The following is a 247327-nucleotide window of genomic DNA, read 5'->3' as shown; positions in this document are numbered from 1 at the left end:
GATGGAGGTCCGACGTATTGAATTTGAATCATTTTATTTAAATTAACTGTGATATCAATTCTGGACTATTGTTCTAGTATAGGGAATCAGTACCAAGAAGGTACTGGCAAGAGAAAAATGATTGTAGAACATAAGCAGATACACTCCTAAGGCTAAACAGTTCTGCACTTAAACACGCTATAATGTTAAAGCCATGTGGTTTTTGAAATATTAGTTGTGCAGAATGCTATGCTCTCAGTGCTCTACTGCAGGCACATACGTCCAACATCAGACACACATCCACCCTGCAAGTTTTCTTTCCCATTTACTACGTTGACAGACTTTAATATGATAAAACTACTTCCTTATATAACAAAGAAAAACACAGATTATTTGTAATACATGCGCGATATAGCTTTCCAGAGTGTATAGCACTCGCCATTCACAACCGATTATAGTTAAGAAATTATGCTAAGCTCGCATGAGTCCTATAATATGATCGCCAGCAATGGAAAATGCAGCTTATGAAGAAATAGACAAATTCACAGCAATGGTATTTGACATGTGAAATTTTGCACCAAGATGCACTAGTTCTGTGAACAGGACAACTGTCATGCAAATGCACACACGGGATTAGCAGTATCTCACGAAGCTATGTCAGTGACTTATAATCAAAGTAGTTATGAAACTGATGACTCGATTCATGTCCAAAATGTGACTGGGAAATGATGTACTTCGTATGCATCTTCATTCATCTGAAGGAGGGGTCCAAAATAGGTTTTCCATCGGTTTGGTGGACATGCTGCACTAACTCCATGTACAGAACACACTCTCTTTTCCTGACAAAGATATATATACACACACACACACACAAACACACAACTGTCAAGCAAATGTATACACAGGGCCTGCAGTACCTAAAAAAGACCCTGTCAGTGACTTAGAATCAAAGTAACAATGAAACAGCGACTTGATTCATGTCCAAAATTTGACCAGGAAATGGCGAACTTCACGTGCATCTTCTTTCATCTAAAAGAGAGTGCTGATGTTGGTTTTCCATCTGTTTGGTGGACATGATTCGTCACTCATGTGTTGGAAGTTCTCTGTTGGCTGTGGTATGGAGAGGTTTGGTGTTAACGATTGCAGTAGCACTCTAACTCACACCCTGAGCATCTGTCTACAAAATCATCCATGATGGCAGTCAACTTGTAGGTAGTCCTACCACTTCAGTAGACATATTGCATAATGTTGTTAAAAAAAAACATGCAGCAACTCTTCTGTAAGGTAACTGAGCCGTGATAAAAATTGCTGTTTTGAAGAGCGCGCAGCAGCGCGTAGTGTGAAGCAGTCGCCCTCCGTTTCTGGCGGTGGCGCCGCTGTGGCAGTCGCAGCTTTGGTGCCTCCCTCTGGTGGGAAAGTTCACGTGCATTTAAGGGGAGTATTGAGCTCGTCAGTGAGTCAGTCTGGGTTAGTCTCTCGTCCCAGCTTGCTAGTCTGTCTCTCGTCCGCATTTGGTAGGCAGTTAGTATCGGTCTGTTGTTTGGAGTGCTGTTATGTCTGTCGTTCGGATCAACCTTTAAAGCTGGCAAAATGAGAGTCTTTCCACGCCACGAGCAGGAGAACTCAGCGAGTGGTCGCCCGGTGGGGGCTGAGTTCCTGCATCTGAGTCTGCGCGTTAGGCCGCCAGTCTGCTCGAGTTTGCTCAGGCAATGCTCATTGGCGGTTGGATCGATCGGTTGCTCGGTCGCGCACTGACACACAAGATGACTTGTCCGTCTTGAGCATCGGCGCATGTGAGGTCGCCATGTGAGTCCTGTATAGCGAGGGGTAGTGACTTGGCGGTCGACACAAGAGCAACAGGAGTCAACCACGACATCGGTCTGGCCGGCGAAAGCTGCGACGCCGTGAGACGGGAGATCGGCGCGCCTTCCTGCGTCCGCTGGAGCGGCTGGCAGCGGGCGGTTCGGGAGAGCGATTTGGGGTTGCTGCGCCAGGTCTTCTCGAAAAATCGCAGTTTATTATAAGTTAAGTGATTGGTGATATGTTGTTTGATTTACTATGGTTAGATTCTTCTTGTTTTCTTGGTGAGGTCACCAGCCGTTTTGCTTTGGGGTCGTCCGACCATTCTTCTCCGTTTGCCCACCCGCAGGAAGGTGGTTGTTTGTAAATTGGGTGGTCTGTTTATCCCTTGTGGAGTAGGGGCAGGTTAGAGCAACCTTCGGTTTGGGTTGTTCGGTAATCTCCCTATCAATCTACCGTACGTTAGTAGCTGCCTCTGTCATGTTTGTCGGATTTGGTGTGTTCACGAATTTATTGCTTGGAGTGTAACTGCCTAATACTGGAAATATGTTTTGATCTTTGGAAACTTTGATATTATTGCCTATGATCTTGATAGGCGGTATCTGCGTACTGCAGATCATCTTAACTATTGTTTGGCCAACCTTGTAGAATTTTATATTAGATTGCATTTCATGGGCTTTTATTTAAATCATCATTTAAGTATATAAAGTTGCCACCCTTTCGCCATAAGACTTTTCTTAGAAGTTAAAATCAAATTGCACCTTCGGTGGCAAAGTTAATATATTAATTTTAGTGTTTTGTACCATTTCCATCCCTCCTACGGGGTGCATAGTTTGTGTGCTTGTGTGTTAAAACTTTTGGTTTAAAGTAATCTGGTGTGTTGCAGATTTGCACCAGTGTAGTGTTCAGAGGTTGTTGTGAGCGGTCGTAACAACGGCTGTGTCAAATGGGGGTGGCAAAGTTCTCAGCCAGAAAGCTCATATAGTCAAAAATTTCTTTCTTTCTGCCTCTGAATAAATTGTAATTTGATATTTAGGAAGTGCTTTCTGATTATAATTTTAAATCTGTTTCTACTATAAAAAGCTTTTAAACACTATTAAAGTGAATAGAATTCCCATTTGTTAAAAGGAATTTAGTTATGATTTCATCAGTTACTCCCTGGCAATTTCTTACATGCTTACATAGTGTGATTAAATGTGTTAATGTTCTTGATGAATCGCTAGTAAATAAAATAAATTCTTATGAATATTCTTTGACAATAAATCACGTTTCAGTAACGCTAAATGTTACCAGGATCATATTGCTATGATTGGTAGAGAACACAGATAAGCACATTGTAAATACTGCTAGTTAGAGTTTAAAAAACTTAGGCAGTATTCCACAGGGTCAAGCATACAATCGATTCAGTAGTTGCATACTGCAGTCCCAAACCTGGTAGTACAATACTCATTACTGTGCCATTTCCCTGGCTCGTTGCGTATGCGGCACTATCGATAGCCACTTGTATTTCTGTTTCCGTCTGGTTCGGCCTGCACAGGCGCTGAGGTGGCTGCTGCCCTCTGGAGCGTTTCTCGCGGGGGGTCGCACGCGCTCGGCTCCGCAGTTGAATTCGCACCGAGCTCGTGGTATTTTCCTTCCACCCCGGCACGGAGGTGTGGTCTCGTTGTTGGCGGGCCTCGTTGATTTGGCTGTTGGGCGGTGTGGCGGGTTGATGTGCTGTAGTGGACGACTGATGGATCCCCGCACGCGATCGCTCGAGGTTCTCCGCCTCTGAAAAGGGTGCCACGACATCACTTGGGTTTCCGCACCCAGGAGTTGTAAGGACTGCAGGGCAGGCTTTCTGTGTGTTTGCTCTGTCTTGGCTTGCTTGATGAGGACTGCGCGCGCGCCTGTTCCATTTTGTGATGTGGCAGCAGTGTGATATTTTTATGTGTGCTTGTTAAGTTGCTAGCAATTGGTTTTATCCTTGTGCTTACTTATTTTTACTTAAATTGCTGGGAATTGTCATTTGCCTGTTCTTTTACCTTCATTTATTTGTAGTGTCAATTAAGCCTAAGACAATGTCCAAGGTGCTAGCAATTCATTTTAGCCTTGTGTGTACTTAATCCTATTTAAATTCTTGTGCAGTCCCACTTGCTTGTTCTTTGACTCTTATTTATTTGTTGTGCCAGTTAGCCCTAAGATGATGTCAGACCTTGGTATTTGTCAACCTTATTTTGGCTACTAGCGCTCAGGTGCAATATTGTCGGGCCTATCCCGGATTTTGTCATTAATTGAGATCCTTTTATACTTTATTTTTAGTAGTAGGTTTGGCAAGTGCACTGGCGTATGGTATTTATGGTATTTATTATGTCCCCCCCCCCTCACTCACCCCCTTCGTGTAAATCACTCATGACAGCAGTCTGAACTGAAAACACAGTACAAGAACATATGAGTATAATACCAAAGAAGGCCAAAATACTTATGATTAAAGCTACTTGCGTGCAAAAAACTCAGAGGAAGGATTGGTAAGATTGCTAGGTGGCCTGTGTTCTTTTATTACCTACGTAAGTTTGCCCGCTGCCACAGTCGTAACAGGTTTTGACCGGCAAGCGGCCCATGTTGGCTAGAGTTTGAATGTGGTCTGCGCTGTTGAAATCAGCAAACTTTCTGTAAGGAAGCAAATATTGGGCTTTGCCGTACATATATTTATTATTTGAGCTAGTCATGTATGTGTTGTTGTGTTAAGGGTTTTAGGGCATTTTTCAATGAGATACCTTTTGGAAATTTTATCACTCTTTTAAAGAAGGTATAGGAAGGAGTAACTTCGACTGAAAATTTAATTGTAAATTATACATTTGTGCTTCACATTATAAAATTTAACTGTATTAGGTGAAAGTATGTATTTTAATGCACAATGGTTATTTGGTAATATATTAAATTGTAAACAGTTTTGTTTGGCAGTGATTCAAGCGACACAAATAAGTTTCTCTGTTCACCTGTGGCATATAACATTTTTATTGCCTCATATTTTAAGCAGCTTGATTTGTTTGTGTCACTGTAATTTGTAAGCCACAGTCTAATTTATTACAATTAATTGTTTTGGGGAAATAAACCTTGAAGTGTATGGCCCCTTTTCATTAACCGAATCCCATCCAAATCGTCCGCTCAATGGTAGCAGAGCTACCATCCTTCCTCTGGGGTTTTTTGCACACAAGTAGCTTTAATCATAAGTATTTTGGTCTTGTTTGGTATGGTACTCATTTGTTCTTGTACTGTGTTTTCAGTTCAGACTGCTGTCAGGAGTGCCCGACCAGTTCCCGGTCTAGGATATCTGCGACGCAATCAGCTCCTTAGTGAGCTGCGCATTCACAGCCCAGCTTTAGATGGCACCGTTCCCGAGTTGGCGTCGCGGTTGCGCGTGGCGCTCGGATTACCAGTCAACATTGTCGCGGACAATTTTCCGGCATTGGGTGAGTCCTTGGCAAGCGTAGCACATAATTTTCAGCAATTAGAGCCGGTTCTTGATTTGTTTACTGGAGAGACAAACACTCAGAAACAGGTAGCTCGTATTCAGGCACACCTTTCGCATTATAGGCAGTTTCTTATAGGTCTTCTCTCGTTGGGTCAATCTGGTGAGGGTAAGAAGCAAATTGAAGACCTATTGACGTCGTTGCAGTCATTGCAGACGCGTTTGTTATCATTACCTTTGATCGAGAATCAATCTGGGGAAAGTAGTCAAGAAGCAGTGGATGTTTCGAGTTGTGCTTCCTTGGTGAGAGATCGGACAGCTTCCTTCGATAGTAGTTTTGCCCGTTTACCGCATCCGCTAGCCTTGTTAGTTCAGAGGATTCAATGTTTAGATGTTGATTCACTGCAGCAGCTTAAATATCTACTTTGGCTGCTGGTTGAATTGCAAGGTCATGCTCACGCTTTACAGATTTCACATTCCTTGATCCATTAACTAAGGGTCGTTTAACTTCCGTCTTGGCTGAGTATCTGCAAAATGGGGGATCATTGGTGGCATTGAGGAGACGTATTCGCACTGAGTTTCTCTCGGCACGCATGCGCAACCACTTATTGTCTCATTATTTCTGGAAGGTGCAGGGCGCGGAAGAAACCTGAGCTCAATATTTTTAAAGAGTTAACGTAGCTAGGCTAGCCTTCGACTTTGATATTCCGGAACAGGAGGGAGTTGCTATGTTACTTGAAGGTATGAGGCACAAGGATAGGGTATCCTTTGTGTGGGCTGAGCGTCCAACTTCATACGAACAGTTTAAAGCTCTGATTTCTACGGCACAAGAGTTAGCTTTTGCAGAATCACGACGGGATCAGAATAATCTTATCTCCCATATTACTCCCTTGAACACTACACAGAGCTCGTCTGAGCATCATGTTGAGAAGCCCAGGGAGCGGCGTTGTTATCGCTGTGCTTTCTCCGAACATTTGGTAGCTCAGTGCCCGATACAACGGAAGCGTCGTGTTTCTCAATGACGCCAGGTTATAGGTAGGAAAAGGAGGCGCGTTAGGAACTGGCCCATTAATTGTAGAGCCATTTCCTACCCGAAAAGGCGCTCAGTACCGTATTTATGCCTTGCTATTGGGCAAGAGCCTCTGTGTGCTCTCTTGGATTCCGGGTGCGCTCTGTCGGTCGTTGATAGACGTTGGTATCATGAATTTAGACGTTTGTGTGGTTTTACATTACCCAAACCTAATGAAGGTAGATGTCGGCTCGTGGATCAGCAATGGTTACCTATCTTTGGTTTGGTGAAGCAAAGGTCTCTATACAAGGTTTTTCATGGGCGACCCCTTTCTAGATTGCTGAAAAATTAAGCACCCCAGTTATTTTGGGTTGTGATTTTATTCAACTTACGGGTTTGGTCTTGGATTTCTCTGTGAACACCTTTTATTTTAAATTCAGTCCTAGCACTTCTATCGCCCTGTGTTCCTGTAATCGCGAGAACCCAACCAAAACCCTTTGTGTTATACAAGATGAGGCGGGTGTTGATCTGGATCATCTTGAGCAAGTGTCTGCTAGCCAACTTAAGCAATTAATTGAGAAGTTTCCTGAGGTAATTACTCAATGCTTGGGTATGACTGCCCTGATTCAGTATGAAACACAGTTAACTGATAACATCCCCGTCCGTCGGGCACCTTACCGCCTTTCTCCACCAAAAATGGACATTCTTCGGCAAAAGATTGAAAAGATGTTACAACAGGGAGTCATTCGCCTTTCTACTTCGCCTTATGCTGCCCTTATGTTTTTAGTACCGAAAGACGAGCAAAAGGACTTTAGGCCAGAGGTAGATTATCGCGAACTTAATAAAAAGGTAATTTTGGAGTCCGTTCCTTTACCCGATTTACATAACTGTTTTTGCTGGTTCAAGGGGGCTAATGTTTTCTCGGTACTGGACCTTAACCAAGCATATTACCAAATACCTCTCGATGAATCATCGAAGCGAGTAACAGCATTTTGTATGGACTGGAACCTATTCGAATTCGACCGGGTCCCTTTTGGTCTCGCGACCGGTGCAGCTGTGCTTTCACGCTTGCTCGATAATATACTACACGACTTGAAGTTTAAATGTGTGTACAATTATTTAGACGATGTTGTTGTTTTTAGTAAATCCTTTCCTCAACACCCTACCATCTTGAACAAGTCTTTCAAAGGCTTAAAGACGCCGGGTTAACGGTCTGCCCCACCAAGATGACCCTATGTAGAGATAGGATTTCGTTTTCAGGGCATATTGTTTCAGCCAAAGGTTGATCAGGAGCGAACCAGAGCCATTAGGGAATTTCCTCCACCCTGCGATCACGTGGAGTAGCTCGTTTTGTCAGCATGGTTAATTTTTTTCGTAAGCATGTCCCTAACTTTGCTCAGTTGGCTGCTGCTCTTAATTATTTAAGAAAAAAGAACGTGCCATTCGTTTGGGGGGAACAGCAGCAACAAGCCTTTTTGGCTCTTAAGACCGCTATTAGCAATCCCCCTGTGTTAGCAATCCCAGATTTCAATCTCCCCTTTGTGGTTCAGACTGATGCTTCTCAAGCAGGCATAGTGGCTGTCTTGTTGCAGGAGGAAAACGGTGAGAGGCGTCCTGTAGCCTACGCCTCTCGTCGTCTTACTGATACTGAAAGTAAATACTCTGTGTACGAATGTGAAGCTCTGGCTGTTCTGTTTGCCATTGAGAAATTTGCCTTTTTCCTCGAACATCGAGAATTCAGTTTGGAAACTGATAACCAGGCTTTGAGCCTGGTCCCCGTAAAACAGGTCGTATTGCTAGATGAACTATTAGGTTATCGGCATTTCATTTTAGGGTTCGTCACATCAGAGGTGTAGATAACGAGGTGGCCGACGCATTGAGTCGTATGTTTACTGAAGGGCCTGAGGTTGAAGTGCATGAGGTGGCCGTTAACACCATACTGAGCGAAGTACCAGACCTATTTTGTTATTTACCTCAAGAACAAACAGGATTCTAAGTGGAGTGACATTTATACTCGTCTCCAGAGTGGAGAGGGGGTGTCTGGCTTTTCCTTGCATCAGCGGGTCATCTGTAAACAATGTGCTCCTGGAGCGGATTTGAAAATTTGTCTTCCTAGTAGACTCTTTTTGAGTGTATTGCACTATTTTCATAACTCGGCCGTGGGTGGTCATTTTGGTTTTTTTAAAACCTTAGCGGAGGTCCGCAAGAAATTTTTCTGGGAGGGCATGTATCGCGATGTTCGTTCTTACGTCAGCAATTGTCATGATTGTAAAAAGGCTAAACCCGATTCCGGGGCTTGGGAAGGTCTGCTACAGTGTACTCACGAGTAGTATCCCTTGGATCGTATATACATTGATTATGTCGGACCTTTGCCGCGTGCTAAGAGAGAAAACAAGTTCATCTTTGTGGCCGTTGATGCCTTCCCTCGCTTTCTCTGGTTGAGGCCTACCACTGGAGTTACTACCTCTGTCACCGTTCAGCAGCTAACCCACATTTTCGCTTGGTTTGGACCCCTGAAGAGTTTGGTTTCCGATAACGCGCCGGCCTTTTTGTCTCGCCACTTTAGGGGATTTTGTTTTAATCAGGCATATTACCACCACCCCTTAGTATCCCCATCCTTCGTTTGCAGAAAGAGTTAACCGCAAATTGAAGGCGGCTCTTTGTATTTATCACGCTCGGGCCCCTTCTAAGTGGGATAGCACCTTAGGTTGGCTCAATCAGGCGTTCAGTTCCGCCAGGCACAAATCCACTGACTCTTGTCCCAACAATTTGATGTTTGCCTATCAGGTCAATTAGCCACTCTCTAATCTCTGGACCATCAATGATATTCTTCTGGAGCAATTTACTCCTGCGATTCTCTGGGAAAATTGGAAGAGAACGAGGAGAAACGTCTTCGCAGACCACCAGAAAGAGGCCAACAGGTATAATAACGGAAGACGGCCATTTAATGCTAAGATTGATGATTTAGTTTTTGTCCGTACGATTTCTGAGACTGGTGGACACTGTTTGGGAGGGAAATTTACACCGCGGTTTCGGGGGCCCTGTCGCATTGTTAAAATCTTGGGATCTGTTACATTTGAGGTAAGAGATCTCTCTTCTAGCCATACGAGGGCAGTTCAATAAGTAATGCAACACATTTTTTTCTCGGCCAATTTTGGTTGAAAAAACCGGAAATTTCTTGTGGAATATTTTCAAACATTCCCGCTTCGTCTCGTATAGTTTCATTGACTTCCGACAGGTGGCAGCGCTGTACGGAGCTGTTAAAATGGCGTCTGTAACGGATGTGCGTTGCAAACAACGGACAGTGATCGAGTTTCTTTTGGCGGAAAACCAGGGCATCTCAGATATTCATAGGCGCTTGCAGAATGTCTATGGTGATCTGGCAGTGGACAAAAGCACGGTGAGTCGTTGGGCAAAGCGTGTGTCATCATCGCCGCAAGGTCAAGCAAGACTGTCTGATCTCCCGCGTGCGGGCCGGCCGTGCACAGCTGTGACTCCTGCAATGGCAGAGCGTGCGAACACACTCGTTCGAGATGATCGACGGATCACCATCAAACAACTCAGTGCTCAACTTGACATCTCTGTTGGTAGTGCTGTCACAATTGTTCACCAGTTGGGATATTCAAAGGTTTGTTCCCGCTGGGTCCCTCATTGTCTAACCAAACACCATAAAGAGCAAAGGAGAACCATCTGTGCGGAATTGCTTGCTCGTCATGTGGCTGAGGGTGATAATTTCTTGTCAAAGATTGTTACAGGCGATGCAACATGGGTTCATCACTTCGAACCTGAAACAAAAAGGCAATCAATGGAGTGGCGCCACACCCACTCCCCTACCAAGAAAAAGTTTAAAGCCATACCCTCAGCCGGTAAAGTCATGGTTACAGTCTTCTGGGACGCTGAAGCGGTTATTCTGTTCGATGTCCTTCCCCATGGTCAAACGATCAACTCTGAAGTGTATTGTGCTACTCTTCAGAAATTGAAGAAACGACTTCAGCGTGTTCGTAGGCACAAAAATCAGAACGAACTTCTCCTTCTTCATGACAACGCAAGACCTCACACAAGTCTTCGCACCCGACAGGAGCTCACAAAACTTCAGTGGACTGTTCTTCCTCATGGACCCTACAGCCCCGATCTCGCACCGTCGGATTTCCATATGTTTGGCCCAATGAAGGACGCAATCCGTGGGACGCACTACGCGGATGATGAAGAAGTTATTGATGCAGTACGACGTTGGCTCCGACATCGACCAGTGGAATGGTACCGTGCAGGCATACAGGCCCTCATTTCAAGGTGGCGTAAGGCCGTAGCATTGAATGGAGATTACGTTGAAAAATAGTGTTGTGTAACTAAAAGATTGGGGAATAACCAGGTGTATTTCAATGCTGAATAAAACAACCCCTGATTCAGAAAAAAAATGTTGCATTACTTATTGAACTGCCTCGTATTTTCAGGGTGCACCTCAGCCACCTTAAATGCCTATCTTATACTGAGTAGCGCCCTCCCCCCTTCCCCAGTTTAGCCTTTGGGGGAGGGAGATTGCGCCATTTCTCTTCTCTGGCACGTTGCGTATGCGGCACTATCGATAGTGACTTGTATTTCTGTTTCCGTCTGGTTTGGCCTGCACAGGCGCTGAGGTGGCTGCTGCCCTCTGGAGCGTTTTTCGCGGGGGGCCGCGCGCGCTTGGCTTGGCAGTTGGATTCGCACAGAGGTGGTGGTATTTTCTCTTCCGCCCCGGCACGGAGGTGTGGTCTCGTTGTTGTCGGGCCTCGTTGATTTGGCTGTTGGGCGGTGTGGCGTGTTGGTGACGTGCTGTAATGGACAACTGATGGATCCCCGCACGCGATCGTTCGAGGTTCTCCCCCTCTGAAAAGGGTGCACGATATCACTTGGGTTTCCGCACCCAGGAATGACTGCAGGGCAGGCTTTCTGTGTGTTTGCTCTGTCTGGTCGGCGTGGCGGGGTTCGTTTCACCTTACTTAAGCTGTTGTTTGTATTGTCTGCGTGATTCCGTTTTGGCCGGAGTCTAGGTGTCGAGTTTTCTGCTGGTGTGTACCTGGTCGTCGACCCCGTTTTCCCTCCCGGGGGGCAGCCGTATCTGTTGGTGGGAATTATCTGGCAGTGTGTGTTTTGCGTCGACCCGGTGCGCTCACGTACCCTGATTCTGAGTTGAAAATACTGTGGTCAGGCTGGCTTGGTTGCTGGAGTGTGTGTTATTGGTTTCCCGGCTTGCTGGGGGCTGCACGCGCACCTGTTCCATTTTGTGATGTGGCAGCAGTGTGATATTTTTATGTGTGCTTGTTAAGTTGCTAGCAATTGCTTTTAGCCTTGTGCTTACTTATTTTTGTTTAAATTGCTGGGCATTGTCATTTGCTTGTTCTTTTACCTTTATTTATTTGTTGTGTCAATTAAGCCTAAGACGATGTCCAAGGTGCTAGCAATTCATTTTAGCCTTGTGTGTACTTAATCCTATTTAAATTCTTGTGCAGTCCCATTTGCTTGTTCTTTTACTCTTATTTATTTGTTGTGCCAGTTAGCCCTAAGGTGACGTCAGACCTTGGTATTTGTCAACCTTATTTTGGCTACTAGCGCTCAGGTGCAATATTGCTGGGCCTATCCCGGATTTTGTCATTAATTGAGATCCTTTTATACTGTATTTTGGCAAGTGCACTGGCGTATGGTATTTATGGTATTTATTATGTCCCCCCCCCTCACTCTTCCACCTTCGTGTAAACTGATTTTGGTAAGATTGCTAGGTGGCCTGTTTTCTTTTATTACCTATGTAAGTTTGCCCGCTGCCACAGTCGTAACAGGTTTTGACCGGCAAACGGCCCATGTTGGCTAGAGTTTGAATGTGGTCTGCGCTGTTGAAATCAAACTTTCTGTAAGGAAGCAAATATTGGGCTTTGTCGTACATATATTTATTATTCGAGCTAGCCATGTATGTGTTGTTGTGTTATGGGTTTTTGGGCATTTTTAGTTGAGATACCTTTTGGAAATTTTATCACTCTTTTAAAGTAGGTATAGGAAGGAGAAACTTCACATTATAAAATTTAACTGTATTAGGTGAAAGTATGTAGTTTAATGCACAATGATTATTTCGTAATATATCAAATTGTAAACAGTTTTGTTTGGCAGTGACTCAAAAGACACAAATAAGTTTCTCTGTTCACCTGTGGCATATAACATTTTTATTACCTCATCTTGTAAGCAGCTTGATTTGCTTGTGTCACTGTAATTTGTAAGCCACAGTGTAATTTATTACAATTAATTGTTTTTGGGAAATAAACCTTTAATTGTATGGCCCCTTTTCATTAACCGAATCCCATCCCAATCGTCCGCTCAATTACCTAAGGAGGATGTAAAAGATTTTCGTAGTCACATGTCCAGACATTTTATAAACATCTGTAAGATAGGTGGTTACAGATAACTTTGTGGTCAAACCAGGGCTTGTGATCTGACATATATAAAGTTGTTACTCTACATTTCTATGTCATCTATGTTAAACAGTGTATTAGAGCTGTCTTACTGTAGTCAATGATCACTGTTTCTCTGGGTCCCAGAGCTTCCATTCCGATTTTTTTCTCATATCACTTTTGCTGTCACACACTCGTTCCCCTGTACTAGAACTTGCCAGCAGTAAACAGATACGTAAGTTCTCTCCTTCTCCCAACTTTCGCGCATTTTGTCGTATCGCCCCTGAGTTTATACGTACTTTCCCTCAATTTTTGTAGTTTTTGCCGTTTCCAGGTCTTTTTCTCCACATTTCTTCTATTTTCATATGCTCATATTGCTAACCAGGTGTGGTTTGATTTTATACATGTAATGTACATCAACCTATTAAAAAAATTCTTACGAATTTCCCTCTTTCTGATCATCTACATGCATCCATTTCCTATGGCATGAGCATGAAAGTAATCGAAATACATAGATGAGTATAGTAATAGTGGTTTTGTAGCTATGTGAGACTCTACGAGTGCAGCATATGAAGGATATAGTGAAAACCTGAAGGTTGGAAACATTTCAGTGTCTGACACCGATACATCATATAACGTCTCATCAGACTCGTGTTATGCTGCAGTTGACAGGAACTCAAAAGTCTGAAAACAGTTATGCATGCTGACTTGATTCCCACTGCTACTTGCAGGGAGCTATAGCAACGAGATAAGTTGTGTACACAGGTCCATGGGAGCGACTTCGATCACTGGTCGCCTGCTCCAGTGGACCAATACATTTATTTTTAATGAGATCACCACATATGGTCGATGTAAATAATCAGAAGCTATTTGTTTCCGATATATCGGGAGGCAGAGATGCGGTAAAATTTTGTTGAGTTTTCTACCAAGCTATGTTCGTGTAGTTTTTATAGTTCGTAGTCTTACTCTGCTGGATATTACAAAAATAAAGACGAATGAGGGAGAGAGAGAGATAGAGAGAGAGGAGAGAGAGAGAGAAAGGTGGTGGGAGACACTGAGCTGTCAACATTACACTGTCGTATTTCTAGCGTGATAATCACTGTTTTTCCATACCTTCCAGGTACGACTTATTATCGTGTTATTGCTTTTATTATTCCATTTCTTGGTTCACTCTCCTGATGTTTCTCAATTGCAGACATTACTTATGTGTTTCGTACATGGAACAGAAAATACATATGATTACAAACAAGAAATTGTAACAATTATACACACAATATGGAAGACAATTTCAGGTTGTGAACTATTTTTATATTAAAATGAATAGGAATGGCGGCAACGTTAAAAGAAACTGGGGCCTCTTTCATTAAATGACTAACTTAATTCAGAACGTTTCTAAAGTTAATGCAATGCCTTCTGGAAGTAGCAACAGCCCACAGGTTTTGCTTGGAGAACAAATCTTTTGGTAAAATTTGTAACTGACTGTGAATTGAAATGTGTGTCGTTGTGGAAATTAGTATTAAGCTGATTATCGGACTTTTTAATATTTAAATGATTGCAGGTTCTATCAGATTTCACAACCAAAAGACTATGGCACATGAAACATAATAACAAAAAAGAATGCTTCCATATTTAAGAAAACACACAAAATAGTGACTTTATAACAGGACGACAGGATTATAAATGAAATATGATTAAACTTTAAATTTTAAGGAAATAAAAGTCAATCTACACTATTTCACACAGCATAGCATTGAAAACAAAAGATTCTATACATGAAATGAGAGATATTCAAACGCACGAACTTGGTATTCTAATTTCTAATAACAGTTGCAAATAATTAAGTACCAATCTAAGAAAGATCTCCTACAACCAATTTTTCGAATCCACAGAATTAACTGTGTAACGTGAATCAAGCTAACCAAGAAAGACAAACACAATGGCAAAAAGAAAAGAGCAAAAGAGCAGAGCAAAAAAGAAAAGAGAATGGCGCCCTTGTTTGATAACTGTTTATACTACTTACGCGTTATGATCTTTGTATGCTTATCGATGTATTATCTTGATCTGTCGGGCATAGTTACATTATTTTGGGTAAATTTCGTGTAAAAGTTGTGGACGTCATAATATGCCACATAAATTTTGAGATGATACTATTTTGACTGTTGGAGATCAACATTTCACTAAAGTCACTTAATTTGTTATTTTCGTAGTATAAAGGGGATATGTTCAGTTTTACATGTTACGTGGATACCATTTCTTTCATTTCAGAAAAAAGGCGATAATTTGAGTACATTTACACTTTACTGTTGCCCTTGTTATTTGACTGGAAGCCTGTGTTCTAACTTGTACCCAACTGTAATTACTAGTCCACCTACTCAGATGCAGTCCCAAGGAAAACATGGGAAAAAAACCAAAGGATGGATGTACAATCCTCAGTCTATTTTTGTAATTGAAAATCATTTGAAATCCTGATAGCAAAGTACAATAATATTTAACATGTTACAAGACAGAACAAGTATTATAGAAATTCATATTCACTTTGTCATGTCATTCTGAAAACACATCAGATTCTGAAGTTCATAAAACGTTCATGATATAACATGTCAAGCAGGATTATTACATAAAATGTTCAGTTTTTAAACAGCACTTTCGTGTAAGAGCCCATTATCATACAACTTTTTCATTTAAAGATCACATTTTGTGAGTTTGTCATAAACGTTCTTTCTCACAAATCAAAAATTCGGTACGATTAAAAATTATCACATTTTTACAACGTCAAATGCAATGGTTTGTAGTTGCGATGATAGATGTTCCAACAGATTGCCGGAATGAAGGTTCTTGCTGGTAGACGGTAGTTGATGCCATGACCCTCAGGTGCAGACAGGAACACTGGAAGACATGGCAGGATTTGCAGCTGGTTACTGGATACAAGTTGCTAGGTCTTGCTGTTTCACAGGACAGCATCTCGGGTATAGGATACATGGAATACAATAGATTAAGCATTAATATGCAAGCATATAGTTATGCGGTTTGACTAAAAGAGCATGTATTAATACATACATTGTCCTAGGGATGCACATAATGATTGTATATTCTGTTTGTAGCGATAGTTTACAGTTTGTTCTGTCAATTTATTTCTTTTGTTCGTTCTGTTTGCTGCAGTGAAGTTTTGCTACCTGTACTGTTGTCCACGTTGTCGTTTCTTTTCGATTGCATCATGATTGCTATTTGTTTCCAATGAGCAGTGCAGTTTATTTATTGACATATCATGCTCTCACTATTTGCACTAAATGAGCGTTCATAGCTTAGCGGTAACAAGTATCTGTTTTGAATTGCTGCGAGTACTGAGCGATCACATGGTTCATATTCCACCTAACAATCCAGAGATTCATGCGGAACATTGTTGAGGTGTGGTTTGGGTTGCGCTCTATGTACACTCAGCTCGTAGCAGTGAGAATTCCCTAGAATGGCTACTTGTGCTTTACCTATGAGTTTTTTTATTTTTATTTATTTACAAGGTCAAGTTCCATAGGACAAAATTGAGGAGCAAATCTCCAAGGCCATGGAACGTGTCAGTACATGAAATTACAAGACAAAAATAATAAAAGATAAAAATAAAATGTTTATGCACCCAAAAAAGTCATGCCATAAGTTTCAGTAAACGCAATCAACAATACCACAAGAATCAGCTTAGTTTTTCAACGAACTCCTCAACAGAATAGGAGTGACCCATGAGGAAACTCTTCAGTTTCGAGTTGAAAGCGCGTGGATTACTGCTAAGACTTGAATTCTTGTTGTAGCTTATTGAAAATGGACACAGCACTGTACAGGATGCTGCACCTGCACATGTGATTGAACACTTCACTGAAGTTAAGCGCCAATGTTATTACACACTTTGCAGCGCTAGTATTTTATTTTCACTTATCTTACGTATGAGTCCTGTTGCACAGTTTTGTTTATTTGCACATAAAGTCCACTTACTATGGCTTTCTCTGAAAAACGTAAGTTGCACAGACTTTGGCAATCGTTTTGTTACTCATTCACAGGTACATATAGTCTTTTTAGTCAATTACACTGGTACTGAAGCTATGCATTTCATCTAACGTCCTAATTAGCTTCTTTGTTTGCTGTGTGGAGAATCGTTGGATATGACATCACTTCACACTACTTGCTTAACATTTCTATTGGGACATTCCTGCACATGAACGTTAATCATATCAGTTTTTGCAGTATCTTTGAAAATTCACGATGCAAACTGTTTGGCCATTATTTTATGTGTTGTGCGGCCGTGCTTTACATGTATTTGTTTCGTTCATGTTTGGCAACCAGTTTATTTCTTTATTCCACGGAAATCCCAGTTCGAGGGCCATTTCCAGTCTTGTTTCATACTGATAAGAAAGCACACATAAAAACAGCTCTAAAACTCACAAGGACATCAGTAAGTGCCAAACTAAGCATATCGTTTAATTGCAAGATAGAGGACCTGAGCCCCTTGCCTGCTGGCTAAAGCATTGACATAGGACATCACCCTATAGAAAATGTCCTTTAGTATTTATGTACAAGGGTACATATACTATTATTCAAAACTTTTATCTTTAGCATGTGGGACATGTACTTCTGGTACGAATAGTGCACAGTTATATACAACTAATCACATATTTTGGACTCAAAGTATAAATTAATAATCTTAAAACTAACACACTATCTACAAATTCTGTTTAGAAAACTATACTACAATTTACAATTTATTACTCAAGGTATCTTTATAACACAGGTTTTGGCTCTACAAGTAAACCTGAGTTTTGATAGTCATTTTTTAGTGTTCTTTAAATGCATTTCACCTTCTCTATACAATATCCATATATCTGCTTTGTGACATCTGTTCTCACAACCAACTCTACTATTTGCAGAATATAGAAATGAAATGTTTACACAGATATATACAACACAAAAGTTACATTGATGAGATAAATTTCTTGAGATGTTTATATTGGTATTTTTATTTGGTATGAAGTTCCCTGGCAAATAGCTTCCTTCATGAGGAATGTCCCCAATTTTGTGTGGACCATTTTACTTCAGCTGTCACTTCTTATTCTTCTTTTTCAACAAGGAGGGTTTAAAAATTGTTTTTATTAACACTTTGTCCCCAATTCGGTACCTCTGTACCTTAAGCAAGCTTTTATCATATTTATGTTTTCTAAGCTCTGCTTCGTGAGCTAGCAAAGCTTTAGCACGTTTTAATTTTGCCTACCAGGCAATTTCTGTTCTAGGCATTTGTGGAAGGGATTTAATCCATTCATTATTTTCATATGTTTTTAGCATAAGTTCTGCAGGTGTAAAAGTGGTGGATGAGTGTGGAAAATTGTCAATAATTTCCTTGAGGATTCTATATATTCTGTCCACTTGGTCTATCTATGAGGTCTCTAGGTTCTGATAATCTATTGACTTCCCTGAATACTCTTTCAGTGGAATTCACTTCCAGGTGGTAGCGTGATACAAAAACTTGGTTAATGTTTTGTACTTTCAAAAAGGATTTCTTCTTACTGCTGGTGAAATTACTGGCATTGTCAGAAAGTATTGCTGAAGGCTTTTCTATCCTAGGGATGTAATAATTAGCAATGCTTTTGATTATAGGAGCAGAAGCAGTGGTTTTCGTAGCATACAATTTCACATTGTTTGTGACTACGCCTATAAATGCTACGACATACTTTTCGCACCCACATGACCTTGGCAGGGGTTCTGCGACGTCAATCGCCACGGTCTCGAGTGGTTTAGTTGGCAATATTGCATGTAATTGTATCCGAGAACATACGTTAATAGGTTTGGTTTTGTGACATGTTATACACTTTCTGATCATTTGGTGAATATACCGTTTCATATTGGGAAAATAACAATAACATTTCAGTTTCTGATTACATTTGTTTATGCCATAGTGGCTCCCCATCTTGTGCTACGACTACTTGATGATCAGCAAACAATAAATGATGTAGGTAAACTCCATCTCTTATTTCTAATCCCATACATTACATTTATGAGACCATATTCTAAGGCTAATATCTATGTTGTTGTTGTGGTCTTCAGTCCTGAGACTGGTTTGATGCAGCTCTCCATGCTACTCTATTCTGTGCAAGCTTCTTCATCTCCCAGTACCTACTGCAACCTACATCCTTCTGAATCTGTTTAGTGCATTCATCGCTTGGTCTCCCTTACGATTTTTACCCTCCACGCTGCCCTCCAATACTAAATTGGTGATCCCTTGATGCTTCAGAACATGTCCTACCAACTGATCCCTACTTCTAGTTAAGTTGTGCCACAAACTTCTCTTCTCCCCAATCCTATTCAATACCTCCTCATTAGTTATATGATCTACCCATCTAATCTTCAGCATTCTTCTGTAGCATCATATTTCGAAAGCTTCTATTCTCTTCTTGTCCAAACTAGTTATCGTCCATGTTTCACTTCCATACATGGCTACACTCCATACAAATACTTTCAGAAATGACTTCCTGACATTTAAATCTATACTCGATGTTAACAAATTTCTCTTCTTCAGAAACGCTTTCCTTGCCATTGCCAGTCTACATTTTATATCCTCTCTACTTCGACCATCATCAGTTACTATGCTCCCCAAATAGCAAAACTCCTTTACTACTTTAAGTGTCTCATTTCCTAATCTACTTCCCTCAGCATCACCCGACTTAATTCGACTACATTCCATTATCCTTGTTCTGATTTTGTTGATGTTCATCTTATACCCTCCGTTCACGACACTGTCCATTCCGTTCAAATGCTCTTCAAAGTCCTTTGCTGTCTCTGACAGAATTACAATGTCATCGGCGAACCTCAAATTTTTTATTTCTTCTCCATGGATTTTAATACCTACTCCGAATTTTTCTTTTGTTTCCTTCACTGCTTTCTCAATATACAGATTGAATAACATCGGGGATAGGCTACAACCCTGTCTCACTCCGTTCCCAACCACTGCTTCCCTTTCGTGTCCTTCGACTCTTATAACTGCCATCTGGTTTCTGTACAAATTGTAAATAGCCTTTCGCTGCTTGTATTTTATCCCTGCCACTTTCAGAATTTGAAAGAGAGTATTCCAGTCAACATTGTCAAAAGCTTTCTCTAAGTCTACAAATATTAGAAACGTAGGTTTGCCTTTCCTTAATCTAGCTTCTAAGATAGGTCGTAGGGTTAGTATTGCCTCACGTGTTCCAACATTTCTATGGAATCCAAACTGATCTTCCCCGTGGTCAGCTTCTACCAGTTTTTCTGTAGAGAATACGCGTTAGTATTTTGCATCCGTGACTTATTAAACTGATTGTTCGGTAATTTTCACATCTGTCAGTACCTGTTTTCTTTGGGATTGGAATTATTATATTCTTCTTGAAGTCTGAGGGTATTTCGCCTGTTTCATACATCTTGTTCACCAGATGTTGAGATTTGTCAGGACTGGCTCTCCCAAGGCTGTCAGTAGTTCTAATGGAATGTTGTCTACAACCGGGGCCTTGTTTCGACTCAGGTCTTTCAGTGGTCTGTCAAACACTTCACGCAGTATCGTATCTCCCATTTTATCTTCATCTACATCCTCTTCCATTTCGATAATATTGCCCTAAAGTACATTGTCCTTGTATAGGCCTTCTATATACTCCCTCCACCTTTCTGCTTTCCCTTCTTTGCTTAGAACTGGGTTTCCATCTGAGCTCTTGATATTCATACAAGTGGTTCTCGTTTCTCGAAAGGTCTCTTTAATTTTCCTGTAGGCAGTATCTATCTTACCCCTAGTGAGATAAGCCTCTACATCCTTACATTTGTCCTCTAGCCATCCCTGCTTAGCCATTTTGCACTTCCTGTCGATCTTGTTTTTGAGACGTTTGTATTCCTTTTTGCCTGCTTGATTTACTGCATTTTTATATTTTCTCCTTTCATCAATTAAATTCAGTATCTCTTCTGTTACCCAAGGATTTCTATTAGCCCTCGTCTTTTTACCTACTAGGTCCTCTGCTGCCTTCACTACTTCATCTCTCAAAGCTACCCATTCTTCTTCTACTGTATTTCTTTGCCCCATTCCCGTCAATTGTTCCCTTATGCTCTCCCTGAAACTCTGTACAACCTCTGGTTCTTTCAGTTTATCCAGGTCCCATCTCCTTAAATTCCCACCTTTTTGCAGTTTATTCAGTTTTAATCTAAAGTTCATAGATAAGATTAGATTAGAGATTAGATTAGATTAATACTAGTTCCATGGATCATGAATACGATATTTCGTAATGATGTGGAACGAGTCGAATTTTCCAATACATGACATAATTAGGTTAATTTAACAACATACTTAAGTTAATATAACAACTTTATTTTATTGTGTTTTTTTTGTTTTTCTTTATTTTTTATTATTTTTTTTATATTTTTTTGTTTTTTTTTCTAAATTTATATCTAAAAATTCCTCTGTGGAGTAGAAGGAGTTGTCATTCAGAAATTCTTTTAATTTCTTCTTAAATACTTGTTGGTTATCTGTCAGACTTTTGATACTATTTGGTAAATGACCAAAGACTTTAGTGCCAGTATAATTCACCCCTTTCTGTGCCAAAGTTAGATTTAATCTTGAATAGTGAAGATCATCCTTTCTCCTAGTATTGTAGTTATGCACACTGCTATTACTTTTGAATTGGGTTTGGTTGTTAATAACAAATTTCATAAGAGAGTATAGATTATGATCAGTCCACATCTGCCCCTGGAAATGTCTTACAATTTAAAACCTGGTTCCCAAATCTCTGTCTTACTATTATCTAATGTATCTGAAACCTATCAGTATCTCCAGGCTTCTTCCACGTATACAACCTTCTTTTATGATTCTTGAACCAAGTGTTAGCTATGATTAAGTTGTGCTCTGTGCAAAATTCTATCAGGCGGCTTCCTCTTTCATTTCTTAGCCCCAATCCATATTAACCTACTACGTTTCCTTCTCTTCCTTTTCCTACTACCGAATTCCAGTCACCCATGACTATTAAATTTTCGTCTCCCTTCACTATCTGACTAATTTCTTTTATTTCATCACACATTTCTTCAATTACTTCGTCATCTGCAGAGCTAGTTGGCATATAAACTTGTACTACTGTAGTAGGCGTGGGCTTCGTGTCTATCATGGCTACAATAATGCGTTCACTATGCTGTTTGTAGTAGCTTACCCACATTCCTATTCTTATTCATTATTAAACCGACTCCTGCATTACCCCTATTTGATTTTGTATTTATAAACCTGTATTCACCTGACCAGAAGTCTTCTTCCCGCTGCCACCGAACTTCACTAATTCTCACTATATCTAACTTTAACGTATCCATTTTCCTTTTTAAATTTTCTAACCTACCTGCCCGATTAAGGGATCTGACATTCCACGCTCTGATCTGTAGAACGCCAGTTTTCTTCCTCCTGATAACGGTGTCGTCTTGAGTAGTCCCTGCCCAGAGATCCGAATGGGGGACTATTTTACATCTGGAATATTTTACCCAAGAGGACGCCATCATCATTTAATCATACAGCAAAGCTGTATGCCCTCGGGAAAAATTACGGCCGTAATTTCCCTTCGCTTTCAGCCGTTCGCAGTACCATAATGTGAAAATATGGTCTACACATGATCTCCCAGCCATGAAGCCACATTGTCCTTCTTGGGTTCTAAAATTTTTTTCCAGTTTGTTTTTGATTACTTTCCCAAAAATTCTCGTTAATGTATTTGTAACACAAATTCCTCGATAATTTGAACAAATTTTGCGATCCCCTTTCGTAAATATGGTATTAATGTAACCTAGCTTCATCTCGTTGGGTATTGAATCTCCATGTATCATTTTTTTGAAGCGCTGTGTTATCAATTTCACAATTTTGTCACCAACATATTTTCAGACACTCCAGATTGATATTGCCTGGTCTAGGTGATTTAGCATTATTTCCTGTTCTCAACGCCTGAAGCACTTCACTATCTAAGATGTAGATCTCATCATCTACATGCCCATTTTCTTCCACTGTTCTTTCTTCTAGATATTCCTCTCTGTCCTCATTTAATAATTTTTGGAAATACTCTTCCCATTAATTTTGTGTTATCAGTTGGAGATTGGTTTTGCTTTTTGTATCCTGTCAAAGCCCTTTTAATACTGACCATGCTTCTTTTGCTCTCCCAAATCCTAATTTGCTATTAACCTTGGCACATGTTCTTATCACTACATTCTTCTTTTCCTTGTATAGTGATCTTGTTTCTTCTGATTTATGATTCAACCACTGAAGGAACACGTTCCGTTTTTCTCTAACTAGGACCTCTATTTCCTCTGACCACCACTTTGCTGCACCGTTGGGGTTTCTATCTTTTTTTACCCCACACCTCTGTTGCTTTGATTTTCACATCAATTTTTATATAGTCATATATTTCCTCTGTACTTCCTTCAAATGATTCAACCAGTTTCCTTTCTATCCTGACCACAAAAAGTGATCTGATACTTTCGTCTTGTAGGCTGTCAATATTAAAGGTGAAATATCATCTCTCTCAGTCTGGTTGGTTTTATTTATGTTACTTGTACCATTCCTTGCATTCTTCCATAGCCAAAAAGACTTAATTCTTACCAGATAGTGGTCTGATCCACACTGGGCTCCCCTGTAAGATCTGACATCTACTGCCCTGAAACTACTTGTCTGCCTAATGATAACATAATCTATTATAGAACGAAGTCCTTTAGTGTGCCGTTGCCAAGTATATTTATGAATGTCCTTGTGTTTGAAAAATGTGTTGGCAATTTTTAGATCAAATTGTTCACAAATTGCAACCAATCGTTTCCAATTGTCATTATATTCTTCCCTCTCCATGCTTTCCTACTATTCTAGAGGATTCTCTAATTCCTACTCTTCCATTCATGTTTCCCATGATAATCAATTCCTCTCTTCTTGAGATTTTTTTCAGTAGCCTCCCCAAGGGTGGCCCAGAATGTACCTTTCTCTGTGCCTTTTGCATCGATTGGGGGGTGCATATACGCCAATAATCACAACCTCCCCAGCAAATAATGTCATTTCAAAAGTTATAATACGATGATTGATGAATGTGCAATTTGTGTTTTTTTTCCATGATTTCTTTACCATAATGGAGACTCCTGTTTTGGCTCATACTGCTTTTGATACCCCACTCCAGATATGTACATAATTATCCAGTTGCTCTTCTCCTATGCCTTTCTTCTTTGTTTCAGAGAGTACGAACATCCATGTTGAACATGTCAAGTTATGCAGGTAGTAAATTTATTTTAGTGGAAATATCTTGCACATTCCAGCATCCAAACATCATTTTCCGTTTCTCATCGACAGTTCGTCGTCCAAAGTTGCAATTTTTCTGAGGCATATTATTAGGTTTTTTAGTATTTTTAGGTTTTTATGTGAGTGAGGAGCTGGCCCACAGCACAACCCCGAACCTGGAGGACCGGGTAATTTTTACTCAAGGTTTTCTTGCTTTAGCCTTTCATAAGCCAATATCATACTACAAGGCAGCAGTTGTTATTTTTGGTGCACCCCGGGTATTTTATTTCCCCAGTACTCACCATATTTTGTGAGCATTCCAGCATTCCCCTATCCCCCACCTGGACAGGCGCCCAGTAGGAGACCAGCAAACTGCACATGGGTGTGATATAAGAGCTTACATAGCTCATTTCTCTGCTGCTCACTTAAATAATCTGATTCTAAAATCTTGTATGGTAATATTGCCTCGAGATCTTTCTTGTTGACGTCAACATTTTCACACTTGGTTACATAAGCTAGAGTAGTTGAACTCCCACCTGTCAGTGAGGGTCCAATGCCTACAAACTTGATTTCATTCGCTGGAAGAATTTTCCACTGCAAGTTTTTGCTTGAGCAAATCCAGAATTGTATTTTTTCCATCAACGGTAATATAGCATTTGCCTGCTGAGTAGTCGATTTTTGCGTTCTTCTCTTGTAGAAGTCCTACAGTAATATTACAGTTGGCTGAGAAATTCTCAACCACCAGGAACGTGCAGTAAAAGCTCTATTTCCTGGAATGAAATTTTCTCTCTGCAGCGGAGTGTGCGCTGATTTTGAAACTTGCTGGCAGATTAAAACTGTGTGCCGGACCGAGACCTTTGCCTTTCGCGGGCAAGTGCTCTACCAACCGAGCTGCCCAAGCACGACTTACGACCTGTCCTCACATTTTACTTCCTGTCAATATTTCCAGCTGAGCCTGCCAACTAATATTCTTCGTCCTGACGCATATTGCAACAATAATTCTACAATTGTGGACTGGTAACGTGGGAGGTGTACTCTTCTCACATACTTGTTTAATATATTATAAAAAATACCATTCGGCAATGCAGCGGTGTCAGTTATCACTACTGCAGGTACTTTACCTACTTCAGCTTCAAATGCAGACTGTACCACTGTATTATTTTGATCTCTGCAGTAAGTTTACTCAGAGAACAAGTCATCATATATATCAATACCGCTGCTATAATGGATCAGGCTGATCTGTTTTTGCCCTTTGCCCCTACGCTATTCTCGACCTCTATCCAGGGGCTCTATTTCACCGAAATTAGTTTGTTGGCCGGCTGTTTAAAGGTTGATTACTTTCAATCAATTCCGTTAGCCTCACGGATTGGTTTTGTACCCGCCAGTTCACAATATTATTATTGTTATTCTGATTACTTTGGTCTGGGTAGTTATTCTGTATCTGATGCTGTTTCCCACTGTTTCATTGAGCAGTATTCGATGGACAGTTAGCTTGTCTGTTGTTTGCCCATGATGGTGGCGTTATGTTGTTATTCTGATTATTCCTGTGATTGCCATTCCGATAACCGGGATTACAACGATTATCAAACCTTGTTTTCTTTCCGTGGTGCTATTGGCTGTTACCTCCCTGTGCATGGTCACTTGTATAACCTTGCTGGGGTGTATTTCGGTTGTTTCCATTCCCATTACTGACACCATTACTGTTTTGGTTTTGGCTCTGGTTCCTGTTAGCACCATTATTAAGGTACACATTGTCCTTACTATTAGCCTGCCCATTGTCTGCTTTGTGTCCTCATGTAACAACTCTATTGAGCCAAAAACATACATAAACTACTCAATGTCATTTTCAGGAGCACACGATAGCTTTTCTCTTAAATTCAAAGGTAATTTCGCATTACAAATTCGAATAACATCTTTTAATGTTGTGGGGTCTTCCCATTATCTTCTCTCATTGATATCTTTCTCAAAGTACTTTCGTAGAGTACCCTGACTACTGTTGTAAAGCTCAGGTGAGTACACTTCTTTTCTAAATCTCTCCTAGTGGCCTGGAGGCCAGTACTTTGATAGAAACGCTCTCCCAAATTGCTCATATGTTTAACATATCTGTATAATTTCTGATACCCACAGCGCACTTACACCATGTACATGTTAGGCAAGGAATTGTATTCTTGGGGTGTCTGTCCCGTATCTGGGGAGTATCCCTCTGAAACTCTTTATGAATACAATAGGGTGTTGACCACCTTTCTTGTCCGGTATGTAGATCTGACATTGACGATGCTTGAACAAACTCTCTGGCAACAAGATGTTTGTAGAAGTATTTGCCGCCCCCATGTTACACGAATATACTCCATTCGTATAAATATTGTACGATGTTTCTCTGTACATCATATACGACTGTGGACGGTAAATGCATATGCGGATTGTTTGTTGCCGCTGCTGCTGGGTTTCTGGCTGCATTACTGGGCATGGCTAACAACTCACAGTGCTGTTTGCCTACGTGTTTTTCCACGTCATGCTTCCACTTAGGAAGATCACGTTTTAGCATAGCTTCAGTTTGTTCTAATTCTGTATTTACACCAATATTCCTCTTGTTGTGCTGAGATAACACTTCAGCACTAGAATTTTGAGTTATGGTGTGTAATTTGGTCCTAAGTGCTTTGTTAACATGTTAATCCTTCTGATGCAACCAGTTCACAAAGTCGCTATTATTTCTTTCACTTCATGCTGTTAAGCACTCGGTAACCTGATTGTCTTTGTCATGCAGCCAAGTAACAAGCTCTTCATTCCGCTGGTCATTTGGCAACACAGTCTGTTGTGCAGTACTTTGCAATTCAGACTGCATTTCTTTTAGTTCGCTAACTTCAGAGTTCATCTGCCTTACTAACTGGGATATGTCTTTACATGCAATTTGTAACTCAGCAAAGATTATCGGTAACAGTTTCTATCTTCGAATTTATTTTTCTTCTTTCAACAGACTGCTCTTCGCCTAGCCGCCGAAAATCTCCACTTAACGTTTTCTCTAAGCGTTCGAAATCAACACTAATCGGGTATTGAATTTGGCCACTTATTTGTTTCTTCTGTTGATTTCCGAATTGCTTAAAATCGTCGTTCAGTTTGTCCTGAATAAGCGTGCTAATTTTTACTCTCTGCTCTCGTGCAACATGTATGAAATTTTCATTCATTTGCACGGTTTGTTTTTTTGCAAGTTGTTAGAAACTTTGCTGTGTAAGATCTGTTAGTCACTTACACAATTCGGCAAAAGGACAAGATACAGGAGTTGGTAACTTAGTTTTGGCTTCCAAGTGTGCCGGCATATCAGTTTTGCTTGTGGCAGCTCTTGTAGCCTCTGGTTCAACTTCCGAAAGTAGCCGATGTTCGGTATTTAATTCCAGTCGTGTGCATTCACCTCTACCTCAACTGTCGGATCCTCTCCTACATTCCCCATATCCATGAGTTATACAGACCAAGATCGTAAACGCAAAAATACACTTTCCTACAAACACGTATTCTACATCGAAAAATCACTGTCAGATGTGATAATTACCAACAAAGCTAAACAATCTAACCACGCATAGCCATTACGCGAATCCACTAATAAATTCTACCATCTTGTGGCACGCAACTTTCATAGCTAAATATCTAAAAGTCACACGAAATAATTTTATAAATTCACACAGGAAAGCAGTTCAGGCCCATCTATTTTCTAACACGAAATGCAAGATTTAGCCTTGGACTGTTTTTTCATACCTTAAAGTCGCAACTTCCTATTGTGTTGTTGCTTTTATTATTCCTTTCCTTGGTTCACTCTCTTGATGTTTCTCAATTGCAGACATTAGTTATGTGTTGCATACATGGGACAGGATATAAATATAAAGATAAACGTGAAACTGTAACAATTATATACACAATAAAAATTCATTTATTATTTACTCCTTGGCATTCCTCGTCTGAGGTCGTCAATTCATCATCACTGTCTGTTAATTGGGATTTAATTATTTTACTTGCAAATAAAATGACGGACAATTTCGGGTTGTGAACTATTTTTATAATAAAATGAAAAGCAATGGGGGCAACGTTAAAAGAAACTGGAGCCTCTTTGATTAAACGACTAACTTAATTCAGAACTTTTACAAAAGTAAATGCAATGTCTTCTGAAAGTAGCAATGGCACACAGATTTGGCTTGGAGAGCAAATCTTTTGGTAAACTTTGTTACTGACCGTGAATTGAAATATGTTTCCTTGCGTAAATTAGTATTAAACTGATTATCGGACTTCTTAACATTAAAATGATTGCAGATCTATCGTATTTCACAAACAAAAGACTATGACGTATGAAGTGTCGCACGCAAACTATAATAAGAAAAATAAATGCTTCTGTATTTCTTAAAAAGCACCAAATTGTGAGTGTGTAAACGAAGGACAGGTTTATAAATGAAACATGGTTAAACTTTAACAGTATATTTTAAGAAAATAGAAATCAACTTACACTACTCGACTCAGCCTAATATTTAGAAGAGAAAATCCTCTACATGAAACGTGCGATATTTAAACTAACGCACTTGGTATTCCGATTTCTAATAGTTTCAATTGCAAATAATTGCGTAACAGTCTAAGAAAGATCTGCTACGACGAATTCATCGAATCCGCAGAATTATTTCTCAGCGCGAAACAAGCTAATCGAGAGAGATAAACACAACTGCAAAAAGAAAAGAACAAAAGAGCAGAGCAAAAAAGAAAAGAGAGTGGTGCCCTTGTCTGACAACTATTTATACTGATTATGCGTTATCCAGAGGCCTCAGGCGTGTTTGCATTACTTCGGTAAACTTCGTGTAAAAGTTGGGGACGTTACGAATCCATGCATACTCTACATGGTTGTTAATTTCTTCCTGTACGTTAGTGTGCTATTTTTCTCATTGTGATAGCTCTCTACCTAGTCAGCGACAGTTGGAGGACTAGACAGACTTCTAACTAATAGAACAGTGCTGTTGGAATTTGTTGATTTTTCGGGGTAATTATTAGGGGTCTGTAACTTGGCTGGGGAAATCTCTCACTCTCGAAATCAGGTGGATTCAGACGCTATATATCGCAGATTGGAGGATTCCTGAGAATATGGCAGGGTAAGCGATATTGTGATGGAAGGAGAGTCGAAAGGTGAGCTCTACAGCTTTCTTCTAAGTATTGTGGCCACACATATTATAATCTCTCACATACATCTCGTGAAGTGATTTCAGTGCGAAAATGAGGGGCTAATGTAAAGGTTTCTACAGAGAGACAATAAGCAGCGTAAGTTTCATCTTTTGTTTTCCCTCTAAGTAAGAGACAAGATCCTTCCTTGAGTTCTGTGTGCCTATAAATGCAAGTACTGACACCTGAATAGGTAGACTAAATTTACATCTGTATCTCTACGCATACCCTACAAGCCATTGCACGGTGAATGGCTAAGGGTATCCTCTGCCGCTACTAGTCATTTCCTTTCCTATTCCACTCGCAAACAGAACGAGGCAGACAAAGACTATCTATATGCCTCTGTATGAGCGCTTATTTCTTGTACTTTCTCTTTGTAGTCCGTTCACAAAATGTATGTTGGCGGCAGTAGAATCCTTCTGCAAGCAGCTTCAAATGTTGGTTCTCAATAGTTTCCTTGAGAAGAACATCATATTCCATCGAAGGATTCCCATTTGAGTTCTTGAAGCATCTGCCCACTAAGTTGGCAGGGAACAATACAAACACTTCTATGGGTCTGTATTCTGATGGAAACCTAAATCTGCAGACTCTTACACATTTGAGATGTTGCGGTAAGTAGACAGGTATTTTACTACCGTGCGTCATTCTTTCCCGGATATTCCGAAAACACGTCTTAGAACGTTTAGATTTGCAGAAGGGATGAAGGGGAGAATATTGTTCAGCATCCTGGTATTCACCCCAGTGACATCCAAGCGACCACTCCTTCTGAGTATGATAGGACAGCTTTTGAGAGGTGGATTAATTGACAGCTGCCTGGCATGGCGAATTGTTGTTGTTGGATAGGAGGGGTAGAGCCCTGACACGAGGAGGGCAGAGGTTCGCGACCTGTTTATAGCATTGGCAGCTGTTCACATGTGACCCAGTGGCAGGGGGGGGGGGGGGGGAGGGGGTGCTAGGGCGACACAGAGGTGGAGTGGAGAGTGAAACATCCTACTCTTCCCAGGTCTTAGCAGGATTAGTTCGGAATCAGTATACCAGAATTCTAAGTGACTTACTTCCATAAGCGTGACGAGGCAATTGAGAGTCAGAAAGCGTTAGCGTTCGATGTCTTCAGCTATTTTACGGCAGTTAGCACGCATTTTGGTTTCAGTGGAAATGACTACCTAGGATGTGGAGAGCCTCCAAGAAGTCACAGAAGCTTCTGTAACTGTTCCCCGACTGCAAGAAAAAGAAATTACTCACCATGCAAAGCCACTCTCATCACCACTTTAATTAATTAGTCCATCAATTTGATATTAATGACTGCCGCCCGGATGGTGAATGCGAGAGGAGAGTACTACAGATCCCATTCGAGAGTTGAGGTTGTAATGAGGGGTTTTTTGTGTCGCAGCGAGACCTTTTAATGGAATTTCAAATTCCAGCTACAAAGGGAGAGATGGTCATTATAATAAAATTAGCTATATTACCGAATTTGTGAAGTGATAGTAGTATAAATCTGATATTTACAACTCCTTTGTGCTGCTGTCTTGAACCACGTCATAGGTAACACAGTCATTTGGTTACTTTAAGATAGTTCGAAAGTGGGAAGGCTTGCTCTGACAGAGGTAGGCCGTGCTCTTATCACTCTGTCATGAACCAACAGTGAACTTAATGTTCTAGTCCTCTGGTGGTGGACAGGGCAAATATTAAGCCGATAATAACATATTTTTCTACCTGATTGGAAAATGCTTAGAGGAAACGTAACCTATGCCATAATGTTGTACAGGATTTTCGCAACAAATAAGCGATGTGAAAACACGTGTATGGTCCAGTTTCTATCTACAATTCACATGAGAAATTCAAGGTGTATTGACACAACAATATCCCCATTTGAGACTGGGTAAAGTGGATTTTTTTTAAACTAAGGAGTCTATGTCGGTTTGTCCATGTCACACATGCTTGTCTAGCATTGTGTCACAGCAGTGGTAGGAATGGTCACCAGGTGTCAGAGATAGGAAGACGTGGCTTAAGGCCCAAGTGGCCAACTATTCAGTTACACAATATGCACGGTAGATAGCGCTGAATTGCACTGGAGGTGACTTGTCAGTTTTCTTTTTCGTCTTGAGGTGCTTTATTCAAGTAAGTTTGTAAGGTGGCAGAATAAATGGTCAGATTCGCACCTTACATGAGACCTTTACAAATCGCGATGAGAATGTGAAGATGACACCTAACGTAAATCGACGGTTATGAGAACATTTGCTTATCAATATATAATGCAAAAGGGATGACAGTCAATCGACGGTAATTAACACATAATTCCTATACAATGCATGTCATTGAGAGGCACGTAGAAGAGGGAACGGGAGTCGGGTCGCTTTTAGTTTTGAAAAGCTAGCTCCACAAGGGCGTAGCGAAGCCGCACTGCGGGAGTTACGCCGGCAACCACTTTAAAGGGGTGGCGGGAAGGAGGACAGCGACCCCGAGCCAGGTGATTCAAGCTGGAGGGCCGCCTGTAGCGAGGGCATCGGTACAAGAGCAGAGAAGAAGCTTCAGAAAACTGCGTTTCGAAATTCCAACGGGATACGAACAAAAGCAAGCGACGTATTTTCGTCCAGCGAGTGCGACACGTGGAAAGGTCAATGTACCTTAGGCGTCTGGAACGGGCACAAAACGTCCGATTCGCGGAAACTCACGAGGGAGGAGAAAACTACTGAAGTTTCTTCGCAGTTTGATAGAAGGGACGTTGCGATTGGTAGAGGGTGTTTCTACAAAATGAGAGGAACGCTCCTACTGGTCGAAAAAAAACCGTGACGTGAAAAAGGAACTCAAGTGGAGGGAGGCAGTTCTGCCACGAGTAACACAACAGAGAAATTTTGTAGTAGGGCTCTTCTCTGAACTGGTGTCAAGTGCATAACGGAGCACTTAACACTCCGTACGATGCAGAGAAGAAACTGGGGTGGACACTGCTTTCACAGCGGCTGCACTCCAGCTAAAATTTGCTGCAGCAACGTTAAGCTCCAACTGTGGAGAAACGAACCAGCCAAATTAGTTAAGTGTTCTTGCGTTCACTGTAAACTTGAGCGGCCTTGGGTAATCTTGCGCACAAATTTGTCACTTGACGAACCATCCACCGTAGACTTGTTAGTTCCGAACTTTGCACCGGAATCGGAGGATTTTCGTAGTGCTGACCAACATCATGAAGTATGTGTAGGAGCAATTTTGTAAAGAAACGTCCAATGAAACTTTCATATTATTGTGCTTAGGATTAATGTAAAGAAACTTCCAAGTAAACCTTCATAATATTGAACTTAAAATTAATGTTCTTCCAGAGAGTTAATATTTAACATTGTTGTGTATAAACATATTTCACTTTTTGATGTTGGCAATATGTGTTATCCATTGCGCTGTTTTTATGTTGGCGAGCTGAAAACTGTGTGAAAAGCCTTAATGTGGTGAGAAATATTGCGACATTAAACTTGTCGTAACACCTCAAACAGTGTTCTCAATTCTAGAATAAGCAAGCAAGAACAACAAAACCCCCGAACCTTACAAGGTAATGAGCATTAGTCATAAAAATTTTGTACAATATATTTCCCATGTTTCTGTTGGCTAAGATAAGACTTGCGACTCGTAAATAGGTTAAATGATGTCGCCACGCGTCCTTTATATACGCACATTGATTTATAGGCTCATGTACAAAACCTTATAACATCAAAGAAACGCCGAGACTGGCGCCAGACCTGTACGCGATTCAATGCCAGCCTCCCTATCAACTCCTCCAAGTACTGGTCCACCTTCCATCACCTTACTGTTTCCCATTCTGCACCCCATTACCCCCTTCTCCATAACGAACGCCCCCTTCCCGACAACCTCAGTAAGGCAACCACTTCACTTTCCACCTCTCCGAGGTCTCGCCATCCCTGATGATCCCCACTTGCCACTAGTCTCTGGTACTTGGGGCAGTTGCCCCCCTCTGACATCAACACTCCAGTCACAGCACAAGACATTAAACATATTATCTGGTCCAAACGCAACATGGCCCCGGGTCACGACTATGTCACCTACCGTCACCTTAGAGAAATCCCCTTTTCGTTCCTGACTGTCCTTGCCCATCTGTATAATGTCATCCTCCAACAAACCACCTTTTGTCCCCTCTTCCTATCATCCCATCTGCCTCAACTCTGTCTTCAGTAAGGTCTTTGAATCCATCCTCTCGTGTCGTATTCATCAGCACCTTAATCAACACCACTTCTTCCCCCTTACCAGTGTGACCTCCGACCCTCCTTCTCTGCCAAAGACCAACTCCTTAACCTCGTTCACCTTCTCTCCCTTCACTTGAACTCCCGCCGCGCCGCCATTTTTGTTCCCCTCGACCTCCACAATGCCTATGACCATGTATGCCATCACGGTCTCCTCTTTAAAGTCCAAAACTACGCCCTGCCTATCAGTTTTGTCCGTCTGGTCGCTTCCTTCCTCTCACGACGTCCTTCCTATGTCACCCTCCACAACACCAACTCCTGTCTCTTTTACCCACTGCAGGCGTCCCCCAGGGCTCTGTCCTCTCCCCTCTGCTCTATCTCTTGTACATGACTGATATGCCCAAGCCACCCCCTGTCCACCTTCTCCAATATGCTGATGACATCACCTTCCTGGCTCTGCATCCTACCCTTCAACGGTCCCAATGCACCCTCCAAACCCATCTTGACCAGTTCACCACTTGCTGTAACCAGAGGATCCTTCGTCTGTCCCTCCAAAACCCAGGCAATCATCATTGGCTGCACCAAACACTCCTTCTGTCTCCATGATTTCTATCTCACCCTTTGTTGTCATCCCATCCAGCTCACCCCCACCCTGAGATGTCCTCATTCTCGACCATCCCTTCACCTTGACCCCTCACCTCCTGACCATCCAGCAGAAAGCCCATTTCCACCTCCACCTCCTGAAACTCCTATCTGGCCGGACATGGGGATTGCATCCTTCCACCATCCTCCACACCTACAAATCCCTCATCTGTCCTATCATCTGTTATGCCAGCATTGTCTGGATCTCGGTACCCACCCACTTTTACAAAGTCCTCCAAATCCTCGAACGCCTTGCACTCCGTCTTGCCTTCTGTATCTGCCTTCCTTCACCCACACGCTTCCTGTACGACCTAACCCCTTCCCCTCCCTCCTCCTTTCCCTCTAACATCTCTGCACCCTTTACACAGTCTGCAGGCTTGATCTCCCCACAATCTGCTTTCTTCCTACCTCTCCACCACCCACCCATTGACAGGTCTATATCAATGTATCCCTCCCTCTCTCCACCTCCATACCCTACATCCCTTCATGAGGGAAATTTCCAGCACCTCCCCCTCCCAGATGTTGAACTTCGCTGTGACATATACCCTTCTTTCCAACTGTAACGTGGCTTTCTTCCCCCCTCCCCAGTGCCCCCTTTTCCTCTCCCCTCCTTCTCCCAGAGCGAATTTTCCTCCTCCCCCACCGGAGTCCCTACACCCCATCCTCAACTCTTACCTCCCACATCCCTCCCTTCCTGGCCCTCTTTGGCAAGCTCCCCGCCCATCTCCCCCTTTTTCCCTCCCTCCCTGCTTTCGTTCTACCTCACCTCCGTGTTCCTGGCAGATCCTCCATTTTTCTCATCGTCATCAGAGTGCTACATCAGTGTTGTGTTTGGTGCTGTTCTCCTGTGCTTCAAGAGCTGTGATTTTAATTGTGTGTTGGATTTGTACATAGTGTTACTGTCATTGATTGTTATGTGCTACGCCATCTGTTGATACCTTTATGCTCCAGTCATACTTCGCCTTGTGCTCGTTTAATTGTCCTAGTGTGTGGTTTTGTGTGCATTACTTTTTTAAGGTTTTTATCTCCATTTTAGTCACCCTCTTTTTGCTATTGTGTTCCATAATGTTTCTCCCTTTTTTATACCTATGCATGCCATATTTTCTCCTTTATGTTACATTCAAATGTCTTCTAATGTATGTTCTATGTCTTTTGGCTGAAGAGCAGTGCATAAGCTGCTGCCAGCCCACCCTGATGGGGAACTGAAACACAATATATATATATACATAGGCTCACTGGGACACTGGGTCGCTGTTCTAATGTTATTACCCATCCTTACGTTTCTCCCAGCATGTATTCGCTTGTAGATTGGCAGGAGGCTACTGTGATAGGTTGCTATCCTATCATTGTTACCCACCCTTCCCATGTAGGGCTATTGGCTAGAATGGCTGGAGCAACTCTCTGGTGCTGGGTTAACAGTGAAAATATCTTCCGACGTCCTGCAGTTATTCACGAAACTGGATAGAGCTATTGTCTAGAGCTAGATCAGTGGCAACTACCCCTCCCCAACTCACGTGCTTCATAGCCAGAAGAAAAAATTCGGATTTGCTTGCCAACGTTTGAATTTCCAACCAATAGGAATAGGGACATTAGACTGCACCAGTGATCTAGGTCAGCCATCTTGCATTGTGAAATCTTAATTAGACTGTGTTAGTATTCCAAATTGATATGCAAATTCAGTTTATATAAAGAATATGTTATTACTAATTATTATTATGTCCTCTGTAATACATTGTCATTAGCATTTTAATTTACTGTCAGAATTGTAATTTACGTCGAAATTTTAAATTTACCATCAAAATTTGAATTTTCACCGGTTTTTCTAGGTGAAGGGAGGGGAGGGGCAGGGATTTCCCAGAAGGTTGTTGGGGGAAGGGGACACACACTATCTATGGAAAACCCATGATGCCATCAGGGAATGGAGGTAATTAGTTGATCAATTTAATTAATTTGAATAGTTAATTTGATATCAATTGGCATCAAAAGTGTCCTCATACTACCACTTGTAACACTTTTGACTACAAGAAGCGATGTGAAGTCGGATTGAATTCAATATTCACACCGTGTTCACATCAATTGACTTACAAAGCCTATCTTCTTCTCTAGATAGCCGGCTACATCGATCTCTGAAAGCTTCTTCTTCCTTGAAGAATAATGCCGGTTATAGGAATTTATCAGACTCACTCTCTACTCTTGAAATAATTAGGTACTCGCAGAATACGATTCAGTCATAGTATATTTCACTTTCCACAATGAACAAATTCACTATTTTTCGACATCAATATTTAAACTCGTGCAGGTCAACTGACTTGCATAGCGTCAGATCTGATTAGAACACATTTACAATATACTTGGCTTAATAAACACCAGCATTTATGAACACGTCTTGTTTCTCTCAAGTCCAATACATATAGTTATTTGAAAGTCTACATTCAGTTGTTCATTTTTCTTTTACAATAATCATAGTCACTAAAACAGCACAAAGTAATACATAATTTCTCCTTGTTCCTTCATCACAGCTGCCAATTTTTGAGTTTCCCGTTCGACTGCCCCGTCCACAGTCTTCTTACGATGAACTTCATACCTGCACACACAGGTGGTGAGCAGTAAATAGGGTTCCTTTCTCTCACATCTAAAATATCGGGTGTACGAGACTGTGAAAGGCTGAGTGTTTCTACAGTTTACACCGAAATTCTCGAAGCACTACATATCCCTCCCCTCAGCTCGAACACGCGATATTTTATACTTAATCACTATTCTAGTTCACATTTTAACCAGTAGACATTATATTTCTTTTAATAATTGTGGACAGCCTTTTACTTAATACTTAGCTCTTCTTTTTTTCTCATTCTACTTTGATAATAACAACTTGAGCATTACACCTAATGTTGGAGCCAATTCTTTCATATCTAGGAATCTTGCGGACAACATTCCTGATTTCCAATCGTCAACTCCAGGTGTCATGGACACCTGAGTATTTCATCCTTTATTCTAATTCTTTGTACTATTTTTTATTTAGCACATACTAGTTTCATTATTTACAGTAGATTGTAGTCTGGAATAACTCAAGGCAAATGACAGTGTTCTTTCCGATACTTGTAAACTCACATAAAACATAATAATACGAGAAGTGCATAGAATTCAAACTTACCAGAATAATTCCTATTAAATGTTGTGACTTCTGTCACGATACTGTCCTTTTCCTCTAGCATCAGTACCTATACCTTACATGTGGGCTGGCCCTATGAGTACACTTCCTCCTTCCGTTCTTGTAGGTATGCCCCTTTTTAAAACATCCCTATTCTTCAGGCCACAGGTCATCCTATCTTTATGTAGGTATGCCTGCCCTATATCCTTAGCAAATGCTTATGTACACTATAATTAAATATTCTCTAGAAAAATATAAATCTGTTATACACTTCACATATCTTTGTTGATACTTTATCCAATCCTCTAGAGTCCTCCTCTACTTTTCAACTCCTACACTCTTAATAGACACTATCTTTAGATATAAACCAACTCTTAGTAGATACTATGTCTATCTATACTCCACCTGTTAGTAGATACTATGTCTACCTACATTGTTCAAGTCCTACGATCCTACTATTCATAAATTTATCAGAGTATTTGCTACACTGACTTTTCCTAAACAAGCGGCACAATTAAATCAAATTTGGCTTGTGTTCTCCTTCATAACTCATGCCTCTAGCTTATGTATACTTGAAGTGGGTCGTTATAGTTTTTCTACAATCGTCATATATATATATATATATATATATATATATATATATATATATATATATATATATATATATATATATATATATATATATATATATATATATATATATATATATATACTATCTATGCGTGTGTGTGTGTGGTGTTGTGGTCTTCAGTCCAGAGACTGGTTTCATACAGCTCTCCATGCTACTCTATCCTGTGCCCTGTGCAAGCTTCTTCATCTTCCAGTACCTACTGTAACCTACATCCTTCTGAATTTGCTTAGTGTTTTCATCTCTTGGTCTCCTTCTCCGATCTTTACCCTCCACGCTGTCCTCCAATACTAAATTGGCTACACTTCATACTAATACTTTCAGAAACGACTTCCTGAGACATATATATACTCGATGTTAACAAATTTCTCTTCTCCAGAAACTCTTTCCTTGCCAGTCTACATTTTATATCCTCTCTACTTCGACCATCATCAGTTATTTTGTTCCCCAAATAGCAAAAATCATCTACTACTTTAAGTGTCTCATTTCCTAATCTAATTCCCTCAGCATCGCCGATTTAATTCGACTACATTCCATTATCCTTGTTTTGCCTTTGTTGATGTTCATCTTATATACTCCTTTCAAGACAATGTCCATTCCGTTCAACTGCTCTTCCAAGTCCTTTGCTGTCTCTGACATAATTACAATGTCGTCGGCAAACCTCAAAGTTTTTACTTCTTCTCCATGGATTTTAATTCCTACTCCCAATTTTTCTTTTGTTTCCTTGACTGATTGCTCAATATACAGATTCGATAACATCTGGGATAGGCTACAACCCTGTCTCACTCCCTTACCAACCACTGCTTCCCTTTCATGCCCCTCGACCCTTACAACTGACATCTGGTTTCTGAATAAATTGTAAATATCGTGTCACTCCCTGTATTTGAGGCCTGCCACCTTCAGAATTTGAAAGAGAATATTCCAGTCAACATTGAAAAAAGCTCTCTAAGTCTACAAATGCTAATAACGTAGGTTTGCCTTTCATGCATCTATCTTCTAAGATAAGTCGTAGGGTCATTATTACCTCACGTGTGCCAACATTCCTGCGGAATCCAAACTGATCTTCCCCAGGGTCGGCTTCTACCAGTTTTTCCATTCGTCTGTAAAAATTTCGTTAGTATTTTGTATCCGTGACTTATTAAACTTATGGTTCAGTAATTTTCACATGTGTCAGCATCTGATTTCTTTAGGATTGGAACTATTACATTCTTCTTGAAGTCTGAGGGTATTTCACCTGTCTCATACATCTTGCTCACCAGATGGTAGAGTTTCATCAAGGCTGGCTCTCCCAAGGCTATCAGTAGTTCTTATGGAATGTTGTCTACCCCTGGGTCCTTGTTTCGACTTAGGTCTTTCAGTGGTCTGTCAAACTCTTCAAGCAGTATCGTATCTCCCACTTCATTTTCATCTATGTCCTCTTCCATTTTCATAACATTGTCCTCAAGTAGGCCTACATCGCCCTTGTATAGATCCTCTATATACTCCTTACCTCTGTGCTTTCCCTTCTTTGCTCAGAACTGGGATTCCACCTGAACTCTTGATATCCATACAAGTGGTTCTCGTTTCCTGTAGGCAGTAGGCAGTATCTATCTTACCCCTACTGATATGCCTCTACATCCTTACATTTGTCCTCTAGCCATCCCTGCTTAGTCGATATGCACTTTCTGTCGATCTCATTTTTGAGACGTTTGTATTTCTTTTTGCCTGCTTCATTTACTGCGTTTTTATATTTTCTCCTTTCATCAATTAAATTCAACATTTATTCGTGTTGCCCAAGGATTTCTAGCAGCACTTGTCTTTTTAACTACTTGATCGTCTGCTGCTTTCACTATTTCATCTCTCAAAGCTACCCATTCTTCTTCTACTGTGTTTCTTTCCCCCGTTCTTGTCAATCGTTCCTTAATTCTCTCTCTGATACTCCCTACAACCTTTGGTTCTTTCAGTTTATCCAGGTCCTACCTCCTTAAATTCCCACCTTTTTGCAGTTTCTTCAGTTTCAATATACAGTTCGTAACCAACAGATTGTGGTTAGAGTCCACATCAGCCCCTGGAAATGTCTTACAGTTTAAAACCTGGTTCCTGAATCTCAGCCTAATCATTATATAATCTATCTGAGACCTTCCAGTGTCTCCAGGCCTCTTCCATGTACACAAGCTTCTTACATGATTCTTGAACCAAGTGTAGCTATGATTAAGTTATGCTCTGTGCAAAATTCTACCAGATAACTTCCTCTTTCATTCCTTACCCCCATTGCATATTCATCTACTACATTTCCTTCTATTCCTTTTCCTACTATCGAATGCTAGTCACCCATGACTATTAATTTTAGTCTTCTTCACTGTGTGAATAATTTCTTTAATCTCGTCATACATTTTATCAATCTCATCGTCAACAGCAGAGCTAGTTGGCATATAAATTTGTACTATTGTGGTAGGCATGGGCTTCATGTCTATCTTTGTTTCAATATTGTGTTGACTATGCTGTTTGTAGTATCTTACCCACGCTCCTATTTTTTTTATTCATTATTAAACCTACTCCTGCATTACCCCTATTTGATTTTGTATTTATAGCTCTGTATTCATCTGAGCAGAAGTCTTGTTCCTCCTGAGAGCACACTTCACTAAATCCCTTTATATCTAATATTAACCTATCCATTTCTCTTTTTAAATTTTCTAACCTACCTGCCCAGTTAAGGGATCTGACATTCCTTGCTCCAATACGTAGAACATTAGTTTTTTTTTTCTGTTGATAATGACGTCACCCTGAGTAGTCCCTGCCCAGAGATCCGAATGGGGGACTACTTTACCTCTGTAAAACTTTACGCAAGAAAATTTAACCATACAGTAAAATTGCATGCCCTCGGGAAAAATTACAGCTGTAGTTTCCCCTTGCTTGAATGAGAACATTACAAAATGAAAATAATTTAAAGAGAAAACAAAATGACTTACATTGGGATTCCATAGACTTTACATAGAAATACAAATCTGTTACAAAATTAGTTCATTGACCTGACACCTAGACTACAACTTAATTCTAAGGGGGGTGGGGGGGTCATGCCTAATCACATGCACCAAGGTTGGCAGGTAGGGTCAGGTGTTATATTCACCTTTAGGTTGTGGGGGTGGTACTACTTCTCGGAAGAAAGCATTTGCAAAACCCTCCTTTAGAGAGTATCCAGGATACCATAATCACAATCATTACAGTGATGGTTACCGAACCAGAGCTGGGTCATACAACGGTGGTTAATCGCTTGGTTTGGTGCCAATCAGCAACATGTGAGGCCACTCGGTCAAGAGCAACTTGGTTGTGTTCCTGGGTAAGGAGATGATTGATCGATTGGAGTAGATCTGAATCATTGGTATTCGGTAAATTCTTTAGCTTCTCATTGTAATGGAGTTTAAAAGAGAGTTCAGGAAGGTATAAGGTAAATGTGGGAATGTTGACATGAAAGGCGGAGTGCAATTGAGCTGATATCCTCATAGAAGCAGCGTATACGTCACATCTTGAACTATTATACACTAGGCCACTATTATTCAGTGTTACCCGGTACGATTCAGTCTCTGACACTGAACGGTGGCACACCAGGGTGGCGGTGACAGTCTGTGGAACAGCGAATAGAAAACTGTTGCCAACAGGCTGAATTATTGGTTGACGAAGTGAGACTAGAACACGAGGACATGGAGGTGTAGTAGTTTCAGCTAGAAACAGTGACATCTCGCACTCAGTAGTGTTAGTGTGTAAAATTAGCGTGGAGCATAAGTAATGTGTTGTATGGAATCAACTGGATAGTTCGGCGCGAGAGAGAGTGGCGTGGGTTTGTCGATACCGACTAACTATTAAAAATTCTTGAGTCTGCCAAACAACATGGTGGTGAAGGGTGGCCAAAGAGACTGGAAAAGTGTATATTTGATAGCACTCGTATTCGCAATTTGCGCACGTGATTGGCAACCTCATTCGCATCCGAATACCATCCGAATTACGGGTAAGTCGGACCTCCAACGCAGCATAGTAAAAGGGGAGGTTGTTTTCCCGCACGGCATAAAGCATTTGTTTAGGGGCCAAAATTTCCGACGTTACATTGTGTAGGATGTGCAAGAAGGGCTCTGAGGGTAACAGGTGTGGACTGAGTTTTCCTTGCAGTCCGAGTTGAATGGTAGAGTGTAACATGTGTACGTGTAACTGTGCTGTGTGTATATTAAATAAAAGAATCTGCGTGGTCTTCACAATGTCCAATGTGATAGTCAGATTACGTAATCCCGAGCGAAGATGAATCCACTCTTGGTTAAAGGATTGTTCAAGTGCACCATAGTGTCGTGTTAATCTGTCGGCTACAACTTGTATTTGTCTAGTTGTGGCTAACAGGTTATTCTCAAGGTGTGTCAGGCGCACCTGTTGGTGTACCAACACTTCGTGATTAACTTGTGTTTCCGGAAGCGCTTGCTGGGTGTCCAAATCCCAGCGTTTGGCGTCTGTTTCGTCAGGAGTCCCAAAGACAGATTTTAATAATGTACCTCCAACGGGCAACCAGGCTCGTTTGAAACGAGGCCGTGGTACTGCATCCCTAATACTGTTCAACTGACTTCGAAGGGTTGAAATAATTCTAGTCACTTCCCACAAAGATCGGAGAAACTCATGTTCCTTCGTCTGCGTCAAGAAGGTTTCATATTTTGACAATTGCTGAGCTGTATCATATAAAGCTCGGTCTTTCTCTTCTAATAATGTTAAGTTAGCATCAGCTAACACAACAGCATAATGTGGAGTATGCACCAGATTATGATGACGTCCAAAAAGCACGCCAGATGTGGAAGGGTAGACGTGAAATGGAGGCGCCATAACGGCGACGACGACGACCATTGAGATTAACATGCTGCCCATTGCGGATGGTAAATTGACAGCCATTTGAACGGAGGTTGCTTTCAGCTTCGAATGTTGGCAACGGTCGACTGCGAGAGAAAGTAGTAGTGACCCTACAAGTAAAAATTTCTCGGCTCTATTGATGAGTAATTCAGAGATGACAGAGGGGGTACAACGTTGTAGCAATAGTTACCTGGCAAGTAGCGACGATGGACCGGTTCAGTCACGCTTACTGATGAAGAAGGCCACGAAGTAGAATCACGGCAGGCAACCAACAGTTTGGCAGCCGTGTGGGTAGCAAGGCGGCAAGACAATGCTGTAATTCAACACTGAGTATCCGCTGATCAATCACGCGTCAGCAAAAAGACGCTGAACGCGGAGGCAGTACTACGCAGCGCAGACTAAGCGTAACTCGCTGGAAAAAGTTTTCAACCTGCTATGGCACGAAGGCCAAGTGTCGTTAATTAATTTGAGATTTCATACGAAGAAAGTTTTTTCTTTTTTTTTTTTAATGAATAAAAATGAGAAGGAATCCTGTGATCGCGGTGTGAACCCGCACGGCCTAGGCACCTCCCACGCATTGGCCACTACGCAGGGGCACCCACCCCGCTAAGGCTCGACACGGCGAGACAGGTGAGGTACTTCATAAATTTCAGAAATAATATTGAGTGGTTTTTCAGCTGTAGAAAACCCGAATGAGGGTAGGACAACTCAATTTAACTCAGTAATCATAGGATCCTTACTTACAGAAGTGCTCAATAGAGAGATTAATTGTACTGAAGTCGGAAATGAATGTTAGCGAGAGCGAGTCTGTTGCTCGTGAATACAGAGGCTGGGCGTGAAGCCGTGGAGGCGGCACAGCGCAGCTTTATCAGCGCTGAGCCGGCAGAGTGCTGAGCTCAGATAACAGCGTCGGAGAGCGCTAGAGGCTCTGCGTCCGAGGCTAAGACATTGTAAGTGCAACTTAAAAGTAACAGTTTATTGCAAAGCAATAATAAACGAATAGCTGATGTCACAAAGACGTTTGATTCCATTTTAACAGAACAACATAAGTGTTCAACAGGTAAATTGATTACGTTGTTGATTAAAAGAAACTGCTGCTGAACATAATGTACATACGTACGTACCTCCCTTTCCCCTTCCGAAGAGCGGAGGGCATAAACGATAAAAGCCTTGTTCGTGTACTTAGTATATGACAATAGAGGTCTGGTAACATCAACAAGTTACACGAAGGTAGTGTGAATATGAACAGTGTGAGTGTGTTGTAAGTGTGTTACTGTGCGTATGAAGTGTTGTGTAAATGTGTGACTAATGATAGCTGATGGCGGATACGAACTGAAGGCCAATAGGTGCTATCAGAGATACTTCCAGTCGAGAAAACAATGAAAATTAAAAGGGAATACCGAATATGACACTAAAATGACTATAATCATAAAGTGTACTAAGCATGAATCATAACTATTAATTGATAGTAACAAAAGATGACATTGAAGTAATAATAATTGACAAGAAATAAAATAAAGGGAATATTTCCCGAACATTCGAATCGTATACGAAATCCGGCAGGGGATGTTGTTTTTTAGTCGGTTGACGAAGTGCATAAGGGACTACGTCAGTAGAATCCGACAGAGTGTGTGTGTATAGCAACAGTGGCGTTGTATAAAATGTAATAAAAGAGCGTCTGGGGCTCAGTTCATTTGTGGTTGAGTGCCAAAGGCGTAGTGTGAGCGAAAATTGTCTCACGGTAATTGAGGTATGAATTGTTTTGTAGTCAACCGAGGAGCGTAGGATTTGGTGACGTGTAAGTACAAGTTCGCGGTGCGAATGAGCTACCTGCGAGTGACTCGACTAATAAGTTCAGCAGTGCATTAGTGCAATCTGCAGACTTCAATTGATAATTAGATAATTTGCAGGGCAATGGAGCAACCTGCGGACAGTGCTAAGGCAACCTGTCTAACAATTGAGGGGTAGGCAGTGCATTGGAGCTATCTGCGATACCGTGGTTCAGCGGGCGCCTTTTTGTGCGCGCAGTATATAACAATACATGAAATGAAAATCATGAACTATAAATCACTAGCGCTAGCATAATGACATAATTAAACACAATGACATATATTGACAGGAAAATAAAAACACAATGATGTATAATAATAACGCTGTAAGTAGTCGGAACGCTCAAGGTTAACATGTAACACTGGCCACCTGGGGCTGGCTGCTAGGCTGCGTGAGTGTTAGTTTTAAAACTGAGGATAACAAATTGAACTGGAAGGACAACTAGGCACAGTTCCCGTAGTGCTTACATCACCGGCTAATAAGAGGCAAAGTACGTATCTCACAATGGATCATCGGCCGATATTTTGGGGGCAAGACTGCAACAAGGGAGAAGCGATATCTCGGTGTAAATGGGTGGTCAGATTAAAAGACCGGTACTGTCGGAAGAGGGTACCTACCATGTTGTAGGGGCCTCCTCATTGACAGAAGAAGGATAACAGGATAGAACAATGACCACGGCGGTAGAGTAAAATAAAAGGGGAGGGCAAAAATAGCTGAGTAGCAACCAAGGAACAATCGCCCACCGATATACGGCAGCCCGGACGATTGGTCGTTTGTGCCTCGTCAGTAGCGTGAAAAACCCGTGGCATTGCGTTGGTTTGCCCATATCTGGCCTTGTCCAAGGAAGATAACTTTAAAGGTCCTCATAGTTCGGTGTGTAAGAGTGTTAGGACTGTAGTTTGTAGCTTATACAATGAATCAAAGCAATAATGAAACTTCACTTATAAGATTTGTAGACTAAGGTATGCAGAATAATGTAAATCGTTAAGAACTTCGTGTAATTTATCCAGCTAATGTGAAACAAAACAAGGAAAAGAAATTAAACAATGAATCACACCTACTTAATGTTTATGTTAAGATTTATTGGGATGTTTGAATGAATTTTGTTTGCCGTGTCTTCCGCCGGCATGAAAGAAACCAGCTTGGAGCTGTTAGCGAGCGCGCAGCGCACGCGTAGGTGAGGAGTAGCACGTCAGCGGTTATGTGAGACGGCGTGTAGCCGCGAGAGACCGGCCGCTACTGCAGCGACAAATATCACGCGCTTAGCGTGTACCAGAAATAACGATGAATTAGAAATTGCTAATCATCTAGAATAAGAGTTTTAAAAAAGTTGTTAGTTATATAAAATGATGTTAAGTGCATTGTAGTCTGCCATACGCGGAGGATAGGGCAGTAATTTGCGGTTTGTTTTTGTAACTACTCGTGTCGAGATGCTGGAGGCGGCAGCGCACGTGGTGGTAAGATGCGTCATCGCGCGGAGCGCTGTCATTGGCTGAGAAACAATGATGGCCGCTGGCCAGTTATTGGCGAGGAGATGGGGCAGCGCTAATGAGGGGAGGGGAGGCGACAGCTGATGTGTTGCCCCGCCAACAGCTGGTCCCGTAAACAAAGCGTACGAGGCGTATGCATTTCAAGTCCTGGCTTTTTCTGTTCCGATTACTTGCGGTCAGCTGCAGCAAATACATAAACACGACATACAGTACTATACACTAGACGTCAACGTAACAAGTATCAAGAGAAACTCGGAGTAAAAACACTCCACATGTACTGGTTTTCCAAATAGATGGCAATAGATGACATTGAAGAATATTATTCGGAGTTAGCAGCCGCGGTACTGCCAGCACCGAGTGTAATGGTTGCATTTGAAGCAAGTCAGTTGCGTGACGTCTAATGCATGGCACGGCTAGCAAAACATAAAATATAATCATACGTATAAAAATGAGCAAAAATACATGACAAGACTGGATATTGACAATTGAGAATGGCTGGGAACTCCGTGGTGGCCAGGCACGTCTTGCTTCCAAGTCCCAGGAGAAAATGACAAACTAAGCTGTCCATTATAAATATCCGGGCTGTTATGCCGTGGTCGGTTGATGAATTCTGAGGTGATTCCCAACGTTTCGTCTCCGACTGCGGGAGACATCTTCAAGGGGGTCCGTAGCTTGATGGAAGGTCCAACACACACACTGGCTCGCTACTGACTGTCGCTAAATTCCGTGTCCGCGTGCTCCCACGCCGCGGCGTGACGTCACGTGTTTTGAAAACGTCAGTGCAATTGGCCGCTGTCCGTCGCCGTCGATCGCCGTTTCCATCACCCAGTAGTGTACGGGTGGTACACATCTTCTTTAGCACCGGCATCCATATATCGTTTAATTTCACACCCTCCTCCTTTCGGTTGAAATCATTTGGGTGTTTAGCGATTTCGATTGCCTCCCTGTAGAGCCTTTCGTAATATCCGCTCGTGGCCGCTAGTACTTGCGTCTCCTCGAAACGAATATTGTGGTTCCCTGGCTGGAAAGCATGCTCCGCAACAGCTGATCGTTCCGTTTCTCCTCTTCTACAATTTCCCTTATGCTCTTCCAAACGTTTATAAACAGTTCTTTTAGTGGTACCCACATAAACATCACCACAGCTGCATGGGATCCTATACACTCCAGCTTTTTCCAGTGGTTTGCGAGCGTCCTTTCCAGGCTTAAGGTATTCCTGTATCTTCCTGGTGGGCTAGTAAATTACGGTAATATTCCGCTTCGTCAAGATCCTCCCTATTCTTTCCGTTACATTTTTAACAAACGGCAGGTAAACCTTAGATTTTGCAGTAGCCTGTAAGTCAGTATGATTTCTGCGTGGCTACCTCAACGCACGTTTTATTTCGGCGGACGAATATCCGTTCTTCATTAGTGCATTGTAGAGATGTTCCATCTCAGCGTCGAGCAACTCAGGTTCACAAATATTTCTAGCTCTGTCCGCTAACGTCTTGATAACACCCCGCTCCTGTTGTGGGTGGTGGTTCGAATCCCGGTGCAAATAATGGTCCGTGTGCGTGGGTTTGCGGTATACTGAGTGGCCCAAACTACCATTTTCGTTTCTAAAAACAAGCTCATCGAGGAAATGTAACTTGCCATCTACCTCCTCCTCCATTGTGAACTGAATTCTCGAGTTTATACTATTCAGATGTTAGTGGAACCGGCTTAGTTCCTCCCTGCCATGTCTCCACAGCACAAACATGTCATCCACGTACCGGAAACATACATTTGGTTTTTTGTTGGCAGTACCTAAGGCCTGTTCTTCGAATTTCTCCATAAAGAAGTTTGCAATTACGGGACTTAGGGGGCTTCCCAAAGCCACGCCATCCGTTTGCTCATAAAACTGTTCATTCCACTTGAAGTATGTGGTCGTCAAACAACACTTAAACAGTTCTGAAATATCGGCAGGAAAAATTCGATCCAGCTGTTCCAGTACATCATTAAGTGGAACCATGGTAAACAGCGATACCACATCGAAGCTGACCAATATGTCCTCCGGCTGGACCACTATGCCATTCAATCTGCTGATGAAATGTGTCGCATTCTTTATATAAGAGCCGGAACGGCCCACATGTGGTTTCCACTACTGGGTGATGGCAATGGCGATCGACGACGACGGACAGCGGCCAATTGCACTGACGTTTTCAAAAACGTGGCGTCACGCCGCGGCGTGGGAGCGCGCGGACACGGAATTTAGCGGCAGTCAGTAGAGAGCCAGTGGGTGTGTTGGACCTTCCATTGAGCTACGGACCCCCTTGAAGATGTCTCCCGCAGTCGGAGACTAAACGTTGGGAATCGACACAGAATTCATCAACCGACCACGGCATAACAGCCCGGATAATTATAATGGACATGATATTTCCGGCCGTGAAAGTCTACATTTTAATGCAATAAAACATAACATAAAACACTAATTAGGCGTGATTAATCACGCGACCTTAAAGCATAAGTGTGTCGATTCCGCAAGGCGTATCTTGGACAACCCTGTGGAGGTAATCTCCTCCGTTTTTTCTTTCGCCTTTGTTCCACTTGAGGTGGAGGTGACACAGGCAGATCAGGGCCTGCGACCTGTTGTGGTGACACAGCCCTACTGTGAGAAGGTTGCAGGCGGTCAAAGTGCACTATCACCATACAATCGGTTAATTGCAGTTCTGCATTGACTGGTGAGATCAACCGTACAATCCGATACAGGGCTTCAAAGCGGGGAGAGAACTTTTTAGTTCGTCCCTTTTTGATTGCCGGGTTTCTTTGTAACACTAAATCACCTGTTTGACAAGTCGGTAAAACAGCATTTTTGTTCTGCCTGTACAACTGTTTATTAGTAGCTTAGATATTATTCCTCTTGACCTTATACCAGATCGCTTTTAGCTGGTGGGCTAAACCTTTTACTTCTTTTATTTCTACACCCTGAGGTAGTTTGTCTATACCGAACGGCGAATTCATCGGCCGTCCAAACACAGCTTCGTAAGGGGTATACCCCGTGGATTCATGTATTCGGGTGTTGTATGCAGAAGAAATATATGATACATATTTGTCCCAATCAGCGTGCGTTTTTGCAACGTAATAGGATAACATTTTACAAATTGTACGGCGCACGCGTTCAACGCGACGGTTGGCTTTCGGATGGAAGGGAGTTGTACGCCATTTTTTGATTCTTACCAATTTACAAACTTTTACAAATAGAGCAGACATGAAATTGGTTCCTTGATCCGTTAAAATGTCATCAGGACTTCCAAAAGGTAGTATCACACGATTTACAAACTCTCTCGCCACAGTTTCAGCTGTCATGTCGGCGAGGGGAACCAAAATTAGATAACGTGAAAAGTGATCAATAACAGACAAAATGTATTTGTTATCTTGTTGCGGCTGTGGAAAAGGACCTTGTAAATCTAAAGCAAGAATTTCGAAGGGTGAAGATGCCTGAGGAAGTGTCTGCAGCCGCACTCGCGGATGTCTATTTTGTGCTCGTTGTGCACACGGCAGGCAAGATCTTACATAGCTGTCCACGTCACGTTGTCGGTATTGCCACCAATAACGTGTCGCAATTCGAGCGTTCGTAGCGCGTTTTCCGCTGTGACATGCTTGGATTGTATCATGGCATTGCCGTATATACGCTGCTGCAAGCATTCCGGTATTACCAAGCGATTTCCATGTGGAGTTTTTCGATACAAAAGGTCGTCTATTACTTCAAATTCTGGCAAGGTGGCGTATCTTTGACATTGAACGTCCACCTGCTGTGCTTCATTTAACTCTTCAATTGATACCTCATCTGATTGAATGACACGCACTTTTTTACTTAACGCATCAGCATTTTGATGCAATCGACGAGGCTTGTGCCGAACTTCAAAATCATATTCTGGCAATTTCATGGCCCAGCGCATAACTTTGCTGCGAGGGTCTTTAAGATTCAATAACCACTGCAGAGCAGAGTGATCGGCAAGAACTGTAAACCTGCGACCGTAAAGGTAACATCTAAAATACACTCTTGGAAATTGAAATAAGAACACCGTGAATTCATTGTCCCAGGAAGGGGAAACTTTATTGACACATTCCTGGGGTCAGATACATCACATGATCACACTGACAGAACCACAGGCACATAGACACAGGCAACAGAGCATGCACAATGTCGGCACTAGTACAGTGTATATCCACCTTTCGCAGCAATGCAGGCTGCTATTCTCCCATGGAGACGATCGTAGAGATGCTGGATGTAGTCCTGTGGAACGGCTTGCCATGCCATTTCCACCTGGCGCCTCAGTTGGACCAGCGTTCGTGCTGGACGTGCAGACCGCGTGAGACGACGCTTCATCCAGTCCCAAACATGCTCAATGGGGGACAGATCCGGAGATCTTGCTGGCCAGGGTAGTTGACTTACACCTTCTAGAGCACGTTGGGTGGCACGGGATACATGCGGACGTGCATTGTCCTGTTGGAACAGCAAGTTCCCTTGCCGGTCTAGGAATGGTAGAACGATGGGTTCGATGACGGTTTGGATGTACCGTGCACTATTCAGTGTCCCCTCGACGATCACCAGTGGTGTACGGCCAGTGTAGGAGATCGCTCCCCACACCATGATGCCGGGTGTTTGCCCTGTGTGCCTCGGTCGTATGCAGTCCTGATTGTGGCGCTCACCTGCACGGCGCCAAACACGCATACGACCATCATTGGCACCAAGGCAGAAGCGACTCTCATCGCTGAAGACGACACGTCTCCATTCGTCCCTCCATTCACGCCTGTCGCGACACCACTGGAGGCGGGCTGCACGATGTTGGGGCGTGAGAGGAAGACGGCCTAACGGTGTGCGGGACCGTAGCCCAGCTTCATGGAGACGGTTGCGAATGGTCCTCGCCGACACCCCAGGAGCCACAGTGTCCCTAATTTGCTGGGAAGTGGCGGTGCGGTCCCCTACGGCACTGCGTAGGATCCTACGGTCTTGGCGTGCATCCGTGCGTCGCTGCGGTCCGGTCCCAGGTCGACGGGCACGTGCACCTTCCGCCGACCACTGGCGACAACATCGATGTACTGTGGAGACCTCACGCCCCACGTGTTGAGCAATTCGGCGGTACGTCCACCCGGCCTCCCGCACGCCCACTATACGCCCTCGCTCAAAGTCCGTCAACTGCACATACGGTTCACGTCCACGCTGTCGCGGCATGCTACCAGTGTTAAAGACTGCGATGGAGCTCCGTATGCCACGGCAAACTGGCTGACACTGACGGCGGCGGTGCACAAATGCTGCGCAGCTAGCGCCATTCGACGGCCAACACCGCGGTTCCTGGTGTGTCCGCTGTGCCGTGCGTGTGATCATTGCTTGTACAGCCCTCTCGCAGTGTCCGGAGCAAGTATGTTCGGTCTGACACACCGGTGTCAATGTGTTCTTTTTTCCATTTCCAGGAGTGTAATAAATTCCAAAAAGAAGGGCAAGCAATTCCTTTTCTGTAGTACTGTAATTAGTTTCTGCTTTATTCAGTTGACGAGAGGCATACCCAACGGGTTTTTTCATCACCATCTTGCACTTGGCTTAGGACACATCCTACAGCAAAATCAGATGCGTCACAAGATTAAATGAAAGGTTCGGCGAAGTCTGGGTAAACAAGTAGAGGTGAACTAGTTAAAATAGGTTTCACTGTTTGAAAGGCGTTCGAAAATTCATCCGACCACACAAAAAGAGTACCATTTTTCAACAATTTAGAAAGAGGTTTAGTAATAGTAGCACAATCTTTAACAAAACGGCGATAATAATTTGCAAGAACAAGGAAGCATTTCTTTAAATTTGTTGGAATAGGAAAAGTGTCTACTGCTTCAGTTAATCGTGGATCTGGCTTGACTCCGCTGGAACTGATGACATGACCTAAATACTGCACTTGTGATTGAGCAAAAGAACATTTTTCTAATTTTAAGCTTAAATTAGCGTTTTGCAATCGCAACAGTACACTGCGTAGATGTTCTGCATGTTCAGCAATGGGTTTTGAGAATATAATTATATCATCAAGATACACAAGGCACATAGTAGGTTTCAACCCACGTAATAGCAGATCTGCAAATCGCTGAAAGGTTGCTGGCGCGTTGCGAAGCCCGAAAGGCATCCTTGAGAATTCATATAAGCCACCAGGAACTACAAAAGCTGTCTTAGCTCGATCTCGAGGAGCAATTGGAATTTGATGATACCCACTGCGCATATCTAGTGTTGTAAAGTACCGGCAATTGCCCAGACGATCGAGTGTGTCTTGGATCCGGGGTAGTAACCTCGTTTACGGCTCGCATGTCTACTCAGAGGCGATAGGATTTTTTCCGTCTATAGATTTCTTTGAAACCACTACAATTGGGATATACCACGCACTAGAAGAGGGTTGTATTATTCCTGCTTCTAGTTGCTGTTGTATAGTTTCCTCTACCACTGACTGAAAATGATAGGGAATTCGGTACCCTTTTTGAGCTATTGGCCTAGCATTTCCGGTTGGAATATGATGTTGGATTAGATCTGTTGCTGGTAAATATTTCCTGTCTTCAAACAACCATGAATACTCATTCGATACTTCATTTATTAGCTTTTGTTCATGCAGTGGTAGGTGACTAAGCTTAGCTTTAAATTTATCTGTCAGATGTGATGTGATTGTCAAAAGGTGTTGAGAGGTGGCAGCAGTCTTTTTCTTTTTCAGAGAAGGGGTTTTCATTGGCAACTCATCTTCTGTGATAACCTGTAGGCTGGCTAATACTGTACCACGCGGTATTAAAGCTTGCTTGTTCCTAAAGTTGTCTAAACACACGGGTACGCAGTTTTCTTTCTGTTCTTGCTGCGCTTTGCACAGGCTACGTTTGACGTGGACCTGCATCTGGTCAAGAGTGTCACTCTGGCAGAGTGGATCTACCAAGAAATGAACCTCTTCAGACTCACGTATCCCGACAGGCACCCAAAGGATCTTTCCTGTGCCTTCTGGTATCTCCACGGGATTGTCGGCTTTTAGCATCGTTACGGGAGACTCCGAAATTTAGGGAAACGGATCCGTTTTTCCCAGCTTCGCTCGCCTGCAACGTACGGTCACGTCCAAAACGGTGCACGTTGTCGCCGAAGTGGACGGTATTTAACCTATAGTCAATAACCCCCTGGAAATGACGCAAAAAGTTACTTCCTAGGATGATGTCGTAATCCGTGCGCCTGTTCCGCACAACCTCCATCGTAAAAGCATATTCTGCGGAGTCCAACACGAACTCAACGCAACAGCTGCCATCAGGTTTCACTATGGCGGGACCAATACCACTGATATGGTACCGCGGCGGTTGCAATGTTTTTTTATCTCTCTTCGACAAAAATGCCAAGTGGATCTGTGCGCCTGTGTCAATTAGCATGCATATTTGTTTGCGGCCTCTAACACCATCGACAACCACGCTTGCCACCTGTGTGATTCCCTTATAAGCTAGTGGCGTCACTATTTTTAACGCGGGCCGAGAGGGGTGGCACTTCCTGCCCCGCGGCCGTTTCCCGAATTCTGTGGTTTGTTTGCATTTCGCCTGAAATTTGCAGGCGGTTGTGGTCTACTATTTGGACAATGCACGCTTCGGTGACCCATGTTCCTGCACCGATGACAATATGGCACGCGGCATTGCTCTGCCACATGTCCTTGTCTATTACAGCGCCCACACACAGTGTCGTTCGAAAAGACATGTCGGGGCTCGCTTTGCCGCGCGGAGACGGCCACAAATCGGCTCGCCTCCTCTCTCAAGAGTGCTAAGCGCACGGCTTCGTGTAAGGTGCGGGGGAAGCTACCTCGATTTCGCCCCCTGTTTGAAGGTTGATGCCGCGAATAAACACGTCTATCGCACGACATTCTGATTCTTCCAACAGAACCTCGTTACGAGCAGAATTCGCACTTAGTGCTTATGTGTGGCATGAGACGCTTCTAATTCTGTCCGCGAATGCTTCTAAATCCTCACCCGTTTTTTTGCTTAGGGGTGGAAAGCAAGTCGTTTGTCTGTATACCTTTCAATCAATCCTGTTGCAAGGGACTGGAAGGTAGGGGTATTTTTCGAGCTCTCGACCGACTGCACGTAGTTCCGCGCTCCGCCGGTGAGCTTCATTTTCATCACGTTTAAGAGAAATTCATCTGGCCAACCTCAAAGCTTTCCGACGACCTGGATATTCTGGACAAGCGTTTGAATATTCTCGTGCAGCTTTCCAGCGAACGCCGGAATAAACGCTACTGCTGGAAAGCTCTGCACCAAAGTAGAGGTGGCTACTGCCACAGGTGATTCTGCACTAGTGAGTGGTGGAGTCACCTGTTTCGGCTGTTCATCCACTAGCACTTGCTTAGAAACATTAGACTGCGGAGAAGCCATTTGAAGATCATCTATCTGTTGATTAAGCTCCGCGTTAGTTAAAATTAATTGATTTATCTGGGTCTGTAGCGCCGAGAGGGGGTCTTTATCCTCTCCGGCTGCTCCTGCCTCCAATTGCTGCCTTGTGGTCGGCACGTTAAAATAGTGTGGGCATCTACACCACCGTAGCGTCGCTAGCGACTTACATTATTTGGTGGCGTCGATCACGCGCGGGGGCAGCAGGCTGCAGCCTCGCCACGCTCTGTCTAGTTTCCTTTACTTGCTCAGCCTCGGCCCCTTTGTTGTGCTCATACTCAACTGATGAGTTTATTTTACAACCGTAAGGTGGGTCGCATCCCACTTCTGACGCCACTTGTTCGTCAGGCTAGAGGTCAGGCCTCGGCAGTAGACAACATTCCATTAGAACTGCTGACGGCCTTGGGAGAGCAAGTCATGACGAAACTCTACCATCTGGTGAGCAAGATGTAATAGACAGGCGAAATACCCTCAGACTTCAAGAAGAATATAATAATTCCAATCCCAAAGAAGGCAGGCGTCGACAGATGTGAAAATTATCGAACTATCCGTTTAATAAGTCACGGCTGCAAAATACTAACGTGAATTCCTTACAGACGAATGCAAAAACTGGTAGAAGCCGACCTCGGGGAAGATCAGTTTGGATTCCGTAGAAATGTTCGAACACGTGAGGCAATACTGACCTTACGCCTTATCTTAGAAGAAAGATTAAGGAAAGACAAACCTACGTTTCTAGCATTTGTAGACTTAGAGAAAGCTTTTGACAATGTTGATTGGAATACTCTCTTTCAAATTCTGAAGGTGGCAGGGATAAAATACAGGCAGCGAAAGGCTAATTACAATTTGTACAGAAACCAGACGGCAGTTATAAGAGACGAGGGGAATGAAAGGGAAGCAATGGTGGGGAAGGGAGTGAGACAGGGCTGCAGCTTCTCCCCAATGTTATTCAATCTGTATACTGAGCAAGCAGTAAAGGAAACAAAAGAAAAATTTGGAGTAGGTATTAAAATCCATGGAGAAGAAATAAAAACTTTGAGGTTCGCCGCTGACATTGTAATTCTGTCAGAGACAGCAAAGGACTTGGAAGAGCAGTTGAACGGAATGGACAGTGTCTTGAAAGGAGGATATAAGATGAACATCAACAAAAGCAAAACGAGGATAATGGAATGTAGTCGAATTAAGTCAAGTGATGCTAAGGGAATTAGATTAGGAAATGAGACACTTAAAGTAGTAAAGGAGTTTTGCTATTTGGGGAGCAAAATAACTGATGATGGTCGAAGTAGAGAGGATATAAAATGTAGACTGGCAATGGCAAGGAAACTGTTTGTGAAGAAGAGAAATTTGTTAACATCGAATATAGATTTAAGAGTCAGGAAGTCGTTTCTGAAAGTATTTGTATGGAGTGTAGCCATGTACGGAAGTGAAACATGGACGATAAATAGTTTGGACAAGAAGAGAATAGAAGCTTTGGAAATGTGGTGCTACAGAAGAATGCTGAAGATTAGATGGGTAGATCACATAACTAATTAGGAGGTACTGAATAGATTTGACGAGAAGAGAAATTTGTGGCACAACTTGACAAGAAGAAGGGATCGGTTGGTAGGACATGTTCTGAGGCATCAAGGGATCACAAATTTAGCATTGGAGGACAGCGTGCAGGGTAAAAATCGTAGAGGGAGACCAAGAGATGAATACACTAAGAAGATTCAAAAGGATGTAGGTTGCAGTAGGTACCGGGAGATGAAGAAGCCTGCACAGGATAGAGTAGCATGGAGAGCTCCATCAAACCGGTATCAGGACTGAAGACCACAACAACAACAGAGGTCAGGAGTGGTGGGCGTTGTGAAAATGAAAAGTATGAAGTTGGAATGGACGCTGTTTATTCATGTAACGATGGTACATGGTTGCCTTCGTAGGGCTGAGCAGCCCGAAGAGGGGTTGCCCTCTGTTCATCAGGGGGTTTGAGGAGAGAGGCAGAGGCTAGAGAAGCGACTACTCGGGGCCGAGGTCTGAAGCTAGGAGGGCGCGGAGCTGTTTCCGAGCCGCCCTCGCCGCTCCCGGCCGCGTCCCCACGTGATCACACGATTAGTCTCTGATTGGAGGGTTGATTCCGCCAACGCGCCTTGCTAGTAGCGTACCCTCATCAGCGCAACTAAACCGAGGGACTAGAGCCTGACCGAGGAGCACGTGGCAGGAATGTGCCGACCACGGTCTTCCGACCAGCACCTTTCACCACAGTACGGCCGTACATTATGAATAGAAACATTTATTTAATAAAATTTTATCGGCAATGATCCGTCTTGGGAGGGAGAGGGGGGGGGGTCTCCTCCCTGCACACGTTTGTTACCCCATGCCATGATTGGTGCTTTGTTTTCAGAAGTACTAAATAAAAAAATAGTACAATGTATTATTTTAAGTTGCTGAAAGCTACACTTCGTTGGGAGTGAGCTCGAACAAGAAGATTCAGATCATTTATTTTTCTTCTGAGACCAAAATATTGCGTTTAGTGTTGGAAACACAGACGAAAAAAAGGATTTATTTATTTCCATTATTTTCACAAGTAAATCAAAGATATACTTATGTTTGTGGTACGTATTTCGCTCGATAACGAATGCAATCTAATGTTTACTACACGCCGCCTGACTGCGTTATACGATACTCTCTGGTGCTGTGTGGAGGCGGATTTGAAATCGCAGTCGCCTGTCTCTCTGACGTGGCAGTCTTGTCCGTTCGCAGATATTTTATTTTACTATGTTTCATGCCAATAGGCTATGGCTTTCCGTCCTCGCCCACAAGAACAGATATCAATGTACGAGTGTTCTGTTTTGTTTCATGAAAATACGTGATTCGCGCCGAACCAGCGATGTGAAAAGACATATTCGATTGGCGCATAGTATTCGGAAGACGTGAACTGCGAAAGGAGTTACGGAGGACGCAGTGTAGCCGTTGGCCGGCAGATGGCAGTATGCGACTTGCAGTGCTCAACAATGATAAAGCACCAAGATGCAAGAAAGGAATAAATAGTTCAAAAACGGAATAGTACACGTACTGGACACCATTCTGTCACACAACCATGAACGACATTGTATAAAGTAACGGAAATAGGAATTCAGATAGCTTTTTGTACACATTTATAAATATAGAACGGAGGAGAAATGTGAAGAGAGAAATACATTTTTTTGTATATCTTCCCGTTCTGGAAAAGGAACTATATTTTAATATTCTCTTTACTTGTGCCAAAGAGAATATGAAACGTACTTTAACACTCCTACATATGGCTACGAAATGTGTTTTTCATAAAACGATCTCCGTTTACCGCTTCTGGATCGTCATCTAAACACTTTCATATCGCTTAAAGGACATCATAGTCGCCGTTGACTGTACAAAATATTTATTGTTGCTATTGCAATTTCGGTCTTATGGCCATTTTCAAGTAACACTGCAAAAGTTACATTCTGCCAGAATATAAAACTATCTGCCATGAGTACAAGTTAATCAAACTTTCATATCGATTCTCCAAGTGCAGTGTCAGATGCCGGATTTCCTTCTGTATTTTAAAAGTAAGAATCGATACCATAGCAGTCCATCGTTTAGCTGTTTTGAAGCACATTTGATTTTATCGATGAATAAGCACTGAACTCGAATGCGGTTAGAACACTTGTCACGTCATGTCAGGCGTCTTTACCGGTACTCGATGGCAAACCTCGCTCAAGCAGCACTGTTTAAATTCTTCCAGTTGTTCACATACGTTACACTTACATAATTTTGTGACTTCCAAACAGGTCGCGACTTATCTTCCAATACTTCTCGAACGAAAGCACGGATTACACGGGATCGTGAAATCATGTTCGGTTTCGCATAACGACACTGTATTCACTCTGAAGACATGTAATCGCACCTTCAGATCGCAGTAACGTAGAATTTATCTTTCCGTTATTTCTCCGTCTCCTGCAGCCTACAGAGCTTTGTCGCTGCCCCTGCTAGCGCTCCGAAATGTCGGCAGTTTAATTCTCTCTCGGGTAATGGCTCTTTTCTGACGTAAATGAAAACGGGAGAAAATGATGATAAATGTGCAAGACAGCAGTCAAACTTTACATTTAGGACGGTAATAAGCGAGTAAACTTGTGAGTAATAAATTACGTCGGTGGGCCACACGTCAACTGTGATTAAGCTACTTAAAGCCAGATTTGGAGTTGTCTCTTCACAGACAAACTCGCAAAAGTAACCTTTTTTCCAAATGAAATTACGTATCGTATTCTTTACTGGAAAACGATACTAGCTTCCGCTAACCGCTTGTGGCGTCGTGTTTGCATAACACTTGCACTTTCCTACATTCATTATGTATGCACTCTCTCCACGTATAAAAACAGTTCAATAACTGTCGCTATAATGACGGCAGAGACATAAAAAATGTCACCTTCTGGCTTAATAATTATCACGTCTGCATTCACACACGTCATGTGACGGTCGACCATCGGTTTCTTCACGTGCAGTGATAACGACTTACTGTCGTGCAACATCGGCTAAAACTCGTACGCAGACGTGATAAAGCGAATCGCAAAAGTCGTCGTACATCCCAACAGAAAGAAGGTACCGTATTCGTCACTGAAAAATGATATAACCGACAGTATTTCCCATAATAGATCACTCTCCGAAGCTAAATGTTGTGTCGACTCATGGTAATTAAATTTCTCCTCAGTTGACAGGTTTTCAGTGATACAGAAAAATGTAAACTAACAATTTACAAAATGCCGCGAAAACAGGTGTGGGCCGAATATTCCGTTACAGCTCGGGACGACGTTTCTCGCAGCGACATTTTTGTCACAGATGCTCTCGGCATTCTTATAGGGTTGAATTTGAGTAACAAATTAAGATTCAAACGAATCCCTCCACCGGCTCTTTCTGGACAGCTGCCTAGAGCCGTGCTGCGAAAGAAGGTGTCGATGTCTGCGGCGCTTCTTCCCTCGTGCTTTAAATGCAAACAAGTCTTGGAAACCCTCGGTGTTCTCTCAAAGCTAAGGCAAAAACCAAAACGTAAGTTACTGCTGTACATTCTGATCTCTACAGCCTGTCTTTAGACAAAACTGACGTCTCTTAGTTTTACGTGAATACATGTAAAGTAACTAATTTTGCCTAAAACGCTACAGCGAAAATCTAAATTTATTACTGCTTTTTAGCGTCACTCGAGCTAAGCATATTCAAGTATTGCGATACCTCTACTGTTGTCACATGTGCTTCTGGGCGTCGGCAAGCAAATGTATCATTAACGGCATTGAAAGATCATCGCTGTTAAACTAGCATCGAGTTACTCATGAAAGTTTACTTGTGTTCTTAACGACAGAGCACACTCTGTTATTGGCCTTACTAAGAAAATACATTTAGCACTCAAAAAGATCCGTCGTTTTAGGAAGTTAATGAACGTAAAGAGTGTACTTTTCGTCTGGCTCTAGCTTTAATACACTTGAAAAACACTCAAAGGTGGACATGTAGCCCTTCTTTTAGAACACTGTGGTGTACGTATTCTTTTTCTATAGCCTTATTCATGTTTCTTCAAGCTGATGCTTGTCACGTTTTCCTTATTATGGCATCTCCCATTGCAAAATGGCGCTGTGGCTCTTTACAGATTCTCGCCACGTATTAGAAGAGAGTTGCAACTGTCGTGGCGACAATGGAAGAGGGCAAGTTGTTACTGTTTTATGTCACATTGTCAGGTGCACTGTCTGCTCTCACAGCTGTACCAGAACTTGCCAGTTCAGATGTTCCTCAGTCTGCTTGACCCCGTGCCGTGAACTAAACAGGCCTGTGACCGTTAGTGCTGCCCTTCTCTGTACACGCTTAGTACGCTCCCGTCTAGTACGGGTCCCACACACTCTGGCATCGAACGCAGGAGTGAGTGGGGAGCAGACTCCCCCCACCCTGCCAGTCCCCCACCTGCCTCACCCACGACTCAGCCTGTGTGGTCACTCCGTCTCGTATCCCTGCAAATTGCTACAGCTGACTCATTGCAATTGTAAATAATTTATACGTAGTCATATGGCATTTGGGATGTGCGTGATTTCACGTTCCTATACATTTAGACAGCGTTTCCACTTGACACCACTTTGGTATCTAATCAAGAGCTTAGCGAGTGTCACTGATGCATCTTTCCGACAGTAATTCATCAACAAATCATCACGGCTGTGGTCTGTTGCTGATGGACAGTGGTGACGTCATAATATCGACCACTCGCCACCCACACACGATTCTGCAGTGACACATATGCTCCCTCTGTAATCGAGTGAGCCGGCGGGTGTGGCTGTGCGGTTCTAGGCGCTTTAGTTTGGAACTGCGTGACCGCTACGGTCGCAGGTTCGAATCCTGCCTCGGGCATGGATGTGTGTGATGTCCTTAGGTTAGTTAGGTTTAAGTAGTTCTAAGTTCCAGGGCGCTGATGATCTCAGATGTTGAGTCCCATAGTGCTCAGAGCAATTTTTTTTGGAATCGAGTGAGCCCGACCTCATATTCTTCTTACTGAAATAATACACTGAGTGCTCTGAGACATTTTCTTGCCAAGCGAACTGTTTTTCCATTTTTAACTGTCCGATTGTCTTTTACTCCATGGCTTACAAGCACAAAACTGACAGTGCAGAACTTATTTTTTGGCTATATGAAGATAGTATCTGTCCTCGAAAGAACACGCTTCCCGTGAGAAGCTTCTAGAGAAGCTGCACGGTCATCAGTGGTATCTGTTCTTTCGAGAACAGCCACTATCTTCATATAGTTAAAGGCTAATGGCATAATGGCAGGTACTAATGGCTAATGGCAGGTACTGATAGTGAACACATTTTAGACATTAATCAAATTCAGATGGTAGTAATGCAGAAGCCGAGTTGATTTTTCGCTTAATTCTGTGCCTCCTCCAGCCCAACAGAGCTTTGCCGCTGTCTCAGCGTCTTATTGTCGCTGCTAGCGCCGCGGAAAGTTGGCAGTTTTAACTCTCCCGCGAGTAATGGCGGTTGCATGAAGTAAATGAAAACGGCAAAAAAAAAAAAAAAAAAAAAATGTACATGCAAGAGTTCGTCAGCGAAAAAAGAGTGAATCCGTTCTTGGCGTGGAACCTAATATTTAAAATATTTGAAATATCGGTGCACTGCCGCATCAGCGATTCGCGGTTCTTTTGATGCCTTAAGAACAGAGTTATGTTGGGAGGGGTGGAAAAACCTGCCGAATTCTCTCTGTATTTTCGTCACTTTTCCTTGGATTGTTTACATGGTGGTTGAAATGCACTCTCGCTCATTACTTGGAGTTCCAGCGCCATTCTCTTATGGATAGACGAGAAGCTGGTGGTTTCCCGTGTCGAGTCCCGAAGTATCTCTCGTTTTTGGTGTCTGACTGTGTTGCAATAAACCGAGGCGCCAACCATTCTGCGATTCGTTTGTGGTGGTCCTACACAACCCTGCAACAGAAAAGAAAGACTTTTTTCCAGGCACGTTGCTCTTGTCATCTGAAGAGGCAGAACATTTATTCATTACCTCACGTAGAATTGCGTCAGACTAACTTTAGGTTTTTTTTCCAAGTTAATTACAAGTCTAGTTATATCACTTTGATGTGCCGTAGCTTTTGAGACATCTTGTAGACTATACTAGCAGACTGTACTAGGAATTGGCGCGAACGGTATATGTATCTTATCTTACATTCGCCTATCCAGGGCGAATACGTCTGTTACGGTAGAATTACTGCGTACTTTCTCATTAATACACTACATTTTTGTAGGGAATCATATCTGGTTCAAAAATGTTCAAATGTGTGTGTGAAATCTTATGGGACTTAACTGCTAAGGTCATCAGTCCCGAGGCTTACACACTACTTAACCTAAATTATCCTAAGGACAAACACACACACCCATGCCCAAGGGAGGACTCGAACCTCCACCGGGACCAGCCGTACAGTCCATGACTGCAGCGCCTTAGACCGCTCGGCTAATCCTGCGCAGCTCTTATCTGGTACTTCAATCATATTTTGAAGGCGAATTCTATGGAACGACTCTTGTTTCGTCCAGACAGGTGTTTCGATATAAAAAATGAAACATCCAGCTACGATAACAGCTTTCTAGCTTTTACATGTACTGTTCTGGAGACAATATTTAGTGTCTTTAAGATTACTCAGTTTTTGTATCTAATGAAATCACCTTAGGTTCTTGTCATGACAGAATGACAGCACCTAAGTGTCAAACACATTATAGTCAGCACTTCCTTCTGACACGCCAGGTCAGGTCACACATATTACGTTACCTTAACCAGTAGGTGTATATGGACGCCATAAAGATGATTATGATGATGATGATAATTATTATTTGAGGTGAGGGGCGCTCGACATCATGGTCATCAGCATCCTGACGAAAAGTCAGCATGGGAATCTCATGGGTGGGGACGAAGGCTACCTCACATGTGGAGCAGTTTATAATGTATTAATGTTTGCCTCCCTTCCCCACCAACTGAGGAGTGAGGCCTGACAGTTGACAAAATTTCACCACCCTTGTAACACTGGAATCAGTATCTGCAAGGACGGTGGGCAAATCTCCATCGAGACTGAGGGCTACCCTAATATCAGTATATAGGACACACATAGCCACAATATGCTGAATTGAGAGTGGCATGCCACAAACTTCACAGAGTGGTGGACCCTCCTGCTGTAGCCATGTGTTGAAGAACTATGTCTGATGCACAGTCTGCTATTCAGAACCTCCTTCCAGTGGTGAGGCTGACATGGTCCGCCGTGCTTTTGTGTTCAGTTTTAACGACCTCCGTTTGTTTTCTGTCACCTGCAACCATGCACTCTCCCACTGATACATGATGTGTCTGTCAGAAAATGAGATGATGATGTGCAACGGGATGGGACATCGGTGGACAGCACCATCCTAACATGCTTCGTTGGCTGCTTTGTCGACCATGTCGTTGTTCTGTATCCATTGTGACCAGGTACCCAACGAAAGGTCACCTCCTGGCCACGGTGTTGGAGCTGCTGCAAGGAGTCGTGGATGAGCTGAATCAGCTGGTCTACTGGATACATTTGGTGAAGTGCTTGCAGTGCTCTAAGCGAGTTTGAACAGACAAGAAACCTTGTACGATGATATCTGTGAACTCTTTCCAATGACATCAGAATGCCATACAATTCTGTATCATAATTTGTAAATTGTTCTGGAAGATGTACTTATAAACCACATCAGGGAAAACAGGACAACTGCGGATATTCTCTTGCTGGGATCCGTTTGTGTGAACAACAATCAAACTGTGGTATGAACTTAAAATGGACGAAAACACAGTTGTAAAACATAATCTGGTGTACAAGTTTTCTTGTACTGTGTCAAGCTTAAAATTACATTAGGCCTCTGAAGACACTAAGGCAGCAATGTGTTCGATCCCTGGATCGGCAGTTTGATGCCTGATAGATCCAGATCCTTGAGAAAGTATGTAGCGCATATCCTAAATGACTTGGTCGCATGGGGCCGATTCCTGAATAGCCATTCAAAGAGGGCTGGGCCACTAAACTGTCAGTGACTGAGGTGATGCGGAGATTTTCAGCGCCTGTCGAGCCGAAAGGATACGTCGCAAATCTAGAGTGGTGGTTCACTAGCCTCTGCACACAGACTAGGAACTGGGCTGGTCCAAAACGCTTCAGTCGATAACCGAATGGCCTTATGGTGGACACCATTTAACATCTTGAGGTAGAAAGGACAGTTTGATCTGTAGACCACGCTGCTTTGTTCATAGGTCCTTCAGGTGTGCAAGTCTATTTGAAGTCAAATAATAAACCCAAAAAGTGCATAGTTCCTTGAAAACGTAAAATATTGTCCCCCATTGTGAGCAGTGGTTGGTTAAATTTTCGACGAGCACTGTTTAAATTGACAGATGCAGACTTCTCAGGTGAGAATCGAAAACCAATTGTCCTGGCTCAGGTTTCCAGCCTCCTAATGGTCAGCTGTAGCTGCCTCGCCGTCATTTTAACATCCAAGGAAGAGTAGCAAACAAAGATCATTTGACAGGGTTTCTGACTGTAGAGGCAATGTCATTGATAGTGATGGCAAACAATGTGACACTGAGGGCACTGCCTTAGGAGACTCCATTCTCTTGTACATAGCAGTGAGACAAGGCTTAACTAATGGGATATCGAAAACGCCCGTTCTCAAGAAAAGATTGGATAAGAAGTGGCACGTGTCCACATAGTCCCCATTCATGAAGTTGGTGAAGGATGTTGTACCTCCAAGTAGTGTCATGTGCTTTTCAGGTTAAAAAAACATAAAAACCAAATGGTTCCAGCATGAGGACTCCTGTGTCGCCGTCTCCAGTAGAATTAAGTCGTTAAGGGTGGGACAGTAGCGCCTGAAACCGCACTCGGAGTGCCTCAGGTGAGTTGGGAATCGAGCAGTCAGACAAGGCAGTAGTTGACCATGTGTTCAAGAGTCTTACTCATACACTTCATAAAGGATACACTCTGGTAACTGTTAGGGGCACTACTCTCCTTGCCTGGCTTCCAGAATTGAATTAATATAGCCTTATTCCAAGTCATGGGGTACTGTCCATCAAACTAGATCTGATTAAAACAAGAAAGGAGCTGTTCTTTCAATTCAGGGCCCCGATGACGAAGCATAGCATAACGGATCTCATCAGGTCTGGAGCAGTGTCTCTGACTACAGACAAAGTGAATTCCAGTTCCCACATGGAGAATGGAAGGTTGTAGACTTCCTCATTATGCGAGAAGAAATTGAGCGTCCTCATCTCTGCAGTCCTATGGAACACCTGAAAAACAGGGGCTTGTCTGGATGACAAAGTGACATTAAAAAAAGTGTTCAGCTAAAACCTGAGCCATGTCTTCTGGCGTGTTCACAAAGACCCCATTACTTAACAAGACTGTAAGGGGACGTTGTCTGCCCCCACCTGAAATACATCTTATTGATTTCCAAACTTGCACAGTGAAGGTGGACCGATTAATGGAAGTCACGAATTGTCTCCAGGAAGCCTTTTTCCATTCATTTAACACTCGCCTCGGATGTGCTCTCACAGATCTGAATACATGAAGGTTTTCTGGACAATGTTTGAAGTTCTACAGAGTTCTTCATCTGGCCCTGATTGTCAGTCAACAGTTGTCAATCGACCAAGGTACAGGCCGCCGTCTGAGGTGGTTACTAGATTGGGGGATGGGCTCTGCAGCAGCTCCTTGGATCTCAAGAGTGATATGGACCATTGTCTCTTGTGCACAATGAAAATGGTTCAAATGGCTCTGAGCACTATGGGACTTAACATCTATGGTCATCAGTCCCCTAGAACTTAGAACTACTTAAACCTAACTAACCTAAGGACATCACACAACACCCAGCCATCACGAGGCAGAGAAAATCCCTGACCCCGCCGGGAATCGAACCCGGGAACCCGGGCGTGGGAAGCGAGAACGCTACCGCACGACCACGAGATGCGGGCCTCTTGTGCACAATCCTTTTGTTCAAAAATAGCTTGGATCTCACGAGTGATATGGACCATTGTCTCTTGTGCACAATCCTTTTGTTCAAAAATAGTCTTTCAACTATACTGCAACCAATTCTCCCTCTGTATCATCCATCTACATGGTCTCCTGTCAGCCAGCGTCCTAGTTGGCAGACGGATCCGCATTGGGTAGTGGTCACTAGAAAGGAAATCTGGAGCCACTTCCCACAGAACTGAATCTGCAAGAGCTCCAGAACAAAAGCAAAGGTCAATAGCTGAAAAAGTCCCTATAGCTGTGGAACCATGTGTCATATGACCCGTGTTCAGAAGGCAGATGTTCTCAGAATGGAGAAGTCGCCTGATCATACGACCTCTGCAGCAAGTGGTAGCCAAGCCCCACAGCACATTGTGTGCATTGAAGTATGGGCATTGAAGTATGGGCATGGGAGTGCCCGGAAGAGTTCTGCCAGCGCATCTGCATCCAAAAACATCATTAGGCAGAAGGTGCAAAGAACACAATGTGATAATGCGTGCAAGAACTTTCACGGCAATTGCTTGCATGGCCTGTCTCCTGTAGTATCATCCTTGCTGTATGGGTGGTAACCCTGTAATGTGGGTGTCTTGGTGACTTTAAGATGGGTTTCTTGTAAGTAGATGTCCTGGGGTAGGAACTGTAATTCTTCCAAATGTGAGCGATATATATTACAATTCCACTGCAATACATGTGGGGGCCATTTTTTAGCAATGGTTGGTCTTTTCTTTCTCACTCCGAAGCAGTGATTTACTGGGGAGGTCAGGAGGAATCTTAGCCAGTTCCCGGCTCTCCAGTTCCTCCAATTGGATATCCTCCAGAGCATAGTCCCAATCAGAGAGGGAGAGAGATCGCCTATCTGAAGGTTTAACTACCGCTTTCTTGAACTAGGAACTACTTTTCGAAGGACGTTTTTCTTTACTGATGGGAGGAGGTCGTTGCCTGGGTTGCAGGGGTGGCTTAGTTGGCTTGTAATGGTGGTTAATGGCATGTGGCTTAGGTGGTAAGCCCATTGCTGACAGTTTCCAAACGACTTCAGCTGTGAGTGGAGCGTTTCCCTCACAGGTACACCGACAAGTGCATGTGCTCATACTTGAAGCTGTGGTCTGAGTGTGTGGAGCCATCACACTTAGCGACAACGTATTAAGGGCAGATGCAAAAGAAGTAGCGAAAACTGGAGGTTGCGTAGCTTTGAAAGCTTTTATAGCTTTACCATAGGGTATGTGTTTCTTTACTTTCAACTCCTGAATTTTCCTTTCCTCGTTGTAAACCTCAAACTTTCTGCTCTACACTGGGTGATGCCTAGAGCAGTTTACACATTTCGAAGGAAGTTTACAAGAATTGCCTGATTCGTGAGGTGAGCCTCCACAATAGCCACACATAGCCCTGCCATTACATCCAATAGTGGTATGGCCAAATCTTTGACATCTGTAGCATTGCAAATTTTCGAACCTTAATATGGATATTGCCTGCAAGGAAATGTTCAGGTAGTTCTGGAATACTAAACGTTAGAGTAAGTGTCGCCGATTGTTCTAATTTGCCATTGACTCTCCTCATTTAGTTCTACATTTCAGTGACGTCCATATTTTTCCATTCTTCACGTAACTCTGCAGGGTCCGTCTTCATTATATTAGAGCAGGTAACCACAACGTTACTAAAGTTAGGGGATTTATGCGACTCAGACCCGATTGGGTAGTTACCTATGGCCGTACATCCAAGGAGGTTAGATATTTGGGTTGAATTAACAGTTTCAACTAAAAGTGCAAGGTAACCTGCCTACCGATTGTACTGATAAAATTCAACTGGGTAGGATGTTTACAGCCGATTATCGTGTCCTAATGCTTCTGCAGGTTATCGTCTGTAATATTGGTTTACAAACGTCGTGTGCTCCACTAAATTACTGGCCCCTGCAAGTACTGCTGGGGTATTAGTAATCTTTAGTGTGTGGATTCAACGTACCTGTAAAAATTTGAAAGCAACGGATAACGCAATCTTTATAACCACTACAGAAGGCAGCTATGCAGGGCTTAATAGGAAGTATAGAACTTTAGTTATATTTATTTGTTGACTCAGCATGTGACTAAGGTAGGGACTAATTTGTTGGAATTTGCCTGTCATCTCTAAGAGATAGTTTATCACTTACTATTTTCCATTTTCTAGGGAGGTTTTACGTATTCTTTAAGCTGTTAATGATAAACGGAGGAAATAATCAGTAGAGGATCTCGATTAATTGATATTTATTGACTACCTGTAGCATTTGAACAATTAGCCATGTATCTATTGGAACTAGTTACTGCCCATCCTCAGCAATAGCAACATGTTATACATCATGACAAATAGTCCCTCTAATAAACACGACTTAACTTTCACCACGTAATTATGGAAAGGGAGAGGGTAGCGAAGACCTGGCTTCAGTGGAATTTTATGCAGGCACACGCTTGTACCTAAAGGCGTGCCTTCTGTTGCTATTAAATTTAATTACTATAGGCCACGGAGAAACAAGATCAGCAAAAGACGCTACAAGTGGGCTCGATCAGGGTGGAAGCGTATCTGCCCAATTATTTCAAACTTTATTAAAACGTGCGTCGTAGAGGGGGTAGCAAGTGGTGCATTTGGCCCTGACTGGCAGTTTTGGTTTAATCCTGCATTCCGAAACAATACCATGTTACTGAGCTGGGAGTGCAAGAACATTCACTATCATGTGCCGGAAAAATTTTGCGAGTCTCCATCCCAACAGAATAAATGTCAATAAAATCACAGCCACCTGTGGTACAATAGTTTACCCTGAACATTTGTTAGTATACTTCAGTGTATTTAAATCAAAGTAGTTATGGGGGCACAAGAAGCACTGACTATCAAATGGCGGGAAAAATTATGCAAATCCCCATTTCATCAATATGCATTAAAATCGGAACTTTTTAGACATACAAGGTGATATGGTTCTACTCAATTCTGGACTTATCGTTAAGTAGGAGTGGGAGAGGGAGGGCTAGGCCAAGTTCCGGGGAATCGAGCAATACAGGCTCCGACAGAGATAGCGAGTGGCGTGCCTCAGAATAGACAACTCCAAGATAAAGGATACAAGATCACGGTTGGGTGCGGAACATCTGAAACCAATGTCGGCCCTGCAATGATCATAAATACATATGATTCTTGTCTTTCCAAACCTTAAGTCGGAAGAATGTATATAGAAGGATATACCAAAGTTATGGACACACACACACAAAGGATTTAAACAACACGTATGAACATAATACTAGGAAAATGTAATCAACCAAGCAACAAGCCCAGAATACTACATATGATGGTCGTAAGTTACCAGGTAAACCTGTTGCGGGCGAGACTATTAAATGTCCAGAATAATTTTAGGTTTTAAATATTAACAGACATAAATAAAGGACCACAACAAGATAATCGTTGAAGCAACAAGTAGCAGGTGTTACTGACATCAGTAGCACTTAGTCGCCAGACCTGCTACGACCCAGCATATACATACTTAAAAAAGGTTTAAACAGCACTCAACAGCACTCCGTCGAAAGGCTCTTGTTGTAACTTGCCGTTAAACAAATTGTCATTCAACGGTGCACGTCAATAACAACAGGAAATATCAATGGCGCTCTGTCGAAAGGTAGTAATCTTGCCAAGTTATTAATAATCACAGAGAAACGACGTATTTGCTTAAAACAGTAATTTCAACTGAACGCTCATTGAACACTCAACAGCGTTGAGGCTCTCTTTGTCGCTTGCCGTTAAACGAATTGCCATTCAACAGTGCACGTTAACAACAACAGGAAAATTCGGGGAACACTACCAGAAAGCCACGACTAGCAGATCAAGTTGACAATATACCATTTAACGTTGAACACACATACGTGACCACAGGCAGATTAAAACTGTCAAGGAGGTAATCTCGTCGGTATAACCTTGCTGGCAGCAAAATAAATAGCGAACAACCGGCACATTATAGCAACCACGAGTCTACGCTGCGTGAGGCAGCTTCGAATACCAATGGCCACAGTTCCACAGATGAACGGCAGCAGTTTAAACCACAACGTCCTCTTTGGGATGTGGGGTGGGGGGTGGGGGCACAATACATAAGGAGAGAGGGATCTTACCACAAGAAGCCAGGAACTCGATAATACAAACGGCAGAGTATCATGCCTCCAGGCACATCACCTCAACACCATTCTGGATGAGTCGCAACACAAACCGCGGTGACGACTGGTTTCCCACCTCCAAACAGCTTACTGTACGATACAGTCCCACTCGCGGCCGTCCACGTGGGCCACCTACCACCAGCTGCCCGTACGCTAGTACGTCCTCTCTCTCCGAAAGCTGCCAGTAATCGCACGCTAAGCACCGTGACCCCTCTGGCGATGCGCCAGAGGAAAGAGAGCACAGCTCAACCTCTTCGTTTCGAGATAGAGGGGGGGGGGGGGGAGTGAATAGCAAAAGATGGCAGCATGGCAACTTGGGCTTTAGTTTGACTAACACGCAGGAAGTTGACTGGACCCAGTGGCTGACGGACCTGGCATGGGCCAATAAAATGGAGGGCTAACTTACCGACACAAGGTGCTCCCCTGGTCACATGGGTGTTAAAGTTACATACAAAAACCTGATCCCCTACCTTTATTTGGACCGGCACCCTACCACGGCTATAGCGCTAAGCTTGCCAGAGGTGTGCTTGCTTAATACTGTGCCTAGCGTTCTCCCAATTGCACTTAATTTGATGCGGATCCAAATTTGGTGGTAAGAGGTCCTTGATATTCCATAGATTGGCTAGGGGAGTATTAATTGGGTAAGCAAGCATGAGGGAGGTCGGGGGTCGCGCCGGAAGCCTCATGCTGAGCAGTGGTAAAAGCAAGATTGCACTATGGCAGTGACAAATTCCACTTGTTCTGCACATTGGTATGATAAATAATTAAGGCTGCCTTTAGGTTCTGGCTGCGGATAGTAAGATGTGGTGGTAACATGTTTGATGGCATTATTAAAGTAGACCCTGAAAAACCTTTTTTGAACTAAAGCTGGGTGCATTGTTGCTGACCAGGAGCCATGTGAAGTGGCTAAAGGCATCCACAATGACCAAAATATAGCGGTTCTCATTCTTGGTCCTGGGCAAGGATCAATGAAGACCTTATCCATGGGGGTAACCTCTCGGTTGGATTGCAATAATCCCTGACGAATGTTATTTCCCGGTTTCCCTATTTTACAGGCCTCACATTGCATAACTAATCAACGGACATCCTTATAAATCGTGGGCCAGGTGAAATGCTGGCTCTTTTGCGATCGTTTTGGCCACTCCTAAATATCCGCCTACGAGTGAAGTATGAAAATACTTAAAGGCGGGCTCACCAAGGCTCTGGGACAAGCAAATCCTACCCTGATTGAACCTGCCTGCCAAACCGACGACATATGACTCCTCTCTGTAAGGTATAACCATCGACCTTTGAGGTTAACAAATTGTTCAGGGATCTCGGACAGGACAGTTCCAGGCAGGTGTCCTTTTTAAGATCTTCCCCTTTCTCCTCAAACATGCGACTCAGATAATCGGCGACCTGGTTCTCGGCCCCTTTAATATGGCGAACCTTAAAAGGGATAGACGATATGCACACTGCCCACCTAGCAATAGGCCCTGTTTTTTTTGGGTCTGACTAATGCTCAGCTTAATGCCTGGTTATCCATCTTGAGGTCTAACTCCCTATGCTCGAGATAGAATTTAAACTTCTCAAGGACGAACAAAACAGTGAGAGCTTCACATTCGTACATGGAGTACTTCAATTCGGCTTCGGACAGACACATAGAGGCGAAGGCCACAGGGTGACTATCCTCCTCAATTTGCTGCAGGAGGACGGCAGCAATGCCGATGCTTGATACGTCGGTCTGGATAATGATTCGGTGACTGAATCAGGGATGGCCAAGACCGGGGGGGTTGGTGAGGGCAATTTTCAGGGCGCCAAAGGCGGCTTGTTGCCTCTCTCCCAAAACAAAGCTCACCCCTTTCTTGTGTAAGTTGTTAAGTGGGGCAGCTAGCTGAGCAAAATTCGGCACAAACTTCCTGAAATAATTGGCCATCCCGATCAAACTTGCGACGCCCTTCTTACTGGTGGGCGGATGAACATTTCTAAGACTGGTGGTCCGCTCCTGATCGATGCAGATTCCGTCATGAGAAACCACATGCCCAAGGAAGGAAATTTGTTTTCTGGCCAAGGCGATCTTGGACGGTTTAACCGTCAGACCATCACGCCACAATCTCTCCAGAACGGATTCCAAATGATTTAAGGGTTCGTCAAAGGTCTTACTGTAGATGACTATGCAATCCAAATAATTATAAAGGAATTCAGACTTCATATCACCAAATACACTGTCCAAAAGGCGAAATGAAACAGCGGCTACTAGCGGGATCCTAGAAGATCCCAGACAGGGTCCCCACACTGAGCGGATACAACAAACGCAAAATGGTAGCTTCCGGCACCCCCAACACCTCAGATGCAGCTGGAGACGCACGACCAACCAGAGAAAATGTTGAATTTTGTCAATACTGTCAATGACGAGCTGGGTAACATCTCAGAGCAAATGCATGACCAGGTTCGGCAACCTGGCAGACTCTACCATCACCTCTCCCTCCGGTACGCCAGCACCTTGCTGTTGGGGACTGCCAGGATGGAGTGTTTGGTTATGCATAACTTCGAATTCTTCCTCTATCCCAATAGTACTGGCTTTGGCTTGTAACTGAGTATTTCTGATAATGATAGCTAACTCGTCTATGTCTTCCTTGGATCATTTATCGGTTTGCATGGAGCTAAGATCACCTGATCTGGCCCACCAGTGACAAAGTTGGGTCTGAATTCTTGCCCTTTGTTTCGAAGTGACTAGAGTACTCTCGAGAAAATTCAAGGTTTTCTCGAGCTGGTCAACAGCCTGCTCAGTCAAAAGTATAACTTGGTCAACCTTCCCCAGGATGACAGTAGAAATGACAACTGGCTCAAGCAATGTAGCTCGCAACCTATTTACTAACTCGGTTATGGTCCTCTGGGTTGACTGTTGACGAATGGTGAGCTCATAATGCAGATGGTAAATTTTTAAGTATGACAACCCTGGACAGCTCCTGGTGGCCATGCTCATTTGAAACCCGAAACGCTATGCTCGTAACCCGGAAAAAACCATGCTCTGCTACCATTGACATGGTCCTACTCAAGTCTGGATCAACCGTTAAGTGGGAGTGGGAGGGCTAGGCCAAGTTCTGAGGAATCGAGCAATACAGGCTCCGACAGAGATAGCGAGTGGTGCGCCTCAGAATAGGCAACTCGCAACATATAAAAAACCAGAACGATGTTATCTTGCAGACAGCGCTAATAATCAGTCGCCAGACCTGCTGCAACCCAGCATATACGTACATAAAAAGGGCTTAAATGTCAATATATATATATATATATATATATATATATATATATATATATATATATATATATATATATAACTAAAACTATGTAATCAACCAAGTCACAAGCGCAGAGTACAACTGCTTGTGGCTGTAAAACAGTTGGTAATAGCAGTATTTTGAACTGTACGCTCATTGAACACTCAACGTTCCGTCGAAAGGCTCTCTTTGTTGCTTGCCGTTAAACAAAGTGCCACTCAACGATGCACATTAACAACAACAGGAATATCAACAGCACTCTGTCGAAAAGTAGTAATCTTGCGAACAGTATTCAATAATCACAGAGCTACGACGTATTTGCTTATAACAGTAATTTCAACTGTACGCTCACTGAACACTCAACGTTGCTCTATCGAAAGGCTCCTCTTATTGCTTGCCATTAAACGAACTGTCATTCAGAGGCGCACGTTAATAACAACAGGAGAATTTGGGGAACACTACAAGAAAGCCACAACACGAATCCACAAGATGCGAACTTGCAGACCAAGTTGACAATATATCATTTAACGGTGTACACACACGCTAGCACAGGCAGATTCAATCTGTCAAATGGTGAGTGTCGCCTTACCAATCTCGCCGATGCAACCTTGCAAGCAGCAAAATAAATAGTGAACAACCGGCACATACCAGCAACCAGGAGACTAGTCTGCGTGAGGCAGCTTCGAATACCAACGGCCACAGTTTCACAGACCAACGACCACAGTTTAAACCACCACGTCCTCTTTGAGGGGGGTGGGAAGTGGATAATACAAACTGCCGAATGTCATGCTTCCAGTCACATCGCCTCACCGCCCTTCTGGATGAGTCGCAACACAAACTGAGACGAGGCGTGGCTTCTCACCTCAAAACAGCTCTCTATACGATACAGTCCCACTCGCGATATGCAGCCGTCCGCGCGGGTCGCCTACCACCAGCTGCCCGTACGCTGGTACGCCCTCTCTCTTCGAAAGCCGCCAGCGATCGCTCGCTGAGCACCGTGACCCCCTCTGGCAATGCGCCAGAAGAAAGAGAGCGTGGCTCACAAGAGTTTAACCCGACTATTTTCTGTAATGCACTTCATTATAAGCAAATCAAATAGTTAAGGAGGGCACAAGTAACATTTACTAATTATCACCTTCGTACTAGTTCACACACGTGGCTAAGTTTGGGGTAGCCAACAGAACTGCAAAAATTCTCACAAGATTTTTTTTTGTCGTATCTTCCACTCTCGCACTACCGTATAATTATTTACTTGTACCTTGTATCATTGATATGGCCCCCCTTCCTGTTATCGACCGTTGACACAGTTTCGCGCCAAAGTCAATACGCACGCATTTCGTGATTCAGAGTTCTTTTTGTCCGCACAAATTCACCGTTTCGGAATTGAGCTACACGAAACTGTAGTGGCGCTACTGTACATTTTTGGAACGAACCTACACTTTACTAATGTGGCAGTTGCTCCAACCGACCACATGGCGGGAAACAAAGTACACAAATAAAACATATCAGAAATCAGAAAGATCCCCCAAAATATCGCTGTGAAAGAAACACCACATTAACGTACATTAAATGAATTAACTTTCCATTACGCTCAGAGCAATAATACGACTGTGAGCTTAAGGCCCATGGTGCGTACCTGACCGAGGCAGAAACGCAAAGTTCTTTATGAAATTTAATCAGATTACAAAAAATAAACTCCCTTATGCGGGTTTCAAGGTAACCTCCCACTTGATTTCAACATCTGGACCTTAGTAACGAACAGATTTGCAACATCCTAATACCTTTGATAATACTATCATAAAACGGAGAGGTAAGTCTTGAATGCCTGCACAGCGCCGCTACACAGCAACCACTGTAGTGCAGGCCACATCACCTGACCGCTCCACGTTGAAAAGCGGGTGTGGAGGGGGTGGTTCACCAACCTGACCCAATACTCGTGCCTTCGCGACCTCCCTGACATTTTGTCTTTGTCAAACTTGTTTGCGCTTGCGTGTTGGTTAGTACTACCCTACCACAGAACCACTCTACCCAACCGATGCAACCAACTCTGACTAAATCTTTCTGCTACTTCACATAATTTCTCACTCATACAGCCCAGGTCGCGCAAGGGAAAGCATGCAAGAAACGTGGCAAACGTTAAATAAAATAAATAAATAAATAAACGACGCGTGGTCAGTTTTCTCCTACTTGTTACCAACTGATTTATCTCTGCAGAGAAAAACCCTCTCGCTATTAATTCTCTTGCACCGGAAATTTAATGAGAAAGATATGGAACGATAGAACAAGATCGTTTCACTTTAACTGGACAGAACGGCCTCGATTCTGAAAGGCAGGCAACTTGAGTCACGTAGGCACACAGGAACTTGTTCTGGGAGACAACTTGTAGAGATCTGACTGGTTCCTTTGAAATAAAATTTTTTGATCCAACTCCCCAAAATATTCTACACAACGGCTACAGCCAACTGGTTACGAACGGTATAATTAGAATAGTAGAAGCGTGAACTATTAATTCAAAATTAACTTTTTCTGAATAATTATTGTGCTACAAAACAAAATTTTTTTCACCTGTTATTTATTCTTAGTCATTCTCCTATATAGGGTACTTTCCTGATGTTTCATTATTCCGAGTAAACTTGCTATAAAATTATCTGAAGTGCTTTATTCACTGTCTACAGGCACAAACTTTCATCTTTGAACCAAAGTCTGAAAATAATTGTTATGAGTAATATTTTAAAGTGAAAATGAGTAATAAAGATTTGAGTAAAGTACAGAAATGAAATACTGTAAAGTACAAAAAGTTATGAAAAGAAAATTGCTTATGAAGCTGAGTAACACTGAAGTAGGATTTCATACAGATACTGAATGACAATAGAGAGTGAGCACACCCTCCCTTACTTTGGCTTTTGACAGATCATTTGTTAAGGGAAAGCTGTAAAGAAAGAGGCTTAATAAATTTAAATGTAATATGCTATTAGCATATTTAAGTATTTAATTTGTTGGTTACACAGAGTCATAGAAGTCCTCCCTAGCTGTTTTTTTTATTTTAACACATAACAATAATTAAAATTTCGCGGCATTTCTAGATTGAAACTATATATGTATGTATGTGGTGTAGTAGCTAAAAGATTGGTGTGTCTTTCTCAGATGCATATCCTCATAGTTATTTGTAAAGTTAAATTAGGGAACAGCAGGAAAGTAGACCATTTTAGTTCTTCTGCTTTTCTGAAACTTAACCATTTCTTTGTCTAGATAAGCTGGCGACCGTAAATCCATTAAACAAACCTCTTAATGAACTTGGTACAGAAAGATCCTGGATTTAGTATTACTCCATTTTTTCTGCACTTCTTTCTAACAGCAAGAAAACTATTAGGAAAAGTTACTAATAGTCTGATTCCTGTACCCATTAGTCACACATCACTGTCAATTCCTGTGAAAGGGAAAACATTATACTGTATGCACAATTCCCCATATAATAGTGTTACACATGTCTTTTCCATTAGCAGGACTATTTGTTCAGTTGAAGTACGGGGTGATTTTTTACCAGGGATTGATCAATGAGGAGATACAGAACAAATAATGTGTAATGAACTTATTCAATCATACGTTGTTATAGAGGCTGCGTTCTATTGCACACTGTACCATGCAGCCACAGCTACAGTGTCTGTAGAAAATGGTTTCCATTAGCCTCAACACATGAGTGTAAGCGCCGTAGCATGTTCTGTCTCACTCCTCCACATGGGGCAGGCTGCATCTGAACAGTGCCAAAGGCAGCACGAATATGGTGCTCCTGTGTCTCTACATCTTGAATGGGCTCTGCATACACGATACTTTTCAGATGGCCCCATAATTAGAAATCGCACAGGTTAAGATCCGGTGGATGAGTAGGTCATGCAACTGGACCCCCTCATCTGATCCACCGACCAGGTAAGACACGATTGAGATGCATCCGGACATTTACGGCGAAGTGGGCTGGAACACCATCATGTAGAAGCAATGTAACCCTTCGAATCATCATTGTCACTTCTTCCAGCAGGGGAGGAAAAGTCACCTGCAAGAAACGCCGATAGTTCGGTCCTGTTAGACGCAGTGGAAGGAAGACTGGTCCAAAAATATGTTCGCTGGCTATCCCGGCCCACACATTCTGGCTGCACCGATGTTGATGATTCACCGTCACCATAACAGGCGGTTCTGAATACATCCCACAGATGACTATTGAAGACACCACTCCACGTAAAGATGGCCTCCATCTGTGAATAGGACGGATGACACAAATCCCAGAATCGTGGTTGCCTGGTGAAGACACGAGTGACAAAACTTGCTCCGGGTGTGAACAGTCTGTCGCTAGTATGCCCTGCACACGCTGTAAAGGATAAGGGTAGTAAGAATTGTCAGGGAGAATGTTCCACACGGTCATCTGGCTTACCTTGTACTGGCGGGCCAACCGCCAGGAAGTGACATGGCGATCGTCTTCCTCAGTATTAGTCATATTTTCGTCCACGTCTGGTATCCGAACATTTCAGATACAACCTTCATGATTTACTGCTTCCTAAAACGATCCTGTCTAAGACAAATGGTGAAACACGGTTGCAAACAGTGAAGCTATGGTTTCTGTCAGCGGGGATGGGTCTCCTGATACAACCTTATTGCCCATTGCCATTTGCCTTTCCGTAAGTAAATACCATGTCGCCAAGATCTCCATTCGAATACGGAACCATTGTGTACACATCCACTACAAGGTGAGCAAGCAAGAAAAGCGAATCAGACACAACATTATCAACTGCTAGGGCGTGAGATATCAAGAACAGTAGCACCCTCCAGGAGAAAACCTGGCTGCACAGTACAGCACGTATTAGACTGCAGTTTCTGTAACACAGTATGGTTGAATAAATGGTCTCTAGCCGAAAACCCTGCATTTCTGCACATAAGGTCATTAGATCTTTTTTGTTCCGTATCCTCTCATCGATCAATCCGTAGACTTTGTACTTGAAAAATTCACCCTGTATCGTGCTATATGTGGCGCCCATGAGAGTAAAAATCCTTTCACAGGTGTAACATTATCGGTATAGTATTAATGTAACAGCACTTGGTAGTGTTGTACTTGGCGCCTGGTGAAAGTCCTTTTACAATACTAAAGCGTCCAGAGCTAGCCTAGTATTGTTTTACATATCACAGATAGGTAAGATTTTTTGGAAAAAGGACAAAAGTTTCAGTGGCACGAGTTTGTTACAGAGCAGAAAAAAATAGCAATATAAGTGGTTTAGACAATTATTGGAAATGGACAAATAAAAGTATACGCATTATAGGGAAGTAGAACAGTAGGATAAAAGAGAAGACACACCTGCAAACAGTGGTAATGATCAAAAGACAGAGTAATCAGTTTTGCTATTAGCAAAATAGTCAAAAATGTGGACCATAGTGATGAAACTCTTACGCTGTTAAGCACATCACAAATTAAGAAGGAAAAACTAGGGTCATAGGAGGAAGACAAAGGAGCAGAAAATCGCACTGAGCAAAATAGGCAACTATCGATAGATTTGTATGCATTGCTGCACAGTATGAATATACAACTAACAGCGTACAACAAAAATACTAAAATTCTAAATGAGCACATGCAAACACAGTCTAAAAACACTAAGATTATGAACGAAAAACTGGACAACGAAACCGAAATTAGTCAGGAACAGGCCAAAGTTACTAAAAAACTGACAGAACAAATGGAAAATAATAACTATCAGTTAGAAAAAGTAAACAACAAAATAGATTTCCTAACTGAGGAACTCAGTAGTATAAAGAAAGATATAAAAATTTTTAATGAAACTGTTAGTACAATTCAGGCAGAAGTTGTTGACATTAATGAGAGGTTTGAAACTGAAATAGAGAAAATACAAGAGCAAGTAGAACCTATGGTGGAATCGAAGACAGAGGAAAAAGTTTGCCAATAGAGAAAGTAATGATTAGGTAAATGAGAATAACTGTTCAAGAGCCTGAGAAAATTCTAGAGAAAAGCGTAGAACATTGCAAAGAGAAGTGTTGTAGCAATACTTCCAGTATGCAGGAGAAAGTTAGTGACATAGAAAGAAAGACCAAATGTAATAGTACTTGTGTTGTAGACAGAACACCATATAACAAGGAGCCCTTATCGAAAAAACAGTCCATGTGGACTTTATAAAGACCTGTGAAAGGTTATTTCCTGAAAACCTTACAGATCAGGGAAAAGCAAACATTGTGACTAATGGTTTAGCAGGAGATGCTAAACGATGGGGTGTTAAAGTAAGCACTAAAGCAATGACCTTCAGTGAATTTAGACCAAAGTTTTTGGACGAATATTGATCCAAGCAAATACAATACAGTTTTTGCCATGAATTTATAATGATTAGAGTGTTAGAAGGTAAAGGCGAACTACTATGAAAGAATTTTGCTAGTTATGGTACAGGAAGCTGGCTCACTTAAGGAACCGTAGCAGTGGTTCCGAAATAATGGGGGAACTCTGAAAGAAATTGTGAGAAGATTTCAGCAGGTACATTCCTTTTCTTCATTATTAGAGAAAGTAATTAACCAAGACCACTGGCGAGAAAATCTCAATTTCCATCAGAATGACATCACTAGGAACAGTCGAAATAACATCAGTGGGGAGCAGAATGATAATCTATATCAGGCTGATACTGTTCCTACTGTAAATCAGTCAAACCTAAAGGCCATAAATTCAACTAAATACCTAGGAATTACAATTATGAACAAATTAAATTGCAAAGAACACATGGAAAATGTTGTAAGGAAGGCTAACTAGAGACTGCGTTTTATAGGCAGGACACTTAGAATATGTAACAGATCTACTAAAGAAACTGCCTACACTATGCTTGTCCGTCTTCTTTTAGAATACTGCTGCACAGTGTGGGATCCTAACCATATAGGACTGATGGAGTACAACGAGAAAGTTCAAAGAATGGCAGCACGTTTTGTATTATCGCAAAATAGGGGAGAGAGATTGTCTGACACGAGACAGGATTTGTATTGGACATATTGAAATAAACGCATTTATCGTTGCGGCGGCATATTATCACGAAATTTCAATCACCTATTTCCTCCTCCGAATGCGAAAAAATTTTGTTGAGGCCGACCTACATAGGGAGAAACGATCACCATGATAAAATAAGGGAATTCAGAGCTCGCACGGAAAGATATAGGTATTCGCTTTTTCCACGCTCTTTACGGGATTGGAATAATAGAGAATTAAAGGTGGTTCGATGAACCCTCTCTGAGACACTTGAATGTCATTTGCAGAGTATCCACGTAGATGTTGATAGATGTTCAGAGAGGAAGAGGCAGAGGAAGATTTTCCGCTAACAATCGCGGTAGAGGTTATTCCAACAGGGAGGAGGAAAACTAATAACCGCGAACATTAGGGGTCGGATAGACACGAGAACAAGACACACTAGGCCTAAACACAGAAAGAATTCTCAGCACGGACAGAGAAATTTGATACACAGCTATAGTGTAGGGACGCGACATTGGGCAGTTGGCCTACCACGACAGATGGTATGGAGAGCGAATCACAGTCTGCTAGGAACAGGCCCGTTTCGTGCGCTGAGGAGCATCTGCGGCGAGCAGCCGTAGGAAGAGTAGCTTGTATAGCAGTGCAGACTGGGAGTGACGTCACAAAGCCGGTCACTGGAACGATACCGCTATCAGCTGATGCTGTAAGCAAGCTAGTAGGTGGTGATTCACTCGCTATAACAAGTTAAGAGGAAATGGACAGACAACTTGCAGTAAATGAAAAGCAAGACTGCGTTACTACGATCGAAAATTTGGCTAGGGATAGCAGCGAAGTGGAGGAGAAAAAGCCACGCAATGCCAATGCAAATGAATCCAAGAGCACCGCGCAAAGGACGCGCCTGGCTGACGTTCGGGTAAACGAAGATGTCGTGAATGTGCGTGAAATGGACGATAAAAATTTAGACGTCGGAGAACAGTCATTCCGTGACAACGAATCTGCGAAAATTGTTTCTGTCATTTGCAAGCCTGACTTAAACGATAATTATTTTGCGCGACTGATGGTTATTCACAAAGATTACAACGTATATGAAGTGCAAGCTAATGATATCACGGAAGATGTAGAAGACAGTTTGGATAAAGACAAACTAAAACGTACAGTAAATAATTTGATTGCTAATGAAGATCAGCAAGAGGAACTCGTTACTATCGAATGAATTCAAAAGTGCATGAGCTATGATACTAGCAATGACCTAGAATTTTCAAATAAATCAAGAAGGGCTTTCATGTTAGAACCAGACAGTGGTATTGAAGATTTCGGCTTACAAGGAAGATATTATTCGATCAAATGATTCAGAATGGGAAGAAAAGAAGCTTACTGAAAACCTCTGTCTTACACATACAATAATGCCAGAAAATGAGTACATTTCGTGCGATAAGTTGCCGAAACGAGATTTCAAACATGAAGAAGAACTTGTTCCAGAAGAAAGAAAAACACTAGAAGAGGAACCATGCGAAGAAGTAATAATGCCAATACAGGAAACGAAAGGCGTAACGGAGCCAAAGAGAAAGGAACCACTGTGCGAAATGATTAGTAACAAACAACAACTGAAGATTGTGAAAGAATTTGCGATAATAAAGAAAAAAGACCCACCTGACACTGATTTTAAAGAAATGAACGCCATTGCATGGAAATATACAATGTTAGATTAGATGAGAAAAGGCTATGGAGGTAAAAGTAACTAAACAAACCCTTAATTCTGATAGAGGTTTATGGATACTAAATTAGAGCGTTACTGGACACTGGCTCTTAATTTAGTGCTTCATCTCAGTCCTTTTACGACTACATAAAAAATAAATCAGTCGTAATGTCTGTGCAAAGAATGAAAATTGGGGGCGCGACTGGAAGAAAAAGTACGCCGATAAAGATGAAGGGTTTAATAGAATTTGTAATACAAGAACGTGTTTTTACAAACGTTTTCCTGGTGATCTCAGAACTTAGCATCGAAGTAATAATGAGCATAGATTGGCTGCAGAAGCAACAAGTAGTAATTACCTATGTAAATGAAATAGTTAACATTACGAATGGAGAAGGTGCCGTAAATATAGACTTTGAAGAAGCAAACGAAAGCATCGAACCAGAATTTCAGTCTGTGATGATCGATATAGATAGAGAGAATGAAGCATTATCAGAATTATTTAAATGTTACCATAGACGAAGCATCAAGAGCTTACACCAGATGTTCGAAGAATTTCGGAAAGTTGTCACTGACGTACCGTATTTAGATCCATTGCAGAAAAATGAGTTGCTTCATATACGAGAACAAAATTATGTCATGTTTTCAGATACTCCTGATGGAGTGAAAAATTTCGAATATCATGAGAAAATACTGCCAAATAAACAATTTTTTGTTTACTCATATCCGGTATCGGCAGCAAAAAAACAGGCCGTTGAAGCCGAAATTGACAGGATGCTTGGATGGAAAGTCAGAGCGTAGCAACAAAGAATATAATAATCCACTGATTACTGTAGGTAAAAAAGATGATGGACTAAGAGTGGTAATTGGTACCAGAACTTTGAATAAGACAATTAAGAGAGAAATAGATCGTCTTGAATCATTGGACGAAATGTTACAAAGATATTACCATATTAAATATTTATAATGCCTGAACACGACGGCCCGTTTCTGGCAGTCAGTTCTGGTGCTGAGTCGAGAAAGCGTACAGCTTTCCTTTTCAGCGGAAAATGTTATCACCACAAGGTAGTATCGTTTTACTTAAATACATCAGATTCTGTGCTCATACGTGCGTTAAACTGGATGTTAGGAACAGAATTAAGCAGCAGGTTCACAATTTATGTAGGCGATTTATTAATAGCTACACAAAAATGCAAAGGATATATTGTGGAAAACTCGAACAGGTATTCATTGCATCGCAGAATGGAGAAATACGCTGAAATTTAAGAAATGTGAACTGGTGAGAAAATAAATTAAATTTTTAGAACGTGTTATTATAACAGAGGCAATAGAAAAGGCCCCTGAGACACTAAAAGCTATTGAATGGTGTCCTCCTCCAAAGAACAGGAAACAGTTGAAAGCTTTTTTAGGTTTATGGACATTCTATAGAAAATTCGTAAAGAGGCAAATTTTTAACATTCAGGCTTCAAACAACTTGTTACGAAAGAACAGTGCATTAGTTTGGACCTCTGAATGCCAAAGAGATTTCGAAGAAATGAAAAGCGAATTGCTTACAAACAATATTTTGCACTGCCCTGATCATTACCATCCCATATGAGTAAGAATAGTAGCAACACTATGGGGCAGGAGTAGAAACCTTTCAGGAAGTCGAATATGAATGGTAAATGCATTGCTTTAGCAAGCAACATTTTTGAAGGATTGAAGACTACTGAACCAGAGGTTATGTCGTTGGGCTTTATATCTACAGCAATATGACTATGAGATACTTTTCGTGAAAGGTTGCAGATTCACTTCCGAGACTACCTGATGGCAAAGGCAAAACTAATCTGGAAACAATGACGAAAGAATATTTCATTTATTATATCTGAAACACCTAGCTTGTTGCGAATCTCAATCAGCCACGGGTACAAATTAAATGTATTAGGACTTATTCAGCGGGAGAGGCAGCTGGGCGTACACTCCGGTACGGAAGCCCTGAGACAGTGTTTGTCGATGATACGGGCCAGCGCCGTCGAAGCGGCGCCAGGCGACAAAAGACCTTACGTGACCAGCTGGACGCTGCAGCCGAATGCATAACAGGGATCAAAGTAGCTTTCTCACATCACATGATGATGGAAATATACCAAGTACATGGTCAGCCTCCGGGGAGGAGGTATAGAACGGTCTAGAAGCTTTCCGTGACGCACGAAGGTAGTATAAACAGGGGGTCAGGAGCACCCTATAGGCAGTCGAGATCTGCTGAGTATAACAACGCAAGCTCCGTGTCATTCTACACCATAAGTGGGAACTTAGTACGATTCGCTAGCCTCGGCTCCGCAACAACCAGGGAGATAGATTCCAGAGTACGAGATTCAACTGACAGAAAGTAGTGCAAGATAGTGCCAGTAGGGATTGTCAGTGTTCAAACGGTAAGGGCTCTTACGAATTCTGCCCTGCAGCAATAATCACTCCCCAACGACTTCCATATCCTGCACCTTAGCATTAGCTTGCTCCTTCTAGCTGTCGGAGTTGCAGAATCTGCCCGCGCCTGCTTCTACTGGCTGGTTCAAATGGCTCTGAGCACTATGGGACTTAACATCTGAGGTCATCAGTCCCCTACAACTTAGAACTACATAAACCTAACTAACCTAACGACATCACACACATCCATGCCCGAGGCAGGATTCGATCCTGCAATCGTAGCGGTCTTGCAGTTCCAGACTGCAGCGCCTAGAACCGCTCGGCCACATCGGCCGGCCCCTACTTCTACTCTTCGAGAAGATCGATTGAGGCAAGTCCCCTGAATCCAATTCGTGTCAATGTCACTCCCTCTCGGGACACGACAAGCTGGTAGGAAGAGAACAGCTACTGTAATCTGGTACTCAGGGAGAGGCAGCATAAGGTTACAATTGTGGACGGATCCGTAATCGGCTACAGATGGTTGCACACCAAAACATACACTTTATTTAAGGAAATAATTTTCAACAATCAATTTAAAGGAATTGACTGTAACACAAACTACATTGACAGCTGAAGGCCTTATCAAGAAAGAATTCAAGATTTTTTTGTCGGCTGAAGGCCACAATCAATACCACAAACAATTAATGGCTGAAGGTCTGAATTACAAGTCAGGAAGGGAAGTACACGTTGAAAATGTTAAAATTAATTTTCAAACAATTTTTCAGTTATTGACTGCTGACTGCTGAAGGCCTTATTATGAAAGAACTCATCATTATTTGTCAGCTGAAGGCCACAAGCAATACCACAAACAATGAACTGCTGAAGACCTGAATTACAAATAGTTCAAATGGCTCTGAGCACTATTCGATTTAACTTCTGAGGTCATCAGTCGCCTAGATCTTAGAACTAATTAAATCTAACTAACCTAAGGACATCACACACGTCCATGCCCGAGGCAGGATTCGAACCTGCGACCGCAGCGGTCGCTCGGTTCCAGACTGTAGCGCCTAGACCTGAACTACAAGTGAGGCAGAAATTACACGTTGAAGATACTAAAACATGTTTTTAAAACAATCATTTTAAAAAAATTGACTGGGAAGAAGGCCTTATTAAGAAAATCTTCAAAATTATTTGTCGGCTGAAGGCCAGAAGCAATACCACAAATGATTACTGGCTAATGGCCTGAATTACAAGTCAGGAAGAGAATTACACGCTGAAAATATTAAAATAATTTTTTAAACAATTAACACAATCTGACCAAATGAGAATGGAGTGATCCACAGACATTGCTCCAAGGATCGACCTTAGGAAAGTCCCTACAGCTGTGTAAGCGGTGAGACAGGCAGCCAAGAGTAATGCTCAACTAACAGGATGGTAACTCAAACTAGAGACGGTTTGAACGCCGATCAACCCTCTTACCAAATCCACCTAACGTCAAATAACCAGTACAACGATAGAATGATTCAGTCCAGGGCGAAGTGACCGACAGCACTGCTTCTTCAGAATCCGACGTTTAAAACACCGAACTGCAGAAGGAAACTCTACAACCAAAGGAGACAAGAGAAACAATTGTCCACACCCCAATCAAGGAAGCTGTCAAATTACGCGCCATGCCGGCCAGTATCGGCAATACGAAGAAAAGTACATTGCCGCAAAATACGCTAACCTACAAGGCGGGTAACTGGGGCGTTAGCGGCCAGTAGGCAGTAAAATACCGCTGGTAGCACTTGACCAATAATAACCCAAATTCAAAACTAATAACAAGCAGTAGAAGACGGCTAATAGCTTCCGCCAACTTGACACACTCCACTTGCTGCTGTTTGTCTCACCGACCCTGGGAGCGGCAACACGCAAACAACAGCGAGATCTCAAACAGTGGAGGTTTCACTACTGGATAAAGTTCACTCAACTTGGGTGGACAACGAGGTCGTCACCCTCGCGACTACAGACCCTCGATCCGACAGTGGCTGCACGCCGCCAGAGGTCCCGGCCTCCCCTCGCACTGTGCGGACCTCCTCGCTGCTTCGTCCCAAGCCAACTACTCAGTACGCAGGCAGAGTTAAAATAACCGCCCATTCAAAACCACACAAGATATCTACATCTAGATCTACATCCATACTCCGCAAGCCACCTGACGGTGTGTGGCGGAGGGTACCTTGAGTACCTCTATCGGTTCTCTCTTCTATTCCAGTCTCGTATTGTTCGTGGAAAGAAGGATTGTCGGTATGCCTCTGTGTGGGGTCTAATCTCTCTGATTTTATCCTCATGGTCTCTTCGCGAGATATACGTAGGATGGAGCAATATACTGCTTCACTCTTCGGTGAAGGTATGTTCTCGAAACTTTAACAAAAGCCCGTACCAAGCTACTGAGCGTCTCTCCTGCAGAGTCTTCCACTGGACTTTATCTATCATCTCCGTAACGCTTTCGCGATTACTAAATGATCCTGTAACGAAGCGCGCTGCTCTCCTTTGGATCTTCTCTCTCTCTTCTACCAACCCTATCAGGCACAGATCCAACACTGCTGAGCAGTATTCGAGCAGTGGGCGAACAAGCGCACTGTAACCTACTTCTTTTGTTTTCGGATTGCATTTCCTTAGGATTCTTACAATGAATCTCAGTCTGGCATCTGCTTTACCGACGATCAACTTTATATGATCATTCCAATTTAAATCACTCCTAATGCGTAATCGCAGATAATTTATGGAATTAACTGCTTCCAGTTGCCGACCTGCTATTTTGTAGCTAAATGATAAGGGATCTATCTTTCTATGTATTCGCAGCACATTACACTTTTCTACATTGAGATTGAATTGCCATTCCCTGCACCATGCGTCAATTCTCTGCAGATCCTTCTGCATTTCAGTACAATTTTCCATTGTTACAACCTCTCGATACACCACAGCATCATCTTCAAAAAGCCTCAGTGAACTTCCGATGTCATCCACAAGGTCATTTATGTATATTGTGAATAGCAACGATCCTATGACACTCCCCTGCGGCACACCTGAAATCACTCTTACTTCGGAAGCCTTCTCTCCACTGAGAATGACATGCTGCGTTCTGTTATCTAGGAACTCTTCAATCCAATCACACAATTGGTCTGACAGTCAATATGCTCTTACTTTGTTCATTAAACGACTGTGGGGAACTGTATCAAACGCCTTGCGGAAGTCAAGAAACACGGCATCTACCTGTGAACCCGTGTCTATGGCCCTCTGAGTCTCGTGGACGAATAGCGCGAGCTGGCTTTCACACGACCGTCTTTTTCGAAACCCGTGTTGATTCCTACAGAGTAGATTTCTAGTCTCCAAAAAAGTCATTATACGGATCCGCTGAAAGAATTCCACAAACAATACTAAAACCAGTCACTGCAGAGCCACAAAGACGAATCGCAAGTCGAGGCAAACACAGAGAAGCCAGAAGCGGTCGGCAGCCCAAATACACGTCGTCCGCTAAGGCGACCGACATAACGACCAACCAACGGTCGTCGCCGCTGAAGTCAGGCAAGGGAAAGGTCCCAGTGTGAATCGTCGACTGACAGCTTATTCCATGAGGTCACTTCGGCAGACGGACACACACACACACACACAAGTGAAGGTTGCACTACTCGAATATAGCGATCCATGCAACTTGCTGAATCCGGACCTCGAAGTGGTCGTGCACTCTCCCGACCACATCCTTCCGTCGGGCAGTGCACGTATGTCGCCAGTGCTCGGGCGAGTACTGGCTGTGCGAACCAAACTGCTGCTCCGTCCCAACTGAACTCCGACACACAACGACCAGGAAATACTAAAGGTCGTTCCAAAGATAGTACCACAGTACTCGCTATCGATAAGCGCTGCTGCTGCCACCGATGGAAGGACAAAACGAGCAAACGTAGTGGCGCCAGTGAACACACTAAAAAAACGAGAGGTCACAATCCCAATACACGACGCCAACCTGTCAATGGCACAAATGCGAGTCGAAGCACTGCTCAGCTACTATATGTAAAAATATCAGACGGTTTCAAACCGAAGACTAAATGTGGAAGTCAGTGAAGGTCAAAGTTGACAGTGTTGATTGTCAACAGATACAAAAATTTTACAAAATCTTTTAAGATGTAATGTATATTAGAAAAGGAAATAATAGTGAAGAATGACAAATTTGTTGGCCATCACAATTCGAAGTGGAGGTAATTGATTACATCCATTTAGCATATGGACATTGTGAAGTAAAAAAGTGCCATGAGAAATGCATTAGTCTCATTTTTGACTACACTTGCTATTTTCTCAAGGCACTTTTTCTCCATGACAGCTATTACGACCCATATCACTTACACCTTGTGCTTCGCTTACTAGCGACAGATTTTCGACATCAGGAGCAGTTTTGTCACTGGCTTCCTCACCAGGCAACCACGATTCCGGGATTTGTGTCATCCATCCCATTCACAGATGAGGCCACATTATGCAGAGTAGTATCTTCAACTTTCATAACAGTAATCTGTGGGACAGTATGCAGAACTCCATGGTATGGCGGCAGTGAATCATCAGCATCGGTGCAGCCGGAATGTGTGGGTCGGAATAATTGGCGACCGTATTTTGGGGCCAGTCTTCCCTCCACGTCGCATAACCGACCGGAACTGTCGGCGTTTGTTGTGGGTGACTTTGCCTTCCTTGTTTGAAAAATTGCCATTGATGATTCGAAGGGTTATGTAGCTGCTACATGATGATGGTCCAGCCCACTTCGCGTTAACATCCAGACACATCTCAATCGTGTCTTCCCTGGTCGATGGATGATGAATCAGCGAGGGCATCCAGTTGCTTGGCCTGCTCATTCATTGGATCTCAACCTGTGCGATTTCTAGTTGTGGGGCCATCTCAAAAGTATTGTGTATGCAGAGCCCATTCCAGATGTGGAGACACTGGAGCAGCGTATTCATGCTGTCTTTGACACTGTTCGGATGTAGCTCGAACGATGTGAACATGTGAGACAGAACACGCTACGGCGTGTGCACGAACGTGTCGAGGCACATGGAACCGATGTCCACCACATACCGTAACTTTGGCTCCATGGTATACTGCGCATTAGACTGCAGTCTCAATTACAATGTATGATTGAATAAATGGTCTGCAGCATGGAAACCGTGCTTTTCTGAACATAGGTTCATTACACCTTTTTGTTCCGCATCCTCTGATCGATCAATCCCTAGAGTGTGCACAAGGCAGAAAAAAATGTACTGCAAGAGAAGAAATAGTTCTGATAATGGAAGAGGCATGTGTAACACTATTATATAGGGAATTGAGCGTATAGTATAATGTTACGCCTTTCACAGGATTTGACCGTGATCAATGACTAATGGATATGGTAATCAGACTATTAGTTCCTTTTCCTAAGAGTTTTCTAGCTGTTAGAAAGAAACGCAGTAAAAATGAGTTAATACTGAATCTAGAATCTTTCTGCATCAAGTTCATTAAGTGGTTTGTCTAACAGATTTACGGTCGTCATCCTATCTAGGTAAAGGAATGGTTAAGATTCAGAAAAGCAGGAAAAATACAATGGTCTACTGTCCTGCTGTTGCCTAATATAACTTCACAAATAAGTATAACATTGAGGATGTGGTTCTGAGAAAGACACAGAAATTTTTTAGCTACTACATCCACATACATACATCTACAACTACATCTACATCTACATTTATACTCCGCAAGCCACCCAACGGTGTGTGGCGGAGGGCACTTTACGTGCCACTGTCATTACCTCACTTTTCTGTTCCAGTCGCGTATGGTTCACGGGAAGAACGACTGTCTGAAAGCCCCCGTGCGCGCTCGAATCTCTCTAATTTTACATTCGTGATCTCTTCGGGAGGTATAAGTAGGCGGAAGCAATATATTCGATACCTCATCCAGAAACGCACCCTCTCGAAACCTGGCGAGCAAGCTACACCGCGATGCAGAGCGCCTCTCTTGCAGAGTCTGCCACTTGAATTTGCTAAACATCTCCGTAACGCTATCACGGTTACCAAATAACCCTGTGACGAAACGCGCCGGTCTTCTTTGGATCTTCTCTATCTCGTCCGTCAACCCGATCTGGTACGGATCCCACACTGATGAGCAATACTCAAGTATAGGTCGAACGAGTATTTTGTAAGCCACATACTTACATTGCTTCGATCTAGAAAGGTCACAAATTTTTAATCATTACTATTTGCTAAAAAAAATTAAAAATGTTGGCTGGCGGAGGGCGACACATGTATTTTTTTTTTATAACCAAAAAATTAAATAGTTAAATATTCTAATAGCATAATACACACATTTAAATTTATTAAGACACTTTGTTTATATTTTTGCCAAAAGCCAAATGTAAGAAGGGTGTGATCACTCCATATTGTCACTCAATATTTATTTGCAACCCTACTTCAGTGTTATTCAGCCACATAAGCAATTTTGTTTTCACAACACTTTGTAATGCATAACACTTTGTATTTCATGTCTGTATTTTACTCAAAACTTATTTACTCACTTTCACTATTAAAAATTATCCACAACAGTTGTTTTCAGACATTTATTCAAAGGTCAAAATTAGTTCTTGTAGATACTGAATAAATAACTTCAAATGTTCTTATAACAGTACTCAGAACAATCAGAGACTAGGAAAGATCCTATATAGGTGAATCATTAATAATAAAAGACATGGTGCTCCAAATACACTCCTGGAAATGGAAAAAAGAACACATTGACACCGGTGTGTCAGACCCACCATACTTGCTCCGGACACTGCGAGAGGGCTGTACAAGCAATGATCACACGCACGGCACAGCGGACACACCAGGAACCGCGGTGTTGGCCGTCGAATGGCGCTAGCTGCGCAGCATTTGTGCACCGCCGCCGTCAGTGTCAGCCAGTTTGCCGTGGCATACGGAGCTCCATCGCAGTCTTTAACACTGGTAGCATGCCGCGACAGCGTGGACGTGAACCGTATGTGCAGTTGACGGACTTTGAGCGAGGGCGTATAGTGGGCATGCGGGAGGCCGGGTGGACGTACCGCCGAATTGCTCAACACGTGGGGCGTGAGGTCTCCACAGTACATCGATGTTGTCGCCAGTGGTCGGCGGAAGGTGCACGTGCCCGTCGACCTGGGACCGGACCGCAGCGACGCACGGATGCACGCCAAGACCATAGGATCCTACGCAGTGCCGTAGGGGACCGCACCGCCACTTCCCAGCAAATTAGGGACACTGTTGCTCCTGGGGTATCGGCGAGGACCATTCGCAACCGTCTCCATGAAGCGGGGCTACGGTCCCGCACACCGTTAGGCCGTCTTCCGCTCACGCCCCAACATCGTGCAGCCCGCCTCCAGTGGTGTCGCGACAGGCGTGAATGGAGGGACGAATGGAGACGTGTCGTCTTCAGCGATGAGAGTCGCTTCTGCCTTGGTGCCAATGATGGTCGTATGCGTGTTTGGCGCCGTGCAGGTGAGCGCCACAATCAGGACTGCATACGACTGAGGCACACAGGGCCAACACCCGGCATCATGGTGTGGGGAGCGATCTCCTACACTGGCCGTACACCACTGGTGATCGTCGAGGGGACACTGAATAGTGCACGGTACATCCAAACCGTCATCGAACCCATCGTTCTACCATTCCTAGACCGGCAAGGGAACTTGCTGTTCCAACAGGACAATGCACGTCCGCATGTATCCCGTGCCACCCAACGTGCTCTAGAAGGTGTAAGTCAACTACCCTGTCCAGCAAGATCTCCGGATCTGTCCCCCATTGAGCATGTTTGGGACTGGATGAAGCGTCGTCTCACGCGGTCTGCACGTCCAGCACGAACGCTGGTCCAACTGAGGCGCCAGGTGGAAATGGCATGGCAAGCCGTTCCACAGGACTACATCCAGCATCTCTACGATTGTCTCCATGGGAGAATAGCAGCCTGCATTGCTGCGAAAGGTGGATATACACTGTACTAGTGCCGACATTGTGCATGCTCTGTTGCCTGTGTCTATGTGCCTGTGGTTCTGTCAGTGTGATCATGTGATGTATCTGACCCCAGGAATGTGTCAATAAAGTTTCCCCTTCCTGGGACAATGAATTCACGGTGTTCTTATTTCAATTTCCAGGAGTGTATTATGTTTTAACACAATAATTAATCAAAAAATGTTAATTTCTATGATTCACGCTTCTACAATTCTAATCATACTGTTCTTAACTTATTGGCTGAAGGCATTGGGTGAGGCAGTATACAGGGTGGCAGCCAGTCAAAGAATATTTTAGGGTTTAAAAATTTTTATTTCAAAGGAACCAGTCAAATCTTTACAAGTTTTCTTCCAGAGCAACTTCCGCTGTGCCTAGGTGGCACAAGTTCCCTGCCTTTCATAATGAATGCCGTTCTGTCCAGTTAAAGCAGCTGACAAGAGACGCCTTGAGCTCTCTGCTGAAACTAATAGCCACTGGTGTTAGCCAATGGCGTGCGTGGGGTACAGGTCACGTGTGTGGACTCTGGAGGGCTCTGCAGTGCAGAACACAGTAGCTTCTCTCTTCTGTGATCCAGACCTCGAGCAGAACAGACGTCTTTCTCGTACGGCAGGGTCTCTGGCTCTGCGTTCCGTGACTGACCACTAACACAAGGTAACAAAAATCGCCTCCTCTTCCATTGGCCACTTATTTTGTTGTTCGTCCTCCTAGACTGGCCTACACCTGGTAACTTCCTCCCTAGGAGCGCCACTTGTATACCGTACATTGAAATGTATTCTCCTTATTTTATCTACTTTTTTGTACCATTATTTAACGGCACTCCTGGTTGCCCACTTTCAAGTGCTGACCGCTCGATGTCGTGTACATCGTCGTCCGTAGCCAATAGTAATGGTGGCTATACTGACCATGATACGGCGTACAAGTTTCTTATAGTATGGGCTCATTAATTTTTCTTGGCGTCGTTTTAACACACATTACCCAGCCCAACAACTTGTACCGAAGCGGTGAGACCTGAGTTTCTTCTGGCGTATACAACTTTCAAATAACATCCGGCAATTCAGCCTGGTGACACTTTCAGCGACCGCCGATATTTCGGCGGGAGAACTCCCCGCCATTTTCCAAGGCAAACTGCAACGGACAGGCGGCGTACATGCAGATTTAAAACCTCGGTTCTCGGACTGAAGCAGGAAAGATAACACACGCACTGAACACTAGTGCCACCAAAGATGATCAAAGTCATAGCTATCGATAGTGAGACTATGAACTCGCAGGTGAGGTAGCATTGACTCTGTCCCTCTGTTTTTTGACCAGGGAGAGAGCCGGATTCCAAACAGAGTTTAAACAGAAACCTCCATCACTGTTAACGAGGTTGCTTGCAAATTTAATCTCAACTGCCTCCCTAACAACACTGTCCCAATAGCTGGACGTGCATGCCAATATCTCGGTGTTATTGTATAACATGGGGTGACCAGTATCCAAGTAATGTTCAGCAATAGCAGATCTATTTGCTGCTGTAATCGTGTGTGCCGTTTATGCTCAGTACATCGGTCCTCCACGGTCCTGATAGTTTGACCAATATATGCCATGCCGCAGCTACAAGGAATACGATATACACCCGCCTTACGCAGTCCAAGATCATCCTTAACGGAACTCAAAAGTGCTCTAATTTCAGATGGAGGTCGGAAAACATTCGTATTTCCGTAAAATACGACCGATCTTGTTGGTCGTGTTTCCCATGTAAGGCAAAAAGGTAGTAGACTTGGGTGTTGACTCAGAATTATTATCAAATCACCCGATGTACAGTTGGTCGATAGCGCAACGGACGTTCAATCTATCACTATAACCATTTTGATGAAATGTAACTACTGCCTTTTTGCCTTACGTAGGAAACACGTCCAACAAGATCGGTCGTATTCCTTGTAGCTGCGGCATGGCATATATTGGTCAAACTATCAGGGCCGTGGAGGACCGATGTACTGAGCATAAACGGCACACACGATTACAGCAGCCAAATAGATCTGCTATTGCTGAACATTGCTTGGGTACACCGAGATTTTGGCATGCACGTCCAGCTATTGGGACAGTGTTGTTAGGGAGGTAGTTGAGATTAAATTTGCAAGCAACCTCGTTAACAGGGATGGAGGTTTCTGTTTAAACTCTGTTTGGAATCCGGATCTCTCCCCTGTCAAAAAACAGAGGGACAGAGTCAATGCTACCTCATCTGCGAGATAGTCCGAGAACCGAGGTTTTAAATTTGCATGTACGCCGCCTGTCCGTTGCAGTTTGCCTTGGAAAATGGCGGGGTGTTCTCCCGCCGAAATATCGGCGGTCGCTGCAAGTGTTACCTGGCTGCATTCCCGGAAGTTATTTGAAAGTTGTACCGAAGCTGTAATAACACAGGAGTCGTCACCCGAGACAACTACGCAACAACTTCCAGCAAGGCATCGTCTGCCTCTTCCACTGCTGCCTACAGACTGTGTCCTCTCGTTCCCGCTCGCCCTGCAGGTGGTGCGCCAAAACCCAAACCACCCTACAGAATGAAAGCACTTCATCTTTTACATAACACCTAACCTACACATTGTCTCTAAATGTGTCTTAGTTTACACAAATGACAACTTGCACAAACATATAAAATTACACACACAAACATTTTCATTTCATTCCTCCATGACAAAATAGTATTTAATAAATTAAACATTTCACATTTTTCTTCACGCAAGTTTCAAATATACATTTGAAAAGCACTCTAATATCACATATATCATACATACCAAATAGTCTTTACATATCACAGTTATATTACGGCAATTTTAAATGCAAAAAAAGTATAAAATCAGATGAATGAATGGATAATGTTATAGCATGCCTGCAGGAGCGCCACGTGGTTCCGTCATGGGCCCTGTGTTGTACTCTGTACACACGTCAAAGCTGCCGGTAACTCCTCGTGCCTCTGCAGCTGTACACACCGACGACACTGTCTCCTATACCAGGAACAGACGGCCGCACGTGGTCCACCAGTGGTTTGCAGGAAGCTTGTACAATCCTTGAAGCATGGACGGCTTGATTTAACGGCGCCAAAGTTCAAAGATTGATACTCACAAAACGCCGGAAATCAGAGGTACAACCAGTCCTGTTTTTCGCTACCCCAGTATGACGTACATCCACTGCAAGATACTTGGGGGTCTTATTGCGCACTAAACTAACCTGACAGTGGCCCATCAGTGACGTCAACACCAGGACACTGTAGTGGTTAGGAGCCCTCTACTCACTACTCAACCAGAACTCTGTGTAGTCCACTGACTACGGTCTCCACATTTGCAGGCTCCTCATACGTCCAGTGATGGACTGTGCATCAGCCACGTGGCGAAATGAGGCTCCGACTCACATAAAGATGCTTCATATTACGCAAAACATTCATACGGATTTTCCACGCTCCCGCTTGCTTTGCGGCCGAATATCTGAACCAAGCCGCATGAGAGCAGGACGTTATGCACCTGATTGAGATGCCTGCTACCAACCTGTACGAGAAGACTGGCAGGTCTGCTTTTTTTGGTATTATGGTTTTAGGGCGCCAAACAACTAGGGTCATAAGCGCCCATTCTGTTGCTTAGTGAAGAGTAAAAACAGGTACTTAAATCAGCAGTAATGGGAGCGAAACTCAAGAAGAAGGGAAACTAAAAACGGAAGGAAATCCTAAAAAAGTGCTATTGAAGAGGTGTGGTTTTCCTCGAAAAGAGCTTTAAATAACCGGTCATCTCACTAACACCTATAAACTCACGGACGCGATCGGCTGAGCGCGCGTCATCCGCTAAAAGGCAATATATATTACACGATAGCTGTAAGCGGGCACGTATCAAATTAAAATTGGGGCACCGAAGACAAAGGTGTCTCGTCGTCCACGACTGAGAGCAGTGGGGATCCGTACTTAAAAGATGTCGATGGCTAAAACGACAGTGCCCAGTCCGGAGTCTAGTTAAAACTACCTCCTCCCGACGACGAGGCCGGGAGTAAGAGGTCCAAGCGCCGAGAAGAGGTTTTATATCCAGTAATTTATTATACTGAAGTGCAGACCAATGTGTGTGCCATAAAAGAACAACACGGCGACAGAAAACGCTCTGTAGATCGTCAAAGAGAACCATGCGAACAGTGGGCAGAGGAAGACAGACAGCAGCTTTTGCCGCTATATTGGCTGCCTCGTTTCTGTGTACACCAACATGCCCTGGGATCCAGAGGAATGCCACAGAAATGCCCCCCGGGTGGAGCATGTGGAGGCAGTCCTGAATCCGGTGGACAAAGGGTGGATGCGATAAAGAGCTTGGAGTTTGAGAAGAGAGCAGAGCGAATCTCAGCATATAATATACTGCATCCACTGATGGAGACGGATTTATTGGACAGCCTGGAGAACAGCGTACAGTTCCACAATAAAAAACCGAACACTGGGGAAGGCGAAACCTAATAGGGGTGTCGTCAGTAATATTGGCACTTCCATCACCAAAGGTGGTCTTGGAGCCGTCAGTGTAAATAAATGTGGCATCCTCCATTTGTGTGCTTAGAGCAGCAAATGACCGACGACCAATTATGTATGTGCGTATTATTATCTGTAACTGAGAAAATGCTTTTTGTAAACTTCCGACATTATTTTGATACTCAGAGCTTCCACTTGCTCTTGTAGTCTGAAAGTTAAGCAGTTGCCTTGTCGGTATCTGATGTGCCATCACACTGACTTCGCACCTAAAATTTTGGTCACTTGCAACTGTTTGCAGATTGCAGTCTAATCATCTGCAGTCTCTCTCTACCTTAAAAAGGAAACATCTGAGAACTACATGATCACCATAACCTTCCTCTCCACATTCACAGATTCGTGTGTTACCACATCCGACATGGTGCAGATGTTTGGGATATGGGCAGTGCCCTCGACCTCGTGCACCATACCTCGTCGTTCAGTTTGAATCTGTTCCTGGTGCTTGACGATATGCGTTAAACACTCCTTGTAGTGCTCCTAGCGTTCGAATAAGACTGCTATTCATCGAACTTCCAGGCTCATAAATGTCTTTTATCAGTAATATGCATTCCTCTGATCTCATACACAAGATCATATTGCTCACACCCTCACCAAAACAGCACTGCCCTGTAACATACCACGATATCCATCAGACATATCCCGATTATCATCAACAAACCCTCTACAGGTGTAGAGCGAAAGGCACAGTGAGCTGCAGAAGTATGCTCCACTGAATTCGTAGCAGTATGGTTTTGTTGCTCCCTAGTCTAAGACAATACGTCAATACGATTAAGTCCATAATGGTGTCGAAGTTAGCTCCGTGTTATAACCACACCACATGAAATGGTAATTTATAGTCAGCACAGGCAATATTATGCATAATTTTGGCCGCTTTCTGAGTAACAGAGCCGGCCGGTGTGGCCGAGCGGTTCTAGGCGCTTCAGTCTGGAACCGCGCGACCGCTACGGTCGCAGGTTCGAATCCTCCCTCGGGCATGGATGTGTGTGATGTCCTTAGGTTAGTTAGGTTTAAGTAGTCCTAAGTTCTAGGGGACTGATGACCTCAGATGTTGAGTCCCATAGTACTCAGAGCCATTTTTTTAGTAATAGATTTTTAGTGTTCTTGACAGTTTCTTTCCTCGACTTGAAGAAACCGTAAATATCTACTAGCAGAACTGCATTTTGCAATTATTCCGTCAAGCCTTCAAGGGAAGGATTCCTACTAAGGGAAAGCCTTCCCTTCAGAAGTATGTATGTGGTTTTATGAACAACTATAGTTAATTTGTTGTTCTTGTACCGACGCTGCATCTGAGCAAGCACATCGCTCGCCATTGAACTAAGTCTCGCATTGGAGTCTGCAGACACACCTACTAGGATGTCACCTGCGTATGCGACAACGCCTTCAACAGCATCTGCCTCAGGTGTAACAGAGTTCAATACTAAGATCCCAAACCAGTGGGCCACTTACGGAACTTTGAGGACAGTCCTTGGTAATCTTCTTAATTACCTTTATCTGAAGCCCTGGCATACGATTTAGCAGAGCACTATCCCGACAAATGAGAAATCAGCTACTACAGATCATTTATCCACTTTAAAGTACAAGATGAATGAAGATTTTGCTGATCAAATACGAGCTGTCTCAGGTGGCACATATGCGTTAGGGTGGGATACCACACGTAACGACGTGTTAATTGAGGTAGCTACAGCCAGAACAAGTGACGTCTTCATATGTGGAATAAATCTGCAGATATCTAGTGAAGTAAATGTGGCCTCACCTACTTCACTGCATGAGGCAGTAAGACTGACACTTTTTTGCAAGGTTGTTGCAAGGTTCGTCTCTACTCTGTCGCAAAGCAGAAAGCTGTGCATCGTTTTTGTAAATGACACGAATTTCAAACGTTGAAATGCAAGTACTGCCTGCCCAAAAGATGAGAGACAGAATCTTCAATAGCGCAATTCTCCACATGATAATAGACAAAATGTGAGTACACATTGGGGAAATGGTCGATGAGGCCCCACCACCCATCCTCCACGTAACGTGGGTAATGTATCCAGTCCAAGACAGAAGTGTAAATGACGTGACTAACATAACTTTAGAGGCCAATATCAGAGGAAGAGCTGCCAAAGAGTCAGTGGTCAGTAGATACAGGGACTCAAATTAGAGCATTATTTGTTTCTAATAAAGATAAGAGTGCACTTAAGTCGTTGCGCTGTAGCATTAAAGGATTAAGAGAAGAAGTAATACTGCCTGCAGGAATATGTTTCGTAAAACCTGCAGACGCATGATAAGAATTATGGTTTTGTAAGGCAAGTTTGGAGAAGACGCGGAAGGGATTTCAGTGTCATTCTAGAGAAGGATTTCCTACACTGGCACCGGGTGGTGGTAGATTATGGTGCGCATATTGTTCGATTCAGTGGGGCAACTATTTCGGTGGAACTCGCTACCCTCAATAGCTAGGAATTTGTGGGATGAGGCCTCTTCCACAACCTCCAACAGAACCACATACATGGGCATTTGAAACCTACAAAACTGGTAACAATCAGCAGTGGCACAGGCCAGTGTTCACAATCCAAATGCTGCCTAGATTGGACTTTAACGTTGATACAATCGGCCTAAACAACGTTCTTTACAGGTCGTTGATTCATGTGAGAAGAGGTGTAAATAAAATAGAGTCACTGGTAAGGAGATATAGAGATTACACGTGAAACAATACTTATTAGTGGTCAGGAAGTTGTAGAGGAAGAATTTCAGTGTGAAAATAAGTTAAAGTGTAAGAGCAAGCAGTTGACAGAAGGACAATTTGCACAGTAGCCTCACCTACACTTGAAAATCAGGCCTATGAGAAGTTAGCACATTTGCCAGTGTAGGTGTAATCTTTTGTACTCGATATTGGAGGAATATGCTTGGTTGTTCGAGGAACAGCAGTATATGTCAGTCACTGACGTTGTTTAACAAGAAATTCGAACTTAAGAGATGAGGCCAATAGCTTAGAAAAGGGACAGCTTCGGAACCGGACAGATTCCTATTTTATCTACAATCCATTGTTCAGAATGTTACACAACAACAGCTGGATGCAGGGATAGATCAATCCTCTGCGAACCCTTGCTTGGTCCCTATAGTTGTGGTACCCAAAAAGGCAATCAGCACAGAGAAAGCCTATCACCTATTCATTAACGTAAAAGCAATAAACAAGGTAACTACCACTGATACCTACCCTCTACCCCATATGGACGAAACATTAGACAGACTGGGAAACTGTAGGTATTTTACTACCTTTTACATGTATTCTAATTACCACCAAATTCCGATTGCATCAGAATACCGAAAAATCGCATTTATGGTTCCATGACGTTCGTATTAGTTTTAACACATGCCTTTCAGCCTTAGAAATGCGCCTGTCACTTTCCAAAGATTCGTTGACTTGTTGCTAAGATGACTGAAGCGTACAACGTCTTTAGGCTAGGCGCAAATTCAGAAGCGTATAGCACGTGTGACGTGACACGACAGTACAGCGCGACACGCACGTGCCGCACTGGTCGCGCGGGTCCAGCGCATATTGCGACGCGTACACCATACTTCGCACGCGCCGACTGGCGACGTTCTGCGCTGACTGAACCAAAGCGAGCGCAACCTCTTATCTTTCTCAAACGATTTTACGGAAACTATTCTCCGAAAATATATGATTTTTGCCTTACTTGTAGCGTTATATGTCAGCTTCGAGACGAAGTGCCCATCACCTCGCTAATGACCATTCTTATTGTAATGTACACATTTTAGTAAGGCATTACGCAAAACTCAAAAAGTTTGTAACGACAATTAGGGGTCGCTATGATTTTCCGTTTGGTGCGTATTACACCATATGTTGCTGCGTATGAAATTTAGCTAACATGCTGAATTTTTGTTTATACTTGGGAGAAGATCTCTATCTGCCTCCGATCTCGAGGAAATGGATCCCATGTAGCGCGCTCACTTCCGATCTCACGCCCGCGAGAATGAAATACTCGCAACATCTATCTTATTTCCTAAACCGCTCGAGACATCGAAACGAAAGTTTGGCGAATGATAGCACACAAGGAGGAGAGTGTTTTGCCAATTATTAAACACACGGAACTTTCTTATCTATGGCGATATATCACTACTTATACTTCTTTTTTTATTTATTTCACTCCAGTGACTGTAATTTTTAAGAGTTATCGACAGCTAGCGAAACAAGAGCTTCCTAGTATGAAAATAAATATGAAATTTCTTCTTTTATGTTACTGCAAACCGATACTATGAGGTTTCTCGTAAGCTATTGAGCTCTGTGATTGCCAATTACTTGTTTAATGAGGCCCTCCGTTTCGGAATTCTGTCTCAATAGCTGCTGTGAGATGAGTTTGGCAAATTACATTGTGACAAAGGAAATACAATTAAACCAGTCACCAAGAGAAATGTGGCCTTTCCTCATAAATGGTTATGCTTCTTCGAATGAGAAAAGGTTAACAACTCACACAAAAACAGATTGGCAATTCTGTTGGAATTTTGGTGGAATCCTCGTAACCCATCGTATTTTTAACACTGAGCGACTGGAATGGAAACATAGCAAAGGATGTTATTCCTTCTCTTGATCTGGGCAGTATTAAAGTAATGACGAGCGTTCCTTCAAGCGGAATGATAGGCACATGCCAGATACTGTTTACTCACCTACGGCTTGCCAAACTGACAATGCGTGATCGCGAATAAAATAGTTGTTATTGAGAAAAATAAACAATTGCTCTGTCGCAAAACACATTGGTCAGTGTATAGCCATGTGTGCCTTGTGAGATGGAGTTCGAAAAACATTGTCTTGAAAGTAGATCTGCCTTTGTCAGCAGCACATTTCAACAAATTAAATATATCTAATCATAACACTCTTTTAGGATATTCCTACTTTCGTAATAATACCGACCATTTTCTTTATTTGTGTAGCCTCTTGTTGTATAATTAGTTTATTACTGCTGATAATGTCCATGCAATAATTGACATGCTTTTTCTCGTCACGGCGAACCAATTAAAACATTGTTATTTGTGGCTGCTTTTCGACTGTTTCTAGTTTGCAGTGGAAATATGTTGTTCACATGCATGTAGTACAGCCGGCCGCGGTGGCTGTGCGGTTCTAGGCGCTGCAGTCTGGAACCGCGGGACTGCCACGGTTGCAGGTTCGAATCCTGCCTCGGGCATGGATGTGTGTGATGTCCTTAGGTTAGTTAGATTTAAGTAGTTCTAAGTTCTAGAGGACTGATGACCTATGATGTTAAGTCCAATAGTGCTCAGAGCCATTTGAACCATGTAGTACAGTGTGTCGTATTACATTATTACATCGATATCAGAGTAATCACAGTGAAACTTCTATACTTCAGATCCTGGACGCCTTTTACCAGAAGCACAAAGGGATCACACCTGTGGAGATGATCCCTTTCAAAATTTTTGTATCAGATCATACAGATACGCTAGCTTACTAGGCAGCAAGAAGATAACCTTGCTGTACTTTCCTGCCTTGATTCTTAATCACATGATTTTATAAATTCCTTGCTTCCTTATTCACTACCCTCTGTCCCTTCTTGCGATCTGAAAACATCGTGGAGGCATATGGTGCAATTCCAACGGCCAATGGCTCATCAGTTACTGAAGTACACATTTTTCTTGACAGAAGAAAAACAAAACAAAACTGTGCACATATAAATAACAGAAAAGTATAACGTGGTAACGAAGAAAGCTGGAGCGTTTAAATGGCGAAAAACGAAACACTACCCAAAGGCAATAAAATTCAGTACACAGTAAGACAAAATTTATCGAATGGGCAATATTACCACAGCACATATGCGCCGTTCCGATGTGAGCATATGGCCGGGCTAGTTTTCCGCTCCCCACCTCAAATTTCCCACGGTGCTAGCGATGCAAGCGCGACGCGCGGCGCGAGAAACTGTGCCACAACCACAACGCCGCGCGACCTGGCGCAGGCGCGTGTCGCGTCCCAGTCGCGTCGCGTCGCAATTTGCGCGGTCCCATTTGAACCTGTGATGTTACAAAAACGCGCGCTGCGCTGCGTCGCGCCACACGCGCTATACGCATCTCAATTTGCGCCTAGCCTTAGTGTATTTAGATAATATCATATTTTCAAGGAGTACTGAGGAACATTTGGTGAGATTAAGGTACGTTTTATCAAGGTTAACAACGTACACATTTGAATTTAAAGTTTTTTTTCTGCACGGTCAAAGGCTAAGTACCTGGGACATATTATACCAGTTCAGGTGAGGTTAAGACAGATTCACAGCTAACCAAAGCAGTTGAGACTCTTCCAGGCCCACTAACGTTAAGGAGATTCAATGTTTCTTGGCCTCACTAATTATTATCGTCTTTGGTAAAGGTTTACACAATAACATCCAAACGATTAAATAAGTTGTTAAAGTAAGGTGCAGTGTTTGAGTGGACAGAAGGATTTGAATTGGCTATGAGGAAACTTAAATATGATTTGACAGGTTCTCATTATTAATATACTGATTCTGAGAAGCCTTATATCCTTTGAATAGACACCTCGAATATGCTGTTAGTGCTGTTCGTTGTCATGTATAATTGCTAGAACTTAAAGTTGGAGTCAACTATTTCGGATGTTGTCTGCACAGAAGAAAATTCGCTGTAGTACCTGATAATACTGCTCTTTTGTAGACGTTCAGTTTAAAGGGCCCCAGTAGTCATTTGACTCGTTGGGCATTAAAACCGTCAAAATAGGATTATGACGTATGCCACAAACAAAGCTGTTCACACCTGAACGCTGATGCACTGAGCCATATGGTCAAAATGATTCAGACTGACAATGTTTTAATAAAAGAATTGAGAGATGTACAGTGTCACTGGTACAATTCTCTTCCACATTTTGTCCAGTTGATTATATTCTATGCCATATAAATCCCCCTGAGCAACAGAGTCATAATTGCAGAGAGAGTTGCAAGCATGTATACTATCTCAGTATCATGACAGTTTGCAGGCATGTCATAATGGACATAAACCCATGAATGCCAGAATAGACACACGGTATTGATGGGAAGATAGACAGACTGATGTTCAGAAGCGCATACAAAACTACTTGTCTTGTGGTCAGAGGTCAGTCCCACTATGAACTTAAATTGCCTTGCAAGATCTTCTAGACGCTACAGACGTTACAAACCCGTTTCAGAATGTTACCTCAGACATGGTCAGACCGTTGTCACAGACGACATAAAATAATAAATATATCCTATCTATCACTGATCTTTTCCTAGATAACTAATTCTAGTAAAAATGTGCAGATATGACTACAGGAACAGTAACAAGAGCCTTTGTCAATAGTTAAGTTTAATCATTCGGAAGTCCTGATGATATTTTGAGTGAACAAAGGACTAATTTCTTGTACACCCTGTTTTTACAAGCGGACAAATTTCTAAGAACCAAAAATAGAGAAACACACCTTTTCACCCAAAAGCTAACAGCCACCTCCAATGTGTTCATCAAACAACAGTTCGGATTTTGTCTTACTACATAAACCACACAGTGACTGGGACAGGTAGGTCGCCTATGTAACGTCTGCGTAAAATGGTCATATACATGAATCAACTAGGTATACATCCTATGAGGAAGTATATGGACGGCCTATGAGCTCCACATTTGAGCATGATAAACTCCCATCTGTCGTGGATCTGGCAAAATTTGTCACCTCAAGGCTATCTGTAAGGAGATAAAGTAAAATAAATATAAGCTACCCAGAAACATGATGAACGAAGTAACAAAGGAGCTGTGCTTTCTCAGTATAAACCTGGAGAATTACTTTTGATTCGTAACCCCATGATTAAGAAATGGAGGACTAAGAAATTCATGCCTCAATATGAAACCCCTTATTCCATCATATGAGTGATTTCTGTTAGTGCAGATATTCATTGTCTGACCATACAGTGGTAGTATATTCTGACTGGTTACAGCTATACCATGGTCAAGCTCTGCCACCCTCTACAGTGTCACTTAGTCCAGCTCAAAATAATTTATGAGAAGGCACATGTACTATCATGCAGAAATGCAGGAAGAAAAGGACAAGTTGCTGTCAGCATATCCTCAGCATGCCTTGGGAAATAAGCACCCTTATGCCTTGAGGTCATGGGATTGAGGTATTGTTTGTTTGAACAAGTTTCATGTGGTATTTTATTCTGTGTAGGAGTGATTTCACTATGGGAAGAAATGTAGCTTATTGATGTGGTTGTGAGTAATATTTCTTTTGTTCAGTCAGTCATTTTGACTGACTGGTGCAAACGAATTGTGCTAGACTGTAGAACCAGTCTCTAGTTGAGGTTAGATTGCCATCTTCCATTTGCAGTTTTTTGTGCAAGAAGTTGCAAGAATTGCTTTCTAAAACTGGAGTGTGCCTTGCTGTTTTATAAGTTACTGCATATTAACAGAAAGTAACGAGAGCAGTGATAATGTAAATGATTAAAGTGTGACCAGAAGTAATTGCTTATACAGTGGACAAGAGTTTAGAGAGATCAGTTATTTAGTAATAATAATGTACCAGTAAAAGAGAATGTGGGGGGCTACTATTCAACATCATCAGGAGGTTACTATGTTACTCAGTAAAGCCTTAGACGTTCCTTTAAGTGAGAAACGCACTGTGGTGATACATGAAATAACTGTTTTCCGTTATATGCACTAAAGATTTTACGTCATGTGAAGTGAACTTTTTACGAACGAATTTACACTATTGCAAACGAGGTTTAATCAGTACTACATTCTTATAAGATGAGAATTACAGTTTTGAGGTAGAAGAATGTTTTACTGAACCAGTTCATAAGCGGCGTTGAAGTGAAATAGATAATTGGAGACATTATGTAACGAAGTGTCTTTCCAGTAGCTGCTATTAATAAAATGGTTTCTTTATAGGAATACATATTTTTCTTTTGCCGAGTTTCGTACGAAAAACACATACACGAATCTTCAATTATTATCAGATGTCATGCTATTTCCACGTTACTATCAAAATTTACTTTAGAATTCATAGTTCTCTTGTCCAAAATAGGCAAGTAAACTTCTTGATTAAATACATGAAGAGACAAGAGATAAGTGCATTCATTTATAAAACAGTTTAGAACCAAATTTGCAACAATCAGAGGACCTCTACATGAAGTGTTTGGCGTTAACACTAAAGACCAATTAATGCAATGAGTAACCTACAGAGATCATGTACTTGACACACTCGCCTAAAATCGGCAAACCACAGTTATTTGAAATTACCCAAAACTCTCGTAGTATACACTAGTGGGAAGTTATAATGTATAAAACAATATTATCTGGAAGTTGTGTTAGCCCTTTTGTAAACAAATAATAACTCACACTGCAACATTTTACTAGCAGTCAGGCTAACGCATGCACATAGTGTAGCATATGTTACTGTTTGGCAGCACCTTTGTACGTCAGATGACCTATATTCTTTGTATGTAAAGGATAACACAGCAAAAATAAGCCCTGATCTTCGTAATTTGTGGTGGAATGTGTTGTACCTCACGTGGATTGATCTGGTGAAACAAGCGATTTATGGTTACGAATTTTGCCATATGTCATTATAGGAAATGTAATACGCCTTTAAAAAGTACACTTTCCTCGATTCTCCACCTAATATACAATAGATTTCAGACGTGAAATCCTGAACATCACAGGTAAGTCCATTGTCAGAAGACACTCCTACATGTCGAGACCATAGATCCAGCATGACAAAAATATAGGGTATAAATGGTACCTCAGGAGAAAGAAAGCATAGATAAGTTGAATTATATACTACTGCTGTATCAAAAATGACTTAACTCCATTACCAAACAATGATACTTGAAAGGAACTACGAACACAGGTGTCAAATGTAGTCTCCCAGCAATGGTTTGCGAAAGGTAATATTTAATTATGCCCAGTTCTACATGAAGTTAAGAGACAAACAATTTTCTAACAACAGTAGCACCTTCACTGTCATATGGATGAATAAGATTTACGTACGGTTCTGCAAACAAGGGTAGATGCATTGATTGTTGTAATTACACAGTGATGGGCTAACTGCTCTTGTCACTGCGACAGTTACTCTGAAAGCACGCCATTCATAGATGGTAATTTACATTTCACTTTAAATATTTTCATGAGTACCTCTTTTTATGCTTTGTGTTACTTTTTCTGTATTTTGTTTACTGTATTTCATGTGTGATAGAAATGATGACATGACAGTCACTCTCCCCTGAAACTAGCCAAAACCAGTAAGCTGGTTTGTTACACTATTATGTGATAGATTACCTTCCTTTAAGCTTCAACACAGTATTTCACTTGAAATACTCTGATCAGTCAGTGTGCATATTCTTATACAATAATTATTTTGTTTCTTTCTTTTATGGGTTACCCAGTGATTGTGATTTAATATTCTCCTGGGATACCTTACTTACTACATTCACTACAGTGACGCATGTTATCTCTCCATCCACTTTTGGCATCATTAACTACATTGTGTGCTCTGGCCAAGTAATATAGTACTATATCTTAATTGTAGTTGCGCTTCTACTGCATCTGCCATTATTCAAATGTGTAGGCATCATTAAAACGAGTTGTTCCCACAAGACCTCGTGGTAGTTACCTGTATTACATATGGTTAATGTCCAAGTGGCATAATTTTGATACAACCCCACGGTTATGAATAAATATATGCATGGATCAATAGTTGTACCATTTTGTCGTTAGACAATCCTATGGTGCTGAATGTGATAATGAAGATTATGCTAGCCTCTTTTAATCTGGCTATCTGCTAAAAAATGCATGTAGTGTCATTGGTTCTCATATTCAGTAAACAAAGAGGAATAGGGACAACTTCTCAATGACGTGGTTTGTTACACTACTGCTAATGCATGACGAACAGTCATCCTGTACTGCTGGAGAAATCCTGTAATCATATATCATTGCAGTTAGTTTCTTAACTCTTCCCTGTTATTCCTGTCCCTACCACCATGTTCCTGAATCTGTTCTGCTCTTCTTCTTCCGCTAAGAAGGGACTAGTCTGAGCTCATCTTGACCATGTCACTCTCATAGTACCATAGTACCAGTTCTGATTCACTATTCCAGCCAATACAACAGAATTATCAGTGCTGCTTTGTTGCAGTGTCCGCTTTAGCTATTCTCCAGAGACTTACTGCATGGTATGTGCCGTCTCTCAGTTGATCAGTTAAGCGAGGAGGCAGTGTTATTTTCTATAGGAATGATCTGACACATCAGTTGTCAAAAAGTAAGTGTTTGACCAGTGACAGGAAAATCGCTAAGCACTCTATCTTGGCCTCCACCTACCTGTGATTTATTCACATCATCTTGGCTCATATATCTTGGCAATGGGAATATCGTCACTCCATTCATGTGTTCCGCAAATTAGATGTATGCCCTGTTAATTTTGGACTTACCACACCATAAGAGAATGATCTGGAACCTTGATAATTCTTTTAAGATATTCATATGGTATGTTTCAATTCGACAAAGGTGATTTCAGCAAGTTTAGAACTGGTTCCTGTGTGCATCCTAATCTGAAACATAATAGTACTGCTATCTCTTACACTCTCTTTCTTTACAACAACTTACATTTAACATAAGGATGTAAGACCATTAAACAATGATATAGTCTGAGCAATGTGATATGCCTTGTTCAATGCACAGACCTCTTGTTTATTCCATATCATTAACTGCTCAACAATTTATGTGTGAAAGGAACCAATGAGACTCGCTAGATAGGCAGTTAGCGTCATTCAACATCTACCCCATGCAAATGAGACAGGAGGATGTTGCTTGGTCTTCTGGTTCCTCCAGGGACATCCTCCTAACACGGTGTGGTTAGCCATCACAGAGACTCTGGTCTGGTCACACCACTTACCTATGATTGTACTATGGTCGTTTCTACCATCATTCATCTTGCTGTCACACAAAAACATGAGTGCCCCACTTGCACACTGAGAACTACAGTACCTCAATTATGGTCGTAGTGGCTCCACTCACCCACAACACAAATACCTATGAAACATAACTTTCGTCTTAAGACACCTACAGAGTGTTCCCTGAGTAGGTAAGTATCTCTAATTCCTACACTATGGTGTTATTTTTATTCGTAATGTTTCACTAACCACTGACACTTTCCAGTTTGAACACTGATCTGCCCTTGGATATCTATCTGTTTAGTACATTTTTATAATAATACTGGAGCCTCCATTTGATGCTTATGAACACTTGTCCTACATTACTCGTCGCCATCGTGCAAAAGGGGATCTCAGACATTATCTACATACTCCATTGAATTAAATATGGCATTCAGCAGCACAGAATCACATTTATCGAGCAGTTTCTAGCTGATGCACCTGACACCACACGAATTTTAGCCTTGTTCACTCCTTCAAGAAGAAATATGAATAATGAAGTCTTTTCCCTATGTGGCCACCACCAATGTTATCACTTACACTCATACACTAATTAAATACTTACTAACCCACAATGTTGTGTACTTGTCCCTCCAGTGATGTGTTTCACCTGCCAGTTAGGCTCTGCTATTTTGATGAGATGAATGCAAACTCATCTGATGACCACCATTCCGTTTACAGAAAGCTTTAGAATGGTTCGTGCAATCTGTTCAACTGCTCTGTGCTTCCCCATCTATAACTAACCAAAAGAGCAGTGTATCTGGATATGCATACATTACTGACACAGGTTACTTTTTGACCCTTTCATTTCCGCTGATATGTACCACATTATACAATCACATGTAGTACATATAAATATTTATACAGTTGGACACACCACAGCTCCTTACACACCTACAAAGTCAATGTAGTACTTGTCAGCAATGCATCACTGAAAAAAAAATTAAATTCTTTGCCTCTTTTAACTCAATTATTTACCTCATGTAGCTATAAGCATTTATGCACATTTCACACTCCTTTACCACCTTTAGCTTTGCCATACTTTTATATCAGTAGATCAAAATTCTATGGCTTCATGACACAAATCTTGTATGGCAGCAGCACACTCACTTCGATTCCTACGGCTCGTAAGTTCATTACACCTTGATAGGCTGATGAGATGACGAAAAAACGTCTGATTCATCTAGCAACAAGGTACTGCCCTTCCTTTTGCTTCCCTTTATGATTAAATGTCAGTTGCAGTAATTCTAGTGCACAATGTCACCTCTTTTCCTGTTAATGTATTTCTGTTTTTCACTTCATACTGTCATGTTCTGCCATCTATTTTTATCACCTAATTTAATTAGGACTGGCATGGACCAGTTAGGTCCCTCAACAGTCACAAGACTACAATCATTTTCAAAAACTGACTATTGTGAACGCCTGTTTTCAGTTCATTATATAGGCTACCCTGTGTGGTGCACAAGATGGAAGTTTGCTTGAGACATCATAAGCTTGGACAGTTGATCATGGTTTCCTTCCTTGTTCACCTCCCATCCTTAAGGCACCTTCTGTTATATTTTAATACATTATAATTATAAATGTAACCTATACTCTCAACTTTAACTTCGTTACAGATAATTGATGCTGATTTGGCCATTTTCCTAACAGCTAAGCCCTCTATTCTTTCCCATAGCTCACCAAGGAAGTTATCACTACTGGGTAGGTCTACTGGCTCCCATTTTGACATGCTTGTCCTAAATCTAACATCTCCATAATCATGCCAGTTTACATAAGGGACACTTCCAAAATTCAGTTTCATTCTCATTAGATTGTCAGAAAAATGGGAAATAAACTCACATTTGGTTTCCCAACAAAGTGAAGAATTAGCACAACTACAGTAAATCATACACGTTAGCGAACTGCTGACCTAATCCTGCAATATGCCAGGCTATAACGTCATCTGTTCTTTCTAAGAGCATGCCAAAAACAACTGGCTATGAATTCAGTCCGCTCAACATTCAGCCATACTCAACATAAATCATCACTATTTTTTCGAAACAATAATAAACTTTTAAACATGTGCAAAGTTTCGAGACAACTAGCACCTGTGAACACACTATAAATACTGCTGATCAATCATCTTGACTGTGAAGTCATCAAACCTTGGTACCATGTTGAAATTGCCTCTACATAAGTGGTAACTCTTGCAATATGCAAGCAGAAACGACCCGACAGTGTGTACTGCCATGTCTGTCTTTTCACACTGATTTAATTCTCATTAACTGCATTACAGACACTGTTCATCCTGTGAACAACCAGTCACAGTACCACTTCACAATGTTATGCGAGTTTGCTTTAATGGAAGTGCAGCTGTGCTGAAAACAAATTTGGTACCCCTGATAAGACTGATGCTGATCGCTGTTATAAAGTTCCCCAGCGAGCGTCATTCTTTGTTACGCAGTATCATGAAATGCTCGTATGCTGACATGTGCAGCACAATCACACGGAAGACAACCTTTTGGCTACCAACTGACAAATCCATAATATAGCCACTGTGCTAATAATGCAATATTACCAGGGTGACGTAATGACTGTACACAGGGAATGTGTAAACTGGCTGCAGCTTTGGAAGTAACCAAAGCCTTAGAGATCTTGTTGTATAACACACATGCAACAGTTGCATGTTAACACCCTGCACACTACCATTCAGCCAAGACTGCAACAGAGACTTAGCCCTAACTTAGTGCCAGCTGAAATCTTCCTGTAAACCATAACTAATAAACTTTTTCATACATCAGTACACATGCAAATGATCTACTCCACGCAGGGATCAACCTTGTTGTAAAACTTCCTGGCAGATTAAAACTGTGTGCCGGACCGAGACTCGAACTCGGGACCTTTGCGTTTCACGGGGAAGTGCTCTACCAACTGAGCTACCCAAGCACGAGTCTCGGTCCGGCACACAGTTTTAATCTGCCAGGAAGTTTCATATCAGCGCACACTCCGCTGTAGAGCGAAAATTTCATTCTAGAAAGATCCCCCAGGCTGTCTCCGCAACATCCTTTCTTCCAGAAGTGCTAGTTCTGCAAGGTTCGCAGGAGAGCTTCTGAAAAGTTTGGAAGGTAGGAGACGAGGTACTGGCGGAATTAAAGCTGTGAGGATGGGGCGTGAGTCGTGCTTGGGTAGCTCACTAGTATCATGAATTGTGAAATTGCACTGTTTTAAGAGGAAACTAAGGAGTTCCCTTGCTCTCACACTATTGTTGCAGTGCACAAATCTTTATTTATGCCCATTGGGAACATATTACTTTATGTGGTAGCACAGTCAACTGTAGTAGCAGTTCTCTGCTGTGACCATGCATTTACACTTCAGACTTACCGAGTTTCTCTATTGGTAGACTTTTATTCAACGTTCTTATTATGATGTATCACACCCACCATTAGGTTATCTGCTCATTTAACTTACACACACAACAGCTTTGAACTTTTTCTGCTGATATGCCTGAAACAGCTTTTGTGCTGGCACCCAACCAACAGCCTGCCTACACTACCAAAAAAATCAAAGACTCGCCTTCTGCAAACCACTGATGAATGTTAGCTTGGGAAAATTGCAAGTTACCATTGACCATGGCACTGCTCACATCACTGAATGGAGTAAGCTGGAATACCTACATAGAGTGGTTGCCAAGTGTCATCTCTTCCAGTCACTGTAGTTGTACTCAGAATGGTTATATGGGCCATATATGATCAAGGATAATTTGAAATATTCAGATCACCAAAATCAGTGGCGCACAAGCAGCACCTGTTGGGTAATTTTATACTTCAGTGGATTTTGGATCCTGGCGCAATTCAGTCACGACTGTCGTTTATGACTAAGCATTAGGAGATGAGATGCTAATATGTATTAGTTTGTTTCCATTGTATAATTTTATCATTTTGCGTATTTTGTAACATGGGAGAGCATTACATTTCACTTAGTTAAGGACCAAACCAATGGCGTAGGGTTTAACAATCAATAATTAAGTACATGAAATAAGATTTAATAAAACAATGATTGTGTTGCAGTTGTCTTAATGAGATTAGTTCATTATGCATATATAATCAGTTTGTAATGTATCCTTCAATAACCTTGTAATTTTAACTTTTATGCTACAATCCGCAAATATTATAGGAAAGGTAACGAATCTTATCAATATTATTGAGCTAAACCTCTCTTTGGATTGAAATACCCAGCCAGCCTTTGCTGATGCACCCTTTGATGCAGTTTTACAGTCTTTCGTGATCTGCAAGGCTAGACCTTCACAACTGGTAACAACACTTGGTGGCCCCAGTGCTGTCACTCCTGGCCAGAATACTCCATCACCACCCATAGGCATCACCACTGCAGCAGCCTAGCCACTGCCCAGCTGATGCATCTTGACAGCCCTCATCCTCTCCCAGCTGGTCAGTACATGGTCGGAGCACTTGCTGCCTCTGCACTACCACACCACTGTACCAGTTCATTATCTCAGTTGGCTGCACATATTTCTACAATAACCAAAATTGGCCAATTCAAACTATAAATTATTGTACTATTATCTTTAACTTCTTAGATTCTTTTGAGTTTTCTATTCCTGCCCACATTTGTACTACATTTTGGGAATTATTTGTTTCCCCTATTAAAACCTTGCATCGCTTAGCAAGAGCCACCTGTCCAAAGGAGCATTTTCAAACATTAAACTACTACTTTTGTGATTTTGAAATTATTAGCCTGATGCTATGGAGGGGGAGTGAAGTGTCCATGGTAGACTGACAGAATAAGTCAGAAACACTTTATGAAATATGTTTCATTGCAGAGCTGTGGCTAGGCAAGAGATGGTTCTGTACCAGTTACCACTGTATATGCCTTGTTCACGTTCATACCATCCTGGCAGTGAGAATGCTGATGGGGTGACACTTCTGAGAAGCATCGCTAGTGAGGAATAGCTTCTAGAAAACCATCCAGCAACCAATTAGACAACTGTTAATGGTCACATGGGGCCATAAAGCATTGCTGGGATCAATTTGGCTCACTCTTAGCAACCAGCTTTCAGTCTCATCAGAGGTGCCCTTCCATCCCATTCTCCAGCACTATGCTCCTCAGTCTGTTAGTGGCCTTAGAGGTAAAGTTCTGATGTAAACACAAGTCAATTGTTTCAAAGCACTCTACATTGTTGTTTTTTTAAACAATATGCTCGATTACCATGTACTCCTGGATCCACATCCTACAATTGAGTTGTACTTGACAATTCTTGTACAACAGTTTATTCTGTCATGATTAGCTTAGGTTACGATTTTATTACGCGCAGTTACACTCTTTAATTTATGGGTATCTACTGTGTTTATGTAGACTCAGTTCTCTGGGTGGTTTTCCACACAACCACTGAATATGTTTATTTTCTGCTTACATCTTGTGTACCAGAGAAACGCTAAATGACCCATCTTTAGCTGACACATTCGATACATATTGTGTACCTTTTTTAAAATGTTACTACAAATTTTACTGTTTTACTTAGAGATTCACAATTTGTATAGTCGCCACACTTAGTAGTATATTTTCAGATTCAACTGAATATAAGCCTACTGGCCAGACACCCTGTTTTTCTTCCGTTTTATTGGAAAATAATATTTAATACGAATGTATGTGGATGTTGCCTATTATGAATAATGTATACAGCAATTGTGGATGTCCTATCATGTTAAAGATGGAATAAAATGTAATCACATCACTACAAAGTGCCATAGCTAAAGTGTAGCAAAACAGAACAGTGCCAATCCCTTAATCACAACTATCTCCAGTTCCTACACATATGATGGGACATACTAAACCACTTTCACCAATAACAAATAGATAGGAAATCAAAAATAAAAACAATCGTTCTGAAATTAAAAATGAAGCATAAATACAGATTTCCAAAAACGTCATTTATTTATACAAATTAAGAAAAATATCCACAATGGAAACCTCTTTGAATATAACACAAGAAATATTTAGTACAGACGTTCTGATGTCCCCCAAGTGTTTTTCTTGTGTATAAAAATATATGGAATCGAATTGTAACATCTAATGTTTGTTTACCTATTTCACTTTTAGAGAACTTACACAGTATTAAACGCAGAACAAATAATTAAGAAGTTTGGTGCGTTAACACTTATCTACATTATCTCTGAATCATGTACAAAGCTTTGTGAAACAAAAACATTTCACACAAAATATAGCAGTTGTGCACTGGTGTAAAGGCAACCAGGTACAATGAATTTGTTAGATTACACATTTTCGCATCTGACCCATTGACGTGAAGATGAACTGATGAACATAAATGTCATGAACACTGCCCATCAGGAGACTGAATGCCACATGTTACACACATGATGCAATAAGCAGATTACAGGTATATAAACACACGAGAGATTAACAAGAAATTGTTCCACCAATTAGGTTGTGAGCATATGAATCCAATGCTGTAAGTGACTTTAGCAAAGCGCAAGTTACAGTGGCATTGCACTTGGGAACTAGCGCCTCAAAGGTGGTGAAACTGGTTGGCTGGATCTATGCTACTTTTGTGAACATCTGTGGAAAGTGTCTGAAAGATGATAAATCCATAACCTTATGAAAAGGTGTAATACCTCTATACTTCATCACAAATCATGGCGGCCAGAGGCTTGCCTGCTCTGTACAGCTGGACATTTGGCAATGTGTGGCATATCTAATGACAGTAAACAATGATGCAGCAGCCATACATGTTTTTGAACACACAATTCAATGTACATTTTTTAACATGGGGCTCCACAACATACAGTCACTGTATGTTTCCATACTGATCCACCAAAATGTTCAATTGCAACTGCAGTGGGCAAGGGATCATTGATGCTGGAATGAAGGTCAATGCAAATGTCAACTGTCAGGATGGGTGACATTTCCTGTTACACTAGATCAGTTGTCACATCCAGATATGCTATCATTTAGGTGAATGATACCAGATGGAGGGCCAATTGTGCATGCGACAGTCACTTGGGCTCCTTTGGGACATCTGGTAGTAATCGAAAGCATCATGGCAGTTGCAGACTATGTGACCTATGTTGCAACTGATAGATTCGTTCATGCCTGATGTGCTCTCCCATGGTGAAGGCATCTTTCAGCAGGGTAACTGTCCATGTCACATGTGCAGAACTACTCCACAGTGGTCTGAGTAGCATGGTAACTAACACTGATGTCTCGACTATTCCATTTAGCTGATCTGAACGTGTGGACTACAACTGGTGCAACATACATCCAGAAATGTGTAAAAGACATGTCAAATCCATATCATGTAGAATTGTCATTGCATTGTGTTCCACAGGTGGACAAACATGCTATTAAGCAGGTTGCTATATCTTTTGATACGTTTACTAATGCAGGATTAGTACTAACAGAACATAAATGTACACACCATTTACCCATCAGTGCCGTGCATTGCCATAATGCAATGTTTGTAACACTTTTTTAAAATCGTTGATTCCACGACATCAATGAAGCGAGAGTGTTGGCAGCACTGGATTCCATTCCACAAGACTGTATAGATAACTACAATGCAACAGTTTTAACAATACATTTAAATTCTGCGGTGTAAGCAGTGTTGGAAGTCGTTGTTTGCTGTACGACGAAGAAATATGGAGTATAAGTTCGAGTAAGTATGTTTTACACAGGAAGTTACGATATATAATTTGGGTTTTTAGTATGGTTGTGCTTTAAATACTCAAATATATATTTTTTGGAAGTTACTGCTTGCTGTGAAATAAATTACGTTCATTTAGTCCGTTTGAACGCCGGTGTTGCCATATGGCAACGCTAGGCGCTTGTACTCAGTAAAAGGACGAATTTTTTGTTTTGTTTTACAAGAGGTTTCTCGCTTGCTGAGGCGCTGGAGATTCTTTATAATGACGATATTGAAGGTGATGTGTTTCTTAAGCCCCCAGATCCGAATGTAGACACAGATGAAGATTCGGGAGATGAACATGTTGGCGGGTGAGTATGCCTATCATTGTTTTGTAATTGTTTGTATACTGATGCCGACTTTATTATTATTTACTATTTCATTTCTTATTTTTACAGATCATTAGACAACCTGTCCTCTCGTCAACTACGAGCTAATGCCGAAATAAGAATGCCAAATAACGAAAGGATTGGTGTTGATTATGAGCACTGTAATCCGCCAGCACCATTAATGCGTACTGCACAAGATCCAATTGTACCTGATACAGCTACACAACGTCCAAATATACCAGAGCCATCTGTATCTGAGGTAAGATCTACCTTATTATCGGACAATATCGTGATCTGGGTTTCTGTAAAAGATACGTGTGGGAGGCAGTGGGAGAAAGGAACTGACTTTGACAGTCAAATTACCTCTACATTTCCAAAACCTGACTACTCAAGCTATGGAAACATGTCGATCATTGACATATTAGAACTTTCCATTGGCCAGGAATTTATTGAGCATTTAGCGAAAGAAACAAAGCTTTATGCACTATTTCTCAATTGTCAGGACCCAAAAATTACAGCAGACGAAATATCGTGTTTCATCTCCGTTTTGTATCTCAGTGGCTACAATAAGTTACCTTCTAAAAGAAATTATTGGGACTCAAAAGATGACATGAAAAACTTGGCTGTGTCTCAGTCTATGGGAAGAGACAGATTTCTACAAATATGCAGGTTTCTGCACTGTGCAGATAACACTAAGATCCATGGAAATGACAAGGCATGGAAAATTCGTCCAGTTATGGAGATGTTGAAGAAGTGCTGCATTGAGAATTTTGTACCTGAAGAACACCTGTCATATAACGAATTATATGGTGAAGTACTACGGCCACCATGGATGCAAACAGTTCATTCGTGGTAAGCCAATTAGATTCGGCCATAAAATTTGGAGCCTAAATACTAAAGATGGATATTTGGTGAATTATGAACCGTATCAGGGAAAAGTTCCTAAGGGAAAAGCAGTCTATGAGCAGTTGTTTGGCAAGTCGGCAAGTCCCTTACCTGTTTTATTGGATGAAATTCCTGAAGTGAACAGAAAAATTTGCTACAACATCTACATGAACAATCTATTTACAGGGGCATCTCTATTTTCATTTCTCAATTACTGTGGATACTCTGCCATTGGTACCATCAGAGAAAACAGACTTCCTAAGGAATGTATACTGGAAAACAAAAAATTATTTTCCAAGAAAGATTGGGGATATTTTGAGAGAGCAATAGAGAAGAGTGATGGATTATTGTATGTGCGGTGGCTGGACAACTCAGTTGTCACAATGATCTCTTCTTTATGTGGTGCACAAGAAGTTGGCCAAGTCAAGAGATTCTCACAGCTAAAAAAGCGAAATATATGAGTCCCAGACCAAAACTGGTAGCCAAATATAATACGTATATGGGAGGTACTGATCAGATGGATCAGAATCTAGCATGCTATCGCATTGCAATAAGAAGCAAGAAATGGTACTGGTGTCTCTTTACATGGATGTTAGATGTCGCCATACAAAACAGTTGGATTTTGTATAAATAAGCAAGAAACCAAACCATTTCTCAGCTTGATTTGAAGACAGACATAGCAACAGTGTACTTGCAAAGACACCAAGCTTTACCAAAAGGAGCCGGGAGACCATCTGCATGAAGGGCATGTTCCGACAGCTGCATATCAGATTCAATTAGGTTTGATAAGACTGACCACCTCGTCCAGCACAAAGAAGGGAAGAAGAAGAAAAGGTGTGCAAACAAGGACTGTAAACCTATTGTGAGAACAATGTGTTCAAAGTGTAATGTGGGATTGTGTATTGACTGTTTTATTCCATTTCATGTAAAATAACGCTGAGTTCAGAGTTTGATGTTTGATTCTTAATTGTACTGTGCTATAAAGTATCAATTGTATGATGAAGACTGAATAATAAATTTGCACAAAACTTGTATATGTAATAAGAAATTTCAATAACCTACATATTTTAGTTGAAGTGTTAATCCATATAAAATTAGGTAGTGAAAGCACCTATTGTTGCCATATGGCAACATAAAATATCTTGCTAATGACGGTAATGACTTTCGTCAAAAAACTCTGTTGTGTAATTTATGCCATTTACAGACATAATAACGCAATTTGAAGAAAAATCACGAAATAATTAATTCCGGCGCTAATGGGTTAATGACATATTTAGCATATCTCTTGAGGAAAAATACCTGAGTAAAATAATTGCCATAGTCATGGATCTCCAGTGTTGAGTTTATGAACCTGAGTGAAGGAAGTGCCATGAATATATTTTTGCTGTCACTTTCTCAAATGCAGAGTTACAAGTACTATATAATGACCATGTTTGGAATAATAAGCAGCAAGTCATCACATTTCCTTGGCCTTATACTGAATATTGCGTGGTAATTATAACTATTGACAGTGTTAATGACAAAACACATTTGATTAATGTTTCTGGAGTATTTAGTAATACAATTTCTTAACATCTCAAGCTGCAGATAGCGATTTTTATATTTCACATTATCTCTTACCTCAATATAGTACAGATTATTGCACTGTTTTCACAATTCTGCAACACTTCAATGTTATTTCACAGGCATTACAATTTATTGTCCCCCTACTACATTCATTATTTTATAGGCCTTTAGGGCACCAACCAGGAATATCTATTTGCATAAACTAACAATTACTTGTAGTTACTTTCTGATGTGAAGTAATGCATGTGTCTTGGAAGTACCCAACTGAGTGAAACTTTTGTCACAGATATCACATTTGTGAGGTCCCCTTCCCATGTGGACTAATGCATGTGTCTTGAGATCACCTGATGTAGTAAATGATTTGCCACAAATATCACATTTGTGAGGTCTTTTCTAGATGTGAAGTTTCTTTCCAGTGTGAATTGTTATATGCCTCTTGAGAGTGCCTGACCTAGCGAAGGATTTCCCACAGATCACACTTTCCAGTGTGAAGTAATGTTTGTCTTTTAAGATAGTTTGACGTAGCAACAGATTACCCACAAATCTCACAGTTGTGAGGTTCCTTTCCAGTGTGAATTAATACATTCCTCTTGAGATTCCCTGACCTAGCAAAAGATTTCACACATTTCACACATTTGTGAGGTTTCTTTCCAGTGTGAACTAGTGTGTGATTCGTGAGATAACCTGATGTAGCAAAACATTTCCCACAAATCTTACATTTGTAGGGTTTCTTTCCAGTGTGAATTAATACATGTGTCTTAAGAGAACCTGATGTAGCAAAACATTCCCCACAAATCTCACATTTGTAGGGTTTCTGTCCAGTGTGAAATAGTACATGAGTCTTGAGATAACCTGATGCAGCAAAACATTTCCCACAAATCTCACATTTGTAGGGTTTCTTTCCAGTGTGAATTAATACTTGTCTTAAGAGTACCTGATGTAGCAAAACATTTCCCACAAATCTCACATTTGTAGGGTTTCTGTCCAGTGTGAAATAGTACATGAGTCTTGAGATAACCCGATGTAGTAAAACATTTTCCACAAATCTCACATTTGTAGGGTTTCTTTCCAGTGTGAATTAATATGTGGCTTAAGAGAACCTGATGTAGCAAAACATTTCCCACAAATCTCACATTTGTAGGGTTTCTGTCCAGTGTGAAATAGTACATGAGTCTTGAGATAACCCGATGTAGTAAAACATTTTCCACAAATCTCACATTTGTGAGACTTATTTCCAGTGTGAATTAATTCATGAGTCTTGAGACAATGTGATCTAGCAAAACATTTTCCACAAATCTCACATTTGTGAGGTTTCTTTCCAGTGTGAATTAATTCATGAGTCTTGAGATAACCTGATGTAGCAAAACATTTCCCACAAATCTCACATTTGTAAGGTTTCTTTCCAGTGTGAATTAATACATGAGTCTTGAGATAACCTGATGTAGAGAAACATTTTCCACAAATCTCACATTTGTGAGATTTATTTCCAGTGTGAATTAATACATGAGTCTTGAGAAAACCTGATGTAGCAAAACATTTTCCACAAATCTCACATTTGTGAGGTTTCTTTCCAGTGTGAATTAATTCATGAGTCTTGAGACAATGTGATCTAGCAAAACATTTTCCACAAATCTCACATTTGTGAGGTTTATTTCCAGTGTGAATTAATTCATGAGTCTTGAGACAATCTGATCTAGCAAAACATTTTCCACAAATCTCACATTTGTGAGGTTTCTTTCCAGTGTGATTTAATGAATGCTTCTTGAGACTGCGTAACAAAGTAAAAGATTTCCCACAAATTTCACATTTGTGAGGTTTAATTCCAGTGTGAATTAATGACGGTGTCTCCTGATCGCCAGACCTTGCAAACCATTTGGCACAAATACCACATTTGTTGGTTCTGTTAGCAATATATAGATCAGCCTGGGCACTGAGATTAACAGCTGTAGATAAAATTCCATAGGCACTTGTTTTCTCTGCATCATTTGTCATGTGTCTGTTACACATATCATTAGAGGCCTTCTTTGAAATTTTCCAAGTTTCCTTATATGAAGACTGTTCAATGTGTTCTGTAAAAGAAACTTCTGGCTCACTATCCAAGAAGATACTGCTTTGATGCTCATCACTATAGTCATATTTTTCATGGTGGCCAGCAGTTAAGACATGATAATTCTCTCTCATTCTCAAATGTGTTTTCAAACTAACCTTACTGTGAAATACCTCACCACACCACTTACAAACATACAAAGGTGGCTGCATGCCATCAATGTGCATAAACACATGCATTATGAGTCTGTATTTTGAAGGAAAGTTCTGTTGGCAGAAATCACAGATATATAGATGTAATTCCTTTTCCCTCTTACTACAGTCATATTGGGTGGCAACTGAGTATTCCTTATCAATAGTGACATTTTCTGTACCAAACTCATGTGCTGACTTCTCCTCGTCTATCACCGAATCATCCTGGACCAGCCCATGGTGACAAATTTCTTCACATGTTATGCCACAGCTCCCACCAGTAGTCTGAGTCAATCTGAAGAGTGAAGACAAGAATGTTAAATGTTGATATATGTACAACAAAGAAACAATATTTGAGTGTCGATAAATGCAGTACTATAGGCCACAAGTCATTAAAGTGCATAAGAAATTGCATATTTAGTAACTGTTAATGATTTAAAATTACTATATTCCTCCAGAAGGAAAGAACTGATGAGGTAAAAGTGGTTTAAAACGAAATTAACCACAGGAAATTCAATAATGATGAATGTGAGTCACTGCTGATTTCATTTGAAATTTTAAGAGAGAGTTAATATAATTCACTTTCATGCATTACTATCTTTTCAAAATACAGTACTACAAGTTAACAGTTTACACCAATTTATTAAATGTATCAAAAAAAATTCTTACATTCAAGGCATTTAAGATTTGATTAAGAGAGATAACTTTTAAATGTTCTTCTCCCATTATCTTTTTCTGCTTCGCAAACACTTTCAGCTATGGAAATGATAAATTTATTTCACCTAATTAACAGATTTTTTTTGTTTCCCAATGACTAAAGAACTAGTGCAAGCTTCAACATTTTGTTAGGTATCTAGAACGGATGTTAATCAGGTGAATAATGATTGTTCATGAACAAGAATCAATGTCACATCAATCAAGGGAACAATCTGCATACTGATGAATGAAAGTGAATGACACACTTGCAGATGGTTTTAATCTAAGACTGTGTTTTCGGCACTGCAACTTGTAAGAAGCCTTGCACAAATGTGCTGTCTGAAAAGATGGAAATAGTTGTAAATTTTCCAGTATATTTGCACTGAGCCTTTTTGAAAATTTTTACATCATCCTAACATCTGCTCATCTGGCATTGCAGAACACCATTGACTGAAGGGCACACACATAAATGGCCACTTCAACACCCATACGACACTGCTAGCTGACACCACATATTGTGTGGCAGTGGTAACAGCTGATGCATGAGCTGAGTATCTGGGTCCCATTATTCCAACTGCAGTTAAACCCTTTCCCACAGAACAGAACTGTGATGTCTTTCAGGTCCCCAGTATGTGCATCATGATGGACATGAAAGAGTATGAACTACTGAAGGCATGCATACCCAGTGTTATCTTTTGCTCTGCAACTTTTGACTTTTTTGCGTTTTGTTGGGGATATAGTTTTGCGTGGCATGATATCTGGTAAATTTCGAGTGTTTTTAAACTCTTAATTAGAATCACACGATTTTTTTAACGTAACTGGTATCATGGTGTGTGTCAGATTCTAGAAGTTGACAACTGTATAACTAGATATTGTAACTTTTTTAAAACTCAATTAGTTACAACATGAAGTTTCATACATATGGAAGAAAAGCAACTGAATGTTAATAATTAAGAAAGAAATCAAAAAATATGCAAGTAAGGTTTCAGACAAATAGCTTTCATTTTCTCAAAGTACTAGATATAAGACTTACAATTAAAATTTTATGCTATGCCAGTGAACCATAAACAAACCAGGATAAGTAAAAGAATTTGTGGAAAAATTCAACAATAAATAAAGTTTGATGTTAATTATTTATCAATTGTTTTAGAGACCTCCATGCAACCATTGTGTAGGTACTGGGTACTTGCGTCATATCCTTAATATTTACTGCACAACATTTTTTGTGGCAGGCACATCCATAAACTGTTCATGCAGTGATAATGGAAGTGCACATGTATTTTATCAACACACATACTACAGCCTGGACAGTAACAGTGCTGATGGCTCACACCACATTTGTTAGAAATTTTGGCACTAAAGCTGTTACCTCTACTTTATTCCTTCCTTTGATCTCTCGATTCTCAAACCAAAGAGCTGTCATCATGAACAAATACCATTTCTTACATTCTATATATCTATACCGGTACCCTCTATCCAACTGCCGGATTTTATACACCCCAACTGTCTGCATCCAGTGTAATTCATGGGAAAGTGCGAATGTCTGCAAATGTTTGCCAGTTGTGTAACTGAGGTGAAACGTGGGGACCAGCCCGGTATTCACCTATTAGGATGAGGAAAACCGCCTAAAAACCCCTTCCAGGCTGGCTGGCACACCGGCCCTTCATCGTTAATCCGCTGTGTGGATTCGATCCAGGGTCGCTGTACCTACCCGAATCCAGGAAGCAGCATATTAGTGCTCTTGGGTACCCTGGCGGGTCGTTTGATACATTGCCATGAAAATATAACATCTGCTTCCATCTACTAAGGAAATATTATTAATGCATTTGATGTCAGGGTTGGAGACTGCTGTTAATGCAAGCAAGCCTATAAAAAGCTTTTATCTCAGAAACATCAATATCATGCAAAGAAGGTATGTTCTTTTGAACATTTTTATATTATTAAGATTGTTCCCACACTGTTGAATCCCATCTAAAATTCCTCAAGGGAAAAGTACACCTGATTTGTTGTTCAGTATCTCGATTTCTACCCATCACAATACCACTGAGTAACAGGGCAGAAATCTGCAAAGCAATGTTATATTGTCTAGCACAAACATTGCTTGGGTTGTGCATTTCTCCATTTGAAATCGTTTCCCCTCCCATAGAAGTAATCATGGTGATATGACTATGTCCTCTGTTATCACCACCACCACCACCACCACCACCACTGCCACCACCAAGGCCCTGTTGTGAATTTGTATCACCAATTTTACAGTCTATTTTTTTTACATAGTCCATTGTAGCCAATGTCACGGATGATGATGACGACGATGATGATGATGATGATGATGATGATGTTGTGATGATGATGATGATGATGATGATGATCATGATGATGACAACACAAACACCCAGTCACCAGGCAGAGAAAGTCCCCAACCTGGCCACGAATCGAACCCGGGACCCCATGATCCAGAAGCAGCAATGCTAGCTACTAGACCATGAGCTGCAGACAGAACTCATGGAGAATAGCATGTCCATTCAGGCAGGTTTTAATGATTAGAGACGTGGCACACACTGCATATTGTAAAAGACACTAACAGAAGACACGATAACTGTTACACTGTAATAACAACAATAAACACAAGCTGTTGATAAAAACCTCTGCTGAGTAGCAATCATAGAATGAGTGTGGTATCTCTGCAAGATGTCATAGCAATTTTATTATGAATTTATTGAGGGGAAAATTGTCTGATGTTTGGGTGCTGCAGTGTGCACTCTATACTTTGTAGGATGCTGTAACATCGTAATGTAGGAAAAGAGGAGAAACGATCAGAGCGATGATAATGGTGGTTCTGGTACATTTATTAGGATATGATCAGAAGTTACGTGTTCAAAATGGTCTACTGACTCTGCAACATGCTGTATCCATGACATGACATGGTTAACAGTTGCCTACAGCATATCCAGTGTAATCAGATTGATTGTCATCATATGATATCTTTCTGATCAGGAATATCTGGATACATCCCCAATAAATCTTCCCAATCAATGGGAAGGGGACCTCACAAATGTGATATCTGTGACAAAAGTTTCACTCAGTTGGGTACTTTCAAGACACATGCATTACTTGACATCAGAAAGTAACTACAAGTAATTGTTAGTTTATGCAATATCCCAACATGCACATGTCGCATGAACTTAGGTCGGGGGATCTCTAAGGCCACATATTTTAAACTGCCTAGATATAATGCGGGTGATACCAAAGATTTCATGAAACCAATAGATCAGTTTTGGGACATTTTACTACAACTAAGAACCCCTGGTTTGATGCCGAGTGCTCGAACGCTATCGAAGATAGAAAATTAGCAAGGGAAAAATTCCTACAAAAACCAATAACACAAAACAAACTTATTTTTGAAGAGAAACAGAAACTTGCCAGGAAACTCATTAGGAAAAAGAAAAGGGATTTTATGAATTACAAATTAAAAAGAGCTGAGAATGACCGTACCACAGACTCCAGAGGATTTTTCAAGAGCATAAATATGTTTAAAAGTGGGAATATAAAAAATTATGGACAGTTCATAACAGACCCAGATGGCTCCTTGCTAACAGAAAGAAGTGACATTGCTAACAGATGGAAGGAATATTTTAATGAGTTACTAAATGCTCCAACTATAAACGTCTCTCAGGAAGATGACAATGAATATCTTACTGCTGACCCATCGGACGAAGAGCCCAGCTTAGCAGAAATTAAAGAAAGCATCAAGAAGCTGAAGAGACATAAAGCTCCTGGAAGTGATGGTATAGACACAGATATATGGAAGCTCAGTAAATTTCCTTTTGTAAACTGCTTACACAAAATCATCACCAACATCTGGAAGCAGGAACAGGTCCCACATGATTGGAAAGAAGTAGTTGTGTGCCCTATATACAAGAAGGGGGACCCAACAAATTGTTCAAACTACAGAGGAATTGCGTTACTAAACACAACATATAAAATTCTGACAAATATACTGTTAGCAAGGATAAGCCCTTACGTTGAAGACTCCCTAGATGATGCCCAATGTGGATTTAGACCTAACAGATCGACTATTGACAATATATATGTCCTAAGGATGTTGGGTGAAAAGAAATATGAATTCAATCAAAATGTACATATGCTTTTCATTGATTTTAAAAAAGCTTTTGACAGTATCAACAGGGAATATTTATGGAAGTGCATGAGGCAGATTGGCATCCCTAACAAATTGATAAATTTAATAAAATCTTGCACTTTAAACTCAAAATACAAAATAAAAGTAGCCAGCAAACTTTCTGAAGACTTTGAGGTTAAAACTGGAGTCAAACAAGGGGATTCACTCTCACCAGTTCTTTTTAACATAGTAATCAATAGAATAATTCAAAAAGTAAAGCTACTACAAATTGGAGCACAACTGGAAAGCAAAATTAATATTGTAGCATACGCTGATGACATTGCATTATTATCTGACAGTGAGAATGATTTGAAGCTTCTTACAGCACAATTAATTAAAGCCACAAATGGCACAGGCCTCCAGCTGAATACAGACAAAACAATGTACTTTATCTTATCCCGCTATCCATCAAATAATAATGTACTGCAAATTAATAACACAGCTTTCACAAAGACAAATGAATTTAATTACCTTGGTACAATAGTAACCTCTGACAACTCCATAAAAATTGAAATAGAATCACGAATTCAGAAGGCTAACAAATGCTACTATAGTCTCTTGACAGTTTTCAAAAGCAAGTTAATTTCTAGGAACACCAAACTACAAGTATACAAATCATTGATTATACCAGTACTCACCTATGGATCTGAAACCTGGACTCTCACAAAAAAAGAGGAAAACAGATTAAGAGTATTTGAACGAAAAATTTTGAGAAAAATATTTGGACCCATAAGAGATAGGATCAGTGATGAATGGAGATTGCTAAATAACAATGAAATTTACAAATTATATAAAGACTCCGATATAGTGGCCAAAATTAAAGCCAAAAGACTGAAATGGATAGGGCATGTCATCAGAGCACCACCAAACAGGACCATCAAGAAAGTGACTGAAGAGATTCCCACCGGAAGACGACCTCTTGGACGCCCACGCATGAGATACTTGGACAATATTCAAGACGATCTCAGAAAACTAGGACATGACAGACAGTGGCAAATTACTTGTAAAGACAGAGCAAAGTGGTTCAACATTGTCCATTCTGCAGCAAAAAGCCTTCATGGATTGTAATGCTTAATAATAATAATAATAATAGATCAGTCGACAACTGACATATCATGCCACCCCATCTCACATCAAAATAATGGTGCAGACACTTGTGGTCTTGAAATGCTTGAATCAAGTTACATAACAAGGTCCTTATAAAGTTCAGATGTCTCTGTACACCTAAGAGGTGCTTGACCTGTCACCTACAAGGAATGGTGACTCAGAATGAAGGGGCTTGTGAAATCACACCACACTGTCACATAAGCTGAGTGCAGTGGATGTTCCTGCACAAGATTTGGGAGGACAACCCCATATGTAATAGTTCTGTGCACTCATGGCCCCATGCAGAGTAAAATATGCCTTGTACTTCCAAAGAATATTCCCCAGCCAAAAGTCACTCTTTTCCAGGCATGCCAAAAATAAATACAAAGTCACAGCGTTGTGGCCTATCCTGGGGCTTCTTTAGCAGCAAATTCTGAGCCTTATAGAGATACTAGTGTGAAATGTGCCACAACATCTTTTGAACTGTTGACTGGGGGAGGCACGGTAAGAGGCAGTGTGTGTGAGTGTGTGTGTGTGTGTGTGTGTGTGTGTGTGTGAGAGAGAGAGAGAGAGAGAGAGAGAGAGAGAGAGAGAGATCCTGTGACAACTCTAACACTTAATGGAGAATTTGAGGCATCTGTTGCATGGTCAGCTAAAAGCAACTTGAATGACCGCTATGGGAATCTGCTGTACCACTCAATTCACCTATTTCTTCAAATTTCTTGCTTGTATTCTTCACCGTATTTATTGACATGGAGCTCTTCTCGGCCATTTATGTCAATTATATTCTTGCAATGCAGTGCTGCTGTTCTGATAAAACAACTGTACCACCCATGCAAGGCGTCTCTTCTCAATAGACATTTCATTTCATATGGAAGCTTTAAACCTTTTTAACTGGGTGTATGTTCAGAAAAGAAAAATTCCCAGATTTCCCAGTTAGAAACGCGCTTTCCAGGGTGAAAAACGTTTTAGTGGGTGGAAGTACATTTTTTCATCTTGAAAGATATCGTTACCCTAGGAGCTGTAAAACTCATCAATCCCTTGAATGGTTATGGGTTTATAAGATTGTATAGAACTTTCTGGCAGTTTAGGAATCTCAACCTAGCAAAAATCAAAGCATTTATGAAAGATCTTTGATGTGTGGCAACATGTCCACTACATATTTTCGTATGACGAAAGTATGAACACGAATTCCAACAATTACATCACAGTAGCTTCTAAAGCACTGGAAGATTGTGACGTGCTTTTGTGGGCCAAGCATAGCTTGTGTCACATGATCTCGCCAGTCGATGACAGCAGATATTCAGAGCATAGGAAATGTGATGTCAGCCAATAACAAAATGAATGTTAAGCTGTGCAAACACACAAGCGAAAGAAGTTAATTGTTTAAATTACTATGCATCAGTCAACTACAAGGAAAGTTAAGTTTTCATATATAATATTGACAAATCAACAACACCATGGATTAGCCAAGTAAAATTATATTTACAAAAAGCAAATATTGAACTTAAAGATGTCAAAGATAGAAAAACTTTTAGAAATAAGGTGGAAAAATGGATTATATTGTCGGAGAAGGAAGCACTAAAGAGACCAGGAACAAAATGGACAGAAGAAAGAAAAAGAAAACATGGAGAACGAATGAAAGAAGTATGGAAGAAACGACGTCAGAAAGCGTTGCGTGATCCTTCTGGGTCCATTCGCGATAAGTAAGTAAGTAAGTATATTGACTTACTAACAGTTTTTGCTGTTTTTCTGAGGGCACCAGTTTCAATTTTAGCAGCTTTATATTTCTGACAAGGACGATTGTAAATTTCACTGATGTGCACCAGATACTTTGTGGGTTACGTGGCTGGATGTGTGTTTTGTAGAGCACTTCGACTTCTCCCATAGTAAAGCCAGTTACATGTGAAATCACTCAAGAACTTCGCTCTTGTTTTTGAAAGGCAACTATATTTTTTGCCAGCATTATTGCATAATGTGTCATCAATGAACAAACTATAATAATTATGAAAGACTAAACTCGAAACTTCGTCATTTTTTGTATTACCTTTTCAACATATAGCAAATGCAAGTGTGTCACCAAAATTTAAATTATAAGGCATAAATGGCTTGTCCTCTGGGCCCAAAATTTTTTCACATTTGCTGGTGGTCAGCGTTAAGTCTTGAATGTGAATATAATGCTCCATGATTTAAGAAAATCATCACACATTCTGACATGCATGATCATCTTACATAAAAGGAAATTTACTTCAAAAGTAGTGCCTCTGAAACCAACATTCGAGATATTTCACCACGTCATGTAGAAATGAAATCAGTTGTGACTTCACTCATCAAAATGTGCCCAGGAATCAGATATATTGAAAGTTCATTGTTAGAAAATATTGTAGAATCTTTAACAGCGCTGTCAGCAGATGCCTGTGTGTGCATTTATTCTGTTTATGTGAATGGCTCATTTTCTTTGCAACGAAAGATTTATTTTGGTGATATTCCCTCTTTTGCGTTTTATTGCTGCAGTATTATTCTGCAGTGGCGAGCTAAACTAATTTTTTTTATTAGTGTATCAGTTCTTAGCAATCAAAATTACAAAAATTTAACTGAAAAACAAAATTAAAAAATTCCTACAATTCTGAAAAATCCCTTATCCGGATCTGAACAGATCCAAGTCCTTTTTGTGTGGCTATATTAAAGACAAGGTGTACAACAGTAATCCCAAACCACTGCTGAGCTGAAAAGCGACATTCAGGTGGTCATCGACGACAATGATGTTCTGACACTTCAGTGGGTATAGCAGAATTTTGCTATTTGGCTGAGCCACATCATCGGCAATGATGGCAGGCATATCGAACATGTCATAACCTAAATCTCAATATCTGTGGTGAAGTTTGCATGATGAATAAAGTGTGTGAACGCTGTAGTTTGTAACTAATTTACGATTTTTTCATATAGTTCAATAATTATCACCTTTTATGTTTGCTAAGTGACAGACTGGGTAGTGGGCTACATATCCCTCACTGCTACCTGTGTATTGACTAACTAATTCAATTACATATGTTGGTGTGGCTTTCTGCCCAAGTTGAAAGTGACGGTATCACTTCCTTTGCCATAAGGCATAGGAAGTTGAAATCACTGTTAATGTTCGTCATCCCTAACACACAGTATCACTCCTTCACTCTCTCATTCTTTCATGGAAACAATTTTTGGTCAAGAGAAAATTTGAGGGACCACTGATTAAAGCTTTCCGATTTTGGTGAGGTTTGTTTACTGGAGAGTGTATATCATCCATGTACTCACACTTTAGAACCATTTACTCTAAATGTCTGATTAAATATATTTATTTTGTGATTGATCAAAATGTTTGCAGATAATCACTTTATCGGTTAGTAGTATTAACTGCTCACGATGTTACACATTGTTTCAATGAATTAAAAATTGTAGTTTAAGAATAAAACAATGAAATGGCTTTTCATCCAATTTTCCAAGTCGGCAGGTTAATGTGTAATATCATATCCTACTGATTTCTGTACTCTGTCTTCAAAAAATGTATGCCTGTCTGGTACCCATGTAGGTACATTTCTTATACACCTGCTGTCAGATAGGACAAGTTACACAGCATAGAGGTCTAGTGAATCCCTTTTAGATATTGCTCAGAAGACAAACTTTCATGATCTACAGATGGCAAGTGCTGACTATCTACTTGAGGGTCGTCTGAACACAACTAATAAGACTAATAAGACCATTACAAACTTAATTTATCATGCACTGCTCAAACGTAACATTGACACACAGGTGGTCAGTGCATTCTGGCAATCATAGTGTACATAATAGAGTGATACCTTTTGAACCCCGGCAGAAAGTCAATCAGTACTTTCTTGGATCTTTGACACAAGTAAACCACATGCTGACCAAACTTTCAACATGATGTTGTTTACAGCTGGTAAGATACAAATTATGATAACTATAGAGTTATGTACAGTCCTAGCCAGGTTTGATGATACTACAATACATTAATACATGTTCCACAGATCCTGAATATGTCACTCTGCAATGTGGAACTTGTGAGTTTAACATTAGGTTTCTTTATATAATGTATTTTTTTTTACAATTACTATTTCAATTTAAAAATTTATCTATTGAGTAGACGATGTCCTCATTCATAAATACTTTTGATTTGTTTTTAGAAGCTGGTTGGCTATCTGTCTGACTGTTAATGCTACCTGATAGACGAACAAAGATTTTTCTGGCAGCGCAGTTCATCTCTTTCTGTGCCAAAGTCGGATTTAGCCACTGCTCTTTGCTACTATCTTTGAACTGTGATTCTTGTATTGTGAACCTCCCTAGTTCCTTAAATAAGTGTCTGCAATGTGATCTTCAGTGCTTCCCGACTATTATTCTGATTACAGGCTTTTGTGCAATGAATACTTTTTCTCTAAATGATATGACCCTAAAACTTCATGGTATATGAAAGCAGTGAATGGAAATATGCATTATAAGTTAATTTACTGATATGTTTGTCACCAAAGTTTGCAATAACCCTAATGGCGTAAGATGCTGAACTGATATGTTTCACAAGCTCATGATGTGCTTCTTCAAATCAATTTTTTATCAATGCACACACCCAGAAATTTCAAATACTCTGCTTAGCAACAGATTCCTGTTCTAAATCTATACTTATCAATGGTATTCTGCCATTTACTGCACATAACAGTGTACACTGTGTTTTCTCAAAACCATCTGCAGACAACCAATTAATTTCCTGAAAGACATAATTCACAGTTTCCTCAGCTAATTCATATTTCGGGCGGGGGCTGGGGGGGGGCGGCCGGGCGGGGCCTGGGGGGGGGCGGCCGGGCGGGGCCTGGGGGGGGGGCGGCCGGGCGGTGGCTGGGGGGGGGCGGCCGGGCGGTGGCTGGGGGGGGGGCGGCCGGGCGGTAGCTGGGGGGGGGGCGGCAGGGCGGGGGCTGGGGGGGGGGAGGCGGGCGCGCGCGGGCGGGAGCTGCGTATTCGTATTGTAATTCCTATGTATTCAGTTGAGCTCACAGCTTTTAGGTTTGTATTATTTATCGTGTGAACGAAATTTAGCACATTCCTTTCAGTACTCATGTGGTTGACTTCATACTTTTCATTAATTAATGTCAATTGCTATTTTTCACATCATACAGATATCTTTCTCACTTCACAATTCGTTTTGATCATCTGATGACTTTACAATAACGTAAATGACCGCCTAATCTAAGAGGGCTGCTCAGATTGTCTCCTACATCGTGTATGTACATCAGGGACAAGACAGGGCCTATAACACACACTTGGGAAACGTCAGATATTACTTCAATTACTTTCTATCAGTTATTACGAACTGTAACCTTTCTGGCACAAAATCACGAATCAGTGCACACTACTAGGATGATACTCCAGGGGCACACAATGTAATTGGAAGTCACTTCTGAGGAATTGAGCCAAAAGCCTTTTGAAAAACAAAAAAAATGGAATCAATCTAATGTCATCTGTCCATATGAGTTATTACTTTGCGAGAATAAAGAGCTTGTTGTATTTCACAAGAATTATGTTTTCCGAATATGTGTTGGCTATTTGTCAACAAATGACATCTTCCAGGTAATTCATAATGTTCAAACAGATTATGTTTTCCAGTATCCTACTGCAAAGCAATGTTACTGGAACGGGTCTGCGTTTCATCGGATTACTCCCATTTCCTTTCTTGGGTTCTGGAGTAATTTGCACAACTTTCCTGTCTTCGTGTACCGATCTTTCTGCAGATGAAGAGTTGTATATGACTTAAGTATCGATCTATTGCATCAGCATATTCTAAAAGGAACCTGAATGGTGTACAATTTGGACCAGAGGCATTGCCTTTCTTAAGCTGCTCCACTGCATTTAGGATACCAACGCCTGAAGTAACAGACAGTTATTCTTGATTAGAATTCAAGATGGTTCAAATGGCTCTGAGCACTATGGGACTCAACTGCTGAGGTCATTAGTCCCCTAGAACTTAGAACTAGTTGTATGTATTCACGGTGTATTTGGATAGTATTAATCGAAATATACAATTTACTACGGAGGAAGAGAGAAGTGGACAACTACATTTTTTGGATGTATCAGTAATTAAACGGGCAGATTGCAGTCTAGGGCATAAAGTGTATAAAAGAGAAACACACACACACACACACACACACACACACACACACACACACACACACACACACACACACACACTGACCATTACCTCCATAAGGATTCGAACCATCATCCCAGGCAGAAGAGAGGCGTCATTAAAACACTGGTGGACACAACTAATAATATCTGTCAGCCAGTTTACTTGCAAGATGATCTAAATCATTTGCGAACGGTTGTTAAGAAAAATGGATACGCTGACAACGAGATAGATCAAGCACTTCATCCCAGAAGAAAAGCGTGTGACAACATTCAGCAAGAACAACTGTCAGCTGGAAGAGTTTTTCTTCCATTTATTTGCAATATTACGGACAGTATTGGGAAAGTTCTGGCAAAGTTTCAAGTTATAACAATCTTTAGACCTACGAAAACGATTAGTGAGTGTAAACGTAGGCTTTCACGGCCCTTGTCACAGTCAAAAAATTCTTCTGGGGTTAAGGCCGCATTGTCAACTATAAAATTCTGACGTTTCAGCGGCTGTTGCAAGACGCCTTCCTCAGGGTGTCTGACGAAGGTGTCTTGCACCAGTCGCCGAAACGTCGGAATTTTATAGTTGACAATGCGGCCTCAAATCCGGAAGAATTTTAGTGACCAAGTTTTAGTGTTTAAGATCGGCGAAAGATGCACTACACCTCATAGCAACTCCTGAGGTGTATACAATTCCGTGTGGCTGTGTGAAGGTTTATATTGGAACAACGATAAGAAGTGTTAATACCCGCTAAACCGAACACAAAAGGCAGTGTCGACTGGAATATATCGACAGATCAGTTGTAGCAGAACATGTTTTTAAAGATGTCGACCATGAAATAAAATTTAATGAGAAAAACGTGCTAGCCAGGACATCGATTATTATGCACATATGTATAGGGAAGCTATAGAGATTCAGGAACACCACAATGATTTCAGCACAAAAGAGGACGGCTTAAAGTTAGGCAGGATATGGCAGTCAACTTTGCACCAATGATGTGACGATCTATTACATTAAATCGAGAATAATGACGTTAGTCAGAGACAGACTTACAGTCGGCCCCACGTGACTTACGTTGGTGCCCTCTATATAAAAGGGAAATCCATGGCCTGGCAGCCATCGTTGACTCACCTCCAAAGATGTTGCCCGCAGTTAGCAACGAATTACAGATAGACTATAGCCTCTCAGCCTGGAACTTTTAATTGATTGCTATCTGTACTACCTCACAGGAATATCTACTTAAGTTTCATTACAAGGTAAACTACTTCGAACAGCAATGAACATTACACCAACTGAATTTCATCCATTCTTTGTGAACATGGTTAGGTCTCTTGAAAAATTTCAGCTGAACGTATTTCAATACCTACAAGGATTTGAGATTCAGTGCTTTTTGTTACCGCTTTGAGCTCTGTTCCTTTTATAATGCAGCTACCACAATTTACAACTACAATACTTATTGTGGTTGTATCTACCCTCCTTGGGTGTTCTACTTCAGCCTTTGAAACTGAAGCCCTTTCTGCACTTACCTGAGACCCTCTCACCTAGAAAAGCCCAGTCTCCTCTACACATCCCCTATACTCGTGGAACTGCTTTCTTTGCGTAGTTTACTCCTGACCCATTTAGCAGAACCTGTAAATCCACCACCTTTTGGCGCAGGTTGAGGAATCTGCAACCTACCCAGTTGCAGAACTGTCTGGGACTCTGATTCAGACCTTCACTCCACTCTGTACGAAATAACCACGTTCAGTTTAGCCCATTATGGTGAGCTCCACCTTCATCTCTCAGGCAAGAATGGCAGTCTTTATTAGCTAGGCGCTGAAACCAGACAGAACCTATTTCATTGCAATGTGACACATTTAAGTTGCGTTTCATAAGAAATACGACCAAATTCATAAAAAAATCATTTAATATATTCGTACAAATAAAAAAATTCAAAATAGCACCCTCTTGCGTCAATACACTTCTGGAGGCGGTGTTTCCATGCCTGGAAGGCATCCTGCAATTTCTTTAGAGCTGATGTAACATGGGCCTGGATGCTTTCAATCGTGTCCCAGTGTTTTCCTTTCATGACTCCTTTTAACCAAGGAAACAAAAAAAGTCAGCAGGAGCCAGGTCAGGACTGTAGGGAGGCTGAGGTACCAATGGGGTCTTGGTCCTGGCAAGGAAATCTTTTACAATGAAGGCACTGTGACTGTGTGTTGTCGTGGTGAACTTTCCACTTATTCTTGCTGTCACTTCGGCAGCACGAGACCCTCCTTTTCAGTCTTTTGAGCACTTCCAAGTAGAAAGCTGAGTTCACTGTAGTCCCAGTAGGTAGGAATTCGTGGTGGACAATGCCCTTGACGTCCAAGAAGGCAATGTGCATGATTTTGATCCTGGACTTGCTCATGCATGCCTTCTTGGGACGGGGCGACGATAGGGTGTGCCACTCTGAACTCTGCCTTTTTGTCTCAGGGACGTACTCAAAAATCCACGACTCTTTAGCAGTGATAACTGATTTTAAAAAATGAGGATCATTTTCACACATTTCCAACATTTCTTGGCAGCGTGCTTTTATTCTTCGGTCAACACTTTTGGGACAAGTTTGGCACACATCTTTCTCATGTTCATATCTTCGGTCACAATGCGGAAAAAGGTTGTTTTTGACATGTTTAAAGTTTGTGCTATCAATTGAAGGCTCAGCTGTCTGTCAGAGTTCAAACAATCGCGCACAAGCGTCACATTTTCGTCGACTCATGCGGTTGATGGCCATTCACTGCGAGGTTCGTCGGTGATCTCCTTTCGGCCCTCCATAAACGACTTGTGCCATCGGAAAAGTTGCGATTTGGACAAGCAATCATCCCCAAAGTCATGCTGAACTAATGGAAACATTTTGGTGGCGGACTTCCTAAGTTTAACGTAAAATTTGATAGCGTACCATTCCTGTACAGAATGATCCATTGTGCCGAGTTACATAAACTCAAAACGGGGTTGACAGAAACGCACATCCTGACTCTCCGGCAGCTTGCAACTGAATGAGACAAAGAGCGTTTTGAAACTAACACCCCCATCCACTTAGCCCAGCAGGTTACAACACACTGTGGTGTACCATTGTGTTAGAAAGACATTGGTCTCATTACTCATGGAAAGCAATCTGTATTGTTACCACCAACGTGAGTCACCACTTACAGCTGGCTATGCCATGGTTTTCATGGCATTCAGAAGCACCCATTTCTAATCTGTAAAGACTCCAGCCAGTATGCACACAGAATGCACATTGGATTCCTTCCCCTCCTATGCAGCCTTATCTCTAAATGGCGCCATTACACACCTAACATCGGAGATTCCAAGTACCAGTAATACTACCCTCTGCGAATGCTCAGTCTTGCACACTGAGAGGCTTCCTTTGGAACATGGCACACGACTTCATTTGGCTCATGGATTCCATCAGCCATAGACAGCTCCCAAATCTGTTCATCAGACGAACAGAGCAGGCTCTTCGATCAGCAACACGGAAATTCTTCCACTGCCTCCCACACGCTTGAATGACTTTCCACTCAACCACAAGTGAGAGGTCAATCTGAGTGTGGACAGTACCCAATATGACTGCAGCAGTGGACCAATTGGTGTACAACACTGCCTGGAGCTGTGAGCGAAGAATCACCAACTTGATTCACACCTGAACACAGCAATTACTATATCTGTCCATACCAGAGTTGGTATTGTAGATACACAGACATATGCGAAAAATAGGAGTTGAAGGTAAGGAGCATTGACAAAATTTAAAATAAGTCGCTTCTAATGGAAACATGTGTCAGCCCACAGTACTCTGATGTGCTACTGCTGCTACTATGAGAGCTACCACTGGATTGGGCGATCTAAGTGCTGCAAGTAACACAAAACGAATGATTCAATGCAGACAGTGGTTCTATGCACTACACAGTTACTAAAGCGTATAAATGTGCCTGATAAATACACAAATGCGCACAAAATACAGGGTTTGAAGCTAAATAACAACAACAATATTACAATTATAACTATAATGACAGTAGATGTCACGAAAATATACTTACATCAATTGATAAATAATTTGCTCTCATGTGACAAACAACAAATGATAAGGATGTCAAGTCATGCATCAGAAGTCCCTGTTGTGAGCCAGTTTAAGTATTAATGCTGACGCTGATGAACAGAGAAAATGAGCAAATAAGCTTCTAACTAACACTATGTGCTTTCCCTGCGGGAAAGGTGAAGTCGTAGCAGCAGGCATCTGGTGTCAACATAATGCTGTTCAACCAAACCTACTGTTTGAATACCATTGGGTGTAAGCATGTTAGTGTCAGTGTAATATCGAAAAGGGAGTTCTAATAAGTGGTATTACTTGATAACCATCAATTTAGTGATGACAAAGTAATATCCCCCCCCCCCCCAACGAACCATGGACCTTGCCGTTGGTTGGGAGGCTTGTGTGCCTCAGCGGTACAGATAGCCATACCATAGGTGCAACCACAACAGAGGGTTATCTGTTGAGAGGTCAGACAAACGTGTGGTTCCTGAAGAGGGGCAGCAGCCTTTTCAGTAATTTCAGTCTGAATGATTGACTGATCAGGCCTTGTAACATTAACCAAAATGGCATTGCTATGCTGGCACTGTGAATGGCTGAAAGCAAGGGGAAACTACAGTTGTAATTTTTCCTGAGGGCATGCAGCTTTACTGTATGGTTAAATGATGATGGCGTCCACTTGAGTAAAATATTTCGGAGGTAAAATAGTGCCCATTCGGATCTCTGGGAGGGGACTATTCAGGAGGACATTGTTATCAGGAGAAACAAGACTGGCGTTCCACATATTGGAGTGTGCAATGTTGTGCAGGTACGTTAGGTAATTTAAAAAGGGAAATGAATAGGTTAAAGCTAGATATAGTGGGAACTAGTGAAGTTCCGTGGCATGAGGAACAAGGTTTTGGGTCAGGTGAATAAAGGGTTATAAATACAAAATCAAATAGGGGTAATGCAGGAGTAGGTTTACTAACGAATAAAAAATAGCATCGTGGGTAAGTTACTGCAAACAGCATAGTGAACACGTTGTTGTAGCCAAAATAGACACGAAACCCACACCTTCCACAGTAGTACAAGTTTATATGCTAACTAGCTCCGCAGATGACGAGATTGAAGGAATGTATGATGAGATAAAAAAAATTATTCACATAGTGAAGGGAGACGAAAATTAAATAGGTGTGGAGGACTGGAACTCGATAATAGGAAAACGAAGAGAAGGAAATGTAGTAGATGAATATGGAATGGGGAAAAGGAATGAAAGAGGAAGCCACCTGGTAGAATTTTGCACAGAGCTTAACTTAATCATAGCTAACACGTGGTTTAAGAGTCATGAAAGAAGGTTGTATACTTGGAAGAGGCCTGGAGACTCTGGAAGCTTTCCGATTGATCATGTAATGGTAAGATAGAGATTTTGGAACTAGATTTTAAATTGTAAGACAATTCCAGGGGCAGATGTGGACTCTGACCAAAATCTATTGGTTATGAACTGTAGATTAAAACTGAAGAAGCTGCAAAAAGGTGGGAATTTAAGGAGATGGGACCTGGATAAACTGACTAAACCAGAGGTTGTACAGAGTTTCAGGGAGAGCATAAGGGAAAAATTGACAGGAATGGGGGAAAGAAATACAGTAGAAGAAGAATGGGTAGATTTGAGAGATGGAATAGTGAAGGCAGCAGAGGATCAAGTAGGTAAAGAGTTGAGGGCTAGTAGAAATCTTTGGGTAACAGAAGAGATATTAAATTTAACTGATGAAAGGAGAAAATATAAAAATGTTGTAAATCATGCAGGCAAGAAGGAATACAAATGTCTCAAAAATGAGATCGACAGGAAGTGCAAAATGGCTAAGCAGGGATGGCTAAAATACAAATATAACAATGTAGACGCATATATCACTAGGGGTAAGATAGATACTGCCTACAGGAAAATTAAAGAGACCTTTGGAGAAAAGAGAACCACTTGTATGAATATCAAGAGCTCAGATGGAAACCGAGTTCTAAGCAAAGAAGGGAAAGCAGAAAGGTGGAAGGAATATACAGAGGGTCTATATAAGGGCGATGTACTTGACAATATTATGGAAATGGAAGTGGATGCAGATGAAGATGAAATGGGAGATATGATACTGTGTTAAGAGTTTGATTGAGCACTGACAGATTTAAGTCGGAGCAAGGCCCCAGGAGTAGACAAAATTCCATTAGAACTACTGATAGCCTTGGGAGAGCCAGCCCTGACAAAACTGTACCATCTGGTGAGCAAGATGTATGAGACAGACGAAATACCCTCAAACCACTTTAAGAATATTATAGTTCCAATCTCAAAGAAAGCAAGTGTTGATGACGTGTGAAAATTACCAAACCGTCAGTTTAATAAGTCACAGCTGCAAAATACGAACACGAATTCCTTACAGACCAACGGAAAAACTGGTGGATGCCGACCTCAGGGAAAATGAATTTGGATTCCATTAATATGTTGGAACACGTGACGCAATACTGACCCTACGACTTACCTTCGAAGACACATTAAGGAAAGGCATTTGTAGACTTAGAGAAAGCTTTTGACAATGTTGACTGGAATACTTTCTTTCAAATTCTGAAGGTGGCAGGGGTCAAATCCAGGGAGCAAAAGGCCATTTACAATTTGTACAGAAACCAGATTGCAGTTTTAAGAGTCGAGGGGCGTGAAAGGGAAGCAGTGGTTGGGAAGGGAGTGAGACAGCAAGCAGTAAAGGAAACTAAAGAAAAATTTTAAATAGGAATTAAAATCTATGGTGAAGAAATAAAAACTTTGAGGTTTGCCGATGCGACGAGACTGTAATTTTGTCAGAGACAGCAAAGAACCTGTAAGAGCAGTTGAACGGAACACACGGTGTCTTAAAAGGAGGCTATAAGATGAACAACAAAAGCAAAACGAGGATAATGGAATGTAGTCTAATTAAATCAGGCGATTCTGAGCGTTGAAATTAAAATTTAAAACAGTCTTGATCGCAATCTTGTTAAAATATTTTTTTATTGGGGTATTTGTATGGAGTGTAGCTATGTATGGTTGTGAAACGTGGACGATACATAGTTAGGACAAGAAAAGAATAGAAGCTTTCGAATTGTGGTGCTACAGGAGGTCAAAGATTACATAGGTAGAATGCTACAGGAGAAGGTTGAAGATTAAATGGGTAGATCATGTAACTAATGAGGAGGTACTGAATAGAATTGGGGAGAAGAGAAATTTGTGGCACAACTTGTCTAAGAGAAGGGATCGGTTGGTAGGACATATTCTGAAGCATCAAGGGATCACCAATTTAGTACTGGAGGGCAGTATGGAGGGAAAAAATCGTAGAGGGAGACCAAAAGATGAGTACACTAAGCAGATTCAGAAGGATGTAGGTTGCAGTAGTAACTTGGAAATGATGAAGCTTGCACAGAATAGAGTAGCATGGAGAGCAGCATCAAACCACTCTCTGGGCTGAAGACAACAACAACAACAACAACAACAACAACGATATTCTCCTTGGATTAATGACATTGAGCATGCAGTGTGTCAACGCAGATTTCATCCTTGTTCCGCAGAAAAGTTTGCTCTCCCCTGATGTTCCCTGATGTTACAAAGTGATCATACCATCGCTGTAGGGGATTCAGTCGGTACAGTTAAAATATTTAACAGAGGGAGCACAGATCTACAGGAGCTGATTTTTAACATTTAATGAAATGCAGTACAGGATGAGCTAGAGTGTTGGCAAAGATGGCAGTCACATATTCTCCAATTCTACAACACACTGTGCAGTAATTTACTGTCGATAGCTTGCCAAACTCTCCCCTCATTAGAAACTACCATAGCTCTACTCCATGATGCATTCTGTGCACTGAGGTAAGTGTCAATGTATTATTCAACATTACCAGATGTGGGCACTGAATTATGATCGTATTTAAGTTTGTTTATATGCCCAGCTGTAACTAATACTTTATAAAACCCCTCCATTTCAATGTAAATAAACAGTTACCACCATGACAAAGTGGACGAAAGAAACAGTCTCACCCCAAGGGTCTTTAAATGACTGGTCCTGCAATGATGAAGGTATAAACCAGAAGAACGAGACGAATGGATCATTACTTCCTGATATTAGAAATGCTTTGGTTATTGGGGCTTCATGCTGTGGAAAATAATCAAATTTTTACACTGTTGACATATCCTGTGGGAGTCCACTTAGAGCATGTGCATATTTTTCAAAAATACTGTTTCAGTTAAAATATCAGCTACTGCAGGAGATTTTGCACGGAATTGAGGGACTAACAGGCAGTGATATTCACCACCTGAAAAAGTAGAACAAAACAGCACATTCTTATTTGGCAACATCTCTGTGGGAAATCACGATATGTGCAGATATTTCTGCTTTGCTCACCGCATGCAAATCAATATATTTTATTTCAGTGAGACATACTTACGCATCCAAAAGCTGTTGGTCTGGAATGCACCAACCTTGTAACTTTCGAACAGGCAATCTGAATTAAAGCATATTTTCGAAGCACATCTAGGAACAGAAATGTTACTCAATGAATTCGTTATATGTAAGGATTGCTGGATTAACTCTCAGCATAGCTTGCTGGTTACAGATAAAACTAGTAAATTGAATGAGAGTCAATAGAAACAGAACTTTAACTAGATTCTTCAAAAAGGCAATGCACCAAAATGCACATGTGTCAGTATATTGTACACTATGTACAAATTTGCAGATGTGTTGCACATTCATTAAGAGGACGCAAGGCACGCGCATTTGACAAAAAAATGGAGGCAATCAACACTAAATTAATGGAACTGAAGGTCTTGTTAAGAGAGGTGTTATGAATTTGAGGTGTTGGATGTTCATATACAGAAATATGAACTGTGTGTCAACGAGAAAATTAAAGGAGTCAGTATAAAACTAATGTATGTGTGAAATATTGATGTGATAGCTAAGGCCCTTCATGCCCATCACCACCAATTGTCTCAAAGTAAACCTAAGTTGTAAACTGTCTCAAAAATGGCGTAATTCAAAAATGGTTCAAATGGTTCTGAGCCCTATGGGACTCAACATCTGAGGTCATCAGTCCCCTAAAACATAGAACTACTTACACCCAACCAACCTAAGGACATCACAAACATTCATGGTGAAGGCAGGATTCGAACCTGCGACTGTAGCGGTTGCACAGTTCCAGACTGAAACACCTAGAACTGCTCGGCCACAACGGCCAGCAATGGCTTAGTTTACACCAACATGTTGATAAGAAAGTATAATGTTAAAAACTGGAAATTTGACCGAAGTTACTTTGGTGAAAGTAAGGTCAACTGCAACAAGACCATTATCTCTCAGTAATATTTAAGCCAGTAACTGACAGGCTGAAAGAGCTGTCATGTACTACGGATAGAATCAGAAATAGGAGGAGGAGGAGGAGGAGGAGGAGGAGGAGGAGGAGGAGGCATGCTGAGTTAAGACAGAACATATGGGGTCATCAGGGCGAAACCATATTTCTTAGGTAAGCACACAATACGTTTAACCACGAAGGCAGTAAGAATTGTTAACAAGGAATCTGGAAGATTGCCTAGGCTGTTACAGTTAATAATTTTGAAAATGGCGAATGTTAAAAATATACTCTGTAACTATAAAAACACGTGGTGCAATATTAAGTATGACGAACGCATGTAAAACCCCGAAAGGATGAATGGATGTCTCATAGAGCGACAAATACAGGACTGTAACTACAGCAGCAGTAGCAGCTCCACATAGTGTAGATAAAAGTCGAAGTTCAGCAAGAAAGACTAAACAATCTGCCTCTGAAGTATATAAATTATGGTAACTAAATGAAATCATAGCTCGATTACAACTGTTTACAGCTTCAGTTAGGCAAGAGATTGCAGATTACATGAACAAAATGTTATTGATCTTACCTGAGCTTAGAAAAATACGCATCGTCGAGTAATTGCGAAGATAGTAGCTCACGAGCTTTACAGACCTGCATGCAGAATATACCTGATAATACGAGGAATGGATTATGCATGGCAGGCTGATCTCTTAGATACACAGGACTACTTACAATCAAATAATGGTTTCAACTACATTCTCACAGTCACAGGCACACACGGTCACAGGCACAGAGGATTCTGAATAATTGTTGCACACAGGACTAAATCGACTGCCCAACCGACTTGAGGCATATGATGGAAGTGAATTTTACAATAGGCATTTCAAAGCAGAATTGGAACGATGTGGGATAAATCACTATTCAACATTCTCTCATTTGGAAACTATTATTGCCAAATGGTTGAACTGGATAATTAGAAACCGAATGTAGAAGCAATTTAATCTTCAACGTACGTGCAAATGCCTGAACATACAGCCACAAATCATTTCAAGTATAATCACATTATTCACCACAGAATTAAAAACAAACCTATTGATGTTACAAACGAATTATGGGAACGCTTCGAACCCAATATGTTCCTCATACAGCAGGTCATAAGATGTTGAGGGAACAGGGCATTGATGAAATGGCTTAGTTTCTCATCAAAGCACTACAGCTGGGTGAACACTTGCATTTTGCTATGTAATACGAAAAGCAAAGCTCAAACCATGCAGTAGTGTGATATGAGTGCTAGGAAACGTATCAACAAAGTTGGAGGTGGCATTCTCAAGAATCTGCGATCAGAAGTTTGTATCTCTGGATACAGTTTCTGCGGAGTTGGAACAAAATTGAAATAGCACCTAGCTTATGGTGATAAGGGCTTTGATGCTTTGGACAATGTACGCAAAGAGCACATGATCGCCTACACTACAAACAAAGATCACCATATTGCAGACCAAATATTTATTGATGAGGTTGTGCAGGTATGTCAAGAGATGGATATTCATGTAGGACAACCTATGTCTGCATATGTGGTTGATAAGGCGATGTTTGCTCGAACTTAAATTGGGTACTGGACTAACCTTCAAGCAAATACTGAATGCAGCTCACTGCATACTAAACAAGAAGAAAAACCTATGTGATGTTTAAAAAATTCGTGACAGCGGCAAAACGAGCCTAGAGGCAGAAAGAAGGAAGGAAACGATGTGTTAAAAGGCATAGGTTGCTACCAATACCAAAGAGATCTGGTGGACCAATTCTGTTTATGATACCTCCATTTGCTGGGCTGTCAGCCACTGGTTTCATTAGCTAGGAGACCTGATATATTTCAAGCAGTACAGAACATCCAAAAATGCGAAAAGTAATTACAAGCAGCTAAAAGGCATAATATGACCATGGAGGCCATCGCTATGGGTAAAGGCTTATATTTACAATACAGGAAATAACTTTGGTTGTACATTTAAGAAACAGCCCACAGCAGTGGTACTGGAAAGAAGGATTAAAAACATAGATCCGCTTAAACTCGTCAGAAAATTTAAAATCGCGATATTTTACAGCATGTTTATGTAGGATACATGGCCTGAGACAGTGTGGAAACCCAAGAAACGTGGAACTGTCAATTTAGATGTTGTTCAGGGTATGTAGCGCTTTGTGATTTAAGGCCACATGAAATATTGTGTTGTCATTTTACCAATAGGAACCAGCTGTTGTACAATGTTCGACACTACCATAACTTCAGTTCATACCTCTGAGGATATTTCTGCATGGTATTTTTCCAGAAAATTGCATAAAAACAAGCAGTATGCAAGTCTCCACATCATTTGAGGCTGCAATGTAAGTACACTCTAATGCTAATTGGTCTAAATTGAAAGCAAACTACTTTCCTCCAATAGATGAGCAGGGAATAGTGATGTACAGAATCAACTGGTCTGGAAACACACAAAAGCATAGCTAACGTCACTGAATTAATAATAAATTGCGTCTAGGGAATGGGGAAGTTGTGGCAATACCTCCTGGCTCTTGCCACATTGTCAATTCATATGTACACTTGAAACGTTTTGCTGAGGGATTTGAGGTACATGTAAACGTTAATATGTTTAAATCAGAGATAAAAACGAAACACATTGCGGACTTCAGTCACAAATATTCAATAGGATGGCTACTACATTTCTCAAAGGGTCAAGTGATGGTGTATAATACTGATAAAATTTTTGAGTTATCAACTGGTGGCCATACTGTCAGTAAGTACAATTCGCATAGAGCATAATATTGCAACGAATTTTGTACCTTGATAACAGGTTAGTCCATACTATTTATCCATTTTTTCCTACAGTGGGTCCTGCTTATAAAAGTGAAGAAAATGAAGTCCACAATGAACATGGGCTGCTACACGAAGCCAAGGAGGTGAAGGGTTCACAACCATCACGAATGTGGCAGGTACCGTGAAGTTAGGCTGCCAAAGCAAAAGCCAAAAGTGAACTCTGGGATGTAACAGAAGAATGGCATGTCCCATACTGGCAGGCAAGGGAGTCTTCAAATATGAGGGAATAGGATGAGTGGCCACACGTGAGAGAGATACAACATGCCTATCCACTGAGGAGGACATCATGCCAGTATGACTAGTAGTTCAGCATCTTCTGCACAGACACTCAACTGGGCTAGTGAAAAAGCCACCAGTGGCGAAACGTATTCCGTGGTAGTGGAGTGTGTTAAGACACCATATGATGGACAGAGGTGCAGAGGAATAAACTAAACACCAACAGTCTAGTTATGAATGGACATGGGATAAAGAAAACGGAGCAGGGTAGTCTCATCAACTCACCTGGAAGTAGCACTTAGGAGATGCAAGACACTAAGGAACTAGGTACTATGTAGAGCCAAGTAAGAATACATGGGAGGACCAAGGAAGTTTCATATCAGACATGAGCCCCAGGAATTTTCTAGGTTCAGCGAGTGGAAGAACAAAAGGCGCAAGATGTAGGATGGTGTAAGAAACTCATTTCACCGAGAAATATTCAAACAAAAGGTTTTGGCAGTGGAAAGTGAAAGCCACTGCACAAGCTTCACGAGAAAAAACGATAGGAACGACACTGAAGACGCTGCTGAAGGAGATAAGTTGATGTAGAACTGCAACAGATCGTAAAATCCTTGACAAAAAGGGAGGTGAGATGGCTGGTGGGAGAATCCATACTATGGTTAATGGGGATAGCAAAGACAATGATACTCAGATAAATGTGTCCGACAAAGCCAAACCATATAAACAGATGTATATGGATGATGGTTCAAAATGTGGAGAGCACATCTCCACAAGCGAATGACATTCCTGCACACCTCAGTCCACCAGGGACCAGGACATGCTACAGTAAACTTGAAGTGCATGGTATGGAACAGTCTGCAATGGAAGGATAACGTTCAGAAGATTCCTTACTTGGTCATCACAGCTATGTGAAGGTCGTGAAGGAGGAGTAAAGCCTCCAGTCGGCCTCAGAAACCTGCCAACTGGGTTTGCACTCAGGTGGGGTAGAAGTCTGAAAATGGATAGCACACAGAAAGTGATCACTTGAGTATGTGTCAGAGGGAGTGGGCCATTCAAGATTACAGGTGAGCTGGACAGTGCAGAACGAGAGGACGAAATGGTAATAAGTGTGAATGGAATCTGAAAGAAACATGGGTGCTCCAGTGCTAAGAGGGATGATTCAGAAGGTCAGCTAAGAGGTAACGTCTTGGACAGGTTCTCCAGGAGCCTCAAAGCGGATGGTGGGAACTGAAGTCACCAAGTAGCAAAAAGGAGTGAAGGAGCTGACCAATGAGCTGGAGTAAGTCTGACTTGGTAACAGCAAATAACAGAGGGCTGTAGATGTTACAAAGAGAAAAGGTGAAATGAAGGAGGAAAAAGCAGACTGCAACAGCTACCCAACGAGTGTTCAGTGAGATGGATGACCAGCATGGCTCCATCAGGTGGAATGCAGTCCTCGGGGGAAAGGTCACAGAGTCCCAGAACGAAATATGAGAGGTCAAAGGGGTTGTGAGGACAATTTTTTTCTTGGAAGCAGAAAACAAGCGAACACTGCAATTCCAAGAGCAGCTGTAATTCCTCCTTGTTGGATCTAGTACCACAAATGTTCCATTGGAGAAGAGTCATAATGGGGATTGGGGAGGAGGGAACAAATGAAGGTTAGTCACCTTGCGGTTGCTGAGTACCAGCCTTCAAAAATTCACTGCTACAGGGGCAGAGGCTGGAGAATCCTGTTCATGAGATCTACAAACATTTTGTCATTCTCCTTGGGTCAGCCTTTGAATTCCATGGCAGAAAATCAGTAGGCAGTGGGCACCAGCAAAATGGAGGTCAGCTGGGTGAGGGTATATGTGCCAACAGCACTGAAGGGGATCTCTAAGTCAGGGAAGGAGAAAACCGTTCATTTTTGTTTGATTTCATAGAACTTTCTAGATGGCAGATGAAGACTACATTTTTAGCTGTAGAAAGTATTTGCGGGAGTACTGCTTTTGTCCTTCCAGCCTGATAGTTCTGTAGCAGGCGATTTCGTCATCAGGGGCAAGGATTTGATGGCTTGTTGTGCAGCCGCAGGAGGAGAAGGAGATGCTACTGTGACCTGAGTGATTTCACTACTGCAATACTGAACTTGAAGTTGCAAGTCTGGGTGGGCATATTCTCCATTATTCATGGCATAGCAAAAATGATACTGTAAATGCCAGATGGTAAAATGCAAGGATCTTGACTAGCAAACAACTGTGAGTGACAAGGTGGAGTTTGATGTCCTTCACTCAGATCTCCTGGATGGCTCACTCATTAAGACACATGGGACATTCATGGGATTACAACTGATACAGCAGAGAGGAGGCAAACAGCTGCCCTAATGAGCATCTCTGCCAAGAGTAACACATTTGGCCATGTTTTGACAGGATATGTGTTTTATTATAATGTTGAACTCATTTTGTTTGTAATGTATGGTTGGACCATGATGACTTCATAGCCTGCCTTAATCTTTGAGGCAAACACTACTTGAGCAAATGGTAGAAAAAGAGTGCATGTGGGCTTTAAGTTTGCATCCATCTTTTTCATTACTCAATGGGGCACAGTGATGCTATGATTAGAGGGAAGTGTGGATTTCTCCCTCGGTGAGGCTATCTAGCATCAGAATGTAAAGAACACCATGTGAAGAATTCAGTGAACGATGGTCCTCAACACAAACAGGATAACTCTGGAGGAGTGATTCTGTAAGCAATTGTAGGGCCCGAAAATCACAATACGTCTTCAGAAGCAAAGTTGTATTACATAAATGACAAAAGAATTTCACAGGGCCTGCAACTACAACAACACCTTTTAGAATAATGCAAGCATGAACCATAGCAAAGGACTGACCACCTCCGGTACGTGATACTATGAGGAACTGATGTACAGCTGGTATGGCCTTGAAATCTTTAGCCTCATTCTGTTTATGTTTAGTAGACACACCCTAAGACGTTGATTGAGCCACTGCAAAAAATCCCCATGATTGCCAACATCTGCAATGGCATGCTCCTTCCAATTGGGTGCCCCCTCAGAGGGGGATTCACACACTGTAAATGACTGTTCACACCTCCCGAACTCCTGACAGAGGGACCAACTGGCATTTGGGAAAGTAACAGTCACCCCTCTCTGGGCCTGGCCTGTATCAGAGGGTATGTGTGAACCCTATTGTTGACCCAGAGCTAGGAATTATGCATTACCTTGTCACCTGTAATGTGTCTAATGAAAGAGCCAGCCTTCAGGAACACACCAGGATGATGGAGGAACAAAGAGAATGAGGATTTACCAGTTAAGTCTTCACAACCTTACTGAAACTGGCACCAGCTACTCACAATTCTTCTTGATCATGGCCCGTAAACTGTCACCACTACAAGCTTGTGTGTTTCCTGAGCACCACTGTGGCACAGCATTGAAAGAGTTGTCCAACACTATATTCATTCATCTGAAAGGCTGGGAATCAGCTCCGATTTTTTGATTTATAGCCACTCACCCTTTCTTGTTCTACTGCAGTATGACATTAGCTTGTGGCTATCAAGATGAATTTGTTGAATGTCAGTGATTTTCAAGTGATGTTCTGGATTAAGCACAACACAGCTGCTGATATACAACCTGAACATTTGTCTTCCTGTACAGATATTAGACATGTGCTCTATTTATTTAGGAACAGTCACATAATGGTTGTTGCACAGAACAGCATTACTGACCATACTGCCTTGTAATGTTGGTGCTTATTGGTAATTCTAAATAATTAAAGTAGTGTATTTTATTTCTGAAGTACTCTCACAATAAATAAAAATTAATATTTCTCAAAAAGTTCTGCAGAGAATTATGAAAACTTACCTTGCACTATCAGATGCATATCTTGTTGAGGCTTCCACCTGAAACATTTCAAGAAATGGTCAGTGATTTACAACTGATGGGACAGTAAATAAATAGATTTATATTAACACCTACCAACATGTGATTAGTCCACCAAATGCTGTAAGTGAAGCTTGAAAATATCATTAAAGAGGACATGATAAACTGTTGCAGTTAATGAAACAGAATATTAGTCAGAATTCACTTTCCATTTTCTCAATTTGTCTTCAGTACTGTAAATAACTACACAAGCTAGTAATTTGGTTGTAGCCATACTTCCTACTAGACACTTCACATTTTTAACCTGTCATGCACTTCCGTCTTGTGTAAAATTTTCATTCACGTTTTTTTTATTATGAAAACTGCCATTCACTGACAGAAGAATTGATTATCATAAATGACACATTTGGGCCTTTGTGCTCTGGGCAGCCCAGATGAACTTGCAGAGGTGAGGAGCGACTTCTAAACCCAACCTTAAGTTCACACCCAGAACTACATACAGAGCTGGACCATTAAATATACAAACATTAATAAATATTGGCAAACTCAAAATACTTTCAGACACTATAAATATATAACAAAATTGGTATTACAAAACAGCACATTCACAGATGAAGAAATACCACATTCAGAGAACTGTAGATTTTTACATAGAACACAGGGAAGAAATTCGCGAAACTATCCCAGAACTAGGCTCTGCATTCATAAACGTCAAATCTATGTTGCAATCAGTACCAAATTTTTCCATTACCTCCAGAAAGACTCACTCCCTGCAGTAATCCAATATTTAGATGAGAGGTACACAATAATTGATGCACAATAAATCATGTTAACAAGAACAATGCAGAAAGCAAAACAGTCCTGAGAACTATGTTGAGAAGCATCTGTTGAAGTTCCAGAGGAAAACGTAAGTTTTTATTAAATTTTTATCCTCAGATTGATACAGAATGGAGATGACAACACTTTCTGCCTAAACTGCTATTAATTAAATGTATTCACAACTGGAATTTTGACTTATGCCATTCTCAGGTGACAGCTTACTATGAACTATGTCGAAGTTATTACATGTCATGATGCCTAGTCATTGGGGAGTGGATATAAAGATGTGCAGTATGATATGACTGACAGAAATTAGTACATTAAGTACTAACATTGTCTGGACATACAGATTATGAAGACTCCAGTCTTGTAATGACTATGGAATTTGCAAACACGGTTAACACAAGGAAAATACTACCTCAAAAGGAATTATAAAGGTTTCAGACATACACTGACTTACCACTTGAGAATCATACAGCCGCCAAATTAATTTTGAATAAATATATACCATAACAGTCCAGGGAGAAAATGTTTTCATTTATAAATGTCTGCCTGACTGTGGATGTAAGAAAAAAGGACAAACGGTAAGAAAAAGACAGTTAGCTAAATTGTTGGCAGATAAGCATCCCACCACACACACACACACACACACACACACACACACACACACACACACACACACACACACACACACACACACATATATATATATATATATATAAATCAATAAAAAGATATGCAATCAACACTAATATGATTTGATAATATCACATAGCTTATGTGCCAATAACAAAGCACAATTCCAAGAACTTGATAAATTTCATAGTCAGACATAGATACCTGTTGAAATTGACCATTACCACTGATTAATAAAAGTGGTTCCTGGCCTAGAATAACTGATAATCATGTTCACAGAAGATTCAAAGAAATTACATGAAAAGTTCAAGGAGAAAACTACAGCAGAAATTCTAAAATACAAGATATATCAGGGATGGCTTAGGACAGGAAGGTCCTGTGATGGGCAGATTGATGAAGGACTAAAGTGGCAAAATACTATTGGAATACATTTGTAAAATTTTAGAAGGTTTATGACTATAAAGCACGACTGCTTTTATTCAAAATACTAAAAAATCTGACATGCAGAATACAACATGAGTCCTTTTAAAAGAACTTCAGCCTCATTTGATATAAGAATAGACTTTAGCCAAGGCAATGGACTAACTCCATTCTTCTTTCAGACCATAATAGAAAAATGAACAGTGAACAGATGGAGCACTTGTCAGAACATAATACCACAAGTTGAATACTACTTGGTTAGAAAATGGATGTCAAAATTTTCTGTTATACTTTTGTAGATAATTTAGCAATACTGATAGCGTAGAGAAGGTACAAAACAGAGAGAAAGAAAAATAGTAGGAAAAGCATGACTACTTATCTCCTCTGATAAGAAGCAGTAATGGGGGAACAGCAATACTGCAAAATCCCACTCAAATACTGAGTATGAGAGTATCAGGGGAAGACAAATTTAAGGATCTATGATAAGTCATATGGCCAAATGGTGGAGAAAATGGAGCCACAAGAGGAAGACTATGAAAGATGGACTTTGCATTACAGTAAACAGAAGATGTTCATAGTAAATATTCATTCTCCAAAATTGCAGAACCTCTGACTCGGAAGGCAGTCATTTGGCCAGAATACACATCTGTATCATAAACACTGATTTCAGATTTAACAAATAATAGTGAAAATTATGAAAAAAGAAAAGATATTAGGAAACAGAACACCAGTACAAACATTTAAATTCAGAAACAATAGACAAGTATATATAAATATGTAGGAAAATATCTGGGGCCAGAATTTGGCAAAGAAGGGTAATGAGTCTTAGCATACTGAAAACACTCATTGGCTGACAGAAGTGCACAAAGACCTACAAGACACTTGTATAAATACGCAAGAAATTGAAAACTGAACCAAATACAGAAACAGAATTGAGTTGATAAATTCTCCACAGCAAAATAGTTCCAAAAAGACAAGATAGAAACTAGACATCAGGTGAGTGGAGAGAAATACGTGTACAGATGAAGGAGTAGCATAAAGAAATGTTAAACCTTAGCTGGCCTGTAACTGAGCAGAACAAAAAAATTTGTTTCTCATTTGTAATACCTTCGCAGTACAGCATAGTGGTGCTGTATGTACTGCAAATGAACTACAGCAAGGAGGTCAAAAAGTCTCTGCAAATATGCAGATAACAGTATTTGGAGTGTTTTGTTAGGCTACAGCAGTGCTCAGAAGTATTTTTCAGTTGCGTTGTTATGCTGTCAGTACTGCTTGCATGCAGTCACAGAAGAGCAATGCATTTGTGTTTCACTCCATCAAGCACTTCATGCTGCTGTTGTTACATATCTAGTAAATGAGCAAAATCATACAACAATGTAAGTATATATTCTTTTAGCTCAAAAGTATGTAACTTGCCTTGATGGTATGTTATTCATTAACCACAATAACTCAGGTATTTAATCAGTGATTGTTTATTTGTAGAGAACTAGAAGTATTACAAAATGGAACACTTGCTTGATGTGAAACAAACTGTTTGGCATGTCTTCAAGACTGGGAGGTAACAGTCTAGCACTGCTACAGAGTATGGCATATTGCAACAACTAACAAGTGTGCAAAGTCAATGGCATGAACAGCATGTAACAGTAACCAATAAGCTACGTCCGATCATCCTTGATGAAGAGCGAGGATGAAAGACATTGATTTATTGATTTATTTTATTTCATTAACAGTACAGAGTAACCCACCACCTAGAAATTTAAGGTGGGTCAGACGCTTCTGAATCTAACAGCAAAGACTTCTCATTGTTACAATCTTATAGGTATAAAGCTGCTATGCTTTTTAAAAAAATAATATGAAGAAAATAATATATAAAATTTTCTCTTAGGTTACAGCGAATGCAATGCTTAACAATTGTTAAAATGGTTCAAATGGCTCTGAGCACTATGGAACTTAACATCCGAGGTCATCAGTCCCCTAGAACTACTTAAACCTAACCAACCTAAGGACGTCACACACATCCATGCCCAAGGCAGGATTTGAACCTGCGACTGTAGGAGTCGTGAGGTTCCAGACTGAAGTGTCTAGAACTGCTCTTAAAGTGGTTCCATATAATTTGTTACTACCTAGTTGATGAGAATATAATTTATAATATGCACATATCAAAGAAAAATAAATGAAAAGAATATGTAATACAATGAGTGCAGCGAAAGAACATGCCGTATTTGGAAGTGTAATATAGTCTAAGTAGCACGTTGGCTGATAATGGCGTATTTCTACGTATTTCAGATGATAAGGTCTTGGTACAACCTCGAGCTATTCTCATCTGAAATGGTTTGTGCTAAGGACAGAATGATTTGTAGGCAATCAGCTGTAGCTCCAAGAGAAACACCTCAACAAATCAGGGATGATCTGAAGCAACATAATTGACTGAGCCCACACACGTCTACCATAAAAAGTCACTTAGTAACAGGCGATTTACATGATAAATGAAATAAACCAGCTCATAAATTCAAAAACTAGGGACAGGATAAACTTTCCAAGGAAACCCTGAACTTGGAATGCCAAAGACGGATTTAAGGTTTTATGGAGTGACAAAAACAAATTTAACATTTTTTTCTGATGGTGTGGAGTATACAGGGTGAGTCACTAACTATTGCCACCAAGAGTAACTCTTAAAGTATGATAGGAGTTGAGAGGTTTGTGAGACAAAAGTTGCATGGTACAACAGGGGCCACAGTATGAAATTGGTTGATTGTTGCTTCAGAGATATAAAGGTCAACTTTGCTTTTTAAATGGGATGCTACAGTCTGATACTTATTTTCTGATAGCAGCTATGGAGATGAATCCGACGATGTTTAACACTAATGTCTTTGAAGGTCAATGAAGGTCAAAAAGGTGGCTTGAACATCCATTTACAGAAGGTGTTCGAAGTGATGACCATTGGTATCAATGCAGTGCTGCGATCTTCTTACCATGGATGGAGTGGTATTTCTTATCACATCAGCACTTATGGTAACACATGCTCTGACAATTGTCTCATATCTCATGCAAATAGATAAGCAGAATTGTAATAAATAGATTACAATTTCATATCCTTCAATTACCCAATGGCAGTTTTTTGTATTACACACTTATGTTTATGTTATTGTAACTAATGCCTTCTATAAAACATTTTTGAGTGCTACTGTAATAGGACTGTATTAAGACCCACGGTGAGACGAAAGAAGGAGATAGTAAAGAACAGTGGCAGAGTACAAATACTGTTTTGTTCTGCAGATCACTATATGCAATCTGGTGACCATCTGGACAGCAGCAACAATTCTTAAGTACATTGATGTGAGCTCATCAGATCAAATCAAAATGTATTCGAAGAAAACAACTACCATATTTTACAGACTGTAAGGTGCACCTTAATTTTCAATCAATTTTTAAGGAAAGTACATTTTTACCCCTTTTTTATTAGATTGCAAAGTCAGCCAAAAAATTTCTTAGTTTATAAAACCAAAATGACCTTGTAAGATCACTGACATTCATTATCTCAACTTTCCTCAGCATCATTGTCCTCTATATATAAGATGGTCTTCACTACCATTATGAGCATTATTTATGTCGACCTACTAAAAGATTTAACGATGATATTTTCTCTCACCCTACATCGCAACTGCTTTACTGACTGACACACTTGTTTGTTTGTAGATCATTTTAGAACTCCCTTTGTCATGAATTCATGTTGGGCTTAATCCATCACCCATTTGTTCCAATCCTCTTCCATTTACAATTTAAATGCACTGAAATGCCATGGAAACTGGTATACACATGCGTATTCAAAGATAGAGGTATGTCAACAAGCAGGATATGACACTGCAGACTGCAATGCCTATATAAAACAAGAAGTGTCTGGCACAGCTGTTTCATCAGTTACTGCTTCAACAATGACAGGTAATTAAGATTTAATTGAGTCTGAATGTGACGTTATAGGCAGTGCATGAGCGATGGGACAGCATTTCTGAGATAACAATGAAGTGGAGATACTCCCGTATGGCGATTTCATGAGTGTTCAGTGAATATCAGGAATCCATTAAAATATAAAATTTCTGACATTGCTGTGGCCAGAGAAGGATACTGCAAGAATGGGACCACCAATAAATAAAGAGAATCATTCAACATGATGGATGTGCAATCCTTGCACAAATTGCTGCAGGTTTGAATACTGGGCCAACAAAAAGTATCAGCGTGCAAACCATTCAACAAAACATCACTGATATGGGCTTTTGGAGCCGAAGGCCCACCGTGCACCCTTGATTACTGCACGACACAAAGCATTACACCTCAATTTGGCCTGTCAACACCAGCATTGGACTGTTGAGACTGGAAACATGTTACCTTGTCAGATGGGTCATTTCAAATTGTATTGAGCAGATGGATGTGTAAAGGTATGGAGATAGCCTCGTGAATCTATGGACAATACTTCAGCAGGGAACTGTTCAAGGTGGTGGAGGCTCTGTAATGGTGTAGCGCATGTGCTGGAGTGATATGGGACACCTGATACATTTTGATATGACTGACAGGTCACACGTACATAAGTATCCTGTCTGATCACCTGCAGCCATTCATTCATGTCCATTGTGCAATCTGACAGACTTGGGCAATACCAGTAGAATTGCTACAGAGTGGCTCCATGAACACTCTTCTGAGAAACACTTCTGCTGGCCACCAAATTCCCCTGGCATTAACATTACTGAGCAAAACTGGGATGTCTCATGACATGCTCTTCAGAAAAGATCTCCAGTCCCTCATACTCTTTCTGATTTATGGTCAGCCCTGCAAGATTCTTGGTGTCAATTCTTCCCCTTCAGTACTTCAAACATTAGCTGAGTACATGCCATGTTGTGTTGCAGGACTTTTGCATGCTCACTGGGGATCTACATCATATTACACAGGTGTACCAGCTTATTTGGCTTTTCAGTGTAATGTATTTTTCAAGAAGTTGCAATTGTGAAGTAAGTCCTCCTGCAATAACAGCAAGCTCTGTATTTAATTGTCTCCATTTCTCTATCACAGAATTTTACAAATGACTACTGAAGTGATCTAGCACAAGAAGAGAACTCATCTTCAACGAAGTGACTTTCCTTTGCTTTGTTAATCCACAATTTCATACCAGCCTCATCCATCCAACCCTTGTCACATACATGAACAACACCTGCCAGTATTCCACAATGTTTTGACATTTTTTAGCACTTGAAAATGATCACTGGATTAAGTTTAGTGCCATCAACACAACACGAAAGAACAACGGTGTAGTGTTTTAATAGTTACTGTTTTAGCACTTTTCATGGCAACAATTTTGTTACTTGGCAATCAAGTCTTTATGCACTATTTAACTTAGTTCCATACTGGTTTTCTTTCTATGTTGTATAATAATGTGATGGAAAGGTAATACTATTGTCATACTCTTGTGGAATTTTATGAGATGTTTTGGTCTTGGTTCACATGCTATTTCCATGACACTTTATAAACCTGTAGCACCAAACATTTTCAACCTTAGTATCTGTTAAGTTCCACTGTAGCACTAGCTTAAAAGCATGTATTCGAGACTTTTTGTAGCAATTCGAACACCATTTGGATGGTGTGCTTGAATCCATTTCAGTACAGCATCTTCTAGTTTTCGCCATTTTGTATTCAGTCCCCTATTTGCACATTTGGCCTTCCTTATGTTTTTCTGTTCTTCTTTACTAGCCTGCCAATAGCAAATTTTTTTTCTGTTGCTGGAGGACTGGAATGCTGCTCAGCTGCTGTGTTTCCACATTGTTCTGCATATGCTTTTACTTTCTATTTATAGCCTGCATCATATGAGTACCTTTTATTTTTTCCACTGTGAAGCTAGCTACTAAAGAAAATATTCTTCTGTTACCAATAACACAAATCACTTTCAATTCAAGTTTGCTGGCACTGTAGACTGCAATGACACGTCACAGGCTAGACAGTGCTCTTGGTTTGTGATTGTGGGGCATGAGGGAGACACTGTTAGCAAGCTTGTGAATCCCAATAGCTCATGTTCGTTGCATTGGTGCAATTGAATCCTATGTTGCTAGATAGAAATAGATTTCCTGCAGCATTGAATATGTGGCAAATTTTAAGGCAACCAGGAATTTTGACGCCAACACTGGACTTGTTATATTAAATTCGAGTATAACACACCTCAACTTTGAAGGCACTTTTTTGAACAAAGAAATGAGTTTTATAATCTGTAATATACGGTATCAAGTCTCTGTAAGTACCACTGGAAATTAATTTGAACAAATAATTAAGGTAACTTAAAATTTATCTTGCATTCAAATTTTCAAATACTACGAGTGAGATATTAATGTGAGTATCATCAAATGTACAGGATTGATTGTCACTGAACATTTGTCATTTAACATTGAAACACGAACAGATATGTGGGAATGTCCGTGTTACTGATAAGTCGCATATATGTACAGTATTTAACAATCACTTTCTGAATATAGCAGGTGAACTAAATAGAAACCTAGTCCCAACATGGAATCATATAGCGCTCTTAGAAAAAAGTGTTCCGAGACTGTTACCTGATATGCTCCTCCATGATACTGACAAGAGGGAGATTGAGTTAATAATTAAATCACTAAAGACCAAGAACTCTCATGGATATGATGGGGAATCTAGCAGAATACCGAAGTATTGTTCTTTGTATGTTAGCCCAGTACTTAGCCGTATATGTAACTTTTCCTTTAGGAGTGGTCGGTTTCCTGACCGATTAAAGTACTCGGTAGTGAAGCCACTTTATAAAAAGGGAGACAGGGATAATGTTGACAATTATAGACCTATTTCTATGCCATCGGTGTTTATGATGGTTCAAATGGCTCTGAGCACTATGGGACTCAACTGCTGTGGTCATTAGTCCCCTAGAACTTAGAACTACTTAAACCTAACTAACCTAAGGACACCACACACATCCATGCCCGAGGCAGGATTCGAACCTGCGACCGTAGCAGTCGCACAGTTCCGGACTGCGCACCTAGAACCGCGAGACCACCGCGACCGGCCATCGGTGTTTGCTAAAGTTATCGAGAAGGTTGTATATGCAAGGTTACTGGAGCATTTAAAGTCACATAATTTGCTGTCAAATGTTCAGTTTGGTTTTAGAAATGGTTTAACAACTGAAAATGCTATATTCTCTTTTCTCTGTGAGGTTTTGGACGAATTAAATAAAAGGTTGCGAACGCTAGGTGTTTTCTTTGATTTAATGAAGGCTTTTGACTGTGTTGACCACAAAATGTTACTGCAGAAGTTGGACCATTATGGAGTAAGGGGAGTAGCTTACAATTGGTTTGCCTCTTACCTTAAGAACAGAAAGCAGAAGGTAATTCTCCGCAATATTGAAAGTGGTAGTGATGTTCCGTCCCAATGGGGCACTGTTAAGTGGGGCATTCCCCAAGGGTCGGTGCTGGGGCCACTGCTGTTTCTTATTTATATAAATGATATGCCTTCTAGTATTACAGGTGATCCAAAAATACTTCTGTTTGCTGATGACACCAGCTTGATAGTGAAGGATCTTGTGTGTAATATTGAAACAGTATCAAATAACGTAGTTCATGAAATAAGTTCGTGGCTTGTGGAAAATAATTTGATGCTAAATCACAGTAAGACTCAGTTTTCAGTTTCTAACACACAATTCAACAAGAACCGATATTTTGATCAGACAGACTGGGCATATTATAAGCGAGACAGAACAGTTCAAGTTCCTAGGAGTTCGGATAGATAGTAAGCTGTTGTGGAAAGCCCATGTTCAGGATCTTGTTCAGAAACTAAATGCTGCTTTATTTACCATTAGAACAGTATCTGAAATAAGTGACACTTCAACACGAAAAGTAGTCTACTTTGCATATTTCCATACGCTTATGTCGTATGGTATTATTTTTTGGGGTAGTTCTTCTGATTCGAAAAGGGTATTTTTGGCTCAAAAATGGGCTGTTCGAGCTATATGTGGTGTAAGTTCGAGAACCTCTTGTCGACCCCTATTCAATAGTCTGGGAATTCTGATATTGCCCTCACAGTATATATTTTCTTTAATATCGTTTGTTGTTAGCAATATTATCCTATTCCCAAGAGTTAGCAGCTTTCACTCAGTTAATACTAGGCAGAAATCCAATCTGCATGTGGAATGCACTTCCTTGACTCTTGTGCAGAAAGGAGTGCAGTATTCTGCTGCATCCATTTTCAATAATCTACCACAAGAACTCAAAAACCTTAGCAGTACCCCAAACACTTTTAAGTCTATACTGAAGAGTTTCCTCATGGCTCACTCCTTCTATTCTGTTGAGGAGCTCCTGGAAGAGCTAAAAAATTAAACAAATTCCAGTGTCACATTGTTGATTTTCTTTCTTTAAATTTACGACTTGTCACCTGAATATGTTTTTTTATATTTCATTTTATCTGTTTCTAATATCGTGTTATAATTTCATGTATTGACTCGTTCCATGACCATGGAGACTTCTCCTTAATTTGGTCCCACGGAACAATAAATAATAAATAAATAAATATACATTTAATATTTTTCTCTGGTGAACTATGTTCCTCCCAAGCCAAGAGAAATACCATTAACCGGCTATCCATTGGGAATACTTTCCTGAGAGAGAAAGCCGACAACTGTGAGGCAGTATTTAAATTCCCATTCATACAACTTTTGCAATAGTATCTTTGAGGAAGTTTAGGACATTTCGAAGGTCAATGCTATGATGGCAAGTAGAATTTGTCACACATTTAAACATACTCATCAACCCATTGACAAACAAAAGATGAATGCAGCCAAAGTAAATGAGGAACAGCAATAAGCAAAGGATTCAACATATCAAATATTCTAACTCTGCTGACTGATCTCTCAAAAAATCAGATGCATAGCCAACTGCTAATTTGTCACTTTCCAGCTATAGAACATTATTCACAAGTATTATATAGAAAAACACTAAAACTGAATTCAACGGTATTATATCAAACTGTGCATCTGAACTTCAGGAGTTAAATATAGCACTGTAAAGTTTTTCATTAATTAATTTTTATACACACTGATTACAATAATGCTGAATTTTACTACTGTTAAGCCAAAACTGCCACAAGCACAAACCACACATCAAACTGTACAGATTATCTGGAACTCAACTGTATCCAGGGTATCTAAAATTTGACTAAAACTACTCAATTAATTTGACGAGAGCTAAATATACTCCACAATTCCATACACCAAAAGACAGTATATTTTACACTACACCCTTACCTTTATCCTTGGTCAGTATGTGTTCGCACGTTTTTGGAAAATTAACTATTATGCAGTGTGAACAAGATATGTTCAGTTCAATTGGTTGAATTCAAACTTTGTATGTGCTACATAGTAGCATAAAGCACCATGTAAATAAGCAGGAAATTATGATCTAACCTGATAAGACGCATTTGTTTGTATACAAATATTCCTTTGTGTTTACTTATTTTAACAGTTTCATGATGGCAGTTTATTATGTTTCCACCAATATTTAATGTAATATTTATCTTAGAATATTTCATAAGGTTTCAAAGTGACAAGCACGGGGAGGTGCTTAACTCAAGCCAGGCTTCACAAACTCCTCACTAGGGTACCAACTAATCCAGAAGGTACGTTGAGGAAGGAGGATGGGGAAAATACAAAAACAGCATGTGAGACACTGGAACTGCTCCTCAAAACTCATTTTCCTAAATATGCTCTGGCAGATAACATAGGCCAGAATGCAACCCCTGAAAGACAATGGTTCTTAGCCACTCAAAGAGAGGACTGCGACTGGCCAAGGCGTGTGTTGATTTCAGTAAAATCCAATGGGCAGTGGGAACATTGTAACTGGTCCAGTCACCTGGCCCCGATGGAATCTTTCCAGCTCTCTTGAAAGAAGCAGGAGAGAATCTTGTAAGAGCGCTGTGCAGGTTATTCAGGGTTAGCCTAGCAGCGGGAGTCATTCGCAACGCCTGGAGGGCAGTGACAGTTGTCTTTATTCTAAAGCCAGGGAATACTGATCATAACAGGCCCAAGGATATGAGATCAATCAGTCTGGTTAATGTACATGTTGGGGAGAGGAGGCTAACTATGGCTTATCTATATTCAAACCAACACACACATCAACCAGGTAAATCACCAGAGAAAGCTTTCTGTCAATTTGTTGTGAGGGTGGAGAAAGTCCTTTGCTTTCAAGAAAGAGCCCACTCCATCTTCCTGGACATTGAGGGAACTTTTTGTAAGACAACCGTTGATTCCATGATTAGGGCAGCAAAGATGCATGACCTAGTGACCACTATATGTAGGTGGACTAAGGCCATGCTTAGTAGGAGGAGGGTAGAAGCCACCGTGATGAATGAAAAGATGGTAATTAACACCACTAGAGATTCTCCACAAGGAGGAGTTTTGCCCACTTCATTGTGGAATCTAGTGGTGAACAAACTCATTGAGAAACTAGATTCCAGGCAATGATTTTGTGAAGGATACACAGATGACCTTGTCATAGTAATACTTGGCAAATTTACTGACACAGTTAGGAATATGGCACAAGGTGCACTGGACATTGTGCAAGACCAGTGCATTAAATAGAACCTAAGGGTTAATCCTATGAAGACTGTTGTGGTATCAATCATGAAGAAGCATATCCAACACTGAAGTTGGAATCTAAAGCTTTTCGATGAAACTCAATCTGTGAAGGGGATAGTGAAAAATCTAGGGGGTACCCTTAGATGAGGAACTAATATGGACCCCTCACATTAAGAGCATCTGCTCCAGGGCGAAAGGTACTCTAGTGAGTACCAGAAGGACTTTTGGCAAAAAACTATGGCCTAAGACCCTGAGGTATGCACTGGATATACAGCACAGTGGTTAGACTTAGGATCTCCTATAAGGCCGTGGTGTCCTGGAAGAAGGTAGAACAGCAGGTTGCAGCTAAGAAGCTTGCTAAGGTGCTGAGCCTGTCCTGCTTCATCACAAGAGGCAGAATTAGTAGCACACCAACCACTAGGGTGGAAGCCATGCTGGACATGCCTCCACTAAACCTTTGGGAAGCAGCTGGTGCATACAGACTCAAAACTGGTAAAAACTGGATCTCATTGAGATACCCAGACCCACACACTAATATAGTGAGTGAGGCAAATATAGGAATGGCTGGGGAACTGCCGGCCGACTATACAATAACTCCCAACTGCTTCAACAAGCTTTACAATATAATAATTTGAAGTTGGGAACAGTAAGAAAAAACAGTTTGACACCATACTGGGGACATTGTCTGGTTCACTGATTGGTCGAAATCAGACCAAGGTGCTGGGGCCGTGGTATATGGAATTCAGTGAAGACTGGAGGGCATCATCTCTCTAGGACAACTGGCCTCGGTATTCCAAGCTGAAATTACTGCAATCAGGGTGTGTGTGTGTGTGTGTGTGTGTGTGTGTGTGTGTGTGTGTGTGTGTGTGTGTGTGTGTGGAGGAAAAAATACATAGGTGCTAGAAGGATCGTAGCATCTACATCTATTCAGACAGCCAGACAGACCTTAAATCATTAGCATCTCCTGTAACAAGATCTAAAATTATTGCAGAATGTCACAGGGCTCTGGTGGAGCTAGGGGGAAGCGATTGGGTAAAACCAATGTTGATCCTTGGCCACTCAGGGATCGGTGGCAATGAACAAGCTGACACATTGGGGGCAGAGACTCCATTCATTGGACCAGAACCTGTCCTGACAATCACCAAGGCTATGATCAAACTAGAACTACAGAACTGGCTTAGAAGACAGCACATAGAATACTGGTCCAAGGTCGATAAGCAAAAACATGGCAAGTTAATGATGCCAAAGCCGTGTTTTGAAAGAAGCTCTGTAATCCTGGGCTTTAATAGCCAAGAGATTAAACTCACACCCAAAGGTGTAATGGAGGCATGTCCAGCATGGCTTCAATCCCAGCAGTTGGCGTGCTACTAATTCTGCCTGTTATAGCGAAGCAGTCCAGTCTCTGCACCTTAGGAAGCTTCTTAGCTGCAACCTGCTGTTCTACCTTCTCCCACGACACTATGGCTCCATAGGAGATTCTAAGTCTAACCACCGTACTGCACAACCAGTGCATACCTCAGGGTCCTTCTGGTATTCACTAGAGTACCTTTCGCCCTGGAGCAGATGCTCTTAACCCCTAATCACAGTCTTGAGTACTTCTCACGCAACTACAGTCATGCAGTCCCGTGGACTGCATTCAGAAGGTGGGAAAAATAAGTAAAAATCACCAATCTAGTGCTACTTTTTGAATTTAGTGCTACATACTTATTCTTCAATTATACATAAATGGTAAATTATGAACAAAATATTGTTTCGGTGCTGTGAAAAAGACTTATTCATATTGCACTCTAAATTCTCATTGAAATTTACAGTAATGGACAAATATCCAAATATCTAAGTGTAGTTCTTTACTTGAAACTTGGTTGTTGCAGGTTAATTTTGATCAATTACCACCGGTGTTAAATTTAATGAGTATTCTTGACAGCAAATGAAACAGAAAAAATCTGCACTACTGAAAGCGGCCACATTACACACCACCTTACATGCACTGCGGACACACCTTACAAGAGCATTCCAAACAAATTGGGACCTTGCACTTGCGACACAAGTAACATGTCTTTCTCTTCTTTTTTGGTGGACAAATGCGACATGGCTTCCTTCCATCCCTAGGTAGTTTGTCCTCCTTTTCCAGCTCTTCATGGAGATGTACTTCAGTTCCTAGAACTCTAACGATAGAAAACCTCAATTCTCATGGGAGGCATTTATTCACTATCCTTTCATGCAGTAAATGTTTGATTAGTTCTTTCGCTAGGGCTTTCATGAAGTTCATCCTGGTAAGCACAGTTCTTTCCTTGAATGACTGATGAACAATATATGCACTGACAACACTCATGTCAAGAATATGGAAAACCATGGCCATGGTCCCACGTTGTGTGCGGCAACTTTAACAATATTTGACACACTTTTCGTCTACAGTATCAACAGCACCCTTTGTGTTGTTATAGTGGGCTATTATTAAAGGTTTTTTTTTTACTTTCCACGTCATCTTCTATGGAGTGATGCATTATTGATATAAGAATTACTGCTCTTCCTTTCTTAGGTACATGCAAAATGAGCGTGATGTGTTTGGTAAATCCATACAGCGTTGTTCCAACTTCACGCCTACAGGAAGGCAAGAAAGATGCAGGAATTTCCTTTCGGTTCTTCTGCATTGTTCCCACTGTGGTCAAATCATTTTTCTGTAGCACATCTGCAAGTTCGATTGACACATACCGGTTATCAGCAGTGTTGTTTCGGTTAGCATGTGCTATTGGCTTGCACAATCTGAGGACAGCCTGAGTGATAATGGCATATTTCTTCTCATCTGGGGAAGGTCCTACTCCATCAGTACCTTTTCCACAGTAGAGATAGGTGTTGAAGATGTAGTTAGTCCTGGAGTCAGCTAGGCATTGAAGCTTCAGGCCATACTTCGCCGGTTTAGATGGAATATACATTTTGAATTTACAGTGTCCTCTGAAACCGATTAGCATTTCATCAACTGTAGCATTAACCCCAAAAATATAGGATCGCTGCAAATTTTCGTTGAATTTATGTAGAATGTTTGTTATAGCAGCTGCTGGATCAGAAACCTTACGTAACTCCATGTCATCAGGGTTGTCAAATCTCAAGCAGGTGAGAATTACAGCAAATAATGCTGAAGATATAGTGATACGGAAAATAGCATGGACAGTCCCCTCAATACAAAAGAGAGAACATATGTCTTAGTTAATCAATTTGAATACTGAAGTGTATATAAGAAGGTCGATGAAACTCTTCATTTCAGACATTGTACAAGGTCTGATTTCTGTTCTCTTCCTGTAGAAATTGGTCACAATGGAACTGAATAAGTTCTGTACACTTTAATTACAATCCAAAGTTATATACGAAGTCCTTGTGGACACTAAGTACAATCCGTTCTTGTAAATTTATTTGCAATCTCAAATTTTCCTCTGCCTCTCTTTTTCTTGTCTTTTATGAAATATTAATAAATACAGTACACTAATACACTGGACATTATTTCAGTTTATTTGCAGTGTAATATAAAAATTGAAAATAAAAAGATTAAAAGATCAAACAATGGAAAATCCAGGACAGAATGGAACAATATGGTGAAAAGAGCAGTTGCTGTGCATCATATAGCAGAGATGCTGAGTCGCATATAGGAGAAACAAAAAGACTGTCACAAATATAGCTTTCAACCAGTGAGGCCTTTATCAAAATTATAGACAACAAACACACACATACACACTTGTACCAACATAACTCCTACACACATGACTGGAGTCTCAGCCAACTGAGGCCACACTGCAAGCAGCAGCATCTGTGCATCATGAAGTGAGCGGCAGCTGGGTGGGTGGTAAGGAGGAGGCTGGGGTAGTGAGGGAGAGGGATAGTAGCATAGTGGTGGCAGACAGTGATGTGCTGTTGGGTAGCATACAGCACTGAGGTGGAAAGAGGGTAAGGCAGCACACTATCTGATCAAAAGTATAGAGACATCCCCAAAAACATACATTTTTCATATTAGGTGGATTGTGGTGCCATCTACTGCCACGGTCTCCATATCAGCAACTTCAGTAAACATTATACATCATCAGAGAGCAGAATGGGGCACTCTGCAGAACTCACAGACTTTGAACATGGCCATACGATTGGGTGTCACTTGTGTCATACGTCTGTACACAAGATTCAAAACTCCTAAACATCCCTAGTGCCACTGTTTCCAATGTGATAGTGAAGTGGAAATGTGAAGGGACACTTACAGCACAAAAGTGTACAGGCCAACATCATCTGTTGACTGACAGATACCTCCAATAGAAGAAGAGATTTGTAATGTATAATAGGCAGACACCTATCCATATAATCACACAGGAGTACCAAACTGCATCAGGATCCACTGTAAGTACTGTGATAATTAGGCAGGAGGTGAGAAAACTTGGATTGCATGGTCAAGCGGCTGCTCATAAGCCACACATCACACCAGTAAATACCAAACAATGCCTCGCTTGATGTAAGGAGTGTAAACATTCAATGACTGAACAGTGGAAAAACATTTTCTGGAGTAACAAATCACAGTACACAATGTGGCAATCTGATGGCAGGGTGTGGGTATGGTGAATACCCAGTGAACATAATCTGATAGAACGTGTAGTGCCAACAGTAAAATTCGGAGGCAGTGGTGATATGCCGTGGTCGTGTATTTCATGGAGGGGGCTTGAAGCCCATGTTGTTTTGCATGGTACTATCGCAGACCAGGCGTACACTGATGTTTTAAGCACCTTCTTACTTCCCACTGTTTAAGAGAAATTTGGCCAGAATACCATGGGTATTCTGCCATCCACCAAACCTACAGAATATATTCATCCATCCCCGTGGTATTCCACCATCCGCCAAACCTACACAATTTACTCATCCATCCCTACACAACCCCTTCTTCTAACCCCTTAACCTCATGGCTCATACCCCTGTAATAGACATAGATGTAAGACCTGTCCTATGCATCCTCCCACCACCACCTACCTCCAATCCAGTCACAAATATCACCTATCCCATCAAAGGCAGGGCTACCTGTGAAACAAGTCAAGCAGTCTACAAGCTAAGGTGCAACCACTGTCTTGTATTCTATGCGGGCATGACAACCAGCAAGCTGTCTGTCCACATGAATGACCACCGAATAAACTGTGGCCAACAAACAAATGGGCCACCCTGTTCCTGAGCATGCTGCCAAACAGGACATACTTTATTTCAATGACTGCTTCACAGCCTGTGCCAGTTTTTCTGAATTGCGCAGGTGGGAACTTTCCCTGTAATATCTCCTATGTTCCCATAACATCCTGGCCTCAACCTTAGTAAGTCATTGTCCTCTCCCATCCAGTCCATTCTCTGATCCCATTCCAGCATTACACGACCCTCATTTCTCTATCACACCATCATTTTACATTTCCTCTTTTCTGCATTCCCCTCCCCATCTCTCAACTGCCCTTCGTCTAACCTCCCAACTGCACATGGCTGCCCTACCCTCTTTCCACCTCAATCCTGTGTGCTCCCCAACAGGATGTCACCCTCTACCTCCACCACCCCTACCCCACTATTTCTCCCCATCCCCGCACCAACCTCCTCCTCACCCCCACCTAGTCACCATTCCCATCATGCACTGGTGCTGCTACTCACAGTGTGGCCTCAGTTGCCTGACACTGCAGTCATGTGTGTGCGAGTTGCATTTGCACAAGTATATATGTGTATGATTGTCATTTAATTCTGAGAAAGGCCTTACTGGATGAAAGCTATATTTGTGACAGGCTTTTTGTTGTTCCTATCTGTGACTCAGCATCTCTGCTATATGGTGAGTAGCAACTTTCACAATATTGTTAGAAGATTAAAAGAATCATCCACATAGGGCTTGACCTAACAACCTTCAGACTACATGAATGTTGGTTGTCTACCATTTTTGACATGTCCGAAACAACAGACATCACACAGAATCTGCACCTCTTATAAATCATATGTAAATTAAAGGTGGAGAGGGAATAAAGGGAAGGAAAGGGAATCGATCACAGCTATCGGCTGCATTGGGACATTACGGGGTGAACATGTGTACCTGGATCTCATGCTTACTAGGCAGGTTCAATAACCACTGCACCATCCAGGACATAACTGCATGGACTATCTTGGCTTGCCCCTCAGCTGATCCACCATCCCATCGAGCACCACCTACCCACAGCTCCTGTCCATGTCCAAAAGAGCAGACACCACACTTTCATATAATTTTATAGGCCTAGCTAGGCAATGAATCCAGCTACTTCAATGTGGATGCACAAGTATGTCCTACCTCCTGTGGGAATCTCAGATGAGTAAATATGGAGGAAATGGACAGGGGCTGAGGATAGGTGGCACTCGATGGGAGTGTGGATCGGCTGTGAGGCGAGCCAAGATAGTCCGTGCAGTTGTGGTAACACTGTGTCCCAGATGGTGCAGTGTTTATCGCATCTGCCCTGTAAGTAGGAGATCCCATGTTCGAATCACAGTCTGGTACATACTTTCACTTGTCATCACCGATTCTGCATAATGTCCCAACGTAGCTGACAGCAATTATCGCTCCCCTTTCCTTTCATTTCCACCCCCCTTGACCTTCATTTACATATAACCTTCAGATTATTGTTTTGTATTCTTTTCACTGTGCCAATCACTCCCTATAAACTATACTAATATAAATGGCCCATGCCTTACCCGACCTGTACCAAAATACTATTCCTTCTACATCCTTGGGCATCTGGAGTTCCCACTTCTGTCATTCTCATTTCTGGCCAAGCCCTGCATGTATCATAAATTTGTGTGAAATCAGAGATGAAGAAGTACATTTACTTCTCAGTCATGTTGTCCTCTAATCTGCCAAGTAGGGGAGTTGAGACTTTCTTTCGTTTCAAAGACGTCTGAACATTTTCCAATACAAACTACAATGGTGAGTACATAAGTTCAGAACTTGGGTTTATGGTTCCAAAAAGCAAGGAGCCCTATTTCCCTGCAGAAATTATGTACAATAAAACTACCCTTTCATCTGTAATCTATTTGACATTCCCATGCCTCACAACTAACAATGGATTAGCAGTATGAATTTTGTGTTTCCCCAAGTATCCACCTGCTGTATAAAAAATGCAGCACCTAAAGCTGAATGTGTTTTTCCTTGTGAATACTACACCCTCCTCCTCTGGAATTTGAGGTTCCACTAAGTGCACACAGAAACTAGACAAGAGATATATCCCGAGAAAAGAAAGACTTAAAAGACCTTAAGACATAGCAGTAGCTTACCTCCTCCATCTTAACTCCCACAGGATCATATTCGGGATTGCTGAACATCTGTAACAAAGAAATAATGTAAGAGATTCATTACTATTGTTCAACATGCAGTACATGCACATGCTAAATTCACAACATTAGGAACCTCTCATATGAATTATTGTATAAAGTGCTTTTCTTTAAGAGGATGAGGAGAATACACTAATGGCATGCACCAAATTAAAACATGACTCAAGATCACACACTTCTCTTAAAGTATAAGCTCAGTGTTTTTATTTATTCATTCATTCATTCATTCATGAGGAAAAAACTATTTAGCATGTAACATATATGAAATAAACAAAATATTCTCAGAATTTAATAAGAATGTGATTATTCCAGGTCCAAAGAAAGCAGGAGCTGACGTGTGAATATCCTGAACCATCAGTTTAAGAAGTCGTTATTGCAAAATACTGTCATGAATGATTTACACACAAATGAAGTGACTGACAGAAGCCAACTTTGGCAACATTAATTTTGGTTTCTGGAGAAATGTAGGAACACATGAAGAAATACTGACCTCACAACTTAACTCAGCAGGTAAGAAAGGCTAGCCCCTGTTTATAGGGCATTTAGATGTATGGTGAGCTTTTGACAATGCTGACTGGAACACACTCTTTGAAATTTTGAAGGTAGCAGAGAAAAAACACAGGGAACAAAACTTATTTGCAACTTGTTCAGAAACCATTTTGGTGTTCTAAACGTTAAAGGATATGAAAGGAAGACAGTAGTTGAGAAGTAAGTGTGATCAAGTTGTAGCCTATCCCCATGTTTTTATACCTGAACATTGAGCAAGCAGTAAAAGAAACCAAGGAAAAATTTAGTTCGTGAATTAAAGTTCAGGGAGAAGAAATAAAATCTACAGTTTGTCGATTTTATTTATTTATTTATTTATTTACACATCACGTTCCATAGGAGCAAATCTCCAAAGTCATGGAACATGTCATTACATGAAATTACAACATACACATAATAACAGAGGCATACCGACAATCCTCCTTTCCACGAACAATACGAGACTGGAATAGAAGGGAGAACTGATAGAGGTACTCAAGGTACCCTCCGCCACACAAAGTCAGGTGGCTTGCGGAGTATGGATGTAGATGCAGATGTTAGAAACCCAAGAAAAAAAGTCAGTCCATTAGTTCAAGTAAACACAATCAACAATACAATAGGAATCAGCTTACTTTTTCAAGGAACTCCTCAACAGAATAGGAGTGACCCATGAGGAAACTCCAGTTTTGATTTGAAAGTGGGTGGATTACTGCTAAGATTTTTGAACTTGAGTGGTAACTTACTGGAAACAGATGCAGCAGTATACTGCACACCTTTCTCCACATGAGTGAAGGAAGTCTGATCCAAATGCAGATTTCATTTCTGCCGAGTATTAACTGAGTGAAAGTTGTCTATTCTTGCGAATAAGCTAATACTGCTAACAAGAAATGATAGTACGGTCAATGTCAAAATACCCTGACTCACGAACAGGGGTCGACAAGAGGTTTGTGAACTTAGACCACTTATTGCCCAAACTGCCTGTTTCTAAGCCAAAAATACACTTATAGAATGGGTAGCGTTACCCCAAAATATAATCCCATATGACATAAGCAAATGAAAATAAGCAAAGAACACTAATTTTCGTGTTGAACAATCACTTACTTCAGATACCTTTCAAATAGTAAAAATGGCAGCATTAAGTCTTTGAACAAGATACTGAACGTGGGCTTTCCACAAAAGTTTATTATCTATCTGAACACCTATAAATTTGAACTTTCAGTTTGATTAATCATAAGCCCATTCTGTGAAATTAAAACATCAGGTTTTGTTGAATTGTGTGTTAAAAATGGTAAAAACTGAGTTTTATTGTGATTTAGCATTAGTTTATTTTCTACAAGCCATGAACTTGTGTCAAGAACTGCACTACTTGAAACCAAGCCAATGTTGAACACAACATCCTTTACTACCAAGCTAGTGTCATCAGCAAACAGAAATATTTCAGAGTTACCCACAACACTATAGGGCATATCATTTATATAAATAAGGAACAGGAGTGGCCCCAACACTGATCCCAGGGGCACCCCCTACTTGACCTGTACCCCAGTCAGACCCCACATCACAGCCATTCTCAACATTGTGAATAATGTCCTTTTGATGTCTGTTGCTCATGCAAGAGGTGAAACAATAGTGAGCTACTCCCTGTATTCCATAATGGTCCAACTTCTGGAGCAATATTTTGGGAACAACAGAATAAAATGCCTTCATTAAATCAAAAAATATGCTCAGCATTCAAAACCTTTTGTTTAACCTATCCAGTGCCTCAAAGAGAAAGGAGAATATAGCATTTTCAATTGTTAAACAACTTCTAAAGCTGAACTGTACATTTGATAGCAAATTGTGCAATATAAAATGATCAATTATCCTTACATAAACAGCCTGTTTAATAAACTTAGCAAACACTAATGGCATATAAATAGATCTAATGTTGTCTACATTATACCTTTCACCCTTTTTACAAAGAGGCTTTACTACTGAGTATTTTAATTGTTCGGGAAACTGACCATTCCTAAAAGAAAAATTACAAATATGGTTAAATACAGGGCTAACATTTGCAGCACAGTCCTTTGATATTCTGTTAGGCACTCCATCATGTCGGTGAGAGTCCTTAGTCTTCAGTGATTCAATTATTGACTCAATCTCTCCCTTGTCTGTATCACAGAGGAGATTTTCAGACATCAATCTCAGAAAGGCATTCTGCCAAAGAAGTTATGTGATTCCCTGTAGAAACTAAATTTTTATGTAATTCACCTGCAGTGCTTCAAAAATGATTGTTAAATGCTGTATATATATCTGATTTGTCAATAACAGAAATATTTTTACTATGATCTGACTTTGCATCATCGACCTTGTGCTGCTGACCACACACATCCTTCACAACTGACAATTTTATCTGTGAATCAGCTATTCTATTTGCATACCATATACTCTGTCTTCCTAATAACATTTTTAAGCACCTTAAAATATTGTTTGTAATGGGCTACTGTAGCTTGGCTGAATACTTCTAACATTTTGATATAATTCCTTATCCCACTAGTCAGCCACCCAGGCTGCCTGTGACTGCTAGTACCCTGTTCAGAACGTTGTAATGGGAAGCAACTCTCAAAGAGCACGAGAAATGTGTTAAGAACAGCATTATATTTATCATCTATGATATCGACACCATAAACGTACTGCCATTTGTTCCTTGACAAGGTTTAAAAAACTCTCTACTGCTCTTGGATTAACTTTCCTACATAGTTTGTGATTATATGTGACATTCGTGTGAGTACAAAAGCCTTTTAGTGTTAAAATTTGTGCATCATGGTCTGAAAGGCCATTCACACTTTTGTTAACAGAATTCCCATGTAGTAATGAAGAATGAATAAAAATATTGTCTATGGCTGTGCTACTGTTCCCCTGAAGCCTAGCTGGAAAAAAGGCAGTCTGCATCATATCATATGAATTTAGGAGATCTACCAACATCCTTTTACTTGCACCATCATATACAAAATTTATATTGAAGTCACCACACACAACTAATTTCTGGTACTTCCTGCAAAGTGAATCAAGAACTCTCTCTGGCTTGGGCAGAAGTGCTCTGAAATCAGAGTTAGGGGACCTAAAAACAACAACAATTAGAAGTTTAATTTCACTCAATTCAACTGTCCCTGTGCAACATTCAAATATCTGGTCAGATCAGTGCCATGATAGTCTATGGACTCAAATGGAATACTATTTTTTTACGTATATAGCCACTCCCCCACCCTGCAAGGGACTCTTTGAAAAACAGCCAGCTAATCTGTATCTTTGTAAAGGAAGCCTCTGAGTTGTCAAATTATTTAAGTGGTGCTCCGATATACCAATAATTTCAGAGTCAACATCTATAAGCAGTGCACTAACTTTATCTCTAATACCTCTTACATTTTGATGAAATACGGTAATTCCTTTACTTGGAAATATGTCCTCTGAAGGTGATCCCTTAGTTAGTGGGACTTCCTTTAAGTAGGTATACCTATCAGCTGACTTCAGTCTAAAAAAAGGTGCAGCTCTCACACCAACTACTACAGGAATTTTTCCACAAGTGATCCCACCGCCATCAACTACACTGTCACACTGGATAACACTGTAATCCTATCAAAGACAGAAAAAGACTTGAAAGTAAAATTGAACAGAACTGACACTTTCTTAAAGGAGCTTATACGATGAGTATCTACAAAATCGAAACAAGGGTAACGAAATGAAGTCAAATTAAATAATGTGATGCTGACAGAACTAGAGATATACAGTCATTAATTGCAGAAGATGAGTTTTGCTGTTTGTATAGGAAACTGACCAATGATGGGCAAAATAGGAAGGCTATAAAATACAGACCTGCAATAGCATGAAAATACAGTTCCAAAAAAGTAACTTTTGTTAAGAGTGAATAAACAGTTATCTGTTAGGCAGTCTTTTCTGAAGTGTAGCCTTCTACAGATGTGAAACATGGAAGATAAGTAATAAAATGGATGATAATAGTGATTGATGATGAGAGATGAGAAGCACTTGAAATATGCTACTACAGAAGAAAGCTGAAGATTGCAATTTTAGATCAGATTACTAGTGATGACTGAATTAAATTTGGCACAACCTGACTACAAGAAGAAGTCAGTTGACAGGACTCATCAAAAGCAATGCGAAATTGTCAATTTGATAATGGCATAAGTGTGGCTGAGGGGCAAAATTTGTCAAGGGAGAAGACAACTTCACTAGAGTAATCCGATTAAAATGAATGTTAGTAGCAAATTATTGTTTACATCATGCACTACTGGTCAGCTGAAAGCTATGCTCGCCAAGAGAAGTGAATAAACAACCTTTGTCTGTCAATATGTGTTACAGCCTTTTGAGGAATTGTATCTTGTGCACCTGTTTCATTGATAATGTTCTAAGTAACTACAAGTCTCTGCAGTTCATAAGAGATATGTAGCTGCACTTACTGGAAACAGAGCCCACTGGCCACAATGCAATCCATTTAGTACCACCACAACAAATGTACTATCCATTCTACAAAGGTAATTACAGATATACTTAACAGAAAACTTTGAAATTGTTAGAGTGATCATTTGTGAAATATAGAATGGCCTACATCTTGCCAACCTTAATGCTTCTGGTCTTTTATCTGTGACGAAAATTAAATTAAGAAGCCTACAAGTAAAACCAAAAATCCTGAAGACATGATGTGCTATACAACACAGGCCATTGCTGCCATAAGGTCCCTTGAAATTCAGCATACAATGCTGTCGGTCCAGCAGTCTGAGCACTTGTTAAACAACTGTATTAATGAAAATATGATCTGTGCCAGAGTTGCATGTTTGCTTACATTTGGTACAGTAGAACAAATGTTCTTCTCCTATTGGTGGGGAAATGGTTTGCAGTACTGTTATCTTGTGTACATGTGGATTAAGTGAAACACATGTTGTCCCATTAAAAACCCCTTTGGACACACTTTCTGATGCAAGTGAATAAAACATGTAATTCCATTTCTTAAAGTCAGTGTAATAATTCAGCAGCTATAAACATTAAAAATTACTGAAGTCAGAAAATTCGCCATATTCTCTGCTATATCTCAGCTAACACCACAGCTCGCTAAATTTGCCCATTCTGGGTAGACTTGGGATTGGCATCTCCTTGTCATCTCACCCTGCATACTAGCAAAGTTGAAATCTTATTTTTGAAGTACAATATATTCTTTATTTCGTCTGTATTCACTGTTTTTCAGTGTTATGTTGAAAATTAAAATATGCCCATGAATTACATTACATTTATTGATATTGCAGATCATATTTATTCACATTATTAAAAAAGATACCATTCACAGTAGTCCTATTAAATCTAGTTATATAAAGAAAAATATAACTTGACAAACACTTTAAATTTCTCTTCTGAGACATTATGCAGACAATTCTTAAGAACTTCACTATAGTGTGAAATGAAGTCACTGGAGTCTAAATTAGACCATGGGAGATAAACTACCTTCAGTGCCACCACACACCAGACATTTGACAATGTACACATATCCTGCAAGGAAGTAAAACTGTTTTTCCACTAAATTGTGGATTTGTATCCCTTCAGAAGTCTTATAATATCAGCATTAACAAAGTTCATTATCCCATGGCTGAAACAAGAACCCAGAGCTACGAACACAGACTTAGTAAATGGATCTGTGGCCATAGTAGTGGTTAGTCTAATCTGAAGATGCAATCCAGAGTGTTCCAGTGTTTACTTCTCCCCTGTCTGAAGTACTGGGTGATCAAAAAGTCAATATAAATTTGAAAACTTAATAAACCACAGAATAATGTAGATAGAGAGGTAAAAATTGACACACATGCTTGGAATGACGTGGGGTTTTATTAGAACCAAGAAAAAAAAAAGTATTGCTAGACGCGTGAAAGATCTCTTGCACGCGTCATTTGGTGATGATTGTGTGCTCAGCTGCCACTTTCGTCATGCTTGGCCTCCCAGGTCCAGACCTCACTCCATGCAATTATTGCCTTTGGGGTTACCTAAAGTCTCAAGTGTATCGTGATCGACTGACATCTCTAGGGATGCTGAAAGACAACATCCGATGCCAATGCCCCACCATAACTCCGGACATGCTTTACAATGCTGTTCACAACATTATTCCTAGACTACAGCTACTGTTGAGGAATGATGGTGGACATATTGACCATTTCCTGTAAAGAACATCATCTTTGCTTTGTCTTATTTTGTTATGCTAATTATTGCTATTCTGATCAGATGAAGTTCCATCTGTCGGACTTTTTTTGAACGTTTGTATTTTTTGGTTCTAATAAAACCCTATGTCATTCCAAGCATGTGTGTCAATTTGTACCTCTCTATCTACATTATTCCATGATTTATTCAGTTTTCAAATTTATACTGAATTTTTGATCACCCGGTATATCATTCATCATACTTCTCAAAATCTTACTGGTGGGATCAACATAAATTCTTCATCCCCTCCCCACAATAATGAAGCAATCTTCACTTTTAACTTGGAAAACAGGTAATCATTTTATCTGCCGACATCATATGTCATAATATTTTTGCTCAACACATCACTACAAAAAGAACGGTTTGGGGAGTTCATTAATGTGGTGCATCAATTAAACTACATTTTCTGAAGTATGCGCATAGAAATAATAAAATGACCAAATATGGCAGTCTAGGCTACCCCATTGGTTGAGCACTAAGAGTTAATGTTATATTTGTGGTCTAGAAGTTATCAACTTTATACTTTTATGTATTTAACTGTAGCCTTCAGTTCCTACAGTCAGAGGATAAATATGTTTATACTGTGGGAACCTCTGAGTATGTTTAGTTGAATTATTGGGTAACTCATTGAAGAACATACATAGTGAGGTGATAAAAGTCATGGGACAGTGATATTCACTTGTAAAGATGGTGGTATTATCACATACACAACACGTAAACTGAAGGTGCTTGGCAGAGTTGTCATTTGTTCTCGGATGATTCATGTGAAGAGGTTTCCATAGTGATTATGACCCCACACCGAGAATTAACAGATTTTGAATGCGGAATGGTAGTTGGAGCTAGATGCTTAGGACATTCCATTTTGGAAATCATTAGGGAATTACATATTCCAAGACATATGGTGTAAAGGGTATGATGAAAACACCAAATTACTTACATTACCTCTCACTATGGCCATCGATCTTCACTTAACAAATGAGAGCAGCAATGTTTGTGTACTGTAGGTGCTAGCAGTCAAACAACACTGCATGAAATAACCACATAAATCAATGTGAGATGTACAGCAGACATATCTGTTAGGACAGAGCAGCAAAATTTGGTATTAATGGACCATGGCAGCAGACAACCACTGTGAGTGCCTTTACCAACAGCACGACATTGCCTGCAGTGGCTCCCTGGGCTTATGACAAAATTGGTTGGACCCTAGGTGACTACAAAACCGTAGCCTGGTCACCAGACTACAATTGTTCATGAGTGGTTTGAAGAACATTATGGACAATCCAAGAAAATGACTCGTCCAAGGCATCGGGAGAGGCTTAAAAGGCCAAAGCTTATTCCTGTGAAGGGAGGACCCTTGGCGATGCCAAAGGCACATCACCACCTGACACACAGCAATGCAGAGATCATCAGAGGGAATAGAGGTGCTCACAGGCTGAAGTAAGAAGACTGCAGCCTTGGCAGCAGCATCAGCGGCATCGTTTCCTGGCAGAACGACATGATCGGGGACCCACAGAAACATGACATTGGCTCCACGAAGAGTGAGCAAATGACAGATTTACTCGACCTGCTGCACTAAGGGATGAGTGGTGTACAGTGCACAGAGACTTTGGAGGGTGCTGAGTGAGTCTGAACAGAGGATACAATCGGGAAGGCTGTGTCACCGGATGTACTCCACAGCCTGATACAAGGTAAAAAGCTTGGCTGTAAATACTGAGGAGTGGGCTGGAAGCAGATATCAAAAGACACGGGCGCCAATAACGAATGCACACCTGACCCTACGGTCAGTATGTGAGCCATCAGTGTATACAAAGGTACTATCACTAAGTTCCATGCGAAGGTCTTGAAACTGGAGTTGACAGAGTGAGGCTAGAGTAGTGTCCTTAGGAAGTGAATTAAGGCCAAGGTTAACATGGTCTGCTTCATGAACCCAAGGTGGTGAAGGGTTCACGCCCACAGGGAAAACTGAAGGTAGCATGAAGTTAAGCCACTGTAGCAAGTGGCAAAAGCAGATGCTAGGAGGTAACAGGGAAGAGGGACAAGCCCCATACTAATGGTCTAAGGAGCCATCAAAGAAGGAGGCATTGGAAGGGTGGCCACGGATGGCAGACAAATGGCATGCATACCTGCTGAGGAGAAAGTCACAGCAGTAGGATAGTGGTAGTTCAGTACACAGACTCTCAACTGGGCTGGTGTAAAATGCATCTGTGGCCAAATGGATGTCATTATGGTGGATAGTGTTGAGACGGCATAAAAGGGATTGGCGAGCAGATGCATAAACAAAGCACCCATAGTTGTGATTCGAATGGACAAGGGACCAGTACAAACGCAGGAGGGTGGTTTGATCAGCACCACAGGAAGTACCATTGAGGACACGGAGGACACTGACGGACTGTGTACAGCGGGCTGCCAGGTAAGAGACATGGGAGGACCAAGAGTGTTTCCTATCGATCATGAGACCCAGGAATTTCGTAGTGTCAACAAACAGAAGGGCAACAGGTCCAAGATGTAGAGATGGTGGGGGAAACCATTTGCACCACCAGAAATTCAAACAGACGGTTTTGTGATTAGAAAAGTGAAAGCCACTGTTGATTTTCCAGGAGTAAAGACAATCAAGACCTTGCTGAACACGCCACTCAGTGAGACAGGTCCATGGAGACCTGCGATAGATGGTAAAATCATAAACAAAAAGGGAGCCGGAGACACCCAGTGGGAGATAGGCCACAATAGGTGTAATGGCGATAGCAAAGAGGATGATGCTCAGGACAGAACCCTGAGGCACATCATTTTCCTGAATGGTACCTGACAAAGCAGAACCCACACACACCTTGACTATTTGGTCTTGTAAAAATGCTCGAAGAAAACAGTGTAGGCATCCACGGAAGCCCCACGTGTAAAGAGTACGGAGGATAACAGTTCTCCAGCAGGTCTCGTAGGCCTTCTGTAAATCGAAGAACACTGCCACAGTCTGGGATTTCTGCAGAAAACCATTCATGACATGGGTGGACAAAGTAACGAGATGGTCAACTGCAAAATGCTGCGCTCTAAATCCACACTGTGCATTTGTGAGTAAATGGTGAGTTTGAGCCCCTACACCAGCCGGGCACGAATCATACATTCCATCACTTTGCAAACGCAGCTGGTAAGAGAGATGGGGTGGTAGCTGGAAGAAAGGTTTTTGTCCTTACTGGGCGTAGGTATGGGTATGACTGTGGCTTCACGGTACCATCCAGGAAATGTGCCCTCAGCCCAGATGCGGTTGTATGTGTTAAGCACGAAGTGCTTGCTGCAAGAGAGCAGAGCTGCAACATCAGAATGTGGATAGCATCTGGCCTTGGGATGGAGGATCTAGCTCCCTCATAGTGAAGGTGGCATTGTAACACTCACTATTGGGAGAAGAGAAGGGTACCGCCCCAAGCACCTCCACTCATTTCCTATGGATAAAGGCAGGGTGATAGTGGAAAGAGCTTGAAACTTATGCAAAATGGCGGCCCAAGGTGTTGGAGATAGCAACAGGATCCACAATCCGCCTACTGTCAGGCTGGAAATGGGGAAATGGATCTTGGTTCCAGAGAGCCATCGATGGTTTGCCCACACAACAGAGGAAGGTGTGGAACTGGTAAAAGAACTAGTGAACGAAATCCAACTAGCTCTTTTGCTATACCAAAGAACGACAACACTTCACACACATGTGTTTATAATGAATGCAGTTTTCCAGCGTAGGTCAGTGGTTAAAAACACGGAGAGCACATCTCCATGCGTGAATTGCGTCACGGCATGCCTCAGTACACCATAGGACTGGGACACGATGTGGTGAAGATGAAGTGCGAGGAATGGAACGTTCTGCAGAAGTAAGGATAACGTTTGTGAGGTAGTCCATCTGGTCACCACAACTGAGGAAATCTTGTTCTGCGAAGGTCGCCAGGGAGGAGTAAAGCTGCCAGTCAGCCTTAGTAAGCTGCCATTTAGGTATGCATGTGGATGGGGTAGGAGTCAGCAGACGGAGAGCACATGGGAAGTGGTCTCTCAAGTAGGCGTCAGAAAGAATGGACCACTCAAGATGAGGGGCACTCTAGGCAGTGCACAGGGATAGTTCCAAATAGGAATAGGGGTGCAAGGAGTCAGAAAGGAAAGTGGGTGCACCAGTGTTAAGGCAGAAGAGGTAGAATTGGTTAGGAATGTTAGCCAAGAGGGCTCCTCTCTGGCAGACCCTGGGAGAACAGCAGAGGGGATGATATGCATTAAAGTCACCAGAAAGCAAAAGGGGTTGCTGTGATGCTAGAAGCAGACACAAATCCTCTGTGGGACCGCAGGCCATGAATGTTCCATAGGAGGGCAGTCATGAGGAGGAAGAGAATGTCTGCGGAGGGACAGCCGGTGGAAGGTCGCTACTACAGGGCTCAGAAGCAGGAGGATCCTGCTCCAAGGGGTGTACAAAAGCATCGGAGTGCTTGTGCAGTTGGTTGGTGGAGTCCAATGCCAAAAAACAAATGGTGGTGTGCACCAGCGAGACAAAGGCCAGCCGGGCTAAGTGACCACGTCAAACAGGATCTTCGAGTTGGTGAAGGGGCAGACCGTTTGTCTTTAGCGGACTTCTTTGAGCACTTCTGCTTAAAGGAAGACTTGGGTGTTAGTTGGCTGGAGGGATGGACAAAGTCTTCCCACGAGTACTCCTTCTGGCCTTCCTGCCTGCCAGTTGTGTAGTGGGTAGCTTCGCCTCATGAGGTGAGAGTCTGATAGTTTGTTGCACAGCAGGACTGGGGTCAGTGATGCTACTTTGACACTGGGCAACTTCACAACCTCAGAGCCAAATTTGAGGTTGCATTTCTGTGTAACCATGTCTTTCATGGAGGGAGGGGTAACAAGAACTGAACTGTAAGTGCCTGACAGATGAACACAGAGCTTGTGGCTAGCCAGCAAGCTACTGGGTAAGGCACTTTTTCCTTTACCTGAATCTCTTGAACAGCCTGCTCGTCGAGATACACAGAACAATCCTGGGAGGAGGCGGCATGGTCACCATTGCAGTTGATACAGCAGGGAGGAAGAGGTAGACATTCGCTCTTGTGTGCACCCCTGCCACAGGTTACACATATGGCTGGGTGTCGAAAAGATGTTCTAGTGTGATTGAACCAATGACACTGATAACAGCGCATCGGATTCAGAAGGTATGGCTGGACTGTGATGATTTCAGCTGGCTTTAATCTTGGATGGCAGCACCACCCTATAATAGGTGAGGAAAAGAGTGCGGGTGGGCTCCAAAGAAGAATCGACCTTTTTCATGACATGATGGATGACAATGATGCCCTGATCGGAGAGGTAAGATTGTATTTCAGCCTTGATCAGACCGTCAAGAAGCCCGGTGTAAACTACACCACAGGAGGAAATCAAAGTTCTATGTGCCGTGACATGAACCGTGTAGCCGTGGTGAAGTAAGGCAGCAAGAAGTAGTTGTGCTTGAGCATCAGAAGCCGTCTCCAAAAGCAAAGAGCCATTCCGTAAATGAGAGCAGGATTACAAAGGGCCAACAATGGCAACACCTTCCTAAATAATAAACAGATTAACTGTGGTGAAGGACTGACCATCCTCAGTACGTGATACAACAAGGAACCGCTGTGCAGTGGGAAGGGTCTTCAAATCAGAACCCTAATAACGTTTTCGTTTCGTTGACATCGATGAAGAGGATGAGTGACTCATCGCGAGGAAATCCCCCATGATTGCAACATCTCCAATGGCGTGCTCCTACTGGGGGGCTCCTACCCAAGGGGGCACACCCGCCTTAGGTGATTGTTCACACCTCAGGTCACACCTCCCGAACACATGACAGAGGGACCAACGGGAGGTTACAGCTCAGTCAGTCACCCCTCCCTGGGCCTGGCTTGTATCAGGGGATATATGTGAACCCTACCTGTCGACCTGGGGCTGGGAATTACGTGTTACACAGTCACCTTTTACATGTTAGACATGTGGTCTAGCCTTCAGGAGCGCACAGGGAAGAAGAAGAAGAAGAAGCAGAAGAAAAGAGAGAATCCTCAAACACCGAAGCAGAGGAATGGGAGGTGAAAGGAAACAAAGAAAGGAAAAAGGAGCCACAAAGAAAGGAAAAAGGAGCCACAAAGAAAGGAAAAAGGAGCCACAAAGAAAGTTGAGACTGTTTGCAGGTCAGCAACAGAATGCAGAACATTCCCCATAATACCCCAGAAATGTTCCCCAAGGGAGAGGAAAAAGAATAGCAAAAGGATAGACATGTAGCACAGAAGGTAAAAAGGGCTGCCAAAGGCTGGGGCTCCGTGGTAGCCAAGTATGAACCTGCCAAAGAGTGGCTAGCCCCCGGGAGGGGGGAACAATTTGAGAGCCCCCACCAACAATTTTGTTTATTGAAGATAAAATTACTGTAATTGCCCTTATCCATAAAAGTAGAAACAATATTACTTCTTAATGAGTGAAAAATCCTATTGCAAGTGACTTAATTATATTTGTACTATTTGGAAAGTAAATGTTGAAATAGGACTAAGTCCATGTCCATTTCTGGTTTAATTTTGACTTTCATAAATTTTGGTGATCACATAATTCATATATAATGAAGTAATTACTATTGAGAAGAAATAAGTTGTTAACTGTTTCTATGAGAACTTGCATATACTATTTATAACTGCTAGCATCACTGTACCACTTGTCTGATTATAGTAGAGTTCACTGCACTTCATTGGGTAAGAAGTAATAGTAGCTTTCCTTTATCACAAACTCTATACAGATTATATAAAAGTAATGTTCAACATTAGTATGCCTAATTAGGCTGGTGACAATTTTTATTTCATCTAAGCAAACTTGGTTTCTTAAAAAAATTTCCAAATTTCAATCTTTAGCTTTCTGGCTTCCTCCGTAGCACTGAATTCAGGTTCAATAAGACAAACCCATTAGGTAACTCATGGTCAGTTTTACTTAAATCCTCCCAGAGGGTAACATTTACTGCATCGTAATAACATATTTGGTAATACACATTGTATGTTAATATAATACGCGGTGCAGTATAGAGTTGTACGTTTTCAGATGTTCTGCTGTGAAATGTTCATCTGAATTTGATAATAATAATGGACAATGTGCCATACCACTCTGCTGTGGTGGATCACGCTCTAACAACAAGGAGGCGAAAACTAAATATTTTGCTCTGTGCACAAAGAAACATTCTATCAGATAAAGTTGAACTTGGCATGAATAAACCATAGTTAATGGATCTTGCACTGTAGAAGCCAAAACCTCCACAATACAGTCAACAAACCAGTTAACATTAAAGAGCATAATGCAATCAAGGCTTCTTCCATATCATGCTCATTTGAATCCAGCTGAGCATATATGGGTCCAGGTGAGAGGTACTGTGGCAGGAGACACCAAGAAGTTTGGGCTCATTGAGGTTGAAATGCAGAAAAAAAGAGCCATTGCAAACTTTACCCCACAGTAATGATACTGAGTTGTCAGCCATTCAAAGAAGGTAATTGAAGAGACATGGATTTATGGACTGCTGAAAGAACAGATGGAACAGAGAGTCAGTTCAGTCAGCTCCAGTGCCAGTTCCAGTTCTGAGGGAGACAGCGATGATTCTTCCCTTGGTTTCACTTAACTACACTGTAAATGTGAGTACATATGAAAAATTAATTGATGTAACTGCTCCGTTTAGTATTGTATTTCTTTACAGCCAAAGAATGTTTGCTTGGCAGCTGACTATAGGTCATAACCTAAGATAGGCATTGTGTTGTTGCTACCCCTTGGAAACTATGCTTCCCTGCACTCTTTCTTCACCAAATTTCCAAAAGTTGCAACTTCTTTTAAACACACTATAGTAGTTTACTGCCTCTTTATTTCTGTTTTGCACAGTTCATCTGATTATAGCTTAAACCTGTTAATGATACCATGTGTGTGACATGAGGCTAAACTATATAATTCAAAATTTATATGACAATCACTATTTCCCCAGTTCACTGTGACTAGTCTGTGTACATATTAGCACATTTAATAATTTTCCCTGCGTGGAAATCTTTTACCACAAACTCACAAATACAGAGACTCACTGACCAGGTAAGAGCCCAATGAATTTGCTTACAACACATTAATCGAAGATACTGAAATGCATAGTCTTCTTCAAACAATGTGAAACTTCTGATAGGAATATCAAAACTCTAGAAAAAGATAGATTGCTACTAACGTAAAGATAACATGTTAAGTGGCCAACAGGCAAAATTAAAAGAGATTTACACTTAAGCTTTTGGCCTCAGCCTTTATCAGAAAAAGAACTACTTTCCAATACATATAAAATTGAATTAAAAGTCAAATAGTACATTGCTCTAACACAACAGTTTAAGGCTCAAAGTTTTAGAGAAGTTCGATATACTGTGCATAAATAAAGTTTTGTATGCTAGTTACAAAATACAATAAGGACCACTGATTTGAGGATATCAAGAAGCTAATTAATAAAGATTATAGTCAATAATGTGGTGCAGTTTAGTTGTAATCACTGTCTTAGACACAGTACAGATATCTGACAGCCTCACAGGCATGGAATATGCCAGACTGGTGTCTACCACCAATGGTTTAGCTGAAATTATCTTCAGAGCACCCTGAACATTACAAAAATTCCAAATTGTTTCTTGGATTGAGCCCTTTTTTGACAACAATTATTTTGCTTGATGTTCAGATTCACAACTTCAGAGGCACCATATTATTGTCTTCAATTAGTGAATCTCACTAAAGTGTCTAAGGCTTCCATAGTGTCAATCCCAGATATGTTAGTTGCAGACATTTTGCCATAATCACTGTCAACTTCTGGTGCCTCCTGTGACTTCAAAACACTTTTATAATATCACATCATCCACTCTCCTTCGGTAACTGAATTTCTACCTATGTCAATCAATTTTAATTTCACCTGAAAAAGCACTCACTTCATTCGTAGACACAGAATTTATCATTTGTACAATTTCAGAGCAATCAGCTGTAAACTACTCATCATTTAAATTGCTTCCCATCTCTGTTTCTTCAATCATTTTAGACCATAGTTCACTCATAATACTCTTTTGGTTCTCACTTTTTCCAGTCTGCTTATGATGACCAGTTTTTTGTGGCTTGTCAACATCACGTTTGTGTTTTGCTGCTTTAGGTGCACTTTTGCTCTGTTTGGAAATTTTTCACTGTACATACAAACATTTTACTGCGATGTGGTCTAACTGACAGTCATACAAGTAGCTGAATATTAACACAGCACAATGACTTCATTAAATAATTAAAATACCACAGCACTGATGCAAACATAAGTACTGTAAACTTAGGTTTAGTGAATGAAGGATCACTGATACTGACAAAGCCAGTAATGCAACTGGCTTATCTTGGCAAGACTATAATCACACAGTTAGGCAAACAATTATTGCTGAAAAGGTGTCACGCCATGGCAAAAGACCAGACGCATGTTGGACTATTGGGTTCACTGGATTATAGAGTGCCAAATTATCATGATCTTCCTGTAACTGATATCGACCTGTGACAGTGAAAATATGATTACATATATTGTTACAGCTCTGTTGAAATTCTACTCATAACAGTCAGCAAATAACTCAAGTGGAATAATACAATACTACAAAACTTCTAAGGGGTATAAACGATGCTAATTTCACTGTAATGCATTCTTTGTATTCCACAGTTACCAAATGACATTTTTACTTCATATGCAATCCATCTGTAAAATGTGAATACTTACAAAAGTCTCAATTTCTTCTGCTCCTAAATTTAGTACTGAATCCTCCTTAATATGATCAGTGGACCCCGAGGCCATAAATGGGTCTGCCAGATACTGACAAAAGAAAACAAAACCTCTGATTATGTACATACAACATAGCTCTCAATATTTCATTATGAAGATGATCACACTTTTCAGTGACTCATCTCTTATTCAAAGAGTAATTTAATAAAGCTAATTTTCTGATCAGATATTTTAGTACCATACGCTGTTGAGCAAACTCATCAAACCATCTGTTTTGTAGTGTGTGGATCCATATCTGCAACACACTACAGCAGTATTTCTGGATAGCAAAGATTTGACAATTTCTTGGTAGGTTTCTGCAGGTATATGGCACTAGATGTGCTAGAATTTAGCTCATGCAAATCCCTTGAATTACTGGCTGTTGGTTTGTGGGTTCAGATTAGCATGTGTTCCACAGATGCACATCAGTTGGATGTGATGGGCAAGTCATGAATGTGCATTCACTGTAATACTCTTCAAACCACTGTGGCATGATTCTGGCCTTGTGAAATCGACAATTACCCAGCTGGAAATATGTGATTACCATTAGGAAAAACAAAGCATCAAAGGAACCATGTTCACACAATTCACAGTAATCGTAATGCATTCGGTTACTACTAGAGGTTCAATGATACCCAAGGCAAATGTTTCCTTTAGTAGCCCTGTGTCCACAGCACTGCGCATTCACTCTCATGGTGGGCAGTAGCTGTAGTGTTTGCCTTATCTGTGTATATCCAAATGATGCCGTGCTGTACTGGTCAAAGGATAGGAGGAGTTAGATTAGGAAACGATATACTTAAAGTAGTAGACAAGTTTTGCTATTTTGGTAGCAAAATAACTGAGAATGGCAAGAAAAGCGTTTCTCAAGAAGAAATATTTGTTAACATTGAACACACACACAAGTGTTAGAAAGTCTTTTCTGAAGGTATTTATCTGGAGCGTAGCCATGTATGAAAGTGAAAGAGGGGTGACAAACTGTTTAGACAAGAAGAGAATATGAGCTTTTGAAATGTGGTACAACAGAAGAATGAAGATCAGATTAGTAGATCACAGAACTAATGAAGATGTACTGACTCATATTGGGGAGAAAAGAAATTTAAGGGACAACTTGACTAAAAAAGGGATTGGTTGATAGGATGCATTCTGAGACATTAAGGGATTACCAATTTAGTACTGGAAGGAGGTGTAGGCAGGGGATGGAGGGGAGGAGGTGGGCTAAAAATTGTAAAGGGAGACCCAGAGATAAGTACAGTAAGAAGGATTCAGGATTCAGACGAATGTAGGTTGCATTAGTTGTTCTATAATGAACAGGGTTACACAGGATAGAGTAGCTTGGAGAGCTGGGTTCAAAGCAGTCTTTTGACATACCACCACCACCACCACCACCACCAGCACCACGGATAACATATAATGCACAAGGATAATGAGTCATGGTAACTCTACAAAAATACTAAAAATTACTGATATTGTAGGTTAGAATGGCTCTCCATCTATGATTTTTTAACTATATGCAGCAATTACATTCCATGATTGTCTTGCTGTACCTCAAGCATAAAACAACACTGATTTGAAAACTTACACTATGTTCAGAGAGACTCACATTCAATTTCAGTCCTGGATCTTCCTTTGTGTTGTAAAATGGAGCCTCAATTTTTAATGGATCTTGAAGTAACTGAAAAAGGAGAATAATTTTACCCATTTAAAGTTTGCATATAAAACTCTGTAACAACTGTGTAACTATTAAGAGTGATGGAGAGGTTTGTCTTCAACCACACCTCACACAGAAAATTACATTGCTAAAAAAGCAGTAATCATCCAAATAGAATAAATTTTCATTCTGCAGCAGAGTGTGCATTGATTTTAAACTCCCTGGTAGATTAACACTGTGTGCAGGACTCTTACTCAAAAGTAAGACCTTTCCCTTTCACAGGCAGGTGCACTATCAGTAGAGCACTTGCCTGTAGAAGGCAGGCAAAGGTTCTAGGTTTCTTAACTTGCATGCATTACACTTCATGATTTGGATAGCTCCCTGGACTGTTTATATATGCTTAAGACAACTTTTGCTATGGTCTAGACTTTGGCTCCTGTTAGCAGTTTACTTTGTCAAGAAGATGAAAAAATGCTCTTTAATTACAGTGAACAGCCGAAAGTAGCCAACAGTGTGGAATGAAACATTTAGTTTCAAATAAATTGACTGCCTCTGTGGAAAGGATCAATAAAATCCAAAATTTCTTTAGCAAACCAACAAAAACAACTTCACTGTTCTGCAAAGTGATTAATATTTGACTGCCAAAATGCTGAAATAAAATAAAATGAGGAAAATAAAATCAATATGATATTTTAGACTTCCATTATTATGTGAATGCATTGTAATTCATTTCATAGCTCCTGACCAAAGAAATTCATTTTTTTCCATTTAATGTGAGAGCTGTAAATGAAGAAGAAACAGTAAAATCACCCTGGCAGCTTCGGTGTGCCAGAAAAAATTTTCAAGTAGCTAGAAGCAGGAAAAGGTACTGCTCCTACATGAATAAACTGAGCATGTGCATGAGCCCACTCGCAACCACTCACGCGAACCTAACAGTCACACTGATTGGAAGCTGTTTGTTATTATGTTGCATAGTCTTCATCCCGAAGCTTTTGACGCATTTTGCTGTTGGCAGACACTTGTGTGTACACTGTGTGTGTGTTGTTGTTGTTGTTGTTGTTGTAAATGGCACATTTCCTTTGCAATGTTTTATTTTGGTTTTATCCTCTTGTTTATGTTTTATTGCTACAGTATTATTCTGCTGCAGCAGGATGCTGTAAAATCCTTTGTTAGAGCATCAGTTCTTACCAGCCTTAATTACAAAATTTTAACTGAGAACTAAAACAATGAAATATTTCCATAGTCCTAAAAAATTCCTAGGTTTCCTCGGATGAAAAAAATCCAGGATTTCCCAGTTTTCCCAGAGTGAATACATCCTGTATAATATAACTGGCAGAATTTCAAGCCTTGCATGGAACACTTGCTGTGTGAAAATGTTCTGATCACATCACAAGTGCCATGCAGTTTGAGTCTGATGGTGTAGCTGTCAGCTTATGGGCTTCAGACCTGCCAGTTCTGTCAGGGTTGTTCCTTAGCCATTACCAAGGTGAGAACAAAAGTAAAGTATGATTTTTATAGGATGGGACCTCTTTAAATCTAAAAACAGTGCTGAGTAATACAGCAGTACAACAGGTCAGCTATTTTAACTATCTGAAATGTGATATCACATACAAACATGACAAAGATACAGGTAAGAAAGTAACAAAATTTGGAAACTACATGTAAAAGCAAACAGGTACTTCAGAAAAAAAGACAGAGAAAATAACATGAAGGAAGTTTTAGAAAATGATGACCATCCCCACATTACCCTGTGGAGGCGAGTCATTAGTCATTTACAAATGACAAGGCAGTAAGATCCAGGCAGTGCAATGGAATTCTTTACACCCACAAATGGCTGTATGAGAGAAGATATTACGACAGAATTTAAAATGTTTAACACACAAAACAAAATTGATGACAAAGAAGAAAACTGAGTCAATATCTTGACACAATGAACAGTGGCAGACAATATTACAACATCAGAGATTATAGCCCAGTAGGTTGACGAAGCTGGGGAAGGCCAAGGAAGAGTGAAGGCCTAATACTCAATGCACGAAAGAAGAAGTTGTTTATAGTGCATTTAAAATTAGTTGTGACTTTTGACAATTCAGTATGGATTGAGTGGAGGGGTGCACAGTTGCTAACATGGATGATATCAGCAGGCAAAGGTAATGTCAGGCCTGCTTGGCACATAACCTGTCAGCTGCACATCTGGTTGATCTGTAATCTTTCTCGCACATCTTATAGCTTCATTTGTCAACTTTCTGATTAATTCCGTATCACTTCAAGAAAGGTCATAGATATTGTGATATTTCAGTATAAGTTAAATTACTGCAATAAATTCTTAAAGTTTGCAAACAAACATAGGGGGTCACTATGAATTTGCATTTGATTTGTGTTAGGTCATATTATGCTGCATATGAAATTTATATAACATACTGAATTATTCTTTGAACCTCTGAGAAATTGCTATTTATCTCCAATGTCAAGTAAATGGAATGTTAGTAAAGGTCTCCATCACCAACGCACATGCCAGTAAAAATGCCAGAATGAAATATTCATAAATCCCTTGTATCTCATAAATGGTCTCCCCCTCAGGAGACACCACCTTAATGAAACACCATCCATGTGGGCGAGAGGTTTGTGTGATTCAATGAAGTGGAGGGCTATACCAGCAGTAGTGTAACTACAAGCAGGGCCTCCCAAGCTGGACAGATCTCCATAGAGGATACAGATGAAGTGTGTCTCACAATGTCCCGCCTAGTGTCCTGTCCTATTCTATCGTGGCCCATCCTATACTCTCCCTTTCTTTCCTTTTCCTCCCTGTGATTGTGTGGCAGCAGGCACAGCCCCCTAATGTGGACAGCAGAAGATCCTTGGAAACCATGACAACATTGATGCACATAGGCCTTACTGCAAAGGCATGGACAGCATTCTTTAGTTGTGCTGAAGAAAAGCTATCTAGGGGGTAATGTCCTGAAATAAAACCTTGGCAGGTGTCCAGGCCATGAGGTGGCAGCCCCACCTGGGCACTCAGGTGCTGTGGGCTGATAACCCACACCAACAAAAAACACGCATCACAGAAACTAACAGGAGAAACAGCTGGATGGATCTTAAGGATATGACCTTTGGCTGAAAAGGAAAACCCGTATTGGTTTTTGGAATGTAAGGATGTTGAGAGAGGCAGGGAGGCTAAGAGAGGTTGAAAACCAGATGGATAACTACCGACTAGATATATTGGGACTAAGTGAAATAAGGTGGCCAGAATCTGGGGAGTTACAAACACAAATTGGTGGACTGCTGCTGTACGCAGGTCAGACAGGTGAGGACGTGATGTGTAGGAATGGTGTAGGGCTCTTACTATCTAAAAGCAGCAAGAAGAGCTTACTGGAGTGGAAACCAGTCTCAGAATGGATAATAACCACATGCTTTAAAACAAATGTGTGATATGTCACTGTAATTCAATGCTAGACACCTAATAAAATAGCTAAAGGAATATTAAAAGATGCATTTTATACAGAGCTTAACGGAGTCCTTAGACAAACAAATTCTAGGGCCATAAAAACTTTAATGGGTGACTTGAACACAAAAGTTGGTTCAGAAAATGAAGGGCTTGAACATATCATGGGTGTGTACGGTACTGGGATAAGGAATGTAAATGGTGAACTGCTGATAGACACATGCACTGAACATGACCTAGTCATTGGAGGCACATTGTTTCCACATCGTAACTGCCATAAGAAAACGTGATCTTCTTCAGACCATGTTACCGAAAATCAAATAGACCACATAGTCATAAGCTGCAAGTTCCAACACTCTCCGTTAGATGTCAGAAACAGAAGAGGAGCGGACGTTGGAAGTGACCACCACCTAGTTTTTGCAGAATTCAGACTGAAAAAAGAGGCAAACAGAACCAAGATCAGTCACAGGAGCAAGAAAACAGATCTAGCAAGGCTAAAAGACCAACGATCAAAGAAACATTTGCTCTTGAACTACAAAACAGATTCCAGATCCTCTCTGAAGAAAACTGTATGGAAAAGGGAATTGAAACATGTTGGGGAAAAAAAAATCAAAGACAGTTATTTAGATGTGACAGAAAAAATCATAGGATGTAAGGCAAATCTATGGAAGGAACGGACCTCCAATGCTACATCAGATGAGATCAGCCACCGGAAAGAACTAAAACTTAAGTTAAATCTTTGTATGACAAGAGTGCAGAAGAGTGAAGCGCATAAAGAATACACAGAGAGATAAAAGGAAATGGAAAGATGAGCAACCAAAATTAGCAGAAGAGGCATCAAGACAAGGAAATATTAAAGGGTTCTACAATACAACCAAATGGTTGTCAATGAAGAACTTCAGATATGAAGGACCAGTTAAGAACAAGGATGGGGTGATGCCTACCACTCAACAGGCACAGCTACAGAGATGGGAGGAGCACTTCAAGGAACTGTTAAATTTTGAAGACAACCATGATGAACAGGTAAGAGATGTTCCAGAGTAAGTCGAAGAAGATCAAGATATAAATTTGCAGTGTCCCAAAATGGACAAAATTAGGGTTGCTTTGAAAACCATAAAGAATACAAAGGCTCCAGGCCTAGACAACATAGCACCACAGCTCTTAAAAGCTGATATTGAACATACTGTTAAGATGCTCTATCCCTTGATGAAGCATATTTGGCTTTAAGAGAAATCTCTGAAGGAGTGGAAAAATGGTTTGGTCATAAAGCTCCCAAGAAAGGGAAATTTGTCAGACTGTAGCAACTGGCATGGTATTACATTGTTGTCAGTGCCAGTAACATCATCACCAGAATCATTTTAAACAGAATTAAAGAGTCTCTTGAAAAGTGACTGCGTAAAGAACAGGCCAGTTTTAGGGCACAACACAGTTGTATTGATCTTATTAACACTCTTAGGATAATTTTAAAGCAAAGCGAAGAATTCCAAGCAAACATGTACCTGGTATTCATTGATTTTCAGAAGGCCTTCGATTGCATGAAACAAAGTGCTCTGGCAGGTGTTGCAGAAGTATGGGATACCACAGAAGATCTTAAACATCATAAAATATCTATATGATGGTTACAAACATTGCATACTCCACAAGGGAAATGTGACAGAGCCCATGAAAGTAATAACTGGAGTCCGGCAGAGTTGCATTTTATCACCAACACTTTTTCTACTTGTTCTAGACTGAGTTATGTGAAGAGTCACAGCAGGCAGGAGACGAGAAATCCAGTGGGAGATCCATGAATGTCTAGAGAATTTGAATTTTGCAGACAACACAGTATCACTAGCCTAGCTGACGGATATGCAAGCTACATTAAACTTGCTGAAAGAAGAAGCAGAGACTGCTGGCCTCAAGATAAATACAGGCAAAACAAAGGAAATGATAGTCAATTCAGGGAACATCGGAGGTGCCACTGTTAATAGAGGAGCAGCGGGTGGAGACTGTCAACTCATTCCTGTATCTTGATTGTATAGTGATGGAATATGGTGGAGCTGGAGATGACATGAAAAACCACATTAAAAAGGCATAAATTGTATCCAATACAGAAAAACAGATATATCACGTACAAAACAAAAATCCGTATTTTTAATACAAATGAGAAGGCTGTCCTTGTGTATGCCAGTGAAAGCAGGAAAATGGATAAGCTTAATAAATAGATGTCTCTGACACATCATGAATATCTGGTGGCCAGAAAAAAATATGTAATGAGGAGCTCTGGCGAATAACAAACCGAATACCTATAGAAGACCAGATGTGAGAAAGTGGTGTTGGTTGGGGCACACCTTGAGATGGAACCATCGAGAAAAAAGCATTGGAATGGAATCCCCAGGGAACAAGGAAGAGAGGAAGACCTAAGGGCACATGGAAGAGGACAATGGAAGGGGAAGCAAAAAGAGTTGGCAAAACCTGGGCAAAATTGAGGCAAATGGCCAAATACAGAGAGAGATGGCGAGTTCTCCTGGATGCCCTATGCCCCCATAGGGGCCAAAAGAATTAAATCAAGTCAGTCATAAATGGTCTGAGATATTAAAACAAGCTTGGGAGATGATAGCATGCAAAGAGGAGAGTATTTTACCATATGGTTAATATCTGAAATTGCCACATATACTGACATAAGTGAAGAAGCTGCACATTTACTTTTATACTGAGAACTGGCTTTCTTATAACTACTGATATGTCTCACCCTCAGTTGCTTGGTTAATAACACACCGTTTTAGGATTCTGTTACCATTTCAATTGCCTTACAATGTTAGTGAGATGTGTATCTGTAAACTATACTGTGTTTAGGCAAAAGAAGCAGATGTTAACACAGCAACAAGAGAAGTACCATATTTCTCAAAACTCGTCACGGTCCATGAATCCAGCTGTCCTCAACTACATTCTTGATATGCCTGATAACGTGAGACCAGTCCGATATAACATTTGCAGTGACTTCTCTTGTCAACATTTCAACATCACTGAGTATAAATTTCTTGTTGTTTTTTTGCCACATTACTTTTCACCTAGGACCATATATTCCCAGCCGGATTTAAATGAGCATAATATGGAGAAAGACTGATTAAACAATGTCCAAACATTAGTCAGTTCACTGACCTGTTAGCATGGAGTTTCTGGCTGGTACAGTACTGAAAGTTCCATTAACTTCACCTTACACAAGATGGGTTCAACTTGATCCAATCGAATATTTCTTTGTACGCTGAGAAAAATAGCTGCTTTCCTCTGCTGTATTGCTGGGACTTTATCCACCCCAACTGAATGGTATTGTGCATTGTCCATTACTATTGTCGAATTTGGAGGAAACTTTTGCAGCAGAACACTTCACAGCTGGTGAACGAGTTCTTGGGTGATCACTTTTACTGTGAATCTCATGTTCAGACATGCTGCAATGTTATTATTAATGCAACGGCAGCACGGAACACTTGTTTACAATACCTGACAGCTGTAAAACACTTCACTGCCAGAAAGTATCAATTTACAATGAGAGGAAATGAATGTAGGTGCCTCTGATGCGTGACACCACATGGTACTGTTTACCCATGGTGTGGCACCATGGGCGCTTTACCAGCTGAACAGCTAACCATTGGTGCTACCTAGGCAATGGCACACAGTGAGCCAAACGTCAAAAGTTGCAACTGCTTTTAAATGCACTATAGTGTAAACTGTGTATGATCAAAATAACATTGGCTTTAGGGACCAACTGAATGAGGCATTGCAGTTGTTAAGAACTCATACTCTGGAGGATGGAGTTTGCTCCATCTGTCCATCTTTCTCTAGGTTTTCCTAATGGAGGAAATAATAAATGTAGAAATGAAAAAAAAGAGTAAAAATATTTAATGAAGGAAAAAACAGAAATGAAAAAAAGAATAAAGTAAATTTAATGAAGACAAACAGAATTGCTCCGCAATTTAAGTAAATACCTTGATAACAAGGATAATGAAATAAATTGAAGCACATGACATTGCAAGGGTTTATTAAAATGTAGAAGAGGGGACAAAGAAAAGAAGCCTACAATAGTGCTGTAATTTTAATGGTAGATAATACTTTGGTGTATATTATGAAAACTGCCACATTGTTGTAAAAGTGGGTATTATATAGTATCATGCTGATTCAGATGGTGATGTGAATGATAAGAGTGTTGAGAAGGGTCAAGATTCACTTTGGGTTTCCGGACATAATGGAGTATTTTCAAGCAAAAGCATTCATATCTTGAATTGTACTTTGTCATCATTTTCACAGTATATGATGAATTCTCATTCTTGCTCTGCCCACTAATCAAACCTCCCATGAGAATAACAACTGACTCAGTCAAAGAAGTGTCTGTGGATAGTTTACTTGTCAAGGCACTGGTCAAATACGTAGGAAATCACTGTTCAGGTTCAGGGCATTGCAGCAACTATCATGCATCATTTTATTTAGACATCAACACAATCACGTGTAGTTCTTATTTTTGTTTGTATATACAAGAGTGTGCTAAAAAGTAATGCCTCCAACTTTTTAATTCTGTTTGCAGTATCGGTCGAGATACTACATGTCACGTATATTACTCGACTGAGTAATGTGCACAGGCTTTTTCACTCTGCTGACCCAAATTGGAACCATCTGCTGCTAGAGGGCTCTGGATTGTAGCATGTAACATGAACATGTGTAGCTTAACTATGTTGGTGCGTGAGGAGCAGCGTACTGTGATCAAGTTTCAAATTCAAAGAGTCTGCCCATACATGCACCACCCTGTCCTTCAGCATGACAATGCCAGGCAAGACATGAGGGTTGCAATGCCTGCAACAATCCGACAGCTTAGGTTCACTGTCATCAATTATCCTCCATATACTTCTTAGTTGGCCCCATCCAATTTTCATCTGTTTCCAAATCTAAAGAATACCTTCGAGGACTTCCATTAGATAGTGACTGAAGCAGTGAAAGCAGAGGTGAGGTTGTGGCTCTGTCAACAAAGTCAGTGTCAGTATCAATGAACTGGTCTCTCAGCAAGAGAAATTTGTTCATTGGGTGTGAGACTACGTTGAGAAATAAATACGTCAAAATGAAGAATAAAGACGTAAAAAAATTAACAAAGCTTGTTTTATTTGAAAAGCTATAACAGTTTCTGCATAAAAAATGTGGAGGCATTACTTTTTACCATGTCCTTGTACAAGATAATAACTCTACTAATGTAGATATTAAAACTATTGTTCCTGTACAAAGACAATACTTCAACCCATATAGAGCAATGCCTAAAAAATACTATATTTAGGCTTTTGTGCCATATTTGACAATAGTGGGCAAATTATGATATTGTGAGTCAGTCATAATTACTAGCATATCTGAACAAACCTTGACAATAATGCTCAGCTATATTGCTTACCTCTTCATTTACATTCCCCACAACTGTGAAACAACAAATCAGTGATTAATTCCACTCAGTCAAAAAATTCTAGAATTACCTCTTGATTCCCAGTCTCCTGTGGTTCTTCCTTTATTTTCACACTAGAGGGGTATACTTGGACCTGTGGTGAGAGTAACACAAAGCAAAATGAGTACATTTAAAAATTCATGATCTCCACACACTGTTAGCAACTTCCACAACTTCTATGCCACAATTAAAGTACTTTTCATGAATAATTAACACCACATAATTTAGCAACAACTATCATTTTATTGTCAGTTCTCAGTGTATGTTCTTTTGTGTGACAGTAGTTCTGGTTGATGCAAAACTGATTTGTTTTATTTCAGTTAGAGAGAAAATAAAATTATGTGAATGACAACATTATTTTCTAGATATTACTCACTACAGAACTATTCTAAAAATAAATTCTTACTGAGTGATGAAACACCCATAGCTTTTTCATACAGCACTGAGTTATTGAAAAACACTCTTATACAATGGAAGTAGTGTAAAAGATAAATGTCATGTGTATATTGGTTTCTGTAGTTACTCCAAATAGGAGTGGCAAAAGATCATCATCACAGAAATTGTAGGTTTTATTGCATCACAAATTATTTAACTTGCTCATGATTCACTACCTACAGCAGACACAATACCATTTAAAGAATAAAAACGTGCGAGATAATCCTCGAATTTTCACATCAGTGAAGAGAGGTTAAATATAATGAAGAGAAGTGAAATATAATCAAGGTAAAAAGGTTGAAAGCTGAACAACACACATCTCTGTACTGTTGTTCTTAAGCCAGGCTTACAATAAATGAGAAGTCTAGCTTCCCTCAATGCAGACTGTCAGCTATGCTGTCAACAAACACATATAATCTGCCAACACAATTTTTGCAAATCCAATCTATGGAGCATGTTCTTGCATTTGTATCATTACCAATTCTGCAGAAACATTCAAGATGAGGGATGCAAAGGAAGCAACAAATATTTTACAGTGCAACAAAAAGTTTGGGTCAAACTTTAAGTTACATTATTTACAACAAAAATTCCTTAATATTTCTGTAACATCCTTGCAATTTTACAAATATCATTCCATCATGAAGTGACGTATATAGAAGAGGTAGCTAAAAGAGAGAGAGAGAGAGAGAGAGAGAGAGAGAGAGAGAGAGAGAGAGAGAGAGAGAGAATAAAACCACATCAATACTGAATGTACAACCTCTTAGTTTTGCCATAACTTTGCTCCCATCACATATATACACACTGGAATATATCAGGGTGCATGTACACAGTGTTCTAAAAATTAATTAATGTGAACTAAAGAGACAAATCACAATTTTCTGCCATGAGTCTTATTGACACTTGGTTTACATATTCAGAGACAAGTGCTAATGCAAAAAAAATATTATATGAAACTAACTTCTTAAACCAGTGTTCACAGTAAATGTCTCTTCAAACTTCTTTCAAGGTAACTATGAGAACTTGACTGAGCACTGGTAGACCGATTACGTCATTAACACAGCAGAAATACAAGCCTTAAGAAATTAGCAACAGATAACTTCACTAACCACTTGCATATATCAGAAAAATGAAAACTGAATAACTATCAGGAGTTTGAGTGTGATTAACACCTTCAGATGTATTGAAAACCTGAAAATACTGGACTACGGTAGGAAAGCAAGGGTTTTCATCAATGGCATAAATGTAGCTATGGAAAAAGATTGTTATAAAAACTTCATTGGCTTTCCCAAACCACAATTAGACTGTCATCTCCCTACTTAACCTAGGCCTTAGGCTATGCTGCAACTCTATAACCACAACATGTATAGTATAGCACTCAATGCAAATCATTGCTGTCCTCAAGTGATCATCATCTCCACTAGACCTATACAGGTATAGCAAAAAGACAATCGATGACACCACTCAAGTAGTGACATAAACAAAACAGACAACCACAGTCTACAACAGGAACATACAAACACAAGATCCAAGGTGCCAGCTATGTAACCTATGATACACTTTTAAAAAATTACACTCATAGCTCGTACTGATCACTAGTAAGTGCACAGTAAGTTAGTGCACCGGGTGATGGCAATGTGGTCACTTGCTGAAATATTGTGCTCATTGGAAATGACATCCAGCCAATGACTATTTTTATCATAATAGTTCAATTTTATATAAATATATTATAACTGCCAATAAGCAGTGCATTACAAATTTGTCTAAATTTACAAAAATTAAATTAAAACCCTCCCCTGCATCATTTGTGAATTTTAACACACATTATAATCTATGCATAGTGCTGTAAACGTTGAGTGTAAACTTAAAAACTCACTGGAGATTTTATTGTACTTAATTCCTCATACTTTCAGCAAAATGGCATGAATTCTGTTTATTCACACAACATACTGCACACTGAAATTAATGAAACAACAGTAAAAAAATACTAAGAAACTACTTACAATGGAGCCTGGTGAACTTGATATCTCACTTGTTTCCTCTTTTATCCAAATAGTTTTTTCGTGGTCCATTACTGCAGTCAGGCTGTAGGAAAGACAAGGAACCAGATAATAAAAGTCACATTCAATTTCCATTGTTAGTGTGAGATACAGCTGAAAGGCAGTATTTTGAGTCCATTACTGGGTGCAGCAGATGAACCACTAAACTATTAATAAATTAAAACTAGGTGAAGAAAAGAGTCTAATGTCAAGAACTGATTTACAATTCTCTCATAATGAAGTGTCATAACACATAATCTCAAAATGATAGAAAATCATGTTTTGCAAAATCCATCCAACAGAAAAAATGCTAGACTGACTGATACTGTTTGTGTCTGCCATTGGTTTAAGGTATACTCTACTACTGTGAGCATTATTTGAGAGGTGTCTTGCTTTTTCCCAGAGGAACTCTAACTAGGCGTACAGCATTATGAGCAATCAATGCAACTAATGAATGGAAAGGATATTTTCTACAGAAAATAAGTAACTTACATCAACCACAATTTTAAATTTGAAGAAAGATAAATTGAAATAAAGCCTTCCATTTTTGGGATTTAGTTTGGGAATACCCTAATGCAAATGATTATCCAAATGTGTTATAATCCTGTTCTCATCAATGTAAAATGGAATTTGTGGGTCTTAATCATGTATGTGGCACTTTCAGTACTTAATCTCTAAACTCAGACATTAGTCTGCAGTTTGTCTTCAGTTACTCAGTATCATCTTGATGTGTACAAAATTAAAACCTAACTATAAGAGGAGTTCAGCAGCCTACAAACCATCATTTTGTCATTTGTTTAATGTGTGTTTTTGACACAGTTGCTCCTTTAAGGCTTTCCTTGTACAAGGCATTACTGAATACCCACAGTAGAGCAAATATTGCCATGCTGATTTTTTTTTTATCTATCCACTAAAGAAAATCACACATACTGTATTTTATACGAACTGTCGAAAATTTTTTTAAAATGTCGTCTATTTTTAATATTGGTTAACTTTCTATTGCTAAACATATTTACTGGCTCTCCTCCCTCTTAACTGCAGACCCATGGTGAATGTTCTGTTACAGTCTGATGATGTGTAATGTTCTTTGTCAGTGAGAATTGCACTTACATAGTAGCTTTTTCCACACCAGCTAATTTCTTTCTACATCTATTTGCAACACTGCAGCATTACCTTTATACTAAACCACATTCATATACGCATGTTAACACAAACTGTTCTTAATGTAAGATTTCCAGGTCTATGCAGCAGATCAAATAACAGGATACTAAAATGATTCTAAATAGCCACAACAAATTAATACATCCAACATCATCTTTTATCTGCAGATACCGGTACCCAATTCCTGAAAAGAGGTAGTAACTATGTGCACTAAAGGACTGACAAATACTATCAAGTTACTCACGCTATTATCGGGAGGAGCATCACATTACATCATACCAAACGCTATTCTTATTCCTCGTCGTTCCTTCACAACAAATATTACATAACAGTGATACTGATTAAGATAACGAAATAGTGAAAGTGAGCACCTCGCTGTCTTCGGTCGTCCTTCCCTCAAAAATTATAAATGACTAGCCACAGAAATTATAAATGACTAGCACTTTCACTGGAGATCACAATATGTAGAAACTATTGAAAAAACGTCGAAAATACAAATCGTCTCTTTTACAAAGTTACAGAGTATACATGTAGAGATTTTATCGGATGGGACAAAAAAACATGTACTTCACAAGACGCTACAGGCTACAAACGGCACATGTACTTTTCGTAATTGATGAACAGTATACGTAGAGTACTTAGCGCGCTCCGAAATACTGGTGGAAAAATTATTGATCTCTGTCTATTGAGAAAAATTACAAGCTCATGGAAAACAAGCTGTTTGCATTGAAAAACATAACCTAAAACAAGTACACACCAAATTCGCACGCAAGCCCAGACCATAAACAAATCCACCAACGATAATTTAATCATGGCCGTTTGTATACACAACAAAGTAAATTTCAAATATGCCGCAAAAGCCATTAAGTTAATACAATATTGAAACTATTGCCAGAGCATCGTCACAAAAAACATGTAAAATGCTTCGTGTTACCCATGCAGTTACAAGAATAATAAAAATGTGATCGAATGAAACAAGTTTACTGTTACCTCTGCTTATTTATCTCCACGGTGTACATTTGTTAGTATGACACACAGTCTAACATTAACAGTCGCGACACTCACTGCTCAAGGTTGCTACATAGAGCTCACTGCTGTTAAAGTTGTCACCGTTTGACAGCTGGAGCGACACTAGCGCTCCAAGCGGCGATAAAGATGCGTCGGCAGCTCGTTCGTTATGCATCCCTTTCCTACGTGATTGACGAAATATTTGACTTTTTTTTTTCTTTTTGCCTACCAGAGTTTGTGTAATATCAGAAGACAACGATGTTTCTAAAAATGATTCTAACATAAGCGCAAGTAGGGATAAAAATCATGAACCAGTGGCAAGTTACAATACGTTTGTGAAGAAACACTTGTAACTGTGGATAGAGCTGCAGCTTATCACATGGATATCAACCGAATACAAACACATAGATTCACAACTCGTCCAAGTTCCTGTCAGACTTCCGTCGCCTTGCCGGAACTAAACCTTCCCCCTACTATCGTCTTCTCCATGATGATCACCCCTTCCCTGACACCCTTAGTAAGGGCAATCACTTTGCATCCTACCTTTCCGATGTCTTTTCCATCCCCGATGATCCCTAGTTCGATTACTCACTCTTCCCGGATGTCTGCGATCGAACTGACACCTCTGTCCCTCCCCTCGTACCTGGTTTCCAGGACTTGGACAACATTGCACACACAGAACTCAATGCCCCTACCACCACACAGGATCTCATTGCTACACTCCGCACAAAACGCAACACCCCTCCTGGTCACGAAAGTGTCACCTACCATCACCTTCGTGAAGCTCCTGTCTCTTTCCTCTCCACCCTGGCCAGGCTCCACAATGTGGTCCTGTCCACTGGTTACTACCCCGATCTGTGGAAAACCTTCCGTATCCTGATGTTCCTTAAACCTGGTAAACCGCTGTCCGCCGTCTCCTCCTACCGTCCCATCAGCCTTACCTCAGTCTTCAGCAAGGTCCTGGAATCTATCCTCACCCGTACCTCAGTCTTCAGCAAGGTCCTGGAATCTATCCTCACACGACGCATCCACCAGCATCTCCGCCAGCACCGCCTCCTTCCCATTACCCAGTGTGGCTTTCGGCCATCCTTCTCTTCCGATGATCTTCTCCTTCACCTAACACGTCTCCTTTCCGAACAGCTTAATTCCTGTCGCTCAGCAATCTTCCTCTCCCTAGACCTCGAACGTGCTTATGACCGCATATGGCATTCCGGTCTCCTCTTCAAGCTTCAAACCTTCGCCCTTCCCATTAACTACATCCATCTGATTGGCTCCTTTCTCTCCCACCATCCTTCCTACGTCACCATCCATAACATGGATTACTACACCGTTTTTCCCTCCGCCGGTGTGCCCCAAGGCTCCGTCCTCTCCCCCCTTCTGTACCTTTTGTATACGGCGGACATGCCGCCGCCGTCACCTCCCCGTCCACCTTCTCCAGTTTGCCGATGACACCACCTTCCTTGCCCTTGCCCCCAGCCTGCAGCGCTCCCAACACCTTCTGCAGTCCCATCTTGACCGGTTCACCGCTTGGTGCAACCAGTGGTTGCTCAAGGTCAATCCCTCCAAATCCCAGGCGATCATTGTAGGCAGAACCACCCCCTCCTTCCACCTCCTTGATTTCTATCTCACCATCTATGGCCATCCTATCGCCCTCACCCCCACCCTTAAGTACCTTGGCGTCACCCTTGAACGTCGCTTCTCCTGGACCCCCCATCTCCGGACAATCCAAGCCAAGGCACGCTCCCGACTCCGTCTCCTCAAACTCCTTTCCAGCCGTACGTGGGATCTGGACCCCTCCACCACACTCCACACCTATAAATACCTCATCTGCCCTATCCTTTGTTACGCCCATCTGGCCTGGATCTCCGCCCCCCCCCCTACCTTTTATAAATTCCTTCAAATCCTTGAAGGCCATGCTCTCCGCCTCGCGTATCGCATTCGTCTCCCCTCCCCCACGCGGATCCTGTACGATCTCATTCCATTCCCCCACCTCCTCCTTTTCCTTGAAAGGATACGGATCCTGTACACTTTCTGTAAACTCGATCCTCCTCATCCGCTTGTCTTGCCCATCCTCTCCCACCCCTGCCTGCTGCCGCAACTATATTCCCATGTCCCACCCGGTCTCCATCTCTCCACCCTCCTTACCCTCTCCCAAGGTGGCTTCCGCCAGCTCCCCCTCACTGATGATGTCCTCCTCCCCTCCAGCTACCCCTTCTATCAACTTTTATCCTCCCGCCCCCACTTCCTGTGTCTTTTCCTTTAGGCACCCTCCCTCCCTTCTCTCTCCTTTTCCCCCCATCCCCCTTCCTCCACCCCTCTTCCCCTGGGCTTCCCCTCACCCTTCCACCATTCCCCCTATCTCCCCTGCCCGTGGCATCTCTGCTCTCCCCTCTCCCTCTCCCATCCCCCCTCCTCCTCTCTTGGCAGGTCCCCGGACTCGTGCACGCATCGTGAACATTCTCGCACTGGAGATCAACGCCTCGTGTTTCTGTGTGTGTCGTCGTATTGTGCTTAAGTGGTTCAGTGTTATTAGTTTTGTGCACCTATATTCGTGTGTGACAATTTTCATCTATGTATGTGTCCAAGTGACTGAACAAATTTTATCTTGGACTCTAGACCCATGAATGGCTCCATGTATTTTAAAAAGTGTTTGTCTCCGTTTATATGTCCACCATGTTTTTTCTCTAATTGTCTACATTTGTATGTTTTGTGTTTCTCTGAGGCCAAAGAGCGGCATAGTATGCTGCTGCTGGCCTGCCTGTAAACAGGTTTAAAAATAACAATAAAGAAAAAAAACATAGATTCACACATAAGAAGCATATACATATACCTCTACATGCAAAAGGGATCGACGCCCCATTTCTCATTCCGTAGGCCTACTGTGTTTTAGTCATTGTCGCCTGTTGCCACAAATATGACCTTCATCTTCATATTATTTTAAGTGGAACAAGCAACTGACAAGTAGTGGGAGAAATATACTGTGAGTGTAAACCCCAAGTCATCAAAGCCAATAACATTGTCAGAAGTGCTGTCATATGTTAAATTTGCAATTAGAGACTTTTCATCCAGTGACATATGCGCTAGTTTATCAGTACTGGAGAAATGCTGTACCTTCTGCATTAAAAGGTGGAACATACTGTCACTTATCCCACATGTAATTTGTATCCCTTCCACATATCTCTAATGTATGCACTAATGGAAACATGAAACAACAAACAGCTTATTTTTCTCTTTCCATCTTGCAGATGGCATGCTAATTTAGCTTAACAACAAGTCAAGGACATCTTTTTTTTTCATATTGGGCCCCTATAGTCTTCAAAATTTGTTGGTCCTTCTTCACGTGATCCTTCTGATACAGTTCCACTATCAATCGTCCAATGTTTACACTCCTTACATCAAGCGAAATGTTGTTTAGCATTTATCGGCATGATGTGTAGTTTATGAGCAGCCACTCAACCAAGATATCCAAGTTTTCTCACCTTCTGCCTAACTGTCACAGTACTTGCAATGGATCCTGATGCAGTTTCAAAATCCAGTGTAATGGTGTGGATAGATGTCGGCCTATTATACATTACGACCCACTTCAACTGTTGGCGGTCTCTGTCATTCAACAGACAAGGTCAGTCTGTATGCTTTTGTGCCGTGTGTGTCCCCTTGCATTTCCACTTCACTATCACATTGGAAACAGTGGACCTAGGGATGTTTAGGAGTGTGGAAATCTTTCATACAGACATATGACAGGTGACACCCAATCACCTGACCATGTTTAAAGTTCATGAGTTCCACAGAGCGCCCCATTCTGCTTTCAAACAATGTCCAATGACTACTAAGGTCGCTGATATGGAGTACCTGGCAGTAGGTGGAAGCACAATGCACCTTAAATAAAAAACGTATGGGTTTCGGGGTGTCTGGATACTTTTGATCACATAGTGTGCATCATAACAACACTATTACAGATTAAGTTTCAAAGGATGTGGAGGTTATTGTTTTGAGGCATTGTATACAAGCTTTGGAATAAATATTTTAGGTGGTATATAAATCTGATCCTGTCAAGTTTATACAGCTTCATTCTTGTCTATATAATCAGTTGACTTTTGGCAAACTTTTAAGTACAATAATTATGTTGGCGACACTGGCAAAATTATACATACCGTTTGTCCACAATAAGGTGAAGTTTAGCGCAGTGTTGGTCGGAAACGGCCGTGCCCATGCAATATGGCTGCCGAGACAATCTTTAGCGACAGCGATACACAGGAAGTAACGTAGTTAATGGAATTTAACACATCCAGTGGAAGGCATTATGAACCCGCCAGCATAGCCAAGAGTGCTAACGTGCTGCTTCCTGGACTTGGGTAGGCACGCCGGCCCCGTATCGAATCCACCCAGTGGATTGACGATGACGGCCGTTGTGCTGGCCATGCTGGATGTGGTTTTTAGGCGGTTTTTCACATCCTACTAGGTGAATACTGGGCTGGTTCTCATGTCCCGCCTCAGTTACATGACTCGCAGACATCTGATACACATTCACACTATTTCACAATTTACACTAGATGCAGACAGCTAGGGGTACACTACTTCCGTTCCAGGGGCTGTGGGGTGGTGGCAGGAAGGGCATCCAGCCACCCCTTAAATTTAACCATGCCAATTCTGTAGTTAACCCAGCCGACCCTGTGCACAATGCAGGATAAAACCAGTAGCAAAAGCAAGAAGAAAGCAAGTGGAAGTCGTTATGAGAATAACCTTCAAACACGAAAGTTTTGGCGAGCCGAAAGACCTATGTCATTCTTGTTTTCACCAAGATAGTAGATGCTGTACTGAAATGTAATAATAACTCAGCAGTAGGCTTTGGGCTATTCTCATTTCTAAGATATGGTAATCGGAACGCAAAACTGTTGGAGAGAGAATAGGAATCATAATATACATTCACATTTTGGAAGGCAAGTAAGTTGATTGGTTAAAATTATGTTGTTAGAATATTTTATTTTCCCATAGAATATAAATGTATAGGATTTATTTAATAGTGTAATGTATGTATTCAACTTGCAAGTGTAGTGTTGTGTTGATAACTGTTATAAACAGCAGATTTAGTCTCATAGCTACGTGAAAATGAAAGGGTATAGAGTTATGCTGTATGCAGCTACATACTGTTGTAGTGACTGTTGGAAAGCTTCTTCAGAGTTAACTCTCATTTAAACATTTTGAGTAGTTAAGTAATGGAGTTCCTGGAACTATCTCAACAGAAGCATCCGATTCCACCCATCTGCTTTGACATGTGACGTAAGGGTGCTGTGTGTGACGTCATTACGGCGCAGAATTTTTGGGTTGGTTGTGTTTGTATATGTTGCTTTGTCGTATTTGATGGTCCTTCTGGTGGTCTGTGTGTATGTGCTGAGTGTAATGTGTTGTATGGGTTCGTTTGAGATTTGGTTTAGGATGTAAGTATAAGAATTTCAGTGTTAGAATTGAAAATTTATAGATCTTAACTGCACTGCTTCAAAATAAAATGCTCTAGGACCAACTGAATAGAAGTATGCTGTCAGTCCTGTTTGTGGGCCACTACAGTGAGAAAGATTTCTAAGTGCAAAGCAGCCAGTATTGACATTTTTAAGTTGTACCAAGAAGGTGCACACTTTGAACAAATGTTCCAATAGTAACTGAACTTCATTCTAGATAATTTAGCCCTCTGCTATTTGGCAATCATTGTCATATCACTATTTACTACCTGAGGCTAACGTAAGGTTATTCGCATAAGATCGGGTTCTGGTACTACACTCATCTGCAGAGACCCATGTTGCAACTGTAATGGGGTGTGTAACGAATTTTATAGTTTAAAAGTTGTTTTTTGGTATTGTGGGCTTCGTATTTTGCTGCTGTGTAGGTCAAGTGAAATTTGTGTCATTGTGTTTTTGAGTTTTGTGTGGTTTCACAGTATCTAGGCCTTTGATCTAGAAGGGTGAATTGAAATATTCAACACAATGTTTTAGAGTTGTATGTTTTGTCCTGGTATCAAATGCTTTGTTTCAGATATGTAGGTCAAGTGAAAACTGTAGTGTTGAGTTTTTGAGTTGTGTATGGGTTACTGATATTGTGGTCTTTTTTTCAGATGTATCGGTCACTCAAAATTTACAACACCAATAGTTTTCATTTTCGCAATGTTTTTGTATTAAATTTTGAGGATTTAGTGTACTTGATTTTTGGGAAAATATTTGTTTTGCATTGATATCATTATTCTTACAGTCATGTATTTAGTTTGTCCCTGCCAAAAACCCCCCATCTTCATTTGGTTGTGTTTTTAGTTTTATTCTTTCTGTTGCGGGAGTAAATACTTTACATATTATTTATGTTTAATTGCAGGTGTAATGAGTGACACCATGGTCACCAAATTGTATTTTCTTGAAGTAGATGTTTGCACCACATTTATGACATTTCTAGTTAAAACATATTAGTGGGGTCACAATTTTCAGTTATGCCAATCTACCTTCTATTATACAGGGTGGCACACAAAATGTGTTACCATTTTGTTTTTGAATATAAACTTTATTGCCAATACAATCTGAAAGGAACATATACTACAATGAAGAGCCGTCCATGGAGATTTGTTCTAACTCAGCACATGCTCAATATGTCCACCATTTCATTTCCTAACTTCCTTCAAACGACCACTGAAGTTAGTGATTACCCTACGGCACATGTCTTCCATAATTTCACTGCAAGCTTGAAGAGTAAGTCTTCTGAGCTCCATTAAATTCCACAGCTTCTTGCTACTGCCTTGCTGCTTTGCCCTTCAACACGCAGTGGTTCATGCAAGATGGAGAAAGGCCACATACTGCAAACACTGTGTTGGAGTTTTTACATGAGCATTTCGACATGTCACTCAGGTTTACAGGTCGCTTCAATGATAGACAAAATTGGCCCCCCAATATTGCAGACTTATTTCCTTGGAGGCACCTACAGGAAAAAAATTTTCCCAAAATGTCCACATAATGTAATGGAGCTCAGAAGACTTATTCTTCACGCTCGCAGTGATATTATGGACGACATGTGCTGTACGGTAATCACTAACTTCAGTATTCGTTTGAAGGAAGTTAGGAAATGAAATGGTGGACATATTGAGCATGTGCTGAGTTAGAACAAATCTCCATGGATGACTCTTCATTGTAATATATGTTCCTTTCAGATTGTATTGACAATTAAGTTTATATTCAAAAACAAAATGGTAACACATTTCGTGCTCCACCCTGTAGTTAGAGCAGTAGATACCTTTGTATAGACTAATTTTGTTTTTCAGATATAGTTTGTGTGTGTTTTGATTAATTAAAAATAATGCTATGTTCCAAGGATCATTGGCCTGTTTCTATCAAAATGGTGTAGATTACATTGGTTTTACAATCTGTGCCTTCCTTGTGTTTATGGCTTCATACTAACCATTTACAGATACCAGCTGGCTCAATGGCTGAAAAGTAATGATAATGAACCTATTGATTTCTTTCACTGCTCATGTTACAGTTTAGGAATATTTACATCTACTTCTTAACAGCACAGGCAATCATTGTAGTCTTTTATCTCACAAGGTTTTTGTTAAATATCTATCTTCCGAGCAGGAGTTGCCAGGTCAGATTTAAAAATTGTGGAAGGGTTTCCAGCAGCCAGTCAGCTTTACTTTTAGTCTTCAGTTTTTATTTACCGTGACTGGTTTTTAAATTACAAGTGATTTATCATCAGATGGTACATATTTATTGCATATTTGCAGCATTGTGGTGGATCATGTAGCTGTGTCAAGATGTGAGAACGAAACCTGTATGCACTGAATGTGATGAGAAGTATGTACAGTTCATGCCTGGCCACAGGTGCCCAACTGCTACAATGCTGCAAACATGCAATAAGTATGTACTGTCTGAGGATGGTGATACAAAACTGGTCACGGTAAATAAAGACCAAAAAATAATACGGAAGGTGGCGAATTGCAGTAATTTCTGAAAACCTTTATTCATCACTCCCACAGTGTCCCACATATGTAATGGATATACCTTAAAGTATTAAAATTGTATTGGTACCTGTCAGAACTTATTAGTGGGAAAATAACAAAAAACTGTTGTGGCTATTGTTGAATGCTTTTGAGAGCCTCTGGCATATTTAGTGATAAACAATTATTACATTTTCTTCTAAATTTTGATTGAAATAAACTTAGTGGCTTACAAACAACCATGGAAGCACAAGGTTGTTGGTTGTATACAACATTCCATGTGCTTAAAATGAGCAACAGCTGCACATGCAATGCAAATGGAGCAAAACATACATTTGGATTATTTTTATTGTTGTCTTTGTCAGCAGCAGTGGGGGTGGTGGATAGGGAACCAGTTGGCTCTCCCCTTCCTGTATCCTACTGTGCCATACAAAGTTGTGTGATGCCTAAAAATCAGTCATTATAGTGAGCACCGAGGTGTCATGAAAGAACTACAGGTGTCTGACTCCTTTCCTCTTCCACAATCACAGATTTATTTTAGTCAAGGCTTAGTGTGGTCTTAAAAATCAGTTCAAGCTGAACTGTGATTGTCACTATCAATACAAGACAGAAATATAACTCTTGTGTAAACTTTACATCGTTACCTAGGATTTAACGAAGTTCTGTCCTACATAATAATGTGAAAACATTCTAGAAGCTCCTATCCAACATACACCAAGTAATTGGTTATCTCAGCCAATTCAAAAGAAAATTTAAAACATACATCATGAGCAACTCCTGCCACTGATTATCTTAGTGCAAGGATGTGACTCCTTTAGCTAGATGGCAAGCAGTGTGTTGTAAACTATCCTGTGTAATTAAATATTTAGATCTCTGTTTTCTTTGAAAAACACCTGAATAATCAAGTAAATATTAAGTTTCTGATAAGAAAGTTAGCAGATACCTAATATAACTACAGTAACTGCAGCTTTCTTTCTAATTCACTAATACACATTTAACTAGCATAAACAGAACTAGTATTAAGCAGTATTTATTCTTAATATAGTGTACAGCGTATTCTATGTTTGGTTGTCTTTTGTTAATGTGTACCTTTAACTGTTCCATGGCCCTGTGGGTTCACCTTGTTGGTGGGTTGTACAGAATATGATAATGAGTGGAAAAAATCACTATACTTTTGAAATTGTGATGGTTTATTTATGTCAAGCCTCATTAGTAAATGTATATGTTGTGAAGGTGCTGTTAGAATGCTTAATGCCTTGAAGATACACCTTCAAAATGATTATCAGTAAACACTAGCATCTCCAGCTGTCCATGTACAATGTGAATGGAATACCTGATCAGATTAACTGATTATTTCCTTCTCCATTTGTCAACTTAATATTTGCTCAAATGCAGGAGTTTTTACTCCTAGGTACTTCATTTGAGATTGATTAGTGCCTCATTGGTGATGGAGTGGTGTACTTTACATACAAAATTCATGTTAGTAATCAGTATGTACTTAACTCTTTTCTGATTTGACATATAGTGATGTTATTCTACTTGTGTTCATTCTTTCCATTACTGCCAGGTTCAATAAAAAAATATTCAACAGTTTATTCAGTATACCTTTGATTTATTTTCAGAAACAGATTCCAAATCCAGTACCACACCAGAATGACTACAGGATTGCACAGCCAAACATTCTCTACCACCACACTATATTTTCTGGGATGGTTACTAAAGATAGGCCATGGCCAATACCCAAGAACATTATTTTATATTTTACCATCTGTGCCAAATTAATATGCCTGGTAATACATTAATGTTATGGAATTGTCAACAATAGTATCATAGATCCATTTTAAGAAAATGAAATGGTTTACATTCCACTGTGAAAAGCCACTGTCGTAAAATGTTTATTGAAGTGGATGACACTTGTATCTCATGTGTTGGAGTTACTGTTGTAATGAATGTGATTTTTTTAGTATGATATGTTAAAAACTGCAGTAAAATAAATTTCTTTATTGAAAAAAGAGTTATGTATCTTAAACAGCCATATTGTCCCATCTTATATGTGTGTTGTGCTTAACCACTACTCCCATCCCCTCCCAGAGTAAGTAATACAGAATCATTGCATAATGTAATGTGCGTGTATTGTAAAAGGGGGGCGGGGGTTTATGCACTTTTGAGAAGAAAGTTTATTGGTCCATCTACTAATGATTATAAGTCTAAGGATAATGTTTCTTGACTGAGTTGCTTACATTTCTTTAAAACTAAAGTTGTGAAAAATATGAAATTATAATATTTTGTGACTGGCTGTTCATGTAATGTTGTGTTATAATATATTCAATTATACAAAATTTATTCGCTTATTGTGAACTGTTAATCAGCTGTATTGGGTATAGATGTAATACCTATTAGCAACATATGAAAATTTCTGCTGGACCACAACTTGCACCTGCATTTCTCTGTTATTGTGAGGAAATATTCCATGAAGTTTTGCATTTGCTGTCAGATGTTACTGAACCAGTAATAATCAAACAATGGAAAATCCAGGATGGAATGTAATAATATTGTGAAAAAGGAGAGTTGCTACTGTCCATAGTGGAGATGCTGAGTCACAAACAGGCACAACAAAAATCTTTCGGCTAGTAAGGCCTTCATCAAAATTAGATCTGCTGTCTCAGGCAACTGAGGCCACACTGTCAGGAGCAGCACCAGTGCATGATGGGAGTGGTGACTGGTGGGGAGGGGGCTGGGATAAGGAGGAGGATGGGGCAGGGAGGGGGAGGGATAGTAGGGTCTGGGTGGTGGACAATGATGTTCTGTTCGGGAGCATGCAGGGATGAGGTAGATAAAGGGAAGGGCAGCTATGTACAGTCAGGAGGTTAGGAGGTTAGATGTATGGTAGTGGATAGACGCTAAGCAAGGGGGGGGGGAGGCGGTAGCAGAAAAGGACAGAAGTAAAAAGACTGGGTGCGATGGAGGAATGATGGCTGGGTAGTGCTGGAATGGTAACAGAGAAGAGGTTGGGTAGGAGAAGACACTGAGTAACAAAAGTTGAGGCCAGGAGGGTTATGGCAACAAAGGATATGTTGCAGGGAAATTTCCCACCTGCACAGCTCAGAAAAGCTGGTTTTGGTGGGAAAGATCCATATGGCACAGGCTGTGAAGCAGTCATTGAAATGAAGGATATCATGTTGGGCAGCGTGCTCAGCAACAGGGTGGTCCACTTGTTTCTTGGCCACTGTTTGTTGGTGGCCCTTCATGCAGACAGACAGCTTGTTGGTTGACATACGCACATAGAATGCACTTTACCTCATAGAGCACATGACTGGTTTCACAGACAGCACTGTCTTTGATGGGATAAGTGTTGTTTGTGACTGGACTGGTGCAAGTGGTGGTGCGAGGATGTATAGGACAGGTCTTATACCTAAGTCTATTACCGTGGTATAAGCCATGAGGTAAGGGGTTGTGTAGAGATGGATGAGTATATTATGTAGGTTCAATGGACAGCAGAATACTATTGTGGGAGGGGTGGGAAAGATAGTGGGCAGGATATTTCTCATTTTAGGGCATGATGAGAGGTATTCCAAACCCTGGTAGAGAATGTAATTCAGTTGCTCCAATCCTGGGTGGTACTGAGCTATGAGGGGAATGCTTTTCTGTGTCCAGATGGTGGGACCTAGGGGATGTGGTGGGAGACTGGAAAGATAAGGCTTGGGAGATTTGTTTTTGTACAAGGTTGGGAGGACAATTACAGTTTGTGGAGGCTTTAGTGAGACCCTTGGTATGTCTCAAGTGAGACTCTTTGTCACTGCATTTATGACTGCTGTGAGTGGCTAGGCTGTATGGAAGTGACTTCTTGGTATGGAAGCTATATTTGGTCGAATATTTGTGCCTCTCTGTGACCCAGCATTTCTGCTATATGGTGAGTAACAACTCTCCTTTTCACAATATTGTTATGTTTAGAGGTAGGTATAACAAGCCAGTTATAATACATTCAGCTAATGATACACAGCTTCTTATTTGCCATGTGTTCAGTTCTTTTTCCTTGATTCTTTGCACACGTCACCTCTCCTGTGCTTGTGACTTCATATTGATCAGTCTGTGAGATTATAATGGGTTATGAAACAGAAATATACACAAGGTGTCTGTATATGTGTGGATGGATATGTGTGTGTGTGCGAGTGTATACCCGTCCTCTTTTCCCCCTAAGGTAAATCTTTCTGCTCCCGGGATTGGAATGACTCCTTACCCTCTCCCTTAAAACCCACATCCTTTCGTCTTTCCCTCTCCTTCCCTCTTTCCTGATGAGGCAACAGTTTGTTGCGAAAGCTTGAATTTGGTGTGTATGTTTGTGTTTGTTTGTGTGTCTATCCACCTGCCAGCACTTTCATTTGGTAAGTCACATCATCTTTTTGATGAAGGGCTGTTTTACAGTCTTTCTGTTGTACTTATCTGTGACTCAGCTTCTCCACTATGTATTTCTAATAATGACCCATTTTATAAGTCTTTTGTCAGTTATATCCCTTACTCACCATGACCACTAAAAGAAACTGATAAAAGAAATTGATCTCTTGAATTTTTGTGCATTGTAGGTAGGGGGAACTAGAGTTGAAGATTTACACTGTGCACATGGAAAAATCTATCTTAGTATGTGATAATTAAGAAATCCCTATCTAATCATGGATTGTGAACTGTGATTTACTTTAAAAACATTTTCTCAAGAATTTACTTTGTTTACTAGGAATTCATCAAGAACATTAACGCATTTAATCACACTATGTGAGCATGGAAGTAGTTGCCACTGGGTAACTGATGATCAAATTAAAATTTTTTTTTATTAAATGGAAATTTTATTCCTAAAAGTCCTCTTTTTTTTAAACAGATTTAAAATTATAATCAGAAAGCACCCTGTAAATATCAAGTTACAATTTATTCAGAGGCAGAAATAAAAAAAAATATTTTTTTATTTTTATTTTTTTTTTTATAGTATGAGCTTTCGGGCTGAAAACCTTGCTGCTCCCTTTTAACATGGCTGCAGTCACGACTGCTCACAACAACCTCTGAAAGACTACACTGGTGCATATCTGCAACACACCAGATTACTTTAAACTAAAAATTTTAACAACTCACAGAAACACATAAACTACACACCCTGTAAGACGGATGGATATGGTACAAAACACTCACATTAAAAATTATTTGCGACCAAAAGTGCAACTTGTTTTTAAAAGAACTCTTACAGTGGAAGGGTGGCATCTTTATATACGAAAATAACCATTTAAATAAAATCCATGAAATGCAGTTTTATATAAAATGTACAACAAGCTCTACATTACACATATACCACCTTGCAAGATGATAGGCAAGATAAAAACATATTTCAGGAATTTGCCCTTTACACCTTAAGCAATAAATTCGTTAACATTGATCCGACAAACATGACAGAGGCAGACTGACAGGGGAATACTGAGCAACCCGAACTGCAGATTTCTCTAACCCGCCCCAACTCCACAAGGGAAAATGGACAACCCAATTCATAAATAACCACCTTACTGCGGGTTGGCAAATGAAGAAGAATGGTGGGATGACCCCAAAACAAAGCAGCTGGTGACCTCACCAAGAAAACAAGTATAATATAACAAGTAAATGAAACAACATGTCTCCAATCACTTAACTTCTAATAAACTGCAATTTCTGGCAAAGACCTGGTGCAGCACCCCCAACACTCTCCCAAACTGTCCACTGCCAGTCGCTTCAACGGATGCAGGAAGGCGCGCCGATCTCCCGTCCCACAGCGTCGCAGCTCGCACTGGCCAGACTGATGTTGTGTGTTGACTCCTGTTGCTCTCTTGTCAACCGTGAAGCCGCTACCCCTTTCTATATGGCGTGGCCCGCTGGATTCATGTGGTGACCTCACATGCGCAGATGCTCAAGCCAGACCAGTCATCTTGTGTCTCAGTGCGTGACCAACCAACCGACTGATCCAACCGACAATGACCATTGCCTAAGCAACTCGAGCAGACTGGCGGCCTAATGCGCAAGCTCAGATGCAGGAACACAGCCCCGACCGGGCGACCACTAGCTGTGTTCTGTTACTGGCTGAGTGACAAGACTCTCATTTCCTGGCTTGAAAGTTTGATCCAAATGACAGCCATACTAGCACTCTGATGACAGACAGACACTCATTGCTGCACAAATGCGAACGAGAGACAGACCAGCAAATGGTGTCATGATACTGACCCAGCCTCACTTGGACTAACCAACTGACCAGACTCACCTGATTGACCTCCTGCCGAGCCCATAATGCCCCTTAAATGCACGTGAACAAGCAATCTTTCCCCTTTTCCACCAGAGGGAGACACCAAAGCTGTGATTGCCACAGCGGCGCCACCACCAGAAACGGAGGGCGACTGCTTCACACAACGTGCTGCAGCACACTCTTCAAAACAGCAATTTTTACCATGGCTCAACCTCCTCCCCTCAAACTAGAACAGGCACCCGAACTCGGAGACTTCACCTGGCTCAAATAGACTCGATATTCCCTACCGGTCTGATCATGTCTGACTAACAGGTTAACCAGCCCCAACACACAGAGCACCATGTGTGGACCTATAAAGTGGGGTGTGAACTTCCCTACATGGCCTCCCATCCTTCCTCGACCCTGAACATTCTTAATATAGACTTGATCCCCCGGTTTTCCCTGATAAGGATGCCTATTGCAGTTGTACTGCATGGCTTGTTGACCATGGGCAGCCACTGTATTGCGACTAGCCTGATTCCAGTTCTCTCTAATTAACCCTGACGATACCCGCTCAAGGAGTAAGTCTTGGATGCGCTATAAGTTAGACAAAGGCGAATTGATAGGATAGGCCAATAAGAAAGAGGCGAGAGCAGTCTTCAATGCCTCATGAACCACAGTGTTAAACACAAAATTAGTCCAGGGCAAGTTAGTATCCCACTTACTCAGTTTAACTTGATGGTAAATTAATAAAGCTGATTTTAGGTTGCAATTCACACGTTCAGCAAAGGACTCCTCAGGGTAATACTGTGTTGTGTTTATGTGCTTGACGCCATTCCCAAAACAAAAGGCCTTAAAGTTATTTGACACAAAAGCAGGGGCATTATCACTAACCAAGCTCTTAGGATGCCCAAAGATCCTAAAGATGTTTGTAAGGTGAGAAATAGTTACGTTGGTAGTACTACTTCTACTGGGAATGAGACAAGTAAAGTGAGAAAAGGCATAAAATACCACCAAAATATACATATTCCCTCTACTGGAACGTGGCAGCGGACCCACATAATTGGCATAAAGATGATCCATTGGGTAATTTTCATGTTCTGAAGACAATAGACCTTGCTGTAGTGCATTGCTAGGTTTTGCGGCCCGGCACAAATGATAACCGGATACTAATTTCTTAATGTCACACTCAAGATGAGGCCAGGTATCATACTGCTTAATTTTCTGAATCATTTTATATGTGCCTAAGTAACCTCCCACCAAAGAGCAATGATAATACTGGAATACTGGCTGGAGTAATATTTGTGGCAGACAAATTCGGATGTGACGCTCTCGACCCACTGCCCTACACAGAATATCTTTTCTCAAGCTGTAACCTTTGACTACCTCACCCAACCTAATCTGCTGTTTGATGGAACCCAATTCAACATCCTGTTCCTGGTTATCTTTGAGATTACTAAACAGTTGTGGTACTTCCCCTAAAACCAAAAGCTGACCCTGAAGTGGACCCTGGTGCTACTCCTCCGAACAATCGGATGGTGGGTCAAATATCCGGCTAAGGGCATCAGCAACTACATTCTTGGAACCTTTTATACGCCTAACCTCAAATTTAAAGGCTGAGATTCTCACGGCCCAACGTGTGATCCGATTGGTCTTATGTGGCCTAGCCAAGACCCAACTCAAGCCTTGATTATCAGTCTCCAGCAAAAAAGGTTTGTGTTCAATGTAAAACCAGAATTTTTCTAATGCAAATAGGATCACCAAGGCCTCACATTTGTAGACTGAGTACTTTGCCTCAGTATCATTCAAATGGCGTGAGGTATGGGCCAAAGGCTGCCGCTGACCTTTCCATTCTTGTAATAAGATGGCTTACACACCCGCACGCGACACATCCGTCTGAAATATAAAAAGCTTATCAAAATCAGTCACCCCAAGCACCAGTGGATTAGCTATGGCAGTTTTGATCTGTTCTAAGACCGCCTGCTAGGTGGAACCCCAAGTAAATTTAACTCTATTTTTATGCAGCTGATTCAAAGAGGTAGCTAAGGCTGCAAAATTTGGAACAAACCTCCTGAAATAATTTGCCATACCTATAAACTTAGCAACTCCCTGCTTATCAGTCAGAGGTGGGAGCACGTGCAAGGCTTTAGTCTGATCTTGATTGATCCAACCCACATCGCCTGAAACAATATGACCTAAGAAGGAAATCTGGGGCCTCACAAGTGTGACCTTGGAGAGTTTAACGGTTAGACCACCCTGATGAAGTTTAGTAAATACTTGGTGCAAATGACTCAAATACTCTTCAAACGATTTACTGTATACCACAAGGTCATCCATGTAATCACAGACAAAGCATAGTTTAAATTCACCCAGTATACTATCTAATAAACGAGTCAAAACAGCAGCTCTGGTGGCCAGGCCAAAGGGCACCAGGTTGAATTCAAATAGATTCCAATTGGTGCAAAATACTGTGACATGTTTACACTCCTCTGTCAATGGGATCTGGTAATAAGCCTGATTTAAGTCAAGAACAATGAACCAAGATGAGCCTGTAAACCAAGTAAAGGGGTTGTGTAGATCAAGCGATGGGACTGATTCCAAAATCACCTTTTCATTTAAACAACCGTAATCTACAACTGCCCTGATATCACTACCCTGATCCTTTGGTACCAAGAATATTGGAGAGGCATATGGAGAAGTCGAGGGATGGATAACCCCTTGATCTAACATCTTCTGTACCTTTTCCCGCAATATTTTCATCTTAGGAGGTGAGAGACGATATGGGGACTGTCTAACCGGAATATTGTCAGTCAAACGAATATCATATTCCAATTTATTTGTTACTCCAAGTTTATCACTAAATAAGCCAGGAAATGCATCCAACAACTCATGGACCTGTTGGCCCTCCCCTGGAGAAAGACGACAGAGATCAATATCATTAATAGGAGTGACTGACAAGGAAGGAGGTGTGGATGTTAACGCCACTCAACATTCACAAAATTCAAACTTATGATTTGGCATGAAACTTAAAAGAAAACCTACCCCCGGAATAATCCAAAACTAGTTGAGTTTTAGAAATCAAATCACAACCCAGCACCATATTTACTGGCAAGCTAGCAACGAGAGCAAAGGTCATTGGCAACGAAATCTGTCCTACAGTAACAATACCCTTAACCCATCCCGCCAGAAGCAACACCTGACCACTGGTCACAAAACATCTCCGAAGCGGGATTTTTTTAGGTCTCAGTTTGGTAAGATTGCTAAATTCCAGAAACCAAGTCTCATTAAGCAAGGAATACATGCTACCCATATCTAATAAAGCACACAGAGGTTCCCAATTCAAATTAAGACAAATATAAGTTAGGCGTAATCGGGAATCGGCAACTATGGCACACCCCTCACTACACAATAAGTTACTACCGGAAATGTGTCGTCTGCCCTTATGTCATTTAATATTTCTTGCCCCACATGAAACCGGACAACTCCTAACCAAATGCGTACTAGCCCCACATCAAAAACATTTCCTGTGTAAGCCTTGATAAATACTGCTTGGATGATCTCTCTCCACTCCAAAATTTTCCTTCACTTGTCCCGACGCACTAACATTCCTAGAGTCCTCGCTTAACCTTAGTGCAGATGCAGAAGTAACAACAACAGAGAGTTCTTCCCAGGTCTTTGGGGGTGACTTGAAAATAAAATTTATTTTGTCAGCAGCTGCCATCCCTTCCAAAACTACTGCAATTAATTGTTCTTCTGATAAATCACTTAGAAAGGGCTGCAAAGCTACCCTTACCCTTTCCATATACATTGACAAATCTTCACTAGCGGTCTGCACCTTCCAAATATACTGACATTCTGGATGTTTCCTAGAGCCCTCTGTGAGTGTCTCAGCAATTATATGTCACCTAAGTTGTTGTAACGAGAACCCTTCTGAAAGAGCTCTAGAAATTAATTCATTACACTTCCCCTTTGCTAACAGGTACAGTAGAGCTAACAGGGTGGAGCACGATATTCGAAAAGCAAAGGAATGCTGCTCAAAATAAACCAGTAACCACAGAATTTCACCAATGATTCTACACTTAATTCTCCTACATCCTTTAACAGAAGTGCGGTAGGGTTAGGTAGCTTTGCGAAAAACTCCGAGCTAGGTTCAATTCCGCTGTTTGGGTTATTTAGTTCGCTTCCTGTCCCTGCCAGAATGACTTGGACCTGCCCACTAGATTCTTTGGAGATAGACTCTAACCCAGTTAACCTAATCTGCAACACAGCCATCTTTCACTGCAACTCAACCACTTCCTTATGATCAGCCTCATTTACAGTAAGTTGTTCTAAATCAGAGACCCAGTTAAACATGTGAACCAAATGCGTGCGTAGTCTAGCTAATTGCTTACGACTTGGTTGATCAACACGAAACCAGTCTAAATGTTGTTGGAATTCACCAACCTCTACTGCCTCTGCTGCCATGGCTGTCAGAAAGGAACCAATAACCTCTGGTGAAATTTGGACCGGATTGAGCAAGGTATCTTTTAAATCCCCTAGCAACTCAAGAACAGTGACTTGTTTGTTTATATTACAGATGTGCAACTCATATGATATTTGATTTTTGCGTAATAGACCGAATCCTGGACATTCTCTGGCCGCCATGACAACCTGAAACATGCAGCTAAACAGTCACTCAGCCAAAGCGAAATATTACTAAATTATAAAATAAGTACAAGTATAATTTCATCAGTTACTCAAAGAGTAGTAGCAAGAAAGTAACCACGCTCTGCTACAAGTAATGAACCATGTATTTACTTTCAAAACATTTTCTTAAGAATTTACTTTTTTATTAGGAATTCATGAAGAACATTAACACATTTAATCACACTATGTGAGTGCGGAAGTAGTTGCCAATGGGTAACTGATGAACGAATTAAAAATTTTTTTTTTAATAAATGGAAATTTTATTTCTAAAAACCTTCTTTTTTTAAAACAGATTTAAAATTGGAATCAGAAAGCGCCCTGAAAATATCAAGTAACAATTTATTCAGAGGCAGAAATAACATCGTTTTTTAATTTTTTTTTATAGTATGAGCTTTTGGGTTGAAAACCTTGCCGCTCCCTTTTAACATGGCTGTAGTCATGACTGCTCACAACAACCTCTTAAAGACTACACTGGTGCAAATCTGCAACACACCAGATTACTTTAAACTAAAAATTTTAACAACTCACACAAACACATAAACTACACACCCTGTAAGACAGATGGATATGGTACAAAACACTCACATTAAAAATTATTTGCGACCAAAAGCGTAACTGGTTTTTAAAAGAACTCTTACAGTGGAAGGGTGACATCTTCATATACGAAAATGACCATTTAAATAAAACCCGTGAGATGCAGATTTACATTAAATGTACCAACAAGCTCTACATTACACATATACCAATTTGCAAGATGATAGGCAAGATAAAAACATATTTCAGGAATTTGCCCTTTACACCTTAAGCAACAAATTCGTTAGCATTGATCTGACAAACATGACAGAGGCAGCTATTTATGTATGGCAGATTGACAGGGGGATTACTGAACAACCCAAACTGCAGATTGCTCTAACCCGCCCCAACTCCACAAGGGAAAATGGACAGCCCAATTCATAAATAACCATCTTCCTGCTGGTGGGCAAATGGAGAAGATTAGTGGGATGACCCCAAAACAAAGCGGCTGGTGACCTCACCAAGAAAACAAGTAGATTTTTTGACTAAAGTTCAGTCTTGATCACACCATTCATGTTTCAATGATATAGGTAACCCGTTTCGGTTATTTTTACATAACCATCATCAGACCCATGGCTCCATTAGGATGGTAGGCAGAGCTCTCCTCAGTTAACTTCGTAGCAGCTAAGGAGAGCTCCACCTGCCATCCGAAGGGAACCATGGGTCTGATGATGGTTATGTAAAAATAACCGAAACCGGTTACCTATATCATTGAAACATAAATGGTGTGATCAAGACTGAACTTTAGTCAAAATATATTAATCTATTGATCACTGTATTCCAAAAATGTTTACCAAAACAAGTAGAATTTAAGAAGTAAATGAAACAACATGTCTACAATCTCTTAACTTCTAATAAACTGCGATTTCTGGCAAAGACCTGGTGCAGCACCCCCAACACTCTTCCAAACTGTCCACTGCCAGTCACTTCAACGGATGCAGGAAGGCGCGCCGATCTCCCGTCCCACAGCGTTGCAGCTCGCACTGGCCAGACTGATGTTGTGCGTTGACTCCTGTTGCTCTCGTGTCAACTGCAAAGCCGCTACCCCTTTCTATATGGCATGGCCCACTGGATTCATGTGGTGACCTCACATGTGCAGATGCTCAAGCCAGACTAGTCATCTTGTGTCTCAGTGCGTGACTGACCAACCGACCGATCCAACTGCCAATGACCATTGCCTAAGCAACTCGAGCAGACTGGCGGCCTAATGTGCAGGCTCAGATGCAGGAACACAGCCCCGACCGGGCGACCACTAGTTGAGTTCTGTTACTGGCTGAGTGACAAGACTCTCATTTCCTGGCTTGAAAGTTTGATCCAAATGACAGCCATACTAGCACTCTGATGACAGACAGACGCTCACTGCTGCACAAATACGAACGAGAGACAGACCAGCAACTGGTGTCGTGAGACTGATCCAGCCTCACTTGGACTGACCAACTGACCAGACTCACCTGATTGACCTCCTGCCGAGCTCATAACACCCCTTAAATGCACTTGAACAGGCAATCTTTCTCCTTTTCCACCAGAGGGAGACACCAAAGTTGTGATTGCCACAGCGGCGCCGCCACCAGAAACGGAGGGTGACTGCTTCACACAACGTGCTGCACCACACTCTTCAAAACAGCAATTTTTATCATGACTCAGATTGGCTACTATAGATTTATCATGGAACCAATATAACAGAATTTAAAAGTAATTTCAAAGTAATCAATGAAATCAATATATTTTGTGATTGGCTCTGCATGGGATGTGAGCCATGTCACTTTCATCTTTTGTTCTAATATATTTGGTTACATTGATGAAAAACTTCAGTAAGAGTACACAAGCTGAAAGCTCTATGTATAAGGGGCAGTCAAATGAAAACAAGACTTATGGAAGTTAGTAACTTTGTATTATTTAAAAAGTAGTCACCATAGTTGTGAATAAAATTATGCCACTGTGAGATAAGATGGTCAATCCCCTCACAGAGAAATGTTTGGAGAAGTAAGTAAACTGTGTATTATTTCAAAAGTAATCACCATAGTTGTGAATAAAATTATGCCACTGTGAGATAAGATGGTCAGTCCCTTCACAGAGAAAGGTTTGTGGTTGCCCACAGAATCATGATCGTACCCATGTGTGCCCATCTTGTATTGAAGCAAATGGATGGCCAAGAATGTTTTTCTTCAGGGCTTAAAAAATATGGAAATAACATGAGGAGAGATTGGGACTGTATGGAGGTTGTGTGGAGGCTTCCCAGGAAAACTGTGCGGCATAGTTGAAACAACTTGCCAACAAAATGCCTGCCAAGTTCCTATATAGTACGCTGTAGAAATTTCACTGGGAAACCCTTACATGTTCTCCATAAAGTCACAATTTCTCCTCATGTGACTTTCATATTTTCAGAGCCCTGAAGAAAAACATTCATGGCTGACCTTTGGCTTCAGATGCTGAGGTGCATGACTGGGTCCAATTATGTTTCTGGAGGCAACTGCAAACATTTTTCCACAAAGACATTCACCACCTTGCCTTACGGTGGAATAAATGTGTTAACAACTATGACAATTACTTTTGTATTATTGAATAGTTTACTTAGTTTTTTCATATCTTTCATATTAATTTGACTGCCCTTGTATGCCACTGTTACCAAGTTTGCTTTTGTAGATCTCTGTACTATGTGTACAAGTGCTCTATTACCTTTTTAGAGCATTTTATTTTTTATAATACTGTGTTCCTCGCAGAAACTTGCTGGGTTAAAGATGTCCCTAATTTTGATATGTTTTCATAATCCAGCTAGTTTATCTGCAGTGCTAAAGCAATCAACAGTAACTTCATAAAAGCTGATTTACATGTGCCATTTTGGATCTGAGAACCTTAGATTCACTTTTTTGAAATGGGAGCAGCATAAGACATGCTTCTACTGTACAGATGAGGAACTTAAAACTTAGCAAATTGAAATAATTCTGTTTGCTATAACTCTACACCTTCTTTTTTATATTGTGCTGGTAGTAGAGGTACCACATTTACATAAAGCACCAAAATTCTTATTTAGGTGATGTTTCAGTAAAATTAATTATTCATCAGTTTATTTGAGTTCTGCTGATGCCAATGGTATACATAATTATTCACTGTATATGTTGTTTTAAGAGAAATAGGTGATTTACTTTATTTGGAAGCCATATGCTCAGAAACATTTCATGAGGTAACAAATGTTTATTTCCAGAATGACATAAATTATTTGAAGGACCTCATTTCACTCTGTCAGTAAACATTTTATTATTTGTGGAAAGTAATTAACTAAAAAGTTATCCGTAATTAAGGTCTCCACCACCCAGAAAATAATATTATTATTTGGACCTTTCTGTATGTTTATAACACAATAATCTAGTTATAATTTTCTTGCTCTAATTTTTCTGAACTGGAAAATTGCTTTGGTTATCAGGGTAATCTGACAATTAAGAAATGAAGAAAACTACTATACTGGGAAATTTACAGGAAGCTCAGTAAATACCCACAACAATGCGTGTTGAATGAATAAAACAATCCACCCAACTTTATTTATTTCCCAATCGTCTATCACATAGATAAAACAAATTATTACCTGCTTCCTCATAATGTCATTGCTACTAATTTTGACATTGTTCTCTTTATATAACAATAGGAAAATAGCGTCTAGTAATCATTACAGTAACTTCTGCATGGCAGAGTCATGATCAGCTGTTTTCATCTTAATGTCTCAATGTAAAAATTCATTGAGTGAACTCATCATTCTACATTTCAATGTCAAAGTCACTAATACGAGGAGATCTTACTGTTACAGTCACTCATTGTGATTATATCATGACCTTTTTTGGAAAATCTGGCTGTAGTCATCCACACAACTTTTCTGTGTTAAAGTGTTAGTGAAGCTACAGTGCCTGAGTTCTTTCAAATGCTATTTTCTGAAGATTTACATTTTTGTAGACTTGAATGTGTTTACAGTTCAACCAGTGCAGTAGCTTACTTGGTTTATTTAAACAATAAAAATAGGTGATAGCAGAAGTTAATCTTCATAATTATGTGTTTTGTCACTAAGAAATGTGAAGTAATCTCATGTTTAAATCAGTGTTTTCATGTTCATCATTGAAATATTAGATTACATCTCCAACTAGTTTCAGAGAATGAGACTTCAAAATTTTAGCACTACCAAAGAATACCAGCAATATAACCAAGTCAGTAATGTTATATAGTGTGTTTAGATTTTCACTAGGCAATTGTAGAGTCCATAATGATGAAGAAAAGCTTCCTAATGAAGCACTAAACATAAAACATGGCTGCTCATACAACTATGTAGAGAGGAGTGCACATAAAAAAGGCATTTCGTAAGCAACTTCTTTTCCAACTGGAAAACATGTTGCCCAAAACTGTAGTACTAAATGCTATACTGTACAGTGTGCTCATTGACACTTTAAGTGTTTGTTTCTATGTTGTGAAGAGAACAAATCATATGAGGAATGAGTCAATTTTGTAAAGATTTCTAATCTTCATATACAATATATGCCTGTAAGAGTTTCTGTTAAGTCAATTAAAAGCTCATCAGCAAATTCAGGAAAACTAAAATTATGAGTGGAGGCTAAATACCCATACACACTACTAATATGCACATCTAACAATGAAATTGTGGAATAGTCTATATACTAATGCAATGAGTTTGATGAGATGATGAATCCATAAAGAATAAACACATCCCAAGTACAGGCAATCTTGGCTAAATAGTATTATACTGCTGAAGACCAAATAGAATAAATAAAAAGGTACTGAAAACCATTTGCTGTCTTTATGTAACTCTCTGGACTAAAGTAATCTTTGTCAAAGGATTAATATTGAATTCATTTTGTGTTAATCACCATATTTTTAATTAGTTCAGGGATGAGCATAATAGCTCTTGGATAACACATAATCCCCTCCTTTTGACAAAATGTTGGCACATTCTGATAACAGTATTTACTTGGGTGAGTACTCACAGTAACAGAACACTGTTGTTGTAAAAGAGAGCAGTAACACTTGCACCAGATCTGCATCCACAGCGCTATTATCCAGCATAAATATTTCATGACATGTACCTCAGACAAGAAGCTAAAAACAGGAACTCTGGGTTAAGTAGGTATGATCTTGTGTAGGATGACCTTCGTCCAGAATGATAAAAGAAAACATAAAAAAAGATATTTACTTTCACAGATATTTTTGATTTCCTGTGTACCATCAAGATTAGTCAGATATGTGTAATAAGATAAATGATCACAATACCATTACTTCAGACAAACAAAAATTTATGAGTAGATGCATGAGTACAATACCCTGCCAAAATATTTTAAGAGCAGTAACAGAATTTTTTTTTAAAGTGAAGTATTGAATAAGCAGCATGGATTTTTAACTTCTCAGTACTGTATGACATAGTCCAAAATAAAAGAACTGTGGTTTTACAAATCAGAGACAACAGAATCCAACAACTGAGTCCTACAATCTTACAAATGGCAACATTTGCACACCTGTTGCAGTAAACTGTACATTAAATCACGATGTCAGTTTCAGATATTACTATGAGTAATTGACACTTACAATGAAAAACAAATTATGTGCATTCTATTTACTCATGTAGAGCTGACAAAAATTATTCATGTAGACATTTTGAAATCCTACTTGTGAAATGTGAACAACAATAATTTAGGGTCATTGCAAATCTAGAAAATGGGAAAAAGGAAAAGGATTTTGCCAGTGCACCAGGGGAGTAGAAGGCTGTGTAGGAGCTGGAGTGGGAGCAGGGAAGGGGATAGGGAAGGTTGAGATCATGGGGATGGTGTGGGTGGAAAGAATCTAGTCAGTGAAGCAGTCACTGAATTCAAACATATCATACTGGGTGGTATGCTCAGCAACTGGGTGATCCAGCTGTCTCTTGGCCAGTTTGGTGGAGGCCATTCGTGTGGACACACAGCTTGTTAGCGGTCATGACCATGTAGAATACCAGAAATTTATTGCAGATAACTTGGTAGATCACATGACTGCTTTCACATTTCTCGCTGCCTTTGATGGGATGAGAGATGCCTGGGACAGGATTGGAACATGTTGTGGTGTGGGTCAGGTCTTGCATCTATTGCAGGATAAGTCCCCTGGGGCACTTGGTTTGGAGCAGGGGTGGAAAAGGGGGAGACAAAGATATCATTTAAGTTCAGTAGGCAGCAGGATAACTCTGTGGAAGGAGGGGGGGGGGGGGAGGAATATTTTTCATTTCAGGATGTGATGAGAGGTATAAGAAACCCTACCATTTTATGAAGTATCGTTAATGGACACTGATGACAACAGAAAAACTGTTATGAACTATCATCAATGTAATACAAGTCATCCAGTCATAGCACTTTAAGAAAACTAAATTGTGTGGTTGCCTTAGTCTTAAGTCAGTATTTATGTCACCAAGAATGTATATCCTGTACTTACATCATTGTGCAACAAATAAGTCAGTTTTCTCCCAGGACTGTGCAAATGCTTCAGTATTAGTGTCTGGCATACAGTGCAAAATTATAGTTATGGTTTTTAATGTGGGCTGTAACAGTGCAGCTGCATTAATTGCATTTTCTATGTTTTTGTCACCCACACCAATGACACTGTATTGCATAAGTACTGTAAGCCAACCAACCTGATTTAGGTAGTCTCTTCTATGATGCCACTTCAGTAGCACATCAGTCTTGCAATCTGCCCTCCATCATGTCATTTGTTGATTGTCACTGACTTCATAACCAACTCTTTTAATAAGCATCAAGAGGAGTGAGATTTACAATAAACATATTACTTATATCCTTTGCTTGTCGTTGGCTTCAGTTCTTCATGTCTAGGGGCTGATTCCTGAAGCTGAAATTTTTGACATTGTAGGTTCTCACAGTTCCAATTGATGTACATAAATCTGAAGTATTGCCTGAGCAGAAATTTCTGCTTCTGTAATTCTTATTCTTGTACATTTTTCTATATCACACTGTCTTTACAATTTCCACTTCAAAACTGAAAATTACATGGTTATTGCCAAAATTAAAACACATCTGATCACATCAGAGGCATGTCACTTAGAAATAAACATAATCATCATCACACTGCCCAATTAATAATAGGAATTTTAAGTGTGCCAAATATTTCGTAATTTTCAAATGTTTCTAAAAGTAATTATAACTGTATGTTCAAAGCTAGCACATACCAATTGTAACAACAAAAATAAATTAATTTCTTTTTATACATTATAGCCATAAATATAATACATCCTGTACAAAATCATGGGAAATTCCTTTAAAAAACAGCTGAGATAATATTAACCTGTTTAAAAAGTTGTAATTATTTTTGATATTGACTACTTCTGTTCAGAAAAGTAGTGCTAGAGGAACGTGTCCCTTTACAGCCTCCTGCTCACAAAAATTGGGAAAAAATGTGTTTACAATATTTTGTGACAGATTATAAGGTTTGCCAAACAATATACAGGATGATGCCAAAAGACAGAATACAGATGTATAGAAGTAACTGATATATAACACATTACAGAAAACATAAGAGAAACATCTATTGTACATATATCTGGACATGGCATTCAGATTCTCAGATCTGTGGAACATACTGTCCCAAGACAAATAATACAAAGTTTACAAAGTTAAAACTACAACATTACAACACTAAACTATAGAAATAAATACAGAGAGAAGGTAAATTACTAGAACTACAAATTGCAAGTTTACATCCATAGAAATCACACCTCCAAAATCTTCAAAGAAGAAGATAAAAAATTCAAAGCCTAAGTGTAAGATATGTGAACTGACTCGAAAAACACAATGACAGGTACTGACCAGAATAATATACTCAATCATGAACAGGAATATAGCTCAAAATCAATCAGCCACATAATATTTAAGGATATGTTGGCTCATGAAAGGACAAAATAATGAAAAAATATTTGGGTCTAAACTTATGATGTAGGGACCGACACACGAGTCCAAACCACACATGTACAAACAGCAAAAAATGTTGTGACACAATGAAATGAATGAAGTTCACAATCATATCAATAAATTGAGTCACATGTAAAGAGTAATTATAAGAAGCATCTAGCCCCAACCATTAGTTGTATGCACTCCTTGTGTACACATACACTGTTGTGATGACCAGGGCTACCCAAGACAGTTTGCCCACAACTCAAGTTCCAGTCAGATACAATCTTGCAGTACTCAGGATAAAGACAGGTAAACAGAGTCATAATTAGATTTGAATGATGACACAATCGAGTAGCTTGAGAACCAAAATCATTGTATGAAAGCTTACGTAGTTGCATCATGTTATATGGTCTATACTAGTAAATGTCTTCCCCACTATTTGCTAGCTATTCATACAAACTAACCTACATATGTAAATGCCTAATAGAATCGTTTAAAATTGGTAAAAAAAACCATACTGATTTCAAGTTATATAATGTATTGGGATATAAATCCCCCTGCTTGAAAGAAACATATTTTTGTGGAATAACACTGTCTTTGGCAGTTTTGGCTAACAATTTACCAATCTCAGTCACAACACTGATGTAGTTGGCAGATGCATGAATACATTGCCCAACACATATAATCTCATGAAAGTTGACTAGTCCAGCATGGTGCAGACATACATCCTCTCTTAACAGATCCAAATGTTGTTCCCAAACGTTTTCAGTGACCAAAATGTCATCAATGTACACAATTAATTTTGGACTCATTTAACTTCACAAGACAGAATCCAGAGCTCTTATGAATTCAACTACAGATACTGTTAGCCTAAATGGCACCATACAGTACTGAAAACACCTTAACACAAAAATGCAGTATACTTTCTACAATTAATTTCAAGTGCGATCTGATGAAATCCAGAGGTCAAGTCTGAACTACTCACATATTTTACATAAGAAAATTTGTGTTACAGCTTATCCATGTTCTCCGGGTGGTCATTCTCTATGACAAGAAATTTAATAAGATGTATAGAGTACAAACCAATTCTCACTCCACCAATTCTCTTACTTACCACAGTTAAAGGATTTTTGGAAGCATTCCTACTTCACTCAATTACACCCCATGTTTCCATTTTCTGAAAATCTTTCTCTACATCTTTTCTTTTTGAAAATGGTGTATTATATGCCTTGAGAAAGAAAGGTTGATGATCTCTAAGCAAATGCATGCACTGACTCCAATAACAAATTTCTAAGTTGTTCCTTTTGTTGGTCTTAGGAGTTGTAGCTTCCCTTGCTTTAGAATCTACTACACTTTCAAAATCTTGATCCTCAGTGCCACCAAAATCTATATCGTCATCAAACACCTGGTACTCACCTTGGTACACATTGTTTTGTAAATAGTTACAACTTTTCTCACAGTTTAAAATACAGAAATTAGTTTTCACATAAGTATTACTTTTAGGTTCCAAAACAAACAATTCTTTAGCATTACATCCAAACAAGCCTCAATTTTCAGTATCCTATCCATACCAGGAATTATATTTTCTTACAGACTAGAGGTCACTAAGCATCCATATTCAAATGTTTTGTTTTCTATACTAAACATTAAAAGTACCTGAGATCTTAGCAATTTGGTTTGATTACCTGTAGCTCCTCTTATCTTTACACCTACAATCAGCATTTCCACAAAATTCTTACTATACTCAATCTTGTCTCTAAATTGTTCAGATATACCAAAAATCGGGCTACCTGTATCAATTGAACAGTTACCTTCCCACTTGTCAGTCTTAATCTTAATGTAAGGACACCCAAAACATGAATTATCATTTCTGTTATTAGACACTTTATGTAAAAGATCACTTTCAGTTTTATCGATTGTTACATCCACACTGTCTTTACAGGGTTTTATCAACTTTTCTGGTATCACAGAATTACAATAGTTACTCATGTTGTCAGGTAAAGATTGAACACAATGAATTTATTCGATCAATTATTACAGAAAGAACACAAAATATATTACTGCCAATATTACACTTTCTGCTTAGATCTTTTACTTCTTTCCACCAATTTGGATACAAAAGTTGACTAAACACAGTTAATTTATTCCAGAAGGCACATTTATCTACGTTACTATCAGTTTGGTTCCAAACAAACTTGGGACCGATGACCATCACAGTCTAGTCCCTTTAAATCCCACAAACCAACCAACCAACCAAACAAACTTCAAAAAGTTTTCACCTTTATTCTCTACACTTACAGATAAGTCACCTTTACTGTTTGAATCATTACTCTGCATGACTTTAATGAAAAACTGCTTTGACTGGACAGGTATTCCATGACTGTCACTTACATAATCACATACACCACTTATATTCCTGTATTGTCAACATTATTTGCTAATAACTCTGAAACTACATTATTCTTAAATTCCACAAATACCTGATACCTGTCAACATCACCATCATTATCATCATCATCATAGTCTTCCAAAATTGCTAGATCAACAACATCATTAAAAACACAACTCTCATCTCCATCAAAGTCATTCACCTCACCTACATTCATTTGTAATAAACTATCAGTCTCAGACGTACCAACCTCAGTTATTTCACAGCTCTCTTTAACACGTATATATCAAAAATATCACCTAGTTCATATCCAATACAGTCATCACCTGATTTACATACATCAATAACATTGCTTTCTGACCAAGCAGAAGTCATTAGTACATATGTCAAAATTCTCACTACTCTCACATTCTGGTTTGTGATTAGTACCTACATCACCATAATTAAACATAGTATCCCAAAACTTTTGATCAAAACATAAATGAGAAATCTGATATTCCTTCTATCCAACTTCAGATACCTGTGCCATATCATGAACAATGTTATTACTCTCTAATTGCAGGTGTAAATTGGGGACCCTGTGCTTGTTATTTCCTTGCCCTAAATCTGTGGTACTTCATTGAGGTGGACTGCTGTTTCCCAAGTAGTTAATTCTATGATTGTTTCTCCTATTAAACTGCCCATAGTTATCCCCATTATGCCTATCCTGCTGATGTTCAAAATTTCTGTCTCTATTAACATTTTGATCCAGGTAGAAATTACCATTATCTCTGTTTCTGTAATTATTCCCATTGTGATTTCTATTATTCTGATTGTTGTGGTACATCTTCTTTATACTGCTATATTCAGCATCTCAACATATTGTAAAAATTGTTCTAGACAATTGTCAAATCCGTGTACTAAATGTCACTGCAACCTCTAAGGTAATCTCCTTTTGAGTGCATCAGTCAATGTCATTTCATCAAATGGTTTGTCAAGGTGTGTTACTTTATTCAGTTGGTTCTTATAAAACTCTTTCAGAGTACCAGTACTCTCCCTATTCCTATAATTAAGACTACTCAAAAATTCATTTTTAATTCTCCCCTGTTCAGCTTTTGACCAAAATGTACTTAAAAACTTTTTTCAAAACTTGGATGTGTTTCCCACTGGCTTAAAATTTAATTTACTCGTTATAGAGCTTCACCTTTAAGACATCTTTTAACAAATTTAATTTTTTTTTATTGTCACTCGTGCCTGAAGCAAAACTATCTCTACAGTGATACAGAAAATCAACTGGATGTAACTTGTCTGATAAAAAGCTTTTGATTGGAGTGTTGGACCACACAATACCATTGTTTGAATAAAGATTTTTGTGAATGCAGTTAACCTAAACTGTTGAAATTTTTTGATCTAAAACATTTACACCAGTTTACATAATGCTTTCAACTTTGAAAACTTTTTGTCTGAACTAGTGTGTCCCATTGTTTTTGCTATGGCCTTTTCTGTTCAGCTCTGTCATTAACATTCTTCAACTGAACTCATTTTCCAAACTAATAAATTTATTTTCTAAAATATCAACTTTTTCATTCACACTTCTTATTCCCCCTGACAAACCCATTTTTTAGCTCTGAAACTTGATTGCAAAGTTGGTCTATTTGGCATTGTACCCTATCCATTTTACTATTGTTTCCAGTTTTTAGGTCATTTAAATGTCCTTGTAGTGAAGTAAATTTGCTATTGTTATCTGTTCTTATTTCAGTTAACTCATCATTAACTGCACTAAATTTGCTGTTGTTATCTGTCTTCATTTCCTCTAGTTTTGCCAAAATTAACTGTAAAATATCAGTTTCTACTTTTCCTTTGCTGACTATGCTTTCACTCCTCTCAAACATGTCCTGACTGGGTTCTACAGATTTAACTTCTATATTACTTCTACCCTTGTCTCTATTCATTTTGTCACCAAGCTAGAGTAGGGTGTTCCTTTAGAGTCTGCTGTCATAAAGATGAAAATCTTAATGAGTAACGATGGTGTTTGTTCAAAATTGTACACACCACCACAATTTTGTTTTCACTTTTTCACTTATTGTCTTCAAGGTCCTATTGTTGGATGATGACCAATTTTTTAACATTGTAGGGAAAAAATTGCTACTCAGGGTAGACTACCATTATTAACAATAATTTGGTTTGTAAAAAGTATAGTAGTCTAGGACTTTGAGAAAGTATACCGAACCATTTTATGCATCTGAATTGGCACTAACCTATTTATGGATACTAGTGCAATACTGAACATCATGGTAGATTACCCAAAACTAATAACTAATGGTTCAATTGGTTATAGAAGTAAGCCACCTTGTGCATAAAAATGGAGCAGCTGAAGTATAGCAGCCAAAGATGAAATCTAAATGCGCTGAGTCAAAATCTGAAATGCAAAATGTGGCTACTTCTGATCTTTAATGACAATTACCTTGTAAGTTAATTATTTTCACAAAATTTTAACTATGTTAATGAAAAATTGGAATGTTAGTCTTTAGAATGAGTGGTATCATCCTTACCAAATCTATCTATAAGGTCAAAATATTTTCATTGTTATTTACTATAGTAAAATTTTAGATGGAGGATACCAACTTGATCTGCCACAGTGTACCAGGACTGACTTATATCAAAGGCCTCACCCCACAAGGCCTGATACATACAGTTGTAGCTTATCTTCACTGAGCCAGTGTTTATTAACACATAATGTAATCTTCTTGTTCACACCCAACAGAATACTAAGAGTACCAGTTTTATTTTGTAAAGACCTGACATTTGTATATTAGAACAATCATTAGTCATCATCACAAAGTGGTAAAGGTGGAGCCTTAGGCAGCGGCACATCACTGTCCTCACTTTCTTTAGTCTTCTGTTATAATGAATTGTGTACATACAACAACTGCTAGCTTCTTGATTGCATTGACTCCAGAAGCTCTCAGCAAACTGAATTGCCTAGAACTAGCCATAAATAAATCACTGTTCCTTTCTTGTTCTGCAGATTCTCATACAACGACTTCTTTATTTTCATCCAAATTCTGTGTATTTGTTTCTTGCTATGTCTTACTAATATAATCGAATATTTGTAATACTGTCCTATGAAAGAAACGTAATTGTTTCCATTTCATTGGATTATTCTATGCATTTGTAGCAGTAGCAGTAAATATGAAAAGATGACAAAATAATGTAATACTTAAATTTCAGTCATTGTGTAGAATGTAAACAAATAGTGATATACTGAATTCCTGTAGTAATCCCAGCTAGATGTTCTCAACTATTTATCATGAAATAAACTAGAACTGTTCATTGAATGTGGTTAAAAGACAGTATACCATTCCCCCACTGCATTTTTTTGTAGTTTACTTACAATAACTGTTATGGTTCATGAGGCACTTGTTTATTATTCTGTATGCGCTTTCTGAATTTACCTTGCAGTTTGTTTTTATAACAAAAAGTTCATAAAATATGGCATGAACATAGACATAGTGCTACACTACAAATCAATATGTTACATATAGCACAAAATAACTGGGCACCCACAAAGAATCAGTCTTGTTCTCAGCCCCAGGTGTGTCTACCTTTTTGTTCTGAAGGAGTGACCACTTCAGTCTGCAGTAATCTGCTGAACAGTGTGCTTTATCCATTATCAGCAGTTTCATTAATTGTTATCACAGTGGCTTTCTTGTTAGACACTCCAATCAGTTATGTTATTAATTGTACTGGGTTGAGCTGGCAGTATGATATTTTGCAGACCCACTAACAGTAGCTTGGTAGTTTTGCTTTTGAGTAGGCTTCATCTGTTGAACTAGTTCCTCCTACCAGGTAGTGGTTGCACACAATAGATCACCCACCATTTCCACTTTATCCACTCATACAGTACTATCCGCACAGGTACAGGACAATTTATGTTACTCTTAACACTCTGCTTCCACATTCAGCTTGGCCACACACAACTAAACTGACACCTTCCAGCCTAACCTAATCTTTGGGCTACTCTACAGATCAGTCATCACAACAAAATGCCTATTGAATATAGTTATGTCAGTGTTCATTTAGGGAGATGAAGCAGCTGTTTATGCAACCTGAAAAATCATTTGTGTAAGAAAATAGCTTCTGAAACATAGTGTTACAGAAAAATGCTGAAGACTGTATGTGTATACTGGATAACTAAATGTGTGGTACAGAATGAAGTTGGTAAGAAGTGAAATTAATGGCACAACTTGACTAAAAGATGAGACTGACTCATAGGATGCATATCAAGGAATCAAGGAATCATCAAGTTAGTTTGGTACTGGAGGGAAGTGGGTAGAGTAAAAATTACAGAGATGCACCAAGATTTGACTACTGTAAGCAGGTTCAAATGGATGGAAGTTGTGCCTTACAGCAAAATGTGTCCATGTTTCCTGAGTAAATTAATTACAGTTTCAGCCAATGCTTGTAACTGTGTGATGTCACCATGGATTTGTGCATCAGTACAAATTGTCAGATTTGCTTCTAAAGGGCATCAAATCTACATCTGTATCTTTATTATTTTCAATTATCTATCCTCGGTTCCAATATTTACTATCCACAAACATTTGATATTATAGTCAGTGGATACAGAACCATTTATAACATGGTTCCAGCATGTTCAAGAAAATATTAAAAAAAAAAAAGGCTGCGTCCGAATAGGCCTTGAATGCACAATGGTATTGACCAGCTGCTGTGTCATCTTCAGCCCTTAGGTGTCACTGGCTGTGAATACAGAGGGGTATGTGGTGAACACACCACTCTCCTGGCTGTTGTCAGCTTTTGTGACTGGTGCCACTACTTGTCAGTCAAGCAGCTCCTTAGTTGGCTTCAAGTACTAGCCAAGCCCAACAGCACTTAACTTTGGTGATCTGATGGGAACTGTCATCACCACTGTGGCAAGGCTGTTGGCCAAGAAAATACTAGTTTCATTTTAATTGTGTTCTGACCAAAGGAAACTAGGGTGCAACTGTCTTGTACGTGTTCCTTGGCATGTTGCATAACTTGCAGACTTCAGCATGTTTACACAAAAAACATTAAATAAAAAATAATTTTTAATCATTACGTGCTCCTAATATTTAGGTTTTCTATGTAATATCATCATTCCTTGCAGATTTGTATGTTTGTGATTTTTTTATTTCAGTGTTACAGAATCACTGATTAAAAACTGACTATTTAGAAATTGCTTTCCCATGAATAAAGAGTATTAGATACATATTTCAACACAGGAAGACAGCTGTGCAAGATAATCCCTCAAGACAAAATTCACATCCTTTGGTAGTACCTTGTCAGTGGTGTTACTAATGCAAAACACCTTATGTCCTTGGTCCCTGCAAATAAAGTTGAACATGTAACATTAGACAATGAATGCTAGTGTAATAAAATCTCAATCAATCCTGTAATGTTCAATACAATTACAATTTCACATTATGCTCATCTTTAATCTCGGTGCATTTCCTTTGCCACAGCTGAATAATAAACCTGTAAAAATGTAATTGTAAAGATCGCTGTACAGTGTGCAGATATACTATTAATGCTGTACAAATTACAGTGAGTACTATTATCAGCTAACAATAATAGACACTACACTAACCATCATTGATTATTAATGTAGAACAGAAGCAAAATCTTCAGAGAATAGATTATTAATACAAAGAAAACTCTTTATATACACATTAAAATAGGAATTTGAAACTGCATCAGAATAATGGCCACAAAGGATGAAACTCAATAAATGTACCAAGAATTGTGATTCATCTGTTAATAGGAAAAATTAAAAGTACCTTCAATGTGCACACTGTAACCTATTTATTTTACAACGTTATTTAGCATCCCAAAATTGGAATACAGTCATTTTTTAAGCACAGCCATAACATAATCTTCCTGCCTGTGTAATCTGAAATAAGCCAAAACTCTGCAGTCATCCTTTGAAGCACTTAGTGATGTCTTCTGCTGTACTTTACACACATTCATCAAGCATGCATAAAAATTCTCACAGTCAAATTCATGGTTATAAAGGCTGTATGCACTCTATGGGGAAAAAAACCAGCAGTCCAAATTAGTTGAATTACCTTATAACATCATGAACATTAGTCAATCAGCATCAGCACTTGGGAATATAGTGTGACAGTGTAAAGACAATATGCAGTAGTTGAGCTGGATATGGCAAACTTTGTGAATTACATTACTTCCAGCATTTTGGTGTGGGAACAGTCTTGCGTTGATTTTATAAAATTTTGTTGAATAATAATTAATTTAAGACACATATTTCTTGTTCATTAATGAAGTGAACATGGGTTCAGCCTATTTATGGTGTTAATTGTCACACTCATTGAGGTACTTCATTGGGAATGCTATATAATTTCATTATGAGGAGCATGTGATTTGCTGAGTTGGAAGCAGCCTGTTCTCTACTGCAGGAGTCCTACTACCTACTGAGCAATCCACCACCAGCCACCACAAGCAGGCTTATGATTGATGCAGGTCAGTGCATAAATGTGTGTCATGACATCTGCAGAAATTAAAGTTCACTCTCAACAACATGAGAGACACAGCCACCCAAGGTGGACGACCACAAAGTTTGACCTGAGAGGGAATGCAAAAAGGTGATGGCCAACTGCACAACACAATTGATGTAGGCTACCTGAGAGAAAGAGTCAGATCAACTTGATAACAAAAATTGACCAAATAGTGATAACTTTTTTAAGTAATCCACTAAAAAGGGTTGCTGGCACAGCAGGAAGAACTGAATGATAATATTAGCAACTTCAAAGAAGATAAAAAACAACAAAGACCGAGTCATCTGTGAGACACTGTTGCAGACCATTTTTTTCATACTAGAAATGAAAACATTAGTCCCAGTTAAAGCTGGGACCTGAGAAAGTACCCCAAGGCATAACATTATTTATTTGCCATTTTATTATCATATATTCTTTAGCTATACATGTACCACATATAAATTCAATGTTCTTGTCTATTCCTTAGCTGTATATGTTGTGTTTGTGTAAAATTTGTAACTAAAATCTAAAGTAGTAACTTAAAATTGCAAGACAAGAATGCAAATTACATGCTTTTTGCAAGAAAAGAGATATAAATGCAATAAAAATAAAATATTAATACAAATAAGATATAGTGTTAGCCACGTCGTTAATGACATGCCACAACCATAGTTTTAAATATGTGTTATGCAGGGAACATAGTTGATAGTTATTTATCTGTGTTACTTCTTTGAGACAACATTTTTTTGTTTTTTTGTTGTTTTTCTTTTTTTTAACAGTTAACAATATCAGTTAGGTGATGGACAGCCTGTAGCTTGCCACCTTTCTTATACCCCAGGCAGAAAAATGGGGGAAATAATTTGTAAGCTTTTGAAACTTTAGGAAAATACTCATACTGGATGTAGTAGTGAGAAACAGAAAAGATTCATCCCCCAAGTGGGTCAGCATCTATCTGCCTCCCCCCTTCCTTAATTCAATATTTTAACCTTATTTTCTGTTTTTATGAGAAACAGTTCATCTTTCGAAGACGTCTATGATGACATAAAATATTTCTACTGAAATCGTGCTCAAAGTTCATATGACTGTTTTAACCAACATAAACACTTCAGGATGAAATGAGATCTCTCTCTGAAAAGCGGAAGTATCCTGTTGTTGATAGGCACAAACAAAAGAAAGAAAACTTGCTAGCTTTCAGATTTACCCTTTGATGAGCTAGACTAATAAAAAGCTCTCTCTCTCTCTCTATCCCTCCATGCCCCTAGGCTGACAGTGTCAGTGCTATTTTGATTTTGCAGCAGGTGGACTAACTGTGGTGGGGTAGTGTCAAGCAGGCTGGGTGGAGGTAGAGGGAGGTGGGAGGCAGGGAGTTGAACTGATAATGGGTAGCTAGCAGCTTGAATGGAGAGGGCCAGCTTGGTGGCTAGGAATGTGGAAAGGAGGGGTGGCAGCAAAGAAAACTATATAAAGTAATGGGAATAGCAATACTGGGACACATATATCCAATCTCTGTCAAAAAAACTGGTTTAAAATATAACTGGGATAAATTGGCAGAGCAAATACTGACTAGTATGAAGTATGGAACAGAAATATGGGATGCCATAACACAAGCAAATCTTCATAAGGTTTTAAAGTTATAGAAGATGGCTGTAAGAATAATTTGTGGTGCAAAACCAAGAGACTCATACAGTGTTCCATTCCCTGAAGTTGTAATATTTACATGTACATTAATCAGCCAGAACATTATGATGAACGACCCAATGCCCAGTATGTTCACATTTGGCATGGATAACAGCAGGGATGCATCATGGCTTGGAAGTAGCGAGGTACTGGTAGGTCTCTCATGGGAGTTGGCATGACATATTCACACAAAAGTCACCTCATTCCTGTAAATCCCAGAGAGAAGGTCAGTGAGCTCTGATGCGAAGTTCGGTCACATCCCAGATGTGTTCAATTGAGTTCAGACGTAGCTACTCAGGGAGCCAGTATGTCAATGGGAATTCGCCACTTTGTTCCTCAAACCCCGCCATCACACATCTGGTGTTGTAAGATGGCACATCATCTTGTTGAAAAATACCTCTGCCATCAAGAAACATGATTGTCATGAAGGGGTGTACATGCACAACCAGTGTGCTATACTCCTTGGCTATCACAGTGCTTGCACAAGCTCCACTGGACCCATGGATGCCCAAGTGAATGTTCCCCAGAGCATAATGGAGCTGCTGTCAGCTGCAGTTCAGGTATCAAGGCCCTGTACCCCTGGAGGATGATGGATTCTTGTCTTCCCATTGAAATGATAAAGATGTGGGCATTCATCAGAGCATGCAATGCTCTGCTGGTGTGATAATGCCTGATTCTGATGATCATGTGTCCATTTCAGTTGCAGTTGCCAATGTTGTGGTGTCACCATTGGCATATGCACGGGTCATTGGCTGCGTAGGCCTATTATTAGGAGTGTTCAGTGCACTGTGTGTTCAGACACACTCGCACTATGCCCAGTATTAAAGGCCAATGATCATTCCACAACAGTTTGCCACCTCTCCTGTTTTACTGGCCTGCTAATCTTACAATACCTGACATCTCTACTGAGGGGTGGCTGCCCATCCCCATGACGTCTGTGCTTGGTTTCACTATGTGTTGAAGACACTCAACACAGTACTCCTCAAACACCCAACAAGTCATGCAGTTTCCAAAGTGCTCATGTTGAACCTCCATGCCATCACAGTCTGTCCTTCATTAAACTCTGACAGATTATGTTCCTTCCCCAATCTACATAGGGACAGTGTAGTCACTGATACTACTGTGTCTGACTAGTAGTCATTCCTCACCAGGTGACTCTGCTATTGCCCAAACAGGATTATATCGATAATAGGACAGTGATCATAAAGTTCTGGCCAATCAATGTATATTTTTAAACCGATTATGTTGCCCCCAGCACTTAATCGAAATGTAAACTCTGACCTGAAAAACCGAAATTTCAGAAACATAGAACAGTTTCATCTCATAAGTCATCAAACTGCACTTTATCAGAGAAACCAGGATTGAAGCTTGTCAATTCATTACTGAGCTCAGTCACATCACTCCCCACTGCAATATTTAAAGCCAAACTAGAAAGAATATTGATCACCAACCATAATTATTATTATTATTATACCTTTCCTTTCTCAGACATTATGTCTGGTAAAAAATGGAAAGTGATGCAGACCTTGATCAAGCATGACTTCCTTTTAGCTGTTCGGTAATGTAACATTACATTTAGGATCTTTCGGGTAATTGAACATGTATCAATAATTACAGATTTCTGTAGCTGTATACATATGTTTGGATGTAGCTGTATTGTGTTGACGTACTGGTGGATATTGTGTGGTATGACTCCTGTAGTTGATCGTATAATTGGTATAATGTCAACTTTATCCTGATGCCACATGTCCTTGATTTCCTCAGCCAGTTGGATGTATTTTTCAATTTTTTCTCTTGTTATCTTCTGTATATTTGTTGTATTGGGTATGGTTATTTCGATTAGTTGTGTTAATTTCTTCTTTTTATTGGTGAGTATGATGTCAGGTTTGTTATGTGGTGTTGTTTTATCTGTTATAATGGTTCTGTTCCAGTACAATTTGTATTCATCATTCTCCAGTACATTTTGTGGTGCATACTTGTATGTGGGAACATGTTGTTTTATTGGTTTCTGTTGTATGGCAAGTTGTTGCTGTATTATTTTTGCTACGTTGTCATGTCTTCTGGTGTATTCTGTATTTGCTAGTATTGTACATCCGCTTGTGATGTGATCTACTGTTTCTATTTGTTGTTTGCAAAGTCTGCCTTTATTTGTTGTGGTATTGGGATCTTTAATAATATGCCTGATGTAATATCTGGTGTTTATTGTTTGATCCTGTATTGCATTCATGAATCCTTCTGTCTCACTGTACATATTGCCTTTTCTTAGCCATGTGTTGGATGCGTCTTGGTCGATGTGTGGCTGTATTAAATGAGACAGGTGCTTGCCATGTAGTATTTTCTTTTTCCAGTTTACTTTCTTCGTATATGTTGATGTTATTTGATCTAAAGAGTTGTAGAGGTGGTTATGAAATTGTAGTGGTGTAGCCGATGTATTTATATGAGTGATTGCTCTGTGTATTTTGCTTGTTTCTGCTCGTTCTAGAAAGAATTTTCTTAAATTGTCTAGCTGTCCATAATGTAGGTTTTTTATGTCAATAAATCCCCTTCCTCCTTCCTTTCTGCTTAATGTGAATCTTTCTGTTGCTGAATGTATGTGATGTATTCTATATTTCTGGCATTGTGATCGTGTAAGTGTGTTGAGTGCTTCTAGGTCTGTGTTACTCCATTTCACTACTCCAAATGAGTAGGTCAATATTGGTATAGCATAAGTATTTATAGCTTTTGACTTATTTCTTGCTGTCAATTCTGATTTCAGTATTTTTGTTAGTCTTTGTCTATATTTTTCTTTTAGTTCTTCTTTAATATTTGTATTATCTATTCCTATTTTTTGTCTGTATGCTAGATATTTATAGGCATCTGTTTTTTCCATCGCTTCTATGCAGTCGCTGTGGTTATCCAGTATGTAATCTTCTTGTTTAGTGTGTTTTACCATGACTACGCTATTTTTCTTACATTTGTCTGTTCCAAAAGTCATATTTATATCATTACTGAATACTTCTGTTATCTTTAGTAATCGGTTGAATTGTTGATTTGTTGCTGCCAGTAGTTTTAGATCATCCATGTATAGCAAATGTAGGATTTTGTGTGGGTATGTTCCAGTAATATTGTATCCATAATTTGTATTATTTAGCATGTTGGCAGAACCAGAAAGACTTAATGAATCTCCTTGGTATATTCCACGCTTAATCTGTATTGTCTGTGATGTGATATTATTTGAATTTGTTTGGATACTAAGTGTGGTTTCCCAATTTTTCATTACTATGTTTAGGAACTGTATCAATTTAGGATCTACTTTGAATATTTCCAATATTTGTAGTAACCATGAGTGGGGTACACTATCAAAAGCTTTTTGGTAATCAATGTATGCGTAGTTTAGTGACCTTTGTTTAGATTTAGCTTGATATGTCACCTCTGCATCTATTATCAGTTGCTCTTTACATCCTCGTGCTCCTTTGCAACAGGCTTTTTGTTCTTCATTTATAATTTTGTTCTGTGTTGTATGTGTCATTAGTTTCTGTGTAATGACTGAAGTTAATATTTTGTAGATTGTTGGTAGGCGATATTTAGCTGGGTTTGCTGTGTCTGCTTGATCTTTAGGTTTCAGATAAGTTATTCCTTGTGTAAGTGTATCAGGGAATGAGTATGGGTCTGCAATGTAACTGTTAAATAATTTAGTTGGATGTGAATGTGTTGAGGTGAATTTCTTTAGCCAGAAATTTGCTATTTTATCTTTTCCAGGGGCTTTCCAATTGTGTGTAGAATTAATTGCTCGGGTGACTTCATGTTGCAAAATTATCACTTCAGGCATTTGTGGTATCATCTTGTATGTGTCTGTTTCTGCTTGTATCCACTGTTCATGCCTGTTATGTTGTACCGGGTTTGACCATATGTTGCTCCAGAAGTGTTCCATGTCTGTTATGTTTGGTGGATTGTCTATTTTAATGTGTGTGTTATCTATTGTCTGGTAAAATTTCTTTTGGTTTGTGTTGAATGTTTGGTTTTGTTTCCTCCTATTTTAACTTTTTTTGTATCTTCTAAGTTGTTTGGCCAATGCTTGTAATTTCTGCTTGTTTTTATCTAATTGCTCTATCGCTTCTTGTTGGAGATTTTGCCTAACCTTTTCCGTTTTTTTTCTGACATTTCATTTCTTGTAAATTGTGTTAGCTGTCCGATGTCTTTTCTCAGTTTTTCTATTTTGATCTGTAGCCTGTGTAGCCATGCTGGTTTTATGGGTTTCTTCTGTGTGTTGGTTGGTTCTGATCTCTGCCTAGTGTGTATATTTAGTGTAGTGAGTGCACCTATATAAACCAGCAGTTGTAACTCTTCCATAGTTGTGTTTTCATTTATTTTGTTGTGTATAATTGTGTTGATAGTTTTTATTGTTGCTTTGACTTGTGGGTTATTTGGTGGTCTATGCAAGAATGGTCTAATGTCTGTATTTGTGTCCTTGTATTCTATATATGTCAGCTGAAATTTTTCTTCTTTATCTAACATGTGTGTCACTTCGTGTTCTATTTGTGCTTGTTCTGGTGGCTGTCTTAAGATTTCGTTTTCCTGTGATTGTTTAATTGATGCATGTTGTTCTTTGTTTGTTTGCTCTGGGATGTTTGAGCCCGTTACTGTATTTTCTTCTTCTTCAGATTGCACATTATTTTGTTCCAGTATTTGTTGTACTTGTTGTTTGATGTTTTCTAATTCTGACTGGGGTATCCTGCTATTTTTTATTATTACATGGATCTGATCAGCTAGTAGTTGTTCTGTTAAAAAATTTAATTCTGGGTATCTGGTAATAAATGTTGTGTATACTTGTGATCGGTATCCAGTTGTGTTGGTTCCTAGGTTTGGTGCTTGGTAATAACAGAACATGAGGTGTCGACTAACTTCATCTGACCATCTCATCCTCTTTTGTTTTCCCTCTGGGGTGGTTGCAGGAAGCATATCCTGCAAAACACCTCTATTTGGATTTAAATCATTTTCCAGTTGGCTAGCAGTGTCACCATTGTGGGTGGGCATAGGGTTCAAGTGTCATCCCCGACTATGACGGCACTTGTCCGAGGCTTCTTTAGTTCTGTCCTGAACCAACTAATCACACTAAAAGGGGGGGTTAGCCCTATTAGTGGTTTGTTCTTTTTGTTGCCTTTTACAACTGGCACAACATACCGGAGGCCTATTCTTTTCTTCTTCTTCTTCTTCTTATTATTATTATTGTGAAAGTAAAGAGTAAGTATAATAGAAGTAAAGATGCACTTGAAAACTAAATGCAGGAAATAAATTTTGTCCAGTAGTTGGACTATATTTTGTAATCTCTTGTATTCTACAAACCATTGAAGTTACAGGTTAAGTCAATAATACATTTGCCTAAATAAACACTAACATAATATTGGACATACATTTTCAATTAAAATATTCTGAATGCCATAATCTTATCAAGGTTACTGCATCAGACCAAATACAGTGATAAATTGCAAAGTAAGAGTTTAAATTATTATTTTGAGAGTTCTCTGTAAAGCGATGTTAACCACAGTATTAATTCATTCCATAGAATTTCTGTGGTTGCTGCGACTAAACTCTTCTTAGTATTTCAATGTCTTGTGTGAATCATCTGCTATGTACTTTTAAACACACTAAAGATAGCAAAAATATTTTAAATGATTCAGTTTAAAAAATGTAAAAAGTGAAACAATAGCAGGAACATGAAACAGAAAATGGCTTTTCCAACAATTTCTGAGTTGGGAGTATTTCTAATTATTTCTTTTTTTAAATAAACACACAAGGAAATGGATGTAATGTAAAATTTTAATGGGTGAATCACCTGCAATGGTGTAGATATGTGACTAAATGTTAAACAAGCAATAATAGGTAAATGACAGGTAAATATTATAACTGGAAAAGAGAAGTTCTTTTGAGATGCAAGATATTTAATTATACTGATAAGTTATTGGAGTTTCTATGCCCTGTTTGGTTAAATTTTCAAACTGAAGTAATGCAAGAGGCACATAACAATTATACTAGTAACCGAACATGTTCCTATAACCACTTTAAGTCACTAATAACAAGAGAACATTTGTCAATTACATTTTCTTATTAATGGTTTTAGGCAATGGCCATCTTCAGAATATCTGTCAAAAACGTCACATCTGCCATACAAGCAAATATTATGTATGGCATATGAAGAGCAAACATATGGGTTCATTAACAAACAATTCTGCATATTGTGGAAAAACTTTACTTCTGAATATCATGTCAACTACTACCTATTGTAACACTGGTGATCAGATGACAATGTTATGCCATTACAAAATTAGCTATCATGACATACCATTACGTAGCATGACTATAGGAGTGCTGGGCTCTTGTCAGAATCAGAATCAGAATTATTATTATCCCATAACATACAAAGTCAAATCACAGATCTGATGTAGTGGGGACTCATCAACATTATATTTACATTGGAATTACAGTCTGTATATACAGTATTACAAAAACAATATATCAATCCTTCAGTTTACATGTATTACAAAGTAATATATAACAACAGCATTTAAGTTGTGAGATTATTTTCACAAGTGTTTATTTGACACAAAACTGCTAAGCTTAAATTACAGGTGATATTTCCTTGCTCAGACTTCCACATCATCATTCATAAATTCTTCTATGGAGTAATAACATTTCTTCACTAATAACTTGTGCAGCTTTAGTTTCAGTTGCCCTAGCTCCATACTGTGTACTCATTTTCTTTTTAGTATGTTGTAGATTTTCATGCCCATATATTCTGGGGTTTGTGCATATAACTATAACCTTTGAGTAGGAAGCATGAAGTTTGTCTTATTCCTAGTGCTGTATTCATGCTTAAAATTGTTGTCTGTGAATAACATAGGGTTACTGTATACAAAAATAATCAGTTCATAGATGTACAAACAAGGACACTTAATATTTTTAGATTTCTTAATAGTGGATGTATGTCAAATTATGATGGACAGTTGTTAACAACTAGAAAACCATAAAATAACTGTAAACCACGGTAAAGGATTTTTTCCATTATGAAAACTAAGAATCATGAAAGTGCGAAACATCACATTCAAACAAATGTTCACCATTAATACATGTGGTATGAGCAAGGGATCATGCGATGGAAGGGAAGGAAGGGAGGACAAGACGGGCACAGAAGGGAAGAGTACAAAATAATATAAATGACAGCCAGCAATTTCTACCATTGGAAAACTTAAAATATGGAGAGGAGACCTACTGTAAGTCTATTAGGTATTGCAAAAACCCATAATAAGGTGAAAGTGAAATTTCTTCTTAGTGCACAAACATGTTATTGAATTATCACAGCTGTATGTACATCAGCGTGTAATGTATTCCATATAATGTTATTTACAAACAATGAGTAAGTCAGGATAGGAAGAAGCATGGATGAATATGCACCAGAATGGGTAGGAAGCTGGTGGAGGAGCATAGGGTACTAGGAAAATTTATCTTTGTTGACTTATAATGCTGTGCACTAACAAAGTCACAGTACAATAAAATATCTTACAATTTAGAAACACCAAAAAAGTAATGAAGAGCAGCAATTGAGTTCACCAGGCCTTGGAAGAGATCTTGTACTCCAACATTGAACATAGGAAAATGACATGCATTTGAATACACTATGAATAGCAGTAAAATTACAGTACTGTTTGCCATATACAATGAGAAATCATCTACTCTATCCGTTAAACACACATCACTCACCCTGGTTAAAAAACACATCAGTTTATTTTTACAACAATTACTTGTGGGTTGACAAAGTGAGGGGAGGGGAGCAAGGAAAAAATGAGTTTTCGTGATAAGTTTCTATGGGGCCAAACTGCTGAGGTCATCAGTCCCTAGGCTTACACACTATTTAATCTAACTTAACCTAATTTATGCTAAGGACAACACACACACCCAATGCCCGAGGCAGGACTTGAACCTGTCATGGCGCGACCTGTGTGCACTGTGGCAAGACGCCTCAGACCGCGTGACTACGTCATGTAGCAAGGTGGAGTT

At 40.5% G+C, this 247327-nt stretch overlaps 1 protein-coding gene across 2 annotated transcripts; it reads right to left on the bottom strand.

Annotated features, from left to right (window-relative positions):
- Window positions 1-61575: 61575 nt before the first annotated feature.
- On the bottom strand, window positions 61576-201465 carry LOC126213312 (zinc finger protein 492-like). 2 transcript variants are annotated; one of them, XM_049940997.1, is made up of 8 exons: window positions 201334-201465; window positions 199147-199228; window positions 196743-196805; window positions 187749-187841; window positions 186128-186220; window positions 169582-169629; window positions 149787-149824; window positions 61576-61689 (listed from the first exon to the last, which is right to left on the bottom strand). In XM_049940997.1, the coding sequence occupies exons 1-8, from the start codon at window positions 201360-201362 to the stop codon at window positions 61680-61682; spliced, it is 456 nt and encodes a 151-aa protein (XP_049796954.1). In that variant the 5' UTR covers window positions 201363-201465; the 3' UTR covers window positions 61576-61679. The 2 variants fall into 2 exon arrangements, with proteins under 2 accessions (XP_049796954.1, XP_049796953.1); XM_049940996.1 differs by lacking the exon at window positions 61576-61689 and adding an exon at window positions 120083-121700.
- Between the last annotated feature and the right edge of the window lie 45862 nt (window positions 201466-247327).

Source organism: Schistocerca nitens, chromosome 11 (genome assembly GCF_023898315.1).
Source record: "Schistocerca nitens isolate TAMUIC-IGC-003100 chromosome 11, iqSchNite1.1, whole genome shotgun sequence".
NCBI classification, from domain to species: Eukaryota; Metazoa; Arthropoda; class Insecta; order Orthoptera; family Acrididae; genus Schistocerca; species Schistocerca nitens.
The sequence above is the reverse complement of the archived record's forward strand: the minus strand, read 5'-3'. Positions and strand labels throughout refer to the sequence as shown.

What these genes read in the sequence shown, in the direction of transcription:
- LOC126213312 (XM_049940996.1), bottom strand. Translation starts at nt 201,362, where the DNA reads ATGTACACCGTGGAGATAAATAAGCAGAG. An exon ending in CAAGTTCACCAGGCTCCATT is followed by an intron (nt 196,806 to 199,146) that starts GTAAGTAGTTTC and finishes CTCTCACCACAG; the next exon opens with GTCCAAGTATACCCCTCTAG. An exon ending in CAGAAGAAATTGAGACTTTT is followed by an intron (nt 169,630 to 186,127) that starts GTAAGTATTCAC and finishes TCTTTGTTACAG; the next exon opens with ATGTTCAGCAATCCCGAATA.